General features: G+C 44.3%; 10 protein-coding genes across 32 annotated transcripts in view; 5 read left to right on the top strand and 5 right to left on the bottom strand.

Moving 5' to 3' along the window:
- Positions 1–42,925: 42,925 nt before the first annotated feature.
- LOC125291924 (serine/threonine-protein phosphatase 2A regulatory subunit B'' subunit beta-like) lies at positions 42,926–50,142 on the top strand. 3 transcript variants are annotated; one of them, XM_048238930.1, is made up of 3 exons: positions 42,926–43,034; positions 43,950–44,333; positions 48,288–48,388. In XM_048238930.1, exons 2-3 carry the CDS (start codon positions 43,986–43,988, stop codon positions 48,318–48,320), a joined length of 381 nt encoding a protein of 126 aa, XP_048094887.1. In that variant the 5' UTR covers positions 42,926–43,034; positions 43,950–43,985; the 3' UTR covers positions 48,321–48,388. The 3 variants fall into 3 exon arrangements, with proteins under 3 accessions (XP_048094887.1, XP_048094889.1, XP_048094890.1); XM_048238932.1 differs by lacking the exon at positions 42,926–43,034 and adding an exon at positions 43,208–43,354 and having other exon boundaries at positions 48,288–48,397; XM_048238933.1 differs by lacking the exons at positions 42,926–43,034; positions 48,288–48,388 and adding exons at positions 43,209–43,354; positions 50,067–50,142.
- Positions 50,143–51,402: 1,260 nt separating this feature from the next.
- On the top strand, positions 51,403–66,748 carry LOC125291610 (serine/threonine-protein phosphatase 2A regulatory subunit B'' subunit beta-like). The gene is made up of 11 exons (XM_048238434.1): positions 51,403–51,532; positions 61,737–61,843; positions 62,226–62,312; positions 62,450–62,606; positions 63,452–63,500; positions 63,670–63,759; positions 64,233–64,408; positions 64,910–65,028; positions 65,124–65,230; positions 66,187–66,201; positions 66,316–66,748. The coding sequence occupies exons 1-11, from the start codon at positions 51,403–51,405 to the stop codon at positions 66,449–66,451; spliced, it is 1,173 nt and encodes a 390-aa protein (XP_048094391.1). The 3' UTR covers positions 66,452–66,748.
- An 809-nt stretch (positions 66,749–67,557) lies between these two features.
- si:ch211-269e2.1 (cohesin subunit SA-2) lies at positions 67,558–96,185 on the bottom strand. Of its 2 annotated transcripts, none has more exons than XM_048238928.1 (32): positions 96,082–96,185; positions 93,610–93,707; positions 93,342–93,426; positions 92,891–93,055; positions 92,372–92,510; positions 91,847–91,920; positions 91,670–91,741; positions 90,995–91,199; positions 89,715–89,854; positions 89,007–89,080; positions 88,228–88,351; positions 87,369–87,467; positions 86,480–86,559; positions 85,973–86,080; positions 83,850–83,964; positions 83,326–83,464; positions 82,854–82,957; positions 82,499–82,591; positions 82,073–82,159; positions 81,480–81,680; positions 81,233–81,309; positions 81,050–81,137; positions 80,637–80,717; positions 78,674–78,766; positions 77,713–77,893; positions 75,870–76,015; positions 72,922–73,023; positions 70,865–71,022; positions 70,426–70,554; positions 69,731–69,933; positions 69,424–69,499; positions 67,558–69,334 (listed from the first exon to the last, which is right to left on the bottom strand). In XM_048238928.1, exons 2-32 carry the CDS (start codon positions 93,651–93,653, stop codon positions 69,226–69,228), a joined length of 3,591 nt encoding a protein of 1,196 aa, XP_048094885.1. In that variant the 5' UTR covers positions 93,654–93,707; positions 96,082–96,185; the 3' UTR covers positions 67,558–69,225. The 2 variants fall into 2 exon arrangements, with proteins under 2 accessions (XP_048094885.1, XP_048094886.1); XM_048238929.1 differs by having other exon boundaries at positions 67,559–69,334; positions 92,372–92,468.
- Positions 96,186–96,669: 484 nt separating this feature from the next.
- Positions 96,670–99,551, bottom strand: si:ch211-218d20.15. The gene is made up of 8 exons (XM_048239679.1): positions 99,293–99,551; positions 98,900–99,018; positions 98,601–98,661; positions 98,445–98,512; positions 98,249–98,351; positions 98,006–98,124; positions 97,695–97,840; positions 96,670–97,420 (listed from the first exon to the last, which is right to left on the bottom strand). Exons 1-8 carry the CDS (start codon positions 99,351–99,353, stop codon positions 97,315–97,317), a joined length of 783 nt encoding a protein of 260 aa, XP_048095636.1. The 5' UTR covers positions 99,354–99,551; the 3' UTR covers positions 96,670–97,314.
- A 514-nt stretch (positions 99,552–100,065) lies between these two features.
- On the bottom strand, positions 100,066–137,341 carry med14 (mediator complex subunit 14). Its single transcript, XM_048239701.1, is given in 31 exon segments — positions 100,066–100,870; positions 101,477–101,666; positions 104,043–104,168; positions 104,444–104,551; positions 106,550–106,729; positions 108,866–109,107; positions 109,605–109,787; positions 112,743–112,874; positions 114,762–114,996; positions 115,407–115,676; positions 116,234–116,386; positions 118,111–118,202; positions 118,909–119,055; positions 120,220–120,345; positions 120,348–120,379; positions 121,388–121,464; positions 122,985–123,119; positions 123,800–123,997; positions 124,387–124,546; positions 125,278–125,356; positions 125,540–125,665; positions 127,452–127,563; positions 128,002–128,152; positions 128,498–128,630; positions 130,006–130,113; positions 133,844–133,972; positions 134,222–134,351; positions 135,312–135,485; positions 135,620–135,725; positions 135,823–135,849; positions 136,931–137,341. Coding segments are annotated over 31 exon segments (4,308 nt in total). The 5' UTR covers positions 137,104–137,341; the 3' UTR covers positions 100,066–100,796.
- A 7,396-nt stretch (positions 137,342–144,737) lies between these two features.
- On the top strand, positions 144,738–191,467 carry usp9 (ubiquitin specific peptidase 9). The gene is given in 49 exon segments (XM_048238809.1): positions 144,738–145,231; positions 151,525–151,784; positions 155,283–155,428; positions 155,871–155,950; positions 156,355–156,467; positions 158,284–158,502; positions 159,884–160,002; positions 160,238–160,486; positions 160,603–160,741; positions 160,992–161,144; positions 161,420–161,524; positions 161,779–161,925; positions 161,927–161,986; positions 162,407–162,543; positions 164,040–164,173; positions 164,758–164,848; positions 165,188–165,530; positions 167,965–168,060; positions 168,186–168,397; positions 171,422–171,662; positions 172,407–172,556; positions 173,360–173,480; positions 174,006–174,136; positions 174,562–174,840; positions 176,277–176,402; positions 176,714–176,851; positions 177,014–177,180; positions 177,433–177,541; positions 177,677–177,823; positions 178,333–178,479; positions 178,889–179,096; positions 179,731–179,951; positions 180,899–181,089; positions 181,423–181,596; positions 181,759–181,900; positions 182,350–182,410; positions 182,413–182,466; positions 182,469–183,200; positions 184,103–184,226; positions 184,836–185,061; positions 185,325–185,454; positions 185,627–185,812; positions 186,264–186,484; positions 186,990–187,078; positions 187,199–187,355; positions 187,775–187,987; positions 188,884–188,991; positions 190,403–190,498; positions 191,002–191,467. Coding segments are annotated over 48 exon segments (7,920 nt in total). The 5' UTR covers positions 144,738–145,231; positions 151,525–151,682; the 3' UTR covers positions 191,188–191,467.
- Positions 191,468–196,085: 4,618 nt separating this feature from the next.
- rpl8 (ribosomal protein L8) lies at positions 196,086–199,287 on the bottom strand. Its single transcript, XM_048238808.1, has 6 exons — positions 199,231–199,287; positions 198,413–198,556; positions 198,020–198,161; positions 197,225–197,443; positions 196,861–196,976; positions 196,086–196,279 (listed from the first exon to the last, which is right to left on the bottom strand). The coding sequence occupies exons 2-6, from the start codon at positions 198,548–198,550 to the stop codon at positions 196,121–196,123; spliced, it is 774 nt and encodes a 257-aa protein (XP_048094765.1). The 5' UTR covers positions 198,551–198,556; positions 199,231–199,287; the 3' UTR covers positions 196,086–196,120.
- Positions 199,288–210,282: 10,995 nt separating this feature from the next.
- On the top strand, positions 210,283–227,271 carry ddx3xa (DEAD-box helicase 3 X-linked a). The gene is given in 22 exon segments (XM_048238807.1): positions 210,283–210,656; positions 212,255–212,306; positions 212,458–212,505; positions 214,370–214,429; positions 215,074–215,145; positions 216,843–216,926; positions 217,721–217,903; positions 218,112–218,247; positions 218,428–218,535; positions 218,737–218,836; positions 219,202–219,337; positions 219,593–219,690; positions 220,026–220,124; positions 220,343–220,503; positions 222,359–222,503; positions 223,251–223,395; positions 225,569–225,750; positions 225,883–226,000; positions 226,230–226,383; positions 226,669–226,676; positions 226,679–226,792; positions 227,045–227,271. Coding segments are annotated over 22 exon segments (2,343 nt in total). The 5' UTR covers positions 210,283–210,611; the 3' UTR covers positions 227,140–227,271.
- Positions 227,272–231,311: 4,040 nt separating this feature from the next.
- Positions 231,312–236,505, top strand: nyx (nyctalopin). 2 transcript variants are annotated; one of them, XR_007193011.1, is made up of 4 exons: positions 231,312–232,282; positions 232,656–232,722; positions 233,695–235,345; positions 235,845–236,505. XR_007193011.1 is itself a non-coding variant. In XM_048238228.1 (3 exons), exons 2-3 carry the CDS (start codon positions 232,701–232,703, stop codon positions 235,092–235,094), a joined length of 1,422 nt encoding a protein of 473 aa, XP_048094185.1. In that variant the 5' UTR covers positions 231,312–232,282; positions 232,656–232,700; the 3' UTR covers positions 235,095–235,520. The 2 variants fall into 2 exon arrangements, 1 of the variants encoding a protein (XP_048094185.1); XM_048238228.1 differs by lacking the exon at positions 235,845–236,505 and having other exon boundaries at positions 233,695–235,520.
- A 2,895-nt stretch (positions 236,506–239,400) lies between these two features.
- Positions 239,401–267,500, bottom strand: part of caska (calcium/calmodulin-dependent serine protein kinase a) — a 193,516-nt gene continuing 165,416 nt past the window's right edge. For 6 of the 19 annotated variants that reach the window (XM_048239918.1, XM_048239922.1, XM_048239919.1 and 3 more), the window contains 14 exons: positions 267,267–267,455; positions 266,514–266,592; positions 258,941–259,026; positions 258,150–258,218; positions 257,023–257,091; positions 255,581–255,616; positions 253,529–253,579; positions 252,019–252,215; positions 251,270–251,385; positions 243,988–244,068; positions 243,751–243,831; positions 243,293–243,495; positions 242,354–242,437; positions 239,401–241,306 (listed from right to left, as the gene is read on the bottom strand). In XM_048239918.1, coding sequence (XP_048095875.1) covers positions 241,130–241,306; positions 242,354–242,437; positions 243,293–243,495; positions 243,751–243,831; positions 243,988–244,068; positions 251,270–251,385; positions 252,019–252,215; positions 253,529–253,579; positions 255,581–255,616; positions 257,023–257,091; positions 258,150–258,218; positions 258,941–259,026; positions 266,514–266,592; positions 267,267–267,455 — 1,518 coding nt within the window. In that variant the 3' untranslated portion in view covers positions 239,401–241,129. The remainder of the gene's footprint in view (positions 241,307–242,353; positions 242,438–243,292; positions 243,496–243,750; positions 243,832–243,987; positions 244,069–251,269; positions 251,386–252,018; positions 252,216–253,528; positions 253,580–255,580; positions 255,617–257,022; positions 257,092–258,149; positions 258,219–258,940; positions 259,027–266,513; positions 266,593–267,266; positions 267,456–267,500) is intronic. The other 13 variants (XM_048239925.1, XM_048239931.1, XM_048239929.1 and 10 more) reach the window with 8 other exon arrangements.

The raw sequence follows: 267,500 nt of genomic DNA, 5'->3' as shown, positions 1-267,500 counted from the left end.
AAATGACAATGTTACTGTATATCATGCTGTGTGTACTTTGAAGACTGATGTCATGAGCAAAATGAGATTTAGTCTATGGTAGGTTGTGTCTATGTAGACGCTTCAGTCATTACATTTAGTCATTTATCAAAAACAAGTCAAGTCACTTTTTATTTGTATAGTACACTTAAAACAGTAAGTGTTGTCCAGTTGAGGCAGATGGATTGACAACTCAACTAAAGGAAAAAGTACAATAAAGACTAACCAAAAATATACAGTAGAAAAATAACAGCACAAGAGCAGTACACTTAACATACCCGTTCATCAGTGTGTGCCATGCTATGAAGCCCATGAGGCTCCAACAGATCCTCCTCAGTGGATCCACTGGATCATCTAGCATCACCCTCCTCAGTGGATCCACTGGATCATCTAGCATCCTCCTCCTTCTCAGTGGATCCACTGGATCATCTAGCATCACCCTCCTCAGTGGATCCACTGGATCATCTAGCATCACCCTCCTCAGTGGATCCACTTGACATCCTGTCCTGAAGTATCCAATTGACGGAGGTGCCACGTACAGAGAGTTCTGCTGGAGTCATATGCTGCTGAATGAAGAAGTGTAGAGGAATTATAGTGGCCATAACATAACAATGCATGCATGGAAGGGTACATGTTTTGGTGTTTGTGTGTTTGTGTGTGTCATGGACGGATTATGAACTTTCGGGCCCCTGGGCCCAGATATATTAAGGGCCCCCCACTAATTGTCGCATAAGTGGGAGGGGGGGTTTAGGGGTCCTCCCCCAGAAATGTTTTAATTTGTTTGATGTGATTTCCTGTATTCTGGTGGATTTTGGGGATGGCCAATGCTTTAAGTCCTACATCCTGATTTGTAGATATTGAGGCAGTGATTCCATGCAAAGGCTTGGGCTTCAGCATCACGGGCCCGGGGGGGGCTGCTGCAGTGTCCTTCTTGGCCTGAACATACTCCGACCCACACATCTAGAATCAATAATTTCCCAAAAATGTCTACTGTATTTGTACAGTATATTGATTCTGTTCTCATTTGCACCCACAGCCAGCCCCCCCCCCCCATTTCCACTTGTAGATGTGCTTTAGTGAGTCTCACCCCTGGCAGTGGTAGACTGCCTGCGCATCCCTGGCGTTAGAGCTGGTGTTGACCTCTGGGCTGACCCCTTCAGAGGCCGTGGGGTCGTGCCCACTCTGGTCCAGACCTCCAAACTCGCCCAGACCTCCTGCATCTGAAACCCCACTGGGACAAAACCTCTCACCTCTCACCCTTCTCCAGTACCCGTGCTGACATTAACCTGTCGTCTCTCTCTGTCTCTCTCTCTCTCTCTCTCACTCTGTCTTCTTCCCTCTATTCCCACTTACTCCTTCTGCATGTATGTGTGTCTCTGCCATTCTGTCACTCTCTTGTTACACTGTCAGACAGTGCCGGGGGTGCGTGAGGAAATGGTTGCTGCTGCTGCTGCTGTCTCAGACATTATGAATGGGCTAGCCTACAGGAGGCTGTGGTAAAGAGAGGAGTGTGATGAGAGGCATCGCTATCCACAATAACAATGAGCTCTGTCTCTCTCACACACACACACACACACACACACACACACACACACACACACACACACACACACTCATCAACACCCAGGGACATGGATACTTAGACATAATGCCTACAAACATGTAGGTATTTACACAAATATAGATACACAATGTGTGTGTGTGACAGTTAGAGTGTGCTACCTTCTGCAACATATCAGAAACCAAAATAACTGATCTGATACGGAGGCACATGATTCCAAGCTGTAAATAGGAATGTTTGGATCTACAGTAGACACCTAATATGTTTCCTACAATGCCAGGGAATAACAAAGATCCCAGTTGATAAGGTCATAGGTAATGAATGGTAATCAGATCCCTTGTTAGAGAGCATGTTCAGTTTGTGCCTGTCTCTCTGTGACCTTGGCATGAGGTGATGGAAAGGATTGGTTTTATTCTGTTTGTTCTGGCTGTATTTGGGGTATTTAACCTCAGCCTAAGCTGTCCTCACTTCTTCACATTTCAAAACAGGGTCATCAGTATGGACCAGATGAAGACTGAAAGAGAGAGAGGAGGGAGGGAGGGAGAATGAAAGAACAAGATAGAACCAGAGAGGGGGGAGGAGGAGAGAGAGAGAGAGAGAGATAATGACCCATGTGATTGATAATCGATAGCTGCTGGCTCTGCCCTGTATTGTGTTCCTGTTCTAAGGTTCTGTTTTAATGTCTTCTTCTTTCCCTCCTTGGCCTCATTAAAAGCTCTGGTTACGCTCAAACAGCTTTTTAATTTAGCCTAATGATTTTTTGCATAAGATATCAGATACGTGGTATGCCCGCGGGAGTCGTCCCTTTCTTCAAGGTGCCTTTAATGTGAATGAGGTCTGTGCGAGTGTGTGGTTTGTTTTTGTTAATGTTTAAGTAAAAATTCAGATTTCCTCTTGCCTTGCTGATGTAGTCTTTATTGTTATTGCTGAATACAAATGCTGAACAGCCAAGGAGACTCAATATAGCAGAGTTAAAGCGTCTACACACTGGTTTCATCACTAATTTCAAACGTAGCCATTATGAGCTGAATATATTTCACATTTTCACATAGGGATATTTGTATAGTATTGGTGTGTATTACATTAAGCCAGAGTGGTGGTTAACCACAGGTGTGAGCATATGTGTGTGTGTGTGTGTGCGTGTGTGCTTATATGTGTGTGTGTGTGTGTGTGTGTGTGTGTGTGTGTGTGTGTGTGTGTGTGTGTGTGTGCGTGTGGAGAAAGTGCATGAGTCAAGCATAGCAATGAGCGTAAGTCAGCCAGACGGCCGCTGGTCCCTGATCATCATTCACCCGAGCTTCCCCCCTGCCCTACACGCGCGCTCCCTGTCATTAGACTGCTCGCCTTAAATTATTTAACTCGCGCACATGTTTGGACACATCCAAACACCACAGACTCACAGACTATCAACGAGCCCAAGTGTTTTTAAGACGTCAACCACAAACCCACTCACACAGACTCAACAACGAAGAGTGTGTGTGAGTGTGTGAGTGTATGTGTGTGTGTTGAGGGTTGGTTAATGAGATAAATACTATCACGCTTACTTAATTTTGAGCTCCAACACAGAGGCCAGTCGCGGTCAAATTAAAATTGAATTTTAATATGCTGGTTTTGTATGTTTTATTGATACTTCTGCACATGCTTATTGATGTGTTTGGCTCTTTATTCCATTATGGTGCTGATAGGGGCGGTTTTAACAAGCTCGACAAATTCCATACACCCCGGCACACTCCCGCCTGCCACTCATTTTGAGGCCCATTTTTCTGTATCCATTATGAACTGTCACTCGGAGAAGAAACTGATGGATATCAGGGGGAAGGAACGATGGATGGATTTTTCTCTCTCTCTCTCTCCATCTCTTTTTTTTTTTACACAGGAAGGCAAAGCTCGAGAGCCATGTAATCACCCAAGCCATGCATGCTCAACAAGGCGATTCCCCCGGTGTAGAGTATTGTGGGAATGTCGGTGGCGCTGCTTAAGACAACATCAGACGCAAAGTGGGTAAACACTCCCTGACATGTTTTCAATACGATTACATTAGAACAAGCAGCGTTTGATTGAAAAGCTAATATTCAAGCCATGCAAATCATCAATCACAAGGAGAGAGGCGTATTAATTATTCAATAAAACAGTCTAATTCAAGAATCAATGTTGGGACTGGGGAGAAAGAGAGAGAGAGAGAGAGAGAGATAGGGGAAGAGAGAGATAGAGCAGAAGAGGGGGCTCCCAGCAGAGCGAGAGAGGGGGTAATAAAAAAGGAATAGGGAATTACCCATCTCTCCGTGCTGTGGCCCTGATCGTCCCGAGCTGTCAAAAACAACTGCTGCGCCTCCGTTTCATCTCCTCAAGTTTAAAGATGACTTTGGAAACACTTGATTTCCGCGTGAAAAACTCGTTAGGTCTCTGTTCCTCATTAGTATTTTTCCCCCCTCTTCCCTCGTTCTTTTTCTTCCCCCATCACATTCTCTTTTTCCTTTCTCTTTCCCTCTGTCACCCTCCCTCCCTCCACCCCTCCCTTCTTTCGCTCCTTCTGTCTCTCCATACTTTTCTCTTTCTTCGACGACCGTCGTCGTCGCTCTCCGTTTTGCGCCGGCGGGGGTTTGAAGTCTGGAATTGGGGGCTATGATCTCTGGCAATTACCGACCGGGCCAAATCAGATCCCTGGGAATTCATTATTTACATTCAATTAAACAAATTGATCAGCCTTGCCCTTACTGTACGCGCTGTCCGCCGTAACGAAGACCGGATGGAACCCGGCAGGCCTAATCTGATATAATACAAAGCCCTTCAAAAAGTACGCAGCGAAAGCGGCCAAGACCTCAAAGGTGTTTTTCACAGAATTTAAAAGGCCCATTTTTTTAAAAAAAAAAATTTGGGCACTCTCCCCTTTTCTTTTTGATTGTGATGTGCTTGTATGATACTTTAATATGCATTATTAATACCTTAATTGGGCCCAGAAGTCCATTTAAAGTTTGAGTCTCTTCAGAAACTTCAATTGCCAAAGCTGCTCCAACCAATCATTTTCTTTTTTTTTTTCTTTCTTTCTTTCTTTTTTTTTTATAGTTCCCACTCTTTGTCTCAATGTTCACATAAGCGTCAAAGGCAGCCGCTGACCCTGGCTTGTGTAGAATGGCTTTGCTAACATACTCTGGAGTGCTATTGTGGAGCATTACCACATAATTTCCTGCCGTGAGGAGGTTATTATTGTTTCTGAGGTTGTGGTATTTAAATAACCACATTCAAAGAGTCCTGAGAATCTGATAACAGGGTTGTGGTTAATTACCAGAAAACGTAGTCGATACAAGCACAGTTAGGCTACCGAACAAAAGGATGTGCCATCCTGACAGACCATTATGATCCTCAGGAGGCAATATGGCTGAAGGAGAAGTCGGGGAAATTGTTGAGTGATAAAAACAAAACAGTGTCCCTTTTCTCACATTGCCTTCGTTGACTCCTGTGTGTGCTTGAGTGCAATTCTGACAGTGAGGCTGGTTTCCTCCCCCATAATCCAAAGAAACAGCTAATGGCAAGTCTTTCCACCTAATGTGGTGTTTCAACAGAATCCCCCTGAAAGGGGAAACATAGCGACCTTTCCAACACACAAATGCAGTTATACACCACACACAGACACACACACACACACACACACACACACATAACAGTTCCAGCACGCCAGTGGATGACCACAGTCCATATAAACACATCGGTTCAGACTCTGATACATCATTTCTGCCGGGTCACACAAGGGTCAGGCAAGGGCCAGGAGAGTCAGAGAGGAGAGGAGAGGAGAGGAGAGCTCGCATGCAAATCACACGCCCGCGGCTCCAGCAGAGAGACAGACGGAGACAGAGAGAAGTCAAAAGAAGCCCAGTGCCTGACCCAGGCCTCCTCTCATCTCCTCCTCTCTGCTGCCACTCTTCCACCCATCCAACATCCACACGGGCCTCGGCCAGCACACTGTTGCTCTAGACATAGCAGAAGGAAAGGGGAGCGTCCGGGGCAGGAGGGGGTGGTGGAGGTGGAGGTGGGGGTTGGGGGCAGGATGGATAGGATGTGAGCGGAGGGTGGGGGTGGGGGTTATCGAGGTCCAACAGCCCAGCTCAGAGTTCCGCAACCCTGGCGAACCCAGCGAGGACAGCAGGCCTTGAGAGAAGCCGCTGCTGTAGCGCAGGGCTAACGAAGGAAACGGGAAGAGAGACTCGTTAGTTAACCTCCAAGGTCGGAGCTGCTCTGACGCGCCTATTACCGGGGCATCCGGGTCCAGATGGGTTGGAGCTGAGCTGCCAGAGCCCACTTAGGCTACTTAGAGCACGTCTCAGGACAAAAGCAGCATTAGTGGTGAGAACGAGATAGCAGATCACTGGGGACGCCAATGCCGTTCTCTAAGAAGCTCAGGACCCCCCTTCTTTCCCCTACATTCTCTCACACACACACACACACACACAACACACAAACACACACACACACACACACACACACACACACACACACAAACAAAACACACACACACACACACACACACACACACACACACACACACACACACACACACACACACACACACACACACAAACACACACACCAACAAACACATCCATTCCTGTGAAACCCAATTCCGCAGGCCCGCGCTGTGCATGTTAAACAATACTCTGACTGTCAACAATCACGCATAAATTAACAGCGCCTGCCTCCACTGTATTTATCTTCATAATTACCCCCCCTGAGACCGCAGAGCGAGAGAGGCCCGGGCTGTGTGTGCCAGGCCCCGTCCCCTCTGGTGTGTGTGTCTGTGTGTGTGTGTGTGTGTGGGGGGATGGTGGTGTGTGTGAGAGAGTGAGTGTGTGTGTGAAGAGAGAGAGAGAGAGAGAGAGAGAGAGATAGTGGGTGCATTTGTGTGTGTGTGTGTGTGTGTGTGTGTGTGTGTGTGTGTGTGTGTGTTTGTGTATTGGGGGCTGTTTGATATGTGTGGGTGCATTTGAGAGTGTGTGTGGCAGCATGTCTTTTCATGTGTGTCTAAAAGCGAGAGAGTGAGAGAGAGAGGAAAGAGAGAGAGCAGCTCAATCCGACACAGTCAACAAATAAGCCCTTTATTAAATTAAAGGCATGCTTTATGACTGCAGTATTTTATTGTCATCCCGTGACAGGATTGGCTTTCTCTGAGGGCACGGGTGATTATGTTGCCCGGCCGATGCCTCATTTCACATCAGCGCCAGCTGATTGATGGACCTGCAGAATGTTCCGGTCTTTCTCAAAGGGAATTATTGATTGGTGCTGGCTTTGTTTTCGGCCTCCATTTGTTGATCAGGAGCGGGTTGGATGCCGCTCAACGTGACTCGTAATCGTCCCTCCTCCTTTTCAGGACTTGATGGAGTGACCAGCAAACGGTCGAGTCACAGGAAATGTGAGAGGAAATCAGAGAGCTCAGCCACACTGACTGCTCCAATTTTTTAACTCTGAGTCGAGCACAATACGGTCTAGTTATTTTCGTTTGATTAGATGTGTTCTGAGATAATGAACAAAAGGTAATTATTCTCAGATATTCTTAATTGTGACTTCATGTATTATTAATTAGGACTCCTGGAGAAATGACATCTCTTGGTCTTGTAATTGTGAGCGGCAAAGTTGTGTCGGCTCTTGTCTTAAGCGTAACATCATCAATCCTCTTAAAAAACAGTCTTAAGGAAAATACCACATCATTAACTTGACAGTCAAGAGAGGGGGGGGGGTGGAAAGCCATCAAAGTTGTCAAGGAAAATGTCCTTGTTCTCTAATTTACAAACAAAAAAATCTGGGATTTTCTCTTTCATGTCTGTGCTTGGAAATAATTATGACGAGATGAAAGTGCTTAAATCCCCCTGTTCTCTCTCCACTCCCTCAGACAGTCTCCCCCATTGTCAAGAATGGAGATTAAGTTTCATGTGGCTGTCATTTTGCGCCTCCTCTCCCAGTCTCCCCATCTCTCCTGCCTGTCTCTCTCATGCCTACGGAGATACGCAGACGCGAGAACAGGTAGCGAGGACGCGAAGGATTCCCTGTCAGCGACGCCGCTACAGTGCAACGTGACGTGAAGGGAAGGCGTGCGTGTAGGCCTATTGATATAATGCTGGGTTCAATCTCAGTACCAGCTGCTCTCTCTATCACACACACACACGCACACACACACATATTCACTCAAGCTTTATGTTTCATTAAATTGATGAGGGACTGTGGATGGGATAGGCGAACAATGCTGGATCCGTGTTCAGATGCTGTGTTTAAAACCGCTTAGCGTCACAGCTAATGCAATGAGGGGCTAATGCAATATAGAAAACACAGAAAGCAATAACATCAGCAATACAGTATGCTGATAATCCTGGAGCTCGTAAGCGTTCCTAAGTTATCAACCGAGACATAAAACTATGTCAGCAAGAGTGTGCACAGTACACGTACAGTAAATATATAAATACGTAAAGAGTTGCTCCAGCTAACGATGACGTTTTGGATTGAGCCTCCGGCATTGGCTTCCTTTTGGCAGGGCTCAGGCCCTGGGAGTACTGCTGCCCACTGCAGGCCTTCACTGGGCCTGCCCCCACTTACGAAAGTAAGTGAATCCCCTGTCGCTCCAGATGAAGTGAAAGACGCACTGAAGCCTGTTTTAATGGCGGTATCAAGCAGCTGGCTTATAAAAATGCCCATTTATCATTTTCAGCCAGGCCTAATTGGTTTCCGTGTTCCTGCGTTCCGCGCACCCAAATTGAATGTGTCCTTTCTTCTGGAGCTGGAGAGTTTGCGTAGCCGGAGCGTTATAGCGCGGCTAATCAGCCGAGTCTCGGGCTCTGGCGCACCGCAGGCCGAGGAAGAGGATATGAGCTCGGCCAAAACATGCAGGCACATTCCGCACGCAATTAATGCTCATTAAAACGCTACTGAAGGAAAAATAGTGCGCTTGGCTCTTTGTGCCTAGGTCCTCCTGCCTGATTAGAGAGACTCTGCCAGGCCTTCGTCACGCCATTGGCCTTTTCTTCAGCTGCTGGAGTAGCTGAAGCCAACACTGCCAACCCTGTTAACTCGCTCGCAACGACCGAGGTATATACTGTTTGGAGGACTGCATTAGTGGTGTAATTGTAAAAGTAATCGTGCTCAGTGAGAAGTCAACTGTAATAGTGTGCATTTAATTGGGCGTGCTGATTCATTAAAAAACACTCGTAAAAGCACAACTTTGTTTACCTTCCACAAATTGCATCTAATGCATATGGGATACAGTGTTCACACCAATAGTACATAACATGAGTGTGGGCCTGTTGTACAGACAATACGTAAGTCAATTGAACACAAGATACAGTTGTGGAGAATGTGCTTGCCGTTCAGCGCTACAACATGAGTGTTAACAATGAATCATAAATTCAGTTCTTAAGGAGCGACCATTAACAAAGCCTCTTCTAGGCCTCTCTCACACGTACACTCCATTAAAGCACAGGTGCTGGCGGGGGACGAGAGTGTTGGCATGTGGATGCTACAGTACGCGTCCAATTGACGTGACAGGGGGTCAAAGTTGACGTTTAAGGGGAAACAAATGGCCTTTTCAAGGCTCTGGGGGGTTAAATCAGGGCTCAAGGTCTCCGGTACCACCCTGGTGTCCTCGGCCTGAGCCCAGGGCTCTGGTGTTAGCGAAAACCACATGAAAACATAACAAAGCATATGTTCCGCAAACTCATTAAGCCACGGCTAGCCGTGGTCATTTATCAAGCCCTCATTAGAGAAGACTTTGCACCCCGAGCCAGGGGTGGGGAGGGGGTGGTCTGTGGGGTGATGTGGCGTGGGGGCAGAGACGGAGCTGAAGGCTTAATGAAGGGAGAGAAGCCGAGGGCTAAGAGCACATGGTGGCAGCGCCAGAGATACACAACACTCTGATGCCCACTCCCTCGCCGACCTGTCGAAGGCCAAAAAAACAGACTTAAAAAGAGCTTGATTATTTGGACCAAACGAGTAAAGAAATAGCTCTATTTTAGCTATGTTCTATTTCAAGGCTTTTTTTTAATATATAAATGGGACCACACATCTAAAACAGTGAAGGATTGCTGTGTACAAATGGAGAATTTCAAAGCTTGCTTCAAAAATATTTTTTTATTTCTAAAAGAAAAATAATTACTAAATGCACATACTTTTATTTCCAAGGAGAGTTCAGGACCGGGTTCACTTTGATAGTGCTACCCGCAAAACGCTTCGGTCTGTCGTCGAAGTAGTTTAACTTTGACCCTCCCTGACTGGATCAGACTGAGGTCATCCTCTTCTTTCTAAACGCGACAGAGACATTCGATGAGAGGAACAATTAATCCTTTCCTCACCCTCCTTTCTCCCACCCGCCCAAAACAAATCCATCTTGAATCTGGCACTTAGAGGTAAAAAAAAGAAAATCGGGAAAAAAAAAAACCCCTCTGTCCTCACACCTCCTCCCCAATGCAGCTCTCCTCAGCTCTCCTCTGCTCGACCTCTAGTCTGACAATGACAAATACACACCACGCAAAGGGATGGAGAGAGAATATCGTGACATAATGCAATGCAAAATTAGCCGTGGAGATGTGGAGATAGTCTGGTGTATAGTCTGGTCTTGTTAAGACAACAGAGTGAAAACCGTAACTAACACAGCACGACTAAAGCATGCACATATTGAAATACATGGGGTGAAGGCAGAAGGTGGAGGAGGGAGACAACACAAACAAGTGATAATGAATAGCTAAAGGTATGCTCACAGCTCCGTGAGGTCACTCGCGCTTTGTTTCTCCACCTTTCGTCCATTTTGCCTTATTTGTCTTTAAGAGCATTTAATTCTAGTTTACAGCCAAAGGGTAATCACCTGGGCAGAGAGGGCGTGTTTTTTTTTTCTTTTTTTCTTTTCTTATTTCGCCCTTATTTGTCGTCCTCCGGTATGAATCTAAACCAACCTGGGCTTGGGTCCATTGCACCGTAGACTGAATTCTAATGGTTTGGCTGGGAAAAAGGCCTGACAGCAACACTTGACATGGACATTAAATCATTGCCCCAAGGAATCCTCCCATTCTGCAGCTCCTGACAGGAGCACTGTCATCTCAGCCAGGGCATTTCCTATCTTTCCTGACAACGCTGGCTCAGAATTAGTCATTGCATTAGATGTAAATTGGTGCTGTTCAAGGATGATAATGAGCACCTAGATACATGTCGGTGTCGCTGACATGACGCCATTTTGATACTGTCTCCTCCTGGTTTATTATGTCTAATGGTATTCTGCCCTGGACTGGACGGGGTGAGAAAGTTTATTTCCAGTTCCTCGTATTTTGGTGTTTGTTTGGACACTTCTTCCTCCTCTTTTTTGTCTTTTTTTTCCCGGTTTGTTTTGTTTTCGGTCTTTTCTTTTTTTTTCGCTCAAAAGTGTCCAGAGCGAATGCGCGAGGAGGTGAGACGGTTGGTGGGGGACTTGCTCAAGGTCAGTCCGGCTGTGTTTACCCAGCTGTCTTTGTTTTCACCTCCCTGTCGCTCCGCTGTGCCGCCTCTGACACGCTCCTGCATTAGTTCCTCACCAGACAACAAGTTAAACCGGACGGACGCGCCACGCTCCTCCACCAGCACTGGCCGCAAGAGCACCACACCACACGCCGCCGCTGATTAAACTGCCAGGCCTAGAGACCGCGGAGACCTGCGTGTTTGCAAGGACTCTTCACAAGGGGCCATGTTTATGCATAAGGACTCCACAGCAGGCATGGAAACGCAGGGGTGGTTGTAATTGTATTACTGGTCACAGAGAGCATTCATTAAAAGTACATAGTGCACCGTGATACCAGCAGCATGCATAAGCAGTCTAACACCGTGCACAACATTAAGAAGCACCTTTAAATGAAAACCAGCAGGCAAATTTGTTTTGCAAATTTGCTGGCAACAAGACTCGTGATAAACCTTGCAAATGTGAGCTCACTAATAATGCATGTGTACATTAAGGGTGTTTAATTTTCCAGCCCTGTGTTGAAAACATTAAGTGCGCAATGCATGGACACTATAGCCAAGTGTATCTCTCTCAAGCATGTATGGCCCTGTGTCTCTTTTACCACCACATTTGCACTAGTGCATTTGCGCTAAAGTGAGGCCATCTTAAGTGGCAGTCGGTGCTCCTGACACGGCGCCCTGTGCGCCGGTGGATGCACACACACACACACACACACACACACACACACACACACACTTACCATAAAGTGACAGCGCTCTCGCACAGCTCGCACTTGCTGAGTGACATGGTAAAAAATAGGTCCGGGGCTTTCGTCTGAATGACAGTAACTGTCCTGTTGTTGCTGCCTGACAGCATCTCCCAGTTGGTTTCTCGAAGCAGCAAAACTGTTTGACTCCAGTGCAATTTCGTATGAAGATAGCTGAAGGGATATTAATTGTGCCTTTATGATAACTAGGTATAATGTAATTAAAAGCTGATAAATATTTGATGTTTGAGTCTCTTCTCTCATGTGATAATTATGCCCTCCCTCAAATGTGGGGAATACTAATTGAAGTGGTTTAATAACCGCTAAGGCACTGTGTGGTAACGATGGGATATTTGATCATTTTACTCCAACGCAGACGTTTTAGAATGGAGTAATGACTGACACAACCTCATGTCTTTTAAAAACAGAGAGAGAGAGGGAGAGAGAGGGAGAGAGAGATGGACGTCGCTGTCTTCATAAGAGGTCTTCGGCTCCCTGCCAACTCCCTAATTGAGAGTATTTAACAAACACACATTCCTGGGTGGGAATGGGAGAGAACAAGCCAGAGGCTCTGCCGGGTCATTTGCATGTATTCCCCAGTTGCTCAACTTGGAGAGGAGAAAATGGACGTTTATGACTGAAAGAGGGGAAAAAATCATCAGCTCTGCAAATTGCCTCAGCGGCCTGCCTCCATGCCAACACTGAGAAGGATACAGGAAACCTGAGGAGGCCCACGAAGGCACTGAGCTATCAGATCTGCTACAGTCAGGACAAGCATCCTGCCTTTTCAGTCAGCCGTTAACATCTGTGACCAGCAATAGTATTTGAAGGATGTTTTAGATATTATATAACTTTGATTGTATTTGATTATATAAATTGCTTGATTTTTTAGTGTATATTTAAGGTGAAGTTTACAGTTTAGGTCTGTAACAGACAATTTCTTCCAAAGGGACTAGATAAAGTGAGTTGAAGCAGCAAGGAATGTCATTGCTTCAGTTATGTGTGCAGTAGTAGACTCAGTGTGTGGACTGCGCCATAACAGGGAGAGGTGAGAGGACTCTCACCCTCTACTTCTGCTAGAGTATCAAAGGCGAGCCCAAAGAACACACAAAGTGCCTCTGTGACTCTTCCCTTAGTTCAGAGGAACTCCACTGACCGAGAGGGAGTCTTCTGGTCGAAAGCGAGACGAAAGGCACCGCCGCGTTGGCCTTGTGTCAGGCGAACCGATGGGAGAACAGACGAGTTCCTTGGAGCAGTCGGAACGCAGAACAAGACAACTCGTGTCAGAGACTCCAAATGGAGAAAAGAGAGAGAGAAGGAGGGAGGGAAAAAGTGTCCCACTGTGAACAAAGGCATCGCCAGCTCGCCAGCTTTCACCCTCATGCGGCTTCAGGTCTTACTAAGTTGTCCTCTCGCATGCCCGACTTAATTTCCGGAAACAGTGCAGGCATGTGGCAGTTCTGTCAGTGTTTCAGAGGGATCTGTAGATTTCGATTGTGGAGCCGCTGATCTGTGGACCAGTGCTCGGCTGTCATGGCGACAAGGAAGTTGTCAGCAAGGAGATTATTCACTCAATGCTTTTTCCACCTTTTCTTCCCCCCTGCTTTATATCTCTGATAGGATCTGCTTTATCCATTTCTTTAATTACAACACTATATGAACCTTGCTTGTGTTATCTCTTAGAAATTGAATTAACATCTCATAATTCATTTAGCATCACACAATGATCAGGGCAGTGAAATTGTAGATAGTGTCCATGTTCTCGGCTGCTCGTGGGATATACGTGCATAAGTCTCTAGCGGCCTGGCAGACTATTGTTATATGGGTTGTTGTTTTACTTTGAAGGCAGCCTCCCTCGAGTTTGCCTGCTGTTTGGCTATATTTTATGTATCAGTCATACAGGCAGGATAGCATGCTGTAATCGCAAAGATGGAAGTATATTACAAACACACACAAAAAAGTTCAGCAAAAAAAGAAAAAATACACTAACCAGAATGGACATGTCTGACTATACATCCAGAGAGCTTGTTATGAAGAGAGACAGCTTTTAGTCCGTCCTTTTCATCACTTCCACTTGACCATGTTCTCTGATCAGAACCTTGAGTGGGAGAAGAGCTTCTCTGGATTTGTGCAGCAATAAATAATTAACGGTAGGGATAAATCAATTGATAACCTAAGAGCTCTGAAGTTTACTTTTCATCCAGAAGTAAACTTCTTTTGTTGAAAGCAAGCCGTATTGTGATGCAATCTGGAGCCCATGTCATGAAGAATTTGTGGACTACATGATAGAGCTACTTACTGTATCTTTATTTAATGTGATGAATAACTAAAAGCGGAGAATTGCTTCTTAATGGTAAAGAAAATGCTCGTTTCCATCAATGTAACGGGTTAAAAAAAAAGTGAATACATTATACACATGCCAAAGTAGAACACTGAAGTAGGGATCAGATTGAAAATGCCGAAGCTCAAATGATGATTCGATTAATTCAAACAAATCTATCTGCTCTCTAGTTCTCTAGTTATATCTGCAGTATCTACAGTATCTACAGTATCTGCTAAGTCAGTGTTTCTCAAACTTTTTCAGACGAAGGACCACTTAACCAATAAAAAAGAAACGCACGGACCACCTAGCTACAACAATATATTAGCCTACACAATAGGCCTACTCGGCCCCAGCTGTGGTGCAACTGCACCGGCTGGGGTACCTGCACCGTACGCCGGCGACCACTTGGGATAGCTTGCGGACCACACTTTAAGAAACACTGTGCTAAGGGATGTTAAGCACTCATTTGTGTACAACGAAAAGAAATGTCCCACCCCATACAGAATTGTACTGCTTTGATTGGTCAGAATGTCTGAAGTGTACTAGGATACACCAAACTGACATTGATGAGCCTGGCGTTATATCAGAAAGTTTAATCAAGTTCAGCACTCAGCTCCTTTGTCATTACATAACGCTGGCGGTACCAACTGTTTTGTGGTACTAACCATAGCAAACAATAAAAAATCTGCTGCTCGCCACTGGTCAGTGTGATCCCCACCTGACAGTTCTCCATGTTTTCAGTCAATGATCTCCAGCACACCAGCACAATACTACTACTACTACTAATTCACTGTCCATGACCACATGACATCAGTGTTGTAGCGTCCTCCGTTTCCCATGACGTTTGGCAAGTCCACAAACAAAGTCGCACAGACTCAGTTGAGACACAACAACGGTGTCCCAGTCTCACCCAGCTCTGTCCACTCGCAGCTTCTGCCTGCTCCTTGTGGAGAGACACCAAGCATTAGTCAAGCCCCTACGAACATCCTGACCAGGAGACAGGGGCGGATCTAGGCTCACACACACACACACACACCATTTACACTACGCAACAAAACCGCTCAGTTTCACCTACAAATGCCTTACTTTTCACCTTAAAACCCTTATTTAATAGCTTTTAAGTACAAATTTACATAGTGGTACTGTCACTGCACATATCTGTACATGTTATTCATACATTGTTCATATTACATAGCCATATTTATTCTGCTAAGGTAACTGCTAATAGGAACACTGCACATATTTGTATTTCATTTATTACTCTACGTCATTTATTAACTACGGCTGTCAAAATTAATGCATTATCGCCACGATTCATTTTGAAATACATATATGTAATGCGTTAAAAAAATATTAACGCAATCAACACATTGTGTTTACCTATTTCCTTTGTGGGGGGCTGATGTCATATAACGGAAGCCACAAAACCTGAAGCCGCAAGCCTGAGAGTTTATTTTACTGTCTGGAGTTAACTGAAGATGGAGAGGAACTGTGAGCTTGTAGGCAAAAAGGTCCAGTTTAATAAGTTGCTGATGTTAAAAGCACGGTGAGTGTCAAATGCTATGCTTATAACCAGGCTTGGAATTTCATAATTTTAGGGGCAGGCCACCTGGCCTTCAGTTGGGCATATTTGGTGGGGGGGCACAAAGGACACGTCAGGGCACCAAGGCCAAAGTTAACTAGGCTACATAAAAATGATAAAAGTTATATTTAGCCTATTCACAGCAGTAGACCTGCATCAAGGTATGAAAAAGAACATGAAACATGACATATTACATAGAACTGATTTTAATCAGATATCTAGACTATAGTTAACATTTATTTTCTATTTGGCCTGTTATGAAATCATGTATTGTTGAACAATTTAAGCACAGTTCAGCTTTAAGACACTCAAATAGTCTACATGTTTAGCAGTTTTTGATCATTAAGGCTACTTTGACAAACTCTTAGTCAGCTGATTTTAATATTTACAGATATAGGCTATAGGTGATAATTGTAACATTTATTTGGCCTGTTATGAAATCATGTATTGAACAATTTAAATACACTGTGAAACCTGAAACCCAAAGTTGGAGACATGTATAGACATTGCTGCACATGTAAAACCGGATTACTCTGGAATGGCTAACTGTACAGGGGAATGCGTTACACCTTTGTGTTCGATAAGGTCTGCTGTTTCTTCTGATATATGGTTTGTCATGTGTTGAGGGAAAAGTTTGTTTAGTATTCCACCGAGATGAATGGGTAGGGAGATGGGCACAGAATGTAATATGATTAAATTAAGTTACTTTTCTCGCGAACCGTTTACCACAACAACAACAACATCGTTTAAAAGCTGAGAAAAAGTTATTTTGTGTGATGTGATACATGTGATATCTGTGTGAGGAGTAGGCTACTTCAGGAGTAGTTCAGCAAAGAATGGGTGAATTTGGACTTTTGGACACTTTCTTTCTTGCCGTGCGCTGTCACTTTCTCCACTGCATAAAAGACTTAAATTAATTTGCATTGTGAACGCTAAGCTTAAAGGGACACCAGGCAAGCCTGATGCTTTTTCTCTACGAAACTCCCACTCGCTCGGTCTGAAGCTCTTTTCCTTTTCTTTGCGTCTTCCGTCAAGGGTTTTCGCTGCTTCTTCGCCCGGCTCTGCCATTATACACACGTTTGCAACAATCTCTAGCATTTCGGTAGCCTGCCTCTGTGCTGTAAACTGATCCTGCTTCGGTCGGCGGGTAGGATACACCGAACTTGCAAGTGGGATATTTTTCCTACAGGCAGTAGGGGCGGGCGAGAGAGCCTTCATTCGCCCCGTAATGAGTCATTTAACCATATACTGACTTACGAAGATGATTAATTAAGGGCAATTCCATGGAAAATTTTTTGTAACATCCATAACGCCAAGAAAATGTGATGATATGGTATGATGTGAATGATTACATGAAATTTGAGCATTTGCTATTTTTGGCTGAAGAATGGAAATGAGAAAAAATGCACAAAACATGAATGTTATCATTCACATTATACAAATGCCAAGGCATTTCACTGGCGTTATGGATGTGACAAAAAGTCCATTTTCCGTGGAATTGCCCTTAACATGAAAACGTTGCCTGGTGTCCCTTTAATTTGACAGGCCATAGGCTAAATAAAAATCGCTAGTCGGACGCAAAGCAAAATATCGAAAGAAAGGGGCACCAAGGCCACAGTGGCCTTACTGTCTATGACAGTGACCTGTGAACCTCCGTTTTTCAAAATAGCAACGACGTGGCCACCGTAAAATTCCCACCCTGCTTATAACACAGTTAAGGAATGACCAATGTTAACAAACTAACTGGCACATTAGCTAAAAAACGAACCTTTATTCAAAACGAGAATTATACAAACACTAACACTACAGTTAAAGGTCTTTATTTAAACCAGTAAGAATCTATATTATAGGCTATCTAGTAGGGCCTATAACCTTTATAGAAATATGATAACCCTCTCTACTGAAGTATGTAACAGCAAGTGCTATGCACACAGTGTGGAATAGGGTACGTTGCTGGTCCGATATTTATACCATCCAACCAGCAAATCAGCAGCCTCAAAATTCAGCCGGGGCTAATTAGAAAAGTGTGATTGGCAGATTAAGTATAAGTATATATACTTTTTTGATCCCATGAGGGAAATTTGGTCTCTGCATTTAACCCAATCAGTGAATTAGTGAAACACAAACAGCACACAGTGAGGTGAAGCACACACTAATCCCGGCGCAGTGAGCTGCCTGCTACAACGGGCGGGGGAGCAGTGAGGGGTTAGGTGCCTTGCTCAAGGGCACTTCAGCCGCGGCCCACTGGTCGGGGCTCGAACCGGCAACCCTCCGGTTACAAGTCCAGAGTGCTAACCAGTGGGCCACTCAATAACTCAATAATTCAATAACTGTCAAATAAAATTGACCAATTAGGTGGGGCAGAAGAAATATTTGGGGGCATTGCCCCTCCCAGCCCTATTCTAGATCTGGCCATGCCAGGAGATGGCAGTCAGGTGAGGAAGATGCATGTGTAGGGAGGTGTTGTTCAGGTGTGCTGGGGACTCTATCAAACGAGAGAGTGTTACTAGGGTGGAGGAACGAGATGAAGAGAGGAAGAGGTTTTAGAATGCACTATTAGAGCCAATTGAGCAGCACCTCGTGTGAGTCACTGAGCTTCTGTGAACCTTGAGGCCTAAGGCCTCACTCTCTCTCACTCCCTTTCTCTCTCTCTCCCTCTCGCTCTCCTCTATCCCCTCCTCTCTCTCTCTCCCTCTCTCTCTCTCTCTCTCTCTCTCTCTCTCTCTGTGTACTCAGGCCTGCATGCCTGATGAGAACAGCGCAGGGCTCGGGCCACAGAGAGATGCTGATGCAGGCTGTTGGGCTCCATTGCCACCAGACTTTAATGAGTGGAGGACTTCCACTGTGAAGCTATTAAATGGCCTCAGATTAAAAAAAGAAGGAGAGAGAGAGAGAGAGAGACAGAAGACGAAAGCAGTAGTGGTGATGGTGGTGGGGTTGTTGAGTGGAGTTGAAAGAGAGGGGGGAAAGAAAGGGAGAACTATTTGAAAGGGAATTTTAGATTTACGGTCGAAAGCGCTTTCGCCAGAAAGAAAGAATGGGCACGAATCAGCAAAGAGAGCAGAGGATTGTTGAGTTGAGCTCTCTCTCTCTCTCTCTCTCTCTCTCTCTCACTCTTTCTCTCTCCTGTCTTGACACCGGAAGCCCCTTCACACACAGTACAGGGATGATTAAAAGAGTGGCACGTCGGTCGACCATTATGCCAATGACACTTTGAGTAAGAGTCCGGAGAGGGAGATGACATGACAGCCATTAGGGGATTGAAAGTAGGACTTTAAAGGGGAGCGTGCGGGCTGAGGGACGAGTGTCAGTGGGGAATCAAAGAGAAAGGGTAAAATCTTCATCACGCTATCACACACACACACACACACATACACACACATACACACACACACCAAACGCTCCACAATCTCCTCCACCCAAGAAAAAGAAAACGCTAGAGAGAGAGAGAAGGGGAACGCAAAGTTTCCGATTCCACAAGCAAACTAGCTCCGCATCCAAGTCCAAAAAAAAAAAAAAAAAAAAAAAAAAACGGGAGCTGTGAATGGCTTGGAGGAGAACAAAGGAGGCTGTTGAAGTTTGGTTTTGGAGGATCAGACATGAAAGCTAATGGGCGAGCAGGTCTCGATGGTGTCTGATCATCGGCGAGAAGGTGCCTGGTCATTAGGGAGAGGAAGAGGCTCCAGTCCAAAAGTGGTGGAGATGCCAGTCCTCTGAGCTCCCTCACTCACGGTCTTCATCATGAGAAGGAGCTGACAAATAGGAAAATAGGAGGGGGGGGGGGCATCACCGCTATTGACACAGATTAAAAAGCGTACTCCACGAGAAGATAGAATTTGTGGAGCAGTTTCGGGGAAGAAAGAGAATCGTTGCTGCATATGCGACACGGAAAAGAAAGTTCTGCAAAACAACTCCGTAATGAAAGAGTGATCTCCATACGCTCTCCTCAGATTGGCTGTGAGAGAGAGCAATTGTCCAAATTAATCTGACATCCACACCTAGTGAACAGGACAGGTCCCAAATCAGAGACAAGAGCACTGAAAACGAAAAAGTTTTCTGTGCCTTAGCGCCGTGATGGCTAAGAAAATGTCTGAGTGTTCGCCTCGCATACTTGTTTAATTTCCAGGCCGCGATCTCACAACTGAACTCAGCACCAGCTCCCCTGTTCGTTGAGGGGAGAGATGGGTGTCATGGGTCTTGCTGTCAGATAATGGCGGATTTAAGATCATTATTGACACTGTCAGAACTTGTGATATAGCCCATGAAAAGGGACCCCAGTGCTGCGCGCAATAGGAAAAGACAGTTCCATAAATCACCAGACTCCAACTCCAAAGTCTTATCTCTGTCCACTCTTTTTGCAGATTCTCCCTGAAAGACAGCAGATGTCCAAATTACTCTGATTCCGATGTCCGTGCGTTCCAAGTTAATAGGACAGGGTCCAGTTTTTAGTGCCTCATCACTCTCAGCAGTGATTAACAAAACATGTGAGCGTTGGTCGCAGTGCCGTGGTGCACCATCAGTCAACTTGTCTGATTGCCAGGCCGTGACCACACAACTCAACTGATCTCGGCTCAGCCCCAGCTTCATCAGACGGGTCTAATGTGCCTCGCGCTGTCGCATAATGAAGGATTTTTCGAGGGCCGATCTTTGATCAGGGCGAACATTTACTGACGGGATAACCCCTCTCTTGGCTGGAGCCTTCAGATCTTCCTCCAATTACTGATGTCAAATGAGTGTGTTTACCGGCTGATTAGAACACCGCTGCAGCGTCGGAGAACTCCTCCCACCCCCAAGCACGCAGATTCACATACACACACACACACATCAACACACACACACACATATATAAACACACAAAAAACGCACACACACCAATCAGACACACTCTCTTTTCCTTTCTTTCTTTTTTTCTCCCTCCCTCTTTCACACACACACACACACACACAGCAAAAGTGAACATATGAAGATACACATTAAAATCATGGGCTATGTGGCTACATGTGTTATTATGAGTCTGATCTATAGATCTGTATGCCTTCCTTTCTTTCTATATACAGTACATGCTTATGATAAACACAACAGATTTCACCACAGCAATTACGCACAGACATACACCCCACAACCACCAACAACACCACAAACACACTCGTCCATACCCACTGATACTCACATGCCGACACACACTCTCTCTCTCACACACACACACACACACACACACACACACACACACACACACACACACACACACATAAGCACACATACTGTAAGCACAATCCCACTAACTAGAGGCCCTGTGCGTCACCCTCTCCTACTGCACAGCTGGGGCAGTTTGGAGCTGCTTTGGAGCCAGTTGTACGGCAGCCAAGCCCGGGGTCCCTGGAGTTCCCCATCTGGTGTGGCAAGACAGGCTGTGGATCTACATAGAGAGAGAGAGAGAGGGAGAGGAAGGGAGAGAGAGAGAGAGGATGGAGAGAGAAAGAGAGAGAGAGAGGTAACCTGCTTGCTTTCCTGAGCCGCTGCAAATCTTTTATTTATCGGCACGCTCTGCTCACATTTGCTGCAGTTAGTTAATATGCACAGTGGGCTCCAGCACTTCAAATGGCCTGTCGAGTGGAGCTGCACTGGCTGGGTCCAGGGTTTGGGGGGCTGGGGAGGGGGGTGGTTTAGGGGAGGCTGCGGCGAGGGGAGGAAAGGCAGGCCTCATGTGAGCAGTCTGGGGTTTTGGGGGGTTAATGTCCAGCTGTGGGAGTGCTGGGGGGCAGGAGGCCCCCACACTTCATCATCATAGCATGCTGATGAGAAGCTAAGTGCACATGAAGTCTGGGGTGGGTTTACAGCATCTGCAGTGAGAAAACGTATAAATGGGGGAGAATTAAAAATAAACACAACAGGATAAATAAACACAGAGAACATGCAGATGCCTTACACAGCGAAAGACTCCCATCCTCTGCCTTGTGTTTAACAGAAGACATGGTCTGACATTGATAAAAAGAATGAAGGGAATCTTTAGGGACTCGTCATGTGTGCTCTGGATTTCTGCTGCACGTGCTAGACAGGTGAGAAGGTAAAGGGTTAGTGTTTGATCAGTGTTTGACAGTCCACTTCACACACAGTCGAAGGATAGATACTTCTATACATTGCCGTACATATGGATGACCTGTGATGAATTGTTAATGCAGACGTGCATATTTAGCCATTGAGACTGAGGGGGCTGTTGTACTTTATACTGCCATCTAAAGAGATTCTGTATAACTGCACTCTCACACACACATACACACACTCTCTCAGAGGTAACGGTAGCCACTGTTCACATTATAAAACCCTCCTACGGGTTTGGCATCGATTATTTCATTTTTCTGCATTTAGAAATCATTTAAAATACATCAACATCAGATGTAAATTAAATTGATTCTGCCTAATACAGCGAACAGCATTTTTCTTCCCCTAAGGGCTGGTATTGACATTTTCATCAACATAAATGTATTTCCCTGACTCACAGCTTTATAAATATGGATCATATTTTGGACAATGAAATGCATCAGTGATTTAATTCTGTTTGGGAGAAGCTGTTGGAATCTAGTGAGAGTTTATGTGGCAGGGCCTCCTGTTTCCAGCAGATACTTGCCATGGTGAATGTTGTCACATAACAACAAGGCTGACCATATGTGGCAGCACTTCATATACTCAATGAGTATTTGTCACAGTGAGTGTTGTCACATAATGGCCCGATATTACTAAGATGCTGGATCCATCATTTGTAGTGCCACCAGCTCAACAACAATAAGCTAGAAATACCCATGTGTATCATGTGCAATGTGCATGTATATTTTGTGTGTATACATATAGAACAAAATAACCCACATATATTATAAAACAACATATACAGATGTATATACTAATCAATGTTACAGAAGATCTCTTAGAAGAAATGTGCATGTTAACACACATTTTTACACACACACACACACACACACACATACACACACACATACACAATGGCTAAGAGACTAAAGAGCGAAGCCCTTCTTAGTTCCCTCAGGAGTCCAGATCATGGCTCTCTCTTCTGTGTGGATTTCCCCAAAGAGCACAGACAGCACGAGCATCAGCCAATTCCCCTCAGAGCACAACAGAAGAGAGCAGAGCAGAGGCACCGAAGACACAGGGACGGGGCCAGGCCAGCTCAGCAATTATTAACTAGGTGGCATCGGGGAGCGCTGTTCAACATCTCCCCAAGCTCTTTAGGAGACACGAGATGTGTTTTACCAATGGCCCCTCCATGGAGTGACACAGACTCTCTCTCTCTCTCCTCTCTCTATCTCTCTCTCAGTCACTCACTCCCTCTCTCTTTCTTTCTGTCTTTGATTCATTCATTCATTCTCTTTTATTCACTTGCTATCCCACATTTATTTTTCCCTCCACTGGCGTCTTTTGCGATAGCGGATGGTGGGGCTGTGATTTGTGAGTGAGGTGGGCATTAGCCCTGGCCCACTGTGTGTGTGTGTGTGTGTGTGTGTGTGTGTGTGTGTGTGTGTGTGTGTGTGTGTGTGTGTGTGTGTGTGTGTTTCGCTCCCGCCACTGCCGCCACCGCCGCTGGTTTTTTCCATGTTGGTCTTTTCTCATCTTGTTACACACTCTTCAGGCTTTGTGGTTAAATTATGTATTAAGGTCAATGTCAAAACATGGAAGATATGTAATCTACAGGGAGTTTTCCATTTTATTCATTATTACAGTGAAGGCTGGGCGCAAACTGTCAGGGAGCCGCGGATGTGCACAGCATGAGAGCTTGCTGCGCAGCAGGGCTTCTCAAAGCTCTCTCTCTCCCTCTCTCTCTCTCTCTCTCTCTCTCTCTCTCTCTCCCTCCTTCTCCCTCTGTCTCCCCTCTTCTCTCCCAGGACAGACCCCTTGATAGATTTACCCAGCTAACCCGTCTCGCTTAAAATCTCCTCTCTTCTTTGCTCCAATCTGAAAGCTGTCAAGTGCACCTATACAGCGGTGTCATAAATCTAAAGTAAAATGCGCGGCTCGCCAGGGGGACGCAAGGGATTGGGGAGCGAGGGAGGGGGGGTTGTCCGGGGGAGGAGATGGGCTTCTGGGAGGTGGGTAGTGGTGGTTATTGTTGATGGTGGGTTTGGAGGAGGGTTTTATTATTATTTTGGAGAAGACAGGAGAGTGCCTAATCTGAGCGTTTGTGCCGAGAGACGTCACACGCGTGGCACCACTGAGGAGACGTCAGAGCTTCTCACGTTCCCATCCACGCGTCTCCCTCTAATTAAAAGTAAACGGCGATGTCTTAGCACTGACGACTGGGTCACTCGTTTTCTCTCCGTTGCTTTGTGTTTATCTTCCCTTATTTGGCATCTGTGGGGAACCTGGGTGGTGTGTATGTGATCAGCGTGGCGCACATCAATCGCCCGTCGCACCTCAGAGCGCGACCTTCCCTTTGTCATGATTGCTCTCAATCAAGCTCACTCGCCGATTCACCGCCAAATGTACACCAACACGCTCTCTGGAGGTGGGTGAGCTGCCCAGAAACATCAGCTGGCTCGTTAAAAACCTTTGTTTCTCTCTTTCTCTCTCTCTCTCTCTCTCTCTCTCTCTCTCTCTCTCTCTCTCTTCTCTCTCTCCCACTCTCTCTTCTCTCTCTCCCTCTCTCTCTTTTCTCTCTCTCCCCTCTCTCTCTCTCTCTCTCTTCTTTCTCTCTCTCTCTTCTCTCTCTGCCACTCTCTCTTCTCTCTCTCTCTCTCTCTCTCTCTCTCTTCTCTCTCTCCCACTCTCTCTTCTCTCTCTCCCACTCTCTCTCTTTTCTCTCTCTCCCACTCTCTCTCTCTCTCTCTCTCTTCTTTCTCTCTCTCTCTTCTCTCTCTCTCTCTCTCTCTCTCTCTCTCTGCCGTGCCTCAGTCTGGCTGTGAAGACAGTGTGATGGAAGCCGAGGCTGCCCTCTCTCAGGCAACCGTAATTATTTTCTGATGAAATTAATTCTGTTCCACTTTGCTCTTTCTCCAGAGCCGTCGGCAAGCCTGGAAGAGGCACACTCAGTCATGCTAACAATTGCACAATTAGCCCTTTACGGAGCGCTACAAACTGGGCCTGGCGAATAGACGCTGGTTGCTTCACCCCACCCGCACATGCAGATACATACAAACACATGTGAAAACATGCAGATGGATTTATACAAGACCTCACCCATACCCACTACATACTATTACAGTTATTACAGTTATAATTACAGCTTGACTTAGAAAGATCCTCCATCGCACTGAATGTAATAGCATTCAGTGCGATAGAGGATCTTTCTAAGTCAAGCTCTTCCTGGTGTCAATGCCACCGCCACCCACACTCTCATTATTACTGCAACACGGCACAACACGGCCCAGCGACAACAATGATAAACTGTTTGAGCAAGGGAACAATGGCTTCTACCACAGACATAATAATGAAAATCAGAATATGCCTTCAAAACACACTTTGTTGTTGGCGGCTGCCTGGGTGGTCTTCAGGCACATTTCGCCTGCCTGACCAAAACAATGTGCCACATATTTGGTTAAATTCAGATGGGCCTGTTAGATTTCATTATGTGCAGGATTCTCAACGCAGCCTGATACACACTATTACAGTCACAATGCAAAGTACACAGACCATGGATAACTATTTAATCTTTTCTACACTCACAGGCATTTATATTGCCGTGTTTAGGCGTGGGAAAGATTCAGTATTAACTGGACGTTTCAAGTAAAATCTTTGTGCATTTTTTTATATTTATTATAGTTCTGTCTTACTGTACTCGTGTTCGCAGTTTGAAGGTGCAATGTCAATATTTAGCATTCTGTTTATAAGCTATTATAACACAGTAATTACAACCCTTATTACATTGTGTTTTCAGACAGAAATCTGAGCTGTGGTATGTAAACTGTCACAAAAACGCTTATAAATATGATCAAGATCATTTGAGTAATTTAATCACTCTGAATAACACAGCCATGATGAGACCAATGTGTTGCTGTAAGCTTAGCAGATGTCTGTGCATGGTATTACCTAACAATAACAAAAAGTCTTGTTTGAGGATAGTACAGGATGCCAAGGCAAATTGTCCAGAAGTGTCTTTGGTCCAATGCCCGTGCAGGGGGGAAAAATGCTTTGGTGTCACACTTAATAATTTCCCTGCAAACCCTTACGATCTCTGTTATTTTCATAAGGAGGTTGATGGGTCCCGTGGAATAAAAACCAGACCAGAAGATGAAGACGCAGGAAGGTTCTCTGTGTGGCCGAGCCAAAGACGCACGGTTACTTGCACCGGACTTGAATAGCAGACCAGCGGCCCGCCTGTTCCAAGTCTAGAGGGAGAGGAGACCAAACTGCTTCCAATCAGGCCTCTGACTTACAGGCCACGCTCACACACAAAAAAGGAGAAAAGAGGATAAAACCAATGTTAATGTGTCCAGACTCCTCACGCCTGATGACCACAATCAGAAAAATAGCCTCTAATAAAAAAATAAAAAAAACATTGTGGATGAAAGGCGAGGGCCAAGAGGCCAAAAGCCAAAAAAACTGCGAACTGGACACAGGGATGGACAGACGGCAGGCAAGAGCCTCTTCCTCCCGACCGTGTGCAAATAAACACGCCAGGCAAATGGCCTCCAACACAATCACTGTGCGGTGCTTTTTTTTTTCTGCCAAGCATCTTTATCCTGTTTCTAATGTTGAGAAAGCTGTGAATTTGTGTCTGAGGCAGACGCATGGATAGACAGAGAGACAAAAAGAGAGGATGAGAGAGGGAGAGAAAAGGCAAAATGCAGGCCAGAAAGACACACAGAATGTAGGTGACTGACAGACACAGAAAGAAAAGAAGACAGAGAAGGACAAAAAAAGACGAAAAGACATGACATGAGAGAAGAGAAGAAAAAACACTGTAACAATATCAAGTAAGATTTTTTTAATGTCTTCAATATTATGTTTTGTTTTTATCACACCCCCCCCCCCTTCCACACTCACACCAACCCCCCCCCCCTTCCTCTGGAGTAATCTCCTTCATCTGAGCCGAGCGTCAGCGGTGTGTTAGGGCCTCTCATCCTCCACCTCAGCGCGGAGACGCCTGGGCGAAACGACTTGTGACTAGTGGGCCTAATTAATGGCTCTGGGCTGACCCGCATCAGGGCCCCCGCGCGTCAGAGCACCCCGGCTCGACTCGGAGGCTGATTCAACATGAGCTACACATCGGGCAGGACCTGCGACTAATGAATGCTAATGAATAATAATTACCCGGCTCTTTTTTTGGCGCCCAGACACGCGGATGGCGGCAGGAACAAATGCTAATGCACTTTACATGTACATGCCGAGGATTGACTAGCGGGCTCAGCCGCGTCGTAGCATGCCGCACCGCGCCGTGCAGCGCCACGGACTAGCTACAGGGGCGAGGAAAACCCAAGGTGAACATGTGAGGGAATGAGAGAGAGAGAGAGAGAGAGCAAAGGAGGAGAGAGAGTGAAAGGGAGAGAACAACGCCTCTGTGCCCGTAATTGCAGGACTGTCTACAGCCGAGTGTGTTCAGAAATAATCAGCATAATCTATTATGCATGTGTACTGTATTGTTAAAGCAGCGCTAGAGTAACGATTTAGGTGTCGGAGGCTAGTGGTCCACTCCACATAGGCTGGGATAACCTTTAATTGGTTTCATTAGGAACACACTGCTCAGGACTTTGTTGTTGTTTTCTTAGGGCTCTTTCTCTCTTTCTCTCTCATTGTTGCCTCTCCAAGGCTTCCTCTCTCTCTCTCACTCTCCTTTTTCACACGTTCAATTTCTCCCCCTCTTTATCAGAGCTTGTTGTGCTCTCTCTCCCCCACCTCTCTTTCTATCCTTTCTCCTTTCTCTTTCTCCCCCTCGCTCTCTCTCTGTAGAGCAGAGGAAATTAAACTTCTTGGTGTTATTTTTCTCCTGCTGTTTATTCTTTTGATCTGAGTGTACATTATCGTCGGCTCTTTGAATTTAAATTTCACTGTCATGTAGCGCTTTTCATCAGGCTGACGCTTGCTGCTCTAATAATATTCAACTTTTAAGTCACTACGGCATGTTAATTAGATTCTCTTTTTTTAATTAATATGTCCCTGCAGGTTTCCATATCAAATCATTTTTAACACTGGATCATGCACTTTGAGCCAATAAATTACTGTTAAGCCTCAAAAATAAAATCACTTCAAAAACAACAACATTTCTAGGTATAAAGGAACAATGTGCATTTGAACCGTGTTTACATAAACAGGCCGATTGTTGTTAAATGCAATGGCCTATATTAGTCCCTATTGTGGCAGATCTTCTATCTACAATGCAGCTAAATTCCATCTGATGTTTCAATCTCAGCTGCTAAACCCACAGACATCCCAAACCAGAGTGGTTGGATGTGAGTTATTTTCAGGGGGTGGGGGGTGAAGGAAAGACTGGGGTGCCCCTTTTCTCTTAGCAATATAAGATAAGAGCTGCTGTATTTATGGGTGTGAACGGTATTGTTCTATGTGTGTGTGTATGTGTGTGTGTGTGTGTGTGTGTGTGTGTGAGAGAGAGTGTGTGAATGTGTGCATATACAGTAAGTCAGTGTGTGTGTGTGTGTGTGTGTGTGTGTGTGTGTGTGTGTGTGTGTGTGAGTCACTATGTGTGTGTGTGTGACCATGTGAGTCAGTATGTGAGTCAGTGTGTGTGTGTGTGTGTGACCATGTGAGTCAGTATGTATGTGTGTGTGTGTGTGTACGTGGGTGTCTAATGTCCTGCCTCTATAAATGCTTGTGTTGTCTCACAACGCTTACTGTCCCATTCATCATGCTGCGCGGGGAGGAGAGCACTGTGGGATAGCCGCGGCGGTGTGTCCCGCGCCCATAATGAGAGGTCAGCTTAGGGGTGGGGTGTTGAAATTGCTTTGCAGCACGCGCTGAAACACACTCAGCCCGACCGGTGCCCGACCAAAGCAATGGAATGGTCCCTGACGCCAAGCTAGAATTTCAACTGTCTTTACACACACACACACACACTCACACTCTCACACACGCACACACACACACACACACACACACACACACACACACACACACACACACACACACACACACACACACAGACTCTTTCTCTCTCTCTCTCTCTCTCACACACACACACACACACATTCTCTCTCTCTCTCTCACACACACACACACACACACACACACACACACAAACCATACCATACCACATAAGAGTTGAATTGGACACAATAACATTAATTTTATTTTGAATGTTTTGGGCATTCACTCATCTTATTATTCTGTCTATAATCCATTTTTAAAATATAACATTCCTTGTATTCCTTGGCTTGTGTTTCCTGATCTATGGAGGGGAGTAGTGGTGGAAGGGATGTATGGGACTTTGTCCATTGATAAAAGCTCTTGCTTTATTACTGTTGGAATAATTTAAAGGAAATTACTGTATTTTCATGGCCTTACAAAGAGGGAACTCTCTTCTCAAGCTATTATTGGACAACTTGAATTCCACTGATTTTCTTCCATGTTCGTTTAATTCCATAATGTGGAGAGGAGTGGATTTTTTTTAATGACTTATTCCGTCTTAATAACAACTGAGGTTGTCAGGGTTTATTATCACTTAGAAAAGAATTCCCACTAATTTCTAATTAATGTACTGCATTTATGCAACTGATCTATCCATATCTATTTCTTTAAAGTTAGATGCTATGGGTGCTTTTTCTGTGGTCTGGTACTGCAGACTGTCTCACAAAAGACTGCACTTGTTATATGGAATTGCAGGTTCTGTAGAGAACCTTCTGGAGAACAAGAGAGCACATCCCCTTTTTAATCTCACTCTGGGAAATTGATATTCATGGACTTGAGAGAGAAAGAAAAAAATATTTGGTATTTATTATACTTTAAAATGAAGTGATTCGCATCTAGCGGAGAGGTAATTAATACAGGGAAATCTTGAATTAAAGATGTAAATCTTGACACTTTGGCAGGGGAGCCGGTAAGGGATAGCACTCTCCCAGGCCTGAATTATTCTTAGTATGCGCCAATTAACACCATGTATCTTCTTTTATGTTAACTTCAATTAAGGGCCTTTACAGTTTTTAAGTTCTTTTCTTCTTTATAGTTGGAGAATGTCAGAAACACAGATCAAAGACAAATGCCGAGGTCCTGCACCATAGGTATGGCTGCTTTGCATGAGAATCTGCATATCTGCTAAGAAGGTTTTCATTCCATTTTGCATGATTTAAAAAAGCAGGGAGGAGGGAAAAGCCGCAAAAAAAAAGCCCAAGGAGGCCCCGTGTGTGCGTGGTGCGAAACCCACATAGTATTCCATTACCACCCTCTCAAATCTCCTCTCTCTCTCTCTCTCTCTCTCTCTCTCTCTCTCTCTCTCTCAGCGCGCACACTGACACAGTCGCGACGGAGAGCCGCGGAGCCCTCCAAAGACCCCGGCAAAGGATATGGAGAACGATTTCACTTTTTGTCACTCTGTTTGTTTCCGTGTGTGTGTGTGTGTGTATATGTTTTTTCTTCTTTTCTTAAATCCCCATGCGGGGAAACCAAATGAGTTTCGGCTGGGTGAGTTAAATTGGATTGCGGGGATTTTTTAAAAAGGGCCACTGTTTGCAACTGTCATTGGTCATTACGACAGCTAATAGTGCCTAAAATTCGCGCTCAGCGGCATTACCACCTAATGGCGCGGGGCTCTTGAAGTGCTGTGATCACAAGCGGCGCGGCAGCGATTGTGTTTGCGAGGACGCCTGTGAAGAGCTTGTTTGTTTTCGCGTGATCAGTAGCACATATTTTTTAATGGCCCCTTTTTTCGCGGGTTAATGGCCTCCTCGCTCTCTTTCTTGTTGCGTTTCTCATTTGTTTGCAGGCTGCCTTTTTTTTATTCCCCCCCCCCCGCTTTCGCTTCTCCTACACCGCAGGACTCCCGGCCTCATATGCTGTGATGTCAGGGTTCAATTAGGCCAATACCAGGTTAGGGAATTAGTGAAGCAACCGATTTCCTCCGCGCTGTCCTACCGCTAGTGAGCTCCCCGGCTGTAGCCTGCTAGCAGGCTGCTCTCCCTCTGATTAGCACTAATGATAATGTAGGGTAATCTCTTTCGTTTGCTTTGAAGCCGAGCTTAAGTGGTGTGATGTGCTCCATTTTTTTTACGTACAGTCTTTTTTGTTGCAAAATATGTAGCATTATCTGACCCCTCTCATTACATACCACACTGCTCAATTTGTGTTGTTGTTTTGTTTTTTTCTGCCCAGACAGACGTGGTCTGTAATTGATGTTACAGTCATTACAGTAATAATTTGATCTGGTCTTCATGGACTTGCACACACACACACACACACACACATGCACATACACACACACACACACACACACATACACACACAAATACACATCTCATAATCACAGAGAGAATTAAGTGTCAGTTGTGTGTAGCGTGCTGAATGCCCTGGTGGCATGGTGGATGGTTTCTTTGTGGATGACACAATAACACATACACAACCTGTGTCTGCCGCTGTGTAATCCTATTAGCCAGAGAGGAATCAATAAATCAATGGGTAGATGAACTGCCCTGTACAGAGGGGTGCCCATTTAAGCATGTTGTGTATTATTTTATTGATGTGCCTCTAAATGCTGGCATCAAGGTACTGAATGCTACTTAGGCCAAGTGTTGACATGACATCATAATAAAATACACTGATGCACTGACTTCGGCCATGCGGTTAGTCCCAGATGGGCTTAAATACACGTGCGTGCGCACACACACACGCACACACACACACACACACACACACACACACACACACACACACACACACACACACACACACACACACACACACACACACACACACACAGGCATTCCACAGATCAGCACATAATAGTTACCCAAATTTCTCTTGGTCTCAGAGACCAACTCTGATACACATTCCTCCTTCGGTGTGTCGAAGTGTAGGCACCGTTTCGTTGTACTGATAAGCTCATAATAATGGTAAGCATTCACAGAATAAGAAAGACTCAGACTTTCTTTGGAAGTTATATACAGTATGTTCACTTTTAAAAATGTTTTAAAAATGTTACTTTTAACTATGTTAATCATATTGCTACAAAGTCTAATTTCTCAAGTTGTTTGTAAAGACATTACTCCTGTCATTCTCAAAGAAATTGCCCTGTACAAATGTCATTGTTAAATACATTTTGCGTTCTCAAAATATGGTAGGCCAATGTAATGGGGGGGGTTTTGTCTAGTAAAGTTTGCGGCTTGTGGAGAATAAAATATCTGCTACAGTATCCTTACTGTTTCCAGATTACTTGTAGTGTCTCACTATTTTCTCTGCAATTAAGACATTCTGTCTTTTTCTGTCCTTCTTTGTTTTCTGTACTGTGAGGATAGGCGCCACAAACAAGCACAGATTCATACTTTAGAACCCATCAGACTGCCAGTAACCTTGTCTTGTTGATCATGAACACAAGAACGCACATTCCTTTATTGTTTGAGATGGATTTACAGTAAATCCAGTCGTCTGAAAAAATGTTGTCAGTCTGCTTATTTGACCCACCAAAATTTTTTGGAATTTTTGAATTCTATGTATTGTAATCATCCTTTTATTTAAGTTTATTTTTAAGCCTATTTGGATGCACTTTCACCTTAATGTGCGCGTTTGTAGCTCTTTTGACAATACTCGGTTTAATCCATTGTTCAAAGAAATCTTTATAGCATTGCTGGCTAATTCAAACATCAAAATATTTTGTCAGGTGCAATCTCTTTGTTGGTTTGTTTTCATAACCTTGGTGTCTCAAAGAATTATTAGCTAAAATCGTTCTGCTCTGTCTTGCCTTACAATTGTCTGCCAATAAGTCAGAGAAAAGCTCTGATCATCCGCAGTGTATACGCAGGATGGACTGCCATCTAGTGGACATGCACTGCAGTGGAAAAACTCATTCTCTCTTTTTGTCTGGTCTGCTCCGAGGTTGTTTGCCCAAACTCTCAACCCACCCGACACTGCTCCCCAAGGCCCCAGCATTACTCTTCTAATATCAAATATTCTAAAACTCTGATATTCCTTGGCAATAAGATTCTACGTTTTTGCACTTTGTTTGAATACCATATTTTCTTATTAGCTTGAAAGGTGCCAGTGTTGATCACTGATTTAATTTGTACAGCACAGTTTTCAAACATTGTGAATCCTATTCAAGTCTCTTGCAAATGTATGTGATTATTTTAAAATAGGGTTTTGTTTAATGATAATTGTACTAAACCAGGGTAATCCAAACAAAATGAGCCATAAATCAGATAAATGTACAGTCTAAAGATGCATTGGACAATTAGAAAGATATGGGTAATCAGTCATACTCCATACTTTATAGTCCAGGCCTCTGCTCTGAACACCACATTGAGTTAATGATTTTACATGTAGCCTACAGTAATCTTTAAAATACAGACAGACTTAAACACACACACACAGAGAGAGAGAGACTTCCAATCTATCAATGCTTTTCAGACACAAGGGCAAAGTGTTTCAGTATAATATAGGCAATGTGGGTCTCCAAGCAGCCATATTAATCTCCTCCAGTGCTGCCGGACCGGCTTTCATTAATGTGCCTCTCTCTCTCTCGCTTTCTCTCTCTTTTTCTTTCTCATTCTGTCTCTCTCTCTCCTACCCCCGACGTCCACAGTTGAGGTCTCCATCAGGTGACCCAGAGAAGGGGGATCAGTATTCCGCCAGCCTGCCTGTGTGCGCTCATCCCGGCTTCGCTCGCCCGCCTGCACCCACAGTTGCTAATGTAATTGCTTTTCATTGATTCTGTCCTGCTAGGTGACTGCTTTTCATCCTTTCTCCAGCGGGTCTCTGCCAAGAGGCCTCTGCCTGCTCGTGATGTGAAAAGTGTGTGTCCTTTTCAGCGTGTATAACGTGGCAGCTTTTTCATATGACGAAATGCCGCACAGACAGAGGATACCTCCACCACCACCACCAACACCAAGCTCTCTGTTTTGAGTAGCCTACGCTGAAACTTTCTCTGAAAGGTATTGACAGAGAGTGATCCCCTTGGAGTCTCATCAGACATTTCTCTCTCGCTCTGTCTCTCTCCCTCTCATTCCCTCTCTCTCCTGTCTTTTTCCCTAATTGTCAGGTCGAGCTGTAGCCTTTCGTCCTGAGGGGCATGTTTGTTTGTTACAGCTGCAAGGGGTTGAGGGGGTCTCTCTGTCTCTCTGTCTCTCTGTCTTTCTCTCTCTCTCTCTCTCTCTCTCTGCTTAAGCATGGAAGCACTTAACACGCTGGCCAGACTAACAATGCAAACAGCTTCATTAACATTTAAGAACGAGAGCGGTGCACGTCTGGAGACGAGTGAGTCGAGGAGAAAGGTGATGTCCGACTGTCCCGAAGCACGTGGGCCACTCGCCACCCAGGGATCATGTGATGTCCGACTGTCCCGAAGCACGTGGGCCACTCGCCACCCAGGGATCATGTGATGTCCGACTGTCCCGAGGCTCTTAGCACGTGGGCCACTCGCCACCCAGGGATCATGTGATGTCACCATGTGAAGTGTGTGCCAGTGGGGGCTTGGCAGCAGTAGCCCTAAAGGGCCAGAGCTGGAAGCGCTTTAAGAGACTTCTTGTCTGTTTGAATATGTTGGCATGCGTCTAAGGAATATATTTTAAGCAGCTTTATGTGTGTATATAAAAAAATATAAATATACATGTAACTCTGGACAGAGTTGTGACCGTGGCTTCAATATGTGGCCCGCACACGCATACCAACACACACACACACACACACACACACACACTCAGCAGAGCCGCAGAGGAACATACACTCGAGTGAGTTTAATGTGCCAGCCAATGTTTGGAGGGTAGTATCAGATCAATGGAGATGGTTTCAAATCAGATCAGGCTGGTCCAACAGTCTTTGGAGACATTCTCTGGCAGTGATGAAGAAAATCTCTTGCTTTTTCCAAGGATCAGAGCGAAGCTGTATTTAATGTAGCCATAAAGTAAGACAACACTCTCATGGCACTCATTAAAAATAAAAAGTTAAACTGTCTGTTCAAGGGCACAAACTAGTTCCAGCCAAAAATAATAACGTAATTGCCAGCAATAAATTATTTCACTGTATAGTTAACCAGTTATGCTAATTTACGTTGTAATCGTCAGTCTTTCAGGAATAACTTTGGAATGTGTCCTCCATGTCTAGAAAATTACTGTCCTTTCAAATCACATGTGACTTGCTTTGAGGCCACAATCTTTCGTTTCCATTTTAAGAAGTCTACAATTGCAAACTCTGGCAGACCATAGAAGATGATCTTTGTATCAACGTTGTGTGTGTGTTTTTTTTTTAATCAGCTTGTATCACTGATCACCACAATGGCATGACAACAAAATGATTGTTCCTGCTAATCAGTCAAAATGACAGGGCCTTATTCAAATAGCTTTGAAATTTCTATTGTGTTTTGTGAAATCTTAATAATGACTGTGGCAATTTGCTGTAATACTGTCTGTACTGCTGACCGTTTCCGTTTTGCTATTTATCAAAAATAGATGCCTTGATGTTTTTGGGCAACAGACATGCTCAGACATAAAACTAATGACTAACCTCTTCTACACCATTGAGCTGTAATCGGTGGGATAAATCAAAACAATTAAATTAGGCAAATACTTTTGTAAGTGCAAAAAAATTGTCTGTTCACTTCAGACTGTCTCTCTTTATCTAAATGATGATGATTTAAATAAAACAATAACGTAATAACTATTCTCGGTCATATATATTTGCAAACATGCCTGATTTTTCGGCATCATTATGTTCCTCACTGAAATGTATATGGATCTGAAATACTGACATGTTGAGTGTTGAACTACAATATGAGATCTACATAAGAACTAGTTGGAGAAGTTAGGATTCCCATTTTCAGGGTGGCATATGCCACCACTGCCCAGCCAATGCGGTTCCTGTTAGATTTTCCTTTAGATGGCAGAGGAGGAGTAGCCTCGATGTCTTGCAGTCTGTTTTGTAGATTATTCAAACGGTTGGTGAAGCAACAAGGGCGTGTGAGCAGCAGCAGACGGAGACCCAGTGAGGGCCCCTCTCATAATGTACATGGAAATGAATGATGAAATTCAGGGCACCATAGTGAAAGAAGGTTGATTTCCGGTGTGCGTGTGTGTGTGTGTGTGTGTGTGTGTGTGTGTGTGTGTGTGTATGTATATGTGTTCTTTGGTACCCTAACACATTCTCTTCCCACTGTTTGCACCATGATAGTCAGATAATTATTGAATCCCTGTCTCATGTTCTGAATGGCTGCTATGTGTATAAGGGAATGTACATTGCCAGACATGACAGAATTGTTGACTTACTAGTTGAACACATAATTCCATATGGTTCACCATGCAAAATTTACAAGAATGTATGCGTCTCACCTTGCATGTTCAAACTCTGTAATAGTGTATATAATGTGTTTTCAAATGTTGCTGCAAAAAAGTTGATGAGGACAGCAGAGAAGTAACCATTTTTGAAGTAGGCTGTACATTTGACCACAGTCTAGAGGATGCCTACCTTACAAAGTTTTTAAAGTATCAGCCACTCAGAGACATTGTTGTACAGCTTGGGTACAAATGTAAGCTGTTGGTGTATATATTTGGAAGCCTAGGTAATGTCCACAGACTAGTAGTCAGGGGGTCTCTCTAAGACAAGAGCAAAGGCTCTAGCAAAATTCTGCTCAATTTCTGTGATAATTGGCAGTCACATCTAGAGAAGGTGCTGTTTTTTGTACCCATGAACTGAGACCAGAGGCATAGGCTACTGGGTTTACAATGCTGGTATCTAAAATTGTTTGTGTTCAATGAAATCTACTGTAAAATGTGAACACAAATAAAGGCATTAAAATGTGTGTGTATGTGTACAGTATGTGTGTGTGTGTGTGTGTGTGTGTGTGTGTGTGTGTGTGTGTGTGTGTGTGTGTATGTGTATGTGTGTTTGTATATGTGTGTGCATAGGTGTGTGTGTGTGCATGTATGCATGTGTGTGTGTGTGTGTGTGTGTGTGTGTGTGTGTGTGTTGTGTGTGTGTGTTTGCATATGTTTTCTAAGGTGAGGCCCCTAGGTGACGACAAACAGCTGCCCTCTCTTTAGCTTTCTGACGTGGAGATGATGAAGAATGATAAAGCAAGTGTAATTAGTGACTCCCATGTTGCCTTGCACTCGAACGCATCCATATAAAATGCACCAAGAAGAACCTGTTCTGTGTCTCGCCGGGCATTTTACTACAAAGGAACCAGACTGGAACTCAAACTTTAGTTCCCATGTTCCAGCCATTACAGCCCAGATTAAAATCTCAAGTCAATTAACAGATGAAACACATTTTTCCAAAATAGGTCTCGCTGTTTTTCAAGGCAATCGATTTGGGAGCCATTTAGTTAATTCATGAAATAATACCCAATGATGTCATGTCCATTTCTTTTTATCTTGAAAGCAAACCAACTTATCTGCCTATAAGCACCGTTAATAATGGTCCATCAAATAAATCTTTTGAAATGAGTATGCCTCTCCCATTATCAATAATTAAGTGTGATTAAATAAAACAATAAAAGGCATTACAAGGGCTATTGATCATGTGATTTCTGCCTGACTCTGTCAGATAAAAATTAATTGGCTGAGGGATAACCCGTGGAAGTGTTTTGTTACACTAATTTCTCATCCAAAACAGTGCAGAGCCGAAGCAGCATTCTAATAATAGACTTACTGCAGAATATCTGTCCTTATTCACTAGAGCTGTGTGCTTCTCTACGTAAGCGGCAATGCTGTCTTCTCTCCTCTACGACAAACAGATACAGACAGAGATGACTCCACAGATGCTTAACGCTAACCAGCAGCTTCACCAGTTTTTAGTGATATCTTACATGATGTATTGGCTAGGATGTCTGTGGAAATAAACAACTACTAGCTAACTTGCTGACATCTTTGGGGGATAATGAAAGCTGTAAAATGCTATTAGTAGTTAGGATGTCATCTGTGTTGATGAAAAACAGAATGACTCGTTAACCTGCTAAGTTGTGAGGCAACAACTACTACTACAAGTGTGTGTGTGTGTGTGTGTGTGTGTGTGTGTGTGTACATAGTGAATGCTGCAGGATGATGTAACTCAGGTTAAGTGTGTCCCCTGGAGGGCCTGTTACACAGCGCAGTATGCATACGGCATCCTCTAATGCAACTCAGCCTTGACAGTCATAACCGGTCCTGTCTATAGACACATGGAGGCGAGAACTCATTCATGTTACCATGGCATTTGCACAGCCCATGTCAAAAGTGTCAAACCACAGCTTTATATTAAAATTTTACTCTACTTTTGCATACAAAGAAATGAAGTGCTGATACGTGAAATAACATCACAAGGGTCTGTCACAGAGACAGGCTTGACAACGGCTTTGGTATTTTAACACAGTTTCATTGGGGGATTTTAAAAGCTATATACTGTACCTTGCCCATAAATATATTATGAGACATTCTCTAAAGACCTCGGCAGGCTGAAACAATGTTTTTTTTTTCTTTGTGTAATCTCAAATGGAAAGAGCAAACATCTGAGAGCAATTGAAGTGTCTAGTAAAAGAGGGGCTTCTCCTCAGTGGTTGGATTTAGCTGTGTGCATTATGAATCTAAATGCTTTCTGAGCATGGTTTGATTCTTGTCTGTGATTTTGCTTAGCAGGAATCAGAGGATGCAATAATGTTTTCAAGCATTAAACTCGAAATGTAAAGGGAGCCTCATCCATCACTGGATGCATTTTGAGACGGAATGCAGAGTTCAATATGTTTTCCTCAAAGTCACCTTGAGGACATCGTAACACATGTCTGAGCATCTTTGTAGTCGCAATGGGAAATGGCTACACTCTTATGTGGCGTTCTTGGACCAATGAGGGGTTCTCCCCCCGGCCTTTGGCTCCATATTAACCCTTAAAGGAGTACCGTCACACCTGTGACGGGAATCCTTTAAGGGTTAATATGGAGCCAAATGTTGGGAAATGAACGTTCTAAAGAATATCTGGGTTCATTGAATTCAACATAGAATTTTAGAACCTTCAATTGTTGCGGAACTTAGAATGTTCAAAAACCTACAGTACAGTTAGTGATGTAGAGTTTCCGATTCAGTGGAGAAGGAGTGACCACAGAGTTACTTGTTAAGCATGAGCTAATGTTTTAAAATGTAACACATGACCCCGGTGCTCTGCCAAACTACACATACTCACTTCCATTTGCTCCGCGGCTTTGAGCTGGACTGGTGATTCAGAGTGAGACTCCTTAAGTATCAGTCCATGTGGAGTTTTCTTTTTTTTTTTTTTTTTAAGACAACAGACTACTCACCTCACAGCGAAACACACATGGTTTTAATTTGCAGAAAATAAACTTGACATTGTTAAAGCCAATTTCAATTTTTATGGGCAAAGATGAACATTTTCCACGAAGCACCAGCTTGCAACTAGATTTCATGCATAATGTGGTTTAAGAGATGGAGTGGAAAAAAGACACCACCCAAATATTACATTGTACTCACTTGAGAGAAACCACGTAATAGTCTAAAGGCAGCATTCTAACTTCTAACCCAAATATATATTGATTTGTTGTTTTTTTTAGGAAACTCAAAAAGCTCTTTGATAAAATTCAGATATTTTTGTGTAAAATACTGTCCCAAAATGTAATACCATTTAGGAATGGCTGCAGTTTCAAGTTTATGAGTCTCCATTGTAGATGTTTGACAATATAGATATGACATGTACAAATAAGTTATTTATATAGAGGTAGGCCAATTGAAAAAAATATATTTAATCTACTGTGGAACTGGGGATGTTGCATAGCGGTTTGGGTATAAAAAAGCATTCCTTAATTTGACAAATTTCAGCCATGTGATCACCAGGGTAAAGCTTAAGTAGATTGCAGTGAACAAATGGATGCTTAAAAAAAAAAAATTTTCCTAAGGATCCCTACTTATTCACATGGGTTTTAGATTTGCTTTGAAATGTCCCCCACGTCAAGACAAAACAACAACACAGGCTATGCTTAGTGGGGGGAAAATGTTTGTCCTAATTATGTTTCCAAAAAGTTTCCAAGTCAGGAATTTTTTGGACCTGAAATTTCCACTTCCATTCATTTCTGTTATTGATTAAAGCCTAATTTAATGTCTGTGTTACTGAGAACAAAGAACTTTCTGATTACAACTCCACTACCCCCACCCACACCCCCTCCATGCATTCCCCACCCCACCCCCCCCCCCCTCCCCCATACACTGGCGGAGTTACTGTTGCTATCAAGGGAGGCAATCAAGAGAATCACATCGATAACGTTCACCACGGTGAACCACACCAACACAGAGGCCCTCAGACCCACAGCCTACTCTGTCCCTACGGCCAGGCTCTCCGCTGTGAGTGAGCCCGAGGCTGTTGTGGAAGAGCGCGCTGTGCTCTCTAACCTTGTGACGACTGCTCGGAGCATCTCCTATAGACTTAAGGCCTTCACTACAAGAGCATACAACAAATCAATCAGTAAATTCAACAATAGACCATCTCATATATGATCGTGATATCAAGCAAAACTGAAGGAAAAATCAAGTGGTTCACATCATGAAATGGGAAACTCGTCAAATGGTGCTAAGGCACACGTACATGTGCAAATCCGTACAAGACTGACCAAGCCCCTTTAGTCTCGTCTAAAATAGCTAAAGTGACAAGCCATCTGTTCTTTGAGCTTCATAGTGGCCAATCTTGATTAACTCTGTGACCTCTAAAGCTTGGGTTTTTTTCTCTAATCACCATTCGGTTCCTGTTCATGATGATGGTGTCAGCCGTAAATGAGTCTTAAGGAGAATATGATAAGAAAAAAGGCATTTCAAAGTTATTGGCACACATCTATTGCAAATTATAATATCTTCCAAAATCTTAGATGGGCTCTATTGTACTATAGCCATAGTTATTTTCTGTACGATATCTTTCAATGAAATCAGTCTGTTGGTATGTTTTTTGGGAACACAGTGATAAACAGTATCAGATCCATCTCCGGCATGCATACTGTATGCTTAAATAAAGGGAATTTGCCATAGCATGCCTTTTTCCAGATATGTCCTCTTTGTACTGTAGTGCTCATCTCGTTTTTTTCAGTGAAAGCTGCGGGGGTGCCTTGTTGTCTGAGATGACTCCCTCGAAACAATCAATAAACTTGTGCACTGTCTCCAAGCAGCACAACACGTGCAGAATAAAAACGCAAGAGAAGAAACCAGAGAATGTCTGAATCAGACACAGATGAATCATTGTTATTCAAGCAAAGAAAATGAGGGTTTGGTTTACAAGGACAAAATTGTGCAAAGACGACATGCATGTTTTCCTAAAAGTGGTGTATCCCTGAAATGTAATTAGAAAATTAGACTGATATTTTTGTTTTTTGTTTTCTGTTAAGTAATTATTTGTATCATGCTACACATTTAATATTTTGAATGTAAATCACATCCTCATGTTTTTACCAGTTAGTATAATCACAAGAATAGTTCCTTTCAAGGGGTGGGGGTTGATTATGTATACAATCAGTTTTTGGTATAACTTTTAGATTACATTAATGCCATTCATATTCCTATGTATTGTCTTCACTCTATATACAATACAATAACTATATACATTGGATTAACATGATTTTCATTTATATAAAGTTTTTATCAGAGCTTACCGAGATGATTCTTCCTCCTCTATTATTTGCAGTTAATGGTGTCTTCTTTGCTCTGATGTATTATTCAGCAAAAAAGCAATTCTCTCTGTTTTCCTATCCTCCACTTGCTGACCTTTTCCCATTTCCTCTGGGCGGGTCTTATTGTTTTAATCTGTGATGTTGGAATAAATACGATTTAAGATTTTGATTAGCACATTTTTTCTCCCCGTTTGCCATCGGTGACCTTTGGTTCAGTTTCTTGTGTGTAGGCACACACTGTATTAGTGCACAAATACATTTATTCATGGTGGGCAGAACAATTTCTATCTAAAATATTCAACTATGCCTCAGCAGATATGTAAGAATGTCTCTCCTGAATATAATTACGGATACTATCCGAGGCCTGTTACATTTTTTAGTCAGCAGACAAGCTAAACTTCCCATTAAATTACAGGTATTATTCAGTGTCTTCATACATGATAAAACAGTTCAGGGGTTTGGAAAAAGTAGTCCACACATTCTGCATATCTGAAGTGAGATAAGTGTTTTATAGCACAGTTTTCATGCACAGAGTGCAACACAAATAGCTTTAGAAAGATAATATAGCAAGACATAGTTTTTGAATCCCTTACAAAGAGAATATAACAAGACATAACAGACAATATTTTTTTTTTTTATCCTTAAGTTAAATTGGTTAACAGACCAACCCGGTAAACTTGTTGGCAAAAGAGAATATAACAAGACATAACAGACAAGACATAACAGACAATATATATATATTTATCCTTAAGTTAAATTGGTTAACAGACCAACCCGGTAAACTTGTTGGCCATCTGAGTTCTGGAAGCACAGACCAATCTGAAGTGAAGTCTTGAGTGATCTCTCTGAGTAGATGCTGTAAATTCAGCAAGCCGATAGCCATCTGATAGCCATCTCTTGTGGACTTACTGTGACTATGACTAACATTCCTGCCAACACAACATCCTAAAATACATGTGTTGTTGTAGGCTATGAAATGCACTTTTGGCTGACTTGTCCAAGTGCAGTGATGGGAAACCTGATAGGTTGTTTAAGAGAATCAGATTGTAGCAACAGCCTGCATTCTCATTCAGATTGGTTCAGTAGCCTTCTATCCCAAAAACATTTTGCCTGTATTGGTTTAGTGGGCGAGAAAGCTGCACAATCTGTGATGGAAAGCTATGGAAAGCTGCCTGATGCACAATAGGCCTACACTGCTGCTATTAGCAAGTAGGCCTACACATATTTATTTTCTTCAAACTTTCAAAACTGGTTGATGATTTAATTATTGTAAAAAAAAAGTTAGACCTACGTGTTAAGTTGCTATGTAATATCTAAACTCTACTCTTGCTGAATGTAAAATACTTATGCTATTGATGACTAATATTTTAGGTAGGCCAGGCAGTATTGATTTGGCAGTATTGATTACCCTAGGGACAGTCCTAGGGAGCTAAAGTGTCGGAACCAGAGCGGTAGATATGGCTCTGGTCGGAACCGCCGCGTCATATCCTATTCTCGCGATAAAAGTGTTTCCCGGTAACCTGGGGAAACGAGAATTCGAATTCAAAGCGAACCCCGGTGAAGAAATGAGTACAAAAATGACATAAGTTGGCATTTGCGAGTTACACAAAAACTCTTGGAAACTGTGAAATGTAAGTTATACTGCCGATACGAGCATTTTTTCATCCTTGTTATTTATTTAAATGCATGCTTACCTTTGTCGTTTCACATTTCTGCTTGCTAATAGCCATCTGATTAAACTAGCCTAGCTTCCCACTGAACAGCGTTATTGAGCCAGCTAACTTGGCCTAGCGTGTGTGTCTCTTTGATAGGCACCCATTTGCTTGCAGCAACTGTAAACAAAACTGCATTTCTACATGCTTAACATTGCATACGAATGCTTCGATGGTTGACTTTAAGTTGACTAACGTTAACGGTACCGGGAAGACGTTTGTGAGTCTCTGATGTTAACGTAAGTTGGTTCGTCTGTTTCACTGGCTTCATAACTTATGCTAGGGTTGGCTAACGTTAGTGAGTGGATACCATTTTCACATTGATTAAAGTTATGAGTGGCGTTTATCCATAAAAGGAAGCGTTAACTCACCCGAACATATCCCGAACAAATCCCAGACATAACGTTAACGTGTATCAAAACAGAGACCGAGGCATTCTTGAATTTCCCCTGGGGATCAATAAAGTATCTATCTATCTATCTATCTTCTTAGTGTGTAGAAGGTGCCCTTTTGTAAGGATCATATGATGTACGTCCTTCAAACTAGTTAATATTCTCATCAATTAACAAAACAAGGTAATGTATGGCTAACCTTAATTGTGAGGGCAAATTATTCTGCTGTTTTATACGTCAAAGAAGGTTAAATAATTCATAAATTAACTACAGTGATAAGCAAGTGACTCGCGAGAGAGCCCTCCATCCTCCCCTCTGCGTAAAGTGTCAAACTTTGTCATTGAAGTTTAGTATGAAATATCATTGTATTAAGTTTGCAATGAACTAGCTGTAACGTTACGTTGATTTGCTCTTGCTTATTCCATGCTACATCTGCCTGCAGATTACCTTGCTGAGTGCCTTCATAAAAAAAGAAGACATGCCATCACCACAAGTCTTACAGCCCGTCCTCAAAATGAAAGTGGATGAACTCTTCCTGAATTGGTTGAGTGAGTCCAACACTCAGGTGGTCCTGAAGGAATACCTCTGGAAGATCAAGAATGGAGACAAGATCGAACTGGGCTCAGGGGACGGCAAAGACAATAGTACCTCCTTGTTAAGTGAGAATGGCCACTCACCTATCAATAAGGGCACACCTGACAGGACTTCAACACCTGGCTGTACTGCATCCAACCCTCCATCTTCGACGTTGCCTTCTGCCAGTGGAGGTCTTGCCCGTGTGGGGTCCAGTGCAAGGGCTCCGCGACGCTCTGTCAGCACCAAGAAGGTAGGGGCTGCTTGTCTCTTATTGAGTGAGTGCGTGTGCATGGGCTCAGTTACAGAGGGACAACTATTCCTGATTATGTTTGGAGAAAAACCTCTGTGCTTTTAGTCAGTAAGCAATGGCCCACTGTATGTAACAGGTCATACTAGTAAGCAGATTTTTTTTTTTTATCCAAAATATTGCCCCATATATTATATGTACATACATCCTCACATCCATCAATCTTAGCAGCCTGCAGCCATGGTTAGATTTTGTTGTTTTGCGGTCAGGGTCTCTGACCTGCTAGGTTTGCTAGCTCTGTGCCAGTGCAATGGGTGAGAGAGTGCACATCCACTTCATCCTCCTTAATGATGTTCCCTTTGATAAAGGCATCGCATCTAAGCACATTTTTTATTTAGCCAGTAGGTGGACACTTGTGTCCAAATGTATTATGCTCAGGCCTACATGTAAGTTACTCCCTGAATCACATCATGCATTTCAGTCATGCAGTATGAAATGGAACTGTTCAATGTCTAGTCAACAACATCCTTTACATCCTTGTAAGGGAATATCCTCTATTTGTTGTCACTGTAAGATGGCTTTATTTGGTATTGGCATTTCGGTTCTGCTGACCTTAAAAAGTCTGTGAATGTAGCCTATTTAAAAAGGTAAGTCCACTGTGACTGGAATAAAGGGAGGGATGATGATTTCTGATCCACCTTTAGGCCCTGTGTGTGTGTTTGTGTCTGTGTTCGTGTCTGTATCTGTGTGTGCACACGCTTGTTCCCTCCCTCACCCCCTTGCCAGCATTGGCTGAATGTCCAGTACTAGAACCATTAAAAGAGTAGTGCGCCCTGAAGGGATCAGACAGTGGACAAAGCTTTCGATCAGTGTGATTTTGGGGGTTGCAATATGGCTGAAGGGCTAGGCCTATGTGTTAAACATGCATGACCATGTTTATTTCAGCATGTCCAGCAACAGCATGAGCCTGTTATGAGATGCCTATCTATGAATAGTCTATTTGTCAATATATTCAGCCTAGGCCTTATATGACCACAGTGCTTTTGAAAATAATATGAAAACACTCAAGGTCGGAAAAGGCTGAGCTCTGTCTTGCCATGATCAAGTTAAAGGGCCAGAGATATGTCTCTCATCTCCTTTCCCCTGTCTTACCACAAGAGGATGCTGAGTGGCCTTGCCAGCCTAAAGCCTGGATCCAGTGTCCACCTCAGACACAGGATAATGGAGCCGGCATGTCTGTCAGTCTTTGTGTGTGTGTGTGTGCGCGCCTGTGCCTGCTTGTTGTGTTACTCTGCTAAAATACTTTCCATGTGTTCCACCCAGCCCCAGCCCCAGCCCCAGCCCCACCCCACCTCACCTCACCCGACACTGGGCACGGAGTGAGCGGCGCAGGCTCTGTGATCCTGTCAGGCAGTGGAATGATAATGGGCCGCTCCCAACGTTGGTGGTCATCCATGTGGGGTGGGTCTCCAAGGGGGATTGTAGCCCCTCTGTGTCTTTACCACATTGGGCATTGTTTAGATTATAGACCCCCTGTGAGTTGGATAAACGACATGAATTACAATGTCCATCAGAGAAATCAGTCGTTGCAGAAAGCTACTGCCGTTTGGGGATGGATAATAATAATGACTTTGTTTTACATTTTGTTATAAACTTGCCTGTGTGTCTGTAGACACTACTTTGTGCATGTAGGCCTTTACATACTAAATCTGAAGAGATTCAATAGCAGCACTTAACACATTTGGCAATGAGAGTGATAAGAAACAGATTATAGATCTGAGTGTCTGCAGCCTTACGACAGTGAGACTTCAAGACAGCTGACGCACCCTGCGTCGGCCCGCTTGGTCGCATGTCAATGAGACAAGCAGTCAGTCTGACCCAACCAGGCTGTCTTTGTGAAGAGACTGCCAAATCCCCTTTCCTTTAGTAATTCCTGATATGATGCCCTTAAGTCATCTTAAGCCTGTCAATTCATTTGCATGGGGCGTTTTGAATGTTTTAGGGTATGTTTAGCTTTGTTGTAGGCATTCACTCAGCTCAAATGGTTCAGCATGTGACGAGTTTGATAGCAGTTGTGGTGTTCTCTTTTTCATTACTCGTATACCCTAGTGGAAGGAAGTGAGATGGGGTTTTTTTTTTTTTATTTTTTTTTATTTTATCTAAATGCAGCCCAGTTGTCAACCAGAACAAACACAAATAAACATACCACCCTTGTCCCCCTTGAGGAATAGAAACTAGGCCTACCTCTGGGATAACTTGTTTTGATGGCCTGTCCAGGGCGGGCTCGGGTTAGAGGGTCAGGTTGGTGTGGGCAAGGCTACATCACAGCTGGGTAATTTTGGGGGGAGGTGTCAGGTCAGGTCAATGGAGGGTGCAACAGCTGTCTAGAAGCCGAGCTGTTGTGAGCACAGGTGTTGTTGGGCCTGCTCTGTGCGTGACACGTGCTGTGTGAATGTCAGCTTTTATATCGTGGCGCGTGTGTGAATGTCAGCTCTCTTTCTGGCTGCACTACCTCAGATTTGATAAAAGTTTCCCTTGTATAATATATGTGGTCAAGCAGTGAAGGCAATGACCAATTTCTGTTCAGAAGATTGGTGGAGCTGGATTGGCATAATGGGTCTCCATAGCCATAAAAAAGTGGAAAATGGAGGAAGAGGACAGCCTGGTATAATTTCAGCTATTGTTTCTGAAGATTTTTTCGATAATGGTCCCACTCCATCCCCCGCAACCCCCTCATCCTTTGAAAGACATCTGCGAGCAATGAATCTCTGTCATAAGCTTTGCCATTTTCTGTACTTCTGCTTAATACGATTTCTCATTGGGAGAGGGGGAAAGAGCTTTGACAGATGTGAAGAGGCTTTGATTTCCGTGTCTAGTTCTTTTCTCAGGCGCTCCGGCGACCTGTTTGGCACTGTTCGGCAGACGGGACAACTGTTGTACATTTCATATTTTCTGGCATGTGACGCAAGCAAGCGTTTGCCCGCAGCTTGTCAGAGAGCATTAAGGGGATTCGGCTCTAGCGTCGAGTCATGCTCTATTTTAAGCAGGGGGGGCAAAGGAATTCCAGAATACAAATGCATTCTTCAAAGGATTAGTTAAAAATTCAATTAACGTCATGCCGAATGCAGCCCGAGACAGCTGCTCCTAACATTGACACAAGACACCGACAAAGATAGCCTTGGTTCCCTTGTGTGGGAATTAGCTACTCAGAAACCCGGCCCCAGCAGCTTCGTGCTGGGTGCTGTGTGCACAGATGCGTCGGCCGTGTAATACAGTGTGAGGGAATGCGGCGCGGTCATACGCTGCTAATTGTCACAATAAGTGGCCGCTGGTCATTGTCTCGATCGCGATTTGATTCTATTTGTGATGGATGGATGTGGGCGATTGATGGATGTGGGCTAATTTGGAGACTGAGGGCCTGCGAGAATGCTGCCAGTGGCCCATCCCGGTCCCAGTTATTTTTAAAGTCCGTCTGCACAATACTTTCACTCTTGAGAGTGTGAGAATGGACCAGAGATGGAATGATTGCTTTATTGATCTTTTATCGTTTTGGACATGTGTTCTTTCTTTTTAAGCGTGAAGTTACATTTTGTCTTTCCATGTTGCTTGTAAGCAATGGACATTAATCCCACATTATTTAAAGTGCAGGCCATGGTGTGGCCCAGTGATGGTAAATGCCTATTGACAGCCTACATTCAGGGCCTATTAGTAGCCCATCTTGTACAGATTTCAACATCACATTTGACCTCCAGGGTTGCTTAGCCCTCAGAGGAAAATATGTCTTACTCAGAATGTCCTCCCACTACTTCTGGTTTGGCATTTTCTTTCTAGGATTCAAAGGTTTATTTGTTAGGTTGTTACTTTTGAAGAAGAAATTAATGCTGACTGCTTAAAATCTTCCCCCAGACTGTGTTTTGTGTTTCTCAAATGCAGAACAACTGTTGTCTGCCCTTTTAGGCCATTCGTGAGACATCTGTGGATTCTGCATAAAGGGCTCCGAAGAAATAAAACACTTATGAATGATTAACTTCCCCTCAGCTCTTTGTCTCAAAAACCTCAGATTTCCTTTCTGTCCTGTCTCAGACTTTCACCCGAAGTTTCCTGTTTTTAAGAAAAAAAACATATTCTGTTCATGTCTTATGCTGTTAAATTCCTTCCATAAAGTTCAAAATGACTTGGGGCAGGCTGTTGCTTTGCCAAACAACATGTTCTTCAACTCCGAGTAAGATCGCTCTCCAGCTCGGAGACTGGGAAGGTGTGAAAGGGGATTGTGGGAGCAGTGGTAGTAATGGATCTGGATGCACTCATGATGCTATTGACGTGCTTATGGGAGGGAAGCAACTCATGGTCAAACAGCATTCCTATGTTTTTCTCCCTAAATTTCTAGCTTGGATTGCAAATTTTTGTGTGTGTTTGTGTGGGACTGCTGTTCTGACATGGCTAGTACAATGTCACCACCTAAACGTGTGTGTGTGTGTGTGTGTGTGTGTGACCACCAAAACACTCTACCCTGCCGTGTGTTTGTGTCTGCTCTTCTGACATGGCTAATGTCACAGCGTCAGCCACTGGTCGTTTAGGTCACTCTACCCTGTGAGCGTTATGCAATGGGCTCAGGACACAGTAATATACGGAATGTGGCATTTAGTTCCTTCGTGGTGCTTATCTCTCAGTACTGCGGGGCATTTCAGCCACATATCTGAATCATACATGTCTGTTTAGTGCATTACAGACGCCCTGATGTATTTTCCAATTGCGTTGGGGGGGCGAGGGGGGCTAAAGCATGTCCATTGGCTTGCCCCACTTTGACCCGTGTGTGTGTGTGTGTGTGTGTGTGTGTGTGTGTGTGCGGTGGGCTTCGGTGATGGGACGCACAGCTGCTCTGTGCAGAGTGGCAGCATTGGCAGAGACAGCTGGCTCGCTGGCACACTCGCTGGCTGGCCCCCTTCTTGCACACATAGAAAATACCCATGGCCTACCCGTTCAGTCAGTACCAGCCCACCATCATCTCCAAGCCACGCGCTGCACACTGAGCCAACAGTCAGAGTAGGGAGCCGTGTGTGTGAAACACTGCAGAGGTTTGTCGTCATCATGTGGCCCCCCTGTTGTTCATTTGGGGGCTTTCCCACAAAGCTGTGACAGAAAAACAGAATCATCAAATCTCCCGCTGTAAGTTTACTTTGGCCCTCCTGTGGTTTTTGATTTGTGCCGGTACGCACGTTCCATTTGTGCGCTGCATGTTGACCAGTATGTTGGATGATAAAACGGCACATCAGCTGCATTCAGACAGCGTATGGGAAGCGCACTCTTTCCTGCTACCGGAGGTCAGGATTGGCCACTGCGGAGTTGAAAAGCATAACAGATCTTGTGATGCGCCCCTAAAGAAAAGAAAAATACAGATAATTCAAAAACACAATATTCTTTATTTCGTTTAGGGTTGTGGCTCATGCTGCAATTTTATTTCCATTTATTTATTTATTTATTTATTTATTTATATATTTTTGCTTAAACGTGAGCACCGGTTTGGCGGCTGCCCAAATCCATTTATGCTCATTAAGCTTGTTTTGAAAACAATAACGGTTGTTTGCAGGTGTATGTGAGGAGAGGGAGGGAGGGGTACCAAAGTAGCTATTGCTAGGGTTTCTTTTGGATCAGCATGTTTACAGGGGAATTGATGTAATTGCTGTCAGTTGAGGAGCGGATGTTTGCCAGCACTAAAGATACCTCTGTTTTCTGCAGCTCCTGTTTCGGGTTTCGTAGTGATGCCCAAACAGTGCATGTTGGGGCTTTTAATAGTCCGAGACTGGTTCAGCCATCATTCTTTGAATTCAACACCTCCCCCACCTCCACCAACACTTACCGACTAAGTCTTGTCAACTATAATAAGAAATGGAATGGCTGGAAGCTGCAGCCTTGGAAGGCAAAATAAACAAAGTCCACAAGCGGACTCTCGGTCGGTTTCTTTAGCGCTATTATTTTTTGCCTTTTTTGAAATACAGCAAGGAAAGCCCTGTTGTTTTGAGAAGGCCATATTCAAGTGTATCACTTGCTTACAGTGCGACAAAATGTCTTTAGAGAAAATACCGGAATCAAAGCCTTCATGAAATAATATAATGATGACAACTCTCCATTACACAGACATGATTTGGGACACAAATAGGAAGGCTTTTCAAGTTGTTTGGACTTAACAGGCTTTTTAAACTAACTGGTAAGTCACATTGTACCGGCACAATTGTTCATTAGTCTGTAAAATGAGTAGAGAGCAGGCGCTATGGTGATGATCATAATGATGTGGAGGACATGGTCATTAGCGTTCAGCCGTCAAACACGAGGCTCCCAAAACAACAGGTTTGTCTCTTTACATAACCTTCTGCGAGTGCAATGGAATCCAAACTGGAAAAGGCAGACTCATTCCCACCCTCTCTCTTTCCTAGTCACACACACACACACACACACACACACACACACACACAAAACACCCTCACCCCTATCTCCTCTGTGACTAGTGTGTGTGTGTGTGTGTGTGTGTGTCGGTCGGTGTGTGTGTGTCGGTCGGTGTGTGTATGTGACCTTAGGCAGGCAGGGTGGGATGCATGGAAGGACAGGCAAAGCAGTCTGTGTGAGCATTGCAGGGGGCTCAGGACAGCAGCTGCCAGTCCCTTTCAGCCGCTCCCTCACCCAACTAAGAAGCCTCTTGCCTGCAGTCCGATAAAGGAAAGCAGTGCGTTGAGTAGCTTGGTGTGTGTGTGTGTCGGTGTGTGTGCGTGCAGTTACACATGTGTTTATGCTGCATGTGTTGGGACAGTACCACAGTTCACAGAGGAAGATTATCCCGGGCCGGACGGAGGGACTGTTTACAGTAAGCTCTTCTCGCAGCAGCACCCCCTCCTCCTGCTCCTGCTCCTGCACCCTCGCCGTCTGTCGGGGCTTTTAGTTAGCCGTGTGCCTTGGACAGTCACTTGGTCAGTTGAGTAGTTAGCTTGTGCGTGGGTGCCTGTGTGTGTGGTCTCTGGACATTCTTCATCGCCGTTGTCACCGGGAGCATTAGCTGGTGAACAGGAGGAGGAAGATGAGGATGAAGGAGTTGTCTCTACGGCAGGACCCGGACCTGAGGAAGGAGCTGGCCCTGCTGGCCCGCGGCTGCGACTTTGTGCTGCCATCACGCTTCAAGAAGAGGCTCCGTGCCTTCCAGCAGGGACAGGCAGGTGGTCTCCTAACTTGGCTCGCCATGGTGTGCCTATATGTTTGTGTTTCAGCTAACTTGCACTTAACCACCCCATTCTACTATCTAAAAGCAAGCCTAACCAGTGGTCTGGGGTTGACTGAAATCCTCTGTTTTTTGGGGGTTACTCTGTGTTGTAGTCTTCACTTAAATACCCTCCCCTTCCCTTTTATTCAGTGGGTGGGAGTTGGAGTGGACTTGTTTTTTTTATACATAGGCCTTTTAATTATTTATTTATTTATTTATTTGCTTGCTTGCTTGCTTGCTTACCTATTTGTGGGGTTTGCCAGTGTTGGCGTTGTTGAGCGGGGTAGGGCAGGCTGCCCTTGCAACTCTGACCGTCACTGTGGCATTCTTGTGAGTGTGCTGGGATGTCACAAGGATTAGCGACTAGGCTACTAATGTTTAGCATGAAGAGAAAGCAAGCAGGAGTGGAGAGAGAGAGAGAGAGAGAGAGAGGGAATGAGCTATGGGAGCGAGGAGGAGAAACGTCAGATCTCTCTCTCTCTCTCTCTCTCTCTCTCTCTCTCTCTCTCTGACAGGAGGTGCGCATTCCCTTTTATAGACATGACTGACGCTGAGAGTCCCAGGCAAAGATTAACAGCATCCCAGCCAGCTTGCTGCCAGCGCTAACACTACACAGAGGCACATCAAAGAGCTGCCCCTAGAAACCCCTAGAAAGGCCCAGAAGCCTTATAAGGACCCCGAGTCACTGTGTTTTTAATAACACCAAGGCTCGTTTTTTTAACTCTGCGTCTCTTCAGTGTTGTCTCTGAGCATGCCTGCCTTTGTCTGCGTTCACCTACAGTATGCGAGTCAGGCTCCTCTTTGACTGGTGATATGGACAGTAAACAAACTCGTGATTTAAGTTGGTCAAGTGGACGACCACTTGCCACGCTACGATGCGAGAGCCGCTCGCTCGCTCACCCACATGCCACCTTTTATCAGTCGTCACATCTTCTCCACGGTGTGGCTGCTTGCTTGCTTTTATGTGCGCGAGGGTGTGATGTAATTGAGAATATCATGGTCGCTGCTTACTAAATATCACCCAGACAGATTGAGTTGTGAGATTCCCTAGTTGTGTAAACAGTGGCTGACTAGCTGGCATGCTTCATCACACGGTGCTGTTTTTAGTGCATACACGGACTGGAGGCTTGTGAGACTACAGACGGGCCACTCATTCCACCGTGAGAGCCAGTAGACTAGAGATGCTAACCTGCTGCCAGTCGGCCAGGGGGGTCGTGTTTGTAGTTCTTTGTTGTTTCCAGGCTTGGAATTTCAACATTCTGGGGCCAAGGCCACTTGGCCTTCAGTTGGGCATATTTGGTGGAGGGCACAAAGGCCACATGTCCGGGCACTAAGGCCAACGTTAACTATACAGTAGTAGGCTATAAAAGTTGTATTTAGCCTATTCACTGCAGTAAACCTGCATCACTGTATGAAACATTACAAAAACATGAAACATGACACATTACATATAACTGTAAATCATCTGATCATCTAATATTCACAGATATCTAGGCTATATTTAACATTTATTTGATATTTGGCCTGTTATGAAATCATGTATTGAACAATTTATGCACAGCTCAGCTTTAAGAAAGTCAAATAGCCTAGATGCATGCTTAGCATTTTGTGATCATTAAAGGCTACTTTCACAAACTCTTAGTCAGCTGTCCTCTGATTTACTGATATCTAGGCTTACATTTGTAATATTTATTTTGTATTTGGCCCGTTATAAAATGATATGGAACAATTTAAACACAGTGTAAAACTTAAAGCCCAAATTTGGAGACATCCATGTATGTTGAAATTTACTGCAAATTCAAAAGCGGGATTACTCTGGAGCGGCTAACTGTACAGGGGACTGCTTTACACTTTTGTGTTCAGTAAGGTCTGCTGTTTATTCTGATATGTGGTTTGTCATGTGTTAAAAGAAGGGTTAGGTGAAGTATTCTACGAGATGAATGGGTAGGGAGATGGGCAAAACCTTCAGTAGAATGTATTATTAAATTAAATTATATTATTTACTTTTCTCGCAAACCGTTCATCACAGCAATTAGCGGCTGACATCGTTTAAAAGCTGAGAAAAAAGCTCTTTTCGTGTGATACTTGTGATGTCTGTGTGATGAGTAGGCTGCTTCGCGTAGTTCAACTGAGAAGAATGGGTGAATTTGGGCCTTTCTTTCTTGCGCTAACTTTCTCCACTGCGTAATTTGCGCTGTGAATGCTAAGATTGTTTTGACAGGCCATAGGCTAAAGATATATAAGCTATTAGTAGGGCCTTAAAGCAGAATATTGAAAGAAGGGGGCACCAAGGCCACGTGGCCTGTAAACCTCTGATTTTCAAAGGCCACGGCAAACGCATAAAGGGCTCTGACGGCCATGGCTGTCGTGGCCGCCGTGAAATTCCTACCCTGGTTGTATCCCATTTTCCCTTTCTTTATAGAATTAGGTAAAAGTCTCATCATGGGGCCAGACGCTACATGGCAAAATTAATGGACATAATCTGAAGTGTGATTTGAAAAGCCTTTCAGAAACGAACAGAAGCAACCCTAAAGCATACAGAGTTTAAATCCAAGACCCCTCTCAAACTTCTGCATGGCCTTGCTTGCACTTTAAAGATTTCCAGTGTTCCTCTGAGCCCTCTTTTCAGGGACTGGACTAAAAAATGTATGCAGTAATCGCCTCCACCTAAGCTCGTTCCCAATACTATATACCATTTCTACACACATCTAGCAACACAGACATGAGGCCACTGCAGCATAGTTGCTCATGAAACATTCCTAAATATTTCTCTTTGTTGGGGGGAGGAGAGAGAATCTTTCTGGAATGATTGTTCTGATACTGTACTCAAAACATGTATTGGGAACGCACCCTCCCCCCCGGACTCTGGCAAGACCCCTGCGAAGGCCACGCGACACACAACGGTCGCGTCCAAATCCACGCAGACAAAGCCGTCACTCCCATCGTACATCCCAGAGGTCTCATTCTTTCTTCAGTTGCCATGCCACCCCCTGCCCTAACACCCTGCCCTTGCGTATGGAAAACTGCGTGAGGGTCTCCACCCGTACTCTCCGCGCCGGCCTCCGCCCACCCACCCACCCACCCCCCTGCTGCCACCGCCGCATACTTCTGGCGTTGTGTTACAGCCGCTAGCTGAGCCTCTGAATTAGATTCCAGAGATTCAGCCGAGCGCCCGGGCATCTCGCAGACCCCGGCGCATAGAGCAGATGCTCCTCCTGCTCGCAGGCGGTTGCACCAGCCATCTTGGCCTTATCGAATGACCACACGCTAGCGCAGCAGGCCTCGTCCACACCAAGCGTAACAAGCTCATTCAATCGCCCACATTTTCCCTGTGCAGAGCAGAATACTGGCAGGTGGGGGTTTTAAAGTCGTGTTGGTATGTGCGTCTTAAAAACGTTGCTGGCACTTTAAGTGAACCGTATCTGCTTTCAAAGTCCTTGCCTGAAGGGTGCTCGCCAGCACTTTGCCACCAGCGGTGATGCTAAAAGTTTAGGCTAGCGGAGTGAGTTCTCAGTAAGTGGTGTAATTGGTGTCATGCGGTATTTTTGAACTTCACACTCAAAGAACCTTTCTCAGCAAGTTATTAAAGTTCATTTAGTGGCACGGAAGAACGGCCAGTGAGTGAGCGAGCGAGCGAGCATGCTTGTTGCGTGATGGTCAAAGGGATGCTGTGTGTTTGTGTGTGAGTGAGAGAGAGAGAGCTGTATTTGTTGTGGTCGAAGAGACATAGTGTCACTGGTTATCTTGTTCCTCTCCAAGCTCCCATGGCCCCTCCCATCCCAAACAGAGAGACTCTTAGACACACACACACACACACACACACACACACACACACCATGCACACAAGCCCTATTTGCTCTGGTGTTCTTACCCCATCCGTTTGCTCTGCCGCTGGTTTTTCGGCTGTGGCTTCCTCTCAGAATGCTTACTTAATAACAAGTCCGGTGTGTTTTTGTGGGGGGCGGGGGTGGGGGCTAGGATGGCTTGTTATTTTTTACCCCTGTGGTCTCTGGCACATTTTTTCAAACATAAAGACGACATGGATGACGTCCCTCTGCTGAATGGTCACTTGCATGCCTATCAGGTAGGACAACCATTAAAGCCTGCGTACTTAGTCTGTGTGCGTGGAACATGACAGTTTCTGCTTTTTAAGAGGAGCTCCTCTGTCTTCAGGTTAGTGTGCAGACACACAGTAACAGCATTAGGTCATTCAGGATGTTGGCCTTTTAGTTAGGCTACCGCTTTAACGGTCACTGAAAAAGTTGCACTGTAAACATCCAGTTTGTTGAACAGGAAGTGGTTTGGACAGTCCTCCTTTTAGATGCCTCGATTGTCTCTAATATGACACTAATAATATGCTACCAGAGGTTGATTCCGCATCATTACAGAAAGCGACTTTAAACACCACTTTAGCCTCCAACTCCCGCAAGTTTGTTTTAAGAATATATGATGTAGCCGATAATAAAAAAGGCACTTTTCCTCCTGCGCTGGCCTACGGGCTCATGATTTGGTATTTGTAAAGTGTCCTAGCCATCACCACCTCCGGAGCCATCCCTTCTGGTGGGTAATTGTGGTTTGGGAGGCCAAGCGCTGCTGCCCAAGCCACGCGGCGTCCATCATGGAGCTCTGGCGCCGGGCAAAATGGCTCCTAATGGCCTATTTTACACATGCCAATGTCACTTGACACATCTTAATTGAACTCCGGCAGAGGCTGTAGTTGGGAGGGAGAGGAGAGGAGAGGAGGGAAGGAAAAGGCTCATAGAGGTGCAATTTGCTGAGCAACCATAACTCTTGTGAATGGGTGTGGTGGAGTGAGTGGATGGCATGGGGAAGGGGTGGGGGTGGTTTCTGAGGGTGAGGTTGGTAATGTGAGCATGGGAGGGGGCGGTGAGCCCCGTGGCTAACGGTGTTTATTTCTGTCTGTTTTGGCAGGCCCAGGTCAAGAAAAGGGAGGCCCATTCGTCGGTAGCTAGTGGAAAGCGTTTTAAAGTTCTACTTCCCCGAGGCTGACCAAAGCCAACCTCAACATCGACCATCTCATTTCCAAGATAGAGAAAATATTTTCCCAATTCCCCAATGAAAGGGCCACCATTGAGGACATGGGCAACGTTGCCAAGGTAAGAGGCTGATTTGTAACGTGGTAGCCTCTAGCTCTCCCCTGCCACCCAGCAAATTGTTGTCATTAGCGTAATTAGCTCAAGCTCATAACTGTTTACAAGTTGGAGGGGCTGTTTTATTCGCTCTCACTCGCTCTCTCCCTTTCTCACTTTCACTTTCTCTCCTTCCATCCTCTCACTCACTTCTCATCTTTCTGCTCACACTCTCCCTCTCCTCTCCATCCCTCTCACTCGCTCTCTCTCTTTCTCACTCACACACACTCTCCCTCTCCTCTCCATCCCTCTCACTCGCTCTCTTTCTCCATCTCAGTCTCTCTCTCTCTCTCGCACTTAAATTTCTACACACTCATCCTCGCCCACATTCGCTCCCTCACTCACTCGCACTCACACACTCGGTCTAACAGTCACGCACCCTCTCCCTTCTAACCAATAGAAAAATATTATCCTGGCTCCCACACAGTGTGTCACACTCGTGACCTGAAGAGACCTTTAACTGCCTGATTGGTTCCCCTTGGGGACTTTGGGCTGATAATGGGTTCCCCCCCCCCAACACATCGACACATACACAAACACAAACACAGATTAACAAACACAATCAGGAGTTGCTCTCCTATCCTCTCCTCGGGCCACCGGTGTTTGTGCATGTCAGAGCGGCAGGTGTGAAAAGGTCTGGACCTAGATCTTTCCTCCTCGGATGGGAGTAGTTTTCCTGGCCCGTGCATGACGCGACCGCCTGACTAGAGAGAATGGGCTGACAGCTGGAAAACACAGACAAACTGGACCTATCAACCCTGCACACACACACACGCACGTTATCAATAACACACACGCCTCAGCGTCAATCCCCACCGGCGCACACCTACGCGCGCCGCGACACTACGTCTTTGTACCTACACACATCGCATTAACACACACACACACACGTGACAAGATATGTTTTTTTACACATAATAATTTGTACCTCCTTTTACACATGCAAAAAATGCGTGTACACACACACGTATTACATTACACTTCACTCTTGGCCTGCTCAACTCTGCTCTCCTGCAGGTGGCCATTGTTTACAGGCTGTGGTCACTGCAAAGGGACTGGAAAGGGATTATTAACCCTCTTCTTTTATTTTATTTGCGTTATCCCATATTTCTCTCTTTCTTTGCTTTCTCCAATTTCTCTCAATTTCTCCATAAAAGCCCTTTGTTGGGTTAGCTAAAACGGGTTGTTGGAGTTGCTTTTACTTTTGCATGAGTGTGAAGTTAGTACATAGTTATTACTGTGTTAGTTTGGTTTACCCGACTCTCGAAGGGCGTTTTTTGGTTCTGTGCTGTAATGGTTTTACATGATTTGGGTTAGAATATATATATATATATATATATATATATATATATATATATATATATATATATATATATATATTATATATATATATATATATATATATATATATATATATATATATATATATATATATATACACTCTCTCTCTCTCATATATATATCATCTGCTCTCTTATATATATATACTCTCTCCTCTCTCTCTGTCTCTCTCTCTGGCTCTTATCTCTCTCTCTCTCTGGCCTCTCTCTCTCTCTGCCTAATGGCGACAATGGCGGCGACAGAGTTTCTCTTTAATAACCAGTAATGGCGACAATGGCGTCTAATGTGGCTTAATCTCTCTTATTAATGCCAATCTCTCTCTGCCTATCTGGCGTCTCTCTCTCTATTGGCGGTCTCTAATGTGTATTATTAATATTAATGTATCAATAATATTAATATTAATAAATAACAATAATGGCTCAATAATAGTAATGCTCTGCGACAATAGTAATAATAACCGTAATGGCGACTAACGTATTAATAACTATGTGTGTAATGATAATATGGCGGCGTCAATGACCAGGCGGTAGTATGACGGTATGCAATGAGCGTGTAATGACGGTAACTATTAATGACTGATAATGGAAGCATTAATGTGGCGTATAGCGGAAAAATATATATATATATATATATATATATATATACATATATATATATATACTCTTGCATATATATATATATATATATTTCTTTATATATATATATATATACTCCTATATATGTATATATATATATATATATATATATATATATATATATATAGCATATATAACTTATATATACTTTTATGTCTTGCTCTCTGCTATATGTATCTATAGCATATATATATATATATATATATATATATATATATATATATATGCTGCGGGCTTGTGGGTTTTCTCTGCTGGGCTTGTTGTTCTGATAGCGGCTGGAGGACGGGGCGGATTCGTGTCGTTCACAGGATTTAGTGACATGTGTGGAGAAAAGTATTAAGACAATGGGGCTTTTTTTTTTGTGTGACTGCATGTCATTGGCTTTTCTCAAAGCTCTCGTCACCCACAACAATGAGGGCCCACGACAAGGGCGCTTGCATGTCCAGCTCTGAATATATGAGCTTGACCTGGATACAAACAGTGGGGGGGGGGGGGGGGGGGGGGGGGGGGGGGGGGGGGGGGGGGGTTAATTCAGAACCAAGCCATGTACTGATTGATTGATTGATTATTGTGGAGTAGCGTGCTTGTTTCACCATTCATGCTCCATCCCCCCCAAAGACGAGGCAGGCAGTGGCCAGCTCCGCGGACTTTGTTGTTTGTAATGGCTCATTATGTCATAATCCCTTTCGTTTGGTGTACGACCCGAAAACATGACTTGAGAATGAATTCTGAAAGTTAATTTCCACCAGGCCTGGAGACTTCTGCATTTGGAAGGGAAATCTTTATTTCTTTTAATTTCCCTGTCTCCATCGTTCAGTCCTTTTTTGCCATCTTCCCTTGCTTTCTTTTCATCCTTCTCTTTCTGCTGTCTTTCTTTCTTTCTCTCTCTCTCTCTCTCTCTCTCTCTCTCTCTCTCTCTCTCTCTCTCTCTCTCTCTCTCTCTCTCTCTCTGCCGCTCCAAAGCCCTGACCCTGCCATCTGTTCTCTCCTCTCCAGAACACTGCAGACCTGTCACGATGACGCATCCAAATTTCTGCACCTTTTGGCCAAGCCTGGCTGTAATTACTTGGGTTCAAGGGACTTTGTTCCGTTCCTATACGGATTATGGGACGGCGGATCTGCCCATTTACTTTGCTTCCTAAGACTCTGGGCTGAATACACACACACACACACACACACAGGGCTGCCCACCCCACACACCTGCCTTTACACACGGGCTGCTTCACCACACACACACACACACACACACACACACACACACACAGGCTGCCCCACCACACACACACATACAAGCTCGCTCTCTCTCGCCACCCCACCTTCCTGTATCTTGGTCGCACACACTCTCACACGCACACACATTCACATACAGTCACACACACACACAGCCCAGGCACCGCTGATCGGGATGGTGGAATGGGTGTGGGGGGATCAGGAAAGCACAACCTCAGGACACACACACACACACACACACACACACACACACACACACCGGATGGTGCAGTGGTATTTTTAGTAGAGGTCCTGATCTGCAGCACAAGCTCAACAGCAGGTAGAGCGTAACTATAGGTTGGAATGCACAGATGCCACAGGCCTTTGACTCCCTGGTACTAATGATATGTTGTCTTAATCCATGTTTTTTTTCTGGTATTAACTTGGCAATATGAAATAAATAATATATATATATATATATATATATATATATATATATATATAATAAAAAAATCTTTTCCATTCAGCATTCTCGACGTAGGGTGTTCTTGACCATTGATTTCTTACATTTCACACCTTGTTTATGGAATAGAAAGTGTTTTTGGGCAGAGGATGAGGGGAGCAAAGAGCACTTGGGGACGGTTAGAGAGTGTGTGTGTGTGAAGGAGGGGCAATAAACGGGGGGGCAACAGAGTGAAGGACGTAAAGAAAGCGAGGGCAGACCTTATTTGCTGTGCTGGCCCCGCTCTCCCATCATGCCCGGTGGCAGGCAGGAAGGCGTGCGTGCGTGGCGTAGCGTGGCGGTGATGGACGCGTCATCCATATTCAGGCTGGCGTGGGCGTCCTGGGCGGCCCGGTGGTGGTGAGCCCTCAGCGGGCAGCCCACGCCGGCCGTCTCCCTTTTCATTAGCGGCACGCGGCTCCAGCCAAAGCAGTCCTGACTGCTGTGATGAATGAAGGAAGTATTGCGGCAGAGTGGACGGGCCTGTCCCCACCCGGCCTGCAGCAGCCGCTGATTTATGTGTTTTGCTATGATTTAATTTTGCCACATAGGGGGGAAAAGGGGTCACTGAGAACTTATATACATACACACACATTCATATGTATGTATGTATGTATGTATGTAATAACATCGCATGTATGTATGTATGTATGTATGTGTATGTATGTATGTATGTATGTGCACACACATACATACACATGCTTTTTAACACACACACCATATGCATACACACACATACCCGCCCCTCTCTAAACTAAAAAAATAAGCCGTAATAATTTTTATTGCCACCTCTCTGCGTGCTTGCACATGTCAGAATCCCACTCTCATGCCCAGCGCAGATGGGAGAGAGGAATAAGAGGGAGGAGAGAAAAAAAAAAACATGAGCTGGAGTAATAATAGAAAGGTTTTGCTTTTCATTTTGTGGGGGGACGTATAGTAGATTTACTATTCAGCGGGGGCAGGCCACATGAAAAGCCTGGTCGGTCGCCTTAGGAAACGAGCCCTGTGAGTCCTCCTGCCCTCGCGCTAAACCTCCCTTTGTTCCGAGGGCTCTCGCCGTCTTTAGCGTGGCGCAGTGTGTGTGTGTGTGGGTGTGTGTGTGGGGCCTGAGGAAGGAAGGTTGCCTGTATGTCTCTTGTATGACCACTTAAAAGACGTGCACACACTGATCTCACGTTTTTGAATATTTTGCTTTTCTTTTGCGTCTTTGTAATTGTGTCTCAAAGTTCAGTTTTTATGTGTGTCTGTCTTTGAGTGAATACAGAGAATCTAAAATGTGTTTCCCTCTTTCTGTCTCTCTCTCTCACACACACACACACACACACACACACACACACACACACACACACACACAGGATGTGGTGAACTCACACACTGGCCTTGCCTTTTTGAAGGAGGCGGCGGACTTCCACTCGCGCTACATCACCACGGTACGGCTTTGTGTGAACTGCACTATCATCAGTCCATCTCCCTCTGAGCCAGCTTCCCTTTCTCTTAGTCTGAACTGCACTATCATCAGTCCATCTCCCTCTGAGCCAGCTTCCCTTTCTCTTAGTCTGTCACCTCATTCATCACTCTTCTCTTTTTATCCTTGTTCTTTCCTTTTTGCATTTTCTAAATGTTGGCTTTTTGTAAATTTATTAAAATTGGTCAATGAACCAAAACAATAACCTATACAATGACAAAACTGAGTAAATTATTATTTTCTCTCTCTCAAGCATGTGTATTTGCTGAGCAATGTAACTAATAATGTCAAAAATTGTGTTGCATTAAATACTTTATTGAATGTGATTTTGTTTGCTCCATCCACAGGTAGTCCAGAGAATATTCTATAACGTCAACAGGTCATGGACAGGCAAGATCACCTGCCCAGAGCTCTGCAAGAGCAGCTTTCTCCAGGTACGGCACCAAGCCCCGTCTCACCACTCCGGTCACCACCACATGTCATCCATCCTATGTGTGGATGTTTACAGGGGTGTCTTTGTTTGTTTGTTTGTTTGTTTTGTTTGTTTGTTTGTTTGTTGTGTGGATGACAGAACGTGGCTTTGCTGGAGGAGGAGGAGGATGTGAACCAGCTGACTGAGTACTTCTCCTATGAGCATTTCTACGTCATCTACTGCAAGTTCTGGGAACTAGACACAGACCATGATCTCTTCATCGACCAGAAAGACCTGGCGCGGCACAATGACCATGGTAATCTGCTCACAATCTCACACACCTTATCCACTTTTATTCCCTTACTTTTTACTTTTCTCCTGCTTTTCCTTCTACTTTGTCATCTTCAATTTCCCCTGGGGATCAATAAAATATCTATCTATCTATCTATCTATCTATCTATCCCTCTGTTCTTTTTCTTGCTTGTCACTATATTTACATGTACAGAAATATTCTGAATATTGAGCTTTTCTTTTAAATAACACAATATATCATCATTTTTGCTGTTACAAAGTCCACTTAGAGACTCTGGTTAATGATGCTGGATAATGGTAATTAGGTGTTTACATGGCAGTGTCCTATTCGGAGTATTGTCATAATATCAGAATGTTACTATGGAAACAGCCATTGTTTTACTCCTGACCTTTTGACTTTTGAAGTAAGTGTGGATTTTGGATGACCAAGTGCCGTACCTTGACAGAATAGCTCACACACTTCCCATGGCTGATGGTGAAGTCCCATGTTTCTCCTCTCCATCAAAGCTCATGCTCCTGCCTCATGGCCTGTGGGTAGCAGAGAAGGGCATTAAGAATAGATCAATAGGGACTGTGTGTGTCTGTGTGTGTGTGTGAGAGAGAGAGAGTTTCCTGAGGGAAGAATGACGCAGTGTCTGTCTGCGTCAGCTCTCTCAGACCCAGGCCTGGCCAGTGTATTCCTGGTATGGAAGCGATAAAGGACGCTGGGGGGTTAAGTATAAACGGGTGTTGTGGAGGGATTTATGTCCTGAAGCAGTGCAGCCTGACCAGTCTGTAAGCCATGATGGGTGAAATTTTTATGCTTGTGGTTTTTTCATCTCCTTTTGCCCCCCACGTCTCCCCCACCAGCCATTTCCAACCGCATGATGGAGAGGATATTCTCTGGAGCAGTCACGAGGTAATATAACAATACGCCATGTTGTTTCATGCCTTTGTGTAGACCCTATGAAATGCTCCTGCTGCATTGGACAGTCAGTTCTAATGGCTGAATGGAGCTCATATTTCTCTACTTGTAGTTTAGACCTCAGAAGGTGAGTGTTTCATTGTGTGTGTGTGTTTTTTCACAGGGACCGGAGAGTCCACAAGGAGGGCCGGCTGACCTATGCTGACTTTGTGTGGTTCATCATCTCCGAAGAGGACAAGAGGACCGAGACCAGGTGGGCACTCAGAGATGCCTCGTCTCTTAATGTTGGTGACATTCACAAGGCCCCTGGTCATAACTTATCAGAGATGCTAATCACCTGGCTGCTATCAGCCTCGTCTCATATGTTGCTGACATTCACAAGGCCTCTGGTCATAACTTAAACATAAATGGTGGCAGGATGATCATACGAACACCTTGGAAGGTTAAATGATTGAATGGCATTGAATTGAAGGAGTGAAACACATGTACTGTATCTGTAAGAAAGGTTAGTATGTATTACATTTCCTGTCATGAAGAAAATATAACAGATTAACCTTCAGCTTCATTTTAGTAGGATATCCTTGTAACAGGTTGTCTGCTTAGACAGCCACTGATTGAATTGATCTAGTGAATATAATATAGCAGAGTCTCAGCTGTCACACACACACACACACACACACACTCTACACACACAATACACTCCTCTATTCTCTCTTCCCTGTGCAGCATAGAGTACTGGTTCCGCTGTATGGACCTGGATGGGGACGGAGTGCTGTCCATGTACGAGCTGCAGTACTTCTATGAGGAGCAGTGCCAGAAGCTGGAGACCATGGCCATCGAGCCCCTGCCCTTCCAGGACTGCCTCTGCCAGATGTTGGACCTCGTCAGACCGGAAGTCGAAGGTGCGTGAAAACGACCTCCTAAAATGAGCATCTCCGCCAGTGCTTTGAGTTCCAAGTGATGGATGGATAAAGGGATGGATGGATGGATAGATATATGGATGGATAAAGGGATGGATGGATGGATGGATTGCTGTGATTATTGTGTCCTTTCAGTGCCTGGGTCGGTGCATACCTATTTATGTGTTGTTGTAGTATGTGTTGTACTGTGCCTGTCTTATATATCAACTATCCTACTGATGTATGTTGTTGTGTGTGGTTGCCGGGTAGCAAAAGAATTTCCCCCTTGGGGATTAATAAGATGCAATCTAATCTGATGGATGGATGGATATAGGGATAGATGGATGGATAGATATAGAGATGGGTGGATAGATGGATGGATGGATGGATGCTTGCATGCTTGCCCACTCCCGAAGTAAATTTAAGAATGTTAATCTTAGACAGTGGAGTGATTAATGAGAGGAGTCACATCTGTATGGATTATCTCTCACATTTTATTTGCAGGGAAAATAACCCTTCGTGACTTGAAAAGGTGCAAGATGTCCCATATATTCTTCGACACCTTCTTCAACATCGACAAGTACCTGGACCACGAACAGAGGGATCCTTTCTCAGTAGTGAGGGTAAGAATCCTGAACAGCATCACCTGTGCACAGGTGTTTGTTGTTGTTTAGGAAATAATAGTCTGTTTGTGTTCTCCTTTGTTTGTGCTCTGAAGGATGGAGAGACCGAGGGCCAAGATATCTCCGACTGGGAGAGATACGCTGCGGAGGAGTACGACATCCTGGTGGCGGAGGAGACTGCTAACGAGCAGTACCACGACGGGTAGGGCCACCTTCACCATGGCAACCATGGCTTGAGTTGTCTTCCATATTTAGAGCACCAAGTGATGGGTACCCATGACTACTTCACAGGCTGAGTCGTTGTTGACCTATTCCACTGGCTCCCTCAGCCCAACACTGCTGGTGGTTTTGTGCATACTAATTTTCCTGCTATTAATACTCTACCACAACTGGAATACAAACTCTAATATTCCTAGGGACCTAGGATCATTAAAGGGATCAATAAAGTATCTCTATCTATCTATCTATCTCTATCTATCTATCTATCTATCTATCTATCTGTTAAGAAACACTGGGGAAGTGTGAATTATCCCCCAGGCTTTAAAGTGTGGGGACTTAGGACTGTGATGGAGGAAGAGGGTGGTCAGGTGGGTGGGAGAGGGTGGGGCTGGGTAGGTGAGGGTGGTGAGGTGGGAGAGGGTGGTGAGGTGGAAGAGGGTGGTCAGGTGCTGGGGGTGGTCAGGTGCTGGGGGTCAGGCGTGTTGACGGGCTTTGTTGTGTGGCAGTTTCCAGGAACTGTCCTGACTTCTGAAAGGAGGCAGGCTGAGGTAGTCAGGAGAAGCGGTCAGGTAAGACTCTGGGAAAAGCTCTGCATAGTTCAGACGTTCTACTTCTCTTCTGCCCCACCACTTCATGCCTGCTGTCTGCATTCTTGTGTTCTCCGGTTCTTGTTCCTCCGGTTCTCCTTCACCCGGTTCTCTTGTTCCTGCGCTTGGCTGTTACCTCTCTGTTGAGATGTGGCCATGTCTTGAGCTTGCATTGTTGTGTCTGTGAAGTTAAGTGCAGTCGCTTTAAAGCGCACACACACACCCTGGCCTCTCGGGCCCCCCCCCCTTCTGTAACCTGCTGCAACTGTTGTGTCTGTCTTGCACATCACTGGTTCTCAATCCTGTTCCCTTTGCTCATATCCTGTTCATTCCTTTTTACTGCCTTATCCAGTGGAGTGTTCTACACGTAAGCAAAGCACTCAGTCATTCAACCAATGGATGTCACAATTGTGTTGTTTTTACTGTGTAGCGTTGAGTGCATGTAGCCCAACGCACGCTTGTTTGTTTGCCCTTCTCACAGGTACGAGGACGTTCTGGAACCCATGGAGCAGCACGGGTCTGGTCTGCAGGGGGAGAAGCGGCACTTCTTTAACATCCCCAACCCCCACTGCAACCTGGACCTGGAGGAGTACGAGTACGAGGACAACTTTGAGTGAGCTGCGCGCCATCAACCAACCCCCCACCCGCCACTGTCACCGCAGGGTGGAGGTAGCGTCCTCCATCAGAGAAACCAGGGGCAACCAGTCCAAGCCAAAGGGAAACAAACAAACCAACACACAAACAAACAGACGAACACCCATGCAGCAGGGCGAGGATGAGTCAACCACACTTCCTGAAACTATGTTAAGCAGGAGGTTGACAGACCAAGGGGGGACAAAGAGGAGCCTGAAATGCATAAGGATGAACTTCACAGGGTGGGACACTCACCAGCATCACACACACACACACACACACACACACACACACTTTGTGCCGTAATACAAACCATCAGGTAGAACAGAGAGACCCCCCCCACACACACACACCAAAGCCATCACAGGGTGTGCTCCCAGCAGTCTGTACACCAGGGCTGGGGGCTCCCACAGTCATGTGACCTGTGGGGCTCCTAGCACAGAGTCTGGAGTCCCCGCGCTGGAGCTAAGCTCCTGACCACAGAGAGCTAGACACTTGAATTACTGAATGTGCACTAAAGCAAGGAAATGGACACATGTTCTGTCCTCTCCTCTCCTCTATCAGTTTCTCTCCATTTCTAAGAATTGGCTAATGTAACATTCCAGATATATTAACCAAAATAATTTAGAACCAAACAAAACATGCAATTTTTACCGAGTCAGCTTCTTTCAGGTGAAGCATGACACTTGGGTGCCTAAAATGATTCTGTTACTCAAAGGTCCTTTTATAGAGAAAATGTGTAAAATAAAATAATGTATTTATCTGCCAAGGTGGTCGGCCATTACTGTATCATAGCCCTGTGTGTGTACAGGCTAGGTATAAATTATTAGAGGTATTTATAAATAGCTGTACATATTTAATTTGTGTTTGCGGTGTTGCAAAAAGAATTTAGCTGAATGTTTTTAAACCAGTAATGTTCATGTTTTTTCTACCTGTATGAGTACTTAATAACAATGTACTTTCAATGAGGGAAAAATGAACTTTTTTTTTTTTTAAATGTCTTGTCTGTTCCAATAAATAAAAAGATGACCATGAAAGACTCAGTATGTGGTAATATGTCAGTAAAAACATTGAGAGCAACTTTTTTTTACAGCTTCGTAGCTTTATTTCAGTCCTTGCTTCAGGACAGGTGCATTTAGAAAGATTATTTTGTAAGTCATTTTCTTACAGACCAGAGTGAACAGGTAAAAAAAGTCCAGTTGAACAGAGAGCACATGGATCCACTGGTCACGGATGGACACAGAGAGCTGCCATAAACTAAGGAACAGTGGTGAGCACGAGGCAACAACGTCTCTACTCAGACATACTCCTACTCACCCCTACTTGGACATGGGTCACACTTGACCTTTATAGTCTCATATAGACTATATATACAGATGTTCATATTATCAACAACTTATTTGTTTACACTCTGTTAGCAACAATTTACGGTTGAGGTTGTGATTAGACGTTCACCAATTGTTCGACCACAATTTGAAAGACTGAGTTTGAATTTCATCAAACCATCGGCCTGTTTAGGTAGACTATCCCAGAAAAGTATTACCAAGACGTCGTTCACCTGACCAAACCAGTGGCTGAGCCGTGAATAAGTTTGCATTTGCCCTCACTGCTTTTCATGCTACAGTATCCGACTTAAGTCATGTCCTAATTCCTCTTTCTATTCCCTTAAACTAAGGCCACTGGGAGCATTTAGGTTTCATATTGCTTTCTAGACTTTGGCCAACTGCATGTGAGGGAGAATGCAAACTAAAGGCCTCTCAAAGCTGTAGTGTGTGGGTACAAATGGACCGCCTCAAAGCCAACAGTTCGCTCATCTGCTACATAAAAACAAAATTTCTTACACACATGTCCCTCTTGAGGAGTGCATTCAATACCTCTTTTACCCTAAAATGTGTATTTGTGCATCAAACAAAATAACCTGCTGTATACACAGTAGGACTTAAAGTACTAAAGTTGAGTGCATTTTGCAGAAGATATGAAAATTATTTACATAGCATTGCACAATTGCCTAAATGTGTCCAAAAAATGGTTATTCAACAGCAACTATTTAAAGCTTAACATGAGGAAAATAAAGCTAGCTATTTATGGGGATGTATACTGGTCAATATGGGGTCAATATAAGTCTACAGTATTACAGCAGAACCGTACAGGAAGATGTAAACCCATGTAGACCCATTCACAACCCAAATGTATTGTTGTATATTTAGATAAAAATATATATTTTTACATGCAGCTATATGCAGGAAATTGAAAAAAAGAAGGCATGGCACTAGCATAGTCAAAACTTAGAAAAAGTCCCCACAAATGTAAAAAATAAAAAAGGTTCCCCTAACAATCTCTACTTTGGCAAGAGACTGAACATATTAAGTGTTCTACAGAGAACCGTTTCCTGGCAAGAGTCTTAATATTTTATGCATTAAATTCAATAGCTCAATATAGAGTTCTGTAATGAACCATTTCTGAAAGGTGTTCAGTGTTCCCTGTGGGGGACTGTTCTCAAAGTGAGTTCTAAGAACTTTTTGACACAAATCACTTAAGACAGTAATCAGCTCAGAGAAACCAACTGCTGTCTTTGTGACAGGATGGTGTAGAGGTCCCGATGTCTTCAGAGTACAATTCATAATACAGTTATTAGATATCCAAAGCCTAATCCTGTTCCTAATCCATTGTAAAGCCTATGATATGCAGTCACACTAAAACCCAGTGAACACATCGGGGTGAGCGCCGCGATCATCCTACAACTATGTCCACATCCACCTCATCGTTGTTGTATCTGGACACTAGGCTCTTCAGATGCCTGTGAGATGCTGTCCACTGGCTCTTCGCCGACCACAGGGCGCTGTTCCACTTCCTTTCTCTCGATTGGACTGTGGAATAAGGGACACAAAGTCAGATCAATCATGTCAATCACTGATATTTGGTTTCTTATTGGCTCATGTGTCCAACGTCGGCTGACCTGCTGAGGGGCCTCTGGGTGGGCCTGGTGCCTTTGGTCTCTATGCAGGGGAGTGGGGTTGAGGTCTTCATCTCACCTGTCAGACAAACCAAAACCAGCTGAGCACGCAAAATATCATACAGTTGTCTGAACATTAGGACAATATGTGGCCAATGAACTTCCCGTTTGAAGTCAATATCTGAATAAACATACAGTATATGCTGCATAGAATGTAAACAGCGGAAACCACTGGAAACCATTTAAATGTGGAAACCATTCTAATGTAAACATTGGAAACACTTTTAAATGGACATAAAAGCGAGCGTACCGTCTGAGGCTGTGTGCCTGACGGAGGGGCAGCGAGAGTGGCTGGACAGTGATGGCCGGTTGCTGTCGGAGCTGATATAGGAGACGGTGTCGTCACCCTCGGCCGTGGCCTGCAGGGATGCGCGGTAGTAGATGAGCGGCTTCCAGCACTCCTCCCGGTTGTTGACCGTGTGCTCACCCGCGTACTTCTGCAGGTAGCTGTACCTACGGACACAAGAATGATAATCTGATAGATTGGTAATCTGGAATTGGTGAAAAGCATGCAGCATTGGATGACCAACTGACAATTACTGTCTGGATTTCCTCATCTGGTGGATATGTAAAGGTTATGTTGACACCAGAGGCCTATACTATGAAAATGAATAAATGGTATATTGAGCCTAAACCCAAAGGTGCAATCAATTTCAGTGGAGGCAAAAGTTTGTGCCGACTGATTTACTTCATAATTCTTTTACAGTTTAAAGCAAATTATTGAACATTTTTACACAAAAAAACGTTCAAAGAAAACGCTTCAACCGTCAAATTTGAACACAATTCTGGCTTTAGGCTTGATGGACCACTAATCTCGTTCTCTGATATATTCTCAAGGAATTTGCCCAAAAGGTCTTTACATTACCGACTGTGTGACCATGGTGACATTCTGTGTGCTGCGACCATGTGACAAAGCATCAGTCTGCAGACGGTGTGGACACTTACACAGTCTTTTTGTCTGGCTTGAGGAGCTTGCTGGAGAACTCGCTGAGGATGGTGAGGTATGTGATGTTGGGAGGAGCATGCCTCTCTGCCTGCTGAACAAAGCCCTGGAACACAAAATCGACGCCATCCCTACAGAATACACAGAAAAAAAAACACTAAACAAGTTAACACAGAACATTTCAATGAAAATATAATTCATCATGCACTGTTATCTGAACATAAAGGATAGACCTTCTGGTAGAGCATGTGATGCACAAGCAATGCTATAGAGGATGTTTCATGCTGAAACTGCAGCAGGTGTTATATTAGGGTTAATGACCCCAGAGTGTCATGATAGCACTGCACATCATCACTGACTGAGTTACAGTGAAGAGAACTTCCAGTTACAGGGGTGGTTAAAAGACAGGAGCCCTCGGCGGAGGTGTATCAAGTAGGCTACCTGTGGATCATGGCCAGTGACTCGCGGGACTTGATCTGGTCCCAGCCGAAGGTGAGGGAGAAGCGTCGGGCCAGCTCCTTAATGCTGCTGTAGGTCTGCACGTCCGAGCGCCGCCCAGTGCTCCCACCCTCCTGCTCCTGCTTCAGACGCAGGTAGAGCTGAGGCGCACAGAGAGAGGAGAGGAGAGGGGGTCAGAGAAGAGAGAACGATTGGGAAAGAAGAAAGGAGAACAGAAAGGAGTCACAGGAAATAGAGAGAACAGATAAGAGATGGAGAGAGTGACAAGAAGAGAAAGAAGAAAGGAATGAGACGGGAAAGAAAGGGAGGATAAAGGGGAAAGAAAGGACCGGAGTAGAGAGAGAGAGAGAGAGAGAGAGAGAGAATAATATAAACAAGTGATACAAGTCTGCCAGAAAAAGATTTGATAGCTGATCCATCTACACAGAAGGTTTTCACTCATCATACTGTTCAGATTGATTAATGGGTTTGACATGGCCAACGCAAGGCCATACAGTGCTGCCTCAAAGACTAGCCTTGTCGACTGACATACACTAGCAAAAGCACTGTTAAATCCAGACAGGACTGAATGTCCATGAAAGTGCTGATTAATCACCAGACACTTCATCAGTTCCACAGTACAATCAACCATACGAGACCAGTGAGTCACAGTACAAGGACACTCCTTCACACCTTCACACGTCTCACACGTTCATTTCAATGAGGGCATGGGTATGCTTTTCACTGTTAGGACTACCATTAACCAACCGATGTGTGTCCTCTTCTAGTTTAAACCAGTCAAAGGAGCCAAAACATAAAAAGGGACCGCTGACAGTTGGTCATCAGTCCCCCTCCGTTTTTCCAATCCCTTGCCCCTCACTGGGGATCTAGCGGTGGCCAAACAAAGAATGGAGGTGATCTAGAACATTCCAATGGGTTCACGGATTGGGGGGGGCTGGTGGAGGATTTCTGTGTGTGTCTGAGAGGTGCTGACAGCTGCATGGGGCTATTCAGGACCAACATGGGGGGGTGGGGGTGGAGAGGTGGCATGAGTTGGCATGAGGCCAAGCAGATGTGTCCTGCATAGAGGTGTCCGATAAGGAGAGATGGAGAGTGAGAACGTGTGTGTGTGTGTGTGTGTGTGAGTGAGAGAGAGAGATAGAGAGAGAGAGAGGGAGAGAGGGAAATAGAGACAGAGTGATGGAACAAGAGAATGAGATAACAGTGACAGAAAGAATGAGAGATAGATGGATGGAAAGACTGAGCATACTGAGCAAATGGTCCAGATCCATTTTCAAGGACTCTGCCCACCCTGCCCACCACCTGCTCAACCTGCTTCCCTCCGGCAGGCGTTTCAGGTCTATAAATGCACGCACCGCCAGACTAACCAACAGTTTCTTCCCCTGGACCATACCTTCACTAAACCAAAAAAAGAACCCTCTGCAAACTGTGGCCAGCCCCCCCCCAATCTTCCCCTCCCTTGCCATGATCAACCTCTAACTCCTCTGGACAATATTGCATTCTGTGCACCTATGCACTAGGCACTTTCTTGCTATTAGGCTGCGGCTATTTTACTCATGTGTGCTGGAGTGTGTTCTGTGTGGGAGGGTCTGGAGGGTATTTCTGTGTGTAAATGCTATGCTGCGTTTGGGGCTGGGTGGATGAGAGTGTGTGTAAGAGTAAGAGAGTAAGAGAGAGTGCGGAGCATATAGGGGATGTTTTTCTGTATGTTTACTTATTTATGAATTATTTATTGCTCTTTTTAAAAGCACTGACCAAGAGTGGCAACTTGAATTTCGTTGTGTTGATACTCTGTATTTTATGCAAGGACAAATAAAGCTTCCATCTATCTATCTATCTACATGGGGAAGAAAGATGGGGGAGGGGCTGTGTTTTGACTCTCCATTCTACTCCATCTGACACCTCATTGGCAACTTTCACAGGAAAGTGGGAAATAGAAGGACAAAGTGAGAAAGAAACAGAGAGCAAAGAAATATATATATATATACATATATATTTTTTTAAATAAAAATAAAATAAAGACCCTGAGCTCCATATACCTGCTGCAGACACAGCATCAGAGTCCGCGCACTCTCAATCTTGTCCATCTGCCGTGTCCGGTTCAGCGTCTCTTTGATGATGTCCCCAAAGTCAGAGTAGTACTGCAACAAGAAAGAACATCCACACACACTCCACACACACACACACACACACACACACACACACACACACAAACAGAAAACAGAAAGAGACGGAGAGAACATTCAGTGTTTCTTTAGAACTTTGGGGTCACTCAAACTCATACACACACATGCTGTCCCCACAGGGTCTCCAAGCACATGTTGTTGCCGTGGGAATGCAGGGGCCTCCGTCTGTGATGTCGCATAAGCAGATGGATGCCATTGGCCGCCTGCTGAGCCAGTGCTTTTCTGTTCCACAAGCCTCTCGTCCCGCTTAAGGAGTCTCTCTGGCCCATCGGTCTGTGGCTGACCAGAGAGTTCTGTCTCTGCGGCGCCTCCGCACGTTAACGCTAAAGAACGCTTTGTCCACCCCTGATGGCACAAAAGAGCAAATCTGCTCCAGAAGGCCTGGAGTATGTGTGGGGGTATGTGCATGTGCAAGTGTGTGTGTGGGTGTGTACGGGTATGTGTGTGTATGTGCGCATGTGTATGTGTATGTGTGTGTGTGTGTGTGTGTGTGTGTGTGTGTGTGTGTGTGTGTGTGTGTGTGTGTAAACTCCCATTCATCATACCTAAGCTCATAATTCTCGAGGTTTAACGGCACACTCTGACTAGCTAGAGATTAATTGCTCCAATTAATTGCTCCCCCCTCGTTTCCTTTTCCAAGCGTCTAATCCACTGCTGAATGAGAAGGTTAACACCAAGACCCAACCCCCTACTGCTGCACAGCAACACCGCCATGTGCTCCACATTTACCCCCTACCACCACCCCACTCCCACTGATCTGGGACCTGTGGAGCTTCCCTGCTCTTGTGGAGACTTGTGTACATGGAGTCCTGTGCACACTGACTTAGCTGTCCAGCTTGGAGAGCCTCCTCTCACTCAGACCCAGTGCTGGCCTCAGTGTTGTTAAGTTAAGTTATTTGTTCTGAAAGAGATATTTTAACATTTAACCTGGCAGGGGGTCAGTGAACACGAACACACACACACACACACACACACACACACACACACACACACACACACACACACACACACACACACACACACATATACACTTGTTGGGGTGTGTGAAAGGGGGGTAGGGAGTTGGGTTGTGTCCTGTGTTTTGGACACGGGCCTATCAGTGTTGAAGAGTGGCCTGGGCCTGCGTGCCCACCCTCTCTAACAGAGAGAGATAATCTGCCGCGGAGCCCCACTCTGGACTGCCCTTCCCCCCATCACAGGCTGGAGACCCTGCTGGATCAGACAAATCCTCTCCCACACGGACTCTGTGACCCAGGGACAGAGAAGCTGGGGGAACAGGAGGGGGGGTCTAAAGAGAAAGACATGAAGAAAAGACCCAGGGAGAAAAGAGAGAGATGAAGATAGAAAGAGAGAGCCAAGACACAAAGAGAAGAGAGAGAGAGAGAGAGAGAGACAGAGAGACAGAGAAATGGGGCACAGACAGTGGGGGCTCCTATCAAGCCCAAATGAGCCCCCACGTTAGCGTTAGCATGGCACAGTTCAACTCCATGGGAGTAACGTGGAGCAGAAGACCTCACCTGACACATGACTTATCTCCCCTGGCCCAGACGCATCTCCCCCTGTTTACCTTCAATAAAATATGCATTCAACACGGCTGGACTGGCCGGCGGATTGGCAGCGCAGGTCAGCCTGTAAACAAGCGATGGCTTGTCAGTCGCAGCGGTCAGCGCACGCAGGAAGCCGGGCAAACAAGCGCGCAGGGGTTTTATTCTGACCGACGCCAAATTTCTGTCATCCGCCGCCGACTTTGAAAGGCATCGTTCATGGTGACGGCCAGGCGGAGGTGGGGGTGGCAGGGGTGGAAGGCCAGGCGGAGGTGGGGGTGGAAGGGGTGGAGGGGGGAGGTGGGCGCGTGGTGGCGCAGTCTGCCTTGATCAGGGGGAATGTTGATGAGGGTATGGCTGCCCAGGCCAAATGCCTGCACCGGAACGGCATACCAGGCATGTCAGACCATCACAAACACATGTATGTGCAAACACACACATACACACACACACACACACACACACACACACACAAACACACACACACACACACACACATACAGTACATATACACACACACACACACACACACACACACACACACACACACCAAACAGACAGACACCAACAAATACAAACGCACACACAGACAGACACACACAACTGTACAGTACATTTTCCAGGTCTGTTTTTTTTATTCAGGCCAGCTGTGGTTGTACATATTCTATTTATTTACTGTCTGTGGTATTAACATTTCTCAATTCACTGTTTCACAACTATTTAGCTCATGTTTTAGGAACCAACAAAGTTACTAGGCAACCCACGAACCACAAGCCACGAGGATAAACGTGCACCAGAGTCCTGGTCAATTGATAGCGTGGAATCTGTCTGACCACCCCCCCTGCTCCAACCTGACACTTCGCTCTGCCCCGCTGACCCCAAAACCGGAATGGAGGGCATATTCACTTGTTGCATCGGACACGTGAGGGGCTACTCTTGGAGCATGTGAGAGAGTGTGCTATTGATTCTAATCGATCAGTTGCTTAACCTTTGCACAACCTCATATCCTGTTTGGCTTTCAGTTCTGCTGTGGCTCTCTGCGGCTTGGAAACTCACAGATGCAGATCGGCAGACAGAGAACATTGCTCTCCTCACTGATCACTGACCAGACAACAGCTCTCAAACACACCGCTAGTCTCAGATTTTCAGATATCCAGCGCAGTTGGATGCTTCTATCAATGATGCATCTACTTTCACATTTAGTTTCATTGGTGTGTAGTGGCAGACGGAGTGGGGCAGTGGAGAGGGAGAGAGTACCTTCATGTACTGTTTGAAGATCTCTGCAGCCATGCTCATCTCCAGCACGCTGGTCACGATCAGCTTACAGTAGGCAGCCAGCAGGTTCCGGCGCTTGTGCAGGTCCTCAAGCCGAGTGCTGCCACACTCAGTGTCCAAACCACTGACTACACACACACACACAGATAGACAGACAGATAGACAGACAGACAGACAGACAGACAGACAGACAGACAGACACACACACACACACACACACACACACACATACACACACACACAGACAGACAGAGAGAAAATAATTACGCCACTAAATATCCTCCATATTATTTTACACTATTCTTTAGCACATAATGTATCTATTACTACAACCATATAGGATCGAGTCCAATAGAGAGGGGTGGAGTGGGAGTCAGCTGTTTTGGCATTCATCCGGTAAGAAACAGATAATACACTTAAAGAATGCAGAGACAAGTGAGTTTCCAACATGTAATAATGTATCTTCCTCCTGAAGTGAGAAGTCAACACCCTCACTCCATAACTCAATGTCAGTCTTTGCCCAGTGACTGATTCCTGAAGTCACTACCTAATAGAACAAGTCTGGATTACGCTATAGGAGACAAGGACTAAATCTAATCTTAAAGCTTCTTTTTATTACTTGTTATGAGCCAATACACCCAGATTACATTTGTTTCAAAAAGATGAAAACACGCCGTATGGGAGAGCAAAAAGGAAGGCCTCCCTAGTGCATGTGTTTGAAGACACAACATGATTAAATGTGGTCAATTTCCTGCTGATGATGAAATATCCATTAGATCAGTAGCATCCATTAATCAATAAATTCATTATTTAACTCAATACAACAAAGCAATGTTATTGCATGTGGAAAATACTGTATTCCAAATAAAAGCCTGCCGTTATTTGTATTGATCTGAGTGCTTATTGTGTAATCCATTTCCATGTGTGCTGTTTTTCTGCCTTAGATCTCTAAATGCTTTTGTTGGACAGGGGGAAAAACACTGAAATAATGTTCCTCTTTACCAGAGCAATTTCTCTTCCGATCAGCTAATCTGTTGGAAATGACCAGTGACCTGCATCTCTCGCAGCCTTGTGTTTGGGGGCGCACTAACGGCTCTCTGTTAAATTGCCCATTTAATGATTGCCGGGAAAACGTCTGGATAAGAAATGCTAATGACCTCTTGGACTAGCTGTCTAATAGACATGTATAAAAATTAATTTGCGTTTGCATGATTTCCTCGCAGATTTCTGGGGTTAAACGAAAGGTCACGCTTGAATGGGCGGCTGTAAAAGCTAGTCAATCCTTCTGGGCCCATCGCGTACGGTAAGGCAGAGACTCAATGTATCAAACAGCGCGCACACATTTTATATGAGAATATTTTACCATTAATAAGCCAACAGGCTGAAGTGCCAGTATTTTTCTTTCAGAGCTGGCCACATCTTGCAGGCCGTCATGTCTAACAAAGAGAAAGACTGCCACCTTGTGGAATTAAGCTGCTCACTGAAAATCACAACAAGCCTTCAGACACCTGTAAAAAAAGGTAGCGCCAGCTACTGTACTTGGTATATATAGTATATGGAAAAAAATTAATTAGCTGTTTGGGAATCATTCCGCCAGCGAAAATACTACAATGACTCCTTTATTAAAAACACTTTTAGGAAACACTTATTGAGAAAAAAGGCAAAGCAGGCAAAGCCTTTTGCTGCACATGTGGGAAGAAGTAGAGAAAAGTGTGTGTGTGTGTGTGTGTGTGTGTGTGTGTTTTGTTTGTTTATTTGTTTGTTTGTTTGTTTGTGTATGTGTGTGTGTGTGTGTGTAAACATATACTTCATAATTTCCTCTCACCCCGGGTGCTGTGACCGTCCGTCTCGGCGCCGGTGAAGACATGGTCCAGGATGAAGGTGACCAGGGCCTTCTGCAGCTTGGGGTCAGGGGCGTAGAGGAGCAGAGGGGTGCCCGACGCCGGCTCCCACACCTGCAGCTGGTAGTTATGGGCCACGAGCACATCACACAGGGACACAAATGCCTACGGGGGTTTCCGAGAGGGACAGTGCGTGACTGAGAGCCTGACCCACATCAACGCCGGATCGAAACAACAGCACAGTCTAACATCCAATGCGTGTCTGCGTGTTCCAACTGCAACAACGCTATCAATAACTGCATGCAGTATGCTAGAGAGACATGGTTTCCTTGTGGGCTAATGGATGGTTTTTATCAGAGACAAATGTGATGGAGATCGACTACAATACGCCGACAAAGTAAGCCCTTTTTGTCTGGCCAGGACAGTTAAGAGTCATCTCCATTACTCCAAACAGCAGGGTCCTGGAGGAGGGAACGCAGATGAAATATCCCTGAGGAGTTTGGCCACTCGCAACACGGTTTTTCATGTCTGCATTCTCAAGGCAGTTCCACCAAACTACACGCAATTAGGAAATGGCCTTGATGGGGGAGATACTGAGAGGCGAACAACTGGGACGGCCTATTTGCAGGCATTCCACTTGTAAACAGCCTCTCTGAACCCAAGGCCTCGGTTCACGTTGGACTTTAAAAGGAAACGGTTCGGTTGCCAGACACGCACTCTCTACAAACAACAAAGTCCTAATGGTATTTCGGCATCGAAAACAATAGTCTGACTCAAAAAAGCAAAGATCAAACTCCAAGCAGGGGTGACAATTCCGGAATGTGGGTGACTTTTACTGGTAAGACAGACATGAGCAGACATGTCGTACAGTACCTGTTCCCGGACGTGCTACGATGTGGGTGAGTTTTACTGGTAAGAGAGATGAGCAGACATGGCGTACAGTACCTGTTCCCGGACCTGCTGCTCCATGTGGGTGAGGCAGCGATGACATTTCTCACAGAAGGCTCGGAGCTGGGTCCTCTGGCGGATGACTGCCTCCTGAAAGCACACGCACACATACGCACACACACACACTGTCTTTTAATGGCATACACCCACTTTTTCACACAGCAAAAAAATCAGGCAGAAAATTAACAGCATGACGTGAAGAGAGACATTTTATTTTTAACTTCAAAAAAACAGCAAGCCACAATCCAGCGCAAAAACAGATCAATAACATAAAGGTAGGGAAAAAATATATCAACCCTCTGTCATCTAAAAAGCTCAAACACACACACACACACACAACACACACACACACAGATCTGTGTGTGAGAGCAGGGTAGCAGGGCCCATCTTCAGAGGCGTGCGTCGGCAGACAGAGACTGCGCTGGCGTAATTAGGCTAAATAATGCAATGTGATGGCGGAGCACAGGAGGGCTCGGGGAGCGGCGTGCGGATGAAAAAGCTCGGCGCCAGCTCCCTCGTGTAAAAAAAAAAAAAACTCCTCTTTCATAATTACAGCGTTGGCGCTCCGGGGAGCGAAGACAAGGAGAAGGAGGAGGAGGAGGAGGTGAAGAGGAGTGGGACGAGGGGGGGGGGGGGGGTTTAGGAAGTGCCTGTCCCATTTCAGTTTAGTGTGGTGGAGACACGTCACAAAGACGGCACAATTTCATTCCCAAGGACCCAGGAGAGATTGTTTTCATCCAATGATAATAATAATAACCCCCTCGTTCTCCTCTAAGTGTGGCTCAGCCATACCCAACACCCCCAGCCCTACCCTGCCTCCCAGTGGCACACAGTGACATTAGAATTGCAGATGGAGGCCGAAGTGCTGGAATTCCAGCCGGCCCCTGTCAGTTATTGATGGAGAGGTTTTCCAGTGGACGTGGTCATCCTTACGCCTCGCCCTGATCCTCCGTCCGCCACCGCCACCACCACCCCTCCTATTACCTCCAGCCACATTAGTCCATCAATATTTCAGTGCCTCCGGGGTCAGAGGTCAACGTGGAGGCAGGAAATGTGATTATGCCAAGCGCCTGGAAACACTGGGGGTGGGTTAGAGTGGGCTTAATCAGGCGGACATTAGAGATCAGATCACGTTACGCGTGTCCCAACGCCACACAGGCAGGTAGCCGCTAACACGCAAGCGCTCCAATCCATCACCCAGGCGCACTAGCCCTTGGCAACTGCACATGGGCATTTGCGTAACTTATTAAAAAAAATGCGTCAGACGTAACCTCCAGGGGGATCCTGATGAGCTCTGGCCCGCACTCTGTAGTGCTACTGCTTCTCTCAACATCAAAGGCCAACTCTGTGTGTGTGTGTGTGTGTGTGTGTGTGTGTGTGTGTGTGTGTGTGTGTGTTTTGACCGATCATATTCCACCCCAGTCACGCGGCTAAATCATCAAGATAAATCTGACCACTAATTCATCACTTTGAACCTGGTATGGACGTGGTGAACGTGTGCATGGAAACCTAAAGGTAGAGTCCGCCATTCTGGCAAGTACTGTTGATACTGAGCCAATCAAATCACAGCTCTCCCTTCCATGTTGTTGAAGCATGTTGAGTGTTGACTGAGTGGCTATGGAGTCTATGGCTCGACCCAAGCCACTTGGTATGTTTCCCCTTTAGTTTATAGTTTTATTATTGACGCACTCAACTGAATGAACATCTAAAGAACACCATGAGGAGCAATTAACTGAATTAATTAATTAGAACAAATTAATTTGACAAAAAAGTGTAGGGGGTTAGATCTGCCAGCTCTGTCTTTGCCACTGTTTTAGAGACTGGAGATGCTTTTGGTAGTTACAACTCTGCTCTAGCGAGTGCAGACGCTCAGAGACTGGCTTGGTTGCTATAACTCTAAGTGCTGATTCCCTCCCAGCGTGTCCAGGTTTTGCAGCACACAGCACTGGACTAAACTTACCCTTGAGGCAGCCACCTCGCCAAAGCTGTGGAGCTTCCAGAGGATAGACAGACCCACACATCGCAGAGCTTCCACCACCACCTGAGACACAGAGAGGGACAGGGGGGACAGAGACAGGAAGATGAAAGCTTTCAAGACTATGATACTGCATGGAAGTTTTACAGATGCCTTCTTGGATGTAAACTTGTTCCTGTTTGACATCAGACAAACCCATCAGTTTTATCCAACATTCTGACAGTCTACGGTCTACAAAAAATAATTGGTAGCAGAAGTTTTATTTTTATTCAATTAAAAATGTTATTCAAAGTATGAGACAAGTTACAATAACAGGTTACAGTAATAATATACAGTAATACAACTAATAAATAAATCAAGTAGTCAGTGTAGTGTTTAGATTTACATAGCTTTAGTACCTCCGCAGGAAGTCCTCCATGCTTGGTCTCTGCTATGAGCAGTTTAGACACCTGGTCATGCAGTCCCCACTTAGACATGTGTTGACCACTGAGGATAGAGGTCACAAGGTCAAATCACTTCACACAAATGACCAAGGAGTAAAAAAAACTGAAATGATTCAAATATGGAGTCACCATACATACTTATGGAAAGCAGTAAGTTTTCTCAGTGTGGACAGAATTTCTTCAGCTTTTTCTTTATCCTCAGTGAAGTGTCCCTCCTAAAACAGAGACAGAAGGGTAATGTCCGAGCATTGTCCACAAATTTAGCGTCCACTGCCCTTTTCCCCCAGAAACACTATAGCATCAAACCACACAAGCAACAGAAACAGAAGAAAGAAAGACGGCACATAGGCAGACCATACAGTGAAGCTCAGGTGATGCCGCTCACCTTTAGCACGTCTTCTAAAAGTGTTCCCAGGTGAGCGGTCCAGCGCTGGATGAGCTGGTCCATGACGGGGATCACATGGTCGTGCCAGGGGGACTCTTCGGAGCTGAGCGCCAGGTAGGAGCGGGCAGCGGCCTCCAGCAGAGCCTGGTCGGTGTGCCCGCTCACAGCAGCCTCCATCCGAGCCAGCAGGCCCTGCACAGCCTGCAGTGGGGAATAGGGGGGGAAAGGGGGGGGGGGGGTTGGGGGGGGGGACATGTGCACTGTCAGACTCCAGCCACCAGGGGGAGATGGTACACTCTGTTGACATTCATTAAATTCTTTCGGTGGAACTGAGGGGCTGCATGGCAGACCAGTGTGCTTGTGTGTATGTGTAGGAAAACAACATTCAAAGTAAAAAAAAAAAAAAGGTTTTCACTGATGCAGCCAAAAATTGTGGAGTTTACATAGAAGTATCCAAATGTAGGGAAATGAATAGCCAAAAAACCAAAATAGGTTCTAAATGTACATCTTTAAAGGGTTCTTCTGTGGAAATAAGATAAAAACTCCTCAGATGTCCAGCTGGAAGAATAAGAACATGGAGTTGCAGATCTCACCTCGCTGTGCTCCTCTCCCGACGTGATCACCTGGAAGTACTGAGGTATTTTGAGTAGTGATGTCATCATCTGCACATCCTCTGAGTACTGAGGAGACAACAGAGGAACTGTAAGTGTCAAAAGAAGATGGCTGCATGTCGCATGCACTACACCTCATCATCAGACATCCAAACGAGACGCACATACAACACTGCTAGCTCCACCTGACATGAACAGAAAACAAATTAGCATTAAAATTGGCATTTTAGCTAGCTTAGCTGAGCCTTCAATCCAGAGCTTTATCAGGGCATCAACATACCAAAACAATTATTTAACATTATTCAAGAATACAAACTTATCTTTCTTTAGATTACATATTTTCAAGTAACAGAGGTTTGCCGGAGGTGGAGTTGGGTGATTTATCAAACTGTTCCCCCAGTGACCTACTTTACATAGCAGCTGAGGCAGCACCCTCAGCAGGTGAGCCGTGAGGCCGACACACTCATCCTGCTGACTCTTCTTGTCTTTAGCACCGATAACCTGCACACAGAACACACACACACACACACACACACACACACATACAGACTTTTAGTATCATCATCGCCGCCATAAACTGGAACTGGTCCTATACTTGTCCTATACTGAATGTAGTATACTGCTGTAGTAAATTTTTCTCCTATGTCTTTCTGTCATATCATAACTGTCCCTAACAAGAAAAAACACATAAACAGTGATGCAGGCAGGGCTGCATGTGTGTGGATGTGGATGTGGATGTTTATATGAGGTGTGGCGCTGGCACCTTTTTGCCTGTGGCTCTGCCGGCCAGTGGAGGTCCCTCTGCAGCCTGTCTGACCGATGCCAACAGGACCTCCAGCACAAAGCGCAGCTCAGCAGGGCTCACAACTACACACACACACACACACACACAAATACAGAAACATGCATATAATTCTATACAGTCGTTTTGGTTTAACTGTAAAATAATACACCTACAGTGACCTACAGTATTTCATAAGATATGAGGTATGAATTGGGAGAGAGAGAGAGAGAGAGACAGAGCGAGAAAGAGAGAAAAGAGAGACTGGGTGTATAGTATGTAAGTGTATGTATCTAGGTGAGTATGAGGCTGAGAATCTGTGCATGTCTGAGTGTGTGTGTGTGTATGTGTGTGTGTGTCTCTGTGTGTGTGTGTCTATGTGAGATGTGTCTGAGTCTGTGAATGTAGGTCCGTGTGTGTGTGTGTGTGTGTGTGTGTGTGTGTAAGACCTTACCTTGCTCCTGGGCTGCAGGTGAGGAGGAGGAGGGTGGAGAGGGCTGTAGGAGCAGCGAGGTGAGTGAGGCCCAGTCCCTGAGCACGGCCCCGCCACACTCCCACAGGCTGTCCACCAGGTACACCACATGCTCGTGCAGCTGGACACCAACACACAACACACACACACACAACACACACACACAACACACACAAACAACACACTCAGTTCAATCACTCATTTGCTTTATGGATAGAGCACCAGAGTATGAATTACTAAGCACTAAAGCGAAAGGGGAGAATTATCCTTTTAACAGGAGGAAACCGTAAACAGAACCATGCCCATAAGCGGAGACCCATTCAGGCATTCAGTGCACACAAACATGTCTATTTAGACAACTAAACTGTGTTCGACGGGGTCTTTCTGTCACCACTGGCTTGCTCAAAGAGGTTTGTTAAGTGTCTTGATGATGACATGGTGGTCTTCACTCTACCCTGTTCTCTTTGCTCTTTAACGCTGTTTAGTTGTGACGGTGACTTTCTCACCTCGCTCTCCTCTGAGAAGTGCATCAGGGCCCGCACTCTGGCCAGCGTTAGGTCCCTGTGCCGCTCCGCACCTGTGGCCCCCTCCCTGGTCAGCACGTCAGGCTCAACAAGCAGTCTGGGAGATCAGAGAGGGGGAACGAGAAAATGGTTTCTTTCCATTAACAAAAAAAAACGTCCATGTCTATTTCTTACAGTTTTTTTTAATACTCAGATACTTTTTCTAAACTCAACACAGACTCACATCTAGAAAACACAATTGGCCAAATGGATCATGTTCTTCTCAAAAACACATTTTGTTAAATATATTACTAACACATATTTCTCTGCACACACTAACTTTACCAAAACACTGGAAATCTGACTCAAAATGAAATTATTCTGTCAAAGAAGGACACTTGTTTTCACTTCACAAGGTACATGCATTCAATCAAAGTACACCAGGTTTCAAACTACTGGCTATTGTTGACATTACAAAAACTGCATAGACTTTTATGTTTCAGTTTTACAGGTATTTGCATGCAATTTTTACACTAAATGTCTTGGTTGGTAACTGTATGTCCACATGTTATGTTCACATTCAAAAGCATTCCAGTAAAAAGCAAATCAGTTTATTTTTTCCTTTACTGTTTACTATGGGAGGTACAGTAGAAATACTGTTTACAGTATGATAGAACAGAAAAAGTTTTACAGTATTGCTTACAGTGAACAACAAAATATCCATGAAACACACAAGAGCATTCTGAACAAAAAAAAACAGCAAAAAGCCCAGATAAAAAGCATAAAATTACTGTATCTAATCTCTGCGCTCTTCAGGATCTTCAGGGTTAGTGCACATGTTTTCATCAACATCGCATTGATTACATGGTCAATGATAGTGGCACGAATTTCATCACTGACAACAGTTCTTGCAACCTTTGGAATGCCACCACCACGCATTCTTACACCTCTACCTTGCCCTCTCTTTGGGCCTGCTCTTTTCCCTGACCCTGCTCCTCTCACTGCTCCTGCATCTCTCACTGGGCCTGCTCTTCTCCCTGGGCCCCTTGCTCTTACTCTTCCTCATCCAGACATTACAGTGTTTGTCTTTTTCTGTTTCTGTTTCTAAAAACATCACTCCTCAAAGTCCTCCTTTTACTGTATACATGTCAATGTAATAGAAAAAAGTAACCCCTGCCACTGAGTCTAAGCCAGACTGGAATCAGCTGTGGTTGGCCCAATTTACCCAACATAAATCAATTGTGTGTCAATTATTCAATTGTTTGTTTATTATCAGCTGAGATATATTGTTTTTGAACTGATATCATTGCAGAAGCAGAGGTTTTTGTACTGTATCTAAGGTTTGGAATATTGTTTTTGCTATTGTGGGATGTTGTGTGTTAACATTCGTAAATACTGCAAAAACAATCCATAATTTTGTTGGGAGGTATAGCTTGTCTGTTAAGAAAATGTAAGCATTGTGGAAATGTGTTCACTGACTGCATATCGTGTGAAAACGACATGAAATGTGTGAATGGTATGGCCACAAAAGACAGATGCTGTGCTAACTGTATTTAGAGTTTTGAAAATGTGACAACTCGTTGGACAAACGCTTGTTAGCGACTGGAAAAAACTGTAATCCTACACACTTGGCAAACCAACCTCGGGTTTCAGTTGCTTTAGCAATCAGTTCTTTTCATGAACACCAATAACATGCGCCGAAAGGAGAAGGGGAATACAGTGAAAAGACCGGACAGAGACACAGTCGAGGAATTGTTTTATTTTGTCTTTATTTTTATATTCTTTATTATTATATTCTTTATTTTTAAATGATTTTTACCTTGTGTGTTTTATATTTATTTATTTTTTGTGATCTTTACCTTTTAAACTATTATTTCGCTATTGCCCTTTTATGCTTTTATTTGTTATTACTGTTTGCTTTTGTTTATGTAAAGCACATTGAATGACCTCTGTGTATGAAATGCACTATATAAATAAACTTTACTTGACTTGACTTGCCATGGTTCAACTCAGGTAGACCCCAGCAGACCCCAGCAGACCCCAGGCCAGCGCTGTGGCTCCTTGACTGCCTTCTTCACGGACTCTCTGAGTGAGGCCATTAGAGGGCCGAGTGGCCTCTCACTGACCTGCAGTAGAGGATTTCTCCCGCGGCGGCCGCCAGAGGGCGGTTGGAAGAGTAGACAAACTGGAACATGTGCTTGAAGTCATCCTGAGAGAACGCGTCGTCACAGTACCTGACCCACAAAACAGTGTGTGGATCAGACAGAGTTCACTATGGATCTTGGCAAATCTCATAACATTTGGTGATTAGATAGACAGACAGACAGTGAGAGAGAAAGAGAGAAAAAGAGAGAGAGAGAGAGAGAGAGATAGACCAGTGTTTCCCATACATTGACTTACTTGTGGCGGCCCACCACAATATCAACATTGACCACCACAATATGATTTTCAAGGTTGTACTAAATTGTGCTTAAATCTGGTTAGCATCATAACCACGTTGTGCTAATTTGTTAAAACTGTTGCATTTAAGTTAATTCTGCAAACCAACCACCACAAATGGAATTAAATTCTCTGGGAAACACTGTGGACTGTCAGACAGACAGATACAGAGCAAGAGAGAGAGAGAGACTCACTTAGAGACGGACATCAGTAGCTTCATAGCCTGCATGGCCACCTCGTGGTCTTTATCCAGCACCATAGAGAGCATCCTCTCCTACAGAACAACCCCAACAACAAATGGATTCATACACAGGCAACAACTTAGAACCCCAACACAACCAACACACTCTTTAACAGACCATTCCCATATAATCCCCATGCTATCCAAACACAGCTAAGCTAAGTTACTCAGTGAGCTTCCTGAGTCCATTCATCACCTGCCATCTCTCTCACTCGTCCTGACAGTTTGTGAATCCATTTCCCTGTCTCGCCTCACACAGGTACCTACCATGCCCTCATTAACCCGAGCCTCACCCCGTGAATCCTAGCCCGCGACCTGAAGGCGGTCATTTGCAGTTCATAATGAGAGCTGGGCCAGGTTAGGAGGAGTGGAGAGAGGCCCCCTAAGCCTGGGGCAAGCCAGGGGCCCTCACAGAGGCCACACTAATAGGTCATGGTTCACTGACCTGCTGCCCTCAACAGAGCACAGCAAAGCACAGCCAGTGGGCGCATGGCTGCCATCTATACAACTCAGATTATGGAGTTAGCCATTATATTGTTAGCCATTGTATTGCTAGCTAATAGAGTCTACTGTTTCAGTCCATCAGCTTATACACTGTCTCTGAAAGCACAGACTGGTTAATATGAACTCATGGCAGCTGCAATGCTCTGTACGTGCATGTTTAAAAAGGCACTGCAGATCAGAGAAATCCCATTCTCTCATCATTTCACTGTGAACATCTGGGTTCAAATGTGACCTTAACTAATAAAGAATTAATTGTTTGATATCCTATTGATAGCATAAACAGACAGACTCACGGCTGAGCACGCCACAGCAGAGGTGGGGGGCCGTTGTATTTGTACCTTGAAGCGGATGGTGAAGAGGTCCATTTTGAGGCTGAGGTTTTCTTCCAGGTACAGTCCCTGCAGTCCCAACGCACACTTCAGCCGCACGTCTGGTTGCTGCAACAAAAACGTCACTAGTGAATGCTGAGGAAGGAGGCCTGGTGTGCTTTTATGAGCAAAGTTGAGGTGCTAACAACACAGTTTTTGCACACAGTAACAACATATCAAACTAATGACATTTCAAAAACTGAGACACACACATAACAGCCACTTCACTCATTACATTAGCAAGTTTAACAATGCACCCACATGTTCATAAGCTCAATAAACAGGGTGAGTCTTGGTGGATATTTGTCAAATAATTGGACCACTATGACCATTACTGGAAAACAAAATTTGACATACGTCCAGGCACAAAAAAATACAGTGTCTCTGTATGTGTGTGTGTGTGTGTGTGTGTGTGTGTGTGTGTGTGTGTGTGTGTGTGTGTGTGTGAATGATATTCCTTATCCTGGGTATCTTATAATGATGTTCCAGTGTTAAGAGCAGCTGTCCATTGTGAACAGTGCCCTGAGGTAAGGGCCCACGCAGCACACTAAACTCTACTGCTGCAGGGCATACTGTCAGTCAGCCTCGGTTGGACATGACCTGGACAATACACACACACACATACACACACACACACACACACACACACACAAACACATACACACACTTACACAATATAGTTTAATGGGACCCAGAGGCTAAATAACTCCCCCAACCCCTCTCACACGAACTTCTCTCACACCGTGTCAAGTGGGGGAAGGGGCAGGAGTGGAAACAGTTGAGTGAGTGTCGTGTGTGTGTGTGTGTAAATAAAGTGGGCCCCGCGCACCTTGTCATGCAGCATCCAGCCGACGTACTTAAGGTAGCTGTCATTCAGGAACAGGCTGCCGTACAGGCGCATCCACACCGTCAGCTCCTCCATACAGACGGCCCTGATCTCCGCCACCACGTCCCTGTGAGCAGCGTTGACAGCACGTCAGAGAGGCAGCTCCGAGGCAGCACATTCAAAATTGATGAAAAGGAAGGTTCGGCCTTGTCAATTTCAAGACACATTTAAAATGCAGTCGTACGCTATTAGAGAACTACACTGATGCATTTTGACCGTGATTTTGTCAGAGAGTCTCCTCCATAAATATCAACTCTGGGTTGAATTTACTTTATGTATGACAATATACACGTGTAAGGGGTTTACGCTATATTTGTAACTCTTAGGTCAAGCACCATTCAGACTGCCTTACACATCTACGTAAAGATGGTAGAGGTCAATGTCACAGTCTCTCAAATTGCAACAACGCAGAGATGTAAAATACTTCCCCCACAAAGGGGGGCATAATTACGGTGTGTCTTGTTTTCATATATCAAGAGCTCATATGAGATAAATACTCCACCTTTTCATTAGGGAAGGCTATGTCTATGACATCCAGAAGCAGGATTCTATTAGCTACTGGCAGGGACCTTGGTTTTTATACTTCATCTTGCCACTTGGTGGAGGTACTCCACTTTGCGTCGTGGACTACTTTGCCTCCACCTCGTCCATTAATTCCCATATATCGGGACACCTTGGCGGCCATTATCCCTTACCTAGCAGGGTGAGCGGATGCGGCTCACCTGTAGCGCTTAAGGAAGACACCCTTAAAGATGGCGTCCATCATGTTCTCCAGCTCCAGCTTCCTCTCCTGCAGCTGCAAGAGTGACAGGGAGATTAAACATTAAACTCAGCCCTCTCTGCAGCCTGGTGTGATGCACAGCAGAGACAGGCCGGTCACAGATCCATCATGTTCAGGTACACTGCATGACAGAAGGTGCAACCCAACCCAATGTGTTGGTTAAGTTGTGGAACTGTTATTTTATTTTATTTTAATTTTATTGTAAAAGTTATTTTAGTTTGTGAAACAAAATATGCTGAATCCAATCCAAAGTGCGATAGTTGTTGCCTGCTTCTTGGTCTACATAAAGCCTCCAAACCTCTTCTTTGTAGACAACAAACAGTGCACTAAATGAACCGAAAGCTTTCTTCCATCATCTCTAGGAGAGCCCAGCACCTGGGTCAAAAACGCATCACACAGTTTTACGACTCTTTTACCCAGCTTGTGGAGTAAACAAATTTTCACTCAAACTATTACCAACCCATTTCTCTAGAGCTAATATCATTATGAACAGTGCAGCCAAGTGGCTCAAGATACTCGGAGTCGAGCAAAATCAGCAGAACTTCAGTATCCTCTAACATCAACATAACTACACATGTGGTTTTGCCTCTTGGACATATTGGACAGAAGTGCTCTGCTGGAAGTCGCATGAGACCATGAGCCCACCCACCTCCAGCACCTTCCTCTGGATGCGCTCCAGGCGGGGCGAAGCATTTCGGCCGGGGTACTTGGACCTCTCCACCTCCAGCAGCTTCTGGCTGTTGTCCACGTTCACGCTCAGGCTCACCAGGGCACTGAGCAGCTTCACCGCTGCAGGGGACGGCACACAACACACACCACAATGGTGGAGGAGAGCAGAGAAGAACAAAGGAGAGGAGAGGATAGAGGAGGAGAGGAGGAGGAGAACAGAGGAGGAGAGGAGGGGAGGAGAGGAGAGGAAAGAGAGGAGATGAGAGGAGGGGGAGAACAGAGGAGGAGAGGAGGGGAGGAGAGGAGAGGAAAGGAAAGAGAGGAGATGAGAGGAGGGGGAGAACAGAGGAGGAGAGGAGAAGAGAGGAGAGGAAGTGGAGAGTAGAGCAAAGGAGGGGAGGAGGAGAACAGAGGAGGAGAGAAGAGAAGAGAAGAGAGGAGAGGAGAGGAGGAGGAAAACAGAGGAGGAGAGGAGAGGAAAGGAGGAGAGGAGAGAGAAGAGAAGAGAGGAGAGGAGAGGAGGAGGAAACAGAGGAGGAGAGGAGAGGAAAGGAGGAGAGGAGAGAGAAGAGAAGAGAGGAGAGGAGAGGAGGAGGAAAACAGAGGAGGAGAGGAGAGGGCAGTCAGTCAAAGACAACACTTGCAGGAACAGAAACAGTAACAGGAACAGCAAACCAAGGAGACATATGGACCATGTGTCCATAATAACCATATAATATAGTATACCAACAACAACAACAACAGCAAACCAAGGAGACATATGGACCATGTGTCCATAATAACCATATAATATAGTATACCAACAACAACAACAACACCAAAAGCAACAGTGACAATATGTGTGTATATGTAAAGTATATGAGTGTATATGTAAAGTATATGTGTGTATATGTGTGTATATGTGTGTATATGTAAAGTATATGTGTGTATATGTGTGTGTGTCAGTATGTTTTGATTGTATATCTCTTTCTGCCACTCTCGTTCTCTCTGTGTCTTTGCTCCCTCTCTCTCTCTCTCTCTCTTTCACTCTCTATCACTCTCTCTTTGTGTGTGTGCGTGTGTGTGTGTGTGTTTAAATGAACAAACTGCCCAACAATCAAGAAAACCAGGAGACATGGCTAGCATATCACCATCTCCTGTCTAGCAGTGAAACGCAGCAAACATCTCTTCACCTGCCTGACAAACCTGTCATACACTTGAGGGTTGAGCATGACATTTTGGAAGGGGAAGGGAAGGACTGGACGTATGGTCAGATGTTACCTGCCAGCGTGCAGGTGTGCCTGAAGGCACGCAGCCGCGAGTCGGAGAGCTCGGTCAGCAGCGAGATCAGAGTGCTCATCAGGTAGCCGTCGAAGATGATGCAGTTCTGACAGCGTGCCACCAGCACCGACACAAACTCACAGAACTGCGAGCGGAAGCGCTTCCAGTACTGAGTGGTGATGATGAGAGGATACTCGCCAGAGTCCTGGGAGAGAGGGGTGGAAAGAGAGAGAGAGAAAGAGAAAGAGAGAGAGAGAGAGAGAGAGAGAAAGAGAAAGAAGTAACAAAAGTTGGAAAGAATGAAAGAAAGATTTTAAAAAGTATCAAAACAAAGATACAAAGAATGATAGAACAAACAAAAGAAAGAAAAACAAACAAACAAACAAATATCTAATCAGATGGTGCCTCTGCTCACCTCCATGTTCAGGAATACTGTACATTGTCCATTTAAGAGATTTCCACTTGTCTGAGTGGTAAACAGGTCAGCAAGTGGATAACTCAGAATGACAATGTCAGTGCGGTTTAGGGGGACCAAGCAGGCCATTACTCACAGCAACCTGCTAAACGGCCTGTCCACCAGCATGTCCGAGGCACTGAATCATGACATACAGGAGTGACAGCACAAGGAGCGGCTGACAGGAAACGACCGGATAACATAACCCCCCACACACTCACCACGTCCATGGGCCAAGTGACAGTGAGGATCCAGGGGAAGGCCATGAACCTCTTGTACTGCAACCCCGAGCCCTAAAAAAAACCAAGCAAGTATACAGTTTCAGTCAGTTGTACAGAGTGAGCACTGAATTGGAAAACATTGTAAGAAAAAAAATCATAGGAGACAGTGAATTTTACCTCATCAAGATCTTCCACCATTTTGCTCATGACATCAATGTCTCTGCTCTGAAACATCTCTGCTGTGACCAGCCCTATAATGGATGAAGAACACGCCCCATTATTAGTAGTAGTGGTGGGAGTAAGATTTGTATTGACAATAGGATTTCATGATGACTCATAGTTCATCATCTCATAACTCATAATTCATCATCAAAAAGCTTGTGGGATAATGTTAAAAGATCCACCCATGAGACTACCTGTTCACTAACACACAAAGAAATTCAAATCCCACATGTGTGACACTCTCACACTATCACTGCAGAGAGAGTAACCACAAATACTGAACAGGACATGTTCTCAGCAGAGGTGGCATCACCGTGGGGAGATGAGGCTAGCTCTGAGTTATCGGGGGCCAAATGGCATGCATTAGCCATAAGATCATGCTATGACTAGTAATAACGCTGTAATGTTTATAGCATTGTCTCTATTGTAACAAACAAAAACAAGAATTGTTTTATTAATGAATTAATGAATATGGCTTGCCTTTGCACCCTGAGCACTGGATGAAGAAGCTGATGAGGTCCAGGAGAGCGGTGTCTCTGTCCATCACATAGGCCTCGATCCAGTCATCCACCACGGCCTGTGCCAAGAGCACACAAGGGCTGAGAGGTGAGGGATCATTCTAATGGGATAATGGGTGTTACTAACGCCTAGGATAGACACACTGACATTCACTGCCAAACAGTGAATTGTAACATGTATGCCATTCATGGTTCCCCATGAGGAAAATTAAAGGGGAAAAAAAAGATTTATCACCTAGAGAACTAAAAACAGAAATGTCCTCAAGTTTACATTCTCTTTGTATGTCTGGAACATGTGAAGAAATTGACAATAAAGCTGACTTTGACTTTGACTTTGACATTCAACTAACATTTTATTTTGAAATCAATGCTCAGAACACAAATGCTTAATTTTCTACCACATAAGAAGAACTGAACCTACAATGGTCTTGCACTATTCATCTATGACACTTTTTAACAGCTATGTGCTTCTCTTGTGTACCTGGATGGCACCCCGCCCCATGGTGACCACTTCAAACAGGGTGACCGATTCCATGTCCCTCTTGTTGGGGCGCCCATTCTCTGCTCTGCCCAGGCCTCCATTGCTGGTTCTGGGGTGCTTGCGTTTGGCATTCTCCACCCCTTCTCGGGCCTTCCTTTTTCCCCTCTGTGTGTCACAACCACAAATATCAACACATTTCCTTAAGGAGTACTTCAGTAGATGTGCAAACTAAGTGAAGAATTCATAAGTAGACTTAGAAAATGATGCTCTAAGAGCAGGAACACAATGCCTTGGAGACAGAAGAAATGTTCTCAAAACATTCCCAACGTCTATGGCAAAATTTGGAAACATACAGAGGGGAAGTTATTGTGACAGGTATAAACCAAATAAACATGGTGATTTTTTTTGGTGTTTTGTAAGGAATGGTGTATGCTGTGTTTGTTCCACCCACCACGCTCTTTTGTCTGTTCTCATTTCTCCCTCCACTGGCACGGTTCACAGCTCCAGAAGAATTAAGATCCACAATTTCGTTCTCGCTGTAGGATTTTTAAAAATATGCATTAAGGTACAGTAATAATAACAACACAATACACTATATGTCATAGCAACATTGTAACATACTAATGTTTAAGCAAACCTGGTCAAACATTATGTCGTTTCATTTTTTAACATTCAAATCTATCATAGGTCATAAATCTGTAACTTATTGGCATGCTTACTTTTGAACCGATGGTTTGTTGATTAACGTTGGCTCAGCTATCATCTCTTTTCAGATCATTTTCCATGTAGCAGTTGAGTAGATTTTGTATAAAATTATCTGAAAAACAGTAAAAAGTCTGTCTTAATAAACTAAACATGAAATAATTTGTTGTACATTTTCCCATTAGACACTCGATAGATCTTTAATGGCTTTAAAATTAATCCTCTCTATTTTGTAAGGCTGGGACAACGCGTCGACGTAATCGATTACTTCGACGCAAAAAATACGTCGACGCAAAATATGCGCGTCGATTTGTCAGACCCAAAACGCGTGCTGACAAATATTTTGAATTTTACACCTTCAGTGTTTCCCATACCTTGACTAATCTGTGGTGGGGCGCCACGAACTCAAAACCGGTCGTCACACATTGATGTTCTATGTTGTACTATTTAAATTAAAGATAAGATCAAATCCTTTCATTGAGCTGCACTTTTTAGGCACGCAGCCTTTCCCTGCCCCGCCCGCTCTCTCCCGTAAGGAGCCCGCTGCCTGCCCCTAGTCTGCATGTGCATTTAACACAAAATATTCACGATTGTTGAAGGATTGTTGTTGCCACATAGAAGCATTGCATAGAACACGGCTGGCTAAATTGCTATTTAATCCGCTTAGCATCATGACCATGCTGTGCAAATTTGTTCAAAACTGCTGCAGTCAAGTTAACTCTGCTAAGGTCTTATCACAACATAGTACATTGAGGAGACTAAACGTAGTTATGCAATCAAGCAGTATCTCAAAGCTAACGTTAGAATACTGTTTGGATGTTGAGTTTAGCATGCTTACTTACAGCTGCTTGTCAATTTCGTTACTCAGGGCTCATTTTATTGACTCTGACACTGAATGTTTGCAAAATCTCAATGTAAATGGAAAAGTATTTTCCAAGACTCAAAAGTGCTTGTCCCAAGGAGAAGTACAAACCGTTATTTGAACTAACTAGGCTACATTATGAATTGCATCCCATCTACACATTAGCAGCCTTTTAACTGCGTTAGTGTTACACAAACGTCTTAAAGTGACAGGCACTCAATTAGACCTATACACTACTGAACTTTATTGAATGCTACATCTGACTAAGAATGCATTACTTTGCACTTGTATAGTCTTTTATTTTGGAAGAGCAATAAACTTATATTGCAATGTTAAGGAATTCATGTTTTTTCATTCAGATATATAAATCAACATGTATAAATTGCTATTAGTCAATTAATGGGGAGATAATCGATAATCGAATCGAATCGAATCGAAATCGAATCGGACTGAAAAAATGAATCGTTAGATTAATCGATGCATCGAAAAAATAATCGCTAGATTAATCGATGCATCGAAAAAATAATCGCTAGATTAATCGTTTAAAAAATAATCGTTTATCCCAGCCCTACTATTTTGTATTTCAACAGTCACTGAAGAGGTAAGTAGACTATGGCTGTTGAAAAAAAAACACTCTCACTTCTTGCAGTGTCTTACTGCCTTTCTATGTTTCACTTCGAAACTACTTCTATTTGGTTTAAAAGCAGCCTACGCTTAACAGGCAAGGTTTTGCTCAGTGAACCAGTTTACTGATCACAATAAATCCGGAAATGCCTGTGTTTATGCGGGTAGGTAGGTTTGTCTTTACTCTGAGTGTTTGGCTGAGATGAATCCGTGACCTAAATAACCTTTGAGTCCTACTGTAACTGTAGGCCTACTATGTATGGCAGACTTGCATCATTCTGAGTAGAAAGAACAGACCCGTTTGCAGTAGGCTACATGCACAACTGCATGACATAAAGGTTAAGACTATTGTCAATGTGTCATGATCTGATATTAGTCGCACACATGCTTAGGTATTTCGATGGCTGCGTGCAGATCTTGACTGACTTCGACCATACACGATTACACGTGTGTAATTTACTCTTATGGCTCTAGAATGACACTTGTGTATTCTTCTACAGTTGACACACGTGCATCAGATACAATGTATCTACTGCAGAAACAAGACTCGTGTAGTGATTCGCGTAAAATTCTTAAGATCTTGGTATCCGGCATAAATAAATCCAGCCTACATGAACAAGCTATTGGTTTCGCTTGTGTCTGTAATGCCAAAACTCTCAAGTTGATTGGACAAAAGTGGCATCACTCAAATTCCTTCGCGATTCCTCTCACCCATCCCCCACATGCACACCCCGAAACAATATTGCTTATCTTCGAGGAACTCACTGACAGGCTCCTCTCTGTCAGCACAGCATGCGAAATCAGCACAGCAGACACCGTTTGACAAAACATCCTCACAAACCCATAACACTTCCGACTGAACACACTGGCTACTGACAACAGCTCAAGCCATGGCCCATTCGTCCGACCGGTCAAGGAAACTTACAACATATCCTCTACTGATAGGTAATGCGTCAGACCCCTAAATTATAGCAAATATAAATGAGCGCAATCAATTTCTTACCGTGTAGAGAAAACATACAGGAAAGAGTCTACGAGTTTTAAGGAAATCCTGAAACATACGGCTTCAGTGCGCCATCCCGCGGCATATGCTCGTAAGAACAAAAGCGGTGCAGTGTTTTTTGCATACAGCAGATGGAGCCTGCGCACCTCGACTCGTGGAACACGTCACTGGAAAAGGAAAATATGGGCTATGCATTCTGTATAACTGCCAAGAGCTTTATGAGACCCGAGGCCTTAATATCCAATTAAAGAATACTTCTGCAATGCAGTAGGACTATAGGCGCATTTGGTCAGCAGGGTCAGTTTTATATCACTGAACATTGCCTGAACTGACCATAGCTGTACATAAACATATTGATAGGCTACCATACACAGCAGAACAGAAGCGGCTTGTGGCAGGTCATAAATGCATGACACCTATACCACATCACAGTATTTTGCTGAATTATATTGTTTTAGTTGGTTGGTTAAAGTAAGGCAGTTCACAATATCAAACCATTGGTTTTTGCACAAGGAATAATAATAATCCCTTTTATTGAAATAGCCTAGGTATACGATAAACACCCTGAACGAGCCATAGGGAAAAACATTACACTAGTCATTGCATATGTTTTAATGACAAATTGACAAAACATTTTAGACTTTCATTTCATGTAATGTGGCCATTAATTGTGTATTTCAATGACATTTGAAATCAAACAGCAAAACAAAACAATAGTGTATGCACTGATATGAAGGTTGTGGGATCACTGGGATGTCAAGTTATTGTGATAATAATGGGCACTTTTCAGAATCTTTTGTATTACATATGTTGTTTACTTCATAAGATAGATGGATGCATCAAATGCCATACAAAAGCCAACCAAATAAAGGTCAACTTTTGAAAATAGAAAATACTATAGTGTGCATGTGCAGTGGTAAAAATCCTTGGCAAATTTTTAAGAGGTTCTCTTCCAGCATATCAACTTGATGTGTAGTGCAGTGTACTAACAGAAAATTATGGTTACACTGTACACTTCAAAAAGAATGTTTCCAATAGTCTACCCAAAATAAGCCTGTATTATTTATCCTCTTGTAAATGGTCCAAAAACTACAGCCTGGACATATGTCACACTTATCATAGTCACACTGATCTACCAACATTTATACAACATTCAAAATGACTTTCTCATTAAGACACAAGTGAAGATCTAAATTGCTGGGAATATCAGGAGAAAAGCACAATTGTTTGCCATCATTTCAGCTTTGAAACAAAGGCCATCACTTGGTTAAGGTCCTCGGTAAGTTCCTCCGGAAGTGAAGACACTGTTGATACTAAAGTCTGAGTGACTTCCAGTATCCTGATAAAAGAAAATATTTTGAAATTACAGTACATTAATGTTATTAGTCAGTCTTATACATGGAAAGTATATAGACACAGAATTGTGCTGTCGGTGAAGAGAAGAGGGAAAAAACATGAGAAGAACAAAAGACATGATATGCGATGGATACATGCATGGAAAGTAAGATACAGTGAAATCGTGTTATTGAGAGGATGGAAGAGACAATGAGATGAGAGATGAAATGATGAGACGAGATACAACAAATAGATGAGATGAGATGAATAGTATTCACCAGTTGATGTGGTGAGAGGGCAGCTGAGGGTCTAGTTTGGATCCTTCCTCAGGCACCAGAGCCTTTTTAATTTCTTTGAAGTGAGCCTCAATGTCTTTCCTTATACCAGCGAGGGGCAAAATGCCCTTCAACGAACTAAGAACTTGCTGCAGCACAAGCACACAAAGGTCATATTGGTCATTGCACACATATCACTGACTCAAGTTCAACCTGTGAACATGCCTACATGCAGATACACATTAGAAATCCTTTCTAAAAAGTCAATGGACACAGTATATCAAATGAAGGCATACATGCTGTTCCGTACTCACATAAATGACTGATAGCTGATGGGCAATGTATTTGTGACTTCCTAGATGTTGAACATCATCCTCAAGTTGCTGGCAGAGGACAAGGAGCTGGTTAAGTCTCCCAATGTGAGGGAAGTACCCTGTAAGAGATTTAAAATTAGAACATAATTTTACCTTGTTTAGGTGATGGGACTGTTTGTTACTTTGTTGTGAATGTAATATGAGTATGATATGGTGGTGTGGTGATTTCATTAAGAAGCTCACCATCCAAAGCTGGCTTTTCCAGCATGTCTACGGGGCTGCCATGTATGACAAAAATCTCCACTCGAGGAAACATAGTAGACAGTCCCACAATATCTAGGTAGTCCTGATGGAATACCAAACAGAATTAAGACAAAACACATACAATGTTGAACAGAATTAAGTCAAATGACCTAGTTGAAAGAACAGGGAAACATACTTCAAGTTCTGGTGCAGGTTTGGGCAGGTGTTCAAGGCACTGATGCATTTGTTCTATGATCTCAGCTCCTTGAGGACATATAGGATTTCAAAAATATTAGCCTGGCTGGATTGTCCAAAAAATATCCCAATGAAACTGCCACTTGAAGAACTTTACCTTGTCTTTGGAGAGCATATGATTCCATGGGGCTGGAATTCCGTTTAAGCTGCTCTTGAAACTGCAATGTTGAGAGGATCACATGAACAGTTCTATTGACATGATGCAGGTAGGCATATTTCCCTATAGAGCAACTGCCAAAAAGGTGGACCAACAGTAAAACAGCCATAGTTATTTCTGTATCATTACAGCCTTTATTTGCCTCTGCGATGTGCATTGTTCCAGTGTGCATAACATTTCCATACGGTTTCGATCTTCTGTGAGTGCATAAGCATCCCAGCTGCGGGTGCGCTCCTCACCTGGTGAACCTGAGCACGGATGAGGAGGTCAAGCTGACCGCACAGGCACAACATCTCCAGCCCCACCTGTTCGCAGCTCAGGTGGATGGGCAACAGAGATTTCTTCACGTGCAATTCCACTAAGAAAACGGTATCGTTAATAATCGTACAGATAGGCTACGTGTCACGTCATTGATGTGGGTGTCACACAGAATAGTGTAAAATCATCTTCACCTTTTAGGCTAAATACTGACGTCATCCACTAAGTCCAGTTGCCACGATATTAGGCTATGAGGTTATGCTTTGCTTAATATAGCTCACTGGATCGGAATGGTTCGTGGGTTTTACCCACCTTTTAAAATAGCATTGTGGATGGAACATACGTTAAATTAAAACATGCTACGTTTGGCTTACCTTTGAATTTTACATGGTACATACACGGCTTACAAAGCGGCTCCGTAAGACAGACTGCCATTGCTAAATGAATGGACTAATAGCTATTATTGTTATTTCATTGGAAATACCAATTTCTATAGAAAATAATTGATTTCAAAGATAAATAATAGTAACCTACATGTATCATAAATCGAAGAGGAGCATCTTTTGCGATCCTATGCGCTATAATAAGCCTACAAGATACGGGTAGTTGTGGCGGAAACACTTGCCTGTGGTCCTTTCACCCACCGGATTTATTATTGTCAGACACCACATCAGGGCCGTGTTCAAGAGCGTCAGACATCGTGTTAAAGTGTCATGACCACATCGACTTTCAAAAAGAGAAAATCCCCCTCATTCGGGATTAAGAAAAAGGCCAATGCAACGGGCATTGCAATTCAATGCAAATTATATAATAGGTGTTCCTATAAATATTACCATTGACAAAGTAGTAAACATTGATTTTCAAATACAAATTCTGTTGATAACGCTTTGCTTCATGCATTTCATATGGTTCAAATAGGTGCTAGTATGCGACATGGCAACACCTAATTATACATTAAATACGGTTGTCATAATTTTAAAATCTACATTCTACAGTAAACAATATATAATATATAGTTATAACTATAAAATTGTTATAACTTAATAATAGTTATGATAGTTTGTTGCAATGGTCAGGAAATAACACGTCACACTTTACAACATATTTTACCCATATATTAAGACAACATGCTAAATCAGTCAATGTGTTGTTTGTTTTCCATAGATTTATTAAATAGGCAGACATTATGACAGACAAGTGGCCTCTGATCGCACTTCAAAGCAGTCGTAATAAAATACAGCTTACTTAGAAAGGTTTATCACAGTTTTACAGTATTTAAAGTGATAGGCTTAACTGAAAAGTCCAAATTGAGACATAAAAAGGAAGAGAGACATTTAAATAGTGTACTAAAGAACACAGCCCCAATACCACAAAAAGTATTGAATATTTTGTATTATAAAACAAAAGGATTTGGATAAAGTTTCTTGCAAAAGTCCAACACTTTCTTTTAAAGGCAGGAGTATAAAACAATGTACAGCTCTGAGTAAACAAACCTTTTTTGTGACTTTTGTTTATTTGAGAAGTGCATATGAAATGAAAAATAAATCGATTTCTTTTCCGTTTCCATTCCTCTACCCGCTTCTTCAGCAATCCTGCAGGTGTTCCTTCATTTCATTTCATTTATTTATTTGTAATCCACAGAGATGGGAAATAGTCTTCCATCAACACCATCATCGCCATGATCCACTCCCTTTTTTGGACAGTTTTGTACTTCAGTGTTCAGTTCTTGGGCTGCAGCTGTGAGGTGGGACATCCCTGACCACCAGGAGGGTCCCTGTTTTGCAGCTGCTGCCACAGCCACATCCACTGTTTCTTTGCCCTGCTATATAATGCGCCAGAGTGGGGAAGCCTCCGGTCCTGTTTTGGGAGGGTGCTGTTCTACGGACGACCAGTAGGGGACAGCGTGAGATTGGCCATGAGTTCATGCACGGCAGCAAATATTGTGCATTCGCCTGTTGTGTGGAGGAGAAAAGGAAAGAGATAATGAGACAGGATGTTGTTTGTACGTTGATAGGGTTTTTCAGAGCACCCACTCACAAAGTGATTCACCACACACAGCAGGAAAGGGGCGGAGGGGGGCGACACTCCAGACAAATAAAGGCCAAAGAACACGAGCAACACAGGAAACTAAAAATAATGTTGGATTTTAAGAGTGCATCACAGTGAGGACACACTTGTGACTGTGAGGAGACCGTGAGCATGAGGTGGAGAGACAACTCAAAAGAAAACAAGACCAAATCACCAAGAGGCATGTATGAGGAAATACAGAACTGATATAAGGCTAGCAATGACGAGCTAAGATTAACATTACAGAAACACACAGAGAGGAACACAATGACAGGCCAAACAGGCCAAACTAGCACTAAAGGGAAGCAGACAGGTTAGACTTGCAAATGTGAGAAGGAGACAGCTTAGACTCAAATACTCAAGAAGGAGGAAGATAGGAGAGAGGGTACAGGAACAAACAAACAAACAAACAAACAAACAAACAAACAAACAAACAAACAAAACACAGTGGTGCAAACACACGGTGGTGGAGTGCTGCCGCGCTGACTGACCTGCCCTGGCCGGGTGGTGCTCGCTGAATCTCCTGAGGATGTTGCTGACCATCAGGGCGGCGGCGCCAGAGGAGCTCTGCTGGCGCGGGATGTCGGCCTGCTGCGTGAGCCCCGTGGCCATGTCGTACACGATGGGCACGATGATGCTGATGGGCTCCGCCGGCACCGGCAGCCTCTGGGTCAGCTGGAGCTGTGGGGGCGGAATGGGAGGGACAGGGGTGAAATGTCGCCACACACACACACACACACAGCATACCCATATCAAATGATTTACACTAACGTTAATAGGTACGTTTATAGATGACAACCCGTTAAAGGGGATGAAATTGAAACAGGGCTGAGTAAAGCTACATTTACCGTATTTTTCGTACTATAAGTCGCTCCTGAGTATAAGTCGCATTAGTCAAAAAATACATCATGAACAGGAAAAAAACATATATAAGTCGCATTTATCCAAAACCAAAAACAGAGACTATGTAACTGGATTATTGAGGCCAAAAAGATTAATGTTAATGAAGATGAAGGAGTGAAGGCAGCCAAGAGGAGGGCAGGAAGGTAATTGCAAAGCAAAAGATTCACTGAAAGAAAATACCATGTGGTACACCAAAATGTATCTAAAATGTGGAAAATACAATGTAATCAAGCATTTTGGGCGATGTGGAGTCACAAGCTGGCAGCAGATTAAATGCTCACAAGAGAGAAAAAAGATGCAGTTTTAGGCGTGACTGAAGCAAGCCAGGCGATAGGGCGATAGGCCGGCGGTAATTGTAAAGCAATTTACAAAAGATTCACTGAACAAAAATGCTGATAAGATACATGAAAATTTTGCTAAAAATGTGGAGAACGCAATGCAATCAAGCATTTTGGACGATTTATGCTATTGGTACAATCTGGCAGCAGAACAAATGCTCGCCGAGAGAGCGAGAGAACAAAAGATGCGCATTTAAAACCAGGGCCTAAATTTCAGCGCGGGATTGCGCATAAATTATTACTAAGTATTGGACATACTAATAAGAGTCCCATAACGCTAGCCATCATAATGCGAGAAATTCCCACATTTTACAGCTGTCTGGCGTTAATCTAATAATGGAGCCGCCTGAATGCGGACCAACTCTGACTTCAATTGAACCCCATGCAGAGACACCTGCAGCATGCAGGACCACTTTGCAGGATTTGTCACCGCTAAAGTCAAATTATTATAGCCTATATAACGTGCTTCTACATCAACCGCTATCAACAGGAAAGGAAAACAAAAGTTTAGCCATCAGGAAACGCAAACACAGAAGCATGACAGCCTATAATATAACGCTTGAAGAGAACATGGATGTGTTCTCCATTTGAGGAACGTTATAATCGATTCGCGGGCGTGAACAGACCGCTACAGACACGGAGCGCATAGTAGGCCTACTTTCACTTTCTGTGCGTATTCACGTGAAAGATAATTAGTAGCCAAACAGCGATCAAATATTACATGGCAGTGAGTTTTGTTTTCAAATGTTTTAATGCATGTCTTGATAACGGGTGAGGAATGTTTAGGGGACAGACTATTGTGAATCCTGAATTTATGGCTGGGCACAGCACCTTTATTTGGACCATGGCTTGTAGCCTATTCGAGTCAGCTAGGCTTTTATTTCTTGCGTTTTACTGTGAGACATAGGCCTGTACTTTTCGTTTGGAGCAGCATACTGGTAGGCTATCAATGGCAATGGTTCACTATTAAGTTTCATGTATGAAAGAGTGTCGGGATGTCCATCCGCTTATTGCGAGATAAGGCCGCTTTCATTCATTCATTCATTCATGGAACGTGTGCTGTGCTGCAAGGGAAACCTTATTCCGTATAGCCAAAGAGGCCTAAGATAGCCTAAATTTAGTTATTTTTTAAATTATGCATTCGTAGGCTGATGCCTGGCAGCAACAATTGTGTTTAAATGTAGGTTAACCTGGGGCTGCGTGCAACTGGTAGCTTGAGAGCAACGTGTTGGAGACTCATGGTGTAGGACTATGACTTCGTTGGCAACAATATTAAACCAACCAACAATACAAATTATTAAGAAGAGCTCTTTTATGAGTTAAATTGAAACAAAATTATACTGGCTTTTATTTGTCCGAATCTGAGGCCCAGCTAAATAGAATCCCAGCCATAATTTGAGGATTTAAGTATGCACGTGTGTTTCACGACTTGTGCATTTGAGAGCGCTCTCTCAAGGCTGTAGACGATAATGTTTCATGTAGGGTTCATGTCAGTTAATATAAATTAACATTTAAAAACATGTTCAATTATATAATTTTTTTCATATACAAGTCGCACCTGACTATAAGTCGCAGGACCAGCCAAACTATGAAAAAAAGTGCGACTTATAGTCCGGAAAATACGGTACATATATATACACAAAGACTAGCATAGCACATTTACATACATACATATATATATTATATATATATATATATATATATATATATATATATATACACACACACACACACACTACGACAGACCATCTGATGTTTATGCAAATCGGCGATATGTGAATGGGCCTTTAATGGACCGATGAATAAGACTACTTACGAAGAAGAGCATCTTGGACTTGAGCACCACGGCAATGGTTCCTGGGGGGGCGATAGGCGGGGCACTGGGTGGGATGGTCAGGCAGAACTGCACGTTCCACTTGAGCTGGGAGCCCTGGTCAGGGAACTGGAGCGGAGCAGAGTGGAGGGAGGTTAGAGGTGTTTATTCTTTTAATACCACATAACCTGACAAAGGTCTGCAGACCAAAATGTTGTTTATATTAACTTATAGTAACTAATACAGCAAGTGAAACAGACAATGTGCAGGAGTTTTCAATACATAGAGAAAAAAACACCCCCACATACACAATCCTCCCAACATCTATGGAACTGGACTTTAGAAGGCCAGCCTTTGTATGGCACATATCTATACAAACATACACACACACACAGTCCACTCACCAGTTCCAGTTTCATGATGCGGACACAGTCTCTGAGGATGTTGGTTGGCGCACCCAGCAGTTTGGTAAAGGCATTCAGGGTGTTGTACTTAAAAGGAGGACCGGCAACCTTCAGGGACAAACAGAAAGTGAGAAACATCAGCACTCAAAACTCACTAGAACCAAATACCTCCTGTGGCTTCCAACCGCCAACAAGCAAACAGTATGCACCTCTCAGAGGCTGTACACATGGAGGAAGTGAGGGCTAAGGAGATCTTTTATATAATTTCTATAATATTTTTATTTATATAATATGACAGGGGGAGAGTAAACGCTAATAGGCTAAAGTGAAAGGAGCAGCTGCAGATTTAATGCATCAGGGTGAAAGTGGCGTTCCGAAGTCCTCCTCCATTTCTGCTTTCTTCACTTTTTTTCCCAAACAACTAACGCCAATTAGGGCAGATCATTAAAAGGCGGCACACATAAACAGCGGGACACAACTCTGCATTATGCATGTAGAAGCAAAATTCCTTCATGGCTTTACACACACACACACACACACACACACACACGAGCCCCAGGTAACAGAATAGACTACGATAAAGTAAAAAGTAAATGTCGTAATATTATCTATTTAACACACACACACACACACACATACACATACACATACGGTATACACAAGCATGCTTCTCATACATCTCACTCACACACACTCTAGCACAGTTGATGTCATGTCTGTCACAAAGGCCTCTCTCTCCTTCTCTCCGTGTTAAATATTCAGACTTCTTTGCCTGTTTCACACAAGCGCCTGCACCCGCATATTAATTCAGCTGAATTAATTAGCTTTCCTCGTGGAATGGCAGCGAGTGCCGGCGAACTCAGGCTAATAGAAATCAACTGTGCTCGTCTAGTCCTCTTCCTCCTCCTCCGCCACACACACACACACACTCCTCCAGGCCACTGCACTCCTGCCAGGCACTGCCTTAATGATATGTCTCTATTCAACATTAACCCAGCTATCTCTCACCAGCCCAGTCAATAGCCATGACATCTAATAAGCTTAATGCACAGTCGCACTCCCCCGCCCCCGATCGGAGAGCCAGTTTGAAATCTCATGTCATGACTTTCTTTAGAGAGACGGTAACGTCACACTGACTTTCAAAGGATGGATGGATGGATAGATGAATGGGTTAAAGGATGGATGGACAAATGAATAAATGAGTTTAAGATTTTATTGGTGTCACTCTGCAATGTATTATTGAGGGTAGGTGGAATGTAGCATTTCTATTATTGAACATGTATATATTTACTTTGCTATTAATCCAAATGTATAGCTGGGTTGTAGGCATTGACCAGTCCTTGTATTTGAGAGAAAGTGGAATAGAACATTATGTTCAATATTCCAATATGTGGATTAATGTTCTGCATTTCTCATTAGTGGGTCACTTTGATTCTAAAAGTATGATTCTATGTAATGACTGTATGAATATCTGTACTGTCTCTGTGTATATCTGTGTGTGACTATGTATTTAGATAAGCGGGAATATTATGACTTTGCAGTGTTTCACTGTTCTGCATGGCTGCGCCAGTAGCTATCTGCTCCGGATTGCCAGGTTGCCACTAATCAGAGTCTGATTCAGTGTCGTCCAAGTGAGATGGGATGACCAACGCCATCTCCCGTCAGCCTGGAAGGATACTTAAACCCTAACTATTTCCTTGTCTAGTTAGAGCAGCTGATGGATCTTTAGGTGAAGTCATGCTGTCTCTCCCTTGATGCGCATCATTGTAAATAAAACTCCTGATTTTTCATACTATTAGTCTGACAGTCTCCATTTCATCTGTGGTATCAAAATTACCATCATATTGCACGTCTCCATTCAATTGCCCCCAAATTTCCACCCTACACAAATCCTACACTTCCTGTGTGTATGTGATAAAGAGTGCCTTGCCTGAGACGGAGAAAATTGTACAGAATACATAAAGAACACACACAATGAATATTTTACATTGTCTTCTCCAATTCTGAGTGACAATACAACTCACCTGACACACACACACACACACACACACACACACACACACACACACACACACACACACAGGGAGGCAAGTGCCTGCATCTTACCCTGGTCTCGAAGAACTTCTCGAGGATCTGTAGCTCCTCCTGGCTCCAGGGCCCGGCGTTCTCCGGGGTGACCTTCAGCTGCAGCGCCTGGTAGGACTTGGGGTTCAGCGCCACCCGGCACTTCAGCACTTCCGTCTTGAACATGATCACACCCGGCTCGTTTGAGTTCACGATGTTCAGCTACAGACCAGAGAGGAGACGGAGGACAAACAGCACACATTTGAGTTCACGATGTCCAGCTACGGACCAGAGAGGAGACGGAGGACAAACAGCACACATATTTAGGTCTCAGCACTTCTCTCCGGATAGATTTGCTCACAGCTCCCAAACAAGGAGAGGAGGTCTGTGGTCTCTAGACAGTGCAAGTATACACACATGCCATGCAAGTAGGAGTCTAAAATAAAAGAAAAAACTAAATAAGTCAAATTTTAATTATCGTACGTCTCCAATTATCACACAATATTAGCTGTTTTTTGTGTAGTCTGCCTCCAGTCCAGAGTGGGCATACTAGGGTTGGGTATCGTTTGGGTTTTATCCGATACCGGTGCTAAATCGATACTTTTAAAACGGTGCCGGTGCCGAAACGGTGCCTGAACCGGGTACTTTGTTTTAAAAATGTTTTAAATTAAAATGGTCTAAAGCATGAATTGCTTTTTTTTATTGATAAGACAAATTTGAACATGAAATTGAACTGTTATATTCAATTTACTATCAATATCTCATTGCTCCCTCTGAATAATACATTTAAATGTTAAAACAGCTTGCCATGCATGCACACATAATGGTAAGCTCTGCTTTCAAGTTTACCCAGTGTAGGCGGTTTGCCATAAGGTATGTTAAAACCGCTTGCCATAAAACTGCCAGGTCATGGACAATCACGGCATTTGCAAGCAAGCTAATCTAACAGGGACTCTACTTTCCAGTTAATTCAGTGTGTTCCCAAATGCTTCAAGACATTTCATGTCTTAACCCATAACATGCAGTAGTTTTGAACATGTTAGGCTACATGTCGGTGTTGAAGTGTTTAGATTCCTAGCGCTAGCCTAGTAGGCATTTTAACAGCAACTAAGGCTATGCGCTAACACCAGTCAGCTGAGTTTAATTAGCGATAACGTACGATGGTTTCGTAGCCTCTTTGACAGCTCAGTGACATCAGGTATGTAACCTACATATTTATGTTTTTGCCAGTTAACTTTTAACATGATCTTCATATTCATTGTGATGCTATTTGGGCCTCATGCACATGAAAGATTAATATCATGCCATTATGTTGTTTAACACACCGTGAAATAAAAGTTTTCACCTTACCAACCTAGCTGATAACATTTCAAATAAATGTCAGTTAGTGCATTAGCAAGGATATTGTGTAACGTATAGGCTAGCCTACTGTTGATGTTGTTTCATAGCCTTTTGCTTATGTGTAGTTAGGCCCACTGCTAGATTTTGACAGGAGCTCGCGATACCGCTTTAAAGTAAGCCACTTGGGCTCACGCAAGCTGTCAAACACTGTCCACTCGCCTATGTGGTGCACCCCTCTGGTTTATACATCCAGTGTTTATCATATGTTAGCTAACTGTATCTGGATGTGTTGCCATCAGAGCAAGACGTTAGAGATGGCGCATGACATGCAGTGATGTTTAAAAACGCTATTTAAGCACCGAAATGAGGCACCGAAATCCACGTTGTTATTCGATGCAGTTACTACCGTTTGCGTCGGCACCGGTGCCATATTAGAACCGTGTTTCAGTGCCCAACCCTAGGGCATACGCATCTACTCATTTACTTTACATTACAGAAGCAGACTGTTCTTACTGGCTGCCTCAGAATTTGATCTATGGTCAGCAGGCCACTGAAAAGAAGAACCTAGCCGTGTACAAGCAAGGTCTCTAGAATTTATGTGTGGCGTTAATATTCAAGCATATTGCAGCTTCAAGGGTGGCATTGAGCACTGGGCAAGTGGAGCATTAAGGCCCGTCACCGTTGCCATACTAAATTAAAATGAACACATGGTGAACAGTACACCACGGACACAGACACACACATGCTAGGTGAAACACACAATTGCACACCCTTTCTCCTTCACACACACTGGCAAGTTGAAAGACTCTCTGGACACACACACACACACACACTGGAGGCCCACATCAAGCTGAAAGATTCTCTAGAGACCCACACCCACAGTCCCTCTCTCCGTGAGCTCCAGCTAAATGATTCTCTAAACACACAAACCCATCCTTTCCTCACACCCACAGACTCCAGCTGAAAGATTCTCTGGAGCGCGCGCACACACACACACACACACACACAGTCCCTCACCGCTGGCTCCAGCTGAATGATCCTCTGCAGGTGCCGGCGCATGATGACGGAGCCGAGGAAGCGCTCGAGTGGCGAGCAGAGGTAGCTGCCCGCCGCCAGCCCGGGCACCTGGCACGGCGTGGGCGAGGGCAGAAGCAGCATGTGCAAGGCACTGTGGGTAAGGATGGTGGGGATGGAGGCTGCCCATGAGCGCTGGGGCAGCTTACGCGGCGGGGGCATGCTGCTCGGCATCGCCTGGGAGCCTGAGACGGGGAACGAACGAACACACACACACACACACACACACACACACACACACACACACACACACACACACACACACACACACACACACACACACACACACACACACACACACACAAATAAGTTCTGTGCAGTATATAGTATGTAGCGTAGTACAAATGTGTAAAATACACACAAACACGTGCAAATCTATACCAGGCATATACGTAAGAGCATAACACATCGTGTATGCAAGTTTGAGTGCAAAATTATTCAAACACACACTATACAGATATAGAAAGAAAATACTTCCACTATACAAACATTTTTAATTATACACAGCCAGACATAGACAAACACAAATACAAAAACATATTCAATTATACACCGCCAGACATAGACAAACACAAATACACAGGTGAGCAATAGAAGAGTCTAATAAAACAAAAAAGCCTTTTAACAGCGCCCCCTAAAGAGCCCTCTGCTGGGAAAAGGATAACGACAGTATGATACCCACTTGTGCCAGCACGAGGTGAGTGGGACGCGTCTGGAATGGGAGAGTGGAGCGAAGGGTTGCCAGGCGACATGCCGGGGATGCGGGCGCCGGGAGACGGCCCCGAAACCTGTGGGGAGCCGGGCCAGGTGCCCACGCGCTGGCTGGGCGACACCATGGCGTAGGGCGAGCTGGGATCCAGAGTTCCTGCAACAACATATCGCATAGGCCAGGGGGGTGAGTTACGGAAAACACACACACACACACACACACATCACGCCTTCATAAAGCTACAGTGCAATCATCATTGTAATCATGATCTACACAATGAAATGACATTTACCTTCTATTAGCACAAGTGTGGAAGAACACTACTCCAAGCATAAGTGTTAACATTCAATTTTATTCAATATTATGACAACTATACAATAACAAATATAATAGCTATGATGTCATCACTTTCTACATTGCATATTTTCATCTTCAAGCACTTTAAATCAGAGAAGCAAACAGAGACTAGACAGCCTACACAAATGCCATTACATAATGTAAAAATCGCTGGCATTTTGATGTAGGTAGCAATCACTACTGTAGGTCAGAGTCATCAGAACGTAGTTTCATCTCAATGACTTATTTAGAAAGCCCACAGAAACCAAACAATGAATTACCTAACATAACACTACTCTGCAACCAAGGGTTATCAAAGGCTTTGGCTTGAGTGAGAGTCATTTGTTTGTGTGTGCGTGTATATATTAAACTGTGTGGTGCCGCCCCCCTCCCCCCAACTGCAATCTGTTGTGAAGATCTGGGTTGTCTTCAGATGAAAGCAGTGATGGGACATTCGACACTGAGGCACCGAAGCCTGTATCACTCCCGCGAAGCAAATTGTTGACACAGCGTGTTGTAGCTTGTATCAAATTGGCATAAGCACGTGACTGATGACGTCCGAAGCTTCAAACGTCACCGAAGGGTTTTGCTGGATTCGAAAGTTAGCTGCTGCGCTGATACCCCACAGGAGCAACACTGCTGTATTCTATTCTGTATTAGCCTACTGCTCTAATGTAACAAAACCTGTGTTACGCGTCTTAGTTACTCAACAATCATTGTTGCTAAAGAACTTTTTTTTTAAGATTTGAAGTCAAATTGTAACAATTTGCCCTTATTCAAAAGAACTGATTGCCACTACGCATAAATAAGGTTACAGGCGGATCTAATAAGCAGGAAATCGTGCTAGCTCAATGCAGGCGAAGGCAGTTTAACTTAACTTAAACTGGCAAAAGGCCTTGCCTTCCTCTTAATAAAAGTGTATATTAAAGGAAAAAAAAAAAAAAAAAAAACTCTTACAGAAAGAAACACAAAGATATGAGATTAATTCACGTTGTATTTCAATGAACGAACTTGCGGCCGCCCGACGCACAACTGAAGGCCCGACACACAATTAACAACAAAGCTTCACAATGCACAAACAAATACCCACCCAAAGTTCAGTGCCCAATAGTCCCGACATTAAACAGATGAATCAAACAGTCCAAAACACAAACGGAATAGGAAAGAGATGTTGCGCTTACAGTCAGTTGAGAAGTTGTTCCCCATATGGTTGCAAAACACAATCTCACCAAAACACGCACGTTAGGAAAAAAAAGATCCTTTACTTGCTGTAATCCAATTACTTCAAAAAATGATAATCCACAGCGATCGCAGATACCGAGAAAGAGTCACGGTATGTTCAGCATGCAAGGCCTCTAACGCGCATTACTCCAGCCGGCTTCATACAGGTAACTCGCGGGGGCGAGCGCTCTCCCCACACCTCCATTTAAACTAAGTGCAATAAAAGTCACTCCTACCCAAAACGCGCGTTCAACAGTCAGCTTTATTTTATTAAATTTACATACATGGCATATTAAATAGAGAAAATAGTAACACATTTTCATTCAAGCAACCATGTAAAAAGGTGATTTTGGCAACCTTTACAAAATTTTAAATATTTTTTGTTGTTGCATAGGCCTAATAAAAAACCTTCGTTATGTGACTCACGGGGATTGAACCCACGTCGCCGGATTTATCGTTCTCAGCATTACCTCTACTCTGCCGTAGGCCTATCGAAAAACAGGGTGTTCATGAACTATTTTTTTCTAACGGCCTGTTTAGTCCTAAAACAGACTACCTAAATAATGCCTCTTGGTTATGGGTAGGCTATGGCAGTTTATTGGATAAGGCCTAAACTTTATTTATTTATTTAACGGAAATTGATATTACCACATAGCAGTAAAAGTCTGCATCTCTTGCTGCAGTTTGTTCAAACCAACTGAACACATGTAAATTGAAACGCTGAACACACTAGGCTATATTCAAACATTATACCCTAGTTCCAACTAATCTATTTAATTTTCAGTCATCTCATGCCATATGCATGTGTCCGTTAGGCCTCTCTTATGTTCATGTTGTAAGCTTCGTTCGGCTGTGTTGAATTCATAGCCGCTGTCATTTCTGCTGACCACCAGATGTCACTGTGTTGTCTTCGATGCTTTTGCGATACAATCAGGAAGAAGCTTCAGAAGCTTCACAAGGTTTCGTTCGCCCATCACTAGATGAAAGCAGGCTCTGCGGGAGACTGGACACACGGACACACACACCACCACCATCATCATCATCATGTTCTTTTGATCTTCTTCGCTTCCTCCATCTCTACATTCCCCTCTCTCTCTCTCTCTCACACTCCGACTATATCACACACACACGCACATCTCTGATAGTTCTAGTGTTGTGAGGACACTAAAGAGCGCATTGTTAGAAGTGAGAGGTAAGCTACAGTCTCTGACCAAGAGAGGGAGCTGTGGGAGTACATAGGACTGGACATTACTAGCCAATGCAGCTAACTCGTGCCCGAGCCCTGCAAAGCCTGTGCTTTGGGCCAAAAATACCCAAGAGATCTGTTCCAGAGAAATGACACATTCAGCAGATACAAGTTAGGTTTGAGATCACGCTATTAGGGGAAATCCCTGATCCGATTGATTTCAACTGAAGCACATCACCAGATTCCAGCCTTCCCCCGACACTTCCTCTGTAAATCTCTGGGTCCCCTCCAGAACCCCCAGCTAATAACACGGTCTGCTCGCTCGAGGCCCCCCCGCTTCACCGTACCCTCAGGCTGGCATGACTTACCATGTGGGCTGGCAAAGTTGGAGGTCTGGCCAATGGTAATGCCCAGAGAGGAGGGCGACGGGGTGGGCCCGAACGGGGAAGGGGCTCGCAAGGGTAGGCCGCCACTAGGGGAGTTGGCCGCGTGGATGGTCCCTGCACACACATCAACCAATCAGTGTGCTTTGTCGGGTCGACCAGGTCAGGAATCGTGTGCTCTCTCTCTCGCTCTCAAACCACCAGTATGGTTCAACGTAAATGCTTGTTTGCTTTCAAACATCTAATGATGACTGGAGGGTTCGACTATTAACTCGTAGAAGATTTCAACTCTCAACATCCGAACTTCACGTCAGAGGAGGTCACGAAAAATGGGGGGAAAAACAGCAATGGCGATTTACATTGAGCCATACGGTCACAGACAGCACAGGAGTGTACACGCGTCCAGCTACAAGATGGACCTTGGTGGTGATGAGGCCATTCCACTGGGTGAGATGGGGGTTAGGGTGGTTCACAATATAATGGTATAAGTAAAAGTTTTTCAAATTTTGCCAGATCGCATTTTGCCTCGTTCCTATTGACATTTTGAACATCTGTACCAAAAATTGAGCCAATAGGACGCCAGTAAAGGGTGGCACACTTTTTCACAATTGCTCAACCTAAGAATGCATAACTTTCGAAGGAACCCGAAACTTGAACAAAATAATAGATAAGTATGGTCATTAATAATCTCTCCCTGTACTTATACTAAATGAGTAAGAACATTAGAACAGTTCAAACACTATTCGATGTATGATGACTTTGTCCTTTTTGATACTTTATCTCTGTGTCCTTGCACAACACGGAGCAAAAATTGCTTTTGGTCTTCGTTTCGCACAGATTGTTGACAGGCAATGCCTCTCTCTGCACTGTCGTTGATGACCTTCAAGGAATTAACTTTTTGACGCAGTTTCTCATCTGTGAGAATGGACCTCACATCATCAGGGTTACTTCTGCCATCCATTTGGTCTTCAGTAAGAACCTCAAAGAAGTGGATTGAGCAGCGAGTGAAGAGGCCAGAGATGGTAGTACTGCTCTTGTGGAAGAAATCAAGTCTTTGAGCATCTTCCCAGGGCGTCTTTCAAGATTTCTCAGCATTTTCTCTTTTTCTTCAGCATCAACACAACAACAACAGCAACAACAACACGTTACATTTATTTAGCGCTTTTCTCAACACTCAAAGCGCTTCACAGGGAAGGGGGGACCTCACTAACGGTAGTGAGCTGAGCATCAAAAAATGCCAGGGCGAAGTTCTTCTGACGGGTACCACAAATGTCGTCCAATGCTCTTCAATGCAGCATCCGCAATGGTTTTATCCGAATACCAATACATCATGTCTTGTGTGTGTGTGTGTCAATATTGTGAAAAAGTGTGCCACCCCTAAATGTGCAGCAATTGACTCCATTTTTGGTACAGATGCTTACAATGCCAATTGGAACAAGACAAAACGCGATCTGGCAAAATTTGGTGAAAATGAATTTTGTGAACCACCCTAATGGGGGTGGATGAGTCCATTCCGCTGGGTGAGATGGGGGTGGATGAGGCCATTCCACTGGGCGAGATGGGGGTGGATGAAAGCACTAAGGCCATGCTATACTCCTCTCTCAGGGTGGATGCTTGTGTGGATGACTACCAATGTGCGTTTAAGGCGTGCATGTGTGTGTGTGTGTGTGTCAGTGTGTAGGAGTGAGCAAGCAAGATCAAAACTAGGGAGGCATCCTGCCTCGACTGAACACGGCAACAAACATGCAAGCAGGTAACTGACAGCGCATGAGATTCCTCAAGTGCAGATGGAGATGGGGAACAAATGCAAATTAGGAGACTGTTTTGCTCAAACATATTTGAACAAATCTTTGCTATTTGGAAGAATGCCAAGCGCATTTGGCAAACATAAATGTAGAAGCCCCTTAAAAACACACACAAGTTCAGTTTACACATATACACACACACTTTCGCACGCGCTCTCTCACACACACACTCACACACACACACACACACACTCCTCACCAGGTGACTGAGTAGGTATCATGGAGGGAGAGGGTGTCACGTTGCTATGGTACACGTTGGGAGGAGACATAAGGGGCGGGTAGACTCCGCCCCCCTGGCCTTTGATTGGCTGTTGCGGCTGGATGTGGCCCATGAAGGAGTCCATGTCCACACCCGGCGACGGCGGGTTGTCGTCCTCGTTGACCGAGCGTCGGCGAGCATCCTGGTTGCTGTCCACAAACATGTTTAGGAATGTCTACAGAACAGGAACAAAAACATCAACAAATTAGATATTGATTACATTAGATATTAGATTTTATACAGTCATGTATCACCAAAACATGGTGTGCAAAAGGTGTGACAACTGCCAACCCACCCATGTAAGCATTCAAGTCCACCATCACCACTTGCAACAAGTCATTTTTATCCACACACCTCATCACATTACACCAAAAACCTCACCCTTATCACCAAAACATCAGAGACAGAAGACAAGCAAGTGACGGACAACAACAATCCCAAGCAACAGCTCCACTGCACGTTACCTAACCAATACTTCCTACACTAAACCATAACTTAGTGAATAAACAGGTGAAACAGCCTCCCATTGCAACCTCATTCACAAACACATAAAAGGAATAACATTTCATTGGCACTCTCAAGTACCTTCAGCCCTGGTGCCGGGTAGAAGCCCTCGACGATCTTGGTGTTGTCGAAGAGGCTGTAGGCTCCGTCGCGGATGGCCACCACCCCGCGGCTGCGGCAGTAGATGTCGATGCAGTACATGTTGCGGAAGGCCAGGCGGATGTGGGTGGGCGACTGGGGCAGGATGGAGAAGCACTGGTAGGCCGTGTTGGTGCGCTGCGTCAGGCCCAGCATGGGCACCGTGGGCAGCTTGTTAATGGCGTTCAGCGGACCCTGCGTGTCAAACAGCACCTGGGAGGAGGGAACACAAACACACACAAACAAACAAACAAACAAAAATACAGGATCAGACTACGGAGCGAAGAAAGCTTTATGCACTCAATTGAAGACCAAACTTTTTAGGACCTTTGAGACTAAAGCTGCTTCACATGAAAAACATCTGTCTGAAGTGAAGCTGCAGTAAACACCAAAACAATTTTGAGAAAGAAATATACTTTTCATTAAGTTCATGTCATGAATTTATAATTTATCACCACCAATGATTCTTTTTCCCAATGACAGTTAAGGGTTTAGAGGGGCCCTTCGCCTACTCTTCTAAGAACACAGAGAGAAATAACATTCTTTGTTCTCCCGGTCTTGGTGGGAAAGGTTGATGTAACGTTGTGAAATACGGCACTAGTAAACAAAAACAGTATGAATCGTCAACAACGCCACGGGGGGGAGCACACGGTGGGGTGGTGTGCAGGTGGTGCGGAGGTGGTGCGGAGGTGAGGTAGAGGTGATGTGGAGGTGGTGCGGAGGTGAGGTAGAGGTGATGTGGAGGTGGTGCGGAGGTGAGGTGGGGGTACCTGCATGAGCTGCACCACGTTGGGCGTCTTGTTGAACATCTCCTGCAGCTGGTGCAGGATGATGTTGTGGCAGTTGCTGCAGCCCGAGTTGGGCCCTACGGTGCCCAGGGACAGGTGGAACCGCTGGGTCCCCGAGTTCCACTGGATCGTCACCTGATTGGAGCGGAGACACGGAGGGATGAAGAACCACACAGCGCAGGAAGGAGGAAGGGATAGAGGAAGAGGAAGAGACAAAGAGAAGGAAGATGGGGAGATGGAAAGAAAGACAGCGGAAGAGAAAGAAAGACAAGAGAGATTAAAAAGGACAAATAACTGCAGCCCACAGGGAGATGCATCATGAAGGCAGTTAAATTGCTTCACCAACTGCCTAGACATGATTTAAAAAAATCAATATCATCTCCTCATGTCTTGTTCAGTGTCCACTTATCTTTTTAGCGGTAATATTTAACAGGGCTATAAAAAAAGACCCAAATGAAAAGCATTAGTTCTGATTGGGCAGGCTGCTGCTGTGTGGGTGTGGGTGTGTATGTGGGTATGTGTGTGTGTGGTGTGTATGTGTGTGTATGTGTATGTATGTGTGTGGGTGGGGTGGGGTGGTGTGGAGGTGGTGCGGAGGTGAGGTAGAGGTGATGTGGAGGTGGTCTTGAGGAGGTGAGGTGGGGGGGTACCTGCATGAGCTGCACCCACGTTGGGCGTCTTGTTGAACATCTCCTGCAGCTGGTGCAGGATGATGTTGTGGCAGTTGCTGCAGCCCGAGTTGGGCCCCTCGGTGCCCAGGGACAGGTGGAACCGCTGGGTCCCGAGAGTTCCACTGGATCGTCACCTGATTGGGCCGAGAACCGCGGAGGGATGAAAGAACCACACAGCGCCCAGGAAGGAGGAAGGGATAGAGGAAGAGGAAGAGACAAAGAAGGAGATGGGGGAGATGGAAAGAAAGACAGCGGAAGAGAAAGAAAGACAAGAGAGATTAAAAAGGACAAATAACTGCAGCCCACAGGGAGATGCATCATGAAGGCAGTTAAATTGCTTCACCAACTGCCTAGACATGATTTAAAAAAATCAATATCATCTCCTCATGTCTTGTTCAGTGTCCACTTATCTTTTTAGCGGTAATATTTAACAGGGCTATAAAAAAAGACCCAAATGAAAAGCATTAGTTCTGATTGGGCAGGCTGCTGCTGTGTGGGTGTGGGTGTGTATGTGGGTATGTGTGTGTGTGGTGTGTATGTGTGTGTATGTGTATGTGTGTGGGTATGTGTGTGTGTGGGTATGTGTGTGTATGTGTATGTGTGGATATGTGTGGGGGTATGTGTGGGTATGTGTGGGGTATGTATAGTGTATATGTATGGTGTATATGTATGGTGTGTGCGGGTATGGTGTGTGTGTGGGTGGGTGGGTGGGTATGTGTGTGTGTGGGGGGGACGGGTATGTGCATGTGTGTGTGTGGGTGGGTGGGGGTATGTGTATGTGCACAGAGGTGTCAGTAGGCACACTGAGGAGGGACGAGCACAGAGGTGGCTTTGTGGAGCATCTCTTTCGTGTCTGCCTCGCCTCTGTGCTTACTTCTCTCGCCATAAAGACGCCTCTGTGCTTACTTCTGGAACCTTCCTCTGACTGGGAGCATGTGGTCTGACTCTAGTGCCACAGCTCAGCTGCTCTCTCTGTGTGTGTGTGTGTGTGTGTGTGTGTGTGTGTGTGTGTGTGTGTGGTCAACACCCAGTTGCTTGTGTGGGTAAAGTAGCTGTTCGCAAAAGAAAATCACGATACAGTACGTGTTCATATAGAGACTGTGTGAACTGCATTTTGCACCTCTTGGGGTTTGAAGATAAGCATGTGTGTGTGTGTGTCTCAGGGCTTTATTCCTGAATTCAACTCACCGAACTTCCTTTGGTGTTTCCGTAGCATAGGACCAGCTTACGGTAGTTGTACAGCCGAATCTCTGAGAACAGACTTAGGTAGGAGGGCATTTCTGCAGGGACAACGGCACAGGTCAGTACAGAGACCTGACTGATCCTAACTCTCACACACACGTAATCATATCCAGCACAGTACTCAATATATTCATGTTTTATACTAAAACTTCATAATAAAATGAATTAAATGCGGTGTAATTAAACCCCTTTGCCTATATAATAAATCTCTACAACAAAAATGACACACCGAGGATTTGTATGTAGTGCTGTATCAAACATCATGATGATTTAATATGCCTTTGTACTTTGGAGGGGGACTGCGTAATGCTACTTAAATCCCATTAGCGTGCCTCTCTCATTAGCAATGTTTGTCTTGTTGCTGCAGCGCTAAACTAAATGAACCATAGAAAATGAAACTCTTTGGCTGATTGGTTACATTAGAGCGCTGCTGCTGTGCCAGGGTGTGAATCTGATTTTTATGCTTTTAGTGTTTATAGCGATCAACACACACAAGAGGACGCATACCCACAGCACCACACTAAACCAGTGCAGGCACGAGAGAGAGAGAGAGAGAGAGACTAACACATTCTAACACAAGTAAACACAAACACACATAAGCCCACACACTCACACCATCACATAGACAAATACTATGACACATAGCGTGGGAACTCACCAGGTGAGCAAACGCACACAAAAGTATGAGGCCTGGGGACAAGGGTTCACACACACATTCTCTCTCTCTCTCACACACTCACATACCTGACAGGCAGCGGGAAAACTCCAGCACACACTCATAGAGCTGGCTGATGCTGTTCCAGTCATTCAGGAACATCTCCACGACCTTGCGCCCCCCCACTGGCTCCGACAGTGGGTTCTCATAGGTCAGGTAGACATGTCGTGTTGACGCTATGGACATGGACACACACACACAAATATATGAACACCTGTGTTAAAATCATACTACTGCTAGTGCAGTATGCTCCCAGAGCATAGAGTCCTCATTTAAATTAACCACAGAATGTGGATGGATGAGAAGCACCAGGTGAGTCAGTTGTGTAAACGAGTCACAACTGGTCAAAGACACTAAACCCTCCGTCTTTATGTGTGTCTGACTCACGCGTTCAAGAAATCTTCTGCCAAACCACAGGAAGAACACCTGTTTTAAAGGACTGTTTGAGCAGAGGTTTAGTAGTAAGCCCATGGGTTTTTAGGTTTTATAGGACTACCTAAGACAGTCAGAGTAGACAAGGAAAGAAAGGTTGTGTTGGAGATCTGAATGGCTGAGAAATACTTGGGGATTTCCCAGGAAAATGTCAGCCCAGTAGAGCTAAAACAAGTACAGGGCTGGAGGCACAGGAGAGCTGGGGCAATCAAAAACAAGTTACACTCGTCCGATCAGTGTGATGTCATATCCTGCCGTGGCTTGATAACTTGGATATCGATATCCACATTTTGGATATCGTATGCGCTTTAATAGTGTTGTGCGTGCAAATATCCCACTATGGACGTGCATACCATACAACAACTGATGCCAATCGATTTATTTGATGTTATAGGTTAGACACTAAAAATGACCGCAGTGTAGATTACACTATAGCTCGTAAATGCGGAAGTAATTGTTTTTAAATATAGGCAGTCTTGTGCTTCTCCACGTTTCAGATTGGCCAACATCTTCCCAACACCGAGAACGCACACAGATCTGAGCTGAAAGCCTAGTTTGACAAATATATCACATAACTGCTATCGTAGTGTCACTTAACGTATGCCCCTGAGTCAAGGCTTTGTGAAGCCTCGATATGTCTACATAGCCTAGATATGTCTAACGTGTTTCGTAGTATACCCCACTGTTGCACATTTTGCTTATTTGTAAATCATGTAGGGCGGCTAATTAAACATGATGCCTGGAATGCGTCAATAGAATGTGTTAAATTTTTATCTGGTGGATGGTGGGGGTTCGCGAGCCGATGTAGATGGTGGTACGTCAGAAAAAAAAGTTTGGGATCCGCTGGCCTAGAGTGAAAAGAGTTAAAGTAGAGGTAGCATGTTGGGAAAGTGTGGGTTGATGCGTACTCTGCTCTTTGATGGAGGTGCTGGTCAGGGGGCAGTTGGAGAAGACGAGCTCGGCCACCCAGGTGCGGTTGTTGCGGCCCTGCAGCCTGAAGGTGCAGTCCAGCAGAGAACGTTCTAGAGCCTTCGGGTCTCCTCACACACTCCTTTGCTGGGAGGAACCCTAAAGAATAAAAACATTATTTGTTTTTGTAAATTTCCAACAAATGTTAAACATTCTTTGAATTTTCAAAAGAATTCTGTATTGGTACCTGAGGGTGAGATATTTGTTGTATATTGTATGAGATTTAATGTTTATTTCCATCACTTGTTGATAAGGGTCTTAGGGCCCGTCCCATTTCTCCCTGCTTAAAACTTCCACTTGGTTTTGATTGCCCTCAACATTAAAGTCCCCTCGACAAGGGAAGTGGGGGTGAAGATCTTTCCCTATGAATTGGGACACCACTATATGCAAGTTAGCGTAGCAAACGTGCTCACCTACGTCACGCACAGCACCGACATGTCTACCGGTAGTAGCCTGCTACTATTTTCATTCAGGAACATGCCGGTTCCAGCGGTCATTGTTGTGTGCGCTGTGCTGGTTTATCTACGTCTGGTTAATCAACAAAGATATTCGTGTTCATGTGAACGCCGGAACACGCATCCTAAATATTGACAAAACTACCCAGATCAGATATATAACGTTATTTGATGGGCAGACTCTCTCAAAGCACTCAGCAGATATCATGAACATAATCAGATAGCTTTGTGAGATATTTTCTAACATTAGTGTTCAAAACTCAACAGTCCATTGGATGTGCATCAAACTAACCTATTCCAACATATTTCGAATTTTAATATGCTTATTTGCGAAAATATATAAAAAATGTGGCTGGCTCGCTGAGCTCGCACGGTGTCCTGGGTAATTTCATCTCCCACTTCGTTTTAAGCCTGCATCGGTCCTGGCTATATTTTGAGGGTTGATTTTAAGGGGAAAACAGCACTTCCCCTTGCTCCCTGAAGTAATGAGACACCCTACCCCTACACATGCACGCGCAAAAACGAGGGTTAGGGCAAAAATCTAGGGGTAGGGGAGGTATTGGGATGGGCCCTTACTTTCTCTAATCTACTGAATTTAGAGACAATGTGTGACTGAAATGTTGCCAGGCCATCATGCGCCTCAGGGACTCACTTGAGGATGCGGATGGCATGACTGCAGCCGTCTCCTTCTACCTGAACGCCCTGATGAGGAACCTCCATGTTGGTCAGCTGAGAGAGCAGAACACAGGATACACTCAGTACACACACTAGCCTACAACCCTTAAGTCACAAGTATAGAGTGACCCGTGTTACACACACTAGCCCACAACCCTTACAACACAAGGATAGAGTGACTTGTACCAATGACTAATTTGCTTCATTTTGATTTTAGAAGATTTGTCATGATTACAACATCTAAACAGGACATGACCTATACAGCTGAGAGCAGGAAACAGAAAGGAGAGCTAATACACAAATAATTACTGTGACCAGAAAGTGTGCAGTGAAACATACCCGTGATGAGACCTTTTATTTATTTTCTTATTTCATCACACGTCAAAACACACACACACATCTGACTTTCTCCAACTTTTGCACATCTCCATAGAACTTTTTATTATTTTTGTTTTATTTTTGATTTCTCCTCCATCTATCTACCCATGATTGATTGCCTAGCCTTTCTGCCCCCCCCCCCCATCCCACCCCCATCCCCAACACACACACAAAAAACACACACACTTACATCCTCACTGTCATCACCTCACATACATACAGCACACTGCTTGCTACAGTAAGCCTCCTCTACATACTTGCTGCACACTGCCCCCCTACATCCACAGCACATTGTCTTCAGGATCTTCTCCAACACAAATCCTCTACATACTTACAGCACACTGCCCCCACCTACCCACACACACACTACACACACACACACACACACACACACACACACTTCACTGCTCCACCACACCCACACACACACACACATCTTCACTGTCATCACTCACATACATCATACATACAGTACTCTGCAATAGTAAGTCCCTTCACCATACTTGCAGTACCCCCCCCCCCCCCCCTCTCTCCCCTACATACACAGCACATTATTTCATCAGGAAGCTTCTCCAACACACATCCCCAACATACTTACAGCACACTGCCCCCAATACACAGCACATTGTCTCATGAGGAAGCTTCTCCAACACACATATTGCACACTGCCCTCTCCCCACATACACAGCACACTATCCCATCTCCCCTGTCATCCCCCCCAACACACACACCAAGACCCCTGGCAGTTGGGTTAGCCCCTTGGGTTAGCCGTGGATCTGCCCAAGGTTTCTTCCTTGGTAAAGGAGTTTTTCCTTGCCCCTGTTGCTCTTGGGTGCTCCTTGTTGATGCCCCCGCCCAATCCCAATCCTCCCCCACCTTTCTTATGCTAGCCCTTTCTACTGCCCCCATTAATCTAGGTAACCAGACCCACTGTATTTCTTCCAGTAACTATATGCATGTGACAATAAACTTCCTTGTATCCTTGTATTGTCTCATCATGACATTTGCTTCATTTTGATGTTATATGATTTATTGACATAATTAGAACATCTAAATATCTGAAGATGGGCTACATCCTCGATCAGTGTTAAATGACATAATCTACTGTAGGAGCCAAATTGAATAGATGTAGAAGACAATTTGAATTTAAACCCTTTCTTGAATCTCTCACACACAAACACAGACGGACGCCTTACCTCGCAGCGCAGGCCGATAAGCGGCATGTTGGTGTCACACATGGCCACCAGATGGGCCAGCTCCTTGTTGAAGGCGCACATCTCCCCCGAGCGCTTGGGCTTCTTGGGCTCGATAGCTCCCTGCTCCCCCGACAACTGCCACACACACAGACACACACACACAGACAGACACACACACATACACAGAAACACAGACACAGAAACACAGACACAGACACACACAGAGAGAAAAACACACACACACAGAAACACATTTAGAGCACAGAAACACATTTAGAGCTACTTAATGCTGCTCTCCACCAGACCGCAGAAACATTTAAACACTAGGGGCACACATGGTGATGACAGTACGAGACCACAGATCTCCTTTATTCCTGGCCAGAGAGTGAGGTGTTAGCAGCCCAGTGGGCAACATTTACAGAACATTTAAAGATCAACACCTTCACAAGAGTTTGGTTTGCTGTTAGGCTAGTTTCAAATGAGTTTTACAGCCAGTTTGGATAAGTGTGTGCGTGCACCGGCCTGCATCAATATCTGTGTAAGAGGTGAGGGTTTTCCTCCTGGTATAAAATACTGATGAGATGCTGGTGATGGTGGCCTCACTAAAGTTTAACGTCTTCAAGGAACAGTCTGTCTGCTATTACATATTCTCAAATAAACGTCACAGCAAGCCACAGAAAATTTCCTCTTGTGTGTGTGTGACACTGATAAGATACTAAATTCTATATGGTGTGTGTGTGTATATATATTTCATGGTGTGCATGTGTGTGCATGTGTGTGGACGGCCCTACGTGTAAAGCCTCCGGTCCACCTACTTTCCGCTTGGTGCCTGGCCGCAGTGCTCTGCTGGACGAGAGGTCCTGAGCCAGCTCCTCCAGGTTGGGCTTGAACTGCTGCAGCAGCTGGGCACAGGGCAGTCCATCCTCACCGCTGTCCTCCTGGCCCACGGACAGGAAGTAATACTTATACTCTAACTCTGTGGGGCAGCCGGGCACGTCGAACATCTCCACCACCTGACGGGGGCAGCAGAGAGACGGGTCAGGGAGTGCTCATAATCAGGCTGAGCACAGAAAACAAGCATTACATCAATCATACTAATCAATAGGGACATTTAGACTGGTTACAGCTAAACTACTACTAGACATGTCTACCATCTGACAACCCTTTATACTGCTGTTGAAATTGTTGATACTGCAACACATATAGAGACAGATCAGCTCAAAACAAAACAAGTATCCAAATCATTCCACGTACTTAATATACTGTATAACAACTCAACATTGAATTGAGTTGAATTTCCCCTGGGGATCCATAAAGTATCTATCTATCTATCTATCTATCATTGATTAATTGCATACAGTTTGTTTTATCTATAAGCTGCTAGGGGAGGTGTTATTCTTACTATGTAATACTGAGGAAGGCGGGTCATCTTGATAAAGAGCTTGTGTTTCGATAGGCTGCCTGCTGGATGATTGGCGGCGTTTGACAAGTGGAGTGTGTCTGAGCACAGGGTGGGGAGGTGCTTCACAGACTGCTTACACCGCTGCTCCCCCAACCAGAACCTGAACACACACACACACACAAAAGATGCATGTTCATACATATACAAGGTATCAGTATTGATTACAAGCAAATCTAATCAACACTTAAGCATCCAAGCATAAAGACTGCGACTGCAGATATTCTCCATCATAACTACAGCTGCTGAAATGCGCGCGTCAACACACACACACACACACACACACGATAGCAGCCTAATGGTCGTGAAGAAAGGTTGCTCGCTTTAACGTCCAGCAGTGAAAAAGCGCTCGTTCTGTTTAGGACAGGCTTGTGCAGGTGCTAGACTTTAATCAAAGATAACCACCTGTCAGGACTACTGGTGTCATACTGGCTGAATCAATCTATTCTGGGGCTGGAGGCACTTTGGAAATGTCAGCGCCCCGGAACAATTTTACACACTGACTAACTCAAACGAGCAAGAAATAAAGAGGTGATAAATGGGGCCTTCAGAATAAAATGTCTGCAACACATTAAGGCTGCGAATTCAATAATAACACCTTGTGGATGAGCGGACAGGGGACATTCAGAGAACAAGCGTTGGCCACAGGCCTGAATTTAGCCTTCTCCTTTGGGAATGACTGCATACCTTTTTTGCTCAATTAGAAATAAAAGCACTGGACAGTGAAATGATGCCTGTGTGTGTGTGTGTGTGTGTGTGTGTGTGTGTGTGTGTGTGTGTGTGTGTGTGTGTGTGTGTGTGTGTGTGTGTGTGTGTGTGTGTGTGTGTGTTTACTTGAGCTGCTGAAGCCAAGTGAGGATGCGCTTCATGTCATCATTGATGGTCTTCTCGATATCATCCAGCATGGACTGATCTGGAGTAGAGAAGATCAGTAAAAGAGCTGGTCAGTTAATGACAAAAAGAAACAACCATCTCGGGTTGAAGGACCTTTCAAAACTGCAATCATGACTAGAGCTGCATTTTGTAAAATTTGCTAGCAATTAACAGAGTGATCCTTAAAGGTCGCAGTTTACTTGGCTAATTTGCGTCAACTTACCAAGTCCGTAGAGCATTGGCTGGAACATTCCGGAGTGCAAATCAACAAATATGTGGAGACACTCTGATCGCCCGCAGGGCTCCAGAATAGGGATGATGAGCGTGGGCAGGGCCGTCTCGATGAACGCTGGGACACACACACATCAACCAGAACACACTCATCACACAGGTCAACCGAAACACACTCACCATACAGTTATACACACACATCAACCAAAACACACTCATCACACAGGTCAACCGAAACACACTCACCATACAGTTATGCACACACATCAGCCAAAACACACTCATCACACAGGTCAACCGAAACACACTCACCATACAGTTATACACACACATCAACCAAAACACACTCATCACACAGGTCAACCGAAACACACTCACCATACAGTTATGCACACACATCAGCCAAAACACACTCATCACACAGGTCAACCGAAACACACTCACCATACAGTTATACACACACATCAACCAAAACACACTCATCACACAGGTCAACCGTTATGCACACACATCAGCCAAAACACACTCATCACACAGGTCAACCGAAACACACTCACCATACAGTTATACACACAGATCAACCAAAACACACTCATCACACAGGCCGTCTCGATGAACGCTGGGGGACACACAGATCAACCAAAACACACTCATCACACAGGTCAACCGAAACACACTCACCATACAGTTATACACACACATCAACCAAAACACACTCATTACACAGGTCAACCAAAACACACTCACCATACAGTTATGCACACACATCAACCAAAACACACTCATTACTCAGGTCAACCAAAACACACTCACCATACAGTTATACCCACAGATCAACCAAAACACACTCATCACACAGGTCAACCGAAACACACTCACCATACAGTTATACACACACATCAACCAAAACACACTCATCACACAGTTATTCGTGTCGTTTCTTCAAATGTTTTAAAACGTGTGTGTATGAGATTATGTATGTGTGTATCTGTGAATATGTGTGTGGAAATACAAATGGTTATGCAATAAGTAGAGATGCCCCATTATTTTCAAACTGAGTATTTACATTTGTGTAATTGCCAATAATACTGGGTACCAATACTAATAATACTAAAACTAACTATGAGGTTAGCATAAAAATACAATGAATGGGAAGGCAGGTTTTATTTTCTTATTTCTTGGGACTATTTTTGCAAGATGACATTGAATCTGATTTCATGAGAAGAAATGATCGTCCTCTTGAGAGATACTAAAAGGTAGTGGCTATGCTACTATGCTTTAGGCGAAATGGTCAAATGAAGGGTTATTGGTGCGTGGTATCGGAGAACGCGAGATAAGAATATGAGCATAGTATCGGCCCAACACCTGATGCAGGTATGGGTATCGGCCCAACACCTGATGCAGGTATGGGTATCGGCCCAACACCTGATGCAGGTATGGGTATCGGCCCAACACCTGATGCAGGTATGGGTATCGGCCCAACACCTGAGGCAGGTATGGGTATCGGCCCAACACCTGATGTAGGTATGGGTATCGACCCAACACCTGATGTAGGTATGGGTATCGGTACATCCCTAGCAATAGATGTCCAACAGTAAGCATACATCAATAACAGATGTAATCATGTACGGAGATTCAGATATTGAGTGATATGAATATGGTGATATGAGTGGGTGTATATGTCTATTTGTGAGATATGTGTTGTTTGTGTGTGTGTGTGTGTGTGTGTGTGTGTGTGTGTGTGTGCGCATCTATAGATTGAAGAACTCACTGTTGTCACTAGGGTCATTTCCCTTCCATTTAAAGTTTATTAAAAACATCTATCTGAATGTGCATCTCTGTCTATGTGTGAGGGTGGTGTTGTTTGTGTGTGTGTGTGTGTGTGTGGATCGCACCAGACTTACAGTTGTCACTGGGGTTATTTCCCTTCAGTATGGCTTTCAGCTCCTGGAGCTTCTGATGAGAGCGCGCGTGAACACTGTCAATCAAAAGCTTCTCCACTGAGAGGTGATCAATCTGCAGGAACAGGTGGGGCCAAATAAAAAGTCCACATCACTTTAAGAACAGCTGGCAATAAGTCATACGGAATACAACAATAACAACAGCTGCCACATAGAAAATATTCAGATTTGAGAAACTCCACATTCAGCACAATAGTTGTCCAAGTCCAGATTCCAGACTCAATACAAATCAAATCTAAATGTAAACCAGTTGACTCAGTGCCTACAAACACAATACCTCTCTGTGCCTCCACTTTCTGATTGATGAACTTGATGATACATCTAAGGTGACTTTCACAAGCATCAGAACGGTCTGTACTCCTGTCATCTCAATCTGAGTATACACAAAACTCTAACAGCAGTCCACTTCAGTCTTTGGACTCTGCCATATTTTGTCAGAGCTGGCTGAAGGTCTTGACTCGTATAGAGTCATTGTGATGATTTGTGCGCTCACCTTCATGGCTCTCTCCATTAATTTGGAGTCGCAGGCGGGCAGAGGGGGCTCATGGGATATCTGTAATGGCTTCGATCCGTCACTCTCGTCGATCTTAATGTGGACCTTGTGCACCGAAGCAGTGCCCGTCTTTCGGCCCAGAATCTGTTGGCTGAGGAGAGAGGTGAGGGGAAAAAAGAAATGAGCTTTGTGACAAATGTCGACATTGTCTTCGAACACTTACACAAACTAGCTTTCAATAAGAGTTAAAAAAGATAAGTCTGATCTTTGATGGTTCTTGAGCTATACACATAAATGTCATCAATTTATAAAAAATATCATTAATATTCCATGCTAGTCTGTTAGTCAGCGTGAGTTATAACTTTTCTTTTTTTTTATTAAATATTTTTATTGATCAAACCTCAGACTATATTAGAAACAGGATGACAATTGACCGGCAAGAGGTTTTTTTGTGTGATTATTAAGTCAGAGTGGTGGTGTTGGTGATGTCCCTTACTTCCAGACGGAGAGGATGAGGTACTTGGCGGGCATGTAGCGTTCCACCTGCACCAGGTCTCCCCAGCGCTCTCGCACCAGCATGAGTGTCTGCGAGTGGAGCACCTCCAGCTGCAGCGACAAGCAGAACGAGTCTGAGTGACCAGGGTCAAGGATGGTACTGGTGACGGACAGACTGATAGACCTACAGTACCTCTTAACGTCTCAATAAGAAGGCAAGACAATGGAGACAAAGCTGGATCTCAGACAGTGGAGAACCTAACAAACTTGTAAAGGACTTCCTTCGGAAAATACACCACCACTAACGATGTATTGTTGAGTGTTGAACCTCAAATACCCTTAAAAAGTCACATTCATTTATTAAACATTGTCAGTAGAACCACCTAGAGACCACTTAAATACACTGGAGCATGCTCTTCCCTGTTCCAGAGTACTGCTTGGATTGGGCCTTTCAACACTTCACTGAGCAAAAAAACATTGTGCATTGAGAGCACAGGACTAAAGGGAGGAAGTAGTGATGGTGGTGGGAGTCTTCTCCTTTCCGCTGCTAAAGTCGTTTAAGCGTCTCCACACCCCTGCAGGCACAATGCGGTGCAGAGAAGCAAAACAGCAGCAGCAGCTCATCAGAATTCACAGGCCAGCACCAAAGAGGCACACATCAGAGCTTTTAATTAGACCACCATGAGAAGGGGAACGAGTAGAGAGGAGAGTGTGTGTACACCCTTATCAACACAGCCACTACAAACTCCTGCCCAACCCAAAGCCTCAATTCTCATCCACACACTTTGGCAGTAACTAACTGCAGCTTAATTTGTAAAGGAACATCAACAAACATTTCAGCACTCCTCGGAGTCCTTCAAACCTGCCTAACGGCTCAATACTGAGCTAGTAGATGCTGCCTGCAAGACAGGTGAAACTCATCGGCGACATGGTGATGCTAACTGCAACCTATCTGGGGCGCATTTTCAAAAGAGTAATTGAACAGCTACTATTTCTAAATAATCATTTTGAACTCTCTCTCTCTGTACGACTACAGTGGTTGTTCCATGACCCTCTCAGGCAGCACAGTCCAGAGTTGTAAGACAGATCTCCTTTGACTCCCTACGAATGCTAATATGCTTGGGGGGGGGGGGGGGCGTGTAAAGCCAACAGACTTATAGGGATGTTCTGGAATGCAGTGACTGCAGCTGAATTCCAGTGGAGCTGTAGGGCGACTGATCTTACTGCAGCCCCTGCTCTGCTGGACCACAGCCCATCCAGTCACTCTGGCACTCCGTCTCTTTTCACAGCCGGCCTCTCTCTAGCTGTGGACACCTGCGCAGATGTCGCTGTAATAGCTTGACTCACCTCTCCCCCCAACCCCCCTCTCTCTCTCTCTTTCTTTCTTTCTTTCAATCATTCTCTGTCTCTCTCTAGTCTGCCTCTCAATCATGCAAACTCTTTTCCTTACCCTCACTGACTTTTACACACACACACACACACAGTAAAGTGGGGTTCTGAAAAGGATACGTAAGCAGTTGTACATGTCCTGTAGAGGCTTGTCATCGGCGAACAGACGTGACTGCACCAGCTCATGGATGTAGTTCACCTGCAAGCTGTGCACAAGGTTCTTGCCATCTGAGAGTAAGAACCAGAGAGTGCAAAAGCATGAGAGAGAGAGAGAGAGAGAGAGAAAGAGGGTCAAAAAAGAAAACACAAGAGGACACACAGACACTAATTACAAATGTTAAGTCCACAGATGATTAAGTGGTCACTACAACATAACAGTGGCATCACTTCAATGAGGCGACAACTAAGCGTAAACAGATAACATTCAGAGGCCCTGAACTCTCTTCTCTGCCTTTGTGTGCTTGTGTGTGTGGAGTGTGTGTGTGTGTGTGTGTGTGTGTGTGTGTGTGTGTATGACGACCAACTGATATTCTGATGATGAAAAGGGCCTGGCGGGTAGTCTCTGGGTTCTGGAGGAGTGCCATGCTGGCCAGCAGGAGACGGCTACTGCCTGCCTCATTAATCACACATTAATATTACAGCAGTAGACTCCCAAAAAGCCCAGCAGCTTTGCTCTACAGAGCTCCTGTGATCAGAGGCGCTCATAATCACACACACACACACACACACACGCACGCACAAATCAATACTGAGCATCTATTATCATCTACTTTTTCTGCGGAATTCATCTGTCATTTCAAAAGCAGCAGCAGCAGGGATGGCATCAGTGTGCAGCTTCGTACTGCATCTGAGGAGTAATGCAAGCCAGGAGCTGGCAGGAGATGCAGGAGTGTGTTGGATAATTAACGGGTGGCTATGCACTCCTGATATTTTTCTCTGACGCAGCACATGTGAGAGAGAGACTGGGTTTTAGACTAGAGTCCCTGTATAGCATCTTCTCTAACTACACCACTGCTGTTGAAATGGATTAAAGCTATATCTTAAATATCTTAGATCTGTGATAGAGCCCTAATTTGTAAACATAACATGTGGGGAACTGCTACAGCTTTGACACAACAGACTGGGAAATGTTTAAGCAGGCAGCCACTTACCACAACCGACAGACATAGAGGAGTATACAGACACTGTAACCTCTTACATCACCAAGTGCATCGATGATGTGACCCACACAAAAGACATCATCACTCGGGCTAACTGGAAGCCATGGCTGACAGGGGATGTCCTCAGGCTGCTGGGGCCAGAGACAAAGCCCTACAGAGCTGGGGATGAAGCTGGCATGAAAACAGGAATGCCAACCTGTCCCGTGGGCATCAAGGAAGCAAAAAGGAATACACTCACAAGATAACCACCCACTTCCCAAGACAGCAGGAACGGACAAAGCCTATGGCAGGGCATTCAGGCCCTCACGACTTACAAGCCCGCCCACAGAGCTGTGTGAGCAACATCCCTCTGCTCAACAACCTGAACCGCTTTGCTGGCTTTGAAGCACAAAACAGCACCTGCCCACAGAAGACCCATCCCCCCTCTACATGAGCAGCCCCTGTGCCTCTCTGCCGACAGTGGAAGAGGGACACTTGCTGCTAATCAACACCCGTAAGGCAACAGGTCCAGACAACATCCCAGGTCGTGGCGCTGAAGGGACTGCGCGGGAGCTTAAGGATGTCTTCACAGACATCTTTAACACTCCCTGAAGCAAGCCATAGATCCCATCATGTTTCAAAGCTGCCACCATCATACCCTGTGCCAAGAAACTGCTCCATCCTGCTTCAATGACTACCGCCCTGTGGCACTGACACCCATCATCATGAAGTGCTTTGAGCCCACCCTGGACCCCTTCCAGTTTGCATACCGAGCCAAGCGGTCTACAGAGGATGCAATCTGCTCTGCCCTCCACCCAGCCCTCACCCACCTGGAAAAAAAGAGACTCATATGTGAGATTGCTGTTTATAGACTTCAGTTCTGCATTCAACACCATAATACCACAACAACTCATCTGCAAACTTGACAAACTGGGACTCAGTACCTACTTCCTGCAACAGGCTACTGGACTTCCTCTGTCAGAGGCCCCAAGTAGTGCGTGTTGGCAACAATACCTCAAGCAGCATCACACTGAGCACAGGGGCCCCCCCCCCAGGCCTGCGTCTCAGTCATGCTCTTCACCCTGCCTTGGATGACTGCACTGCAACCTACAGCAACAATCACATAGTGAAATTTGCTGGCCGACACAACTCTGGTGGGTCTCATCACCAAGGGCTTACGGTAGACTCAACACAGGTTGGAGGGGTCGACCATCTGACCACGCGGTGCAGGGACAACAACCTCCTGCTGAACGCCAGCAAGACCAAAGAGATTGTTGTTGACTTCCGGAGGGTCACACCCAACACCTGCCACTGACCATCGACGGGTGCTGTGGTGGAGAGAGAGAGCAGCACCAAATTCCTGGGGGTGCACATCAGTGCAGACCCTCTCCTGGACCACACAACACTGCATCACTGGCGAGAGCTCAGCGCCGCCTGTACTTCCTCGCGAAAACTCCCAGGCGAACAAGTGCTCCACCAGCCATCATGACCACATTCTACCCGGGCACCATTGAGAGCATCCTCTCCAGCTGTATAAGCTGTGTGGGGCGGAAGCTGCACTGAATACAACAGGAAAAGCCCTGCAGCGCATAGTGAACACAGCTGGAAGGGATCATTGGTGCTTCACTCCCCTCCCTGAAGGACATTTACACCACCCACCTCACCCTTAGGCTAACCAAAATGTGAGTGATGCAAGTCACCCCCTCACCATCCTGTTTGATCTACTGCCCTCTGGGAAGAGGTACAGAAGCCTGGGCTCCAAGACTACCAGACTCACCAACAGCTTCATACACCAAGCTGTAAGGATGCTGAACTCTCTCCCTCCTCTCCCCCCTCCACCCTCAGCTACATAACATCCTGGACATTGGACCCACAATGGCCCACCTGCACTACTCCACTTGCACACTTGAACACTTGCACACTTGTACACTTTTACAACTTGGTGTTGTTATCCTGAAAACACAACACTTCTGCTGCTCTTACATAACTTGCAACCACTATGCCACTTTTCTTTTATTACTTAGGTCAAACAGAACTACCCAAGCCTTTTATTGGCCTGACTTTGCACTAATATTTTAATGACTGTCTATGCACAATTTCAACCAAATTTTGCTGCTCTTATTTTTTCATTATTATATGTGCCCTCTTATTTACTTATTTACTTACTTTTTTGTTTACTTGAATGTTATGTTTGTCTGTGGACTTAAATTGGTAAAATATGTCTTGTCTTCACCGTGGGATAGTGAGAAACGTAATTTCGATCTCTTTGTATGTCTGGAACATGTGAAGAAATTGACAATAAAGCTGACTTTGACTTTGACTTTACAGAATTCAAAGGATTTGCTGATTTCTCCTCCACCAGGGCTGTACAACAGCTAGCATTTCAAAATAGCTACTCAAGGTAGGAAAACACAGCATAAGCCAAGAACAAACTGTATGCAACCAAAATGTCCTCTTTTGCTCTATTAAAATGCAAAAAGCATGGCAGCAGCAAACATACTGATATAAAACTACAGCCAAAATACTTCTACTGATCCTTGTTGGTGTCGCTGGGTTGGAAGAAGGTTCTTGTTTGTCCTGTCTGTTACTTAATCTCCACAGCATGGTGTGTGTGTGTGTGTGTGTGTGTGTGTGTGTGTGTGTGTGTGTGTGTGTGTGTGTGTGTCAGGGTTGTGCATAATTCGAATTGCAATTCTACTTCCTGCTTGCTACCTCAATTGAAATGCAAGTGAAATTCAAGAATTGAATTGGAATTTAAGAGTTTCAATTCAATTCTGGAATTTTGCACAAGCCTGGTGTGTGTGTGTCTCCACACTCACCTCCAGTCTCCTTGTCCTCCACCAGGATCTCCAGCTTGAGGAGCCTCCAGGGAATGTCAGGGTCGTCTCCCATCACCGTCAGCGTGGCCTCAAACTCCCCCTCCACACGGAACTTCACACGCCCATTGGCTACACACACAGATACATATTCAGAAATGTGCACAAGGACACAGCAGACCACCTACATCCGGATTTTCAAACAACCTTAAAGAGTAATTTGTAAATAAGAAGCATTTGTTTGGAAGTGGAAGTGGTTGGTTTGTTTGGAACCAGAAATGCACTAAACCTAGACCCGCTGCACAATTTTCATAAAAGGTGCATGATGGGCCAAAAAAAAACCCAACCAATTTTGGGGCAGATCCAAGACAAGGTCCTTACCAACGGTGAGGTTGGCTAGCTGAGGGGGCAGGTCAGTGGTGACCAGCCGATGCCGCAGTATCTGGTTGAGCTGGTTCAGGGTGGTCTGCTTCTCCACCTTAGTGATGGGGTCTGGTGGAATGATCTTGTCCTGAGGATAAGGGGACCAACAGACAGGCATAAAGACAGACACACAGACAGACAGACAGACACATTGCATTTAAAGTCTATTCAGCAGTCAGCTTGATTATGAACAGACAGTCAGAGAATAACATTAATATTAATTGATACTAATATCAATAATAATTATATGTGTATATATAATAATTATTAATTAATAATTAATTATATTTGTATATATAATAATTATTATTATTGATACTAATATCAATAATAATACAAAGAGGGGAGAATATAAAAGACAATATAAAAATGCTTCACTGTGGTGTGGGAGGAACAGACAAGAGAGAGAGAGGGAGAGAGCGAAAGAGAGAGAGAGAAGGAGAGAGCAAGCATGGTGGGTGAGATGTCAGAGTGGGGCAGAAAGAGAGACACGGGAGAGAAAGAAAGATGCAGAGAAACAGAGAGACAGAGAGAAAGAAAGATGCAGAGAAACAGAGAGACAGAGAGAAAGAAAGAGGCAGACAGAGACAGAGAGACTGTGAGTCACACAGAGACAGAGAAAAGGCTATATAGGGAGATAGAGCGAGTCATCAAAGAGTCACAACAACACTTTTTAATTAGCTTAATTAATATGAATTAAAGCGAACTCCACCTGCTGCCTCCCACTCAGGCAGATTTAGTGAAGCGTCCCTAAACAAAGCCTCCTGTCTGCCAGCCTGAGACTCTTTGCAAATCCACTCACACCACACACTGACAAACCTAATATTACCCAGACTTTTATTTAATGAACTTATAGTACTTAAAGTACTTACATTACACCAGCTAGCCAACTGTATTATTAACAGGGTGGCTTCATCTTTATCAGACAGTACTGGTAGTAGAGTAGACCAGAGACTGGTCAGTGTGTGCATGTGTCTGTGTGTGTGTGTGTGTGTGTGTGTGTTTGTGTGTGTGTGTTTTTGATATATTACCGACTCCTGCAACTCACCCTGATGCAAGTGGGCAGACGTGGGTAGGAGCCAGTGGTCAGCACGTCAATGGCGAAGGGTATGGCAAAGCTTGGTAAGCGGGCGTGCACCAGGGCATCCCGTGCCAACGATGCCAGGCGATCTGCCGTGTCTACGAACAGAAAGGCCTGCTGATCCAGGAAGCTGGAGATCATCTGTTGACATGTAAAAGGGTCTTATCATTCGACTCATTCCCCTGACGAGACCGCAAAGCACGCCATGCAACTGTGCTGTCCAATAATCAGATTTCACAGATACTTGCATGAAATGACAATGAGGGTTTACGTACCGCACATTTCTCCACCTTCCCTGCATTGCTTGCCCATTTTACTAAAGCAAGAAGCCTGACGAACAGTTGTCGGGTGCGACTTGCAAATTGTACAATCTCAATTTTCCTGTGTGCAATAACAACAATGTGTTATAAATAAAATAAACAGTCTATACAAAGAAATGGACATGATCACATAAATGTCAGTGAGGGTCACAGCTCACCTTTCCATGTCTGTTTTTCTGGGCAAACTGTATGAAATAAAACACAATAGAAATACACATGTGAAAAACGCAGTCATAACATGGCAATAATATACCCAAGCCAAAATTCAGCTCTGAACCAAATTCACATAAGACCACACAAACATTCTTCAATGGTGAAAAAGATGCTTAGGCTATAGTCCTATAGCATTATTGGGGTTAAGACAGATGATTTTTCCATTTGTTTAAAAGAACTTCACATAGGCCTGAATTCCAGTTCAGCTGAAGGTCTCTGTAAACAACACTCCCACTCACAATTCAATCACAGCCCCCATAATGCAGACACACTGCGGAAAAGCAATTACCCCTGGGTAGGCCACATCACTGCACTGATAATGCACTTTGTTAACATAAGTGTTAACACAGAACAACTCAGAGAACAGGGGTTACTTCTAGCCTAGCAATACAGGCCACAACAGACCATGGAGAAAGGTATTCAAAAACAACATCATGAATGATTGTCAATTACTGTATGCCTTCTTGACCACAATATACCACACCTTAAATTACACATCATTCATCTGTCATCTACTGATTTTTACCATCATATCAAATGTATGTGCACGATCCACAATAAAGACCAATTTATAATGAGCACCTCAACATTACACCATTATAGTAGATCAGATATTAGACAGATCTGTAAAGAAGTAAATCAATTACTATAAACGTTATAAAAGTCGTATAATACATTGCACAGGAAAAACTGTGTTCACCAATGAGCAACATTCTTACCATATTGTTGCATATGAGATCATTGCATGCCATTATCATTCAATCAATGAACATGAGTGGCTAGCACAACACTTAAATCAAAAACGTCACGCGATAACTTTCGCGAACAATATTACAACTGTTTGTTTTACATCAGTCATTGAGTCGTATCGTTTTTAGGACTACACGTTAGTTTCAACTATTCTGAGTAAGTTAGCTCACTAGCTAGCTGAGTCGGCAACCAAGCAAGCTAACGTTAACTCACAGCTAGCTAACAATCAATGAATGTGAGCACGGCCGTGCGTGTTCCCTCAAGTGAACCAACTTCACTGCAGGAACCTAAAACGTTACTTACAGCTCAGCCAATAGGTTGATTTCATGGTAGGTCCTCTGCAAAAGGAATTCGATGAGAAGGCTAAGTCGAACACCTTGAGTCGCCGGTGCACCCGGGGGAGGTGGTTGTGGTGCTGTAGTCGGACCCCCGGCTGGGACCAGTTGGCCATCAGCGCCAATCTGCACCGGAGCCATTTTAAAATAACAAGCCGAGATAAAGCGTCTGAAAGCGAAAACACGAGTCAGGAGGCTCTGGTACTATAGACTTGAACGAATATCAATAAATTAAATGTGTCCCGCTTTCACTGGAAGGCAAGATTTCTTCGCCTCCATGAAAAAGCCGGTAAATAGCCTCTATTTATCGACTTGCTATCAAAAGAAGCCGTAAGCTTGTGACCGCCATCATTGCTCTCTGCTACAGGAAGTGATTGTAGCCGCCACTAGTCGGTGGAGGAAAGAGAGGAGGGGCAGGGCAAAACTCTATGGGAGAAAAGCCATGAGAAAAACGGAAAATTTGGAAACGGATGTTTTACTCCGAGTATGGTGAATCATACACTGAAAAAGAAAACCAGCCGTCATACTTTTTTTTTAATATGGTATCAAATCAAGACCATTGATATTTTGAGCTTGTGAATCATGTTTGTTCACGGGTAATTCTACAGATTCGGTGCCATTTAAGCAGTGTCCCAAGCTGCTCTAGGCCTATGTTTTACATTTTCAGAACATTGATTCAGAGAAAATAGTTAAAACAGATTTATTTGCCTTTTATTTGAGATTTATTTCAACATTATATGTTTGCTTTAAAAAAAAAACTTAACATTTTAATGTTCATTTTTTAATCCTTTTCAATCACAAATGGCACCAAATCTGTAGAATGACCCTCACATGTGTTATTATGATGTTTTGCAGTAAAATAGTAGTGTGCATGTGCAAAAATAATTAATCTGTAGAACTATTTTGTGCATGTCTGAAAAACAGTTGTGCACAGACTGTGTAAATTACGGAGCCCCCGAAGGATCATAGTGGGAAATCTTTAATATGAGGTGGGAATTTATTTTTTGCGCAACATTTGCTTTTGCTTTCCCTCACAATACGTTTTTCTCTCCCTTTTGACTTTGCGAGGGAGCGCAAAAACATTTATCAAAAAATACATTCTCACCTCAATAAGAATATATTTCCACCATGTCCCTTTGGGAGCGTCACAGTAAATATGTTTTATAGTTGTAGATATTTTGTGACCTTGACCTTTGACCCCATGACCCTGAGTACCAAACCAGTCCATCCACTCCTTGAAGTGACAGAACAGTGCCAGTTTGGAAGATACTGTGCCAACACTGTTTGACATCTAGGACCCCATGTGACCATGACTAATCTAATCCCTCCATCTACCTTTGTAGTGAGTAACTGCCAAATTTGACGAAGACTGGATACAGTACCCATGCCACATTTGGATCCATGTGCCTAGGGGGACCCGTTTTCGAGTCCAACCCAGGTCCTTTCCAGATCCCACCCTATCTCTCTCCCCCACTTGCACACTTCCAATGTCACTAGGATTAAAGGCATAAAAGCCTAAAAATAAGTCTGACGAAGATCCTTCAACCCCTTTGGGAGATATTGGGCAAATACTGTGCCATAATGGACAACAGATGCACAAATGGGTGCATATACAGGCAGATGACTGGAAAACAGTAGGCCCACCAGAACAATCACACATGTTGCTTATGATAAGCAACCAGGGCAAAGTAGCTGGAAGGCAATGCACAGATGCATAGAAAGGTGGCATGACAGTGCAGAATTAGCCTGGTTAAAACCAAACTCATTCACTTTGTGAAGAGTCTGGGGATTCACAATTGGGATACGTTTCCAACATTAACATAGTGACGGGCAAAGACTTTGCGTTAACTTTGAAATCGTTGGTCCAGTCTAACCAATCACATTGATCATGGATTTCTAACATTAGTTTCAACTTTTTTTACCTAACCTTTACAAACTGATAAAACCACATCGGCAGTCAGGAAACAATGTACTTAGGCCCACCTTTGCTGTACATAAATTTACATATGATACATTTGATGTTTGCAGGTGTTGCTACTTTCATTTACCACAGCCACTTTCGATTTCGAAACTAGCGTCATCCCCTCTCTTCGCTGATTGGCCAGCCACCCTGGTGGCTGAGGGAAACTGTTGCAACCTCAACTTCAAATGAAGGAATAATCAATCTCCAAAGATGCTTCAAAACCGAACATGGGTGATTTATTGAACACGGTAGCCTAATACACATGAAAATGAATGGAGATACTGCCTGGAAGATTCAAAGTCTGAGGTTATCCACACAGAGTGTTGCCAAGACTTCTCTGGCCATTGCTTATGTATGAGGTGCCCGTAACGACAGCCGAGGCCTTGGAGAAGAAGATCAGCACCTTTTAGCGAAGATGGCTGTCAGTCCCCAAAAGTCTTTCTTCAGTCTGCCTGTACAGCTCTGAAAGCATGTTGTAGCTCCCAATAACATCAGTGGTTGATGAGTACAAGGTAGCCAAAGTCCGGAAGCTCCAGTGGGACATCAGCTGGCACAGGAATTCTGGCAACAGCCGCAGTTTCCAGAGGAGATTACCACCTCAACCCTCAGACCAGACATGGTGCTGTGGACCAGAGCAACAAAAAAGTAGTGCTCCTGGAGCTGACTGTGCCATTGGAGGAGAGGATGGAGGAGGCGCATGAGAGGAAGCTCACCAGGCTCTCATCCATGCCAACAGGTGGGTTGAACTTCTCAGTGGAAGTAGGCTGTCAAGGACTCCCTGGGCAGTCACTTTGGAGGAGAGGTTCCATCAGGAGAAAGCTTGTTGCTAATCAAGCAAGCAGAGGCAGCAACCAGGAGTCTGTGGCTAAAATGCAACGACTCACCAGTGCTGGAATAACCCACTCAGCAGAAAGGAGACATAATAGAGCAGTGGTTGTGGAGCTTGAGGGGCTGAGGGTTTCCTTCCGGGTGCCCACCTGATGACCTTTAGAAAGCACCAAAGGCCCACACTACAAAGTTCAATCAAGGGGACTTGTGAAGACACGATTGCTAGCCATCATTCTCATGTAGGAGGTAGGGACACTCCCTGCTCGAGATGATAGTGAAGATGAACTTCGTTGCTCTGATTTGTTAGGTCTATCCAATTGGGTGCAGACATTTTTCCCCTGTATCAGTTGAAACACGCCCCATAATCATGTCCCATTGGTGCAGTACCAGACTCAAATTCTGAATAGAACTGAGTCTGGCTACGTCAGGCTAGTGAACATGGGATCTGCATTGACGTAAAGTTACCAAAGATTCATCACTGTATTCATATAGGGGTGTTGGAGTATAGATCAGGTTTTCGCTATCAGTATGGTTAAATAATATCTGTAGTTTTTATTATTGTTCCTTGATTTAACATAATTTAAGAAAGTAGCCTACTGATTAATTAAGTTGCATAGCACAGAGATGCGTTTTTTGACGGCCTGCTTATGGGGCAGACAGCTAGCGGATCGTTAGGAAAGATTAGATGAATGTAATCATGTTTGGGCCTTTTTTGGGCCTGAAATCGCTGATACAACCTTTAGTTGTAAAGGTTCACATTTTATTTGGACATTATAGGTTTTTACTTAGTTTGATGTATATCTGAAGTATTTCCTCTGCTAAATAAATTCAACCAGGCCAGCTATATTTCTGAGCTTATGTTTACAGAAAATTGGCCTGTATTACATACAGCATTTCTGTTAATGTTTAAGTGGTGAAACATCAATGAGTATGCAAATATGTCAAGCATTAACACTGAGCATGAAACTTATGAAGGACCAAAAATGACTTTACTGAAAATAAATAATTGCACAAATAAATTATAGAATGTATAAATATGGCATTACTTTTGACTAAATGACTGAGTATTTGTTGGTAATTGTGGGGGTCACTTAACCTGGCTTCGTCCGTCCACGTACTTCCGCTCAATTTCATTTCGCTTCAGTAGCAGACACAGATGTGCTTTCAACAGATTTCTCGTGTAGAAAACCAACTGAGAGCCACCAAGCAACCATGCAGCGAACAGAAAGCGATTACATTTAACTTGCAATATCGTTATCGTTGTGTCCCCCCTGGTTAACATTCGTCATTACCAAACATTAGTGATTGGTTTCCCGCAATATTCTGTCCCGCTCCCGCATTAACGTGTAATTTTTATTCCTGCTCCCTCCCGCATCAGTAACATGATGTCCTGCTCCCGCCCGCTAAAGCCCGCATGCAGGAGGGATAGCCTATTCAGTTTTTCTTTCTGTCTCACGAAAGGAGCACACACACCTGAGAAAGACTCCAGATTTCTTGGTTCTGAATGTAGGCCAACAACTGAAGTAGCCTAGGCCTAGTCTGGTGCCCTCTTCCTCTGTCATGCTTTCGATTTCGAGTTTTGACAATGAACAGCAGGAACAAATTGAACCCACGTAAATGACAACAGTTATGCTTAAACCCCGTTTTTTAATGCTCACCAAAGGTTGTTTTGTTCGTGATTTGTATTTTTAGCAGTAAATAGACTTGGTTGTTGATTGGGTGTGAAATCCTTTAACACTAGGAATTTAACCTTTCTCCTGTGTATTGAAGTAGCCTACTATCTATTAATGTATTATATTACCCCAAATCCAAAAAAGTTGGGACGCTGGAAATTTGGTCTCTGCATTTATCCCAATCCGTGAATTAGTGAAACACACTCAGCTCACAGTGAACACACAGTGAGGTGAAGCACACACTAATCCCGGCACAGTGAGCATCCTGCAACAACAGCGGCGCTCGGGGAGCAGTGAGGGGTTAGGTGCCTACCTCAAGGGCACTTCAGCCGTGACTACTGGTCGGGGTTCGAACCGGCAACCTTCCGTGTACAAGTCCGAAGCGCTAACCAGTAGGCCACAGCTGTCCCCATAAACCCTCTTTTAGATGTTAACCATATTTAATTGATTTTGATTTTAGAATTTTTTGGAAAAAATATGTTAATTTTGAATTTGATGCCAGCAACATGTCTCTTAAAGGTGGGACAGGGGCATGTTTACCACTGTGTTGCTTCACCTCCTCATTTAACAACATTCTGTAAACAGATTGGCACAGAAGGCAGACAAAGTTTGCATGGATACAACCCATCCACTTTCAGTGGAGTTCAAGCCGCTCCCTTCTGGTCGTAGATATAGATACCCTAACGTCAGAACCAACCGAACAAAAAAACTCATTCATTCCCATGGCAATAACTCAATTAAATAAGATTTGGACAGGAGGAATATATGTGAAGTAGGCTACTGTTCAGTAGTTTTAGTTTTATTCATTTATGACATTAGGCCTTTTTAGGGAAGTGCAGTATACTTCTTTTTTTTTACTGTATTCTATTTATTGATATTTATTGTGTATGTTATGTGTTAGATAAATAGTGTTGTAGATGTCTGGTTCAATGTTTGTGTTGTGGATTATGTGTCAACATGCCTGTACTGTAAAACAAATAGCCTCTCGGGGACATTAAAGTTTTCTAAGTCTAAGAGTTTTGAGAATGAAATGTCCCATTCTTGTCCGATTTTAGCTGCTCAACGGTTTTTCATTCCATGCACCCAATTTGACAGGTTTGGACTGCAGACGGACCATTTTAGCACCTGCACTCTTCTGAGCCACATGGTAATGTGTGCCGAATTCATTTTGGCATTGTTTTCCATAAAATATTCAAAGTGTTCCCTGAAAAACACATTGTCTGGACGGCAGCATGTTACTCAAAATCTGTGTAAATCTTTCAGAATTAATTGTGCCTTGCCAGATGCTATGCACAAATGCACCCTCATACCAGATGCTGGGTTTTGAACTGATCACTATAGGCTAACAAGTTGGAAAGTCCCTCTCCTCTTTAGCCCAGAAGATACAGAGTCCATGATTTCCAAAAAGAATTCCAAATCTTGATTGGTCTTAGAGGACAGTTTTCCACATTACCTCAGTCCATCTTAAATGAGCTCGAGCATGTCTAAATACAATTTCTTCTTTGCAGTTTACACTAGTCTTTGTGAATGGAGCACCAAACTGTGCTCATAGACATGGAAGTTTACCTAATGCCCATACAATGCATTAAAACAGGCCTGTTTTAATGAGGTGGCATCTGAGGTCCAAAAGACCACGGCCATACAGTGCTGTTCTTCAGCCCCGTCCCTTAGGAGGAACTGTAGGAACTGTTTTAAAAAAGCAACAAGCCACTCAAGACTGAAGGTTCCAGTTATTTTAGAATCTGCTTTGTCTCATGCCAAACAACACAGCTGTTAGAATCACTTATGGCCTCTACTACCTCTACTAATTTCTGTTGGAATATGGAATAGGCCTATTTAATAAGTTCAGCTCTGACCAACTAATTCCTAACCAACTAAATTATTTTGTGTCAACTGGTTGTGTTTATTCTGTTTTTGTGTTATTAAGAAAGCCGTCTATTCTAGTGCACATACAGTATGCAAGCACCTTTGTCTAGACTCAACACGCAGGCTCAGACCACATAGAATGAGCCATTAAACCCTTCCTGCTTGACTCTGACATTTTCCTTATTCACTGTTATTTTGTGCTACATCTCAGTGAGAGGTCAAAATTACATTCCCAAATGTATGTATTTATGAAAATTACTACCCGCATTTCAGAAAAGTGTCCAGAAGCCATTTTTTACATTGCAGACCTTCCCTGATTGCTTCTAATTCATCATCCTCTTGCTTAGTGTTAATACTTAAAAAATAAATAAATAAAAATATTGTCTGTGGACTTAGATGACCAGGGAGAACAAGTGCAATTGTGTTGCCCCCCTCATTTGCCATTGATTAAACAGTGCAACAACACATTTATAAAGCGGTTTTCATGTTTTCTTTAGCAAGGAATAGCACTGGTGACGAATGGTCTTTAAGGCCAGCAATGTTACCCCCATTGTAGAAATAGAGCAGAGGTCAGTGGGTTCATGCCAAAGGTAATGTGAAGGGAAAATGCAGGAAAACGTGCTAGTGTCTGTAACAATATTGTGCTGAGCAGTCCACACTGTGGCCTAGGAGGTGGCTTGTATAAAGGGGGGTTAATCCTGGTCAGGCCGCACAGGCTATACATGACTGTTGAATGAGTCAGCATTAGTTTTTCTGCAGAAGAGTGCTGTCCTTACATCACTGTTGCTTCATTTCAAAGTTACATGTGCAAACCTGAGCTGACCAAAAAAAAAATGTTTTCATCAACTTACGAAGTATATTTATTATGTTTCATAATAAATCATGTCATGGTCAAGATCTGCAACATCTGTACTGGATTAATTCAATAGGCAACTCATTTCTCTCTCACACACCTCAGAAATGAGTTTATACCATAAATTGGTTTGGGATTATTGGTAACCTGACCCTTTTAACATATTAGTGTAGTGACAGTTAAGAGCCAACTGAGCTATAATAATTACAAAACAAAATACTATTGTAACAAAAACAAATACTATTGTAAATAAAGATGTAATGTGAATAATGTTCTTGTGCATTTCTACAAAGGAAATTAGTTACATTTTCGTGAAATTAGGCCCATCAGAAAATAAAAAGATGTCACTTGCAAGTTATCTGGAGGTTTATTTATTACAATGATTCATTATAAAAGGAAAGCTTTAGGAACATTCATGGTAGGCAGACCAACACTCAAGATCATACAACTAGAAAGCTATTAGTTCATGGTCAAGATCCACCCCTAACAGCAGGTGGCGATACAAAAGGTTCAGCATTTTCCTATCTGCATAGTTAGCAAATCAGCCGGGGAACGTAAAACGTGAAATGGACTTTTATTATAGAGCTGGAGTGAGCTACTAGTTAGCTTGCCACGTATTTAGGCATTGTTCCCTCTTAGCTCGTATGATTTTGACAAGTTCTTGGTCACAAGAGGATTCTTGAGTGATCGTTGAGGACCTCAGAAAGCATTCTGAGGTCGCATGAATTCTGATTCTCCGTGAAAGCTGATCAAATTTGAGCTAGCTGGCTAGCAACATTCTATCGAAGACTGCTGCTGCCGCCATATTGAGCGAGGCTCCGCTGTTTGCCATGCAGTGACTGACTTGCTCGGACTGAACTGACAACAGATCGGGGATAGAAGAGTTGGGGGGGCTGCCGTTGCTGGTGACGCAGGAAAAACACCCAAGAGCAGACAAAAAAAATCCAAGGAACTGAGATCGCCTCAACATTCATTTTATGTAATGCGAAACAGCAGTTACACGAGACGTTTATAAGATACATGACAAATGAGTTATTGGAGACTGGAGTAGCTAGTGAATAGAGGAGAAGTCATTTCTTATTTCTGGTAAGTGGCTAGTATTGCTAATGTTTGGGCTAGCTCGCTAGCTAGCGATAGTTGAAAAAGCGGTGTTGCAGCTAGCTTATCATGACAAGCTAACGTTAGCGTTATTCCTTCTACTGCACAACTTATCTAACGTTAGCTAGCACTAGCTTCTTTTCATAATCAAAAGTTGTCTATACGGGATGTACACAATTTGAGTCGTTGGTCACGGATGATGCATTGTATTGACATCAGATAGTAGTGTGACAACATCAATGTCTCGCTTACATGATCTTATGCTGAAAATATAACGTTATATTGAAGCCGGTTGATGCCTAAACTGAAGTGAAAATGGCTGACGGCCTCTTCCTTATGTAGCCAGCTAGCTGGACTAGCTAGCTAGTGTTACCACAACGCGCGTTAAAGAGAGGTTTTTGTTATGTCTCATTTGTAGACGCCTTGTCCAAGCAGTATCAAAACACTCGAATAAACCAAATATTTGCAATTACCCATCCTTTCAAGCTCAGTGAGTAAATGTTGTCAGCCATGTTGCTAGCTAACCAGATACGTTCGAAACGACATCACTGCAAGCCTAGTTAATGCTAGCTCTTGGCTCCTCCATTACCTTAGTAGCAAGCTAGCGATGGAGCTGGCATTACCATATTCGTTGGAGTTATTGGAATGGTGTGCTACCGAACCTTAAAGCTAGCTCTGTAGCTACCTAGCACTAGCTTATCAGGAAACGGGCCTGAACTGAACCCAGCGTTAGGCCTATTTACTAGTTAGCGCTCTGAGTTAACGGTGGGCAATGCGTAGAATTTGCATTTTACGACACGAAAGTGTTCGATCATATTATTTGGATCAGCAAAGTCAACTCTTGTAGAATATTTATTGACGTTTGACCCACCGGAAACGCCCATGATGAAGCCTGGCTTTTTCGCAGCACTCAAAAGGACATTAGCAAGCTTGCTAACTTACTTGGTAGCATTATGTAGCCTGTCGGAACTTGGGCACCTTGGGTTGGACAATTATTCAGCGAATTGACTTGGAAGGTTGGTTAGTGGGCATTTTGAAGGAAATGCAATAGACCTAGATTGAAATCAAGTTTTTGAATGTTGGGTATAACCATTAGTGACACACATTTGCACTCAATAATATCCTAATGTTTTTGACAGCAATTTGAACAAGGCAAGAAATCAAGTGGCTATCGATAACTAACGTCAGCTAGCTAACGTACACCTAGCAATAATCGAGACAATCGAGCTTCTGTGTATGATTGATTTGTATCGTTTTATTTGTGTTTTCGGTCTTTTTCCTGGCAATATGGAACAGTATTACATACTGTCATCTTCTTTGAATCGCTAACGTTTGCAGACAGCGCTAATAGTTGGGTAAGTTCAGCTAATTCAGTTAGCTAGACTGTTACCAACCCATTTTGAACGATCGCGTAAACAACGACTGAATGGATTGCTTAATTTGACAGTCTGTACCTATTGTATTTCTAAGGCATTATTGCGTACATATTGTTTTCTACCATACCGATTATATGTCTTAAGTTTTGAACATTAGTTGGTGCTAAAGCAGTGTCATGGTTAGGAAGTCATATCAGAACACGTTAGCTAACGCTACGCCGTGATAATGCTTTAATAAATACAGATCTGTCACTTGTATTGAGCTCTAGGTTCAATTGTCAATATAATTGGTATGCACCCAGAGTTGCCATCTTTGCTATGTGGCATGATTTAATGCACATTTAGATGTTTATGTTGGAATAGAGCATGTTCGGTACTGCTTGGTCATATGGGTGCTGGGCGGTTGTCGATTAGCTATAAATAAGTACTCGCATTTGGTTAGACCTCACATTTCAAGTTATTTTGGCTTTGATGCCAGCTGTTGGAGGAAAAACACACCAGTAACATTCCATGTTTCATTTCGTGGTGGATTATTCTTGTTACGTGATATTGATGTAATATCGAAATGGGATACGGTGGCCATGATTTTCGAATGTCAGAATCTTGAAGTTTATGTTGTTTGTGTTGTTGAAACCTGAACTCGGATACATAAAGCGAAGACGTCATGCAAAGATGCTTGAATGCGCAAGGCACCTGTAGCGACCAGGAAGCAACATGGTTTCGTTACCCAATATTCAGTTATTTCAGATTTGTATTATGAACTGAAGGAGCAAATGTATCAAGTACAAAACAAGGTCTTTTGAAATGGCATACCTAAGAATTGGCTGTTGCAGCCTTCTTTGTAGGTTTGTCTGACCTCATTCTTTGTCTAATGGGTTGATGCTTTGTATTTACTCCCACTGAAAAATGTTTGTATGAGTTTAAGACATGCAGCACATTGCATTACAGGAGGGATACATCTTGGCTGTGTTTTATGCTCTGAAAAATCTATATCATTTTAAGCATTTGAAAAGTATTACCTAAAATCCTCTCATAACAACAATGTATGCCTTGAGCGCAAACCATACCTTCCACTCACTACAACTATCTGGTTAGACCAGATTGAGAAGGATTTGTCTGTGCAGGGAGGGAATGTGCACAGAGGGCATGAAACAGCTGTTGTGGGTTTACTGTGATGTTAGATAGTGGTCTAATGACCTGATTTGATTTGAGTGTTGCAAACATCAGGTTAGGTTATTGACATCCTCTGTTTGCAACATGTTAAAATGGCCAGCTGAGAAAATTAAAGGATTTTGAAGGGTTTATTTTTTTTAATCTCTACCACCTCAAAGATTTTAAAATATTACAATGGATGAATATGGGATAATGCAATCTCCCTCCTCACTCTTGGTTTCCCCGTTTGAAAAGGGTGACTGTTTTCACTTTCCCCCATTTCTACACAACCACTCAGCCTTTTCATGTATTTGTAACATGGATCATAATGCATATCCTTCTGAATACCATCACCACCACTACTACTACAAAGTGGTTGATGAATGAGCCCATAAGGGACAAAGATGGAGGGCCTTGCTTGCACAGACAGTTGACTAGTGAATAGGGATCTGAGAATCTGGAAGAAAGTGTGCAGCAGGGAGGGATGGATGGTGGAGGTTGGGCATGGATCCTACTGACTGAAACAGCATTTGAATGTGGTCCAGAGTGTCTGTGGCATCGAGCGCAGGCGATCAGTGGATGTAAAGAGAGAGAGAGAGCAAGTCAGTCCAGTCATGCTTCCTTGCCAGGAGATCCCATGGTTAGTGAGGGGAATCCCCTTATATCAGGGTTCTGAAATTTGGTGTGGTTCATCCGTGGTCTTCTGGCCGCACCTTTTCTTTCTTTGTGGGATCTGGTCAGAGACCTTGTTGTTTACTCTGGCCGTGTTGTGTTTTTGGGTGAATTAGCTTACCTAATCATTATTTTGTTTTTCAAGCTTATTGAAGGGCCGATCAAGTCCATTTCTCCACATTATGTTTGGTTGGCCTACATTATCCAGCATTGAGACTGTGTATTGATGGGAGCTTTGTGACCTCTCCGCTCACAAGCACGTCCTCTACAATAGTGTCCAAAAACGAAAGCTCACGCTAGAACAGTTAGGCTACAGAGTCAGACTGGAATGTCCCAAGAGACGAGGATGGATATAAGTAAGTCTGGGTTTTCTAATGCATCCAGACCATATGGCATTAATTGAGTGATGACATGATGATATAAATGTACTTGCTCATCATCACCAATTGTTTTGTCTTGCTCTCCCATATTGTTTGGTCATTGGTCATACTCAACTTGGCATGTTGAGTTACTGTCATTTTTTGCATTTAGGGTGACAGTACAGTTATCAGCCACCAAGCACTCACCTCCCCCCACAACCAAAATTAGCCCTCCTTTTGCCCTGTACTATAAAATCCTGATTGATGGTTCCAGAGTTCAGTCTGGTCTTATCTGTAGTGAGGATATACGCAGCACAGCACTGGCCTGGAATGCGCACTAGCGTACACATAACTTTAGGAAACTCGTTTACTAGACCTTAGCCTCACTCGTTTTTTTTTTTTGCTCACATGCGCTCTCATTTCTTTTTATCTTTTTTTTGTAGTGTAAAGCCCATTTACATCTTTTAAAGTAGACTCTGGGTTATTAGTCATGCAAGTGCATTTGGAGTGTTCAGAAGGCCTTGTGATGAGCATCTAAAGAGGAACTACACAGATCCAACTACATACTTGGTCTGTGTTCCTCCTGTGTGTTGGCAAGTGAAGATAAATGGAGGTATCGGGTCAGGGCAGACAGAACCCGGCCCGCTTGGTCTTGCAGGCTAGCTGCCAGGTGCGGCTCAAGAGTGGCGATAGGCTGCAGGCCCCCCAGAGGCACTCTGGGTATGGCAGCCCAGCGAGCCCCACATCCTCTCTGTTCGCGGTCCAGCCAGGCAGGCACAGCCCAGGATACAGCAGCATCTCTGTCTGTCTGTCTGTCTGTCTGTCTGTCTGTCTGTCTGTCTCTCTCTTTCTTTCTTTCTTTCTTTCTTTCTTTCTTTCTTTCTTTCTTTCTCTCTCTTTCTTGTTCTGTCTGTGCATACACATACGGCCTTCCCAGCTGAGGAAAACTGTGTGTGAGGGAGGGGTTCTGAGGTACACATTTGCATCAGGCCGCTGCACCGGCTAGCTGTGTACGAGTGTGTGTGTGCGTCTATTGCCATTGCAAACCCAACAAAGTGTGTATTATGGGTTTATCGTTTTGGGAATTGTTTGTTTTCCAACACTAGCATGGATCATTCTCTCTGGATGTCTTTGATCTGCATGGATGCCAAGAAATGTAAAATTACTTGCTTGTTTCTGGCTTGTGTTTGCCCCCCTCCCCTAAATGTGTTTGGCTTGGTTCAAAAGCCAAAGGTTAAAAGGTTTACGTCATTACTATTATACACAGTCTGGCTTCTGGCTTTGCCAGCTTATGTCCACTGCATACAATTCTTTTTGCAAACTGAAAAATTATGTTAACCCTTAAAGGTGTAGGTTTTTGAACGTTCTAAGTTCCGCAACAATTGAAGGTTCTAAAATTCTATGTTGAATTCAATGAACCCAGATATTCTTTAGAACGTTCATTTCTCAACATTCCTTTAAGGGTTAAGTGGATGAATGTCAGACACATTTGTTAACTACAAACTGGTCTTTGCCGGAATGTTCCTTTCAGCTGTCTCTGACTATTTAAAAATTAAAAAAAATAAATAAAAAAAAGACAGGGAGAAACTTTGGCCAGGGAAATGCGAGCCATGATTTTGGGGGGTGGATTTGACTTGTGTAACAGTGGAGACAAGGGTATTCCATTCACGTCAGTCCTTGGCTGTTCTCTGAATACTTTCAAGGCAAAGTGGTGCTGCCAGTGGCATGTTGTTTTAAATGGACGCCCTTTAAAAAAAAAAAAAAAAAAAAAAAAAAAACTCCACATGTTAAACGTCTGTAGCTTTCCTGCAAGGACTTCCTGGCCCTCTCACAGCTGCAGGGAGGAATTCTTTCCGTCTGCAACTTGCGCTCTCTATCTGTCTCTCTCTTTCTCCTTCTCTCTCTCTCTCTCCCTCCCTCTGTTGGCTTTCACTAGGAGCGCTAGACACACTCTTTCTTTCACTTTTTCTGGCATATAAACTTTCTAATCTTCTCCTGCAGTCTTTTTAAAACTACCAAGCCCCCCCGGTCATCTCTGGTGTCTTATCTCCTGTAGTGCCCTTTGAGCGCCAACCAGTGCGGGCCGTGGCAGGAGTCAACTGGATGGATGTGGCCCAGTCCCCAAGCCCTCCTGCTGGACCTCGGGGTGTGGGTGGGCAGCAGGTGGGGGAGGGTACGCCCGGGGCTGACCGGCTGGTGCACGGCTGCCCTGAAAGTTAGGTTGCACGGCACTTGGCCGAACCTCTCAGGTTTTCTTGGCTGATCTGCCGTCAAGTGCCAAACGGGCTCCGAAAAGGATATGAGGAGGTCGCGTCAGGACAGACTGACAGCTGTTTGTTTTGTAAAATGTTGGTGCTGTGCAGGTCCTCATGTTTTGGAGGGGGGGAATTAGATAGCTAGATAGCTAGCTTGCTGTTCAAATATGTAGGCCTATATTATCTCTGTCTGTATTGCTCAACAGGATATTGCTTATGTTATAGCATAGCTTTATGCTGGTCACAATAGCATGTTGGTCAACCAGGATGTCATGAGAATGAGAGAGCAGATACTAGCTGAATGGTTTTAGGGAAAGTGACTGAGGTCCACGAGTTTTTGCTCTGCAGATGTCCTCTCGGCAGGCATTGAGCCTAGCGGAATATTGACGTGCATGCAACACAGTTATCACGTCATATCTATCACCTAGACTGACAGTTCCCTCTCTGTGTGTTTCTACTCCCTGCAGGTTATGCAATGGTCTCTGCAATCCCTCCAGTGCTTCAGGTGGTGCTTTCCCTCTCCCGCGCATGCCGCTTGTCCGTCAGTCTTGAGGAGGCTGTGATTTCTCCCCGCGCACCAGCCACATAAGTGGACAAGATTGCAAAGATCTGCCCCGTGTCGAGTATGACGGCCACGACGCGTGGCTCTCCGGTGGGGGGCAACGAGAGTCAGGGCCAGGGCCAGGCCCCCGACGGCCAGTCTCAGCCCCCGCTGCCCCAGAACCAGGTCAGCCACACACACACACACACACACACACACACACACACACACACACACACAGAGTTTCCAACACGTGCCCCAGGAAAGCCACAGAGCGCATCTACACACACACACATAAACATAAACAAACATGCATAATACAGCCACACACGCAATCATTCACTCACTCACGCACTCACTCACACAAACAAACAAGCTACATACGCCTAAGCATGCAAACAAAGGCACATAGACTAATACTTGCATGTAATCATTATGCACACACTAGTTGAGAGAGGTTTAAATATGTTGACACATAGATCATATAAACAGACATGGCATTTATTTCACCAATAGTGGTTTATGTTTTATTATTTGGTGTTTGCATAGATTTGTCTGAATGTGTTGTGGATCTGATGACAAGTACATTACTTATTTTATGCTGTATTTGCATTACCTGAATCTGACCCTGAACATAATCATGGTTTTGACATGTATGCTTTGTACAGACAGGCAACACCAGTGTGGTCACATGCATACATAACCAACCCCCTCTCACACGCACACACTTGCAGTGCACAAGGCTGCAGAGCCACGTGCAGACGACATCCTGCTCATTTGCGCGCCCGCTCGTTCGATTGTATGCTTATTGTTGTTCCACCTGCAGCAAAAACTAGGGAGAGACCACACACACCCTACTGAGATGGAAAACACCCTGCAGACCCAGTTTCTGTTTTTCAGCGCTAACCGTTTCAAAAGGGGCCGCCACACGCAATATCACTGCAACAAATCCAGCTGTCCTCCACTTGACTCCATTATAGCTGCGGCTCAGATGCTTCCGATTTCTTATTAATTTTTCTGCTTTCGCTATTTATTTCTCCACTTTTTTTTTTTTTGCACGATAGTTTGGTTTTCCCTCGTGCCAAAGTCCACTTTCGTTTTCGAAGTGAGTTATTGAGTTTCGTGTTTAAGGCCTAATGGCCTTGCCGTGTAGACAGCTGCTCATAGAGATAGGGCGACGCACGCCAGACAACGTATCACCATGGCTGCACAAAAATCCCTTCCTCTCTCCCTTTAAATAGTAAAATGTGTCGCTGTCGTCGCCACCGCCATGACCCCGGATCATCAGAACATCCAGCAGACCGTGGTCAAGTCAGCAGGGCTTCATTTGACTCAAAGGCAGTCTAGAATTGGCATAGTGGCGTAGAGAATAACTCCATGTATTGTTTCGCTGAGGGTTCAGCGTTTTATAAGGCTCTGTCTATCTCTCTCTGACTCGTGTTCAGCCTGAGCAGTTTTGCTTGTTGCTTGCGTGTCCCCAGTATTTTACTGAATGAAACATTAAAAAGGGAGATAGTCAGAGAGATGGAGAGGGGGGGTGGGGTGGGAGTGAGTCAGCGAGAAAGGGAGAGAGAGAGAGAGAGAGAGAGAGAGAGAGAAGGAAGGAAAGCAAGGGAGATGGATGCTGGGAGGGAGCGAGAGAGGAAGAGGCAGCGAGAGGTAGAAGGAGAGAGTTGTAATTGAATTATGTTGCAGAGGGGAGCTGCCCTGTGCTGCTGGGACGAACTGCAGCAGGCGGCCAGCGTGCCGCTCACACCTCACGCCCCCCCTGCCATGCCAGCGGTGTGGCGAAGGGTGGGGGGGATCGATGAACGAGGGAGGGAGAGAGGGAAAGGGAGAGTAAGAGATGCTCTCGCTTGTCAGGGATGAGTGGCGCACCGATGTGAGAAGCAAGCTGCCTATGTAGGTCAGCCAAGCAGAAGGAGCTGGAGCTACGCTCCCCTTCCCCTCCCCACCCCACCCCATTCTCTTTCTTTTACTCCCCCACCCTCTCCCCTCTCCCCCTCCTCCTCCTCCTCCTCCTCTCGCACTGTGCTCCAGCTCCGGCTCAACACCCCCACGATTCCCAATGCTACGACACTGCCAGCTCCCTCAGAGATGCAGTTTCCAACACGTGCCCCAGGAAAGCCACAGAGAGCATCTTCACACACACACACACACACACACACACACACACACACACACACACATATATATATATATATATATATATACACACACACACACACACATATATATATATATATTCTAGTCTTATGTAGTATTAAGACACACACACACACACACACACCTAAATATAGAACCCATATCTCCATTTTCTATGCTCTATTTCCATGTGCGTAAATGCACATATGTTGTGATCGTGGCTCTTTCATAGGCATCTGGAGACATACATTCAAACACACTGATGCTGCATCTCTGGTTCAGTCACAATCGTACTGTAATTAGCTTACCACTCACACAGCAGCCCTCATCCCTCTGTGCCAGCTCCCACATTCCCATCCCTGGGTGTGAAGAAAGACACATTAAGCATGAAGAGGAAATGTGGCGGAGCCACTTCCCCTGTCCATGCCGTCTGCACTCCACAGTGGGACAGCTGATTGTCATCATGCCACATTCTTCTGTCTGACACCTCGGATTGGACACACACACAGTGTCCTATGCATTCAGTCACACATATATACACACACACACACACAGTGTCCTATGCATTCAGTCACACACACACACACACACACACACACACAGTGTCCTATGCATGCCGTCACACACACACACACACACAGTGTCCTATGCATGCCGTCACCACACACACACACACACAGTGTCCTATGCATGCCGTCACACACACACACACACACACAGTGTCCTATGCATTCAGTCACACACACAGTGTCCTATGCATGCCGTCTCACACACACACACACACACACGTACAGTGTTCTATACACACACACCCACTCACACAGAGTGCTCAGACATGCACAGATAGATTTCACAGAAAGGTCTGAAAGTTTCCTCCATGTCACTTCACTGATTGTTTCATGAATAATTCAGTGTGTGTGAGGAAATGCTAGTTAGGGGTTTGTCTCAAGCTGTTGATTGCCCTTCTACAAATATGGGCCCTCTTTTCTGAAAATAAGGTCACAAAATGGCATTAGCAGTTTAAGCCATCTGTATGTTTTGCTTGGCTTGGAAAATACCCCCCCCCAACTCAACTAGAGTTATCCCTGTCACTGACAGACCCATCGCTTAAACAGATGTTTTTGCCATTATGCAATACTGTGTGAAAGGCACCCCCTATGCCCCCCTAGATGTGATATGGGTCATGAACTCGTTTGAAAACACTGTTAAAACCAGGCAGGCCGTTTGGCATTAGTGACCAGTGGTATGTGCTCCGGCCGGGGCCAGGAGGGGTGAAGATGAGGCTGCTGAGAGGCACTCCGTCTCCGGGCAGGCAGGAGGGAGTGACTGGAGGCTCCACTTCCTGTTAGCGTGTCACCTGAGTCTCCAGTGTGTTGACTGTCTTCTCTTTCTCTTTCTCTTTCTCTTTCTCTCTCTCTCTCTCTCTCTCTCTCTCTCTCTCTCTCTCTCTCTCTCTCTCTCTCTCTCTCTCTCTCTCTCTCTCTCTCTCTCTCTCTCTCTCTCTCTCTCTCTCTGTGTGTGTGTGCCCCTCTCCAGCAGACGTCCTCTCCTAACTCCTCCAATGAGAACTCTCCGGTGAGCCCTCCTGATGAGCAGGGCCAGGGGGACTGCCCTCCCCAGCTGGAGGAGGAGGAGCCGGCCTTCCCCCACACCGACTTGGCCAAGCTGGATGACATGATCAACAGGTACACATGCTGCACTGCCTCAGCTCCACCATTCAGCACTTCTCTAGCTGTCTCCATGTGATTATTTTGACAGATGTAAAATTAGTCCACACACACACACACATATGTGGTCGCTCAAAGCTGCATCAACAGGTACACAGTGGATCCTCCAACCCCTTCTCACTCAGTTCACTGTACCGCCTCAGCTCCTATCTGTCTGGCCACATGATTATTTTGACAGACATAAAATTAGTCTACACACACACACTGATGTGGTCGCTGTAAGCAAGCCCAGATTGTTGTCTTTTGGGTCATGTACCTTAGGATATATGGAGATTCCAACAAATGTTCCTTCTGTGTGCGTGTGTGTACACTTGTACTTGTGCAAGTGTTTGTGGTGTTTGTGTGTGTGTGTGTGTGTCTGTCTCATGAGATTTTCATAAATTTGTATTTATTCTTACAGACCCCGCTGGGTTGTTCCAGTTCTGCCAAAGGGTGAATTAGAAGTTCTTCTGGAAGCTGCTATAGATCTTAGTAAAAAAGGTAATGGAGGTTTATCCCTCTTCAGCCTCCCCTCTTCAGTTTGTTTTGATGACTCATTTTGTGTTCTTAAAATGAGATCACCCCCTTGTTTTGCAGCTTTTCAACAGCAGACAGCCATTTTCTGAGCTTTTTAGAGCTAGCAAGCTCTAAAAATGAGATCCAAATTAGCCATTAAAACAAAGGACTAATGTGTTCAGCCTCTGCGAATTTCATAAGCCTTCATGAGCTGTGGTAATTTGGGAAGCCTGATAACGGCCAACCGCTGCTGCCGAGTCTCTCCAAGTTATCTCGGAGCTCCGTGTAAATGTCGATGTCCTAACAGGCTCCTCAGTTGTTTGTCTGACTGTTTGTTTTTTGTCACTCATTACCATTTGTTGTTCTTGTTGTTTCCCCCTCCTCGCCAGGACTCGATGTCAAGTGCGAAGCATGCCAGAGGTTTTTCCGAGACGGCTTGACTATCTCCTTCACCAAGATACTGACAGATGAGGCCGTCAGTGGATGGAAGTTTGAGATCCACGTGAGTATAGGAGAGACTGTATAAGCATGTGTGTTTACTGCACTGGAAAGTCATGGAAATGCCAAGCCATTAGAGGCTGTATAATACATCGCCTCTCTGAAATCCATTCCAGTGTTGAGCGTTAGCGAATTCGTTTCCCCCACATAAATCGCAGCCTTTATTGGGCAGCTGAGTGTCTGAATCAATGCGCGGGCCTTGTTCCTTGGGGCAGCGTGGCGCTGATCAAAGAGGGTTTGTGTGGGCCAGGCGGCCGGGATGGAGCGATGCGATGGGGTGACGGAACAATAACCCTGTGGCTGTCCGGTCATGCCCCTCCGGTGGCAGGAGATGAGGAGGCTGGGGTTGTGGCAGCGGCCGTCTCAGCAGGGCTCAAGACTAACATTCTGCTTAACACTTTTTTTTATGTACCAGTGTGAGGTCGTAATTCGTCCGCCGCTCACGGCCCTCGAACCCGAACAGGCCCAGGCTTCCAACTCGGCGGTTAGAAGCGTTCTTAAGGTTAGGGCTCGTGAGGATTTACACGGGCAACTAGCACGCTAGCTCAGTTCGCCTCCGTTACACCAGCACAAAATTTAGGTTCACCCAAATTTTTCATCGCACCGCCTTTAACGGTGACCTTTAATTTCATGGTCACCTTTTTCTAGCTCTTCGTATAAACTCCGTGTCTGAGCTGTTGCCAGAGCATGGACTGGGAATGACAGTATTGATTTGATGTGGGGCACCCACCACCTCGAAGCCATCAGTAATATTGAATACTGTGTTATCATTCACATCAGTGGCGATCCTAGTCTCTGCTCGACCCTACGCGCGCACACACGAAAAATTATGGCCTGTCATATTTTTCTGTTTCATATTTTGGACCTCATAAACTTATATATATATATATATATATATATATATATATATATTTTGTAGTAATAAATAATGTATTAATATTATAAATAAGTTATAGTGTTTTATGATCTGCATGATTATTAATAGCTAAAAATATTTAGTAATTTGAATACTTTATTGATTGATATATATTGACTTTAAGAATGTGAAGGTAATTAGCTTTCATTCTCACGGTTTTAGGTGAGAGGAAAATAGGCCTGCATAGTCCAAGGATATATGGATGCAATTCATTATGTTTTCTATGTCATTAGATAAAATAAATGTTCAAAAAACTAACAAGTCAAAGAAAATCTTTCTGGAATCATAGAAGAGATAAGTGTCTTGCAATGTTAATTTCTATGATTTTGGTAAGCACTACATGAATGATAGACATGACGCATGAGCTAACGGGATAGTTACCTAGAAGGAACTCTCTCAAGATGTAAGATTCCAAAAGGTTGTGTAGCTTATTTCAGAAATGTCATTAAACCCAACAGTAGGCCTAAATGAACTAAATTCTTACTTAACATTAGCCTACTGTTATTTGTTGCTGTGCGACCACAGCATCACTAGAACTAACAGCTATGTCTCGCTACTTATCACATGGCAGCTGCAGGTTAAAAGCTGGGTGTGTGTGCAAAGAGAAGAGACGGGAAGCACGACTAAGTATATTGATACTAATAAAATTAGGAATTGTGACGTTTTTAATTTCAGGGTATTGCGATCATTTTCATTTTTCTTGCATTTTCTTGGTATTCTGCACGTTTTTCTCCTCTTCCTGTTTGTTTGTGCGTGTGTCTGTAATTGTGTCATTTTTTCTGTTCTATTTTAGTTCTGTCTAGTACACTCTGTTTTGCTCTATTTTATCTCTAAATCTGTGTGTCTCTCTCTGTCTCTCGCTCTCTCGCTTTCTTCCCCCCGCCTCCCCCCTTTCTCCCCACAGAGGTGCATCATCAACAACACCCACCGTCTGGTGGAGCTGTGCGTGGCCAAGCTCTCCCAGGACTGGTTCCCCCTGCTTGAGCTGCTGGCCATGGCCACCAACCCGCACTGCAAGTTCCACATCTACAACGGCACACGGCCCTCTGAGACGGTGCCCGCTGGCGTGCAACTGGCCGAGGACGAGCTCTTCGCCCGTCCACCGGACCCACGCTCTCCCAAGGTGCGTTGCCTGTCGCCCGTGACGCAGTCATCACAGTGCAAAAGTGCCCAGCGCACTATTTGTAATCTCCACACAAGACCCAAGATTTTTGTTTTCATAGGGAATAAATTGCAAGTACAGGTGTTTTCAAAGGTGCAAGACATGCAAATGTTTTATTTCCCATGGTGCCTCTGCGGTGAGGTGATGCCTTTACCATAGATGTTCTCCTTTCATAAGAGTAGGGATCAGTGTCTGGAGTTTGACTTCAGCTTGCCCCCCTGTAGTCCTATTCTACCATGGTTCAGGAACTTTCAGAGGTCCAGAGCCAACACTAACAGGAAGTATTTAGTTCCTGAATGTTCGTATGCCATGCTCCCTAACGGGGAGGATATGTGTATTCAAAGTCGGTGAACGCATTGGAAAACCATAACTGCATGTGAGGTGTGAAGTATTTTCATAGGCTTCCTTGACCATTGCTGACTTTGCATGCAGATACCTCCAGATGTCTTTATTTTGAGTGGGAGTGATGATCGTCAAGATGTTTAGAGCCTTTGTGGGTGTCTCATTGTTAGAGGACAAAGATCTGATTTCAACCACACTGTTAGTATTTTGTGTACCTGCAGCAGAAACGCTCTCTTGGGCCTCAAACTGCAGTTTTGGACCTTTGCACATTCAGGTCTTCCCAAGTTTGTTTTGGCATCTCTAAAGCAACGCGGCAACACAAAAAATATGATTTTGTTGCCATGAGATGCCATTAGTATCAATCATCTAACATATTATAAACAGTGGTGTAGTCTATGTGATACACAGGACTCCGCAGTATTAAAATAGGCAAGGATACTTATTAACATTCGAGGTTGATCATAGTATACCCACTACAGCAAACTAGACTACACCACCGATTATAAACTAGCATTTGAAAACGTGTCACCATGCGTTAAAATCCTCTGGACTAATCGTAAAGATGCTGCTCCAGGTACGCCGACCACTGGTTTGCATGAATGAAGCAAAGCTGTCGTTTTTCTTCTTAGCCTTGACACACACACACACACACACACAAACAAACCTTCCTTCTGCCAAATGCAGTGTGGGAAGGGGGTCAACAGAGGCGGCGCAACCACTTCCCTCGCTCTAATGGAATGAACTTCTCATTTAGAAAGGCCAGCTCTTCCCACCTCTACTTTCCTCTGACTCAGACACATGTGGGAGTTTATCTCCAGAGAGAGAGAGAGAGAGAGAGACCATGTCTTACCCAGCGGAAAGGGAGAGGGACACAGGGATAGAATGAGAGAAAGGAGAGTGAGAATGTGTTTGTTTTTTTCCTGCCATGATGACCCTGAGTGTGTGTGTTGTTTTTGTTTTTTTTTTCTTTCTTTTGTTTTCTCTCTCGTCTCCTTTACAGGGCTGGCTGGTGGATTTGATAAACAAATTTGGCACATTAAACGGGTTCCAGATTCTGCATGATCGCTTCATGAGCGGCCAAGCTCTGAATGTGCAGATCATCGCTGCGCTCATCAAGTAAGGCTTTTGTCACACACACACACACAACAACCACACTCTCTGCCAGTCTCACGGGAGGTAAAGACAAAATTGTGTCTGGTCTATTTGTTGGTATTGTTTTCACTTTTGGCCATAAACTGCACAGACACACACATGTTGAACATGCATGCTGTAGATCGCATAACAAGCTAAGTTAACAAGCTGTTGCCCAACTTGTTTGTTTGTGCGTCTGTGCTTTCTTTTCTTTTCTGCCTTTCTTTCGGCAGTGCTACGAGTTCCTCACTTTGCACACGGTGAAGAAGTACTTCCTCCCCATCATAGAAATGGTCCCTCAGTTCCTGGAAAATCTCACTGACGAGGAGCTAAAGAAGGAGGCCAAGAACGAAGCCAAAAACGACGCCCTGTCCATGATCATCAAGTCGCTCAAGAACCTGGCGTCACGGCTACCGGGTCAGGAGGAGACCGTGAAGAACTTAGAAATTTTTAGGTTAAAAATGATTCTTAGGTAAGATGTGACGAAATAAAAACTAAATTCACAGTTATTTTCCTGATTATTTTAAAGAGGGACCGAATAAACAAACATTTGAAGTCTGACCAGATTGTGTGATTTTGTATCCTCAGGTTATTGCAAATATCTTCTTTTAATGGCAAAATGAATGCACTAAATGAAGTCAACAAGGTGATCTCCAGTGTGTCCTACTACACTCATCGACATGGTAACCCGGAGGAGGAAGAGTGGCTGACTGCTGAACGCATGGCGGTAAGCATCACACAGATGGCCATGTTCAAAACTCCTAGACGTCCCGTCCCCCCTCCAACCCCCAGCAATTATGAACATATCCCTCGACATCCTGCCTGTCTGTCTACATCTGTCACTTGGTGACTTGGTGTCCTTTCTCTCTCCTCTTTATGCCTCTTTCTTTTTCCTCAATTGCTCGCTCACCCTTTTACACGCTTGCTCACTGAAATGCACGCCAACTCAGTGTGTGTGTCTGTGTGTGTGGTTGCAGGAGTGGATTCAGCAGAACAACATCCTGTCCATCGTGCTGCGAGACAGTCTGCATCAGCCCCAGTACGTAGAGAAGCTGGAGAAGATCCTGCGCTTCGTCATCAAAGAGAAGGCCCTCACCCTCCAGGATCTGGACAACATCTGGGCTGCCCAGGTAACCTCCTGAAGCCTTTCAAAACATGACGCAGCACGACACATTCTCCACAAGCTGTAGTCTTGGTTGTTCTCCGAGGAGGTATTTTAAGTGTGTGGTTTCTTGACAAACTTGTATGTCATAAGTGGTAAACATGTTTTGCAGGGCTCCTCAATTAAATAGTGTACTACTTCCTCTGGGTTAACCCTGTGTGGTTCAAATGTGCATTTGTTATGTAATTGTGCGGAGTGGTGGCTTGTATGCTCATTCATTGGTGGTGTTTCTTTTGCCCACAGGCTGGAAAGCATGAAGCCATTGTAAAAAATGTCCATGACCTCCTAGCGAAGCTGGCCTGGGACTTTTCTCCCGAGCAGCTGGACCATCTCTTTGACTGTTTCAAGGTGAGCTTTGCAAGTGCCTTTACAGAGCAGCTCCCTAACCTATGTGAAAGTGTTCTAATGTTCAAATCATTTCCGCCTCAAATGAATAATCTGATATTTAGCGGTTAGTCCTCTAAATTGGGATATTTTAAATTATACAGTAAGGTAAAAAAAAAAAAAAAAAAACTGATATTCAAGAAGTTCTTTAGAATGAAAGCATGTCTGATTTGCCCTGTGGTCAGAAGTAGGCTAATAGCTGGGTTTGTACTCCCCAGGCGAGCTGGACCAATGCAAGCAAAAAGCAGCGGGAGAAGCTTCTGGAACTCATCCGCAGGCTGGCGGAGGACGACAAGGACGGCGTGATGGCCCACAAGGTGCTGAACCTGCTGTGGAACCTGGCGCACAGCGACGACGTGCCTGTGGGACATCATGGACCAGGCACTGAGTGCCCACATCAAGATCCTGGACTACAGCTGCTCACAGGTACACTAATCCTAACCAGACCGAATCAGAGAGACATATTAAATAGGCTTATTGCACTGTGGAAATGGCTCAGATCTGATACAATGCAGACCAGACAGGTAGCACAGCACTTAGCCAACATGTCTCAGTTAGCAAAACTGGTCCCGGAACAGATGCTCCTCTGAGCCACCTGGTCGCAAGAACAGGAATGTAGTGGAAGATGTTGTGTGTTTTTTTAATTTTATTTCTGTTGCAATAGTCGATGCTATAATAAACTGACAACAAGAGTGCTAGAATAACATTCCAATGTTTTGAAGTCTGGAGCCTAGAGGCCCTTGGAGAAACGTCCAGTATTCTAGCTGTAGTGATATGAATCCAAAAGCAGGCTGAGGTGGAAAGTGTTGCATACAGGTGAGGATGCCCCAATCTATGTTGTTGCAGGACCGCGACACTCAGAAGATCCAGTGGATCGACCGTTTCATTGAAGAGTTGCGCACCAACGACAAGTGGGTGATCCCCGCCCTGAAGCAGATCCGTGAGATCTGCAGCCTGTTTGGAGAGGCCCCTCAGAACCTGAGGTACCGTCAAACTTGTCCTTAGAATGCGCCTGCCCTCCCTAGAACGTACCTACCAGTATAGTCTATTCATTTAAAAAATGTAGCTGTATAGATGCAAATTCTAGAGCAAAATAACCCGATGTTGTGCCCATAAACACTCATGCCTGGTGGTGCGGAGCTCATCTCATCTCCTAGTTTTATACGATGGGCCAGGTTTCGCATCTGCAGTAGTTGGGTAGATGCATGCTTTCAGGCTGAATTATATGCTGATTCTTTAAATTCTTTTGCATCTTGGTGTGTAGCTTTAGCATGCTTATTTATTTGTTTGTTTGTTTGTTTGTTTTTTATTTGGTTTTGATGCATGTTGGCATCCCTAATGAAATCATTTCCTAACAAAGGTTCCATTTACTCTTTGGTGGGACGGAACCGTTAAACTAATGTTTAATGAGTTCCTGACTTGAAGTCTGTAACCGTAATGCCAGTTTTAACACAAAGCATGTATGTTTGAGCTATATCAACACTTACAAAGCCCAGACAAATACATAGCACACATGCCTGTTGTTTTTTCAGAAAGAAAATACCTATTAACATACAAAAGAGCTTAGAAGGGTAAGTGCAGAACTAATCCGGTGGCTTCGGCCACCATTCCGATCCTGAATCTAGCCGAATTACGCTTTCAGATTTCATCCCAGATCTGTCGCTTTTTTTTTTTTTTTTAATTTCTTTTGCCTTTTTTCCTCCCTGGGAAAAACAAACTAAAGAAAAAAAGTACATATGCTTCAGCCAGCTTGCCTTTTTATGTTCCTGTCGCAGCAGCTCTTGTTGTCACGAATCACCGTAACGTGTCCGACAACAATGTCTGGGCCTTTGGGGTTTGCTTGTACTCACGTTTTTCCAAACTTTAACACCACAGTGATTTTTAATATTAATTGTTATTAAGAGACAAAACCAGATCTTTTCTCTGTTGCCCAAGAGCAGAGGCACCACAGCAGGGCATCCCAGGTGACTCTGCAGGCAGAAGAGAGACCGCCGGGATGCTCTACTGTGGGGTTGAGGCGTTCATGCCAAGTTGCATTCTGTCCGTACTGTGCTGTTCAACCCCAAACACTTACACACACACACACGTGCAGAGCTACCATAAGGAGCACATTCTGTCTAATGACACACTTGTGTCATTTTTAACCACTAATGAGAGCCCTTTTTCAAATAAGAAATTGCCCCCACCCACCCTCATTCCCGCCAACTTGACAGTTCAAAAGGTGCAGAAACAGCATGAGGCCGAAATAATTTCACTCCAGAGGCTCCGACGCTGCCCACTCTCAGCCTTTCTTTGCCTGCACAAATGTTACACTCACACTATCACAGACGCATCTAGCACACTCCGCTTAATGCCACACACAGACTTATACACCCTTCTCTATACACAGACTCTATACACCCTTCCTCTATAAACACTCATAATGCTTACCCATTCCTCCTTCTTAATAAACACTCATAATGTCATCCTCTTCTTGCAGTCAAACTCAGAGGAGTCCTCACGTGTTCTATCGGCATGACCTGATCAACCAGCTGCAGCACAACCACGCGCTGGTCACCCTGGTGGCAGAGAACCTGTCGGCCTACATGGAGAGCATGAGGCAGTTCTCCAAAGGTGCGGCTGCTCACTCACTCACTCGGACCTTCTAGATAGATAGATAGATAGATAGATACGATAGATGGATACGGTAGATAGATACGATAGATAAGATGGATACTTTATTGATCCCTAGGGCTCCAATACTGCAACATGGGGAGGGGTGTTTCTTAATTTAGCACGGCAGATTTTTTTTGTTCCTCCTCTACTCGTAGTTTTTAAGATTTGGTTTGTGTTTGTAGTCTGGCTTAGGTGTCCCTACAAGGACATCAGCATAAAAAAAAAAACACCAGTGAAGTTAAGGTGGTTATAGTTATAGTGGGGTGACATTCAATTGCATTCAGATGAAACACTTTTAAATGTCCATGAACTGTACATTCTATGTATGTGTAAGAACACATGGCATAAACATAGGGCACACTCTTGTTTGTGGTTATACAGTCCAAGCCCCCCAAAAATATCAGGTGAACTGGTTTGTTTCTTCTTCGTCTGTGTAGCACACAGGCTGTGTAACACTGTCATTTGCTGAACCATGTCAAATACTTTGGCCTCAGTGGGTGTGCGCCGGTGAAACTGACCGTTTCTGTGACTGTGTTTTGTAGCCGAACACGCCGACTTTGACCCGCAGACGGTGAGGCCTGGTAGCCGGTACAGCCACGTGCAGGAGGTCCAGGAGAGGCTCAACTTCTTGAGGTATCTGCACCTTGACACACACACACACACACACACACACACAGTGTCTGTGACTATCCCCCACCCTCTGTGCCTTTATGCAAAAGTGCTTCAACACCTCTTGTATGGATCTGCACACTGACCAGAACACCGAGTATGCCATAGTGCTTCAACCCAATGGGCCACTGTCTCTTAACCTTTTAGCTTAACTATGTTTACATATCAATGTTATCTCGCCGTCATTTGTGTATTTGTATGTATGTGTCAGTCCATCTGGTTGTCCTTGTGTCTGTCCGTAACCTTTATTCTCTCCCGCTCTCTCTCTCACTTCCTCGCTTTGCTCCTCGCGTCCGCTCTCAGGTTCCTGCTGAAAGACGGGCAGCTGTGGCTGTGTGCTCCGCAGGCCAAGCAGATCTGGAAGTGCCTGGCGGAGAACGCCGTGTTTCTGTGCGACCGCGAGGCCTGCTTCAAGTGGTACTCCAAGCTGATGGGCGACGAGCCCGACCTGGATCCGGACATCAACAAGGACTTCTTCGAGAACAACGTGCTGCAGCTGGACCCCTCGCTGCTCACTGAGAACGGCATGAAGTGCTTCGAGCGCTTCTTCAAGGCCGTCAACTGCCGCGAGGGCAAGCTGGTGGCCAAGCGCCGTGCCTACATGATGGACGACCTGGAGCTGATCGGTCTGGACTACCTCTGGAGGGTGAGTTAGGTGCCCCGTCTACCCACACTATGACCATCAGAACATCCTTTTGTACACTCACACACACACGTGTACACACACACACACGCATCCATCTTGCATATGATAACGAGATGTATCATATTACCACTGCTTTGTGCATTTTGTCATTAAACAGCGTCACAAACAAATGCTTTAAGAAAACCGTAAGTAACATATGTATGGTGAGGCAAGAGAGTGAGGGCATTGCAGAATAAACCGTAGAGTTGGCTTGCACAGTGTGCTGCAGAACACATTGGAGCTTGCAAGATTTTCTTGCTCCACCACAGCCATCGTTAATTCAGTTAGGTCAAAGGTGTGGCATGTGGATGTTTTTCCAGTTGCGTTATCGTAAAAGTGCCGCTGAGACCATAATCAGACGGAGACCTTGATGGCTGTATGATTTTCAAAGTGAAACAAGCAGCAAACGCCAGTTTAAATGATTAGATTGTCTCCACCTGTGTTTGCATTGCGTTAGTAGAATGGTCTTCCGTCAGCCGCGTGACGTGTAATTCCTCATTTAGCAGACAAGTAACCATGGTGACCGAGTGACCTCCCAGCCCATAAATACGGATACATTGGCAGTATGGCTGTAAAAGAGCACTGACCCACTTAAAGCGTGGCTGCTTTTTTGGAGTGACCTACATTGTCTTAATCTTGCCGTATAAAATGTTTTTATTACATTAGAGGGAAACGAATGTGAGGTCTCTGTTGGCTTGAATGCGGACGAGGCGTGACTGTACACAATGCGCTAATTCTGGCCCTGTGTCTCGGATGCCCTGGGAAGATTAGCAGTCCAGCAATATGTTTTGGTGCTCTGCTGCTACGGTGGCGACCGTTCAAGGGCTTGGGAACCAGCAGGACATATTAATGGGGATTATACAAGCCAGACAAGAAAGCTAAAGCAGAGTTAAATAAAAACATAAATGTGTGCTTTTATTATCAATGTGAAGATAGATAGATAGATAGATAGATAGATAGATAGATAGATAGATACTTTCTTTCTTTCTCCCCAAGGGGAAATTTAAGATAGTGTAGTGTGACCCTGTGGTGTACACAGAAACGAATACCACCTATACCACCATCTGCATCCCGTAGTGGTAGTATGTGACATGCTCGCCACTATGTTATACACAGCTACACATGTTTTAGAATGGATAAAAAGAATGAGGGCTCTACACATCAACAGCTGATGCCAGATTATATCGGCAGTCAAAGGAAGCACTTTATAGCTTGTGCAGTGATGTAATGGTCCAGAAGGAGAGCACATTGAAGTCATAGCCGCCTACCTAGTGCTCTGCTGTCTTGAAGTACACATTCGTTCCATTCGTAGATGTTTCAGATTGACCATGGCTTTGCTCTCATTTGCCTTAAGATCTGGTCCCAAGTGTGGAGTTAGCTCTTGTAGCAGCTTAGTGTGGCTCCATCATGGGGATGTGTGTGCTTCCTTGGCAATGGCTGTTTTCTGTTGTTCTGTTTCTACTGTGTGTGTTTAGTGATGGTGAGCTGAGGTGTTGTTAACTCTTAATGAAGAGTTGACTTGATTCCTGCTTTTACATGCCCCCCCCCCCTTTGTTACAGAGTGATGGGGATGTCAGTGTGTGCTGCTATTTTAAACACACACACACACACGTGGCTGATCAACATCGAGATGGTAGGGTCTGTGCGTCATGTCGTCTCCAGAGCCATTTGTCATCGCTTCGCATCATCATTATGTCCGAGCTAGTAATTGTTCATCAGATAACGTGCTGGAACCAGAAGCCCATTAAACTGCCGCTCGTGACCCATCTCTTGTGTTTTTTTCGCGCACCACTCGGCATGCAGACGAGTCTGATCAATCGCGCCGCCTTATGTAATGAATGAATAGCAAGAGGGGGAGAGAGTGCGGCCGACGCCGTGCACACCCCATCTCGCTTCATGCGAATTCTAATTAGTTTTGCGCCTGTCGTCAATTATGTGACTGACGCAATTAGCCGAAGAGAATAGAATGGGGGCAAAATGGAGGCAGCGCCTCTGTGTAGTTTCTCATACATGAATGCAGCTTTTCATTCCTCCAGAACTGGGCCCACCTTTCTTGTCTAAATGAGCTAATCTGGTCAGCTCTGATTTCATTTTGGGCAGCACTCTGACTGCGTTTGCCATGGCTTTGCCATATTGGATCAGTGCGTCTTCACGCCGTTCCCATGGAGTCTCTTCCTCGTGGCCTGATGGCCTGTGTTGTCTTGCAGCAGACTGAAGGTGCTAATCAGTCTACTGTGCTGTGCACTCTCTCTCACTCTCTCTCACTCTCACTCTCTCTCTTGCTGAGTCACAGCTCAACTATCAACATTGACTGAGATCCAACTCAACACGTGGAAGCCCTCAGTCATTTTTTTTTAATTCACTCCTCTTATCTGTGTTTATTTTCTCCCGCCAGGTTGTGATTCAAGGAAGTGATGACATTGCCAGTCGTGCAATAGATTTGCTCAAGGAGATCTACACAAACCTCGGACCAAAACTGCAAGTCAATCAGGTGACTACTTGCTAGTGTTGTCAGATAACATAAAAGCACACCAAAAGCAGTTTTATTTAGAATTGTTTAAAGCTTAAATAAGAGAAAAAATATGTAAAATATTTCCCCTTTATATTCCCTTGCAGGTTGAGATCCATGAGGATTTCATCCAGTCGTGTTTTGACCGCCTGAAGGCGTCGTACGACACCCTGTGCGTCCTGGACGGGGATAAGGACAGCATCAACTGTGCCCGACAGGAGGCTATCCGCATGGTCAGAGTGCTGACCGTCCTGAGGGAGTACATCACAGAGTGTGACAGCGACTACCACGAGGAGCGCACCATCCTTCCCATGTCCAGGTACATAGGGCTCACACACTCACTGTACTACACAACACACACACACACACACTCAAAGGTACCGTATTGATTGAGTACAGTTTGAAGGTTATGGCGTGATTCATTCATGTGAACAGGATGCAAGTGCAGGTAGAATTTAGACACATGAACTCACAAGGAGTAAACACTACCAAACACATAAATAGAGGAGCTATACACCTCAGTGAGGCATAATAACAGCACATAACCCAACAATGCTTCCCAAGTACTGGCTGAAACTGAGGGAAGATGTAGCACAATGAATCATTCTCTTGAATGGAGGATGGGTGTGCCCTTGGATTGGGAGCAGGTGCTTGTAATTGCCCTGCCTTACCAGAGTGTTGAGGATAACGAGATGCCACACTGGGAGTTCTCGTAGTAGGCATAACATGCCTTTTCCGAAACTAGTCCCTACCCACTCCCCCTCCGTTACGGAGCGCACTCGGGTGGGAATTGCCCTCACAGCTAAATTCGCACACACACGGCTTTGGGATTAACTTAACTCTCCCTAGCCTAAACCGGTATTGACGCAAACCTGAATGTGTTTACAGGTGTACTCACCCGAAACTTATTTGTATGAAGCGTTCTCCATGACGTGCTGCATTAATTGACACACACTTTGGACAAGTTCGGTGTTGGATGGTTTATAACACTATTACATTAGCACTTAACAGTAATTGGTTTCGGATGGCCCTTAATATGGTGGAGCGGATTATAAATGCAAGGGAGAGAGGGCGTAGTAACTAGTTTCAGAAAGGGCCCTAGACTGTTTGCAGTGTTCAAAAAAAACACATTAAATAAATTAATAAATAATAATAAAATATATATGTGTGTGTGTATATTAAATACTAATATGTATCATATTAGATTTGATACTGACTTGTGTACAGTTTTTCCATTGTAATTTTGTAATATTACAGAATATAATGTAACATTTAAATGCCTCTTGAATGATCAGCCTTTGTAAACAGTTTCTTTCATCACCTGGGGGCTATTCCAAGTACATGGTTTAGTGACAAACCTGGGTTAGTTAACTCAAAGAAGGTGGCAAACCTCCTAATAGAAGAACTGTATGGCTACATTCTCCTAACAAAACAATACCATAGGGCTCTTGTTGTAGGAGGTTTACCACTTAATCTGAGTTAATTTACCCAGATTTGTCACTAAACCACGTACTTGGAATACCCCCTTGGTCATCACCTGGGGCCTGTACTACGAAGGGAGCTTAACCTACCCAGATGTAACCCAGGGTTACTTTGTTAAACCGGGGTTGACAAAACCTGGTTATCATAAGTGGTGTTAACTACTACGATGCTGATTATGAAGTTGATTTGTTGAGCCAGGGTTAACCTCATTGGAGTTTGTGCACGTTCACATAAAAGGGGCGGGTTGCAGCGCAAATCACCACTTTCAGTGATGACGCGTTCACCTTATTTTACGGATGAGGAATGCACAATTATTATGACAAGTTATGAGGAATTAAAACCCACTCTACGACAAAAATCGAATACGTCGGCAGTGAACAAAGCAAGGCAAGGCTGTTGGCAACGTATTGCAGATCGGGTAGCCTAAATGACTAAAAGTAAAGTTTTATTTCCACATGTTCTTCAAATACGGAGGATTAATAGCGTATTTAATGAGTTGAAATAATTAAATTGCCTATTTTGAGTTCATAGAAATGCCTACAGATGCAACACAATTTAGAAGTGGGAATATAGATTACAGTAATAAGGATAATTTGAATGTTTAAGTAGCCCTATTGACTGATTTAGTGTATGCCTAATCCTGTGAACATTTCAGATGCAACACCATTGCCAAACGCACATGGCAGCAGGTGAAAATGAAAAACAAACACATTATTCAGAATAGTGGTTTATATAGTCATAGCTTGCATTAATATTTCTTAATTATGAAAACATGTAGGCCTAGTATGCTTATAGCCTTCACTTGGCCTCTGTTTTACAGCTAAATAGAAAAAGGTGTCTTTGAACACTACTGTAAGGCACCAGAGTGTTTTACAGTAGCAGAGGAGTTGGCCATCGCAAATAATAGTGGAAGGCCGATTATGGAGGGGGTTGAGGGAGGCATTCGGTCGGATTCTGATGCTGTGGAAATGTGTAGCCTTTATGTGCAGGGTACAGTAATATGACATTCAATTCAATATGTTTGTTAAAATTGTGATTTTAATTTACTAGGCCTACTGTAGGCTATATCCGATTTATTCTTGCTCAGATGTTCAGCATACTGTAGGCCTATGTTCGATTTATTTTCGGACATACAGTATTCTTGCTCAGATGTTCAGCATCACCGATGGAATACATGAATGTCCACGTACGGCATTGCTATGAGCTGTCTTCCTAGATCATCTGACAAAGATAACGAATTCCCTCAGCTGACAATCTATATCTTCATAGAGAATATCGTCCGGGTAGGCTACATATATTTTCTGGCGGGCTCTAAAACCCCTCGCTATGAGAGTCCCTCACGATTTGCGCTCCAATGTCGTATGGATCATCCAGGTACGCCGACATGTCTCGGGAGAAATTGTTAGTGGAGGGGTGGTACTTATAAAGGGTGTGGTTAACGGAAACCTCGGGTTAACTCAGAACATAACCTGCTCGAGCAGGTTTGAGATGCAGCGTAAATTGCCATGGCAGCATACCCCGGTTAAAACCTATCCACCTTTCAGAGTAACGGGTTAATCGGAAGTTATTTCGGATCAGTTACGCCGGTCACCGATAAGCCAGTAACCCCGCAGTAGGTACAGGCCCCTGTACCCATCCAGAGATAAATACCCCTTATTATAGGCAATCATCATAGCCCATAATGATTGCATTGCCTGTCCAGCTAAAAAAGAGCTGATCATCACTCAAAATTCACTGTTTAGCTGCTCGCGTACTAGCTACATTTAATAAGTGTTTTAGACTTAGACTAAGATTAGAGAAATGCAAACTGAAGACCCTTTACGAATATTATAAAAAAATTCCCTTTCTTTCTCTTTCTCAGAGCATTCCGGGGCAAGCACATCACACTGATCGTGCGCTTCCCCAACCAAGGCCGACAAGTGGACGACCTGGACATCTGGTCGCACACCAACGACACCATCGGCTCGGTGCGGCGCAGCATCCTCAACCGCATCAAGGCCAACAGCACGCACACCAAGATCGAGCTCTACATCGGCGGAGAGATGGTCGACCCCAACGATGACCGCAAGCTGATTGGCCAGCTCAATCTCAAGGATAAAACGGTAAGAAATGGCCAAGTGTCTCCCCTGACATCCCTTCCTCTCTCTCATGTTGATGGGTGATTCTTTGCCTTGGACTTGGTCTGGAAAAATCGACCTCTTCATGCTTTACTCACATACTTACTCACTATGGTTTGATTAAAGTGTATATATGCTCATGTTCTAGTCAATATCCGGTTGTTAAGTCTGATGTCACTGGTCCACCAGCTTTTTCGTCAAAAATAGTTTATTTTATTGTTTATGGAGAAAAAAACGAGTGGCTCCAAAAGCCGTTTAACCATGAAAGACATTTAGTATCCCGTTATTGCATCATCACTTAATAACCGAATAGGCTTCATTCCACGCCAGCTTGACTGACATGATATATGTAAAGGCTCCCTCATATAGGCGCCGACATGATGCAGTTTACTTTCGACGTTCGATTATATTAGATTCCATTGTTTTCAATACAACGCCCCACACCACCGACTTTCATCGCCACTGTATAGGTCCTGATTCAGCTTTGTTTTTGTTGCCGTTGCTCAATAAAATCCACCGCTTATTGAATGGTTGTCGGTTAAATATTTCGCCGCTGGTGTGCGTGGACAAATGCCGGAAAGTTTCAACAGGCTTCTGCCGGCGCCTATGTGCAGTGTGTGTTAAGGTGTGTCCTCCTCGATAGCCGTATTGCGTGGTCTGTTTCATGGTGAAGTACCGCTCCATTGGTCTGACTGTTTGGTCTGTCTGTGTCTCTCCCTCTGACCACAGCTGATTACGGCCAAGCTGACGCAGGTCAGCGCCAACATGCCCTCCAGCCCGGACAGTTCCTCGGACTCCTCCACCGGCTCGCCCGGAAACCACGGCAACCACTACAGCGACGGGCCCAACCCCGAGGTGGAGAGCTGCCTGCCTGGAGTGGTGAGGAGCAATTGCACACACACACACACACACACACACACACACACACACACACACCCCTTCTCATACCCAACATCTGGCCTTCCTCACCTTGTGTGGACCCGCCGCTGCATGTTGTTCTCTCCTCTTCCTCCTCCTGCTCCCTCTCTCTTCTCCTTCTCTCCTTTCTTCCGTCTCCTCCTGCCCTCTCGGGTGCTTGACAGTGATGCTGTTAGCAGCTGCTGTCCTCACAGACCGTGGTTGTGTTTTTTTCCCCCCTCTACGAGCATATTTCACTTTCACCACCATGAGCGGCCAGGCTCCACAGTAGCTGTGCAGGGCCAGTGTGTGCCGGGAAGCTGCAGAGCTACGGGGGGAGCAGAAGGGGACAGGCCTGGGTGTGAGGCTGGCTGTTGCTAGCACTGAGCCGTGTCTGCCCATTTTCCTATTTCTCAGTTAACTTTCTACTGCGTCTTTTGGGCTCCTTCTCTTTTCATTTGGTCTCAACCCCCCCCCCACCACACACACCACACCACACCACACCACACCACACCACACCACACCACACCACACCACACCACACCACACCACACACACACACACCACCACACACACACATGCACACGCCCTCTTGTGTATTTTACCCTGTTTATGGCACAACACCAAGATCCATTCTATGTATGTGGAAACCTATGAAGTGTTTATGTTCTCAGTCTTATTACATGATCATACTTCTAAGACCCCTCTCTAGCTGTGTCCACCACTCCCTTATTGTCCTGTCTCTGACGTGTCCGTCTTGTCCTGTGTTCTCGCCTCTGCTGCAGATCATGTCGCTGCACCTGCGCTACATCTCCTTCTTGTGGCAGGTGGCCGATCTGGGCTGCAACCTCAACATGCCCCTCCTGCGCGACGGCGCTCGCGTCCTCATGAAGCTCATGCCCCCAGGTGACCACGTCCGCACCAGACTGTCCTGCCCCACACACACACACACACACACACACAGCCGCACATGCAGCCACACACACACACAGCCGCACATGCAGCCACACACACACACAGCCGCACATGCAGCCACACACACACACAGCCGCACACCCCACACACACACACACAGCCGCACATGCAGCCACACACACACACAGCCGCACATGCAGCCACACATGCACGGAACGAGCTGAATGCCCTAATAATGTCTAATGAGGTAATTAGGGTACTGAGAGAGAAAAGAGATGGGGTGACAGAGAGAGAGAGAGAAGAGATGGGGTGACAGAGAGATGGGCGGGGGAAGGAGTACAATGAAGGAAAAGAAAGAGAGCAAATAAAATAAACAGAAACTGAAAGAAATCCGTGCTGCTTGTTTGAATGTGTCATTATAGTTTGATATTATGCTAGTGATTTACATTATGCCAGTCTCTGCTGAAATTGTCATTGTGTTGAGTTTATTGAATCCGGCTCTTCTGATGTCCTCAGATAACACTACAATGGAGAACCTGCGAGCGATCTGCCTGGATCATGCCAAACTGGGAGAGAACAGCCTTAGTCCCACCCTCGACTCCCGCTTCTTTGGCCCGTCGCCTTCTCAAGTGCTCTACTTGATCGAGGTACCTGTCTGTTACCACGCATCAGCAGCAGTCATCAGTAGTCTGTGCCTCACACCGCTGCAAGACTAACACCTGTCACACACACACACACACACACACACACACGTGGCTTCTTTCCTAGCCTCACTCACACACTCTCTGCCTGTGCCCATCCGTGTGCACTACAGTGATGCTTTATGGCTGTCAATCTGGTATCATGGCTGGACCACTACATATGCCAGCTGCTTCACAGGGCATGGGAATTCATTATCGTACGTTGCCACATTTTTGTTCGGAAACTGAACGACTTGTCTGGCTCTGTCTCTTGTTTACGCACTCGTCGGATGACCCCCCCTAGACTAGTAGTCGGCTTGCTGTGTCTCGCAAGTGTCCACCTTGCTCTTGACCTCTCTCGTCTTTTTTACCCCCTCCCCCTCCCGTCCCAGGTGGTGTACGCCTTGCTGATGCCGGCCAGCCACACGTTGGGCGAGGACGCCAGCGACTTCCAGTACAACTTCCTGAAGAGCGGCGGGCTGCCGCTGGTGCTCAGCATGCTCACACGCAACAACTTCCTGCCAAACGCTGACATGGAGACGCGGCGGGGCGCCTACCTCAACGCCCTCAAGATCGCCAAGCTGCTGCTCACCGCCGTCGGTTTCGGCCACGTCAAGGCTGTTGCTGAGGCCTGCCAGCCAGTGGTGGAGGGCACCATGCCCGTCTCACCAGTAAGCACACACGCACACACACACACACACACATCTCACTCTCTGTCTCTCTATTTTGGAGTATGGCAGTTCCTGTGTTCACATTGGAGATGTCTGTTGCCTGAATAGGAATGAGGAGATGATCTTATCTTTTTGAGATGGAGATAGAGGTGTGTGTGTGGGGCGGGGGGGGTGGGTATTGAAGTGTGAGAGACCCATCCTTCACACATTCTGCAAGCAATCTGAGGCAATCTCATCCTGTGCAATGCAGTTCCTGTGAAAAAGAAAGAAAGATATACAAGTAACAGCTCCCCTAGTAATGAAATAGGAGCAGCCTTAGTGTCAGTCCACTCGCCTTCAGACACACACACACACACACACACCGCAGTGCAGTGCAGAAGGAAATCTTATTTCTGTCCGAGTGTCTGACCTTTTCCCCACCACCGCTCCTCGGGGGCTCATCAATCACATTAAGAAAGTCCTGAGCGGACCCCCCCCTGCCCAACACACACTGCCTTCCATGCCCCCCCAACCCCACCCCCCCTCCCCCACCCAATCTTCCTCTCTCCACTCGCTTCTCAGCTTGGAAATGTCAGGGGTGTTGGGTGTCTGGCAGAGTAAGTGTCCTTAACAAATACAGCAAGATGCCTTTGCAGCGCTCGCCATGGAGCGTGACCTCGCATTGTGCGTCGCTAGACCCCAAACATACAAACCCCCACCTCTGACAAGAGAGCCAGGTGCTGTCCTATGGATTCAAGAAGGTGTTTGTCTTGTGTTGGATTGAATTCTGGCTGAAAAATGAGATTTTTATTTATTTATTTTTTTACAATGCAGATGCACATGTTTTTTCACTGCAGAATCCCTCTGTCAGAACCCCTTTCCCCTCTTTTCCTTTCCTCCATGTCCCCCTCTCCCCCCCCCTCCTCCGGAGACACAAGTCCATGTGTCTGAGAAAAATGTCTCGGCAGAAGCTGTCTCAGGCCACAAACCCTCGTGGGGCCTCACACTTGGCTCTTTGTCTGCTGTTGGCTGTGCAGATAGCAGCGGGGAAGGGTCAGTGTGGGTTTGTTGAGGCTCTTTGTGAAGGTGGAGGATTCCATGAGTCCTTTCCAAATTTTTTTTAATTTATTTTCCTTATTCAGTGGATTGATGTCTGTTGCATTGTGCAATTGGAGGTTTGCGGCATACTCATGACGTATGCATGGAATTCATTGATTTTCCTGGAAAGGTTAAATGTGATGATGAAGTCTGTGTTACGGTCAGATCATTTTACAAGGGCCTCTGGCTCTAGCCAGCGACCAAATTTGTAGTTGTTACTGGCCCCTAAAACAAGCAAAATAGCCTCATCACATATCTTTTGTGGTGGTGGTGTCTCTCTTCCCTAGTAAACTACTGAGAAGCAACTCGTGTTTGGGGTTGCTGTGGTAACGTTGGTCCCTCTTGTGTGTTTTGTCCAGATTAACCAGGCCACCCACGATCAGGCCTTGGTGCTGCAGAACGCCCTGCAGAACATCCCCAACCCCTCGGCCGAGTGCATGCTGCGAAACGTGGCCATACGCCTTGCGCAGCAGATTTCCGACGAGGTGAGTCCACACCACCAGTCTCTGGTTTCCTGTCTGTCTGTCTGCCTGTCTGTCTTTGTATGTTACTTTGTTCCATCTCTTTCCCAACATGTAAACTGTAAATACATTATGGTTGTTTTACCTCTATTTGTGTAAAAATGTAGTACAAGTCAGAACCGGTATTATGTAATCCTCTGACCTCTTCAATACTTGCTATTTTGGAGAGATTAATACCAACGTTTTCCAAATGAGGCCCATAAATATATTGTTGAGTTAACAAGGATTATTGATTTCTTTTGTTATTTTTTTTCATCGTTGTCTTTTGTGAACAGAACTTCTTCCAGGCCTCAAAGTACTTCCCAGACATCTGTGTGATTCGGGCCATACAGAAAATCGTCTGGGCCTCAGGATGTGGCACAGTACAGCTGGTCTTCAGCTCCAATGAGGAGATCAGCAAGATCTATGAGAAGGTGTGTGTGTGTGTGTCTGTGTGTGTGTCTGTGTGAGATGATTTGACCCATATGCCAATTTTAAGGACTTGTCGTGTATGACTCCCAGTCACACATTTCTCAGCACTATGGAGTGAAGACATACTAAAGTAGTGTGTGTGTGTGTGTGTCTCTGTGCTGCAGACAAACGCTGGGAACGAGCCGGACGCGGAGGACGAGCAGGTGTGCTGCGAGGCGCTGGAGGTCATGACCCTGTGCTTTGCCCTCACGCCCACCGCCCTAGACGCTCTGAGCAAGGAGAAGGCCTGGCAGACGTTCATCATCGACCTGCTGCTGCACTGCCAGAGCAAGTGAGTCCCCTACAGCGCACTCTCCCGCAGGGCCCCTCTGGACGACCAGCCCTCTTCTGATCTTTTCTGGGGTCAAAGGTCACCCCACATTACTCAGTTCCTAGTCTGTTCATGACTAAGTTCCTTAAGGTTACTGGAGTTTCTGCTCCAGAACTAGGAGAACTAAGGCATGATGGGTAATTTGGCGATGTGTGTGTGTATGCGTATGCGTACGTGTTGTTAATGACTGACTGTGTTGTGTGCTCCTCTCAGGTCTGTGCGTCAGATGGCGCAGGAGCAGTTCTTCCTCATGGCCACCAGGTGTTGCATGGGCCACCGGCCTCTCCTCTTCTTCATCACCCTCCTCTTCACCGTTCTAGGAGTAAGTAACACACACACACACACCTGCTCTGTTTGTTTTGAAATCCATCCTGAAACATCTAAATGTCTACAATAAAAGCGCAGCTGCATCCACTGTGTGACCTCGGTGTGACCATGTCTTCTGTGTGTTTCTCAGAGCACTGCAAAGGAGCGTGCCAAGCACGCCGGAGATTACTTCACTCTTTTAAGGCACTTACTCAACTACGCGTACAACAGCAACATCAACCTCCCCAACGCCGAGGTCCTCCTCAACAACGAGATCGACTGGCTCAAGAGAATTAGGGTATGCGGATCTGAGTCTGAGTCTCTCTCTCTCTCTCTCTGCTCTCTCTCTCTCTCGCTCTCTCTCTCTCTCACAGCCTTTTTCTCCTTGTTTTCTGTTGATCCTGTCATTGTTATAAAACTAAGCCAGCCTAAGGCGGCACCCTCAGTGGAAATGCAAGTGTCCCAGTGCTTATGGTCTTAACTTAACTTGTCTAGTGACAGAAGTCTCATTATATATGGAATAGTTGTTCAGAACAGGTTAGGTGGTACTACCATGCTGCTTGAATGCTTACACTGGCTCTTTTAGTCCCTTGGGTTATCCCAAATGATTCCCGGAGTGACTGCTTGAGCATTAAAGGACGTACCCCATAATGGGAAAATGAGCTGGGAACAGATATTCATCTAGTCATTCCAAGATGGAAGACAACAGACAAGACTTTTATCCCCACGTCTAGTTGTATGCAGTGTGTGTAGTATGTTTCTGTTTGTGTGATGGTGTCCCCGATGTCTCCCTGTTCTGTCCTGCAGGACGAGGTGAAGAGGATTGGGGAGACGGGCGTGGAGGAGACCATTCTGGAAGGCCACCTGGGCGTCACCAAGGAGCTGCTGGCCTTCCAGACCCCAGAGAAGAAGTACTACATTGGCTGCGAGAAGGGCGGCGCCAACCTCATCAAGGTTAGTGGGCGCAGACTAGCCCCGCTGTTTGTAGTGGAAACGCTATGGTGACGCGAGCCCTCTGCCAGCTCCAGTGTGGGGTTTCACATAGCTCGCAGCACGGAGTGGTGCTCATGCGCCACTGATTGGTTCACTGTTGTATGCCCTCACAACTATGACATCCATGAAGTCAAGTCAAGCTCATTACAACATCCATTACTAATGCTTACAATTGAAACACCTTGAAAATAGTGCATAAAAAGTCTGTTTGTAATCGCAGAAATACAATGTATCTAATCAACTGTCTACATTTTTGATTATCACAATGTTTGAGTATGAGTAGTTCTTTCTCTATGAAAATTATCATCTACATGCTTTGTTGGTCTGATTGATCATTTGTGTAACGGTGTGCACGTCTTTTCCTCTGCAGGAGCTGATCGACGACTTCATCTTCCCGGCGTCTAATGTGTACCTGCAGTACATGAAGAGTGGCGAGTTCCCCACGGAGCAGGCCATCCCCGTCTGCAGCAGTCCCGCCACCATCAACGCCGGTTTCGAGCTCCTGGTGGCATTAGCCGTGGGCTGCATGCGCAACCTCAAGCAGATCGTCGACACGCTCACGGAAATGTATTACTTAGGTATGGACACACTCTATTTGGATGTAAACACACACTCCGATAACTTTTAGTTACGTGTGGACATGTTTGACAGACATACTGCTTTGACATGCTAGTTTGATTTGGACCCAAAACCTACCTAGCTACTGAGAAGCGTATTACTTTGTTATAAGCACCCTTTGAGGGCATGTTAGATCAACTGATCCATAGATGATAGCCAGTGTGTGTTATTTAGTCTTTACCATGCTCAGCAAAACATTTCTGTGAGATGAGTACTATTCGCAAGCATGGTTACCATGAGTGTTAGCTTGTTCAGTGAATGTATATGACTGTGATATAAAATTGAGCACTGATGCGTATTACAGTGGTAGGAAGGAGTGCAAAACGACACCCAATTACACAACAAGCGCAGAAGTCGGTCAGGCCACTCTGGCAAGTCGGAGCATGTTAGCAGCTCTGAAAATAAATACGGTACCGTTTCTATGAGATGACTGGAAATGTTTACTCCTTTTTCAAAATGGAAGGGAGTTTTTTTTGTTTTTGTTTTTTTTAATATAAAGCTGGTCGCGGATCAAAGTTATGACTAGGGTAGCTTTTTCCAAAAACAATGTTCATTCATTGCTGAACACCCTTGTGTGTTGTCTCTGTTGTGCAGGTTGCGAGGCACTTACTGAATGGGAGTACTTACCGCCGGTGGGACCGCGGCCCACCAAAGGGTTTGTGGGGCTGAAGAACGCTGGCGCCACATGTTACATGAACTCGGTGATCCAGCAGCTCTACATGATCCCGCCCATCAGGAACGGCATCTTGGCCATCGAGGGAACCGGCAGCGACGTGGACGACGACATGTCCGGCGACGAGAAGCAGGACAACGAGGTACGGCCGCACAGACCGGCCACGTTCGCCACACTCAGACAACCCCACCTTGTCTCTGCCAGTGGTAGCAGTGGTAGCAAATAAAACAACAGCAACTACTGTGGTTGCTGATGACAAATTATATTTTCAGTTGTCATAAGCATTGAAATTTGTGATAAATTGGGCAGGCTTTCTCTTTAGATGTTAGGGTTAGAATCGCAATGACTGTTTTGAGTACATTGTCAATCAGTCCCACTTCTTTGGAGTTTGTTGTGTGCTTGTGGTTGTGTGAAAGAAGGCTGTACTAGGTATGGCATGAGTGGTTTACAATGAAGGCTGAAAGATGATCAACACACACAGTTGGAACAGGATGAGGAGGTAGCGCATGATTGAACACAGCTGCAGTTCATCTTCTAATAATCGGTGTCACTGGCTAGAGGAACCAGGCAACCTCTGATTGGTGGTGCAGAACTACCTCACAGTTGGTTGAAAACCCAGCTATTGACGCACACAACAACTGATTAATGGTTGTTTAAAATTTGAGTGTTTGATCATAGACGAAACCAAACCTACTCGACAGTCCTTTCCAAACTGTGGTTTTAGTTACTCATTCTTCTGCTGGACATGGTGTTCTAGTCTAAGTCTTGGCTCATCTGGGATTGATCTGTAGTGGAAGCTTATAAAGTTTCTTAGACATGAAATGAAAGCTGGATGGTTCATTCTCATATGATGGATTTCATTTGATTAAAAAAGATGACTTGCAAGCAATCGAAAAAATCAATTCCACTCCAGTCACTCCAAGGAACCTGATGCACTTGCTGGATGTTATGAGCACAGCAGAAATCAGTGATGGGAACCATGTGTCGAGAGTTTCAACAAAAATGAAGACAACTTGAATACAGCGGTTCTCCAGCCATTGTGTCTGCTTGCTCTTAAAAGTCTCAATGATGATGTTTTCCATCTCGCAGAGCAACGTTGACCCACGGGACGAGGTGTTCAGCTACCACCACCAATTCGACGACAAGCCGTCCCTCAACAAGGCCGAGGACCGGAAGGAGTACAACATCGGCGTGTTGCGCCACCTGCAGGTCATCTTCGGTCACCTGGCTGCCTCACGCCTGCAGTACTACGTGCCCCGAGGGTTCTGGAAGCAGTTCAGGTCAGTCTGGTATTACTGCTTTGAAAACCAATAGCATTGTGGGAAGAACTTGTAGTCAAGTATGAAATCACATAATATCCAGAGTACTGTCTGCCTTGTGGTGATGTATGTGACTGGTGTGTGATTTTGTGTGTCATTGCAGCATGTGATGCTAAATGAAGGGTTGATAGTTTAATAGACTAAACTGCTGTTGAATGGTTGTGATTGCTGCTCTAGCAACACATGTATGTAGCATCACGTGTTGCAGGGTTTCATCACAGGTTGCAGGGTTTGTCATCCGTTGGCAGTGAGTTGGTAGCGTGTGTTCCTGAGATCTCCTCTCCCAATGCGTAGGTTATGGGGTGAGCCGGTGAACCTGCGGGAGCAGCACGACGCACTGGAGTTCTTCAACTCGCTGGTGGACAGCCTGGACGAGGCGCTCAAGGCCCTGGGTCACCCGGCCATGCTCAGCAAAGTGCTGGGAGGCTCCTTCGCCGACCAGAAGATCTGCCAGGGCTGTCCTCACAGGTAGACGCCTTCATTTTTATTTTCCTCGGGATCAATGAAGAATCTGTCTGTCTCTGCTCTCTCTCCCTCCCTCCAGTGGCTTTGGAGGAATTTTGATTTTGATTAAGAAGGAAGATTTGCTGAGGTATACTGTCCTAATGGCTGTTTGTGTGTTGTGTGCAGATATGAATGTGAGGAGTCGTTCACAACACTGAATGTAGACATCAGAAACCACCAGAACCTTCTGGACTCGATGGAGCAGTATGTGAAAGGGGATCTGCTGGAGGGTGCCAACGCCTATCACTGTGAGAAGTGTAACAAGAAGGTGAGATCTCCTCAAGGCTCTCGCTGTCCTTACACACCTGCAAACTTAACACCTTTTGGCTACAGTCACCTTTTCTATGTTAACCAGGGTAGTTGAAGTGAATAGGGTTTTGTATGCGGTCACCTTTTTCACTACTCCAGAGTTTGCAGGTCTGCCTTATAGCACAGATTTGCCTTTTTATTTTTATTTATTTTTTTCAACAGCAACGTTTAACAACTGAGTGTGGTTAGTCATTGTGGGAAAAAATGTTATCCATCTATATCATTTTCTCACCCCTTCCTAGAAAGTTGTCAAATGAAATTAAACTACTGAGAAGACTGATCATCTGACCGATGAGATCACAGTACACAACTTATGTGTTTGCTAGTGTGAAATGCTACCATATCTCCAATGAATTCAAATGAGTGCGTAGGGGACTAATCGTGCCATGTGTGTGTTTATGTTTACAGGTGGACACGGTGAAGCGTCTACTCATCAAGAAGCTACCACCGGTGCTGGCCATCCAGCTCAAAGCCACTCGACTGGGGCGAGAGTCGCCATCAAGTTCAACGACTGCGCCCGAGTTCCAGCGAGCTGGACATGGAGCCGCATTACCGCGATGGCGGCGTGGCCAAGCTGGAGGGCTCGTCCGACTCGAGCCCTGAAAGCCAGACGCCACGCGCCGACGACTCCAAGGAGCAGCCGTTGCCGCCCGCCGAGTCGCCACAGCCGCCACCGGACACGCCCCAGCAGCCCCCCGCCGTCACCGACCCGCAGTCCCCCAGCTCGCGCTACCGCCTCGTCGGCGTGCTGGTGCACTCGGGACAGGCCAGCGGCGGTCACTATTACTCGTACGTCATCCACCGGGGCGAGGGGAGCGTAGGCGGAGGTGGGGGTGTGTGCGACGGCGAGCGCAACCGCTGGTACAAGTTCGACGACGGCGAGGTGACCGAGTGCAAGATGGACGACGACGAGGAGATGAAGAACCAGTGCTTCGGCGGCGAGTACATGGGCGAGGTGTTCGACCACATGATGAAGCGCATGTCGTACCGCCGGCAGAAGCGCTGGTGGAACGCCTACATCCTCTTCTACGAGCGCATGGACGCGCCGGACCACGACGGCGGCGAGCTGGTCAAGTACATCCAGGAGCTGACGCTGGGCAGCAAGCCCAACCAGATCAAGATGCCCGGTGCCATCGAGTGCAGCGTGCGGAAACAGAATGTCCAGTTCATGCACAACCGCATGCAGTACAGCCTCGAGTACTTCCAGTTTATGAAGAAGCTCCTGACGTGTAACAGCGTCTACTTGAACCCTCCGCCAGGTAAGTGACCGACTCCCCGCTGTTTTCGCTGCAATGTTTTCCGAACAAAGTTGTGGCTCGCCAAGGCTTTTATCTGATTAAGACGCAGCATCTGACTGATTTAAGTGTACCCCCATGCATCACTTGAAACATTTTAGATCGTCAGTCACATTGACACAGTGGTTGACTTTCTTTTCCCCAAATTAAAGTGTTTTTGAGGGACAGAAGCTTCAGCAGTTGGCTGCTATTATTCAGTCAATGCACTCATATTTTGTACAATAGTTAGTTATAAAATCCACTATTGCTGCTTTTCTCAGTTAAATTTGAGTTATGGTTATTGTATTGTCCAAAGCATCTGATTTGGTACCATCTGAAATGGCTAGATGTGCTATTGTAAACTGTAATGCTCTTTCTATTGGGAGTTAATATGTGCCAGTGTTATTAATGTTGATGATTAGGTCAGAATCCTCAGCTCTGGAAGTTGAACTCTAAGGTTGCCAGCCTTTTAAGATAAAAGCACTTGTGTTGCTGTGTGTGTGTGTGTGTGTGTGTGTGCGTGCGTGTGTGTGTGTGCGTGTGTGTGTGTGTGAGAGAGAAAGACATTGATGGGGAGCGAGAGGGCATACATGTCCTTCATGGCAAATCGTCTCCTGTTCTTGCGGCCATTTCCAGCAGATGAGGACCTCTTCCGCTGCTCTAATGAAAGCGTTTGATTTCCTCCTGCTCGGCTCAGGGGAATATTAAACATACTGATGATCTTAATGTGGATCTCTCTCTCTCAGTTAGGCACTCAAAAGAAGTGGCTGTCACGCGCATTAAAACCCACCACTGCAGCTCTTTGGGTTGCAGTCTCATTTCAGTGCACGGTTTTGGGCTCCGACTGCTTATTCCTCCCTAATGATGTTTATTTCGGACTCAATTAGGCCAAGATCATCTTCTGCCTGAAGCGGAGGAGATAGCAATGATCAGCATTCAGCTCGCTGCCAGGTTCCTCTTCAGCACTGGATTCCATACCAAGAAGATAGTGCGAGGCCCAGCCAGTGACTGGTAAGTGTGTGTGGGTCAGAGGTTAGTCAGTCTTAGCTAGCGAATGGCTTGAGCTGTTACCAAGCATCCAATACATTCACATACAATATATGTATTCTAGGATATTTCTATTGTGTGTTCAGGATATAATAACTCTTCCCTCGAGGTGGTATAGACAGTCATTTTAGGCAAGTCCCTTCACTCGGCGGCCATATTGCAACGCTTTTTGGGCACTCATCGGGCATTCTATTCAGCAGAAATGCGCGTGCGCAAGGCTTCACGACACCAATTATACTCCAGCAGCGAGTTCACAGCACATGATTGGCTCAATGTATTCACATGTCGACGTTTTGCCGAGGAAGGGGTGGGATATGTGTAGACAACGGCCAAATTGGCATTACAAACTAACCCCATGCATTTCTATGGAGGATTTTTTGAGTGCTGTCTCCTCATTAGAAAGTCTCTGGTATAGGTGATGTGAATGGTGTCTGCCAACATGGTATGCAAGGTCCCTATCGATCTGACCACAGTACTGGCCAGAAATCCTATACCTGAACCATATCTCTTATGACTAGTTTCTTGCCTGAGACTAGTTCTTGCCTGAGACGGCCCTGTGTTCTGTCCCTGCAGGTATGATGCCCTGTGCATCCTGCTGAGGCACAGTAAGAATGTACGCTACTGGTTTGCACACAACGTCCTCTTCGCCTACCCCAACCGCTTCTCCGAGTACCTGCTGGAGTGCCCCAGTGCAGAGGTGCGTGGGGCCTTTGCCAAGCTCATAGTATTTATTGCGCACTTCTCCCTGCAAGACGGACCATGCCCCTCACCGATTGCCTCTCCAGGACCCTCGAGTCAGGTGAGCCCTGAAGTGGTATGTGGACCTTTCCGGAATCTTATCTTTTTTTATTTAAGCTCATGGAGTGTTAGGTAGTCTATTATGCCTTGTCACTAGATTTTAGATGAATAACTGTTTTTGTTAGGTTTTTGTTTTTTTAACTCTTTTGTTCCTTTGTATATCTACTTAACAGGCTCTGCTTCTTTGTGCCTCGTACTCTTGTCTCCATCTTTCTTTCTTTCTTTCTTTCTTTCTTTCTTTTTTCTTTTATTTCTGTCTCTCAGGCCTGTGATAACCTGAGCCTAAGTGACCACCTGTTGCGTGCCGTTCTCAACCTGCTCCGGAGAGAGGTGTCCGAGCACGGCCGTCACCTGCAGCAGTACTTCAACCTGTTCGTCATGTACGCCAACTTGGGTAAGCACCCTTCACCCGTCCACAACACCTGTTCCACTGGCCTCGTTTACCCCCATTTCCTGTTTGTCTGCGTCAACCAAAGTCTGTCTCTGTTTGCAATGGTTTGTTGTTTAGACTGTTGTTGATCAGATCGTATTGTTCTGGAAACTAAATACACCGTTTGTGTTTGCAGGCCTTGCAGAGAAGACCCAGCTGTTGAAGCTTGGTGTGCCAGCCACCTTCATGCTGGTAGCTCTGGATGAGGGTCCAGGCCCCCCCATTAAGTACCAGTACGCTGAGCTGGGCAAGCTCTTCACTGTGGTATCGCAGCTGGTGCGCTGCTGCGACGTGGCCTCCCGCATGCAGTCTTCTATTAATGGTGAGTGTGTGTCTTTGTCTCTCTCTCTCTCTCTCTCTCTCTCTCTCTCTGTATTTTTCTGCCCGATGAAGATACACATCCTTGCTCAGGATCTAGTGACTGACTCACAAGCCATCTTCAGGCAAACATGCCGTGTGGGCAGAGCCTGGAGCTGAGGGCACCTAGTCAACCATGTGTCATATTCTGACCATTTAGCATCCTCTGATAACTCAACACATTTTATACCTATAAAATATAAAATTCAATCAGCTGTTGTTGATTGCCATGATCTAGCCATGAAGTTGCATATGGCTCCTAATCTCTAGACTCCTATATGGCTCTGATCACACTTTAAAAACAATTTCTACTGACTAGATGCTGAAAATGTGGAAATTTACAGGGTGAAATGACTGTCTGTGTATGAGACCGTATGAGATGGACTTAGGGGACTTTGCTTCCTGTCTCCCTCCAGGTAACCCTCCCCTGCCGAACCCGTACGGCGACCCCAACCTGACAGCACCCATCATGCCCCTGCAGCAGCTGGTGGCGGAGATCCTCTTTGTGCGCACCAGTTACGTGAAGAAGATCATCGAGGACTGCAGCAACTCGGAGGAGACCATCAAGCTGCTGCGCTTCTGCTGCTGGGAGAACCCACAGTTCTCCTCCACCGTGCTCAGCGAGCTGCTCTGGCAGGTCAGCAAACAGGCATACACACACACACACACACACACACACACACACACACACACGTTACACACACAGCGTTCGTGCTCACTCTCTCACACGGCGTTATTGTTCACTCTCTGTTGGAGATGTTATGGGTGGGATGTTGAATGTGGATCCTCTTGACAGTCAGTTATAATTGAGGTAGCCAAAACAGAACTCATCTGAAAATCACAAAGAAGATTTCAAAAGCTAGCCATACCCAGTCAGTCATTAAAGATACAGAGATTGCTGTTTTCCATAATTAACACATCAAGTTCTTGACTGGGCACTTTGAAAGTTTGTTGACTGCAGGAACTGCTTTGCATCAAATCCTGGCTATGCTTGGCTAGCCTCTAGCATTGGGAATTACTCTAGACTTTTTTATGGGATTTTCTGTCCATTTAAACACATGATTAATATATGATATTATAGTATATTGAATTACAATGCTGTTTTTGTTTGACAAATGTTGATGTGCTGTCTTTTGCTATAGGTGGCATACTCCTACACCTATGAGCTTAGGCCTTACCTGGACCTGCTGTTGCAGATCCTTCTTATTGAGGATTCCTGGCAGACCCATAGGTAACTTTTCTCAACTTTATCGACATAATCAATTTTACTATTTATTTTTTTCCCTTTTAAAGACCTTTCATTGCCTGTGTATTGTAATGTAATCTGATTCCATCCTCCTGTATCTGCCAGAATTCACAATGTGTTGAAGGGGATTCCTGATGACCGGGATGGGCTCTTCGACACCATCCAACGCTCCAAGAACCACTACCAGAAGAGGGCCTACCAGTGCATCAAATGCATGGTGGCGCTGTTCAGTAACTGCTCTGTGGCCTATCAGATCCTGCAGGTACTTGCAATGCATACAGAATGTTTTCATGGCTTTCTGCATTTACCCCTGATATTTGATATCTTAAAGCAGCCATGTTGTTGTTGTTTTAGCAACTTCACAACAAATATATTTAATATATATACATTTACCACTGTTGAAAAAGTCTTAGCATTTTTCATATTGAGAAGCTTGTCGTTCGGTTGGTTGTTGTTTGGTAGTACAAGATTAGTAATACATTTTAGGTTAATATTGGTTGGTATTGGGTTCCAATGATCCAGTAATGGTGGTCATCCTTTGGAACACTTTGTATAACTTTATTACATCTAAACCCTACTCCCCTATCACATCCTAAATTGTCCATACCTACACATCCTGAATCGTAGCGTTGGGTTTCTGTGAGAGTCGTAGGCCCATAACGTGTTCCCTGCTCTCTCCAGAGTAACGGCGACCTGAAGAGGAAGTGGACTTGGGCGGTGGAGTGGCTCGGCGACGAGCTGGAGCGCCGGCCGTACACGGGCAATGCCCAGTACACCTACAACAACTGGTCCCCGCCCGTCCAGAGCAACGAAACCTCCAACGGCTACTTCCTGGAGCGCTCACACAGTGCCCGCATGACCCTGGCCAAGGCTTGCGAACTTTGCCCCGAGGAGGTAGGTCCAGGGCAGTAGCTGCGCCCCCTAGTGTCCCCAGCATGCACGGCAACGCCAGCATGCCTTAATACAGTATATAACACTGCAGAGCTGTGCTAGTGGCAAGGCTTCAGAGATACAGTACCACATGTCTTAGATGTCTCTGTATGTAGTCATTAAGTTTTACAGGTATCGCAAGTGAATAGGTTGTTATTTGCTGCTTTAGTTTGCCTTGTTTATTACATTGTGCACATTGTTTAGTATTACATTTTAATAGGTAACAAAAATAGTAGTCAAGATATTTTGTCATTTTTGGAATACATGCTTAATTGTGCCTGACGTATCCTGTAGTGTTTGGATTTGACACTTTTGAAATAATTAGCATCAAGGGGAATCATTTGGCATTGATTGACATGTTTCATTGGGTGGATTTGGCTGTGAGTTGAAGCTTCTTTAAGACCATAGAAACAGCATTTTGATTGTTAATAATCATGTTGGGGTAATCTGACTGCTGAATAACTGCTCTGTGCTTAACTATAGTTAGGGCTTTGAGTTTTCGACTGTTTTGTTTTGAACATTTTGTACCCCTAATCACATAGTATAATGTTTTAAGCCCACTCAACAGAACCAATACTTTAATTTTTATAATAAGTCTATCCCCATATTTTTCCAAATGATTTTCCCTTACTTATTTAGTCCAATCTAAAGGAATAATGTAAAATGTAATATTGTAAATGTACTAATTTCTTTTATGTAAGGATCGTTCTTTCTTAATTTGACCATAGCTGGCCATGCAGTGCTTGAAATGTGAAATGTTAAGAATCAAAGTTAAAACTTAGCCATTCTTAAACAGCGTAATCCTTTTGGCACTTGTTTTTTACCTCAGTATGCATTGTTAATTGCCATTTCAAAACTAGTGCCACTTAACGAAGCACGAGGCTGTGTCGGAGGAGGACGCTGCCCGGAAGCCGTCCTCACCTCAGCAGCTTATGCCAGGGGAGGTCGCAGTCCAACCGCAGCACACTGTAAGACTCGCACCTCCCCCCTCTCCCCCCCCACCCCAACCCCCACCCCACCCCACCCCACTTCGCACTCACTACCGCCATCTGCGTTATTCATTTGTTTACTTTCTATTGATTTGATTTTTAATTTTTTTTTTCTTCTGTTTTTGTTAAAAAAAAAAAAAATAAATAAATGTTCACAGAGCGTGACCTCACACCGTCCCATTCCTCTGCCATTCCTCCACTTGACCTGAACCCCACCCCACTACCTTTTGAAAGAAACATTTATTTCAATTCTGATTTTTTTAACATTTTTTTTTTTTAAAAGATTTTTCAAATCTTTTTTTATCTATCGTCTTCATCTCAGTGTCTTCTTAACCAACACCTGTTTCTCTTCCTTCCCCAACCTCGGCTCAAAGACTAAATGACTAAAAGAAATGCGATCGAAAACTCTAAGCCTTGGCTATAGTGTGCAGAATCTATTTCTCTTGATTGTGTTCGTGTGTCAAATGTTTGTCTACCGTGATGTGGTTGTCTTGAGAAGTAGGGTTGTTAGTGTTCGATTTATCTAGACTGTGGCCATGTATTGAGATCTTTTGAGTTCTAGAGTTTTCCCTTGCTAAACCACACAGTGAGAATGTAACATGCTATGTAATATTGACCGCTATAAATCTCTAAAGGGTAGATATTGCTCACTGTGACTAATAGCTGTGGAACAAGACCTCAAATGTTACACAAGCTCAGGAGTCATTTAGTTTCACTGAGAAGCAACAGTTTATTTATGTGTTGAGCCCCATAGCCTTGTTGAAGCTTGCCAGTACTCAATTCTCAGTGTGCCGTCTGTGTTTTTCTGTGGACATGCGTGGTGTTGAACTGTTTCCATTTATGTCTCGTGTCCATGTCTCTGTGCTAATCGGGGATTAAATGAACACAAACACATCATCAGTCTGCTGTCAATCACATTGAAGACCTACTCACTTCACTGGCTTTGATGAACACTAGTTTTGATTAAAAGTGCCTATTACCTGCGCTTGGTTTAGAGACGGGCCCCAATTTCCTTAGTGTTCCATTAATGATCGCAGACTGCAGCACGTCACATAGTTCTTGACATCTGCAGTGGTTGAGCTAGCGACTCTGGTGTGCTGCTCATTAAATGAAGACTCACACGCTGTGCTAGTGAACACTGGGGGATAATTATTAGCATAATTAGCGGGCCTCAGCACTCCACTTTGATTGTCGCATTCATGAATTAAGAGCGCCACATAATTCTTTTTGAGATCAGGGTTTAATTCTACTTAAAGGGGAAGTGAAAAATGCGTTTAGATTTGTAATGTATTTGAGATCATCACTGACTGTGTATAAGAGTTTGTACGTTTTTCTGAGGATGTTTTTGTTTTCTTTTCTTTCCCTCTTCTACCTGTCTGTGTGTCCTCAGGAGCCGGACGACCAGGAAGCCCCTGATGATCAGGACTCCTCTCCCCCAGAGGACACCTCCCTGTATCCTCACTCTCCAGGGACCCAGTTTCAGCAGGTAGCCCCCCGCACTCACACTCACACCCACACCCAGCTTGTCTGCTGAGAAAATGTACATTGACGCAAAGGCAGATCCTCCTTATGCTTACTGGTAACGCAAACTAATTTGATCTGTTTGCACACAACAATTAATGCATGGATATGTAGTTAAATCTGCGTTGGAGGAAATTAATATAGAGACTACACACACAATAATCACATTAGACTTGCTGTAGGTAAAAGTGCACAAAAAGGTCATTATTAGTCTTTGTGTAGATATGGTATATCTAGTTGTATATAAAACTTGAATATAGAATTATAGTGTGCATAACATATCAGTTCCATATAAAAGTATAGTGTGCATAGTGTACCAGTTCTATGTAAAAGTATACAAACAGTTGTACATAAGTAGTTGTGTATAAATTGTACATAAGAAATTCTAAATGAAAGTGTCTGTAATGGTACATTTGGGATGGTATGTGCTGACGTCCGATGTGTTTGTGTGTGTGTTTGTGTTAGCAGCAGAACAACCACCCCCATGGGCAGCCCTACACGGGCCCGGCAGCGCAGCATATGAACAACCCCCAGCGCCCGGGCCCACGAGCACAAGAGAACTGGGAGCCCACTGAGGAGGTGCCTCCGGCCCAGACCTCTACCACCACCACCACAACCACCACCACCACCACCACCACCACCACCAAGGAGTAGTCGCGCCTGCAACAGCGCCAGCTCGTCCGCCGTTGGCGCACCTCCGCCCTTAAAAGCCTGTGCGCTCCACCCTCCTGCCCCTCTCTCCGTCTGCTCTCTCAGTCTCTCTCTCTCTCTCTCTCTCTCTCTCTCTCTCTCTCTCTCTCTCTCTCTCTCCTCTCCTTCCCCTGCCTGAGAGGAGGACCGGTCTGGGGGCCCCAACCTCCACCCCATCCCAACCAACCCCCCTGCCTGCCCACACCTCTCCACTCCAGGCCCCACTGTATCCAGAATTCAGCTCCCCTCTTTTTTGTTTTGTTTTTGTTTCATATTTTGTTTTTGTACCAGACCTGGAGTGGAGGGTCCTATTCACCATATGCCCTGCAGTGTGACTCTTGACATATAACCCGCCTGCAGTGGATAGTCAGCCTGCAGTGGATAGTGCGTAGCGTCGTACATAAAAAAAAAAACAAAACATACAAAAACACACAAACAAACAAACAAAAAAAAAAGAGATACATAAAACGGGCCTGAGGCGCTTTTGTCAATTTGACAGTGTACATAGTATGTTAATGTTTTGACTGTTCAAAAATAAAAAAAAAAGAAAAAAACTGCGCGACAAGTGTCAGTTTGCTGTTGGGGGCGACTTGCAAATCTACGAGAGAGAAAAACGACAATAAAAACAAACACAAAACAATAAAAAAAATACAAAAAAGGGGGAAAAAAAACCACAAAAAAACAGCACCGACTTTTGTTTTATCACCTGTGCTCAGAAGTGAAGTTTGGTCTGGTTTGCCTGATAACGGCAGTGTGGGAAGTCACTGAGGTGAACATGGCTCTGGGGATCCTGGTGTTGGCGCTAGTAAGAGAACCCTTAGAAGTGGTGAACACTTTTATCGTCTTTTTTTTTCTTCTCCCCCCTTTTTTTTTTTTTTTTTTTTTTTGGTTGATGTGACAAGTGGTGATTATTGTTTCCAGAACTTTCATTGCCTTTTTTTTTTTTTTTTCTTTTCTGCTATTCAAGACCTTTTTGAAAGCTCTAGTTAATATGCTGTAACATTTAGCATGGCTTCACACCAGACTAGTGTAGCCAAATGGGAAAGAATATGGTGATTCATGACAGCTGTAATCCTTAATCCAGAGCTCTTCTTACAAGCCGCCTTTTTTTGGTTTTCTTTACTGCTCTTTATAATTTCATTTTCCTCTTGAGACATTGACTGCTATTAATTTTGAACCAATGTAAGAATAAGTGGCTTTTCAATTGCACATATAATCCTCGCTCACTCATTCAACAGTCCTGTTTTTTTTTTTTTTTTCTCCCCTGTGATGGGTTAAAAGCGCTTAGTTTTGGACAATAGGAATTACAAACTAATATAAAGATGGAGGAAAAAAATGTATATGCAACGAATTTGCTATGCCAGGATGCGGGAAGCATAACAGACTGTGCTTGGGTGGCCTGTTTGACTTTCCTGAGTGGACCTAGTGTTGGACAGACACTGAAGCAAAGCTCCTGGTGGATAAAGAGATAGCATGGGTTTGGTGGGGGGTACAACAGAAGTGGCCCCCCACCACCCATTCACTCTGCCCATTCTACTGGAACGAACGCAGGCTTATTATTTTCGGACTCTTCATCCAAGGGGATCGGACACGAAAGCAGGGTTGTATCATAAGATAACTGCTGGTTAGTCATGTTGCAACTTGAGCTAAAGTTAATCTTCTTTAGGAGGTAAAAAGGTAACCATCAGTAAATACTGTATTTAATTGGTAACTTGAATGCGTGTTTTTTTTTTTTTTCTCTCTTCCTCTGTCTAAAAAAATACCAAATACTCCTGCAAATGAACATATTCTGCCCACCATATAATATTTAAATACTTTGCTGTTTTATTTTATAGAATTTATTTTGTTGTATTTCACTAAAAATAGAATTTGATTTAAGAGGAACATTTTTTGTCCTTGTGTTATTTTTAAAGGAGATATTGACTGTACAGAGTTCTTCGCCCTGTTTTTTGCCGACTTTTGTTTTGGCCATGGTGTGACGTTGAATTCTGGAGCTACAGTCGCGATGTGAACTTTCACTTTGTGAGGTTTTTTTGTGCACAGAAATATTACAAAACAAAAAAAACAACAAAAAAAGCATTGCGCCCTTCAAGAATAAAGAAAACGGAATCTTGACACTGTTAACTGTCTCGTTTTATTTATGAATCTTTGTAAATATGTGGTGCACATCAAAATAACAATAAAAATAACAAAATAATGTTCTTTTGTGGATTATCTAGAGAAGACATTTTAATAATTAAAGCAAGCTGATACGTGGACTAGAGTGTCATGAGAGAACTCTACGAAAGAATTTTTTGGGGTTAAAATTGAAGGTGCAATATGTAGTAATTTGATGTGAATTAAATTTGAATTAAAATGTCTGCAGACATAATGTGACTAAAAGGCTTGTCACAGGACATTTTCCAGTGTCTTGATTCTTTTATTTCAAGTTTGTATTTTCTAGTTTTCTCTCATTTTTTACATTTTATAGCTCCAAATTCGCATGAAATTGAAATGAAAAACTTGAAACATTCATTTTCAGTACTATTTTGTTTATTTTTTTCAGAATAACAGTCGTAGTTAAACAAAATGTGTTAACGAGAGAAGATATTACATATTGCACCTTAAAAGCTTCATTTTGTCAGCTTATATTATTGGTGCAGGATTTTCTTTACCATTTTGTGTATGAAGTCAAACCTCTAAGCTGCACTCTTTTTGTCAGTGCGGTGTTCTTTACTATTCTATTAATAGTCAACCCACCCGGTAGATTACACTACAGCCTTTTACCCTGCATAAACCTGAACACAATGAAATGAATGAGTGTCACACAACTTGGTTGTTGTTTTTTTCAGGAGCACTTCCATGCGCAGTCTTCTTTGTTGTGGCCTCCAACCAATAATGTAGATAGTCAATGCTTTAATATTCAAAAAGTACCTTGTACACAGAGTGTGTTCATGGGATTGGCATGTGTTTACATGGAAACATGTCCTGTCTGATGTTTGTGTGAGTGTGTTTATTAATTTCAATTAATGCCAGCTTTGGTAGTTGTTTGTAAGGACTTTCTCCACATCACATTTTCATTTTATGTATATATTTCTTTTCCCAGTTAACTCACAATATACAAGTCTGATTTCCTAATTGTCCACACTTTTCCATTGCTGTGAATGGAGACCTATTCTTGACTCTGCTTGCCAGAGTTTATCTTATCCGAGATTCTGATGTGTTGCATTACATAACTAATTCTGGGACAAGTGGTTTCTTTTTCACCATCAAATAACTGGGGAGAACCAAAGGGGCTTATCTTGACATCACAGACTCAAGGGATTTTTTTTTTTACTGCTTTGTTGCAATATCAGGTTAAGACTTTAAGGCTCAGTTGGAGCCAGGGCCCACACCCATCAGAAGCAGCTGACTGAACCGACATAGAATATCTCTGACACTTTTTTGGTGATCACAACTGTATTGGTTGTCTTAACACTTTTTCTCTCTGGTCTTCAGTAGTGGGCTGGGATATTGAGTGGAGTCTGAGCAGGTGCTGAAAGTTATTTCGAAGAGGCTTTTTAAAAACCAAGTGTCACTGTTTATAGCATTTTCAAATAATTAGCACGCTCAAATCAATTATTCTTTCAGTTGAAACCGAATGATCTGTCCATGCATGGCAGCATATTTAAACTTGTCTAAGGAAACCTGTCAATAGCTGGGGCCTCGTCTATCATGATTCAGCCTCCGTCAGGTAAACATACAAAGCAAAGTGTGGAAAATATGACTACAGGCTAATCTCAAATGTAAACCACACATTCAGGTGCTGCCACAGGGCTCATCATACTGCACTCCCCCATTTCGCTGAAGGCAGACATCAAAAGCCAACTCATCCGGATGGAAATGTACATGATGTTGGCATACAAATGCCAGCGTATTGTAACAATGTAGTTGGTATTGACCACATGTATCTATTATGTGTGATGAACAGTTCACGAAATTCCTTGGCCCATTTGAAACAGTATGGGCAGTGGAAAAGCAAGGACTTTTTGGATTTTTTCACAGAAATTCTAAAAGATCTAAGAATCCTGGGACTGTGGTTCATCACCTGTTTGGTCACCATAACTGCTTTGGCAAATAAGTACAAACTGGACCCAAGTGTACAAAAGCATGCCCAAGTACAAAACACTGAACAAAATCACTCACAAGGTTAAAATATCAGGCAAAGTTCAAAAGGTATTCTTAAGGAATATGAACCCTAGTGGCCCTTGCCCAATTTTTTTGGTTCAGTTCAGATTAAATAAGATTTTAACCCAAATCTCCATTTTTGTTATTTCTTTTCCTGAGTTCATGCTTTGAAACAGATATTTTAAGAATTTGTTTTGAACATCTATTTTTAAGTTAGTATAGTAGTGACAGTTGGACCTCAATTTCTACCTCAGGTCTGATTGCAACTAACAATCGTCAGTGTATTAACCTGTTAATTTTGCACTGCAGTCAGTCAGTTGTCCAAAGCATGTTCCCAAACGCGTTGCTGTGTCCACATCAGACATTTAGTTAATCATGGAGTAAGTAAAACTGAAAATCTAAATATATCAAGTTTAAGAAGCTGCTTTTAACACATTTACTGAGAAGGAAAAAAAAGGCACAAACCAATTACAATATTTGTTTGTTAACTTATGGTTGGCAACTAATCAGTCATAATATCTACCAATCAATAGTTTTCCAATACATATAACCCAACAAGTACTGGTGCCCCTGGACACCCATTTACACAAATATCACTCAGTTTAACACTGGGCAGGTGTATGAGCAGTTTTAAAAAATGACTCAATATTACAAAAGACATCCAATGACCCTCACCACCTTTCAGAATCCCAAGAAACACTCTGAACAGCTGAAAATTTCCTGGGACATATTTTTATTAAGAAGACACAAATTAGTTCTCTTTGTCCTGCACAGTCTTTGTTCCACGCAGTCTGCCAGTACGACGGGCAGCGATGAGACCGACCTTGCGTCCAGCGGGTGCGTCCCTCCTGATGGTGGAGGGTTTGCCAATATGCTGATGGTTACCACCACCGAAGGGATGCTCAACAGGCTGCAGAGAGAGAGGTTGCCAGGTTAGTACAGGTCCCATTCAAAAATACTTCATCGGGCAAGTACAATCAGGAAAGCAGTTTGCATACGGTTCCACTCAGTTCAATCTCCTCAATGCACTAAAAATAACTTGATTTTTCAGAACAAAACAATATCTAACAAAACAGGAGGATGGTCTCCGTACAATTTGTCATTACAAGCAAAGAACACCAAAGAATTTTCAAATCTGATGTTTGACAGGTTAATCGGGATCCAGCCAAGGAGCTAAACATAATTAACAGCTACTGAGGTAATGACACTTCATGCTCAGATAATCATATGGTTAGTAAGCTGGTTGTACATTACTAAATTCAACATGCATGCAATCCAAAGCATTTCAATCCTTCACTCAAAGAATTATCTCCGTAGAACTTCCAAGCTGGTAACCAATGTGCTACATGTGTGACTTAACCCAGCTGATATATGTTGGTTGAACAGCTCAGAAAATAAAAACATGTTCATCTTCTGGGGGGAAAAAATTCTGTAAAAACTGAATGAGGTATCCTCGCTAAGAACACAAATTAAATGGATGCTGTGACTTACGTTCATGGCCACACCACGGACACGAGGCCAGCAGTTTCTCTTGGCCTTGTATTTGTGGTAAGCGCGACCGGCCTTCAGGATGGGCTTGTCAATACGACCACCACCAGCAACAACACCTTCAGAGAACACACACACAATGATTAACAGAGAGAATTATTCCTGTTTATTAAAGTAGCGCAGATATAGATGACTGGTATAATTAGGTGACTCTTTACATTGTGCCCAACACCCATTCTAAAGTTATTGCAAATTACAGCATCTTGGGGCTTATTGCTTAACTATTACATAGGACAATCATACATTGTAAAATGTCTTCACATCAGGAATTCCAGCATGCTGCAGACCAAATAAACAGTGTGCTCACCAACAACAGCTCTGTTGGCAGAGCCAATGACCTTCTTGGATCCAGAGGGAAGCTTGACTCTGGTCTTCTTGGTCTCAGGGTTGTGGGAGATGACTGTGGCGTAGTTTCCAGATGCACGGGCCAGCTTGCCCCGGTCACCAGGCTTCTCCTCCAGGCAGCAGACGATGGTACCCTCAGGCATGCCTCCAACAGGCAGCACATTGCCAATGTTCAGCTGGGCTGATGGGTCAAACATAGTATTCAATAGGTCAGTCTCACTAGCCACACCTTCAGTGTGAAAGTGGACAAATGCCTAATAAGCACCTTTAAAGAAAGGCGTACAGTATGATAATTCCCTTTATGAATAATAAAAAAAAAATCCTTCTGAACACACTGCTTCACCGATTCCTCAGACTCTTCTCTGGCCTGCATACCGTGTAAAGGCTCTTCAATGAAACATGCCAGTATTCCAACTCCGTGTTCCCCTCAAATTATTAGCAAAAATCAAGCCTTCCACCTCACATCCAAATCAAGCCTTACACATCACGGTCAAGTTGATCTTTAGCATTGATTGATTGATTCAGTCAAACCGATATCTACCCAGTTACCCAGTACTGAAGTGGACATGAGTGGCCAGTTTCCCATAGCTGGATTAAGCCTGGTCCAACACGTCATCACTTTTCCATTTAAGTTGTGTTATGGTCTAGGACTAGGCTTACTCAGCCCTTTAACCAGCATTTCAGTTCATATGTCAGTACTGCATCCTGTAAACGAGAAAAGAAGGATCTCTAGTTGAATTCATGCTTTTGCCCTTACCCTTCTTGCCACAGTAGATGAACTGGCCTGTGTGGATTCCTTCAGCTGCGATAAACAGCTCAGTCCTCTTCTTGAACCTGTATGGATCACGGAATGTCACCTTGGCCAGGGGAGCGCCACGGCCAGGGTCATGAATGATGTCCTGCAGAGCGAAGAGAAAGCAGCCATGTCAAAACACAACGAACAGTTTACAATTGTAAGATGGATCAATCCAGGCACTCCAAATACTGTGACAGCGAGGAAGGGATACGTATCATTTTAAAGAGCCTTTATTGTAACTGGCTACTTCATACTAAAAAGCCAATATGTTTCAACCTAAAGCAGAGGTCTTCATCAGGGTTCAACAGTTTACCATATTTTAACACATGACCACCTCAGCACTCAGGAACCCACCTTCACGATTCCCTTGATGTAGCCATGGCGTTCAGCGAAGTCAATGTGCCGGAGTTTGGCTGGTCCTTTCCTGTGCTGGACATGGGCTTTGAAGACGGAGCCCGCACCTTTTCTCTGACCCCTAATCACACGTCCCATTTTGGCCTTTGAGAGGAAAACACAACTCTTACAATCAGACCCAGTGAAGACTGAACAGCTTAATCACGTAATCATGAATGAATACACAACCATTGCCACTCTATAGTATGCATTCACACCTGATCAGGAACCTGCGTATATTAATGACATGACCTGAGAGATGTAACGTTACGGAGTACCGCAAGACCGGTCAGATTATACTATGGAGTTGCATACAGCAATCACAAACACGACACAAGAACACATTTCTTGCCCGTCGGTGTATACACACAGCTAGCTGTCGATTAGCTAACTTTACTAGCTACACATAGCCTAGCCCGAGTTCTAATGATACAAAGAATAAGTCCCAGAACCATAAACGTACATAAAAGGTACTACTAGATGACTGTGTTTTTGACAATGCTGACTCTGCTAACAGCTTCTGTACATTTGGCAAGCTGTAAATGTGCCGCTAACTAAGCGTACAACGAAGACACGTCTGAATCATGTCTCTCGTTTGGAGCATTGGCCAAACATATGTCTTTTATATGTACAAATGGGTCATTCGCTGAAAAAAAATAAATGCCTACATACTTTAACGTTATTACAACACGTTAGACTGCTAATAAAGTTTGGATGGGCAATTTATAATGAAGATTTTAAGTAGATTGACTTGAGAAAAAGAAAAATCATTCTCCTACCTAAACTCCGTTGACGGAAAGAGGAAGTGTAAGAGGGGGTTACAGAATTTCTTCCGGAGAATTATAGGGTGGGCAAACGGAAGTTTTCAAACAAAAGTCCTTCTTGATGAAAACGGAATTTCTTTTTCTATCTTAAAATATGTTTTAAAAATATACGTTGTAATCTATTTATGAGTCTTACAATATTTTGTGAATAAAACCTGCTCTCTGAAGAATGTCGCCTATATCACTCTGAAAAGAAGTCAACTGAAATTTTGTTGAACTCTTTTTTAGCCTAGGCAAGGATAGGCCGACAAGATTCTTATAGTCAAGTTGACAGAAAGGTACCTGAAGCCCTAAAAGTGATAGCGGAATTTTCTGATGCTTCTGGACTGTCCCTAAATTTAAAGAAATTCGAAATCATGCCTATACACAGTTATAAGCTACACGAAAGTTATAATAATATACCAATTAAAAATGAGGTTAAATATTTAGGCATAAATATTACCAGAAATGTTACAGATAGGGAAAAACTTAACTTTAACACAGTTCTACAAAAAAATAAAAGAATTTTAAATAGTTGGTTACAGAGAAATATATCAATCTTTGGGAGAATTTTATTAACAAAAATGGAAGGAATATCTAGACTAATATACCCAGCTTATTCCATAGCTATTCCAGAGAAATCTACCAAGGCAATAAATCAGTGTCACTATAATTTTATTTGGAATAACAAAAATCATTTAATAAGAAAAGGAGATTTAGTGAAACCAGTTGAAGATGGTGGAATGAATGTAATTGATTTTGAAGTGATGAATGGTACTATTAAGTTGAGATGGCTACAAAATTTCTTAAAAAATGAACAGTGCATTTGGTTTAGTTTACCTGCTCATTTTTTTAATAAAGTAGGAGGGATACAGTTTTTTCTAACATGTGACTTTAACCCATTTAAATTACCATTTAAGCTATCTAATTTTCATAAACAAGTGTTACTATACTGGAAATTGATTTACAAGCATAACTTCACCCCACACACAGCTGTTGTATGGAACAATAGGTACATTTTACATAAGGGAAAATCTTTCTTTTATAAGGAGTGGATGGAGAAAGGGGTTTGGGCTATTGCCCACTTCATGGATAGAGAGGGAAATGTTTTATCTCACTCTGAGTCTAAATCTAAATTCAATTTGGAATGTTCCTTTAAGCTATACTCTGTAGTCATCAAAGCCATTCCTTTAGCAGTAAAAAAACATGTTCAGGGGTATGTTACAGTATTCGTCAGTAATTCCTGTTTATTCTCATCTAACAATTAACAATTATAATTTTATGGATATGAAATGATGAATGAATGTTTTCCTATTCCTGTTAAAAGAAGCATATTATCATCTGAATTTTCAGTGATTCAAACAAAAAAAATTAGAAGTAGATATTTATCCTTTCCCCTATTACCAAAAATGAAAGAAGTGCACTTCAAGACGATTAATGAGATCTATCCTTGTAACAATTTTTTTAAATTAAGATTCAAGTTAAATGATTTTAAAGAAGTATGTACTTTTTGTCAAAAGGAAGTTGAAACACAGGAACACTTGTTTTATACGTTTATGATTACATTGTATAACTGGATTTGTACAAAATATGTTTTACCAGATATTCAATATAACTCTGTTAGATTTGGTATCTTCTGGGAGGAGAAAAACTCTGAATTTTTATTTCATAATCTTATTATTTTTGCAAAGTTTTATGTACATAAATGCAGGTATTCAAAAACCCTCCCTAACTTTGTGTCCTTCAAAAATGATATTGCTTTATTTTTTGAGTCCTTAAAGAAAGTTAAAAGCAAGAATGCATACAGATTGTGTAACCTTCTTTTGGTCTTGTTATCCCCTTAATGTTTTTGACTGTGTATATGTCATGAAATAAAGAATAGGAAAAAAAAAAAAAAAAACAGAAAGGTGAACCCGGAAATGTTGAGTACACCAAAGTTTTATGATAGAAATATATAGTATAGGTCCCCAGCATGCAGAAACTGCCGGATGCTAATTTGCATATGTTGGGCAATTTGTGTAATTCGGCTAATTAGCATAAATTAGCATAATTGCCTATATTGATCATATTATAGGAGCTGCTTGGGCAAAATGGACAATGTTAGTATGTTTTTAGGGGTTACTGGAGATGCTGAGTCCATACCTGACATTTTCAAGATTCAAAATCACTATTTAAACATGGTTTGGTCACGTTCTTACTCTCATTAAGCTGATTTTGCTGAGTTTTTGGGGGCAATTTAGACAGATTTTTGGAGGATAAAAATGTTCAGTGTTCAGAAATATTCACTGGCTCTCTGCTGTGACTCACAATTGAGTAACAAAGGGAAGAACTAGCCTCTACTACTCCTCTCTGTCCTCATCCGTTGTCCTGTCGTCATCTTCTCCAGATTCTTCATCCCTGTCCTTCTGCTCTTTTTGCTGTGTTAATATATTGCAACATGTAACATCACTGCCTTTGCAGAAACAATAATTAGTACAGGCCAGGCCTGCAGCTGCACTTTCCAGATACATGTATACACAGTTTTAACCCAGCTGTGCAGTTACAGCTGATAACATCTAACAAATCAGGAGGAGCAACAGGATTTGAATCGAGGGTGGGCGAGTTCCTCTCCTCTCTTCTTACTCCATCCAAACGCGGTGATATCCACAGCTGGTGGATCAGGATGGTCTGCTGCTTTCCAAAGCAGCACCTGTAGATGGGCACGTTTTTCATAGAGGAGCAAGTTGCCTTCTGTAGGAGACAGTGTCTTCAGTGCTGGAGGAGCCAGGAGTGGGAGACCTCTCCGCCAGGGATGGATCACTGCACGGGCCTACCGGGCCTAGGGGGTCAGGTGGCCCTGAAGCCCAAGCCTTTGCATGAAATCATTGCCTCAATATCAACACATTATCATATAAAATATCATTATCATATAAAATATCATTATCATATAAAATGCACCAGAATACAGGAAATCACATCAAAGAAATTAAAACATTTCTGAGGGAGGACCCCCAAACCCCCCTTCCACATATGCGACAATTAGTGGGGGGCCCTTAATACATCTGGGCCCAGGGGCCCGAAAGTTCATAATCCGTCCATGCTTACCGCTAGGTGGAGGCCCAAGCAAAAGGATCCAAAAAGAGCCCTAAAGGAGCTTACAGAGGCCTTCAGTAGAGACCAGCCGTGGCCTGGGCCTGGCTACATGAGGAGCACTTGCCTTAAGAGGGTCTCGATGCAGTGGCCACGGCGGAGAAAGACTTCACGCAACCAAGAGAGCCTGAGGCCTGAGGAAGTAGCCTTGGAAGATGAGGTGGTGACACCGGCCTGGGTGCTGACTTCACCGCGAGAAGACCTGGAACCCCTGCCCCCGCCGGGCGGCTTTAGGCTGGAGTTGGCGGTGGCCCTGGCTGCGGAGCAGAGCAGAAGTGGAGCGGCAAGGAGGTGGAGCCGTTTGAGGCACGACGGTTGGGCAGCCTCGGTGGAAGGGCCCTCTGAAAAACTGAACTCTAAGCCTTTGGGTGCGTGTGGGAGGCACCATGCTGTGTGGGCGCCTGTTCAAGTTGGCCTGTTCGCTGGCACTCTTTAGAAAAATAAGGGGGGAAAAAGGTTTGTTGTGTGAAATCCGATGCCACGAGCCAGAGAGAAGGTCTAAGCCTTGGCGCGACCGTGGCGGAGTGGAGCGGCCGGGAGCAGCGGAGGAGCTGGAGTCTGCTGCCCCGACTGGCAAGACGACAGAGCGGAGCGTCAGAGGTGCGGTGCCAGTTACGGTGCTCAGTGCCGGGGAGTCTGTGGCAGTGAAGGCTAGACCCCGCCAGGTGTTGGAGGAACGTTTCTGTGGTGCACACTGCAAAAGTGCGACCTGAGGGCGCTCGCTGGGGACGAGCGGCAACGGCCAGGTGACTGCCAGCATGCCGCATTGGGCCGCTGGTGGTTGTGGTTCCTCGGGGTGAGTAGGGCTCTTGTGGTGTGTGCACCCCACCACAGTGTGGCAGTGCCAGAGACTTTGCTGGACACCACATTCCACACAACATTCAGACTGCTGGACTGAATGTGGTAACACCTGCGCCAAAGATGGCAATGGCTTGTTGGGGGAGTTGTGTAGCGTGCTGGACTGTGCTTGTTAGGGGAGCTGTGTAGCGTGCTGGACTGTGCTTGTTGGGGGAGCCGTGTAATGTCAGCGTGCTGGACTGTGCTTGTTGGGGGAGCTGTGTAACGTCAGCGTGCTGGACTGTGCTTGAAATTCCCACAATGTTTTGCGCTGGGGATTCTGGGAGAACTTTGGGGTTGTTAATATGTGTGCTTGTGCCTGTATGGTGTGGCTGCGTTCAACCCTATGTGTGTAACCCTATGTGTGTATGTGTGCGAGTGTTCATGACTTCCCTAGCATGTGCTATGTTCTGTGCCTATGTCCCTGCTCCCGACCTTTAATAAAGCTTTTGATTAGACAACGCTGTCTCATCAATCATTACACTATTAAATCTGCTTAGCATCATTAGCATGCTGCACATATTTGTTAAAGCTCTTGCATTCAAGTTGAATGATCATCTCAATACCAATGTTTCCCAAAAGGGCATGTCCCAAGGAGAACAGAATTACCTTAAACACACATGAGGAAACTGAACAGTCCAATCAGTAGACTATGATAAGCTAGCCAACTATGCTACTTTGTTTACAATATTTCCAGGCTTCAACCAGACTGCTGAATGTGGTAGAGTTGTAATAGAAATAGTTAGGCTAATCTGCATAAAGTGTGCTGTCATAAACATCAGACATGCAGTATTCTCTCTTTTTATATCAGGATATAAAATAATACAGATATATTATATTGTAATCCTCTGGTGTTCTAAGGCTATTGAAATGTCTAGCCACCCCCCCCCCCCCTCCAAAAGAGGTTTGTATCAAACCGTGGGTCAAAAATCACGATACAAATTGAATTGTTAGGTTGGTGTATCGTTACAGCCCTACTGTATATCGCTACAGCCCTATCCTCCAAAAATCTGTCTAAATTGGACCAAAAAACTCAGCAAAATCAGCTTAATGAGAGTAAAACTGTGACCAAACCAAGTTTAAAAAGTGATTTTGAATCTCGAAAATGTCATTGACACATTGTCCATTTTGGCCAAGCAGCTCTCATAATATGATCAATATAGGCGATTATGCTAATTTATGCTATATTGGCTCAATTACACAAATTGCCCAACATATGCAAATTAGCATCCGGCAGTTTCTACATGCTGGGAACCCATACTATATATTTACATCATAAAACTTTGGTGTACTCAACATTTCCGGGTCCACAATGGGGCTCTATAGGCTGTCCACCGGACTATTAGCTTTGTGCTCTCACATTACATTTTGTAAGTTAAAATAGGCTTCCTTGACAAAATAATTTGTGTGTTTGTGTGTGTAGACATTCTCTGGTGTGCTGTATCAACTTAAAGGCCCATTTTCTGAAATCATCACTCCAGTGCATGCTAAAAGACCATGTCAAATGGTCCCCATTAGAAACACATGCTAATTTTATTAAGCAGTAAAATTGGGCTTATTTGGGATGAGAGTCAGTATTAACAGATTTGAATATGGTCAACAATGGCCAGAAAACAAGCTTTTCCAGAAACTTGCACACAACAAACAGGCTCAAATCATACGCTATTCCTCTCAATCAACACATAGCTTAGAGCATAGAAGAGATCTTGATAGAAAAAGACAATATCTGACTAAAAGATAAAAATGAGCAGAAGACCACATGGGGGATAAATACAAAAGATTATAAAGGGTAGTTTGGAATTAAGGAATTATGATGTGCTTGCAGACTTAAAGCAATGATGAAACTACAACTTACTACTACAACCTACTGTATTAGCGAACAGAAATCAGGAAACAACATTTTCACATAAAGTAGAGTAAAGTTCAATGTCTCAAAATCAGCACGCCATTGAAGGCAGTTTTGGGTGCAATAACGACTTGTACATGTTGAAGTGTTAAACATAGTATGATAGCATCCTGAAATCTCTGAATATGTGGCCTAACTAATGAAAGGGCATGCCCCCCTCTTGACCTGGCTTACCCTTCTTAACACATGAATCGAAAGGTTGCTGTTCACACAGGAGGCCTTCCAGTTTACAGTTCATAACAGTAGGTAGTTTTACCTATTAGTAAAGTATTCTTCTATGGCCACCATCACCAACTAGACTTACTATTGCATTATTGCACATTTCTTGACCGTTGTTTTTTTTTTGCGTAATTGCATTTGTGAAGCAATGGTGATGCTGTCCCTAACAATTCAGAATCACAATCACAATCACAACCAGATTTTATCAACCAGACCTTTTTCTGTTGCTGCCCCTAGACTCTGGAATAATCTCCCTATAGAAATTAAGTCCTGTCCCACCATCAGTAGTTTTAAATCAAATTTAAAGATCCATTTATTTTCTTTGGCCTATAATGTCCATTCATTTCTCCCCTTGTTTGTTTTTTTATTTATTTATTTATTTATTTTTAATCTTATTTCTATTTCTTTTCTGCATTATATTAACTGGCATCTAACTTTACTATACATCTTTCTCTAGGCCTATAGTAGTAGTAGTTTCAGTAACCATATGTTTATTTTTATCTACAATCATAATCTGTTTATTATTATTATTATTATTATTTAGTATTTTCATTTATTTTTTTATTTATTTTTGTCATTTATGTCATTATTTTTGTTTTTATTACTGTTTATTTTATTTCTGAGCACCTTGGGTCAATAACATTGCATTTAAGTGTGCTATATAAACAAATATGACTTGACTTGACTATATGTGTGTTCACACATAAAAGGAATTTAGGCTAGACACTATCACTACAGACAATGGCAATATATACAATCAGGTCTTAAAGTTGTCAAGCACTGTGCCTAAATTCACACGTGGGCCAAACCATTTAAAGTTTGAGATTTGAAAATAAATAAAGGCTTTGAAAGTTTCTGATCATTTCAGACACAAGAATTGTACTGTCTGAACAATATGAATGCACACATATGTAATATAGCCCTGCATTAAGACATAGATAAGACACAACAAACAAGTAATATAGAATATAAGACAAACAATGCTACATAAAGGTCAATGGCTACTAACCCAATGTACCGCGATAGCGGTACAAAATATGACCAAGCCAGTCCTGTACATCCGCTCAAAAAAATAAATCACACTTCAATTTGTCTCCATATTTTACTCCATCCCCCACCTTGAAACTTTTGTGTATGCTTGTTTGGCATGCCTGAGTGTGTGTGTGCGGCTGCACAGATACCCTACTGGTGCTGAAAAGGTGAATAGATTGTAGAATAGCCAAAGAAGATGTAGCATTGTTATAAAACCTTTAAAATCTCTAAACAATCACAAGTAGGGCAGTTCATCACAGTTCATCCATTGCAACTGGATTGATGAAAGGTCACTTACACCTGTAGGCTACACTGTATTTGGGAAAAGCAAAAGGTATCAGCATAATGTTATTTATTTATTTATTTATTTATTTTTTGTGTATTTATAAACAAAAACATCCCTGTCAGTTCCATGCCGTTTTCAACAGCTATCAAAAACAAAGGTCATTTTTGGGATGGATGGATTTTTTGTGAATGTTTCTTCTTCTACATAAGATTTTAGTCATCTTTAGTTCATGTAATACTTTATTGTCAATGCACAAATTAAGTAACAGTAGTCTGAAACGTTATTGTTAATGCACAAATTAAGTAACAGTAGCCTAGTCTGAAACGAAATGCTGTTTTACATCTAACCAGTGGTGCAAATAACTGACATGTCCAAATGGGCCTTGATGAAATGCGCCGCTAGACTGTTCATACACATTTTAACGGGCCAAAGTTGAAAAGCTTTTGTCCGCTATTGTTAGTGCAAATATAGGCTGATTCATGTTCCCTTGCATTGTTTAACTGAGGTCCATGGCTAGTCTGGCTTTCATCAGACCAAGCTCAATCTTTTAAGAAATCAAAAATAAATAGCGGGGCAGATCAGGCTGGGTTCACCCAGCCTAGTCCATAGGCACCCGATATTGTTTAATTTTCCGATTGAGATATACACGCTCTGGCTATTCTAAATGCAAAAATGCATCAGGGAGTTATGACAAAAACGGTAACTAACAAACTAGATCCTAATAGAAAGTTGTTAGCTTCCCTAAGCTACAGGTAGGATTATAAAATAGGCCTATTGACAACATAAATTGTCAATAGGCTATGCTGGCGACACAAAATAAAATCTCCTTTGAAACCAATGGCTTCATGCCTTACAGTATCAAGCGGACTTAAACTGTCATATCGGTTGAAAAGTTGTAATAACATTCCACGCAGCTCCATGAGTCAAGGAAAGCGCCAATGAAGTAGCCACTTCTAAATGGGACCCACTACACAGTAGCTTAAGGTGATTTGCTAAAGCAGCCATAATGAAATGAAGGTGTCATTGTTTGGATACTTCCACACACACGTGCTTTTTAATTTCACAGACTACAACTACCAAGCTGTAATCAAAGCACATCGATTCCCCTCTCACCCCTGCACGACTTAAAAACAAAATAAACAGGCTCAGTCTCACCCATGTATAGGCAAAACTGTATCAGACCGGTGTAACGTTGGTAAATCTTCCATTGCACAGAATGATTTTTGTAGCAGTGCAATAAATGACAGTCGAAAGATACAAACAGTGCTGCTATACATTTGTTTGGTATAACCATTTATAGTTTTCTATAAATGCAATAAATCAAATGCCTCCATCAAACTAACGGTAACATTACCTAGGTCCTTATTGATATTACAAGATTAACGCATTCCTGCAGTAAAACCAAGCATGTCCGATAAACATCCTTAGATTTATTTGACTTCAAGAAGAAATGGGAATTACACTTCATGTGAACATCGTTCCTATCCTATTAGATGTTCGCCATGTAAATTACAGTCCTTTGTATGAAGCTCCCATTGTTTTTCCAACCCACTTTTTAACCTCCAACAAAATTACGATCTCACTGCACATCCCATCTAGGACAAACGACTACTTCTGTAATACTGAAAATGCAGCCATGATGATGATGATGAATATTTATTTTGGCTTTCTTTTTAATCCTACTGATTTTCATTTTTACCGGGGGGCATCCACAAATGAGTGATTATGAGCCAGGTTGATGTGGGCCCTTGAGACCAACATACCATAAAAGATTCACAGAGAACTGTGTCTGCCCTACCCCTCCTTTCGGGGTCCAGTCCAGCGGGGGGCTGCAGATGAAAACGAAAAATGACGGTTCCATGCTATCCATGTGGGGGTACATGCTCACCAAGTTTGTGTACCCCGGTCTTTCAGTGTCCCGGAATCCTTGTTGGTGTAATGCCACTAAATGTACACATAAATTATTTTTTGTAAGGCCCCCATGAACGAAAGTACACAAAACTTGGCATGCATTCAGAGGGTGTCATAATGATCCTACTCTTTTAATTTCGTGCAGTTTGACCTTGTCAGCCAGAGATATTGAGATGAAAACACCTCATTTTTGCTTTTTAATTTTTTTAACTAGGTGGCTATACATGAAATAAGTGGTAATGGGATGGGGATGGACATGCCCCCTAAAGACCAACATACAAAAAGGTGGACCTCCCTAGGCCCTACGGTTCTCGAGATATTCACAGAAAACTGTCTCCGGCCACCTACAGGCCAGTTGGTGTATAGTAACATAAATTAATTTATTGTGTGGCCCCCATGAACGGAATTCCACAAAACTTGGCGTGCATACATAGGGTGTCATAATGATCCTATACTTCCAATTTTGTGCAGTTTTGACTATGTTAGGTCACAGATACCTTCAATTACACCACCTCATTTTTACTTTTTGTGTTTTAACTAGGTGGCGCTATACATGAAATGAGTGGTTATGGAATGGGTTGACATGGCCCCTTGAGATCAACATACAAAAAAAAAAGGTCCTCCTAAACCCTACGGTTTTCGAGATATTCACAGAAAACTGTGTCTGCCCTACCCTCCTTTCGGGGGTCCAATTCAGCGGAGGGGCTACAGATCAAAACGAAAAACGATGGTTCCATGCTATCCATGTGGGGTTACATGTCCACCAAGTTTCGTGTACCCCGGTCTTTCAGTGTCCCGGGAATCATTGACGGAAATTTGGGCATGCGAAAAAGAAAAAAAAAAAAAAAAAAAAATCTGACTAAACCTATATGACCGCCGCTTCGCTGCGCGGCGGTCATAATAATGTGCATGTATGGGTATCTGTGTTAGTAGTTGTGAAGCGGAATGTAATAATTCTCTGTAAAAAAAAACAAGGGAAGGAATATGACAATGGCTATTTATGAGGGTGGAGTTTAATAGGGAAAAAGTTGGTATGAAGTTCTGCTGGAGGAGGGGAGATGAAAAAGGTTCAGGATGAGGGGGATCTGCATTCCAGGTCCACTTATTGGTTTTAGAGGAGTGATTCTTGACCCAGAACTTGTTGTCTTATGCTTGTTTACACTATGCCTGTGCCCTTGTGTATTTGGCAAAACAGCATTGCATGAATTTGTGCTATAACCTATTTGTTTTATCTGTTGCTTGCAACATATGACTAGCCTACTTCAAGGACGTGCAGCATCTGTTTTAGAACATGCCTGTTGCTCAGAATGCTGTAATACCATAGATAGATAAAAGGATGTAGAAGCTCAAACAGCAACAACCTGTTCACTGTTTTTCACAGTGCATTAGCCTGGGTTTTTTACCTTCCTGTATTGAATATGGAGTTAGGATCGGACGCACTAGCAATTGTTTATCTTTTAACTTTTAGATATAGGCTAATGCCATGGTCACATACAAGTACAAGCACACACCACAAGCTAATTTTTAGCACACCAACACCAGAAGGTATTAAAGTCTATTCCAACATTGTGCAGGCTGAAACATTAAAAGCTGTCAATAATAAACCTTGTGCAGAATCCTCAAAACGCCACTGGTCGGCGCTCCGACATTTCCGGGAAAGGAATAAACATCGCGATATTTTCCACCTATGTTTTCTGTCTGTCCACCGGTGTAGATCTAGTCTGTCTACAGCCAATGATATCTCGCGGTACCTGCTCTTTAGGCTTTATTCCACCGCGGACAAAACTGGGAAAGGTGTTAATCGGAGTGGAGTGAATTCCGGGCAGTTTTTTTGGCAGCCCATCTTAGGCTTAAGATAATACATTTATTAATTAGAGGTATACATTTAGTCGGTGAGCATTACACAAAACTATATTAGAAACAAGGACGAGTGACGTCGTTGGCAAAGGAGACCTAGAAACCCCCTGCTAGTGAGTTAGCTTGCTAACAAAGAAAACCTTTTCTCATTTGAAGTGATCCACACTATCTACTTTAGTTATGAGTCATGTGGTCGTCGACAATTCACACGGTCTAGAGCAGCAGGTGAGTTTGCCTCCTATTAAAGTTGTATTTAACTTTGCAAATCTTATAATATATTGTTTGTTTTTTTGAGGGGTTACGATTTTGTTTCGGACTTGCTGTGCTATCAGTTAGCATAGCCTAGAGTTCTGGCTAATGTATTGACGCTTGTAAGTTAGCTGGTAACGTTAATAAAATGGTGGTTGCTAGCGACTTAGTTAGCCACTAGGACTGTAAACGCTAGCCAGCGATGGTGATGATGGCGGAGCTTCATATTTCAGTGCGACTGTATCGTCTTTTCTCGCTGCGGCCTGTGTTTTGCACAGCTAATGGCGACTAGCCCACCGTAAACGTTACTTATATGGTTTATCATAATTACATTTAGATTTTCCATGTTCTTCAATATGACACTGTTCTACCAACACCGCTCTTAGTTTCAGCGAGTTTCCACCAGTTAACTTGGGGATCTGTATTTAGCATAGAATGCTAAGTTGCCGGTAGCGTCAACCCAATGCAAGATGGCTGGTTAACTACGCATGTAACTATTTCATCGAATGGGTCAAGGAAACTCTTCATCGAAATGATTTTTTCAACATGTGGTCTGCCAGTTATGGTCTGTATAGCTCGCTAACTAGCATGCATTTGTGTGTTTAATTTTTGTTAACGCGAACTGTTATTTTTATGTAAACAACAACATGTCAATCGGTCAATCGTTAGCTTGCTGGCTACATTTTGTCATGGCTCCTAAATCGCTTGATTACGGCCAGGGGAGGGGTAGTTGATATTAATAATTTATCCGCTGTTACTCTTGTGCTGCTGTTTTGCTGTCTCAAGAATCCCGTGTGTAATGTTGTGGTACATTAAGAGGTTGCCCAAACTCTGCCTACATACAGTTCGATCTAATGTTGATTTGCCGGCAATGCTGTTAGCATGGAGCTTACTTCCTAAGAAATTTCGTCGGATCTTGTCGGACATTTTGTGGGTAACGTTAGTAATTGTAGCTGCTTAACACTATGCACATTATAGCTAACTAAAGTTGGAAGCACAGTACGCGCAGATGTTCTCCTCAGATGGCTGTGGTGACCGACCGATATGAAATACACTGGTGACTAGTGAAATCTTTCTTTGACGTCTAGTGCTAGTCTATTGCTACCATAGAGAACAATACTTCGCTCTATACCTTAGTCTTAGGTACAAGCCATCATAGTGTGCAGCTGCTTAAAAGACGAACGTGGCATGTGTTTTTCTGACCAGTCCAGTTAGAGGTTACTCTGCTCACACTAGAACTTTCGTCAAACAGGTTAAATAACGTATGCTTGCAGTGAAGTAGATGAACTTTAGCACAACTTTTGTGAGGTGGCCTTCTCCGTTGCAGACACCACACACTGGAGCTGGCTGTATCACAACCCCATCTTGAATTAGCAAACACATGATCCTCACGAGCCTGATAAATGGCATTGAATGTGTCAGAAAGCATCCAAGGAAATTCAGATGTTGAAGGCAATTCTTGTGTATAATCAGGTGGTCCAGGAAGACACTCCTGGACCAGCTGAGCACATCGCTCCTGATGTGACCTCTTTGCATCTGCACAAGATGTAATTTCCATTTTGTTTTGTTTTCAGCTTGCTGTCCTAGACTTGAACTCTGTGGACGTACAGGGTGGTGGAACAGGCAGTAAGTTAATTTTGACTTTAAGGAACAATGTCATTGTTATACTTTGGTCATATCAGAATAACATTTCTATTCTTGTGTAACTTGGGAGCATCTTTTTGAGGGGTCATACCAAGCTAATTGTGTGTGTGTGTGTGTGTGTCTTTTTGTTCAGGGCGTTACATTCCGCCTCACTTGAGAAACAAAGAGGCTTCTAAAAATGGTAAGTATGCATGCAGGTGTGCACTATTAGCGGTTTGATTTGATTTATCAACTATACAGGGTTCCCACGGGTCATGGAATATCATGGAATTCTGGAAAGTCTATTCCAGACATGGAAAGTCAGGGAATTTAATCATTTTTGGGGCAAAGTCATGGAATATCAGGGAATTTTGTTGTAGCAGTTACGTACTTTCCAAAATACATTAATACAAATATTTCCACACAGAATTGGTGTATATCTGTATTCGCTTTACTGCTGGCTTGAGTAGCCCAACTTTGTTTATTCATTATATATTAATCAGGAAAATTCATTTTCATTTCATTTTTTTTTGTCAGGGAAGGTCAGGAAAAAGTCATGGAATTGGTCATTTGACTTAGAGTGGGAACCCTGACTATCATATGATTATGTTTATGATTCTTAAACAGCACACCACTCGTACTGTATATATTTTTTCTAAGTCGCTTTGAATAAAAGCGTCTGCTGAATGAATACATGTGACTAATGTAGTATTGAACTTGGTGCCAGGAGCTTTTTCTTTCTTTTTTTTACTTTTATCATTTCCAAAAGTGCAACTCAAATGGAAATAGTCTGAATGTAGCAATGTTTGAGAGTTATAATTTTTCTTAAAACACAGTTGAGAAATGATGAAAGGTTACTTAAATTAAGAATCTACGGATATGGTGCTATCGTCATACATTCAACCATGGCAATGTTTGGCAGTGTATACTGGACTGGATTGCAGCTATAAAACGGCTATAAGCCAAAACACATTTGTTTTGTCTGGCCATGGGTTAATGCTGTAATGGTCCATAGTCCCTCATGGTGTAGGGCAAAGTGGCACTTTATGGGCAAGCTGGTGACAGACCATTGTTACTGTCTGCTCTGAAAAATGTCTTTTCTCCTAATCTTTGTCCACCATTTTATCTTTTATTCTTTTGTAGCACCAAGTCAAAATAAAATGGCAGCGAGTTGAAAAAGAAATAGAGCAAAACACTCACACTTGATCAGTGACCAAGCACACCAGTGCTCAGTGCACTTTAAAGCTCGGTCATCTTCCCATCGTGATTTTTGTTGTGATTCATGATGTATGAACTTCTTCTCAGCTGCCTCCCTCTTGGAGTCTCTTGCTGACTCTTTAGAGTTGCACTCTAATACCATCTCCGCTCCAAGTAGGTTTGCAAACCCAAAAAGCTATTTGCTCAGACTACCAAAGCTCAACGTATTTGCATTCCAGCAAAAACAACCCAAGAATATTTAAGTATTTTTTTCAAATGGCCCGTTTAGCATGCTTCTTCATGCACCGTTTGCAGTTCTCAGTCCGAGGGGCGGGATAATCGGTTGTCTTTCAAATTCTCTCTGCACGCAATAGGACAGTGCTATGAGTCCCATGCATTTCCCACCAGCGGAGCTAGTTGGCTAGTTCAAACTTTTGTCAACTTAATAAAAGCTTAACTCGTGTCACACTGTTCGCCAACAGTAACATCATCTTATTTGTTTTCAAGTAGCAGGGAATTCAAGCCAAACCGTTGCAACTCTGCCATCAATCATTATGTTAAGCCCGCCTAACGACTCTATACACGATTTGATTGGCCTGATAGAAGTTAAATTTTTCGAGCTCACAAGTCAACAGAGAGTTGCTAGACTAGCCCTTGGCAGCAAATATAATTTGGTGCCGCTAGGGTGCGTCTAGATTTCTAGGCTAATCAAATACCATCTTGACTTGTCCAAAAGCCAGTTTGGCACGGAAAGGGTTTTAAGCTCTGGCACTCTATGTTTGTGTATCATTCAAACGGTGAAACTGAATTTCTTGTCTCACTTTGAGCTTCCTTACAGGCGTTTTGACTGTATCTTCATTTTTTCACAGCAGGAAATGCTTTTCCCTCTGGTAGACAGAGCGGTTATTCAGTGCCACCAGTAAGGAGCTGTAAGTTCTGTTCTGTCGGCTTTCTGCTGAGGGTGCTCTGCATTTCTAAATGCATGACGGTTTAATTACATGCCATCAGACCCAATATGCAGGGGAGCTCCAATTTATCACAAAACAAGCAACCTCACACAATTCACTTTCTTCCCTCTTAGAAATGGTCACATGTTAATGCCAACATGGTTCCCAACTCAATTGCTTACTTAGTGGGTCCTACTTTATGCTCTCCAGGCAGCAGCTGGGTGCATGCCTTCCACCTTCCTATTCTGTTAACATTCTTAATTGAGCATTCCACCAGTGTTATTAGATGATCATCATATGAAAATGAGGGGCATGCCATGCTATTATGTGTGTTGTCTATTGTGGGTGTAGTGTTTGTTTTTATGATTAAAAAAAAAAAAAGACTCAGAATCCAAAATGTCCTTAAGTCTTTCCCAAACAGCCCCCTTAAACTAGGCAGCAGGAACGAAACCACAGAGAGAAATAACTGTACTGTAGGATGGAATTACTGTAGGACTGGTTACTATTAGCAGGCAAAATAATCCAAATGCAATTATCTTGGCTTGAAAGGGGAGTGGGAAGAGTTTATTTTTTTTTATATATATATTTATTTATTATTTTACAAGTTGCCCTGTACTTCTGCTCAGGTTACCCAAGATACCAATCCCAGGAGATTTCCTATTATCACAGCTACGGTGGTGGCTGGTCCGAGAGATGTGGTATACCTGAATTGTGTGCATGGGATTGACTCCACTTGCTTCTACTCACCATTGATAAGCTCAGCACTTGGTGACCCTAGTCCAGCCACAGCCCCCATGTTAGTGGCGGGGCTTGTGAAATGTAGGAATGAGCCCAGTTCTAGCAGATGCTAATATGCTTTCTAATCTGTCTCTGCTCTGACAAGCTAATCCTAGTTTGTATTGTGATGCATGTTTGGACACTGGCCACTTTCCAAGAAAGGGTGATCTGAATAGATCGCTGGTATGGCTGTTGATGCAAAGGAGGAGGGCAGCCACTAACCCTGCCAGGATGCATATTATCCGTGTTCTTTCATCTGTCAGGTTTACCTCTGCCCCTTTTTCCAGTGTCGGCAACTTGGCAGCCAGAGTGCCTTGGCTGTACCTTTTGTACTCATTTGAACCTGTTTTGAATTAAATTAGTTGATCAGAGAAGGTCTAGAAATCAATCTGGATGCTTGCCCAGAGTTTGCTCCAGGCAGGCAAAAAAAAACAACAAACAAACCAAACAGGCCCCACATGGCAGAACCAATAACCAGGGAGTAAATCCACACATACCAGGCAGAACCAATCAAACCAGGCCAGATAAAATCATTGCTGGAGGAGCGTGGTCTGTTCGAGAACTCATCAATTCCTGATTGTTTGAAATAAAAAAAAACTAATAAATGGACCTTTGGTCCAAATGGGTATATTTTGTCTTGTCTGTCATTTTGGAGTGTCCAATATCACTGTGAATGAAGCTTGGGAATTTTGACCAGTAACAAGCCAGATACTGTACCCACATGCCAAAGGCCTATTGTGGCTATTAGCTATGTGGTCCGTGAGGTTTTTTTAAAGGTTAAGTGGTCCTTGGTCTGTAAAGGAGAACACTGGCCCTACTGAAACTGATTTGGAAATTGGCTGTCTGTCAGTACTAATGTTGGGGCTGGTTTGAATGGAACAGTGTCATGGATAAAACTCAAAAAGTCTACAACCTGGTAAGGAGTTTAACTGAAGGTTAGGCGTAAGTCTGTAGGCTATGGGATGTGCCCAGAATGTTTTGATGTTGATTTTATTATTTTCCTCTCTCAAGTCCAAACACTGAAACGAACGCATGTCAGACATACAGATATGTGAGCGCTTGAAAAATAATTTCGTTTTCAAGCCCCGCCCACATGCCAAATGTGGGCACCCAGCTTTGGAACAGAGGAATGAAGGCTGCCTTGTTTTTGTTTGATGTTTAAAAGAAAAAAAAAAAAGAGTTGTTTGAATTGATACATCTTAGCTGTTTAGCTTTCAATTCTGTGGCATAGACAGGCCCAGTTCATCAGGTACTTGTACAGCGATTATCGGTTACACAGAATGAGTGTTTCTACACTTAAGAGAGGAGGCCATGGTGTGAGATGAAGTGAAGCTCGGTCTACTCTGGACAGGGTAATATCTACCACTCGGAGCTAAGGGATGATTTGGCTATTGAGACATGTTGTGTATCTTTTCCTATGCTGTTGCTGGCTGTTGTTGAAGTTATTGACCTTTGGCTGTGTTTGTCAGACTGCTGGTCTGGTGCTGGTCTCTGCATGTGTGTTAAATGCATTGCGGGTGCTTGCATTGTGAAATATCCCTTATAGACCAGGTAGTACTAGGTTGGACTCGTCACCTGGATGTGTGTGTGTGTGTGTGTGTGTGTGTGTGTCCTCCAGTCTCCCCGGCCTATACTGACACCAGTGTGACGATGGACGGAAATGACGACACGTCAAGTGTCTGCAGCTGGGCTGATCGCTGTGGTAAATGTCCTGGGGTTACACAGTTGCACGACTTGTTTTACTCTCAGTCTTGGGCCTCACTGTCCTCCAACTCTCTCTCTCTGTGTGACATTTTTTTGAGCTGAATAAGCACACACACACACACACACACACCTACGCCCTAGCCTGGTTTACGAGGGGGAAAACGCAGTACTTTGTCCCTAAGAGGTAGTGGCTTGGTGTGCATGTCATTGTGGCAGTCGTGAGTTTAGATGGCCCCTGTGCTGTAATGGCCTTCTGCGGCTGACCAGTGTGCTGGTGCAAGATGTTCCAGTGGGTGAACGTCACTGCAAAGCTCTTTGTCTCGGCACATTCTGCCATAATTGTGTGTGTGTGTGTGTGTGTGTGTGTGTGTGAGAGTGTGTGTAGACCAAGCTATATTAGGAGTGCCAGGCCTGGTTCTACAGAGTAAAGTGGTATTTTTTTGTTTTGTTAGTTTTTTCTCTCCCCGTTGCAATCTCTCCTCTCCTTGCACGGGGCCGGTTTCTCTCTCACTCGGCCTGCTTAAGCCTAACACAGCTATGGCTGCTGCAGACCATAAAAACTCCTAAAAAAACTCTCTACATATGCCCATTCTTGTTTCCGATGAATAAAACAGAAATGTCACGATCACAAAACAACCACCCTAATCTGTCAGCCCAAATCAGTTTTACCATAAATATCTGGACTTGAAAGCTTTCCCCTGTGATTTGTGATGGTGGTCAGTGGAGGGGGTAAGTGCCCTCCTCCTCTTCCTCTTCCTCTCCTCATCTGACCTTGCCGCTTCCTCTCCCCAGATTCCCCAGGATGGGATGGTGGGCGCAGCAACGGCTTTGTGAATGGCTACCATGACAACCGGATGAATGGCGGCGGAAACAACTTTGGGCGTGGCCCACCTCGTAACGACGGAAGGGGAGGCGGGCGTGGCGGTTTCCGTGGAAACCGTGGCGGCACCTTCACCCAGCCCATGCACAATGCAGGTGTGGACAACTCTATTCTTTCTGTATTGTTTTTTTTTTTTTTTTCAAACACAGCAATGCCCTCCATATCCAAGAGTGTCTCTCCAAAGCATTATGTAAACATTAATAAAATGGCATAGATGGATTCTAGCCAACACAGACCTCTTCTGCTGATCATGTGGAGAAAGAGCATGTCCAACTTTTGTCCTTGCTGCCGTTTCTTTTGTAGTACCTTATGGATATGAAAACAAAGATGGCGGCTGGAACGCAGGGGCCAACAGGGATGCCTACAGTAGCTTTGGAGCACGGACTGACCGTGGCAAATCTGCTTTCTTTAACGACAGAGGCACTGGGTCCAGAGGAAGGTATGAGAACAAAGCACTTTAAACAAGGTTTCTTTGTCATCAAAATCTGAATGTATAGCATTTTACATATTTGCAACATGCACAGTTGTGCAGAACTACAAAGGAAGCAGAGCACTGCATATTTCTTAGCGTTTGTGTGCTGCTTTGGTTGATGTGCGATGTGCTTGGTGTCCCCTGTAGGTACGAGCGCGGTGGCTTCAGTGCCGGAGGGAACAGCCGCTGGGTGGAAGAATCCAGAGATGAAGAGGACTGGTCCAAACCCACCCCTCCCAACGAGCGCCTGGAACAGTGAGTCATTCACCCAACCCTCCCCTTACCCTTCAGGCAACTTTATATCATGGGTAGGACCCTATGGTCTAAGCCTGGAGATATATAGACGTAGCTATTGCAGTTCTGCTTTCTCATGGTGGTTATTATCGGTTTTTGACTCACACATTCCCCTGCCCCTCTGTTATTCTCTGTCTCACTCATGTCTCATTCTGCTCTCAGTGAGCTGTTCGCTGCCAGCAACACAGGGATTAACTTTGAGAAGTATGACGACATTCCTGTGGAAGCCACTGGCTCCAGTTCCCCTCCTCACATCGAGAGCGTAAGTTATAGTCCCGCCTCACCTTCATTCTTGCTGCTCGTGGCCCTCGGGACGTTGCACAGACAAATTAGTCATAGCTCAAATGTTTTTTTTAAATGCGTACATGGTGTGAACCCGTACACGGTTGGATTGCAATGCTGTGTCTATTGTCATAGCTTGCCTTGTCTGCCTGTTACAGTAAAAGCTCTTCCCTCTGTAAAGGAAGTGAAGTTCAATTGCTACTCAATATTAGTGTTAGTAATGATTTACAATGAATGGTTCAATCAAAGTATTGGTTGTAACATGTTATGGAATCTCATCACCGATGGGCATTTTACAGCGTGAATATAAATGTTAAAATATGAACGCGTGTCCATCTCCCTCAGTTCCATGATGTGGACATGGGGGAGATCATCATGGGCAACATTGCTCTGAGCCGCTACACACGGCCCACCCCGGTACAGAAGTATGCCATCCCCATCATCAAGGCCAAGAGAGACCTGATGGCGTGCGCTCAGACAGGTAGGCAGGGTTGCCCTCAGAAGCCACACGCGGACACACACACACAAAATGCAATGCATCATGGGACATTGGATGTTTTAAGGTTTTTAGAGTTCTCTTGCCGTCTCCAACACATTGTTTATAATGGCAATATGTGCATGATTAAACTACGGTGTCCTACTAGTACTAATGCAGTACCTGCCACAGCTCAGTGGTACCCCTATTGCACCCCTTTATTTCTTCCCCTCTAATGTGGGTCTGGTCTGTGTTTACCAGGCTCTGGGAAGACTGCAGCCTTCCTGCTGCCCATCCTCAGTCAGATCTACACAGAGGGCCCTGGAGAGGCCCTGCAGGCTGCCAAGAACAGTGGGCAGGTACGACGGCTCTGGCATGACGCGCTGTCATCTTTAAATGAAGTCCTTTTTTTTTTATCCAGAGGCAGTTGACTATGCCACTGTCAGATATTCAAACATTGCCAATGTTCAAGGACAGCAGCATGGTTTGGATTGATTCAGCCTTGTGTGTTGAGAGCAAGCAGAATGTTTGTTTCATATTAGAAGGGCAAAAACCGCATTCTAGGTTAATACAATTTTGAAATATTGAGCAGAAACCTAATAGTCATACAGTGGCATAATTCATTGTTGGTTGGTCGCATGATTGATGAATGTTGATGTTTGTGTGGTGTTTTTTTTTTTTTTTTTATCTGCAGGAGAATGGGAAATATGGACGCCGCAAGCAATTCCCCATTTCTCTGGTGCTGGCACCAACCCGTGAGCTGGCCCTTCAGATCTACGACGAGTCCCGCAAGGTAAGGTTGAGCTCTACTACTCGCTCCTGCCTCCCAGAGCCACTCTCTGCCCTGTCCTGCCCTGACTGGCATGCCCTGCCCTGCCCTGCCCTGACTGGCATGCGTAACTCCACCCCCTCCCTTCCCTATCCTGCACCCCACCCCCCCTCTTTGAGCTGTCCTATTGTTCTCGGCCTAAAGTGACCGCGTCTGAATGGGCTCTTTTGTGTCTCGGGCAGTTTGCCTACCGCTCCCGCGTGCGGCCGTGCGTGGTGTACGGCGGGGCCGACATCGGGCAGCAGATCCGCGACCTGGAGCGAGGCTGCCACCTGCTGGTGGCCACGCCCGGGCGTCTGGTTGACATGATGGAGAGGGGCAAGATCGGTCTCGACTACTGCAAGTAAGTGCGCACGCACTCACGCACGCACACACACACTGAGGTACGCACGCACACAGACTAGTGGACACGCATTAAAAATAAAGCCCATCTCTTGGACACTCTGAGGACTGGCTGTTTGAACTTTGCATCAGGAGCTGGGGGTAAATCTGTACCACTTTTTGAGCATGCACAGTCTAGGGGTCGACCAATTATCGCCCTGCCGATTATTAGGGCTGATTTAGAATTTTTATAATAATTGGTATTGGTCATTTTTTCCACCAATAAGCTGATATTGAAATGGGTAAAGAATGAAACGCGCTACTTTGTCTGTAAAGCATCTCTCACTCCCTGAATTTGCTACTCTGTGGTCAAGAGCATTGTCCCGCCCACTACACCGTCTGATTTGTTAGTTAGCACGAATGCAGCCAATCAGGATCGAAGACTGAACACAGACAAAGTTTAGGATTCTCACTGAGGCAGACTGGGCTTCAGCTGTAGCCTACACTGAAGTTACAAAAACACCACTTTGTAAGCTATTGTCTCTTTGATCCGGATCAATAAGTAAAGCACCCACTTCCTTCATTTAGCGAATTCCCGATTGATGCACGTTACTGATGCTGTTTACTAGTTATCCCACAAACTCGGGTGCTACGCGTCGGGAGTTCTCTGCCTCCGCCTCATTCATTAATTGTGAATAACGGGACACCTCGGCGGACATAGTACAGACAAGTCCTAAATTATGCGATAGCGAACGTCAAAAAGTGTAATTGCTCCTTTTTGAAACGGACTGTTAGAAAAGACTACATGCACCCAGGGCCAACCGTAATTTAATCCAACCTGAACAAAATCGCGTCCTGAGCTGGCTATTAACGTGCCTTTTAGGCTCTCAAAAGTGTAGCTTATAGCCTACACATGGACACAAATTGCATGCTTAAATAGCCTAAGAACTATTTTAAAACTGTTTTGTTAAACTATTCAACCGTAACACTTGCCATCACGATGCACCTCTTCCTCTCCCTCTAAATGCACTCACACACACAATGGCAAAGCATCCTCTTTGTGACAGGTCCCTTAACAAGCACATAGCCCATTGTGCAGGCCTACTCTATGAAAATAATTGCTATCACTCAGCTCTTGGATTAACACGATACACAGGATTTACACTTGCAAAGTGATACACAATTGTCTATCAACTTGCATCAAAAGAAGAAAGAAAAGTTTGCATAATTAAATGATTTTGAATTAAATTTTTGCAGCATATAGCCTTTACTATACCCACCTTTTTGACAACTGACATATCGGTTTTACCTATTGGTTATAGGCCTCCTGTTTTGGTAATAATTGATATCGGTATCGGCCCTAAAAAAAACATATCGGTCGGCCTTCCCATGTAAATGTGACTAGAGTGGCAGCGTGCCTGTTACTGAATACTCACTGTTGTTTTTTTTTTTTTTATCTGATAAGTGGATTTTCAACCCCCTCTCCCACACACACACACACACACATACCATTCCAGATCAAGTTCGTTTGAAACGAAGAGTCTTAGCATTTGCCCTAGTTTTCCCCGCAGGCATGCTTTCAAGAGAAATGGAAATGAAATGGGCAGAATAATAAAGACTTGTTCTGATGTTGCACAAATGGCCTAGTTGCTATGGACCCTTTCAACAAGGTAAACACAAACAATGCTTGAACATTCTATTTGGGCCCCAATCTACTTCCTCTGCATTAAGATAACATATGGAATGTTAAAAAGGAAGTCTTGTGGGGCCAACTATGATGCTGATAATGGAAGTCTCTTGAAAGGGTCCATAGACTTACTGTAAGTGTTGATTCTTTTGACAAAATGCCTTTTTCCTCCCACTTTTCTGCTCTGCAGTTACCTGGTCCTGGATGAGGCTGACCGTATGCTGGACATGGGCTTTGAGCCCCAGATCCGCCGCATCGTAGAGCAGGACACCATGCCCCCGAAAGGGGTCCGCCACACTATGATGTTCAGCGCCACCTTCCCCAAGGAGATCCAGGTACGGGTCCGACCTCTGCTGACCCCTGGCACAACGCAGCTGATGACCCAGATGTTACGCACCAGCGTGGTGCCTGGAGTCAAAGGCTAAAATAACATGGTGATGATGATTGAGCTATGAACATGTCTGTATACCGTAAAACGTTGATTAAAAGCCCCCACTAAACGCAGAATGATTTGTAATATGTTATTGGATGACAATTTTTGTTTTGTATAAGAGGAATTACGTAAAGGCTTGGCCCTAATAGACGCCTGTCTCAAATATAAGTAGGTTGAGTTTGACTATTGAAGTAAACAAAAGCTTGGGCTATTAATCAATGTTTTACAGTATTCCTGCAGGGAATAAATTGTTCAGGCACAGTACCTGAATCCAGGTGTGAGCCGGCAGGTTTGATTTGAAAATAGGCAATTAGACTAAAGTATATATGACGTCTGAACTTCAGGCACAGACATTTTCACTTCTAAAAGGGAGGTTTTGGTCCTTTCCTCTGCCACCTTAGTACTTAATCTTGAGCATTTAGGCTTTGATCTCTACAGAGTGCATCGACAGTTTTGGTGCTACCTAAATAAAACTCAATATATGTATGTGTAGGACTGCAACTATAATAAGTCGATTAGTCTGTGGATTATTTTCTTAATTAGATGATAAGTTTAAACAATGTATGTGTCTATGTATGTAGCTACCTGTTCTCAGCAACCAAGGCAACACAGCCCTGTCTTACACATGTGTGTGCATTCGGCCTTTCAGATCCTTGCCAGAGACTTCCTGGAGGAGTACATCTTCCTGGCTGTGGGCCGCGTAGGCTCCACCTCTGAGAACATCACCCAAAAGGTGGTGTGGGTTGAGGAGAGCGACAAGCGCTCCTTCCTGCTGGACCTGCTCAATGCCACAGGTAGGTGCAACACCTGTCTCCGTTTTGTTCTGATCCAAGCCTCTAAATCCCAGCCAGATAACTGTGCGCGTGTGTGTGTGTGTTAATGACCTAGAAAATCAAGCCCACGGAGGCCTTTTTTAATCTCCATTTTTCTGGGTTTTGAGGTTTTTAGTATAATTAGAGAAGTCAAAACGGTTCAATGTTTGTTGCAGAATTTTTTTTTTTTTTTTTCTTCCATTTTGTTTTTTTTTCCCTCCCCCAGTTTCCCCCGTAATTTCTACCCCATGTAAGGCCTTGACCGAATACCCTAGTTCCCCTTGTCTGAACAGTGTGTGTGTGTGTGTGTGTGTGTGTGTGTGTGTGTGTGTCTTTGTCTGTCTAGGCTGGACAGATAATCCTCCTCCCAAACACTTAAAATTGGCAGTTCTGTTGGACTTGCTTAATTTCTTCAGATTCCAAAAGTTTCCTTGGTAGCCACTACGATTAGCTGATGCTCTTAACCAGTCCAGCTCGTGTGCTGTTTTATGCATGCATGTATGTGTGCGTGTATGTGTGTATCTTTGTATGTATACGTAAAAAACAAAAATCTGTGTGCTGTGAAGTGCATTAAAGTTTACTGGGAGGTTTGGTTCTTATTTGAAGTCATTCCCAGTGAGGTTCAGGAAAATGCAGGCGAGGCTCCAGAGAGACCCGGTAAGTGGGCGACTTACTTCCCCTTCAAGATGGTTATCCAGAGCATCACATTCCACCCCTCCCCTACCTCCCTCCCCATCACCCATCTCAGATGATTCCCAGTTTTTGTTTACCCCCCCCCCCCCCCACCCCACCCCCCTCATTCGCTTGTCAGGTTTCCGTTCTAATTCCTCTCGGCCTTGTCTGAGAGGAATTTTTCACTCTCAATGTCCCCTGCCATGAAGCATGCAGGCCTATTCTATGCGAGCCTGGCTGATTTGTAGCGTGGTAGAGCTTGGTGGTAATGTCCGAGCTTTTTTTTTTTTTGCAAGTTTGTACGTTTTTGTTTTGTTTTTTGGGGGGATTTTTGCGTCTGTATGCCTGTAGAGTCGATAACCTGTGAGTCATCACTGCAGACCTGTCTGGTTGTTGCCTTTGGAAACCATGCCGCATTCCGTATCTGCGCCTCTCGCTACTCTTGCCTCCAACTTCCTCTTGTCCTTAAGACACGAGTCATCATTCCTAACTGTTGGGATGAGATATTACTTGCTAACAGACCCTACATTTTGGTAAAGAGAGAAGTGTCTGAACTGAACTCAAGCTGAAGATGGAAACAGAGCGATGAGGCGATTTGTCTGCCATTGTTTGTGAATCATCGGGGTTGGGGTACAACTCAAAAAAGAGTCCTCCAAGATCATCGCCATGGTTACAAAGTGCAAACATCCAAAACAAAATCATGGTGGCCTGACATGCTGGGCTTCTTTCTGCATCTTCACCATGGCAACCTGTGCAGGAAATGCATGTTGATGCATTTCATTGGGTTGATGTTGCCATGTGAACGTGCACCACTCCTGTCCTACAGCTACTGTGATGCTGAGAGATAAACACAGCTGCAAGAAACACTCATACAGACTTGCAAACATGCATTTGCAACACAAGTTCACTTGCACACGCACATACACACATATGCACGCACACACACACATATATACATTTGCACACACGCTCATTTGCTCTCTCTTACACACACGCACACACACACACTTGTCCCTTCCCTTTTGTCATATCCCTTCTCCTCACCTCATCTCACGCTTCTGCCATGATGGCCATTAAAGAGAACAATTAAAGCCTAAACAGCTGTCTGTGACAAACATTGAACCCAAAAATAAAAAAGCCAAAAGCAAAAGGGTGCAGTCAGTCATGTCTGCACGCTTGAAAAAAAGGTCGGGGCAGGCTCCAAGTACACTATTCTGGCCTTTAGTCTGAGACAAAAGCTCAATTTCACTTAATGGTTGTCAGATGGACGCAAAGCTGCTGATGCCTCAATTATCATTTTCCTTTGTGTTATATTTGTATTTTTGTTTTTTTGTTTTTTTTTATTCACTTTCCTCCTCCACCTTCTTTGGAGTTTGATCATGCAGAATGTATAAGCCTTTCTCCCCTTCTGTGCATTTTGTTTTTGTTTAATTTGGTTTTAGCGCGTTGATCGACAACCAAACCTCATTTCCTGTCCCTGTAGGTAAAGACTCGCTCACACTAGTGTTTGTGGAGACCAAGAAGGGGGCCGATGCCCTAGAGGACTTCCTCTACCGTGAGGGCTATGCCTGCACCAGTATCCACGGCGACCGTTCCCAGAGAGACCGTGAAGAAGCACTGCACCAGTTCCGCTCCGGACGCTGCCCCATCATGGTTGCCACTGCGGTTAGTCGAATGTGAAAAAAACACAATTTGTTTATAATGTCCATGTCCATTGAAACAAGGTGCAAGACAAAAAGATCTAGCTTGGTTTTGTTGTGCCAATCATTAGGCTTAATTTTGTCAATGTCATTGCAGGTGGCTGCCCGTGGGCTGGATATCTCTAATGTGAAGCATGTCATCAACTTTGACCTGCCCAGTGATATTGAGGAGTACGTCCACCGCATTGGGCGTACCGGCCGTGTGGGGAACCTCGGTGAGTCCTACGAGCTGGGCATATTCTGACAGAAAGTCACTTAAATTGACCAGTTAAAAATCTGAAGAACTGTAGATTCCTCCAAATACAATGATTATCTGTATAATCTTTCAGCACGATTTGTTTGACATACAGACTCCTAAACAATATCTAATTTTACAATTTGCAGTTCTACAATACAGTTCCCTTTGTTTTGAATAAAATGAATTGCTTTTCAACCATGTCGCAGGTCTGGCCACTTCCTTCTACAATGACAAGAACAGCAACATCACAAAGGACCTGCTGGACATCCTGGTTGAGTCCAAGCAGGAAGTGCCCTCCTGGCTGGAGAGCCTGGCCTATGAGCACCAGCACAAGAGCAGCAACCGTGGTCGCTCCAAGAGGTAATCATAATCACCTTTTAGAAAATACCTGTAAAATGTCATAGAAATCAATTAGGACTACCTTACTGTATCCCCTCCCATAAATTAAAAACATACTGTATTCTACTATACACATACCAATATTGTGGAAATGGAAGTTGAAAATGACCTAATCCTTATCGCTTAAATGAATGATTGTGAGTTTGGAGCATCATGGCTTGTTCATGCACAACCATAGTCATGGTGTCATTCACCATCAGTCTCCCTCCACTACTAATTGTTCATCTTTCTTGTTACCTCCTGCAGGTTCTCTGGTGGTTTGGAGCCAGAGACTACCGACAGATGTCTGGCGGTGGAAACACCTTTGGCAATCGTGGTGCTCGTAGTGCGGGTGGCCATGGAGGAAACCGTGGCTTCGGTGGAAATAAAGGTGTGGACCTTTCATTTGTTTAATATGTGTGTTAAAACATGTATGCAGATACCTGTACTTATATGGCTGTATACAGTAGGAATACTTTTCTTTGTGAAGTCCTGTAGATTAAAGCACTTAGGTGAAGTTTCTGAAGATGTAATTACACGTCATTGAGACATCTTGATGGATATTTAGGGCTATGTTTTGACACTTTGTACCACTTGTAGAAATACGTTTTTACACAGTGCCTATGCCTTTGTTTTTCTTCAGGTGGCTTTGGGAGCTTTGGAAATGATGGCTACGGCGGGAGCTATGGGGGCAGTTATGGGGGCAACTACAACCAGGTGGACTGGTGGGGCAATTAGATATAGAACCCCTACCCACAGGGTTATCACTATGCCAAAACAGCAGAAAAGAAAAATAAATAAAATGGGAAACCACATGTTAAAAAAAACAAAAACAAAAAAAAAAAACGAAACCTAGCCAGACCATACTCCCTGCCCCTCTCAGCCCCTCCTCCCTACATCCCTCTTAAATGTGTAGCTTCAAGAACTCGCAGTGAGTCACAACCTGTGAATTTAATTTCCTCACATTCTCAGAGGGAGCCCGGTGAGAAGACAAGGGGGCGATGGTCGGCCTGACCAAAAAAAGAGTAGGAGCGTCTCCCACAATCCCCCAAGCCCCCTCCTTGCCCGCCCAAGTTTCAAAAGGGATGCCTACGCACTGTCGGTGTCCGGTGTAGAATCTGGGACTTAACGTTTTTATTTTTATTTTTCCCAACTGCACTTTTATTTTTTATTTCTTCATATGAAAAAAATAAGAAAACAGAAGAAATGAAAAAAACACACACACACGCACACACAACGACAGAAAACCTGAGGATCATTCATAATGTTGATGTACTGTGCCTTTCAATTTAGACAGGAATATCTATATTTTTGTGTGTGTGTGTGTTAGCGTCATTTCACCAAAATGAACTCGGCCAAGAGCTCAATTTGTTGACCGTTCTGAAGGCATAAGAAACGTTTGTACTTAAGTCAAACCTTGGCAAACACTAGGATGATGCGACTCACCCATGTCGCTGTTTCATTCGAACCAAAAAAAAGAGGAAAGATAAATTCACCACAAGGATATCATGTAAGCCTACAAAAGGGCCTGATCACAAACAGCTTATGGAACCACCGCAAATGTGCGGTGAAAAAATAGGTGGTGATTCCTTGTGTGAAAACCGTACTCTATGGGATGAGTTCTCTGTATGAAAATTTTTGTTTTTGCTCACTCTATCCTGGATAGGCACCTATTAAGGATGTGGTTGTTGTCAAAAGGCCATTCCAGTTGTGATGGTAATAGTCATGACAAACAGGCGTCGATAACAAAATAGCCGAGGTGTGAACTAGTACCCATGTGGTTCAGACCTACAATGCTGGAACTTGTTACTCCACTTTGAATTGACTTGACAGTGTTACGGCAGCTAGTAAGTAACCACATGCTAGCCACTTCGAAGTGGGCAGTGTTTTTTGTTGAGTTATTTTGATTTGAGGCAATTGGTTGGCGATTTCGATCGATGCTAAGATGGAGAAAAAAACAACAACTTTTTTTTGTTCGTTTTGAAGTGTCAACAGCAGAGGAAAAAAGCTTTTTTTTTTTTTGTTTCAATGAGATGTTTCTTTTCACAAACATTACGAAACAAAAAATGGCTGCCACGTGGAACGAGAAGCTTGTATAAATATGGCTGAGAAACTTAAAGGACCACGGCACCGAAGCGGCCCTGTTGTGTCCCATCGAGGACGCACGGCTGTTGCGGTCTCATGCGCATGCTAGTGTTTTGTTTTTTGGTCAAGGAGACAAAAAAAGACATGAATTCAGTCGCAGGCTTCACCTTTTTTGAATCACAAACGTTTTCTCTTTTTTTCAAGCTGCGTTGGAGGCATTGCTCCTTTTCGTCCCCGCACACCCCACCCCCTCTCTTCTCCATAGACCTAAATAAGATGGGGATCTGGCTACAGGATTCGTATTAGTTGAGAGCTAAGCTATAGCTATACAGGGGTGGGTGGATGGGGGAGGACTTGGAGGGATGTGGATGGGAGTAAGGGTAAGAGCAGTTTTATTTTTTTTTTGGTGGGCTTTGGCTTTTGGCCCTTGACGAGGATGGGTGCTTTTATGGTGGCCAAATAAAAAACCTCGTGCAATTGCCTCCCACTTAACCATGTAGTTACCAGCTCCTCCGTGGAGCATCTGTGCTTGTGGCACTTTCCGCAGCGCTGGCCGCTATAGCCGGCGCCACCCTCAGTCTCCCTCTCACAGAGGGCGGCTGCTTTTGAAAGGAGGAGAAAACGGGCATTTAAAAATTTTACTTTTTTTAAGTGCAATAGATTTCTTCTCAAGCGAAGTTGTGCCTTGCCATTTAGTTGTTTGTTATTATTTTCATTTTATTTCAACTGATGAAGTAAAAGCGGATGCACTGACAGTATTGAGGAAAGGAAAACCTTTCAAAAATCTTAATTTAAACAAAAAATAATGAATGGTGCTATTTAAGTTTAGGTGTTTAGGCCCTTTGTTATGCCCATCAAGTTTTACAGACCGATCTTCTTTTATTGCACATTTCGTTTTTTATACAAATGTCTTGAGTGTGTGTCCTCAAGCTTCCAAACATTTTGTGTGTGTGTGTGTGTATGTGAGCGTGGGACGACACGAAATAACGCAGCTTGTTTACAAAAAGGGGAAAGGGTTCTCAACGTTCAACCAGGAATTCTTTGGGACCAGGGGGCAGTAGCAGTGGGGGAATTTAGCTATTTGCACACAGATTTCTAGATTCTACTTTTGCTGCTAGTTTTGTGTAATTTATGAAGCATTTTTTGAGAAATATTTATTTTTGTAAGCCTCAAAGTGATTCTTTGAAAGTTTCAAGAAACTTGACCAAAAGACCGTACAAAAAACACTGGCACTTGAATGTTGAATGTCAACTGTATGCGTGAAAATAAATTTATATATTTCGGGGTAGTGTGAGCTTTTTAACGTTTCAGACATATTGGACTCAAGTCAGTATCCACAGCTGTTGATGGCCTCTTGGCCGTTCATTATTTAACAACTTAATAATTGGCTCTCAAAATTTGGAATGGGGATTTAACAAAAACCAATCAGACATGCCAAGGTTTGGAATGATGATGATGTCAAACAGAGCAAACAATTTCTTAAATGTATTAGTGCAAACGAAAAAAAGTGTCCAGATTCTCCAATTGTGTGCATTGTTTTCTCACTCCTTTTTTTGTTTTGATATTTTTTTTTCTCTTTCTTTTTCTTAAAGTTGAAAGAAAATGATTTGTTAATGTTATTTGGTTTCCAGTGAATGTCTGGCACATGGCAGTCTCAAAAACATGTGGTTTTTTCTCTATTGTTGCATTTGCATATTACCGTGTTGCTGGATATTCTGTCTCTTATGCTGACATTTAGCGAGCTTTAGCTCCAGTGATAAGTCTTAATGATGCGTGTCGACAAGTCATGTCGCTTGCGGAAGATGGTCGACGAAGGCAAAAAAAACAATGTTTAAACAAACCCGGTCACAAGGCTCGCTGAATGTCTAGAGAGGCACGTCCAGGACACTTAGATTTAGTATTTGCTTTCTGTAGTAGCTTAGATGCCTAATGCACTGCATGAGAGGACTCGGCTGTGCGTTTCTTGTATGATTTTACCAAAATAAATGAAAAAAGAGAAAGTTTGAAATGCAAAAGTACCTTACCAGTTAAAAAGCATGTTTTCTAAAAAATTGAATAAATTTAATGTAGCAACTTGGGGAGGGGGGTGAAGAATAGGCATTGTAGCAGCTGTTCTAAATGTGGCTGAAATATGTCAAAAGTTGTTTGGAAAATTAAATTGGCTTAAAGTTCCTTCACTGAAATAGAATTACTTTTTAAAAAGAAAGCTCTTGTGTTTATTTTTTGTTGTCTCAGATGGTGTCAAATACTTTAGATTAAGGCAAAAGTGGATTTGGATTACCTTCAGTTGCCCTGAATAGAAAAGGACCGTCAATGCTACAGCCCAGAAATTAACGATGCTTTTATGTTTTATGACCTCTGGGTAAATTGCACTAGAAATGCAGGTGATTCAGAAGAAAAGGGAAAAGAAATCTGGATCCACTTAATATAGAGAAGGTTGCCATCCCGTTTCCACCGAGGGGACCATAAATATCTGAAGTTGAGTCAGAGCCCTCTTCTGTACTCCCACTGTCCTCGTTCAGACACTTGTTTAACCTACTCCAAACACTTAGGAAAGTGTGCTGGACAAGTACGGCACACTGAAAGATTTGGTTATTTATGTTTATTTATTGGGTTTAATTCAAGTGATTTAGAATCATCATAATAGAATGGTTGTCAAATGAATTTCTCCATATAATATGACTGGTCAGTTCTGTTACTTACCAGATGATGGTCACCCAGAATAGCTCTTTCACCCTTTGACATGAGAAGGTTAATACTCAGTGTAAGAGGTGTGTGTGTGTGTGTGTGTGTGTATATGCGGTCACATAGAAGCATCACAAGTCTTTGAAGTGGAACACACACTGACATGTCTATGGCAATCTGCCCTTCCTTAATATATTCTTCTAATTGAGCTTCACTGATTGAGTTACAATGGAACAAGTCCAAAATGCAAGCAACTGGAAGCACTCTGCAGAATGTAAATAAGGTGCTGCAGAATAAGAACATGTGATTTTTGTTTTGACAACCGAATGGCATCTTGTCCTCAAGGAATTATATCTCTGTCTTAAGCTACACCTCTACTAAGTGTATATACATGGCAGACATTTGACACCTCATCAGTTGGAGGTGTTTTATATGAAAGTGATGGTTTCCATCAAGGCTTCTATGGGCCCGTGTGTCTTCATCCAGGATTATAATCACTGAGAATGTATAAGCTCTTAACCCAGTTCACCATGGCCAATGCATCTGGATGCTAACGAAAATCTTGGCACACCATGACCTGATTGGAGAATCGCCCTTTTTCCTGAAAAATCGTCTCAAAGCCTTGATGCTATCAGAGTGTGTCAAAGCTAATAAGTGTGTGTGTGTGTGTGTGTAGCTGATGTAATACGAGCAGTTATAATCTGGATGTGTCTCTGGTTACTGAGAGACCCATTGCGAGAGCTGCTGTTGCTCTCCTTGATCCTGGAGCCACGCTTCACGCATCAGTAATCCTAGGCCCATCTCAGGGATTTGTCTGCCATTAAGTGATGGCTTTTTGATGTGTGTGTGTGTGTGTGTGTGTGTGTGTGTGTGTGTGTATGTGTAGTTGAGGGTGGGGGGTAATGTTAGCTGGTACTGTTCGTAGAAGAACACACCGCACACATCTCTAAACACACTCACACAGCCCTTTTTAGAGGGGCAGGGACCTCTAAATCCGCCCAGTCATGCAGTGGTAAGCGTGCAGAGTGGAGCTGTCTGTCCATGGATGAGCTCATGGGAACGTCCTCGCCAGCGGCCGTTTCCAGGTGGAGGAGCTGGACCTGAGCAACAGGTGAGAGTGCCTTTACTGAAGCAGCCAGCAGTTGTTCTTTGGTGAACCTTTTGTCTTTGGTCCTACTGAGAATTTGGAATGAAGAATTTTTTTGTTCAAGTGTCTATCATTATGAAGACCAACTCGCATGGTATGTTGTGTTGCACAGGCAATGGAAAGTCATAAGGCAAATCATTTCTTACCCGTAACAGTTTAAGGATCTCCGTATTAGAAAGGATTTTTTTGCCTGATCCATTTGCTTTGAGTTACTTATTCTGTATTTCACACAGTCATTTACTACGTTTTTGTGCTCTGATAGTTGATCATGTCTATTTAGAATAGTACTTTGTAACCTTTATGCCATTTTTACCCTGATCATTTATAACAATTTCAGATCTCTCCTTGACACTTGACATGCAACAGGTGCCCCAGACCAGTGATGATTCTAATAGTGATAGGCGGTAAGTGTGGATTTTTATTACTTGATATTAGTTTAAGAAGACGGGGCTGTTTCACAGCCACAAGTCTATGCCCACCTTTATCTGATTAATTTAACTTTAGCCATACTAATTTTGAGTAAATAAAGATGTGCATAGACTTGTATTAAAGGTGGTCTCTTGGGTTTGCATATGAGGTATGAGAGGTGAAATATATTTAAGATTATGATATGGTTACATGCCAGCATTCTGTATTAAAAATAGTAATAAAATTCAGATGTAACTACTGTTACCGGTTAGGGGTAGTCTCTAATCTGGTTTTTGGCCTAATCTGCCCATCATCATCCAAGTGAAACTGCAACAACAAGCAAGACGAGAAGGCCTGACAAGAGGGGAATCTTAGACATAACCTGTCAGGTCCATGTGAGTCGCACATGAAATCTCTCCTCTGCCTAGCTGTTGTGTTCTCCCACCGTGAGATTTTAATCTGTTGTCAGAGGCTAGGGATGAGGGCAAACTCATCTGCAAAATGAACGCTGATGCCAGTGTGATTTACAATAATTGATCATCTGGATGTGTAGCATTGTTTTTTTTTTTTTTATTGTTACTGCAAATTGTTTTATTTATCTTTTGACCATAAAATCATTTCAATTGCACTTAATGAATGGGTTGTTGATTTGACAAGAAAGCTTTTTGGAGAACAGACCGTTCATAAAATTATCATTCAGTCCACTGCAATTTACAAATTACACATTATCCCTTATAGATACATTGTAAAAGCAAACCAAGAATCAAATAACCACCATTCTATAAAATGTATTTTCATCTGATCATCTGAACAATCTGATCATATTTTGCATAATCCAATTATATTTTTATCATTATTTGGTCCAAAAAAATGGTAACGTGTGGGCATATCAGATAGATGACAAGCGATCAGTTCTTTTAATTGGTCGACTCTTTCTCCTGCTCACCCTCTCTTCGTTTTTCCTCCAGTGTCCTCCCTCCTCCTGCCCCACGCGCTGGCCCTGTGGGCGTGCACACGTTCCTGCCCGCCCCGCTGCACGTGCACGGAGGAGAAGAGCTGCAGCGTGCTGTGTGACCGCTCGGCCTTGGGCGACCTGCCCAAGGAGTTCCCCTGCGAGGCGTCTGCCATCAACCTGGACAAGAACAGCCTCAAGTTCCTGGCGGAGCGCGCGTTCGGGACGCTGCCCTCACTGCGCTTGCTCTCGCTGGACCACAACAACATCTCTTTCATCACGCCAGGGGCTTTCAAAGGGCTGCCCAACTTGGTGGATCTCCGCATGGCCAACAACGAGTACATCAGCTACCTGCACACGCGCACCTTCACCTCCCTCGGGCGCCTGGTGCGGCTAGACATATCCAACTGCAACCTCTTCAGCATGCCCGACCGCATCTTCATTGAGCAGGTGGACCTTCGCGAGCTGTTCTGCTTCCAGAACATGTTCCGGCGTGTTCCGAGCGCCCTTCGGGACATGGAGAACCTGACACACGTGTACCTGGAGCGGAACAAGATCGAAGCGGTGGCCTACAACTCCCTGCTGGGCCTCCTCAACCTGAAGTACCTGAACTTGCAGGAGAACCGCATCACGACAATCCACGACAACTCCTTCCAGGACCTGCGCAAGCTCGAGAACTTCTACCTGAACGACAACCTGCTCTCCGAACTGCCCCAGTACACCTTCAGAGGCCTCGTCTCCCTCAAGATGCTCAACCTCGGAGGGAACTTCCTCTCCAACGTATCCCGGACCTGGTTCGGCGATCTGGTGGAGCTAGAGGTGCTCTACCTGGACCGCAACCGCCTGCTGTTCATCGAGGAGGGCGCGTTTGAGAACCTCACCAGCCTCATCACGCTGCACCTCAACAGCAACAACCTCACCATCCTGCCCCTCCCCACCTTCCAGCCCATCTACTTCGTCGGGCACCTGTACCTCTTCCGCAACCCCTGGGAATGTGACTGCAGTCTTGAGTGGCTTAAGGAGTGGAAAGAAAACTACAAGCTGGTGCGAGACATCCCCTGTGCCAGCCCATCGTCCGTGGCCGGCCTTGACCTCAGCGAGGTGGTGTACACCCGCCTCAATGGCACCTGCATAGACCCAGGAGAACGGAACCTGACCACGGCCGCTCCCGAGACCCCCACCACAGAGAGCAAGCTCAACAGTCTCATCTCCAAGCTGCTCCAGCAGGAGCTCAAGGAGGAGGCCACAAACTCCTCGGAGAGCTTCCGCAACGGAACCGTGGCCGAGAGCCAGGTGTCGGCCGGAATACGCCTTATTGGGTCTGGCCAATGGCTGCTGCTGTTATTGTTTGCTTGTCTGCACATTGGCCAGTCAGGCACCTTGATGGTGTTTTATCAGCTTTGTGACAGGCCATGAAAAGTTTGGCAAAGTTGTGGAGAAAGAGTTCAGCATAGTGGGGGAAGAATCCAGTTTTCCATGGCCCGTGGATGAAAGGGTTCAGAGTCCGGGCTGTCAAGTGGAATCCTGCTTTCCTGGAAAGGCTGATCCTGATAGCTAAATAGGGGAAAGGAAGAATACTTTCATATACCATAGTTCTGGACCACTGCTTTCATTCATTCTTTCTTTTTGAGAAATGGAAAACGGGAAGTGTGGAGTCTTGGCTTCAGGTATAATAAGAAGAATCAGTTGTCTGACATCTGTGAATAAGACTGAGAGAATAAGAGCACTCGTTTTATTTTGGTCCAAAACCGTCGGACACCAAAATGATGGGATTTGCAGAGCATTAAATTAATGTTGAGCCCACACACGCACACACACACACACACACACACACACACACACACACACACACACACACACAAAACGCTTTCACTTGCTTAATGTTCCATCGTCTACACTAAGGTGAAGATTTATGTATGGAAGATAGCACTAGCTGCGGCGCATCATCACTTTAACAGATGGTATGACGTGCTTGTTTGTCTTGTATTATTCATTCAGTGAATTTTTAGATGCTCTAGCTTTTAATGAACGCTTTAATCTCCCGCCTTAGCGCTGGGCTTATCCGCGCTCGGGCTAAGTAAGCTCCTCCATATCGTACGTAAATGGAATGGGTTTATCCTTGCATTTTTTCTGTTTATGGACTGAGGCATCTTTTCTCGCATTCAGGTGCTGTATCGTGTGGCATGGTCTGGTTCTCCCGGCCACGTAGAGATGCATATTTTTCCAAGTGCTATCCAGACACATGGACATAACATGGACTAACTACACCCAAGTAGTGTTGTGTTTGTGCACATTAGCTATATTATGGTGTTATTTTATTGTGTTTTCAAGTCAACAGATTCCATTAACCAGCTTTGCTCATGGTTATGAGAAAAATGCGGTTTCATTTTTTAAAATTTCTAGTTTGCATTTTCCATTCCATCATACATCTGCTTGATTATTTCATTAATTGAGAATAATAACAATGTATGAAAAATTATTCCTGGATGCTATAAGAAATACATGCTGCTAAATAAGATGAAAGGGATGATCAGAAGCCTTGTTTGTTTGTAAAAACTTATTTGCAAGGGATTTGATCCAGCATGTGAAATGTTCTTCCACGTAATCTAACGTATACACAGGCATTTATGTTCTCTTAAAACATTTCTGAGTCTTGGCAACATTGCAATATAATTTTATTTGTTTACAGTTAAGATCAAGAATATTCTTAGTTTATATGCGGTGCAAAGGCTGAACACCCATGTGTGGAAGTTCGTGGCGATTGAGGTGCTGAAATGTAAACTCTGAAAGTTGTATAGTGATTGAATTTGTATGCCATCAATCTGAATAAAATGGTCTGTCTGAGTACACTTTGACTCACTCCTACCCTTCATTATGCATGCAGTATGCAGTATTGCATCACAGAGGTCCCATTTCTTTACCTCTTGGGCTAAGCTCATTCTGTTGCCATTCATTGACTGGATTAAGTAACTGCTGTGCCACACTTACTGAGCACTGCAAAAATTATGCTTGTTCTCTGTGTCATAACCTTACATAACTTCTTCCCATGGTGAGAAGTATGCAGACATGTGCATCACTGGGCGTGACAGTAATAATTTACCTGTTAGTGTTGCAGAAAATGGCCTGTATAAAAAGCCTGTGGCAGCATTTCACTATTAGTAGTAGAGGTTAGAGAGTGTTTTTTCCTTCAGGGAGGATCCTGTTGATGGGGCCTTCCCAGTGACAAAAAAGTAGAGCAGAAATTATGTAGATGTAGATAATGAATATATACACAAGATATATATATACATGATTTTGCATTAATAAAAGGTGGAACAGGCCTCTTTGATAAGCTTCATCTGCTGGCACAGACACCGCAAGAGATCTTTAACCCAGGACACCTCTTGTACATAGAGGTTTTATGAGTGGAGCCTGGCATGTGTGAATTATAATCTGGAGTGTGTGCATTCATCCTGTCTTATCTCAGACATCTGCTGTGGTTTCCACACCTGCTCACAATGAACCCAGTGAGCTCTCTGGAAGTGGTCATCCAAGTACAGGAGATGACAGGCAGAAGAGCCTGATCAGCTGGAGACTTCGCTCACTGCCTTGCACAACAGACAGAGGCCATTGAACTGTTCAATGCATCACTTAAGGGAAGAGGAGAAATAGACTTCTCCGCATAGTCTGTCTGCCTCTTCACCACCTCCATGTCTTGAACTGTCTGTCCACTAGCCACTTTACCATTGTCTTCTGCCTCACTGCGTGCTTTATTAGCACAAATGCACAACCCCTCCCTCCATGCCACAGCCGAACTGTGACCACACTTATACCTTTCTTAATATAGTTATTTATATATAGATATATAGACTTTATTCTTGCACTGTTTGACTTACTCATTTGCACCATCACCATGACACTCATTCACAAAGAGCACCTTACCTTATGCACAGAGGACCACAGGTTCAGTCCCTGCTTCAGTCATTGCAAGCGCACCTGATTGATTAATCACCCACTATGTGGATACTGTTTTTTAGAATTGATTTAGATTAAGTTTTATTTAGTATAATTTGTATTTTAGTATGTTTAGTATATTCTTTATCTTCTACAGTCCTTATTGCTTAGTTGTGTTTTTTATATTATATACTTTGAATTACTTTTTCTGCTGTTAGTGAATGTGTGTGTGTATGTTGTCTATATGCTACTGTGACCTTGACTTTCCCCTAGGGATCAATAAAGTATCTATCTATCTATCTATCTATCTATCTATCTATCTATCTACTTTGAAGAAAATTTAAATCCCAAATAAAAAGCAAATTTTGAACTTTTTCAAAGAGCCTTTTGGATGAAGACTGGCTTACCACTGAGTCACTGCCATATCACACACATCAATATCCTGAGCTGTGAGAAGACTCACAGGAAGAATGATTATCATTTTATGCTGAAAGAGGATTCTTGGTTTGGAAAAAGTTCTTGGCAAGACTATTAGCTACAGACAAAGAGCGAACCAGTTTTTTGAGACTTATTATAACTGTGAGAATTAGACAGCTTTGAGCTCTGCCAGAGTTTGTGTGTGATCCCTGATCAGAGAGAAATTCCACTCCTTTGCTGAGTCTTGTAGCCCAACTCTGCCCTCCAACTGCCCCCAGATCAGTTTCCCTCAATTTGTTCTCAAAAATGGCATAAAACATCATAAAGTTAATTTGTGTGAGATTATATCAGACTCAGTATCCTGAGTCAGCAGATTCCAAACTCGCGAGGCAAATAAGTCGAGTCAGTGTGGGGGTGGAGTGCAGTCATTCAGCTGTCATGTAGACAGACATTAGCCCAACATGTCTTTGATTCTTTTGTATGTCTGGTACATGTGGAGAATTGTCAATAAAGCTGACTTCGACTTTGATTTGTGAGGTGAGTGGAATACCATAGCCATACCCGCTAGTGTACTAAGAAGATATATGAACCAAAAGCACGACAGGCCTGGTTTTGGGTTAAGCTGCCTAAACTTTGACTGTTCTGTGGCCTTGGGCTTGGAGCTGGGGTGGGCGCTCACCCTGTCTGACCTGTCCTGTCCTGTCCTGTCAGCACGAGAGGGTCTGGGTGGGGAGTGGAGTTCACTGAGCAACTTTGGGGCTCTGGGCCTAAGGATGGGGCCAGGCAAAGACTGGCGGAGGAAGGATGCGCTTACAGCCCTCCTCCAGACACACACACACACACACACACACACACACACACACACACACATATATGTACATCACACACACACACACACACACACACACACACACACACACACACACATATATGTACTGATCAGCCATGCAAGGACAGTCTTATACACGCACATTTACCCACACCCATACACACATATACAGTCATCATACTCAATACAGACACACTCAGCTCTGCAGAGACACCTGGGCATGTTTCCCAGCTGTACTTAGGCTCAGGCACTTGGTCAGGATATAACCTACCACAGCTGCAGTGGAAAAACAGAGACAGAGAAGGAGAAGGACAGAGAGAGAGAGAGCAAGCTGAGCAAGAGAGACAGAGAGAGAGAGAGATAGGGAGAGACGAGGAGAGGAGAGGAGAGAGGCATACGAAGTGTTTCCATTCAGAATGCTTCTGCCAGCTCCCACCGCAAGGCTGGGCCAAAAGAGCTTTCATACCAGACCCCGAAAGACAAACCAGGCCAGTGGAAGAATAAACAAAGACAGGGAGACACAGAAAGACACCATTCAGCGAGCAGGTTTTCAACACATAAAAGGAAATATATTTAAAAAACTGTTCATACTGAAGAACTGCTATGTCATCAGCAGAGGAATTTACACAGGGCAGTTTGAAAGTAAACAGTTTGTCATATACATGGTTATTATTTGGATGCACAAACCACTTTTTTATTTTCTGGTGTTTTGCAACTTAATTCACTTTCTCTCCTTTTTTTGCAAAACGTTGTGCACCTCTTTTTTTTCACCTCACTTTTTTTGAAACAATGACACAGAGAATAATAAAAATCAGCATTATTTTCCTTTTGATTTCAACTTAATAAGAACAATAATACTCTCAGACAACAACTGCTTTTCCTCACTGAAATGGCAAATCTGGAATAGAGTTAGTATTATTTTTTTTTAAATCCCCCTTATGTACCTTACAATAAATCAAATTGAGACAATTTACAAACACATCTCACTACATGGTTGATAAAAATCATTCGGTTCAGAAAGTCGCCCCGAAATGCATGGGATGTGCATAGGTGTAATTTTCTTCTCTTTTTTGAATGATTTTATTATTTTTTGTTACCTTTTATTCTTACTTTTGTTTTTTTTCCTTTCTTTCTTTCTTTTCTTGTCCGGCTTCCCTTGATTTGAGTTTTTTTTTTTTTTTTTCAAAGTCAGACGAATGGAATGTTCTCTGCTCTGACAGACAGCAGATAGACAGCTAACACTGAGAGAGAGAGAGAGAGAGAGAGAGAGAGAGGGACAGAGTCAGAGAGAGAGAGAGAGACAGAGTCAGAGAGAGAGAGAGAGAGAGAGAGAGAGAGAGAGAGAGAGAGAGAGCATGGGAGCTTTTTGCGAATGTTCACATGCAGAAGACCTCATTCAAATCTCTAACACATTTATGTATTCATTTAGAGAGACAGTATCTTGGGGGGACCACAGAACTGCTGCTGAGACACAATAGGAGCTTGTACTGCTGTTGAGCGAGAAGAGCTTGTGTGATTGTGTGTTTGATGATGCACCATAAGGCAGAAGAGATCCTTTGGGAATTGATCACAAATGCAAGTGTGCTACGGCAAGGCTTAAAAATGCAGGGAAGCCTCGAATAGATCAGAAGTTTGGGGGCGTGTGGGTTTGCCAGTGAGGAGGCAATGGCGTGGGCGACACTAATGACACCGTGGTTCGTTTGTGTGCTTTTCCTCAGTTTTACAGAGTAGTGCTCGATCCAGCGGTGTCTAGGACACAGATGGGCGAAAGCATTACTAGATTGCAAAGTAAACACAAAAATAAAAACACTACACTACACCACTACCATGATAACTGGCGACATGAACAGGATTGTGGGGGGGGGGGCATTTTTAGATACTGTCTCTTTAAAATAAAAGTCTACAAAATGTTGCCTCCTAGCTATAAGGACATGACAATATTTAATTCAATTATTTATTTTTATGTGTTTTTATCTCTTTTTAAATACAACACTACGTCTAGGTAGTCTGTAAGGGGGCCGAGACTGACTGCAGGTCATGGACACTGAGGTGGTCAGAGCGTCAGAGGTGCGCTTTTCTTTTCTTCTTTTTTCTCCAGGGAATGATGAATATTTGAAGAGATGCATTGCAAAGAAGGGGGGTCAGAGAGGGGGGGCACTGGGACTTAGGGATGAAGGATAGATCAGGGCACTGGGGGACATATGTGTGTGTGCATCTGTGTGTGTGTGTGTGTGTGTGTGTGTGTGTGTGTCTGCGTGTGTGCCTGTGTGCTCTAGTAGACCCAGGAGACGGGCACCCATTGGGCGGTGGTGGACACCAGGTCGATGGCTTCCTCCAGGTGTCTGATGGTCTCGTCGATCTCGTTGTTGATGATGGTCAGGTCGAAGTAGTGCGCGTACGTCTTCTGCAGGATCTCCGACTCCTTCTGCAGCCGCTGCAACGACTCATCCTACGGGGAGAGAGAGAGGGAGAGAGAGAGAGAGAGAGAGAGAGATGGAAGGAGTAAATACTGTGTGTGTGGAAAAGAGTAAGGGAGGGATGGATAGACAGATGCATGGATGGATGGAAACCTGGGTCTTGATACACATCCCGGGGTAATAGAGAGGGGCTTATAGGGAACTAATAGATATGGGGGGAAAGCTAGAGAGAAATAGAGATTCTATACGACAACCTCATTCTGCTCTAGAACAATGTAGTATCCTACTCTTGACTACAGAAACAACAACTCTAGAGAGAACTCAGAGGGAGACTAGGTGAACCACGGGGAGACAAAACCTTGAATGTATAAACCACACATGCTACAACAACACACAAACACATTTACTACTAGAGCGACTAACGAGAACGCAATTACAGCACAGTACTAGGACCAGATGTCTGGTCCATACAGAAGCTCAGACGAGTCTGATCCAGGATCTGTGGGGTCTGTGACGTCCTGTCATACTTACAGGCAGCTTCCTGCACCACCTTGGAAGCTAATGTGCACCGAGGCGGTAGACAAGAAAAAAACGAAAAAGAAAACAAATAAAGAAAAACAGAGAAATGAAAAGAAAAGCCAAACAGAAACATGCAGCATGCATAAACAAAATGGAGAAGTGGAGAAGCTGGGGGCTGAGGAGCCTAAATGAAACCCAGGGCTGGATCAGACAGTGGTTAGATGAGTCCGAGCCAGCAGGCAATAGCTGGGAGAGTGGTTTTACCCATGATGCCATGACCAACATTATTATAGCACGAAACAAAAAAAAAAACCCCTTCAACTGGGTCGGCTATGACAGTGCTATAATTTGATCTTTATTGCTCTGAATCTCTAAGAGAACAAATCAGAGAATTTGATACATGAATGAAGGGGCTCTCTCTGCCAGCTCACAGTGGAATACCACCAGAGGAAGAGGAAGAAAGTCATTAGGTCTGGTTAGTGGAAAAATAATAACTGTGTGTGTGTGTGTGTGTGTGTGTGTGTGTGTGTGTGTGTGTGTGTGTGTGTGTCCGTCCTCACCTCGTTCATGCCGGGTGTGATAGTTGGGGCAGCGATGAAGACCACATAGGGTGCAAACTCCGCTGTGCGCAAGACCTTCAGGGCCTGGAGGTGGAGAAGACAGTCAGTAAGGGTTTACACAGTATTTCCAGCTGTCTTGTCTCCCACCATGAATCACTACGTTACACCACGCCGGACACACATTGGGTATTTCATGAGATGACCACAAGATCATGTCGTCCGCATATTCTGTTCTGTACACATCTACATAGATTAACACGGACAGCTTCTGATTCATGGACAGGGGTAAGTCATGTCCGCAAAACTTAAAAATCAATCCCCGAAAATGTCCCCCTGATGTGTATGACTGCCCCACCAATACATGCATATCAGCGCACACACACACACTAGTCTTTCAGGGAGCTAACTAGTCTGGATCACGATAGTTCACTAGCGTTTCCCCAGGTCCGCAGACTACCTGCCCAATAAGCACTGAGAGGAGATGACGCTATAATTTCGAAACCGAAAGGGGAGCAACGCCTGCAAACATCAAAAATTGCAGTCAGAAGAATGAGTACATTTATTTACAACAAGGGTAGGCTCACATAGATTGTTTCCTGGCTACCAATGCTGTTTTTTGTCAGGTTGTAAAGTTTAGGCGAAGTAGGAAGTAACGACAGGAATACCTGATCAATGTGATTGGTTATGTTTATGGCCGTCATCATGCTAGCATTACTAACGCTATCACTAATGACCAGACTCTCCTCACTTTGTTAGTGAGTCGTGCTTGCCAGGCTTCACACACACACACACACACACACACACACACACACACACTCCTTCATGGCAGATAGATCTTCTGGTATGCTTCAGGGAGAAACCCCACACTGGATTCCAAATAGCCTAACCCCCCAAATCAGCCCCAATAGCGTGGTCTTCTGACCCGTTGTTAGGACTGACCTGAGGCTCCACGTCCAGGATGGCGATGTTGCATTGCTCGTGGATCTTGCGTATCGTCTCCAGGCGCGTGCCGTACATGGCGTCCTCGTGACTGCCGTACTCCAGGTACTCGTTGTTGGAGATGTCCTGCATCATTTGGTCGTGCGATACAAAGAAGTAGTTCTTACCATTCTCCTCGTCCTTCTTTGGAGGTCTGGTTGTGTCTATTCAGGGTGAAACAGGAACATATACATTCAGAATAAATGACATACTTAAAAAAAAATGATATACTGTGTAAGAATTCATTTCTACAGAAATGAATACTCTTAATTATTATTACTCTATATATTTTATATATTATATATTTTTTAATAAATTAATAAAATTACTCATAATATAATGTACACAGGATATAAACACAGAACTATACACAGTACACAAGTTTCCATATTGAAATGAAATGAGGTAGAGTGTCTTACGTGGAATAGGGTAGGCGAATCTGTCGGGGTGTTTGGTGATAAGCGTGTTTTTAATGTGTCGTCTGCCTACGCCATGGGCTCCTGTGAGAGATAAACCCAAAGATACACAACACAAGATCAAACCTTACAACAACAACAACAACTACAACAAATAAAAACATCCAATAACAAACAACAAAATCAAAACAAAAAACAATCAGCATCAAAGATGATGCCTCCTCATGACATGTCACCTACCTAACAAGACTAGCGTTTTCCTCTTGAAGGCGGGCAGCTTGACCACCTCTTCATATGTGACGAGATCTAGTTGATCAAATACTGGAAAGAGAACAATGAGACAATCAGCTGGTGCCACGTACCCAACTCCCCAGGTCAGTCCCTCTGTGAAAGGGCAACGCCCTATCAGAAGACCCCTTTATGGAACACAGTGCAGACACCTCGCTGGCAATGCATGACGTGACAACTATGGGCTATGTGAAAAGAAGACGATGCTATAGCTGTTGTCCATAAAAACACTACCCGCTGCCCATGTTGTTGCAAAAGCAAAAATAGTCAAACACTGTGAGGAAGTAAAAACCTCTACTTGCTCGCTTTTATACCACGTGTGAGATGGTGTATGGAGCATGAGGGGTGAAGAGTGCTGTGGGGTGGGGACAGTGCTACTGACTAATACAGACTCTTACACCAACTGCAGCCCTATTGGATGGGGTTGTCATTACCCTCCTTCTGACAGAAAACAACTGTCCAGATGCATTATTCTGGAGCTGGCACTGGTGCTTCAGTGGTCATTATTGACACTGGCCAGGTAGTCCCTGACAACAATGCTTTAAGCTACAGTGTAACTAACACAAGACTGGCACATTGCACAATGTTGGGCCAACACTGAGTTGACTTACTAATAACATTGCAGTGTTTCCCACAGAATTGAATTCCATTTGTGGTGGTTGGTTTGCAGAATTAACTTGAATATAACAGTTTTTAACAAATTAGCACAGCGTGGTTATGATGCTAACCAGATTTAAGCACAATTTAGTACAACCTGGAAAATCATTGTGTGGTGGTCAATGTTGATATTGTGGTGGGCCGCCACAAATAAGTCAATGTATGGGAAACACTGGATTGACTGATTGATATGCAATGTTGAATATATTTTTGATTCAGTAAACAATTAGTAAAACTAGCCATAGAATTCCTAACAAGAAGGCTAGTAAATGACCTAAGCAGGTGTCTGGGATGACCAGCAGTGGTCAAAAACCATGGTGGTTGCCCCCTGTGCTGTTCACTGTAAACCCTGCTCGAGCAGAGACAGGGGGAAGGGAGAGAAGTATTCAGCGCGGTGTGGTTGACCTGTGGTTACCCTCTGCTTATGCAACGCTAGCCAGCCGAGCTGACAGGGCAGATCAGAGAGGTTATGTGCCCTGTCTCTGTAGCCGGGTGACATTACAGCCATGCATGCAGTAGGACCGGTTTCGGCCACCGCTGTGTACTCACACACACACACACACACACAGGCACCTGGCCCAAGTGTGCATTACCGCACACACTGGCACATGCATCATAACCTTAATCTCTCTTTCCTTCATCACTCCTTTCCATATTTAACAGACGTGCTCGCACGCACATTCCTACACACACACACACACACGTGTGCTCATAAGCACACAAACACTCACTCTTTTCCTCTAAACACACACACACGGACAAGCATGCACAAACTAGCAGGTGCTATGTGCATAGAGTGCATAGACAAGCACAACAATCAAACTGAAATCTCTCTTCCCCCCCTTTCTTTCCAACACCTACAAACCCACTCTGCCTCTCCCTATGATAAACACACAGACACAGACACACACACAGACACACACACACACACACACACACAGTGATTGGTAGACTCTCAGCAGCACAGAGAGAGGGAGTATGCTTTAAGAGCAGACACTGTCTCCAGCAGTGGTGAGTGAGCAGCATCAAAGAGAGAAGTCTGAGTGCTGTCTCCAGTTTCCACCTGCACCTGCTCTTCATCAGCCAGACAGCCAGCCCCGGCGCAGAAGGAAGAAGAACACTTCCTGACTTCCTGTAGCACCAGCACCAGCACCAGCACCAGCACCGAACACATGACATGACACAGAGCAGAACACGGAGGCAGGACACAGGTGGACACAGAGAGATGAGAGAGGCGTGGCGGGGGGGTCCAGGGACTAATGGATCTGGTCAACGCAGTGCAAGCCAGAGGGAATGGATGGACATAGATGCGCATTAAGGAGGAGCTGCAATATTTACATGACTAAGACTTAGGAAGAACAAAAAACAAAAGAAATAAATGGCTAGAAAAAAAGAAAAGCAAGAGCCTACACTATCCAAACAAGAAAAAAGAAATAAATGGCTAGAAAAAGAAAAGAGCCTACACTATCCAACACACACTGAATAGGAATCCTCAGCAGAGAGTGTGTGTGAGTGACTTTGAGGTATGTGTGTGTGTGTTTAGGACATGTGAAGAAGCAGTAATGTATATGTGTCATGTTCTGAGAGGGGTGTGTGTGGGTGTGTGTGTGTGTGTGTGTGTGTGTTTGTTTCTGCTGATGGAGCACTTGATGTGCAAGGTGCACTGGCTTGGGTGTGAAATGTGAGATTGATTTGACTACCATATGAAACTCCATACACAGCAGACTGCATGTGCGGTTTCTCACAGTCTGTCTGTTTGTCTGTCTCTGTCCTTGACAGCACACAAATCATGAATATGTATCACGAGAGATGCTCTGATGTCCCATCAAGAATATGCACGTGTGTAACTTAAACCCTTCGGTCACACTTCTATTTCCAAAAACAATATTCAGGGACATCAGGAAGGCATGATCTGGGGTCTAAATGTATGTCAACAATGCAATGCAAAACTAATAAAGGATGACAGCTGAAAAACAAATCTCTAACACACATAAACAAACATACACACACACACACACACACACACACACACACACACACACACACACACACACACACACACACACTGAAACAGGCTCTCAGGACCCATTTCAGTTCCATTTTGTTTTCCGTCGTGATCTAACCACAACAAAACAAAACTGTGGGATATGCAAAAATAAATAAATAAATAAACAAATAAATAAATAAACAAACAAAACCTCTAACATTAAAACACACATTTGGGTGGGTTGTCATTAGTTGCACATTAGAGATTAAAGAGGAGAAGCAGAGAGCCAAAGGTTGCGTTGGCGCCTGTTGCCCCGGGTTACTTACATGCAGATAGGCCGTTAGGAGGGGGACAGCATGAAAAATGACAGGGGAGGGGAAGGGTCATTGAAATGTTGGTCAGTAACAATACATCAGTTCAAAACAGAGAAAACAATTCAGCACAAAGTCAAACAAACAAACAAACAAACAATCAAAACAAGCACTGAAGCAAAGCTGCAAGGACATCATTAATACAAACAAACAAACTAAATAAAGAGAGAAAGAGAGAAAAACATTTAAATCAAAACATAACAAACATTGGTTCACAATGACAGGTTGACACTGTAGGCATTGCTTTTTCAACTATAGGGTTTTTGAAGATCAATTATGACTAGATTAGGGTCAAAAGACATGATTGACACATGCAAACACTAAATGCATTTCTCAGCCTTCTTCTGATGTTTATGAATTATCATCTACATTGAACCATATATGTCTCATATAGCTTTCTGACAAATCTAAGAGGCACAGAGTGCTCCAGATAAAAGTTACTTGAATAGACCAATGGACATAGTTTGACAACACAGTATCATACTGTCTGAAATCTAGAACAACCCACAACCCAACTAAGTAATCCACTGCAGAATACTTTACAATGTATACCAATCTGAAGCAAAAATAGTGTATGCTTCTTTTGTCCTACAAAACCTGTACAATAAAGTTTATGAAAATGTGTCTAAATTCACCTGAGGTCGATAAAGCATAGGAAAAGGTGTTGGACTGAGGGTTGTCGCTGATATATAACTAAAAGGGACTATCTAGGTTATACAACAGGGATGATGTGTAGTTCTTGAAGCAAACATGAATGAACAAAGTAGATTAAAGTAGATTGAGTAGATTAAACTCTGCCATTAGTCTATTTGTCTGGCATTGTTAGAATGTAAGTAGAGCCTATTGCATCAGCATTCGGTGCACTTGCCTTCATAAAATGAATGAAAAACAGCTAATTAGATTAGGCCAGAGAGGACTTGCACTTGCAGGCATGGTAGAAAAACATGGCTGAGAAACCTGCTCTAGCCACAGTGGGCCTAACCCCTGGTGGTGTCCTCTGAGCCTGGGGCTCAAGTAGGGAGGCTTCCCTGAGAGAGAGTGCGAGTAGTCAGCAGGCAGCCTTTAGTGCCCCCCCTCCTCTCCTCTATTGCTCCATCCCCTGAGCTCTCCCTGGCTTTGACGCACCCCCGCCAGGCCACAGATGTGCTGGCCCTCAATTCAGCTCCAAAAATCCCTGCTGCAGATGTAGCCGACATGTGCAAACATCTTTCAGCGATTAAATTACAAAAGGGGGAATTTTCTCTGGTATCAACACAACAACAAAAAAACAGGCGCTGTTTTCTCTTTCTCCCCCCTCCTCCCATTCTGTCCCAACCATTCTGTTTTCCCCCTCCAACCCCCCATGACCCATTCTCTCTCTCTCTCTCTCTCTCCATCTCTTCTCTAATCAGATACTGTAATGTGGACCACAGAGCTCAGGCCGGATTACTGCTGATCTGCACTGTACTGCCTGTTTGGCAGAGGGGCAGACCTTGTCACAGATTAATTGCCCTTCCCTGTGTGTGTGTGTTTGTGTGTGTATGGTTTGAGTGTGGCAATGAAAGTGTGTGTGTATGTGTATGCGCGCATGTGCGTGCATGAGCATGTATGTGTGTATGTTGCTGTCTGCCTGCTTTGTGTGTGAACAGACACACACTGGAAGCTGCCAGGTCACTGTTGCCTGCTGCCAGTCATCACATGCAGTCCCAGTCAAATCTAGGCTGCCCAAGGCCCACACAACCCACAGATGACTCACAGCAACGCCAGAGAGACAACATAATATGAGATGGGCTGCAGAACTAGGCGAGTGGATGCGCTCTGGGTGTGCTTGTGATGAATGTGATTATAATTCAAAAGGGCTCAGAATTATTTAACCTACTTTTAGAGCTGCAGTTACGTGATCACTAATTAAGTAACATCACAGACCAAGTGACACAGATCCATTGTTAAAGCTTTTGGATCACTATCCTGCAGAGATGAAATCATGATTCACAAAATGGCGAACTGTCAGTTGTGGACAACTTCTGGCATCACCCTTACACACTCTTGACTTCTTTGAAGTAAATCAATGGCCTGGAGAGCTTTAACGATCATCAGGCAGCCATAATTTAACAGAAGCCAAACCCTCTAAGCCTTTCACAGGTATTTAGTAAAGAGCTCAGCCAGAATGCCATAGATTCGGCCCACTTCAAACCACTGACAAAAACCCACATTTGGCATAGCACCGGCCATTGTGTCCAAATTAATGATTTGAGGGAAAATTAAGACAGTTCATTATGAACTACATGTATAACCCTCATTTTTGAAGTGGTAAGTGACTAATAAAAAGGTACTGAGTGGTTTGGTGTGCACTTGCTGAAGCTCCACCATGAGTTTCTGGATTCTTGTTTTTTTTTTCCCCCTCAGCAGTGTGGTGATCTGAGAGACAAGGAATGCAATTGATTTATCACACTTAAACAGATTCACTGGTGCGGGGAGCAGAGCTGTGTTGGCCAGATGCCCGGTCCTGGCTGGGGGTGTGAGTGGGGTGGTTGAGGGGTGACCTGTGCTAAAGCTCAGAGCAGGTGGGACAGCAGGAGGGGAGATTAAGACCTGGGGGGGGGGTGGGGTGCGGGGAACATACAAGTGGGGCCTGGTAGTCTGCCGGTAATCACTGCGGCTCCCTCCCTGAGCCATGGAGAGCCAGACACTTGACTCTGCAGCAGCAATAGCCTGACGCGTGGAAGCGAGGGGCTCAGGTGTCGCCGCACTGCACTGCACCGCGTCGCAGTGCTCCCGTGGCACCGCGAGGCAGAAAAACGACTCCGCTCAGCTCATGTTTCAGGCCCCAGGCAGCTCTGCGGTGGGGTGGTGAGGAGGGATAAAAACACTCCTTATGCACGTGCTCTGTCTGCTGTGGAGGCTAACAGAGTCATACATGCCTGTGGATGGGTCACGCATGTGAACCTGCTATGCACACATGTGGGGTGTTTGTGGGCGGGGTCTGGCCTGTGCTCTTTTACTGGCTGGGACAGACTAGCTTTCAACAGCCACTGGTGTCAGAGGCCCCTTTGAAAACATCGACACCCTCTCGCATGCAGCACACATACACACACACACAGAGCTCTAATCTCTGGTATCTTTGGGCCATTGTGGCCAGGGATGTGTGATGATGGTGCTCAGACGCACACACACAAACACATAAGAGCTGCCGTGAATACAAGACCAAGGTCCGCTGGCTATTTGTAGAAATGCTGCGGTCAGGTCCCCCGGTCACATGAGATGCGGACTGCAGGGGCTTGGTTACCTGGTTCTCCCCACTAGCCCCTCTCCTGCCATCGCATGGCCTCCCAGCTATGCTAACCCTCAGCTGCTGGCTATTGTGTAGCACATGTTCCATTAGCATGCTCAACATTCAGGGAGAGGCTATACCTGCTAACCGCTAATTAGCGTGGGGTCGGGGAGCGCCAACAGTGTAATGTCAGCAGTGGCATTAAAATGCCAGTGCCCAGAACACGATGTGTATATTATATTTATGCTTTGGCTGCCATCAGATTCACTTCCCCTAGACACCCAGGAGATGTGTCAGCAGTATGTGATAACATCACATATCACATGTATGATTCAAACTTTCCAAGCACAGTCTAATAAACAAAGAGATCATCTAGATATATAAAATCTAGTTATCTATCTATCTTTCTATATAGATTAGAACAGCTGATGAAGAAGCCTCAATTGATGATTCAGTACTCCCTGATGATTGATTCTGTAGCAATGAGAAGCTCTGAGAAGAACTTGAAAAGGCCTGGGCCACATGCAACTTTCTCCAATATATCCTTGATTCCTCAGTGAAAAGTCACAGTGTGGTGGCCAAGGCTGTAGGTTCAGTGTGTAATGAGTATGCTAGAAGACCAGAAGACCCGCTCATTGGCTTCTTCATTCATCACACTCAATAGTTTGTGAGTCCATGCAAAGTGTGAAATCTGCTCGCATAGTGGGAGTGCAAGTGTGTCAGAGAGAGAGAGAGAGAGAGAAGAGAGAGAGAGAGAGAGAGAGAGAGAGAAAACACAAGCTGAGTGAGGGATCAGCGGTAAACACAAGTCTGCCGGATCACCCATCCAGAGTGTTAAGCAGCATGCACCCATCCACGGCCTGGCTGGGGGATGGAGGTGGGTAGATAGGTACGAAGGGAGGACAGGGTTGAAGAGGAGAGGCTCTTCCAGTCCAGTGTTGGAGAATGTTGGCCCGGCTGGCTTCTTACCTGCGTTGTGCTTTGCTAAGTACTTGTCTTTGTACTGCTTCTTCTTCTTGCCAAACCAGGTACAGCTGGCCTGCTGCTCCTGCTTGGTCTTCTCCATCGCTATACAAGCAACTCGCCTGCAAGACAGAGCCATGGGAAAGAATGAATAAGAGGGATGAAAACAAAAGCTATGAGTCATGCCCCTCATCCATTTTGTGGTGAATACATTAGCCCAGTGTAACCCCTAAGCATGAATACGCAACATTCATACTTCACTGCCTATAATTACCCTTCACTAGAGACATGCACTGAACTTAGTGGATGGTCTCGAAAACTGAAGCCAGAAAATTATGGGCATAATGAACAGTTTTTGCTTAGCCGAGTCTGTAATAACATCATCTCCAGAAAGCCCATTCTTAGACCTCTGAATGCCAAACACTCCCTGTTACAGTCAGGAAAATCTCATTCGCCACAACCCTGCAAGTATATACACATATGGAGATCCAATTCCAGCACTACGCTTTAACCTTTCTTCTAACCTTCCAAACCTTGCTTTGGTTTCACAAGTGTGCATCTCTTTCGCTCTATCAACCCTACATTTGACGTGGGGTGGTTACACGTTTTGTCACCAACACGACTGGACCATGGTGGTTCTGGTCAATTGGGAACAAGTCCGCCCTCCCACGCAACCCTCCCTTAGCTCTGGACTGGGCTTTGGGATCCAGCTGATGACCCCCCCCCCCCCCCTTCCCTGTGTCCAGCCCACTCACCACTCCTGCAGCTCGGGCGAGGGTATGAGGCCGGCCGTGCCGTTCTTGGTGTTCTCCAGGCGACCCTGCCACCAGTTGTGGTCGTCCTTGCTGATGATCTGGATGATGTCACCCACTCGGAAGCGAATGCCGGCCTCCTTGCAGGGGATGAGCTCGTCCTTGGACGGGTCGTACTCGAACTGCGCCCGCACGTAGATCTGAGGGTCAGAGTGGTGCTGGTCAGGCAGGGTGCTCAACGCTCAAATCACAGCAGAGGCAGGAGAAGAAGAAGAAGAAGAAGAAGAAGAAGAAGAAGAAGAAGAAGAAGAAGAAGAAATAGAAGAAGAAGAAGAAGAGAAGAAGAAGAAGAAGAAGAAGAAGAAGAAGGACAGTGGAGAGTTGATAAAAGGAGGAAAATAACACACTAAAAACATGATGTCCCTAAAAAAAAGAGGACAATAGGTCTTTCTACTTCTTTGATGAATTGATGACAGTCGATGACAGAACATGCTTAGCAAAAGTAGCAGATCCAACGTGTGTGTGTGTGTAACAGAGTTTGCACACACGCTATGTGTGTGTGTGAGTGTGTGTGAGAGAGAAAAAGAGAGCCCGAGACAGACAGAGTGTGAGGCATGAGGTGGCAAGACTGTTGGCAGACGGACGATTGGTACATGAGGCTAAATCGAGACATGCCACACTGGAAGTCAACCTGCTGGTGAGCAAGCTGCACACACACACACACACACACACACACACTCACACACATACATGCAGACACACATCTCTCTCTCTCTCTCACACACACACACACACACACAGACACAGTATGGAGCTGGAGGATGTGGGGTGTCCCATTGCACGGTTGCCATGTTGGAGAGAGTGTGTGTATGGCCAGTGTTGGGGTGGTAAGGAGTGGTGTGTGGCTCGTGGGAGTGATGTTGGAGAGAGTGTGTGTATGGCCAGTGTTGGGGTGCTAAGGAGTGGTGTGTGGCTCGTGGGAGCGATGTTGGAGAGAGTGTGTGTATGGCCAGTGTTGGGGTGCTGTGTATGGCCAGTGTTGGGGTGCTAAGGAGTGGTGTGTGGCTCGTGGGAGCGATGTTGGAGAGTGTGTGTTGGGGTGCTATGGCCAGTGGGGTGATGTTGGGAGTGCTATGGCCAGTGTTGGGGTGCTAAGGAGTGGTGTGTGGCTCGTGGGAGCGAGAGAAAAAAAATTGTTAGCTGGGAACGCAGTTCAGTCACTAATGACGGCCAAAGGACCACTTCACAGGGTGAGGGGTGTTGGAGTGTAGATCTGATGAGGACACTGCTTAGCCATCATGCTTTAGCAAGAACCTTCTTTAGCATGTACGCTCTTATTTTTTTTTTATCCTTCTTGGTAATACAAGTCATGGGGTGGGGGGGGGGTTGGGTGGCAGATTTTACTTAGAAGAACACAGTGTCACAGGGAGACCAGGGATCAGTTTCATCATCATTACCCATGATCACCATCTCTCGTGGGAGCGCAGTTTCCGTGCTGTGTTGTTAGCCTTACCTTGACAGACATTTTATCAACCTTGATTGCAGGGGGTGGTCTGGCGGTAATCTAGGATTTGAGAGCAGCATACACATCATGCAGTAAAAGTGGACGAGTACTTGTTCTGTTTTTTTTCTTCTTTTTTTTTGGCATGGGGGCACATGGTGAACAGCGACACTAACAAGTGAATGGTGGATGACAGACTAAGAAGCTCTACTTCTACTACAGTGATGGCCAGAGATGCGCAGAGATTGGACTGAACAACAGACACACACACACACACACACACACACACACGAAGATGGATGCCGGTGTCAAACACACAAGTGTATGGAAGCCGGATCTCTTTGGAGGATGTGGTCTCAGTGCGTGGATGTCTTTGTTATGCTTCAGTTTGCCTTTGCAGTGATGTAATGGCACCCAGGGACCATAATGAAGCCAAGTGGGACAGAAGTGGGCAAGATCGCCCTCTGCTGGTGGCTCGCTAACCAGTTTTTCCAGTTGCATAGTAGTCCTAAGGCATGCCTGCTCAAAAATGGAGACCACTATATGTGACCCCAAAGGAATGTTCTTTGCATGCGAGGAAGGCAGCTACAATTACTGAATGGCAGACATGTCTCTACGACTTGATACTAAAAGCAGGTGGACTTTGAAAGGTAAACATAACATGGGTGACTACAGTTTGACCACCATGTCATGTACAAGGAACATTCCTTTGAAAATGGATGACAACTAATAGCAATCTTGAGAGACTGAAAATATATATGCACACTAAAATCACACATACAGTTTACAGGGGGGGGGGTACCTGACACAATCGTTGTGATACAACAACTGTGCCATTTCCCCTCTCCGGCCCAAACTCCTCTTCCCACACCTCTACCCCCTACTAGCCTCTCCTCCCCCTCTCCCCTCCCTCTCCTCTCCCCCTCTCCTCTCCTCTCCTCTCCCCTCTCCTCCTCCTCCTCTCTGTCTGCTCAACGAGATGTGTTTACGCTTGTCTGCGTTAAAAAGCTTACGGCCCTTTTCTCTCTCTGATGCCGAGTGCACATATGTCTTCTGACACGTGAGGGGGACACGTTAGAGGTGGAGCATGAGATCAAAGCAGGGCCACACATCACTCTGGACCCCACACTGAGGGAAGGGGAGGGGAGTGTGTGTGTGTGTGTGTGTGTGTGTGTGTGTGGGGGGGGATGTAGTTACGGATAAACACTTGGCTTTGTGACTCTTGTTCCATTCTTTAGCAAAGCTGAAAATGTCACCACTGAGGACAGATTGCTACTTATGTGAATGTTTCGGAAAACGACAGGTTTGTTGATGACTAAGGGAAAAAGTGGGAAAAAAAAAAAGGTTGGGGCATTTTTAGCTAGCCGTTGCATTGATTTATTGACAGTGCTGGAAGGTGTTTTTAATTCAGATGCATATAAGTGGGCTTTTGGAGGTTGATACGTCTGTGCAGTGGTGTCTGGTAAGCCATCTGTCCTCATAGTTCATCAACAGCATTCTTAATGAAGGGAGATCAGTTAGGAGTTCACTGATGTGCAGGTGTTAGTAAGTAGAAAGTGTTCGTCGATGGCAAGAGTTAAAAGAGACTCCGCATGTGCACGCAATTACTCACACACACACACACACACACACACACACACACACACACAGACACATGCACAAACATACATAAATACACCTCAGTCAATTTATTTCTCTCTCTCTCTCACACACACACCAACACACGCACACGCATACATCAACACACCTAAATACCATAAATACACCTCAAAATACATATACTCATTCAATTTCTTTCTTTTCTCTCTCACACACTCACACACACACACACACATATATACATATATATGTGTACAAATGGAGAAATACAATGGAGACAAACTACACAAAAATATATATTTGCCAACATGTAAAAAAATTGCTCTCACAGACACACAAAAAAAACACACACACACAAGTGCTGAATGGTTGAGAGGTATGCGACTACATAGCGCTCTATGAAGTGAGAGGAGAGCAGGGGAGGCAGAGAGGGAGGCGAGAGTGAGAAGGAGGCTTGTTATTCACCTGGCGTCCTTTGGCCTGGATGGTTGACGGCAGGTCCTGTAGAAGTAAAGCCCAGTAGTGTGAGAGATATTAACTCCCTGGGGAGTGGGAGGGAGGGGGTAGGCAGGGGCATGGGGGTTAAGGGCTTACCGCCAACACAAAAGCATACCTTACACACACACACAGAACAGGAGCAAACCGAAACAAAACTAAACAAAAAAGAGAAAGCTGACATGAATATAAATAGAACTTTTACAACAAAAACGAGAGAGATAATATCACTTTGGAGGGCTGAACAGAAAACACCTGGCAGAAGGGAAGGGGGATTATGATTGGTTGAGAGAGTGCGCTGTAACATTAACACTGAGCAGAGTTAAAAGATGAGAGAGACATTTCGGTGAGAGAGTGAGTCGAAGCGTTTAGAGAAAAAACAAAAGAAAAAAAGCAGGAAGTAAGCGGAGAGCAAGCTGAGGTACCTTCCAGCCATTAACCACCACCACCACAGCACACCAACACTCAGGGGCCAGGGAGGGGGGCAGGAGGGGGTGTCACAGAGGCTCTCATCCATCCCCAGGTGGCGGGGGGGGGGGGGGGAAAGGGACTCCAGAGGCACCAGACATCCATCCACAGAGGCCCTCCCCTCATGCAGTTGCTTGGGACTGCACAGCTCCACCACTAATGATCAGGCATGCTATGGTACACACACAAGATGTGTGAATACTGCAAGAGAGCTCAGTGCCTTTAAATTAAAAAAAAAAAAAAGAAGAAAGTATATGGATTTCCTGCTTGTAACTGAAAGAGATAAGAAACCAAACGAAAGATAGGGATCTCAAAGAAAAAAAAAAAACGAGAAAAGAAAGAGGGAAGAATCGTGGAAGAAAAGATAAGAGAGAGAATGTCTGTGCACACTGTATGTGTGTGTGTGTGTGTGTATGGGTAAAACTTTCACAGACAAGTGGTTGCACATGGATCACAGCAGTACTGAAGCACAACTGGATTTGAAAAAAAACGAGATAGGGATCTCAAACTACGAAAGAGGGAAGAATGGGAAGAAAAATACGGGTCAAACATCCGCCTGAACCAGTACGGATTACACAGAGTGGCTTGATGGTGTGGGGAAGGGGAGAGTTTCAATGGCTTACAAACACTAACTCATTGTACTGAAAAAGTGGCTTTAAAAAAAAAAAAAAAAAAAACAAATAACAAAAAACAAACAAACAAAAAACCCCCCAAACAAACAACATCTCTAACAACAACAAATAAACACTGAATCATCAAACGAATAAAACTATCCCCCGTTGACGAGAGAAAACATGAGAGGTAACATCATTGGAAGTGTGTGTGGGGTTGAGAGGGGTTCAACCCAAAACATAACAGGTCATCACGGACAACATCGGCAGAGTGTGTGTGGAGAGGTGGTTGGGGTTGGGGGCGTAACAGGTGTTTAGGGAGAGAGACCTTACCAAGATAGAACTGTTTACGCTGGCGTGGCCATTGGCTGGGGACTGTCGGGAGGTGGAGGGGGACTCTCTCTGCAATAAGACACACAGGTCAGCGACACACAGCATCCAGAGCACAGAAGAAGAGGACAGCCCGCTACGGCAACACGGGAGGGACATAAAGTCATCAGTTGGTGTGGGCAGAAGCAGCATAGCCCAGGGTGGGGGGGAAGAGGGGTGGGGGGTTGGTCTGGGTTGTCATGGCAAAGGGGTGGGGGAGTAGACAAGAAGAAAGTCTCCAGAGTGACGATTTCTAGGACTGAGTTCTAACTGCTACTATGCCTAGGAGATAGAATATTGGGAGGACAGTCTCAAAAGCAGTTCTCAAAGAGACCAGAGGGAGGCGCTGCAGACTGATAACTGAACTGACGGATAATCTTATTTTATCGCACAATCTGAACCAGCCGAGTAATCTTCCCTCGGGCAGTGGACATGACTGCCCTCTTTAGACTCAGAATTGCTCCAAACACTTTTAGTGATGGGCCATTAAGTGGCCTCCTCCCCAGCAAACAGAATCGTCTGCAAGACTCGTAAAAGCTTCTGCGTTCCACTTTGCTACGTTCTGTTTTGTAAATGGTGGCCGGAGACGCTCGGGGGCTCTAAGTTGGTTCCGTAGGGGAGGGGGGACAAGGAGGTTGGTTACTGCGGTTCCGGTATCTTGGTTGTGAAATTGGTGTGCGGCGCCACAGCACGGCCAAAAACCCCGGCAGGGACACAGCATCTCAGGAGGAAGCGTTTCACACACACACAGCCACCAAACAGGCAGTTAGTGTCACACACACACGCTCACAAAATCCCACACCTGTACAGGCATGCACACACACACAGAGAGATTCCCAGATTACCCACAGAACAATCTCATCCCATCACATTATGGTATCATACATACAGTATCACAGCTGAAGACGAGAAACACATCATGTGGATATTTGTATAAGCGAGTGTGTGTGTGTGTGTGTGTGTGTGTGTGTGTGTATTGATGTGTCACTATGTCAGTATGTGTGTATGTATGTATGTACTATGTGTGTGTGTGTGTATGTATGTGTATGTATGTATGCATGTGAGACAACACAGGTTTAAAAATCTTTTACCTCGCAGGACGATGACTGTGTACGGTAGCTTGGCACAATCTTAAAGGTGATGCTCCCCCTCATTTCCCTCTGTTGGCATAAAAACACAACAATGAGAGGAGAGGAGGAAGAGGAGAGGAGGAAGAGGGGAGAAGAAGAAGAGGAGAGGAGAGAGGAGAAAGAGGAGGAGAGGAGAGAAAATAAGTGAGGAGAAGAGAAGAGGGTAGAGGAGAGGAGAATGAAAAGGAGAGAGGAAGGGGAGGAAGGGGGGAGGAAGGGAAAGGAGGAGAGGAGAAAGGAGAGAGGAGGAGGGAGAGGAGAAAGGAGAGGGGAGGAGAGGAGAGGAGAGGAGAGGGGAGGAGAAAAGGAGGGAGGAGGGAGGAGAGGGGAGGAGAGGGGAGGAGAGGGAGAAGGGGGAGGGGAGGAGGAGGGGAGGAGAGGAGAGGGAGAGGAGAGGAGAAAGGAGAGGGGAGGGAGGAGAGGGGAGGAGAGGAGAGGGGAGGAGAAAGGAGAGGGGAGGAGAAGGAGAAGGGAGGGGAGGAGAGGAGAGGGGAGGAGAAAGGAGAGGGAAAGGAAGGGGAGGGAGGGAGGAGAGGAGAAAGGAGAGGAGGAGGAGAAAGGAGGGGGGAGGGAGGGGGGGAGGAGGAGGGGAGGAGAGGAAGAAGGAGAGGAGAGGAGAAAGGAGAGGGAGGAGAAAGGAGAGGGAAAGGAGAGGGGAGGAGAGGAGAAAGGAGAGGGGAGGAGAGGAAGAAGGAGAGGAGGAAGGAGGTAGGAGAGGGGAGGAGAGGGGAGGAAGCGCCGTCCACACTCACCAGCATCTTCTGCAGCTGCTCCACCGTCTGGTTGGCCACACTGATGCCATTGATTTCACGGATCTCGTCTCCGACATGCAACGTTCCTGAAGAACAAGAGAGCGTTCCCACATGCACAGGTCAGGACATGACTTCACTGCTGGAGCAACAACAACAACTAACATTATTACAAGCACTAACACTAACTGCAAGTATAACTACTACAGAGCGTGACAGAGACTTTTCTGTTGCTGGCCCTAGCTGTGGAATCAACTGCCACCTGAGACCAGAAATGCCCCTTCAATTACAGTATTCAAAACCAGGCTCAAAACACACCTATTTACATTGGCCTTCCCTGTGTTTTAATTGTAATTTAATTGTAATTAAGTGTTTGTCTCTTGATGTCGTCTTAGCTTAAATCACTGATCTGTAAGTGTATTTATTTTATTGTATTATTTCTTGGCTAATGTGCTACAGTATGTACAACACTCTGGTCAGTGCGAGCTGTGTTTAAATGTGCTCTAAAAATAAATCACTACTGCCACCAGTAGCAGCACCATGACTAGCATATTCTAATTTATAAAGCTCTTTTATTGAGCTAAAGGCTCAAAACAGCCTACTGGTTAGCGCTTCGGACTTGTAAGCGGAGGGTTGCCGGTTCGAACCCCTTGAGCAAGGCACCTAACCCCTCACTGCTCCCCGAGCGCCGTTGTAGCAGGCAGCTCCCTCATGGGATCAAAAGAGTATATATACTTTTACTTAACAAATACTATTTTGTCTGTAAAAAAAAACAGGCCATATGACCGTCACAGGGAAAGTTTCAATTCAAATACAGGTTTGAGGAACTGAGGTCATGAGTGTTGCGACACTGGTTGGTTGGCTGGTGGGTATTTAGGATGCAAATAGCTATTTCCTTAGAAAGGCCTTTGTAGCTGCAAGTCAGTTCCTGTGTATGCATGAGCTGAGGTTTCACCTATGTCCTATGAGAGAGCTTCTTTTAGCTGCACTTCTGGGCAATGGGTCGTGACCACAGGTGTGTTACGCTCCTATTCAAAGAAATCCCATGTGACCTCAAAGACGTCGTTTTGTTTCTGCCCTAGTGCTGTATCAAAATAAACTGAAACAGTGTACCAGGCCTCAGATGGACAGAGAAGAGATCGAAGGCTGTCTGAGGCCTTGCACACTCTTTTGGCTTATTTTAATACCATCTCTGTTTCCTTATCCATTTCTCGGTTTACTTGCTCCGTCTATTTGTCAGAGGTGGAAAGTAACAAAATACATTTACTCACGTTACTGTATTGAGTAGTTTTTCTGTGTATTTTGTAGTTTATAAAATCAGTATTTTAAATTTTACTTGATTACATTTTGAGTGAAGTATTGTACTTCGCTACATCAAAAATCCCATCCGTTACTTGAGTAAAAAAAAAGTTACAGTAAGACTAACGAAAACAGAAAGGGAGAGAAAAGAAATCGCGCCCTAACCCACTAGCCTAGTGATAATGATCAGCATGTAGCCTACAACAGGACATGAAGCAAGCTGGCGCCATGCAGTCTTTCTGAAAGTGATGGAGATGGAGATGGATCACGAGATGCATCAGATTACATGTGTAGCCTAACCTATGAAAGTGTATTTTCCGCTATTTTAATGGGCTTTCTCAGTTCGTTTTAGCACTAATGATTGCGGAGATATTCAAGCAAACATCATGGGATTTCGTGTTTTGACGTTAGTGCTCACCTTTCTTTGGAAAGAAGTTTATTAGCAGTTGTTTCCCCTTTTTTGATGTCTCTCTTTTTAGTAACCTGACTTGGCTTTCTTGGAGAAAGACATTGCACCAGCAGCACAACAATTAGCAGTCCACTACTAGCGATGCTCAACTAAATAAACTACCTTAGATAGACTACCTTATGAATCGTGCAGGCGGACCATTTAGCTCTTTAGCAAGGGAGAGTGAGAGTGACCTTAGACAGTTTTCACTATGTTTTGTATACAAAATCCAGTCAGTCAAACTTTAAATTTCGTCTGACATTCATTTTGACATTTAATTTGGAAGTTAAAATATTCAGGTAAAATAAATATATGGTGGAAATATATATATATATATATATATATATATATTCAGTAATTAGCTTAAACTTCCAGTGAGTCTATTTGAAATTTTCACCACACATTATATTAACACACATATAAAAAATCCAAATATAAGAGTTATGTGTATTAAAGTGAAATGACACAGGAAAAAAGTGTTGAACGTGCCTACTAAAAAAAATTCTTCAATACTTTGTGGATGTCTTGAAGCTGTCTTTACAAACAGAGGCTTTTCCACAAAGTATTGAAGAAATTTCAGTAGGCACGTTCAAGACTTATTGGTTGCCTTAGCTGCTGGCTGCAGCAACTCGAGCTAGGACCAAAGTCCTTTTCAGGCAAGTACTTCCACTCGGCGGCCATATTGCAACACTTTTTGGGCACTTATCGTGCATCTATTTCGGCAGAAATGCGTGTGTGTAAGGCTTCACGACACCAATCTTGCTCCAGCAGCGAGATCACAACAGATGATTGGCACAATGTCTTCACAGCACACCACATGATTGGCTCAATGTATTCACATGTCGACGTTTTGCCGCGGAAGGGTTGTGATATTTGTAGACAACCCCATGCATTAGTATGGAGGATTTTTTGAGTGCTGTATCTCCTCATTAGAAAGTCTCTGGTAAAACCGGTTGTTCTGGTACCCCCACCCCCCCTCCAAAAAAAAAAAAATAACTAAGTAACTTTTACTTAAAGTACATTTTAAATGAACTACTTTTTACTTTTACATGAGTACATTTTCAGATCGGTATTTTAACTTGTACTTGAGTAATATTTCATCAAGGTATTGGTACTTTTACTTGAGTACAATATTTTCATACTTTTTCCACCTCTGCTATTTGTGGTGAAGGTGCCAACCTCAATTAGTTCTACACTAAACAGCGTATCTGACTTATCTACCAGGAAATCTGTGTGTATGTGTCTATAAGTATATGTGTGATTGCACACAAGCATGTGTGGGTGTATGTCTGTGTGTGAGGGACAGAGAATGTGCATGTGTGAGTGTATCTGTCTCTATGTATGTGAATACGTGTGAGTGAGTGTCTGTGTATGCATGTACATAAATGCATATAAAATGTGAGTGTGTATGTGTGAGTGTGTGTGTGTGTGTGTTCTGTCTTGTCCCGTTTGCCTGACTGTGGGACCCGAGCTATAGGAGAGACAAGATCACCCATCTGCACTGCTAACATGGAGCTGACTCAGTTCACAGTTATGTGTCTGCCATATTTGTCCATCTCTGTGTGTGTGAATGTGCGTTAATGTGTGTGTGTGTGTGTGTGTGTGTGTGTGTGTGTGTGTGTGTTGAGAAAAGCATGTGCATGTTGTCAGTAAAATTCAGAAAGGGTTTGAGAATGTGACAGTATGCCCACGCTTACCATAGTAGTGAAGCTGAAAAGGTCTGTGTGTGTGTGTGTGTGTGTTTAAGCGAGAGAGCTGGACATAATGAAATATAAATAACTGTATGAGTGAATGAATGTGTGTGTGTGTGTGTGTGTGTGAGTGAGTGAGTGAGTGAGTGAGTGAGTGGTGTAAACATACGATGAGATGGTAGGGAACGATTAAGTTATCTCTCTGTGTGTCTTTGTGTGTGTGTGTGTGTGTGTGTGTGTGTGTGTGTGAGACGCCACAGCATTGCTACCACAGCTCTGTTAAGTCCAAACTGTCGCTTCTTCTAATGCAGGCCCCAGACAGGCGGGCTGAGTTCCTTTAACTCCACCCTGAAGCCAATCCCCACCCACCCAGCGAGCCAGCCGCCCACCCCAGGGCATGTGTCCCATGGGCCTGCCCGACATGTGCCTCGTGTCTGGGGGCCGTGGTGGTGAGCTGGAGGGGGCTGGCTGTGCTTGCCCTGGGCCCTGTGATGTGCTGGTGGTTTGGGTGGCTGTCTCTGGGGCATGCGTCAGGCCGGGGGGCAAAAGGAGAAGAAGAGAGAGGGGCGGCTCGCTGCACTGTGCTGCGCAGCAGTGGCTGTGTGTTAAGTATATTGCTCTGCGTTGGGTTTGTTTGGTTGCAATGTTCTCGTCATGTCAAGAGCTTGTTAACACACCCACGGGGACCGATGCCAGTTTCTAGAGAAGAGTTTAGCAGCTTGCTAAGACACCCTCTAGAGAGAACTGCCCAGTACTCACACAATTAAATGACCTCAGTGATGCATCAATTCAGTGACGCTCTACACTGACCCCCAGACAACAGCTGACTTGGGTAGGGCTTATCAGGACGTCACACGTAGTCTACAAGTTCTGTGTGCCGTTGTTAGTCTATTTTGTGAATGTGAAAACAGTGAGCTGTGTGTGCAACACATTAGTTTTAGAAGTGTATGTGGTCAAGGGGAACTACACAGACCTCCTAGCCTAGAAATCTAGACGCACCCTAGAAATCTAGCACCCCAGGGCTAGTCTAGCAACTCTCCGTTGGCTTGTGAGCTCGAAAAATTAAACTTCTATCAGGCCAATCAAATCGTGTATAGAGTCGTTAGGCGGGCTTAACATAATGATTGATGGCAGAGTTGCAACGGTTTGGCTTGAATTCCCTGCTACTTGAAAACAAATAAGATAATGTTGCTGTTGGTGAACAGTGTGACACGAGTTAAGCTTTTATTAAGTTGGCAAAAGTTTGAACTAGCCAACTAGCTCCGCTGGTGGGAAACGCATGGGACTCATAGCACTGTCCTATTGCGTGCAGAGAGAATTTGAAAGACAACCGATTATCCCGCCCCTCGGACTGAGCACTGCGAACGGTGAGTGCCCAGACCCTACATTTTAATGTGGGTCTGGCTCGTCAGGCTACAGACCTCCACTGACTCCCCAGAATGAGGAAGATGAGGGCAATGTCGGGGGTTATGACCTCATATGGGTTGACCCGTGTGGAGTTGGAGAACACTGGGGTTTCTTGCTAGAGGTGGCCTGAGACTACTGGGGAGTGCAGATGCTTCAGAGCAGACGTCTCTAGAACAGTGGACGTCTATGAGGCGTCCACAGCGCACTCTCTACAAATATCCAACAAGTCGCCTGAAGATCACACTCTAAAACATCCTCCATTGTGAATTGTTTAATAGATATTTAATTGTAGACCATACATCTGTAACATTAACTTAATATTTGTGACACGTTACAAATTGTAGCTGGGTTAAATTTGAGCCTTTGGCTCCGAATCCCTTTCCCATTCAATCTTTAAACATCAACGGAAGCGGAGCGCATACACGCTGCTCACACGCATAGACAGTAAATGAAGAAAAGCTTGCTCGTTGGAAGCATATCTTTGCGAAAGTTCTATGGCTATTTTGTGTTCGTCCAATCCTGTTCGTGCATGATTGTTCAAGGACTGACAAACAATTGCTTTAGCTCACAGGCCTTTTCTCCTCCGTAGCCTACTGGTGTAGCAATAGCATTGAAAATCTCGTGGCACGCATGCCATGCATTAGGACTGTGCATTACCTGGCGAAAAAAATACATTTTTAAAAATTACATTTTTAAATATTTTTTTGTCAGATCATGGAGAGATTTCAGATGTGCAATAACTATAAAAGGTGTCTTTATAATGGCGTAATGCTAAAAAAATTGTAACCTAAATTATTAATTGCACAAAAAGATTGCTTTTTTCGTTTAAAAAAATTACATTTGATTCCCCATGGAAACTTAAAAAAAGAACAAACTAAACAAAAATGTTGGTAGTGTTGCATATTGATATTGAAGTATTGAAGAATCAGATGAAAATACAGTTGCTTAATATATAAAGGCTTATAGGCCTACATAATATTGATAATTTAAATCTAAAAATCACATAGGCCTATTATTTAGGAGGATTACCCTTGCAAAAGAGGGCTGAGGGTCTGTTTGTTTGAAATGAGTAGCCTTCCATATGATTTCGGGTCCTTTAGGTAGCCCTCATTCCCAAAAAGGTTGGAGACCCCTGGTTTAGAGGGAGATCAATGTGTGAGTGTGCTAGGCGTATGTGCATGACAGCATGTGGTATAGTGTGGTGTGCTGCTGGTAAGAAGTGTAAGTTGTAAGAAGCAGTTTGTGGCTGAGGCTGCTCTGTGCTTAAGGGAACATTGGTAGCTAATTTAGAGAGTGCTTGTGTATAAATGTGGCTATGCATGCAAGTCAATGGTCTATATATCTGCAATCAGAGCTCGAAATTAGCACCCACCAATGGCGAGTATGTTTTTTAATTATGGCAGGTACTGCGCCACTTTGCCGTGTGGAAAACAGCTGCTTATCAACTGCGTGAATAGGCTACTTCAGTCACGTTAAATTGGCTTGTCTCCGCTTTGCATCGATGTTCTCTTTGCCCAATGTTGACATGGTCAGGATTTATTTACCAATAGGATATGCGGCTACTTGCCAAAACAAGAAAATAAAACTTCAAGAGTCTTACAGTTATTTGGTTACCCTTTTATGCTGAGAAAACAACTAGATCGCCATACAAATAGAACTTGAAATTTCAGATGTTGCATAGACATCTAGCCAATTGCTTGCTTACTTTCACTTTCGATGATAGCGAACAAAGTAGTAATTTGTTCGCTCCGCTTATGCCTGATAAAATTATTGGACCTCCGAACTTTTGGGAAGGCTGTATAAAAGGCTAATAATATGGCTACTTTAAAAGTAGTTATGAAAAGCATTGTTTAGTTTTGGCTAGTAAAAAATATGTCTAGCCGGTAATTTTTGGCTAGTAGGCCAAAAAAGTAGGCCAAAAAAGTTAATTTCGACCCCTGTCTGCAATAGTCAATAGTCTTTCTATATATATACATACATACATATGCAAGCGTGTCATACATGTTTAACTGTGATATGATTGTGTGCTAATGTGTGTGTGTTACCTTGTCTGTGTCATACATGTTTAACTGTGATATGATTGTGTGCTAATGTGTGTGTGCTACCTTGTCTGTGTCATACATGTTTAACTGTGATATGATTGTGTGCTAATGTGTGTGTGCTACCTTGTCTGTGTCATACATGTTTAACTGTGATATGATTGTGTGCTAATGTGTGTGTGCTACCTTGTCTGTGTCATACATGTTTAACTGTGATATGATTGTGTGCTAATGTGTGTGTGCTACCTTGTCTGTGTCATACATGTTTAACTGTGATATGATTGTGTGCTAATGTGTGTGTGCTACCTTGTCTGTGTCATACATGTTTAACTGTGATATGATTGTGTGCTAATGTGTGTGTGTTACCTTGTCTGTGTCATACATGTTTAATTGTGATATGATTGTGTGCACATATGTGTGTGTGTGTGTGTTAATGTGTGTGTGCTACCTTGTCTGTGGATCATGCCTCCTACATGTGTGTGTGTGTGTGTGTGTGTGCACAGATGTGTGTCTGTGTGCACATATGTGTGTGTGTGTGTGTGTGTGTGTGTGCTACCTTGTCTGTGTCATACATGTTTAACTGTGATATGATTGTGTGCTAATGTGTGTGTGCACAGATGTGTGTCTGTGTGCACATATGTGTGTGTGTGTGTGTGTGTGTGTGTGTGTGTGTGTGTGTGTGTGTGTGCTACCTTGTCTGTGGATCATGCCTCCATGCATTATTCTTGCCACGATGCAGTGGTTGAGGTCGTTCATCTTCAGCGTGATGCCCTGCATCAGAGGAGACAACAGTCTGAATGACATACATGCATGCACAGACATATATACATACATGTAAACATACACACACACGCATGCAGGGATCAATCCCTGTCTAACCTTTCCTCAGCCACTATGTGTGTGTGTGTGTGCGCGTGCGTGCATGTGTGTTCATGGAAACAGCTGATAATTTAGTTTTGCAAAAGCCACATATAGCGCAACTATTATAGTATGACTGTGGTCACAGAGGGAGTCTTATGCGGCCAAGTTAAAGGAGCCTCAGCGACAGCGTCAAACCCCCAGCACGTATATGCCTCGAATTGTGTGTATATATGTGTGTGTGTCTGTGTGTGTGTGTGTGAGTGAGAGAGAGAGAGAGAGAGAGAGAGAGAAAGAGATGAGGGCTTTCACACTATATGTGCAAATCATTTCCTGCCTTTATTAACACTGCAGCAGGCCAGGCCAACAGGTGTCTGCATGTGTGTGTATGTTCTTTGTGTTTCTGAGAATTCATGCACGTGACCAAATGTTCCTGTTGCTTCAGCATGTGTGAATGTGTGTGTGAGTGTGGTGTGTGAGTGTGCGTGGGTGTGTGTGTGTGTGTGTGTGTGTGTGTGTGTCCATGTGTGTGTGTGTGTGTGTGTGTGTTTGTATGTGTGTGTGCATGTGTGTGTGTTTGTTCTCACCATGGGCTCGTCGGTGTTCTTCTGAAACTGGACGAGGCGCACACGTGTGACGTTCTCCAGGTCCATGTCTCCGTTGGTGCTCTCAGGTGAGTCTCCGTTCAGGTACGGCGAGGTGGGGGGAGGAGTGACCCTCAGGGCCTCGTCACTGTACACCTCGTGGGCCACCACGTCATGGGTCTGAAGCAGGGCCTGAGAGAGGGTGAGAGAGGGACAGAGAGAGAGGGAGAGAGAGAG

Source organism: Alosa alosa, chromosome 3, assembly GCF_017589495.1.
Source record: "Alosa alosa isolate M-15738 ecotype Scorff River chromosome 3, AALO_Geno_1.1, whole genome shotgun sequence".
Classification (NCBI taxonomy): domain Eukaryota; kingdom Metazoa; phylum Chordata; class Actinopteri; order Clupeiformes; family Clupeidae; genus Alosa; species Alosa alosa.
The sequence above is the reverse complement of the archived record's forward strand: the minus strand, read 5'-3'. Positions and strand labels throughout refer to the sequence as shown.

What these genes read in the sequence shown, in the direction of transcription:
- LOC125291924 (XM_048238932.1), top strand. Translation starts at nt 43,986, where the DNA reads ATGCCATCACCACAAGTCTTACAGCCCGTCCTCAAAATGAAAGTGGAT. An exon ending in GCTCTGTCAGCACCAAGAAG is followed by an intron (nt 44,334 to 48,287) that starts GTAGGGGCTGCT and finishes CTGCCCTTTTAG; the next exon opens with GCCATTCGTGAGACATCTGT.
- LOC125291610 (XM_048238434.1), top strand. Translation starts at nt 51,403, where the DNA reads ATGAAGGAGTTGTCTCTACGGCAGGACCCGGACCTGAGGAAGGAGCTG. An exon ending in CTTCCAGCAGGGACAGGCAG is followed by an intron (nt 51,533 to 61,736) that starts GTGGTCTCCTAA and finishes ACACACACACAC; the next exon opens with ACACACACACACACACACAC. An exon ending in GCAAGAGCAGCTTTCTCCAG is followed by an intron (nt 62,313 to 62,449) that starts GTACGGCACCAA and finishes TGTGGATGACAG; the next exon opens with AACGTGGCTTTGCTGGAGGA.
- si:ch211-269e2.1 (XM_048238928.1), bottom strand. Translation starts at nt 93,653, where the DNA reads ATGATAGCTGAGCCAACGTTAATCAACAAACCATCGGTTCAAAA. An exon ending in AGAACAGACAAAAGAGCGTG is followed by an intron (nt 93,056 to 93,341) that starts GTGGGTGGAACA and finishes TGTGACACACAG; the next exon opens with AGGGGAAAAAGGAAGGCCCG. An exon ending in TGGTGGAAGATCTTGATGAG is followed by an intron (nt 91,742 to 91,846) that starts GTAAAATTCACT and finishes GGTTTTTTTTAG; the next exon opens with GGCTCGGGGTTGCAGTACAA.
- si:ch211-218d20.15 (XM_048239679.1), bottom strand. Translation starts at nt 99,353, where the DNA reads ATGGCAGTCTGTCTTACGGAGCCGCTTTGTAAGCCGTGTATGTACCAT. An exon ending in AACCTGCACCAGAACTTGAA is followed by an intron (nt 98,352 to 98,444) that starts GTATGTTTCCCT and finishes GTATTCCATCAG; the next exon opens with GACTACCTAGATATTGTGGG. An exon ending in ATCAGCTATCAGTCATTTAT is followed by an intron (nt 97,841 to 98,005) that starts GTGAGTACGGAA and finishes CTTGTGCTGCAG; the next exon opens with CAAGTTCTTAGTTCGTTGAA.
- rpl8 (XM_048238808.1), bottom strand. Translation starts at nt 198,550, where the DNA reads ATGGGACGTGTGATTAGGGGTCAGAGAAAAGGTGCGGGCTCCGTCTTC. An exon ending in CATCTACTGTGGCAAGAAGG is followed by an intron (nt 197,444 to 198,019) that starts GTAAGGGCAAAA and finishes TTGACCCATCAG; the next exon opens with CCCAGCTGAACATTGGCAAT. An exon ending in TGCCAACAGAGCTGTTGTTG is followed by an intron (nt 196,977 to 197,224) that starts GTGAGCACACTG and finishes TGTTCTCTGAAG; the next exon opens with GTGTTGTTGCTGGTGGTGGT.
- nyx (XM_048238228.1), top strand. Translation starts at nt 232,701, where the DNA reads ATGATTCTAATAGTGATAGGCG. An exon ending in GATTCTAATAGTGATAGGCG is followed by an intron (nt 232,723 to 233,694) that starts GTAAGTGTGGAT and finishes TTTTTCCTCCAG; the next exon opens with TGTCCTCCCTCCTCCTGCCC.